Source organism: Maylandia zebra, linkage group LG19 (genome assembly GCF_041146795.1).
Source record: "Maylandia zebra isolate NMK-2024a linkage group LG19, Mzebra_GT3a, whole genome shotgun sequence".
NCBI classification, from domain to species: Eukaryota; Metazoa; Chordata; class Actinopteri; order Cichliformes; family Cichlidae; genus Maylandia; species Maylandia zebra.
In genome coordinates this window covers 13932013-14220370 of record NC_135185.1, presented here as the reverse complement: position 1 = coordinate 14220370, position 288358 = coordinate 13932013, and the positions used below count along the sequence as shown (strand labels likewise).

Sequence of the window (288358 nt, the reverse complement as noted above, 5' to 3'; positions counted from 1 at the left end):
ACATGAATAAGTAACTGTGGTATTGTATCAGAATGTCAGGACTAGAAGAGAATCCTGAGGGGGTGCTGGGAAGAAGGACTGCAGTGAGGTGTGGTTTCAAGGTGCGGGTGGAATTATATTGGCATCTGAGTCTATTCTTGTATCAATCATGATGGTTGACAGATGAGGTCAATGGACTATGATGTTTGCAGATAACAGTGTGATCTGTAGTGAAAGCTGGGAGTTGGTGGAAGAGATGCATGCTATTTCTTCCATTTGAATGAAATAAGTTAAAAACCATATCTTACTCTAATTTTGTGACAAAGCCCTATAGCCTGTAACATGTATATTTTTTTTTCCTTGTCGGCTTTTGTCAAAGCTAATATAAAATCAGTAAGGTTCTTGAAATACTAGATGAAAAAGAATAAAAATGTATTTTTATTTCATTGGTTGATTATAGAAGGTTATATCTTTGTAGTCCAAAAACACAGCACAATTGTGCATAAATTTGACTAAACAGAAGTCAGTCATCCCATTCATCCATTAATGATTCCAACATGTCAGATTCCTCTTTTCCTGTTTATTCTTTTGATTAGCACATGGTTTTATGTTAAATATAAGCCTAGCGGCTTCAACCACCAGACAAATGGAAATTAAGGTGAAATATCCTAGCATTCAACAGAAACCAGCTGCACTAAAATAAGGAGGAAATTAAAGCTATCTAGCTTCAAAAAGCTAAAAGAGCAGATGATTTGAATTAATTAATTTGGTGTAAAAGTAGAGGATAAAAAGAAGATAAGGAAGGAACTCATGGGATTTTTACAGAGTATCTCCAGTGTTCAAATATTGTGGCTAGTAGCAGCACAAAGACAAGCGCTTCTCAGTTGCTGTTGTTTACAGGATTATGAGCGAATGATAACATTCATAGCAATTTCACAAGTTTAAGGTGATGTGCTATTAGACCGACCATGCAAATAATTTTAAATTCTACTATAAACCTTTAGATTTACATTTAATAGAAAAGGAAAATTAGATATATTGAATACACGAATGATGTTGTGTCAACCAGAAAACCAGAAATTCTGACTCTAAGGAATTTATGAAAAAAAAAACATGTGAAAATTATGTTTTAATTCAGGGGTGTCAAACTCAAATACACAGTGGGCCAAAATTCAAAACTGGAACAAAGTCGCGGGCTAACATTAATATTTATTGAAAAATATTTATTCCTCCAGATATAAGAATGAATCTTATGAACTCAAACACGTTTTGCTGAAAAACTGAATATGGAACAAGCAAAGCTTAATACTAAGCAATATATATATTAGCTGTATAATACCAGTAGGCCAGCTCTAATAGTAATTTGGTATGGCTCAATCACACCACCACACAGTACTGACCCACACATACAGTTCTTACACACACACTGGACTTTCTGGACTTTGGTTTTGCACAACACTGGTCACTATATTCTTCATTTCCGGTTAATACTTGTACAGCTGCTGTTATTGTGTATATATTTATTTATATTTAGATTTCTTCATACATTCTTATATAGTTCTATATTGTGTATTTTGTTGTACAGTTATTTTATTTTCAACTTTAATTTATATATTTTATCTTATTCTTCCCAGTTAAATTTACCCTTCATTCTAATTTGTGTTGTACAGTTATTTCATTTTTAACCTTAATTTATATTTTATTCCTTCCTAGTTAAATTTACCCTTTTTAATTTTTCATATTTATTTCCTATCTTATTCATAGCCTTTTCCTTTTTTGTTTTCTTTAGGTCACGAGCAGTTGTCCAAGCATTTCACTACATATCGTACTGTGTATGACTGTGTACGTGACAAATAAAATTTGAATTTGAATTTGAATTTGGCTTCGCGGGCCAAATGTAATTAGGCTGCGGGCCAGAGTTTGACACCTATGTTTTAATTCATGCATCATAGACTGCATGCAGAAATGGAGATCTATTCATCTGTAAAGTAGGTAATGTAGGCAGGTTTTGGTAAACAGGTCAGATTATACAGTATGTAATCCCATTTAAATCTTATTACAATATCTTTTCATCAGTGCTTCTCTCAAACCATTTATTTAGTTTCAGTTCTTGCAAAGGTCATAGGTATACTTGATCTATCCTATAATCCATCCATTCCCTCTATAAACTGTATGTCCCCTTATTTATCCATCCAGCACATAATCTCTCCATTCTTCTTGCACTCCTCTCTGTCTATACTTTCTCTCATGTATTAGCCCAGCATGTGGTAGACATAGTTTTTACTTTCACCCAAATGTATGTTAGTTTAACTTGATTAGTTAAACTGGTTGTTAGTGATGCACTGACAACATGTCCAGTATTAACACGACACTTTCCCAGCCATCCGTTGAGATATGCTTCAGCCTATTGCGACTCTGAATGATGACGCAAGTATGTGAGGAAATTGGTGGATGTATAGATGAAAACAAATATTTGAGGTTGTTAAAGAGAATGAGAGTGAAAGCATCATATTTACCACTGTTGTGTGTCAAAGACAGCTGAAGAATGGCACGCCTGGTGGAGGGGACAATACAGTCATAATAAAAAAATAAAAAAATAAATTTAAAAAAATTAAAATGACAAGTTTTTGACTGTCCTTCTGAGTGTTTCTGCCACCTCCTCTTAACCACTGAATACAGCCCACGTTAGACTTTCCACAGAAAAATCCGCAAATACTGAATTCTCAAATAATGAACCATGAATAGGTGGGGGTCAACTGTACTATAGTGGGTGATCTAAAACAAACTGAGCACAACAATGTTGCACCCATTTTTAACAAATCTGTCCTACCTTAATCTTTCTAAATCTGAAGCGAATACTTATTTATATATGATATAAATAAATCATTATATATGATTATAGAGATGATTATGGAGATAATCATACGTCAGAATCTTAGGACTTAAAACCACGTAAATTCAAAGTTGAAGTATCATATTCAATTCTCACAATGATAGCAGTAAATTAGTAAGTTTAAAATTTCTACACTTCTATTACAATTCGTAAAGTAAATCTCATGAAAATCCCTGTAGACATAAGGAAGTTATTATCAGTTTTGTAGGAAATTCTGTATCTCTCAGTGCTTATGTACAGTAATTATTTAGTTACCGCTAAACATTTTGTAGTATTCTGTTCTTCAATAATATTTAATGCCTTATAATTAAAGCATCACTCCAGAATTACCTGCTAGGATTCTTCTGTAGCTCAGCTGTTATGTTTTGAGCCCAATGTTAACCTTATCCTGCATGATTGACTATTTGGCTGCAAGTTTTACATGAAGACAGTGTTTGAGCAGACTTCTTCAGGCTGTAGATGAGTATACCAGCACCCCATTGGTTTCTTACAGTTCTGAGCTGATTGCACGCTGGACACCTACCATTTTCAAAGTAAAATCACTGTTTCCTGCCCTCAGTCTTGTTCATTTTTTGGTTCTGCAGAACAGCTTGGACTCTGCTGTATATACGGTAAATGAAAGCATAATTTCTTTTGAAACCTCCGTTTTTTTCTAGCTGTACCTTACCTGGCTGTTTCAGTCATCAGCCACGTTTCCTATTACAAGTGTTTTGAAATTAAACTGTCACATATTCCCAGTCAAATATTGCAGGGAAACAACATGATCAGTCGTTTACGTCCCTGTCAGTGCTTTTGTTTTTTTTGGCTTATTGGTATGTTTTTATCATATTGTTCTGGGCTCAAACCAAACAAACAACTGTGCTCTGGTATTGTTTGCAGGATTAAATAAAAACCTGTGGGCTGGAGGGAAAAAAATTTGATCTTTTGTTTTTACCACTACAACCTGCTTCTTTTGTTGTTTTATGATAATGCAGTAATACATGGTAGTATTCACAACATCAAGCACAGTTGGACTTCTGAGTCTGTTATGCTTCTGAAAATTATATCTATATCTGTATCTGTATAGATATATATAAATATAAACACAACAACACCAAAACATTTTAGCTAGGACAATAAATATCAGTTTATCTGTGCTTTTCGCTTAAAAGACATGCCGCATGGGTTTGTGCATGCATCCATGTTCAGGTCTCTTAAGCAGAAGATTAAAAATACAAATATAGTTTTGGCATTCGTGCCTTTAAAACCCTGTGTTCCTGTGTGAATAAGCAATGCTGAAAACACAAACACATACAGAACCTCCCTGTCTTTGTTAGCGTCCAGCAAAGTTGGTACTTACTGGATTTCCAGCTCCCCGTCTAGGGCCAGGCCATAACATGAGCGAGGCACTCGCTTCCCCCCCAAGACCCAAGCAGTCACACGAAACCAATCCGTTAGATATGAGGTGATTTATTTACAATGTGAATAAAGAGAACCAAAACGGGAGTGTCAACACTTCAGGGTGAGCCAAGGCCAAAACAATAAACAAAACAAACCTACACAAATCCCGCACCCCTGACCTTACCAAAACAAAGTCAAAAATAAAGACAGAGTCTGACCTCCTTAACTAACTCAAAACAGGAGAAAACGGGTGATCAAAAGAAATGGCAGCTCACCCCTACCCACTCCACTTCCACAACTTTCAAGCGTATACTGCAGCCAGCGGCTACCACAGGACTACTGCTGGGTGATGAGGAGAAACGCGAGGGCCTCTCCCGCTGTAGCACTCCAGCCTCCTTTTAATGGGCAGGTCCTCCAGCTGGATCCAATCACGCCGGGGCAGTATATCCACGCACCAATCGGAACAGGGCCCTGGCACAGCTAAATTAACATAGAAAAAACACAACACCTGCACAAACAAACACATGGACATACAAGTTCGTAACACCCCCTTCCATAAGATTTAAACAATCCTCCTATTGTTTAATTCCTAAACTACAAAATTGCTCTCGACAGGGCGTCCGCGATGACATTTTCCGTCCCTTTCTTATGCTTGATCTGCAGGTTGAAGTCTTGCAAAAGAAGGGACCAACGCATAAGTCTCTGATTTGAGTTTTGCATCTGGGAGAGAAATACCAATGGGTTATGGTCAGTGAACACTTGAACAGGGATAGAGCTGGATCCGATATACACCTTGAAATGCTGTAGGGCTAACAACAAGGCAAGGGCTTCCTTTTCAATAGTACTGTAGTTCATCTGATGTTTGTTGAATTTTTTTGAGAAGTAACAAATTGGACGATCCACGCCGCAATGGTCCTCCTGCATAAGGACAGCTCCTGCACCAGCCGCACTAGCGTCAACCTCGAGCTTGAAAGGGGACATGAAATTTGGTGCTGTAAGAACAGGGGAACTGCACAGTAATGCTTTCGCAGACTCGAAAGCAGTCTGACAAACAGGCGTCCACACAAAAGGCTTCACCGGACTGATCAAATCGGTGAGAGGAACGACAACAGTGGCAAAGTTCTTACAAAAACCCCTGTAATAACCACACATTCCTAGAAATCGGCGCAGCGCCCTTCTCGTTTGTGGGACTGGAAACTCAACGATCGCCTGTATTTTCGCGGTCACCGGCAGTATCTGTCCCTGACCCACCTGTTTTCCCAGATATGTGATGGTGGCTCTGCCAAATTCACATTTGGCTAGGTTTAGCGTAAGCGAGGCTTTCTGAAAACGGCTGAAAACGAGGGAGAGTGTTTGTACGTGGTCAGACCAGGTGGATGAGTAAATGACGACATCATCCAAGTAGGCATCGCAGTTATTCACGCCCGCCAGTACTTTGGCCATAAGGCGCTGGAAAGCAGCGGGTGCATTACGCAACCCAAACGGCATAACCGTGTACTGGAGAAAATGATCTGGCGTGACAAAAGCAGATATTTCAGAGGCTCTGGGAGTTAAAGGTACTTGCCAGTAACCTTTTAACAGATCAAGTTTGGTTACAAAAGATGCCGATCCCACTCTATCAATACAATCCTCCATTCTAGGAAGAGGAAATGAATCAGGTTTGGTAACAGCGTTAACTTTCCTGTAATCATTACAAAACCGAGGAGTGTTGTCAGGTTTTGGTACTAGCACACACGGTGAACTCCATGCGCTGGCGCTCGGAAAGGCTAAACCGTGTTCTAAGAGGTAGTCAACTTCCTTCTGCATTATCGCTCTTTTCACTGGGTTCACTCGATAAGCATGCTGCTTAATCGGTTTATGTCCTTCCACGTCAATGTCGTGGCACAGGACCGCAGTTTGACGAGGATGGTCAGAAAAGAGTGATATATTATCCTCTATCAGATCAGTGATGTCAGCCCGAGTGGGCTCAGATAGGTGGGCTAAATATGTGTCTAAATCATTTAGGATCTCCGAATTTTTCAACCGGCCGCTACCCAGCGCTTCACTTTTCTGGAGCAGCCCGTCATCAGAGGGTTCATAAGGAGAAACAGCACTAGCGGCGCACACTGGAAACGGCGCACCCGAAGGACTCCTCGAGTGATACGATTTTAACATATTAATATGACAGACTCTAGACTTTCTCCGGCGGTCTGGGGTCTGAATCACATAATTGTTATCACTGAGTTTCTGTTCCACCACATATGGGCCAGCGAACTGAGCTACTAAACTGGACCCTACCACAGGCAGCAACACCAACACTTTCTCTCCCGGCTGAAAACTTCTACGAACAGCCTTTTTATCATAACGAGCTTTCATTTTTGCCTGTGTATGTGACAGATTTTCTCGAGCTAACTGACATGCAAGGTGAAGCTTTTCCCGAAGTCCGCTAACATAATCCAGAACATTATGCTGGGTTTCAGAAGTTTCTGACAACCACTTCTCCTTCAGAAGGCGGAGGGGACCGCGGACCACGTGTCCAAACACCAGATCCATCGGACTGAATCCCAAGGATTCCTGAGTGGTTTCTCTGACGGCAAACAACAATAACGGCAGACCCTCATCCCATTCTCTATCCGACTCTGCGCAGAACTTGCGCAGCATAGCTTTGAGGGTTTGATGGAATCTCTCCAGAGCACCTTGACTTTCTGGGTGGTATGGACTGGATTTTACATGTTTTATGTGCAACTCCTCCACAACCTGTGCAAACACTTTTGAAGTAAAATTCGTTCCTTGGTCTGTTTGAATAACCTTCGGAAGCCCGAAAGTAGAGAAAAACTTAAGTAGTGCCTTTATCACCGGTTTTGCTTTCAGCGTGCGTAGCGGAATTGCCCTCCGGAAACCTTGTTGCTGAACACATTATTGTAAGTATGTATTGGTGTCCGGATTTAGTTTTTGGCAGGGGACCCACACAATCCAATATTAATTTTTCAAACGGCTCACATATTACTGGAATAGGATGTAACGGAGCAGGTGGGATGGGTCTGTTAGGTTTCCCCGCCATCTGACATGTGCTACAGGTACGGCAATAAGCCACCACATCAGCTTTCAACCCTGGCCAAAAGAAGTTGCGCAACACCCGATGATAAGTTTTGTTCACCCCAAGATGTCCAGCCATGCTGGCATCATGCGCTAAGCTAAGCACCTGCCCTCGATGTGGCTTCGGCACCACCACCTGCGTAGCACCAGGCAAACCACACCGGTCAGAGGACCACCTCCTCATAAGAACTCCATCTTGCACAAAATAAGAAGTGGGAGATTCACTTCCTGCACTCTTAGCTGCAGATAGAAAACAGGGAGCCAGTGATGAGTCATTCTGCTGAGCAGTTATCAATGCATCCCTATTCAATTTCTCATCCAGCTCTGGCATCAGTTTTGTCACATCATTTCCGCTTGCTATTCTGCCACTCTCACGGCTGGGAGATTTTCTTTCGTCTAGCGTCGCCATAAACGTGTCAGCAACATCCACAACATCATCAAATTTGCGCGATTGCGCACGAGTAATAGCACAAACAGGAAACACACTTGATAAAGGGGCGGCAACATCAGTGACAGAAGAAATAGGCGTTTCCACCACTTCAGGCGGTGGGAAAACTGTTCCCCCAGCCAAGTCATTTCCCAGAATAAATGAAACCCCTTTAATAGGCAACTGGGAACTCACAGCAACTTTAACATGCCCCGTTTTCACGGGCGAATGCAAATGTACTTTGTGTAGCGGCGCCCGAAGAACGCTCATCTTAATTCCCCAAACCAACACATCTGAATCACAAGCAGTTTTATCTGACAATGGCAGTACACTATCCAACATAAACGACTGATGCGCACCTGTGTCCCGAAGAATAGTAACAGGCACTTTATCCCTCTCTTCTCCCGTCACAGAAACAAAGCCTTTCGTGATAAATGGTTTAAAACGTGGCTCTATTTCCACATCCGCATGGTGCAAATCACGGGTGAGAGTGGAATGCGATTTAGGCAAAGGGACAACTTTGATGAGACCTACGCCCGCTGGATTTTTAGAGCCTTTGCGCTGCTCTTTCCTCCGGAGCGCAGGACAGACAGCGATCAGATGTCCGGGTTCGCGACAATAAAAACAGTCGCGATTAACACCATCCTCCTGTCTATCTTTCAGTCCTATCTTTGGGGACTTTATTTTCCTTTCCTGTCCCACCCTGATATTCTGTGAGACAGCGGCCGAAAATATAGTTTTGTGGGTGAGAGTAAACTCATCAGCCATCACTGCTGCTTTAGCAAGTGAGGTCACCTTTTGCTCATTCAGATAAATGACTACTTGGTCCGGCAAACATTTTTTGAATTCCTCTAACAAAAGAAGCTCTTTCAGCCCCTTGAGATCCTTTACTTTACTGGCCTGCAACCATCGTTCAAACAAGCGACTCTTTTCACGGGCAAACTCCACAAATGTCTGATTGGCGGTTTTTTCACACTTCCTAAATCTTTGACGGTAGGCTTCTGGGACGAGCTCATATGCCTGCAACACAGTCTTCTTCATGATGTCATAATCCAGGCTATCTTCAATTGATAAACTGGTACACACCTCCTGGGCTTTGCCAACCAGTTTGCATTGCAACAGCAGCGGCCAAAATTCCTTCGGCCAGCTTAACGCGGCCGCTATACGCTCAAAAGCGTTAAAATAGGAATCCACTTCGGCCTCACGAAACGGGGGAACCAGTTTAACGTGCCTAGTGATGTCAAAACTTGTTGGGACAGCGGTGGACGTACTAGGATGACTAGAGGCAGATGTGGAGGGCTTTCGCTCCAGCTCCAAAGCTCTGACACGGAGGTGCATTGCTTGTACCTCAAGCTCTTTAGCACGGGTTTCCACCTCCCTTATACGGAGGGTCAAACGGAGATCTTCCGTAGACCGCCCCGCCAGGGGTTCCCCGGCCGTACCAGACCCAGCTGCTTCAATCTTTGCCCCAGCAGCATCAGAGTCCGCCTCGGCTGCATCAGAGTCCGCCTCGGCTGCATCAGAGTCCGCCTCGGCTGCATCAGAGTCCACCTCGGCTGGTAGCACGTTAACAGGCCCTTTGGCATCCGGCCCCGGCTCAGCCTCCGGAGCCACCTTCACACCCCCGCCATCAGGCTGCTCTACAGCTGCCTTCGGGGCAGGAAGGATGCCTCGCTCCACCAGCTCTGCACACAAAGCGTCCCTAACCTCCGCTTTGCGGGCACCATAGGACACTTGAATATCATAACAACTAGCAATAATAAGCAAATCCGCCTTCCTGCACTTCACTATTTTATCCCATGAAGGCGAAGTAACAAAATCATCCAAAGAAAACTCCATAATTCCACACACCTACCACCCCCACACCCAAGAAAACCGCCAACAGACCAAACACACTCGAAAACCCACAGAAAAAGGCAGAGGACGAGCCCCCAATTCATGTTACGACCCGTCTAGGGCCAGGCCATAACATGAGCGAGGCACTCGCTTCCCCCCCAAGACCCAAGCAGTCACACGAAACCAATCCGTTAGATATGAGGTGATTTATTTACAATGTGAATAAAGAGAACCAAAACGGGAGTGTCAACACTTCAGGGTGAGCCAAGGCCAAAACAATAAACAAAACAAACCTACACAAATCCCGCACCCCTGACCTTACCAAAACAAAGTCAAAAATAAAGACAGAGTCTGACCTCCTTAACTAACTCAAAACAGGAGAAAACGGGTGATCAAAAGAAATGGCAGCTCACCCCTACCCACTCCACTTCCACAACTTTCAAGCGTATACTGCAGCCAGCGGCTACCACAGGACTACTGCTGGGTGATGAGGAGAAACGCGAGGGCCTCTCCCGCTGTAGCACTCCAGCCTCCTTTTAATGGGAGGGTCCTCCAGCTGGATCCAATCACGCCGGGGCAGTATATCCACGCACCAATCGGAACAGGGCCCTGGCACAGCTAAATTAACATAGAAAAAACACAACACCTGCACAAACAAACACATGGACATACAAGTTCGTAACACACATAAGTAATAAAGCCATTGTTCCAATATCCTTTCCTCAGCTTTGTGACCACATCATAAATAAGAAACCGCTTCACCATTTATGAATAAATGAAGGAATCCTTCTGAGATCATGGAAGATTACTGCCTTGTGAATGACTTAGACAATACAATAACATAAAAAGTTTATCTAAAAATAACTTTTCTGGGATTTTACTTTGTGTTCCATGTGAGTTCACATGACTTGCAATGTGGGTCTGGTGACTTGTGCCTCCAAAAATTGTTCTGCATGAGCGCTGTGTGCATGTGTGTGGGCTGCTCAACCTGTTTCATTTTTTATATATTGTTGTGCCTCCCAGTTGTAACTGGAGTTCATTTATGCTTCTCCTTTGAATCCAGATTTGTGCGTATGCATGTGTTTGCCTCAGTGCTGACTGCCAGGACAAGCAGCAAAGCCTGGTCCCACTCTTCATATTCAATTCAACAACTTTTATGTAAAATGCTCATATGAAAGTCAAAGCGCAGTGTTTATGTAAGAGTCAACAAGCGTTAAAAGGACTGCAGCGTGTTCTGTTGGGTACTGAGACATGGCACACTTTGGCATTTGGCATTTCCTCAGGCTTCACATGCCGTGTGTGTGTGTGTTTGTGTGTTCCTGTTGTGAATCTGGGGTTGAGCCAGGGCAACAGTGGTAAACTGAATTATTTGCATTGATGTCAAATACCATTTTCAAGGTTTTTCAAGCATGGATTAAACAAGCCTGTTGACATGCAAATGTATTGAAAATAGGTTCGCTGCCTGGTTGAGATACGGCGGTAGGGAGAAGATAAAGTGAGTTAAATCAGTAGAATACGGCAAACACTGAGATTTATATCTATGTAGATCTAAAGTTAATGGCCTCTGGCCTGCTAGATTAAAAAGTTTAAGTGTGAGTTACCATCTGACCTCAGGAATTCGCATGATAAGGTGGGGCCAGGTTTCACCATGAGCTCACCCGAAACCCTGGCTGATTGGGACCCACACCCATTTTCACACCTTGGCTCAGGCGATCATCAGGGGGTCCTTTTGTCCCAATGTAGGGGGATACTACCACTAGGTTTAAATCTGGGACTCTCCACCATTTGACCTTAGAACTGAAGAAGCTTCTCGGATGAGAGGTGAAACGTCTTCAAGCAACTTCAAGTCCAGACGCCTTTCTTTGCAAGCTCCTTTGACTACAATGACCTAGATGACTGAGAACCTTCACAGACATACTGTGAGTTACCTTGTTATTCTCTCAGAAATTTAGTTTTCTAAGGTCTAATTTAGCTTTAGCTACGTTAACTTTCCTTTGACAAATAGTGACCTTTTCCCCCCAATAATGGAGACGTTAAAGTTCTATAAAAAGTCTAGCTGCAAATATAAAATGGGCATTGTTATCCTGGACAGCTATATTTACTTATTCATCTAGTCAACATACTAGTGAACTAATACAAGCCTCACCACCCCCCCCCCCCCCCAAAAAAAAAGTCATGTCAAAGGCAAATTTCCAATGACACAATAGAGTGCTGTCAGTAAGCATTCTGGGACTTTGATACAAAAATTAGAAACTACCCCCCCCCTCCCACTCTCACACACAGTCACACACACACACACACACACACACACACACACACACACACACACACACACACACACACACACACAAGCTCTCTGCGAAAACATATCAGCAAGGCATTTCACTACAATCCATTTAATGATGCTTGAGCTATTTACATTTTCACCACAGTGTTGGACTGAGCAACAGATAGAGCCAAGCTATTGCTATCAGCAGAGCCAATCTGGCTTGATTTATTACACCCAACCCAACAGCTGAGAACCATTTCTTTGTGGTGCCTCAGACTGAGCACACCAATGTGGCAAATGGGTACCATTTCTTTGACTTTATTACCTCACAGTTGTTTGCTGGTTTGGCCATTTCACCAATATTTATTTTACTCTATATTTGTATGCTTGTTGGAATAATAAGACAAAAGCTATCTGTCCAATTTTCATCAAATTTGGTGGAGAGTTGGGGCATGGCCAATGGAAGGCCATGGTACCAAATTATGGCCTTCAGCAAACAAATCTGTATTTCAATAAATGTCTATCACATTTGTTATTACTGCAAAATAGCAAATTGAATGTCGTTTAAATTTTAAAGTTAAGTCAGTTTAAAACAAATGTTTTATAAAACAGCAACATGAATTAACTGCCAGTATAAATAAAGCAACAATATTTGAACAATATATTAAGTTGCTTTTAATTTCAAACTTGGCACATATATCCTGGAGGTTCTTGAATATCAGAGCAGTTTGTAATTGATTTTTCTTTCTGAACAGCAGATAGCTCTGTTGACAATTGAATTATTCATCAGTTATCAAATACATGATGATTTAGACGATACAATATTAAGTCTTTTACATTTGTTCTAATTTGTTTAAGGTTTTTTAACGGTTAACTCATAGCTCTTAGTGTTTGTTGCAAAGTGATTCAATAAAAAAGGAGGCAAGCTGTGTGATCGTGACCATTCTGCTCTCTTCACTGCACATATTGACCGAGCAGGGTGAAGAACAGCTGCTCTTGGTCAATGTGATTCCTGAAATGCAGAGCTGCTCCCCTCCAGGTTTAATAAAGGCACAAGCATGAAGATATTCTTTCCCAAATGGGATATCCACTAGATGAAAAACCCCTTAAGTCCCACCTGCTGCTTTAAAGTTAAATTCCCAGTTGGTTATAAGTTTCACCTCAGCATCCACAGTGCTGAATAAGCAACCACTAAAGCAAAGTTACAGCTACATTTGATAATATCTTTATTTTTTTTTAAGTAAGCACTTTATTTATCACTGGTACTCAAAAAACATGCTCTTTTTTGTGCAAGTTTGACAGCAAATTTACAAGTGCTCTGTCAAAATGCACAGAGAAACTTTTTCTGATCTGGTATCCATGTTTGCAGGATGCCATGGCTTTCCAAACCTATTGCAATCACTGTTGTAAAATAAATATGATTTTTAATTAGATAAGGCAACCTTTAATCTTAAGGAAGAAAAGTTATTTAGTCTTGGGGTTGAGAAAAAAGCAAGAATAGGGTTTATGGATAAAGGTTTATAAACTCTAAAAAGCTGACTATTTTTTATTTTTTTTCTTTATGGACAACAGATGGAAGTTAGCCCTTGGTTATAATCTGGTATGTTTACATTCATGTAATTTTTTTACATTTATGTTCATTAACATGCACTGTCCTAAATAAATAAATTAAACATAAATTAGACTCCTCTGAAGCTTATGCAACCCACACCCTTCCCATCTCAATTGCACCCAGTACACTCAGAGCTCCATCCAAGCTTCAGTCTTAATCTTCACCACCAGCATCTAAATTCTGTTGGGTCCTGTCCTAAATCCTATCACCGCTGAGATTCCATTCTGTCATGATGGGTCATCGGAGTCCAATTGCCAAATTTCTCTGTCTGAACATATATTATGTTCAGGTCTTCCAAACGATCTCTCCTTAGTATTAGTATTAGTATTATTTGGACACTTAAGAATTACCATTACTCAACATCCTCCTTTGATCCTGTTTTAACTGATGTAGCCATTACAGTGTCAGTATGAGTCAAACCTGTTTTTGTTTTGGATCCTTGATTCATGTCCTTGATTTAGACAAATTTAACACCTCTTATTTGGTTTTCATATATTTATACATGGAATGCCAATAGTATTTACTCACCCATCCAAATCTGTGAATCCAGGTGTTCCAATCACTTCCATTGCCACAGATCTATAAAAAACCAAGCAGCTAGGCATGCAGACTGCTTCAGCAAACATTTGGGAAAGAATGGGTCACTCTCAGCTCGGTGAATTTCAGTGTGGTTCCATAATAAGAGGTGCTGTGCAACAAGTCCATTCGCGAAATTTCCTCACTACAAAATATTCCACAGTCAGCTGTTAATGATTGTGGAAAAGTTTATAATAACAAAGAGGAAACGACTGAGAATGACAGCAACTTAGTCAAGGGGTGGCAGGTCACACAAAAATTACAGAGTCACCAAGTTTCTCAGAGTCAATCACCTCAGACCTCCAAACTTCATGTGGGCTTCAGATTGGCTCAAGAACAGTCCATTCAGAGCCAAACCGCTGCATCCAAGCACACTGCAAATCATTGGACGCAGAGCTGTAAAGCACACCACAACTGGACTATAGAGCAGTGGAGATTTGTTTTTGAGTGGTGAATTACCCTTCTCCATCTGGAAATCAGATGGATGAGTCTATGTTTGGCGGTTGCCAGGATTACGGTACTTGTCTGACTGCATTGTGCCAAGTGTGAAGTTTGGTGGAGATGAAAGCTGTTTTTAAGAGGTATACTCGGCCCCTTAGTGAAAGGAAGTCTTCATGCTTCAGTACACCAAAACGTTTTTGGACAGTTTTATGTTTCCAACTTTTCTGTCATGCCTGGAGTGTGAAGTTTGCCTGTTGGCTAAATGCTACCATGTGAAGTAATTCCCTCTTCAAAATAATTTGGGTTGGTCCAGCCCAAACATCTTGGCTTTAGTTATTTCATCATAGATACTTTTTCAAGGAAACACATGACCACTAAACTACTGACAGACTCTAAATGGTAATTATTAAACAGGTCAACCAGTTAAATGTCCTTTCAAATAGTCAATTAATGCAGGCAGATAGAAAAATGCAGGTCTTACTTATTGAATTTATGCATGCTTAATCTGAAAAAAAAAAACAAAGATTGAACATTAAATATTTTATAGCCTTTCTAGATGGTAAAAATTTGACTTTTTTTTTTCTACATTCATAATTCCATCACTTTTGATAAGACCAAACCACAACTGAGCCTTCACTTACTTGCTGTTGCAAAAATAGATTGAACTTGGAAGGAAAAAAAAAAATGGAGTTTTGCTGAAAATCTAACCCTGGTTATATGTCAGAATATCATAGAACCTGGAAGCAGATTGGTTTAATGAGGCAAAGAGTCTTCTGCACCTGCACTTTCCTGGATTATTAAAAATGGCAGAAATGTATCATAATTACATCACTTGCAGCATAAGAAAAAAACATGACAAATGTAACACCTTAAGTATTTTTAAGATGGACTGGTGGCAGATTACCACTATATAATGTGATTAAATTATTCTAAGTAGATAATGCCAGATGATAATCACAAGCTATTTAATACCTTGTTAAAGCAAGACGACTGAATTAAAAATATAATAATAATATTAAGTGATTATAAATACAAAAAACACGCCTCAGCAAGTAAAACCTATATTTGCATAATTTAAACATTCATCAAAAATATCATTTGTAAATGTGACGTGATTTAAGTAGGAGCTGAACAGCTATTCCAGCTAGAAATGAAAGCACACCAAATTAATTTTTTGCTTTTTCATAGTTAAGCTCTCATTGAAGCTATTCCATACACCAGCTTATCAGTATTAAGTTTGTATTAGTAAATTATTAGTTTGTTCTGTCTTACAAAAATGTATGTTTTAAAAGTATTGTCTGAGAGGGAAAAAAAACCCCATCCCTATGATGAAAGTACTTTGTGATGGCTTTGTGTCATTGTGAAATTAGACACTGTTTCTTTAGAATACAGTTACCATTACAAACAAAAGGTAATTTACAGTGTCCATTGTTATTTTCATGGCATTAAGGAATAATTGTGCTTCAAAACCTCAGTTGAAAATAGTACATTTCAGTAGGAAAGGTTAAGGGCATTTTAAAATAACAGGCTTAAATGATGTCTGTTAATGCTATTGAAAATTAACTGCCCATCCAAGATGGAAGGGATTATAATAATACAATACAGATCATATAATAACAATATTCTGTATGCATGATCCAAAAATGGTTTCCTCAGTCATTTATTTTAGCTCATAACTGTTTTGCTAATGTCTCATCCACTGGAAACTCTACTGTGTTGTTCTCCGGCTTTTGTCACTTCTTTTTGTATACAAAAGAAAAAAATGAACCATTACAATGGTTCAAGGTTCAAGGTTCTTTATTTGTCACATGCATAGTTATACAAGTATAACACACAGTGAAATGTAGCCTGACACGCTCCTCGACATGTGCAAAAATAGGGGGGGCTGTAGAGGAAGAACATTATATTTATTTATATATATATATATATATTAGGGGTGCAACGATATTCGTATCGATATTGAACCGTTCGATACAGTGCTTTCGGTTCGGTACGCATATGTATCGAACAATACAACATTTGTAATTTATTTTATCAACTTTCCTTCTGACGATGCTGTCTGTGTTGAGCGCTCAGTGAATCTGCGTTCGACTACTCCGCCTAGGCTGCACTGTCGAGCACAGATCCACTGAGCGCTCAACACAGACAGCATAGTCAGAAGGAAGAGCGCAGGGCAAGCTAGCAAGACAGAAGTTAAGCTCTTCTTGCAACATGGACCTCCCCCACCCTCATTCAGATCTGGCGTTTGGAATTATTTTGGTTTTCATGTGACGTATGACCCTGAAGGTAAGCGAGTCATGGACTAAAGTAAAACAGTATGTTGGATGTGCCATGCAATGCTCAATTACATGGGTGGGAGCTAGTGTGTTAGCGCAGTTAGCTCGTTAACGTGTTGGCCGTCTAGCCCCATGCACGGGGCGATCGGCGGTAGCTCGTTAACGGAGATTTGCCGTGTTGTGGCGTTAAGGTCATTTCAACGAGATTAACCTGAAAGCACTAGTGGGAACACAACGAATATGACTGCACATTTACGCCGACATCATCCTAGTGCAAAGACAAAAACAACAAGCATGCTACTAACTTTAGCCGAGTCATTTAGACAGCTGTTAGCACATGATTCTCCTTATGCTGCTGAGAATATAGCCCAGAAGAAGCGGATAGTATAGCTTTTATTTTGGAAAGAGACATTTCTCTGTAATAAACTCTCTTTTCCAAAGATGAGTGATTCCTCAATCAGATACAGGGCTTGCAATATCGCTAGCCCGATGTCCTGGGGCTAGCGATTTTTTCAGTCGGGCTACCACAATCTATCTCTTCCCTGCCCGTCGGGCTATTGTAGGAAGGAAAAATATATGTCAATGCTTTTGCATTCTTTCAGAAATGTAGCTGGGTAATTATGTCATTGGCATCGGTGAGCCACTGTCAATATGTGACATATTGAAATCGCGTTTGAATTTGCGCTTGTTTTTTTGCTTTCACTTTGCAATCGTGCGAACTGTGTATAGAGAGCGACGATGATAATTTGTGCACCAATTCCTCTGACATCGTCTTATTAATCGTTAGCTTACTATGCAAACATGACAAGTGAAATCTCCCGCAGCTTAAACATGTGAGAGGTTGATCGCGCAGAGAATCGCTGAGCTTATGTGAGTGCGTGTGTAAAAGCAGCAGTATATATATTTTAGTTCTGCTGAGCCAAATAAGACAGGTCAGGGTGAAGAAGTGACAGCCAAAGAAAAGCTTACCACAAAACGGAGAAGTTATGACAAATCAGACTATAAGGCAAAAAGAAAGTGCAGCTTTATGGTTTCATGGACAAAATCATTTCTGTGGCTGCAATATGACGAGCTAAATAACCATGGCTGCACATAAGTGGTCCGCAGGTGCGCATTCGCTGTCAAAATAAAAAACACGCACAAGAGTTAGGGTTAAATTTAAAAACTTTGAGTTAAAATCTATATTTATAATTTTAATAAATGACAAATTAAAAAGGCGTGAACATTTTATTTTGTATCGAAAAAATATCGAACCGTGACACCAAAGTATCGAACCGAACCGTGAATTTTGTGTATCATTGCACCCCTAATATACACTGAACAAAAATATAAACGCAACACTTTTGTTTTTGCTCCCATTCCCCATGGGATGGACGTAGAGACCTAAAATTCATTCCAGATACACAATATAACCATCCCTCCCAAACAGTGGTCACAAATCAGTCCAAATGTGTGGTAGTGGGCACATCTGCTATATTGAGATAATCCATCCCACCTCACAGGTGTGCCACATCAGGATGCTGATCTGACATCATGAGTAGTGCACAGGTGTACCTCAGACTGCCCACAACAAAAGGCCACCCTGGAATGTGCAGTTTTGTCTCACAGCAAAATGCCACAGATGCCACAAGCAATGAGGGAGCGTGCAATTGGCATGCTGACAGCAGGAATGTCAACCAGATCTGTCGCCCGTGCATTGAATGTTCATTTCTCAACCATAAGCCATCTCCACAGGCGTTCCAGAGAATATGGCAGCACATCCAACCGGCCTCACAACCGCAGACCTCGTGTAACCACACCAGCCCAGGACCTCCACATCCAGCAGGTTCACCTCCAAGATCGTCTGAGACCAGCCACCCAGACAGCTGCTGGAACAATTGGTTTGCACAACCAAACAATTTCTGCACAAACTGTCAGAAACCGTCTCAGGGACGCTCAACTGCATGCCCGTCGTCCTCATCGGGGTCTTGACCTGACTCCAGCTCGTCGCCGTAACAGACTTGTGTGGGCAAATGCTCACATTCGATGGCGTCTGGCACGTTGGAGAGGTGTGCGCTTCACGGATGAATCATGGTTCACATTGTTCAGGGCAGATGGCAGCTGAGAATGTCCCAGTTCTTGCATGGCCAGCATACTCACCGGACATGTCACCCATTGAGCATGTTCGGGATGTGCTTGACCGGCGTATACGACAGCGTGTACCAGTTCCCACGAATATCCAACAACCTCGCACAGCCATTGAAGTGGAGTGGACCAACATTCCACAGGCCACAATTGACAATCTGATAGACTCCATGCGACGATGTGTTGCACTGCATGAGGCAAATGGTGGTCACACCAGATACTGACCGGTTCTGGGTCCCCAGACCCCCAATAGCGCAAAAAACTGCACATTCCAGGGTGGCCTTTTGTTGTGGGCAGTCTGAGGTACACCTGTGCACTACTCATGATGTCAGATCAGCATCCTGATGTGGCACACCTGTGAGGTGGAATGGATTATTTCAATATGGCAGATGTGCCCACTACCACACATTTGGACTGATTTGTGACCACTGTTTGGGAGGGATGGTTATATTGTGTATCTGGAATGAATTTTAGGTCTCTACGTCCATCCCATGGGGAATGGGAGCAAAAACAAAAGTGTTTCGTTTATATTTTTGTTCAGTGTATATATTTTTGTTCGGTGTGTATATATATATATATATATATATATATATATACATACACACACACACACACACACACACACACACACACACACACACACACACACACACACATTGGGTGAATGTGCAGTAGTAGCAGCAAGCAGGTGAATTCTGTACATTAATAAGAATAGACATCTGACTATTTTACAGGATAGACAATATAAACATATTTAAAATTAAAGGAATTTGAAATGTACATTGTTCCTTGGTTTAGTGTCTGGAAGAGAGTCCTGTCTCAGTCAATTATAGATGATGTGAGATGATGTGAGCGGGCGGGTGTGTGTGTTTATGGCCCGGATGGCTTGGGGATAGAAGCTCCTCTTGAGTCTCTCTGTCCTTGCCCGGAAGATGCGGAACCTTCTACCAGATTGCAGAAGTTGGAACAGTTTGTTGCCAGGATGGGACAGGTCCTTCAGTATCTGTGCTGCTCTAGTCCGGCATCTCCTGGTGTAGGTGTCCTGAAGCGGGGGGAGAGCAATCCTGCAGCAGCGTTCTGCTGTAAGGCTCACTCTCTGGAGAGCTTTTTGGTCCTTCACACAGCTGTTCCCAAACCACGATGTCATGTTCTGTGTGAGGATGCTCTCCACAGCGCCTGTATAGAAAATCCTGAGGATCTTTGGAGAGACCCTGAACTTCCTCAGTTGTCGTAGGTGATACAGGCGCTGCCTAGCCTTTTTGGTCTGGGCCTGAATGTGGGCAGCCCATGTCAGGTCTGAGGAGATGTGAACACCAAGATACTTGAAGGACTGCACCCTCTCCACTGGAGCTCCATTGATGATAATGGGCTTGCAGTCTCTGTGCTGACCCCTTCTGAAGTCCACTACCAGCTCCTTGGTCTTGCCGACGTTCAGCTGGAGGTGGTTGTCCTGGCACCATGATGCCAGATTCTTCACTTCATCCATGTAGGCCGCCTCATCGTTGTTGGAGATGGCACCCAACACCACTGTGTCGTCAGCAAACTTCACAATGGTGTTGGAGCCATGGGTGGCCACACAGTCTGAAGTGTAGAGGGAGTAGAGCAGTGGCGAGAGGACACATCCCTGAGGTGCTCCTGTGTTGATGGTGATGCTGTTGGAGAAGCACCTGCCCACCCTCACCACCTGAGTTCTGCCAGTGAGGAAGTCCAACACCCATGCACACAGACGGCTGTTAAGTCCCAGATCCCTGAGCTTTGTGAACAGTCTGCAGGGCACTATTGTGTTAAACGCTGAACTGTAATCAACAAACAGCATTTGCACATAGTTACCCTGTTTCTTGTCCACATGGCTGAGAGTGGTGTGTAGGACGTGGGCGATGGCATCCTCTGTGGATCTGTTGGATCTGTAGGCGAACTGCAGTGGATCTGTGGTGTCTAGGATGGAGGAGGAGATGATGTTCTTCAGCAGCCTCTCAAACACCTTCATTACTACCGAGGTCAGTGCAACTGGCCGGTAATCGTTCAGGGATGAGGGTTTGCTGTTCTTGGGCACAGGGATGATGGTGGATCTTTTGAAGCATGTGGGGACCACAGACTTCGCCAGGGACTCGTTGAAGATGTAAGTGAACACACCTGCTAGCTGGTCAGCACAGCAGCGCAGCAGACGGCCGGTGATGCCGTCTGGCCCCGCCGCTTTCCTTGTGTTCACTCTCCTCAATGCCGCTCGGACGTCATGCTCCGCGATGCTGGTCACCGGTCTCACGCTGATGACGTCACTGTCCTCGGTAGTCAGGCGGTAGATAGCATTAGCCGCCTGGCTGACCTCGAAACGGGCGTAGAACTGATTCAGCTCGTTGGTGAATGCAGAGTCAGCGTTGATCAGCGCAGTGTCCCTGGCTTTGTAGTCCGTAATGGTGCGTAGTCCGTGCCACATACTCCGTGTGTCGCCCTGGTGGAAGCGGGACTCCACACGTTCCCGGTACCGGCGTTTGGCATCTCTCACCGCGCGCCGCACGCCGTATGAGGCCGCTTTGTAGGCGCTCATATCGCCAGTGGCGAGACCCGCTTTGTAGGTGGCGGTCCTAGCGTTCACTGCAGTGCGGATCGATCTGTCCACCCATGTTCTCTGGTTTGGGAATGTGGTGACTCTCGCAGTGGGGATAATCTCCTCCGCTAGCATATTGACGAAGCATACTGCTACTTCCGTAAACTCGTTGATGTCGACTGCGCATGCTCTGAACATGTCCCAGTCGACGTCGTTGAGTGCGTCCTGTAGCGTAGCTTCTGATTGGGCAGTCCACCGTTTTACCTCCCTCGTGGTCACGTCTTCCCTCCGTATGCTTTGTTTATACTGGGGAATGAGGAAGATGGCGTTGTGGTCAGACTTCCCAAAAGCCGGGTGTGAGACAGCTTTGTAGCCCTGCTTGTATGGCGTGTAGCAGTGATCCAAAATTCGATCCCTCTCGTTGGACACGAGACATGCTGGTAAAAGTTTGGCATGACTTGTCTGAGGTTCGCTTTGTTAAAGTCTCCTGCTACAATGAGGGCTGCACCCGGGTCCTTGTTTTGAAGCAAGTTCAGCACATCATGTAATTCGGACAAAGCCATACCTGTGTCCGCTTGGGGTGGGATGTAGACCGCCGTGGCGATGACCGAGGTGAACTCACGGGGCAGATAAAAAGGGCGGCACTTAATGCTCAGGAACTCCAGATGTGGCGAGCAGCCACTGGAGAGAGTAGAAATGCTCCTGGCATCACACCACTTTCTGTTTACCATGAAACACACTCCTCCACCTTTGGTTTTGTTCGACTCTGCCGTTCTGCCGTGGTTCATTTGAAGATTTTTTTCTTTAAACTGTGCATTCTCCATCCCTTTGAAGCTGGTCTAGTCACATCTGTTTTAAGTGGATCTTTCAGTGCCCTTTGGTCAAACTGGACTCTTGCAGTATTCAACCTTTATATGTCCAGTTATTTTCTGGGATCTGCAGCTGAAGTAAATGTGAAGTCAGTGAGTCTGGAGAACGAGACTTCAGTGCAAAATTATCAGTCAACCTAGCATGGCTGGGAAGCGAGCTAACAGATTAACAAACTCCAAATTTCTCTCACTAAATGAAGCACAAACTTTGTGGATATGTTGGCAGTGCTGTACCACATAGAAAAATAACACTTTACTATAAATTATTTAATATATTAAGGTAAGGTAAGTGGACAATAACCATATCCAACTTCTTAATAGCAATGAACTGGTCTGCATTGGTGCATCATATCTTTATTCTCTTCCCCCTCCTGCCCCCCCCCCCCCCCCCCCCCCCTCTTTCTTAAATAGATAACTATCATATCTGATATCATATCTCACAGTACAATAATATTGAATGGGTTGCATTGTTGTATTTTGTCATGTTTCTCAGGTCTTTGTCTGAATTTCTACGAACATTATTGCTAAGGATTGTCTTATTGCATTGGAGTCACACTGGGTTAAATATGTACACTTGGGTTTTAAGGGGTATTTATTATTTTCTTCTTTTTTTGGGGTTGTATGGAAGCCCCAAACGCAATTTCATTGTTCTTGACAATGACAATAAATAAATAAATACTAAATACTAAGTTATGACCATTATGATAGCTGCTACAATTTGACAAGATGACAAACAAGGACTAATTTAAAAATCTGGACGATCGCTTGAGGATTAGTGTATGCACTTGTATTTCCTGAAAGTATAAACCAGCTAAGACTTATGTGTAGCCATGGTGGGCTGGTTTTCGCATGACTATCAGGAAGAAGTCGTTTTCTGGTCATTATATAAAACTGACAACAACAGAGCAAAAGGTCCAGCTGCTGTACTGTACTGTACTGCTGTAGGGTTTAAGGAATAACAACTACACAACGAATAGGGACACTTCAGCTATCCATTATATCTGGTATGTAATACACTGTAGAACCACTCTTGCAACATTCAGTGTGTCCTAAAAAACATTTTCTGGCTAAATAACCGTAATGAGATGAAATGAATTGCCTCTCTCTTATTTTGTTTGTTCTTCCACTCTTCTCAAGCTGGGTCAGCCACAATCTGTGACCTCTTTGTGTGCGGAGATTGTTTCATTTTTTGCTTTGCTCTGACACGCTTGTCTCAGGAATCTAATAATCCCCCAGCAGTGACCTTTAAATTCATTGATAATGATTCTTTAGATTTTTTTTTATTATTATTTCAACATCCCTTGAACTCTGTATCATGAGAGGCTTTTTGTTGATGGCTGTACCTTTACTGCATATAAGTAAGGCATCAAATAAGTAAATAATATGAAGGAGTACTTATTAGTTCTTGAGCTGTTGCTTGTGTTTGTTGATTTGTTTAGCAAGGAATCAGTAGTGTCTGGTTTCTACAAAAACAAAGCTTGATATATAAACAAATAGCATCACATCCTCGATGCTAAGGTCACTAGTTCAAAATAAGACTGACTCTTATGTCTTGATGCATGCTAGATCATCCAGGTAAGAAAATATTACTGATGTTGCATTTTCAGTGAGAGAAATGTTCAATAGCCATGAGTACCATTCACATAGAGTTGGGGAATGGCTGTAATCACAGCACTGTAAGATGGTGAAAGCTGTAGCATCTAAGATAGGCCCCCTCCTGGTTTCAGAGATGGTCTTTCTGACTCCTCTTTCAAACAGCATTCCTCCCCATCCAGGATGTGTACCCTACGCTCTCATCATTGAACAAGTGGTCACTGCCCTGTAGGTGTAATTAGACTGTGGAGTCCTGGCCTGCAGGTTTTCACAACATTCAGAAGAGGCAGGTCTTCTGAAGCAGAAGAAAATCATATCAAAAAGGCCCGGGGTAAAAGGAAGACTGTTAACTGTTACCTAAACAAAAATCGTTAATGATCCCTAATCTGTCAGGTAAGGGAACAGTTGAGCTACATTTTCTCAAAACACCTGTTTCTGGAGCTCTCAAACCTCAAAACACACTACTCCACAAACAGGTCCACCCCGAGGATCGGGTTCATCAGAACAGAGTAATTTAGTGCATGCTGTTAAGTGCAGGAGGATGGATGTGATATATACATCGGGGAAACCAAACAACCTCTGGCTAAATGGATGGCACAACACAGAAAAGCGTTATTTCAAGTTGTTAATAGAAGTGGTTATACAAGCAATGAAATCGTTAGAGGCGTACTTAATTTTTCTAAATTTTGCTTTCCATTCTCTATAACGCAGAACACAAAATTCCATAATCTTGGCATATATTTTTGTTTTTTGTGTATTGTGTTACCACCCTTCAAAAACAACACTCACAAACCTCATTTTCTGTTGCATGGTGCAACACTAACCCAGCTCCTCCATACCAACATTCCCAGAGGCTCAAGTTCTCCTTTGCTTGGTTATAAAACAATGAAACACACACAGCATGACCTGAAGGACTACAACATGAAAGAAGGCACAACGGCTCTTGCATCTCATTTAATCCACTCTTCTATCACTCAATTATAGTTGCTTCTCTGCAAAAAACAAAAAAATAAGTCTCATCTTGCTCTTGACTTTTTTTCTCTCCTTAGCTTTGTTTTTTCCCCTTCATCCTCTCCTTTTGCTCGATCTCCTAATTTACCTTCATCTGTCCTTTCCATACATTGTTCTCCTTTCCTCATCCCCTTTACATCAACGCTCTGCTCTAATCTTTCCTCCACCCCTCTGCCCTGCTCTCATCACCTCGCCACTATAGTGTCTTCTTTTTCTCCTCCAAAGGCTCGTGGTCTTGTTTAATAATTGATTCTGGCTGTCACAGTGTGCTGATAAAGACAACAGCAGGGCCATTAAAAGTTCCTCGCCTGTTCTTTCTTCCTGTTTTTTTCCCCTTCACTTTACAGACATACACACATACACACCAACTGTCTCTCATCTCCCCCTCTGTTTTCTCACTTCATTCGGTCTCCTTTTCATCCTCCCCTCTTTCTCTCCACCTCCTCTCCGCCTCTTCGTCTGCTTGTTCAAAACAGTCGAAGCTGACTACTCCCTCTGAGCCCCTTTTCTCTCTTTTTTTTGTCTTTACCTCCATCATCGCCTTCATAGCACGCTTCCCAGTTCATCCCTATTGTTGCACCCTTGGTTATCTTCAGTCATGTTAGTAACAACTGGCTGATGCTCTTTTTGATGCACAACAGGCGGATGACACTGTAAATTGTACAGAAGCACACTCAACCACTGTTGTTACACATCACACAGAAATACAAAAATATACCTGTCATTCTCTTTTGTACTCGACTTATGGAGTCACTGATTCAAATTTATTTTATTTTCTGTACTTCTTGGATTGTGCAGTTGCACAGTTGCTCCCTTTTCCTTCTTCTTTTGGCTTTTCCTTTTAAGGGTAGGTGGATCCTCCACCTCAATCCTGTCCTAATACCCTCTTCTGTTATACCAAAACTCTGCATGTCCCCCTTCAGAGCATTTATTAATCTTTTCTGTCCTCTTCTTTTTTTGTTGCAGCCGGGCTATATCTTTCTCCCTCTCGCTGACGGACACATGTATTGTATCTTGTTTCCGCTGACTTCCATTCCCCTATTCTCCAGAGCATACCTCCACTTCTCTTTTCCACCTGCTCCCTACTCTCACTAGAGGTCACAATGTTGCCTGCAAACATCATAGTCCATAGAGACTCCTGCCTGACACCATCTGTCAGCCTGTCCATCATCACTGCGGATGTAATGGTGATGGACAGGATGATTAGCATGAAACATGAGAGAGAGAGAGAGAGAGAGAGAGAGAGCTTATTTGACCACATCCTCCCATCTCTAAAAGTCTTTTTTTGTTCTTTTGCATTTCCTCCACTTTGTTTTTATCATTACTAAATGATGAATTCAGCACTTGCACCTTACTAATGTTTATTAGTATGAGTGTGACATTATTATAAAGTGCTACCCCCAAACATTTACAGGCTGTTGATAAAAGAAGATGAGCTGCTCCAAAGTGGTAAACATGGTTGTGCTCCAAGTTTTTTTTTTTAATTATTTTTTTTTTTAAGTATTGCTGCCATCGAATTGAAAATGAGCTAATGTTTTCTTAAAATAACAAACTTTCCCAGCTCAAACAGTTAATGTGGTGTCTATGATGTTTTGTGAATAAAACATGGGTCTATGAGATTTGCAAATCATTGAATCTAGTTTGTATTTCAGGCAGCATCACAACATTTTTGTAATTGGGGTTGTAACATTTTAGTGATATATGCACTCGCACACACATACACAACATTTTACACTGATACAGTATACACTAACATTCTCGTAGGGCTATCTGCAGCCCATTTTAACCACAGTTTATAGTGTTTTATCCATCCAGGGACTCCAGATGGAAATTAGCTACTAGCCAAAACTGGTACAAAACATCTTTTTCTCTTTTGTGTGATTAATGCATTTGTAACTAGTCCCTGAAAGAAATATGGAATAAATAAACAAGCAAAAATAATGCACACATGCTGCACACACATACACACACCTGTCTCTTCTTATATCCGGACACAAACACACGCAAATGCTGTCATACAGACACAGACACACACTGACTGCCTTTTATATACACTCTCCCCACAATTCAGGGAGAGGCGTAACAGCACTAATCTGTCACGCTCTGTCTCTCCCATTCATTACAGACACTATAATCCAGCACACCTCCGATGTGATCAGCCTCCAATTAGAAATCCATCAAGCCCAAGGTGCGTTTAATTGCCTTGTCGGAGCCACACTTCCCAAGCCACCACCTTTCTCTTGCCCAACTCTTTGCTTCACCTCACCGTGAGGTGTACTCCTCCCCAATAGCAGGATGTAATTTCACATTGACAGTGTTGCGCTATTGCTGACAACAGTGTTTATCTATCAAATGTTTGTACTAACAGATTGAGAACTGAGTTCCCTGCAAATGAGTTCACTGATTGAGGTAATGTTGATACTCTAATGTAATTGACTCTATGTCTGTCTGTCGGTATGTTTTAAATAGTGACATGAGAAACATTAGCGTTCTCTTACACATAGTGTTATAGGACATTAATTTGAATGCCTTAAGTTTGGAGTGATTAGGATCGTGTTTTCACATTAGCGTGCAAAGTTTAAGCTCAGAACACAATCAACATTTCTGTTTTTTTATTGAATTATTCAAAGATTGCACCCTGTGTAAACCTAACAAGTTTAAAGAACCTTAAGATAATAGATTAATGTTGTTTAGTGAAACATAATTTAAAAAGTGAACACATTTTAGTAAAATGAGCATGTTTTGGAACATCAGGTGCTTCAGTTAATGGACATAAATGTCATTCAAATAAACCTCCACAATACTAAAGGACTGAGTTGTGCATGTCCATCCCGCTCAGATGGTGCCTGATAATGATGTAAAAATCTGCAGCACATTTCAATATTTCTCTTGCTGAAATCATCCATCAAATCAGCAGTGTTACCATGTTATTCAGAGATCTGAACCACAGTGGATATTTTTCCAACCATGCTTCAGTTTTTGCATAGATTAGCTATGTATTTTTACCCAGATGTCTTGTACTCAAATAATGAAATGAGTCAAAAAAAAAATTTTTTTTGTCAGCAAAGTAGAGTCCTTTTTTTTGTTTTGTTTTGTTTTGCAAAAAAAAAAAAATGTGTTTGCAGCAAAAAATAATTCTCTATAAACAAACTGCTTCATAACATTATGTACATTTTGTGAAATGGCAGTGAAACACAACTAAAATAAAGATGTTTTTTCCTTTCCCAATAAATGGAAAAAGATAATTCCCAAGAAACATAATAGCCAGAACAATGAAGATATGTGATTTCCCAAATTAAAGCACAACCAAATGTGTTAAGCAATGATTGCATCAACTGCCTTTAAATTCTTGACCATAGGGCAGCAAATGCTAAGTACATCACCGTGAGCTGAGTGAAAATACAACAGAAAGGTACTTCGATCACCTCTTAGAAAACCACAGAGTTAAAGTTTGCTGCTGTCAGTCAGTCAGTGATGACAGCAGAAGGGATAACATGCCCCTGGGGGAAACACCTATGTGGCTCAGTTGGCAAAAACACTGTTATCTCAACATTTTATTGGGGTTTGTATTCAACGTGGTAGCTGAGTCACATATTATTGTTGTTTTTACTGTGATCTGTTATTTATTACACATTAGTTTCACAGTGAGATAACACACTGCAAGAGCATGCACACTGTCCAGTTAAACCCATTACTGGAAGCATGATACCTGCTGGACAATCCTGTAATCATTCCTTAAACACTCAATGAGCGTATTAGCAGTTAAAGCCTTTGCAATCTTGACACATACTGGCTTTGAACTTGATGTTAAAGAATAATACATGGGGATTTGAAATTAATCCAAAACATCACAGTCACTTTGATACCCACAATAAAATAAGGCTGTTTTTTTTATTCATTTATTTTATAAGGAATTTCATCATAACTTGTTTTAATGCATGAAAAATGACAGATTACCACTAGCTTCAGGAAATCACTGAACATTTAGATAAAACCATAATACCTGATATGTGTTACTGCTTTCTTCAAGGACTGTTTGTATGATTATCCGGAAACAGAAAAACTATTTGTAGAACATTTGTAGAATGTAAAATAAGAAATACCCACCTTTTTAAACCAAAATGTCAGTCATGCAATGTGAGGTGGGACAGTGTTAGTTGCTAGAAAGATTTTTCATGATAAATGCGATCTAAGTTGGTTTACAACCACTTTTCACAAATTCCCAGAAGTTTAGCAAAAGAGCAAATTTGCATGATTCTATCCAATACTGTGAATATTAGGACCCAAATCTTTAAGATACACAACTGGCCAAAAGAATGGAAACTACTTAATAAAAAAGCAGCAATAAACCCTCCAACAATACATACCAAAGTGGGAAACATCTTAAATAAGACATTTGTTTTTATTTCTTGCATTAATTCAGTCAACGCAAATCTAAATTTCATCTTTTTTCTTATTATCTCTTTGGGGGTGTTGGATTTGAATCAGATTATTAAGCAGCATGATTGATGTATATCGTGATCTATGTACTGAGTCTATTCAAGCTGTAATCTTAGATTTGTTTGTTGTTATTGATAGACCAGTGTTTCATCCTCAGCTAAGCTTTGACAGAATACTGAAGAGCTGAAGTCAGAACTTTCAGATGTTTGCTGCAGCATTTTTAATATTCTTTAAATTAAGTTTATTTTGATTTGAGGAAGTAAATATTCCAGTAACAGTTTTTAAAATTCCACAATGAAAAAAAGAAAGGATTCTCAGCCTTGTTAATAAATTGATTTATAACACAAAGCTTTAAGCAATCTATTCTGTGTGAACAAGCTTGGAACTATTTGTGAATATCGTAAAAAGAACAGTGGTTGGCTTATCTTGCTATGGCATAAAATATCAAGAAAGAGAAGATAAAGTGTTTCAGATGTCATCCATATACTCACTAAGAGTCCTTCTGGAAAACAAGAGGGAAACGACCATGGGAAACAAAGAGAAAAGCAGGGTGAGTGGCAAAAACAAAGACATGAATAAATGAGAGGTATTGACATACGAGAAATAAGAGGCCAGACAGGAGAAACATGCAGACAGGAGAGTGAAATTAAACACCTGCATCGTGAAAATCTTTAAGAGATGGATTGCATGTTTCACTTCTATTACTCATGGTGTGCTACAGGATTCTGTTTTAGGGGCCTTATTATTTCTGTTATATGTGGCATTTGTTATTGCTGCTATGCATATGACTTTCATCAATATATCTCTTTTAAGCCCCCGGATGTTTCTAAGCTGCTGATCCTTAATTGGTGCTTAGACTATTAAAAGTTGGATGGTGGACAACTTGTTCAATGTAATTTAGAAAAAACTCAAATCCTCGTTTTTGCCCCTTTTCAGAGGCAAGGGAAACTCTTGGTCCCCTGGCTAGATGTGCAAAATCATGTATCAAATCTCTAGTTCACCCTTGTTTTTTTTATCCATTAAGAAATATTGCCCCATTATAAGTCCTATTGTTTAAGGCTGTGACATTTAAATAGTTATTCATGCATTTATTTAATCTCATTTAGACTACTGTAATTCAATATTTGCTTGTCCAATAAAAACTACTTGGAACGCCTGCAGTTTTTCCAAACACTGCTGCTAGTATTCTGACAAAGTCTTCCAAATACTCTGATATTACACTGTTGCTGACCCAGCTGCACTGGATCCCCACTGAATTCGGAGTCCATTTTAAGATTCTGGTTTTGACCTTTAGAACTCTGCATGGACAAGCAACATCTTACATCAGTGAACTTTTACATCCATACGTCCCCAGCATGTCCCTGAAGTCATGTGATCAGAGCCTATTGGCTGTGCGTCACATGAGGCTAAAAACTGAAGGAGACAGAGCTCTTGCAGCAGTTGAACTTTGGAACTCTCTCCCGCTGAGCTTGAGATCTGCAGACTTTATGGCCTCTTTTAAAAAAAACATAAAAACAAGTCTTCTTTTTTTTCACTTTTTAGACAGTTTTTTATGCACTGATGAAGCACTTTGTGATGTTTATCTTGACAAGTGTGATTACTATATTTTCATTGCTATGCTATATTTTCATTTTAATACTGTATCTAAAAACTTTATAGATATATTTTTCATCATAGATTATGTTTTTTAAACTGTGCAGTGATTTTAAGCACCATGGTCCCTAGGGATGGGTATTGATAAGATTTTTGCAATTCCGATTCCATTTTCGATTCTGTTTAACGATTCGATTCTTTATCAATTCTTTTTAAAAAAGGAGAAAACTAAGGTAGATTAGCTTAGAACTTTGTTTTATATCTTCTCTTTGAACAAGGTAGAAATTTAGGAGTAACATGGCCTTACAAACCCAACAGTGAGATCTTAAGAGATCCACAGCCTATGGCTCTTGAATGGGGTGTCACAGGGTCCCCAGGAAAAAAAAATTGTAAATGTAAAATAATAAAATAAATATTCTTGTGTAGCAATAACAAAGTATAACATAAATTATTCTGTAACAATTACACAAGAATATCCAGTAATGTCCCTGCCGACAATTAAACACATTCACTTACCTAAAATCGGGGGCATCTGCTGTGGCAAATGGGTGCAAGCCTTTTACCACAAACTTAGTCACTGCTCGGTGACATTCGTCTATCCTGGCCTGAAAGGAGACGCTACCGGTAGACTGCAGCAAGAACTGCCAGCGAGCGCCAGCCAGACTCTGTCTGTCTCATCATGGTCACCTAAATGCAGCGCACAGTAATGGCAGGTTTTGTAATAAGGCAGATTGCGTTAACATAATATGCACCGTTAGTTGATTATTTACCTGCCGCATTAACTGGAATTAAAAACACGACATTCATTTAAGGTTATTGCGTATTTTGTGAGCAAATGCTTTTGCATATTCGTAGTGTTTCCTCCCTTAAATGAAATATCTACTTTGCAAGTATTGCAAGTTGCCCTGTGGTCATCCATTCTTATAAATTATAATCAAACTTTTGAGCGTTTGAGCCACTTAGGTGCCGTGTTTCCTGCCAGGTAAATGACGCTCCGCAACGTGGTGACGTCATTCGGGGCGACTGGAATTGATAAGGGAATCGTTTGCAAAAATGGCAAACAATTCCAAGGAATTGAAACAGTGGGAACCGGTTCTCAACAAGAACCGGGTTTCGATACCCATCCCTAATGGTCCCTCACCTTAATTAGATTAATTTATTTTCATGAGCTGCTGTAACAAAATTTGTTTTAAAAAAACTAAAGATAAAAATACACTCATCGGTAAAGTGAATACATAGATTATCACTTTAACTTCACATTAGAAAATATCATCATTACATTGGTCCCCTGTAAGCTTCAATTTAATGTAATCAGTCGCTATTTTATCTCCAATTGGATATCTTCATTTCTTTTAGGTTGTGTTTTTTATAGTAAATTTTTTGATTGTTTTGATTGTTTTGTTACAGATCCTCAAATTAAAAATAAATACAAAAGGTAGAAAATGTAATATATATTTTTAAAATATAGAGCTAAGTGGAACTAAGGTGCACAAGTGACAAGTGAAAATAGCCATGGTGTCATAGAGAGCTCTCAAATGACTCTCTCATTTGACTCTCGAATGACTTAATACCCAAACAGAAAAGATTTCTTATGGTGTTACAGTGGGGCAAATGATAACTGCAGTAACTAGTGAGATATCATGTACTTTGCTACCATATATAGTAAGAACGCATGTGTAGTTTTATATTATATGAATTGAATTTCTGGTGTTGCAAATACAGTAAATGTTTTTATTTCGACACGGTATCTGTGATTCATTCAGTCATTTTCCCATAATATGATTATTATATTGTGACTTTGTAGTTAACTAACCTTAGGAGATACAGTGGGGCAAAAAAGTATTTAGTCAGCCACCGATTGTGCAAGTTCCCCCACTTAAAATGATGACAGAGGTCAGTAATTTGCACCAGAGGTACACTTCAACTGTGAGAGACAGAATGTGAAAAAAAAAATCCATGAATTCACATGGTAGGATTTGTAAAGAATTTATTCGTAAATCAGGGTGGAAAATAAGTATTTGGTCACCTCAAACAAGGAAAATCTCTGGCTCTCACAGACCTGTAACGTCTTCTGTAAGAAGCTTTTCTGTCCCCCACTCGTTACCTGTATGAATGGCACCTGTTTGAACTCATCATCTGTATAAAAGACACCTGTCCACAGCCTCAAACAGTCAGACTCCAAACGCCGCCATGGCCAAGACCAAAGAGCTTTCGAAGGACACCAGGAAAAGTATTGTAGACCTGCACCAGACTGGGAAGAGTGAATCTACAATAGGCAAGCAGCTTGGTGTGAAGAAATCAACTGTGGGAGCAATCATCAGAAAATGGAAGACATACAAGACCACTGATAATCTCCCTCGATCTGGGGCTCCACACAAGATCTCATCCCATGGGGTCAAAATGATCATGAGAACGGTGAGCAAAGATCCCAGAACCACACGGGGGGACCTGGTGAATGACCTGCAGAGAGCTGGGACCAAAGTAACAAAGGTCACCATCAGTAACACACTACAACGGCAGGGAATCAAATCCCGCAGTGCCAGACGTGTTCCGCTGCTGAAGCCAGTGCATGTCCAGGCCCGTCTGAAGTTTGCCAGAGAGCACATGGATGATACAGCAGAGGATTGGGAGAATGTCATGTGGTCAGATGAAACCAAAGTAGAACTTTTTGGTATAAACTCAACTCGTCGTGTTTGGAGGAAGAAGAATACTGAGTTGCATCCCAAGAACACCATACCTACTGTGAAGCATGGGGGTGGAAACATCATGCTATGGGGCTGTTTTTCTGCCAAGGGGACAGGACGACTGATCCGTGTTAAGGACAGAATGAATGGGGCCATGTATCGTGAGATTTTGAGCCAAAACCTCCTTCCATCAGTGAGAACTTTGAAGATGAAACGAGGCTGGGTCTTCCAACATGACAATGATCCAAAACACACCGCCCGGGCAACAAAGGAGTGGCTCCGTAAGAAGCATTTGAAAGTCCTGGAGTGGCCTAGCCAGTCTCCAGACCTCAACCCCATAGAAAATCTGTGGCGGGAGTTGAAAGTCCGTTTTGCTCGGCGACAGCCCCAAAACATCACTGCTCTCGAGAAGATCTGCATGGAGGAATGGGCCAAAATACCAGCTACTGTGTGTGCAAACCTGGTAAAGACCTATAGTAAACGTTTGACCTCTGTTATTGCCAACAAAGGTTATGTTACAAAGTATTGAGTTGTATTTTTGTTATTGACCAAATATTTTCCACCCTGATTTACGAATAAATTCTTTACAAATCCTACCATGTGGATTCATGGATTTTTTTTTCACATTCTGTCTCTCACAGTTGAAGTGTACCTCTGGTGCAAATTACTGACCTCTGTCATCATTTTAGGTGGGGGAACTTGCACAATCGGTGGCTGACTAAATACTTTTTTGCCCCACTGTATATGGTGGAGTGACTGTTTTGTTGAATATACTCCTATGGCTGTCCAACATGAGATGGAGAGGGTATGAACAATTGTCTGATACGATCCAAACATTGGACAGAATCCTCCATTTTAAAAACTCAGTGTCAACTTCTCACACCAAACCCACAGCATTAGAAGATGAGATAAGATAAGACTTTAATCATCCCACGCCGGGGAAATTTGTGCGTTACCACAGCTCAGGTACAAATAGCAGAAAAATATAAGAGTATACCAAGAATATAAAGTCAATTGGACTTGCAGATCAGTTTATTGAATCTATATTATTGGTAGGCAAACTGGAGAGGGTCTGTCACTGTGGCCTGGAGCTTGTCCAGAATGAGTTTATCCAGGGTCTTCATGATGTGTGATGTAAGTCCCATGGATGCATAGTCCTTAGCGCCACTAGGATGTGATTTCTTCAAAACGGGCATGACCTCTTCCAAACCATGCAAATTCAGGCTCATCCTAAAGATGTGATCAAATGCTTCACTTGCTGGGGGGCACAAGCTGTGAGAACCCTGAGGCTCATGTCAACAGAGCCTGCAGACTTGTCTGAGCAGAGTGTCATCATGCATACAAAGTCTGGCAAAAGCCAAAAAAGATGAATGATGTAAAATATATATACCAAATATAATCTGTTTTAAAGTCAGTGTCCACAATTTGAATGTGACATATTACAACTACATATTCAAAAGGAACGATTATGGAGTAAGGAGGAATCTATAAATATTGAAAGGTAACTGATGTGCAGAGGGGATTGCACTTTATTTTATATTGTCCTCTATGTAATGATGTATATGTAAATATTGTTTTAAAAGTTGATGTTCTTTAGGTTTATATAAGTTTTAAGAATTGATAATTAAATATGTATTTGATGAAAAAAAATTGAGAAAAGTGAAAAGAGAAACGTAACATCTTATGTAATTGAAAACATTCTGTTGCTGCTTTAATGAGAAGTAGACGACTTTTTGAGATTGTTGCAGACCATGAAATAAATAGACCAAGAATTTAACTCCAAATTTAACATTACCACGTATTGTTGATCAGGAATCTAAAGTACTTCTAAGGTACTATCATCGACCAACAGATAACTGGAATACCAGACTGCATTCCATCAGAACATTACAGCATTTCTTTGATTTTTTGAAGTGTGCAGTTGTGGTTGTTTGAGGCTATAAAAGGACAGGAGTGCCTTGACCTTTAATTGTATATACAACCAGTTTTTGCATTCAAATCTTATTTTAATTTTCATGGTCTGACCTAAAGAGAACCAATATGGGGGAGGGATACAAAACCTTGTAACCTTTTTTTCAGTTTCTCCTGTTTCCATTGTCTCATTTGCTTATTCTGGCCTATTGAGTCACATCGACACATAAACAAAACTGATTTCAGGGATGACATATCAGTTTTATAAAATGAAAGGCATTGTCAGAATTCCCTGTGATACTTCCGATTAAAGAGCTATATTAATGTGAATATGATATGCAGATTTCCACTGTGACAGCTTAGGTATTGTCTGTCAGATTGAAGACAAAATGAAATCTGCTTTCCATCAGCTCACATTTCCCTCAGTTCTTACTGTTTTGTATGTCTGTCGAAGAAAAATGGTAATTTATTATAACTCACAACAATTACACTAAATACTTGTTACACTACACCTGCCCCCAGATACAGTAGTTGGCAAAAGGTTAGAAAGAGGTTATTTCCTGCTCATTAAAGCCTAATAAATGTCCTGTACATATCATTGGGTCATCTGATTAATACTGTTGAATTGAACCATAATGTTAACAGTACTACACTGTATATTTTATATGCTTAAAAAAACACAACTCAGTCTTCCTAGATGAATGCACAGAAAATAACTCTGCTACATTTTTATTTTTATTTTAGTTCATCTTTACACTCGTTATTTCACTTAAGGAGAAATTGATTTGTGCATTTCTTTCTTGATTCCATTGTTCAGTTCACCTGGACCTGTCACTGTTACTACTTATGAAGCAGTGGTAACAGCAGGTCAGGTGGAGGCTTCAGCTTCATGAGTTAAACCAGACCGTTGCCCTTTACACCAGAGCTTTTCACATTGCTAAACCAAAGGACCCTTTAAACTGCATCTGATCTCTGCACTACTTTGGAAGCAGAAGGGAGAATACTTGTGGAGGAGGGGGTTAATGGACCTTGCAGGACTGAGTTGGCCACCATGGCAATAGTTATGGCATGCTTGACAGGGTTATTAGCTGATTGTCTGGTCACAACAACTCCCTATGGCAGAAGCTGATTCAGCTGAAGGTGGTGGCAGATCCCTGAGGTTGTGCCCGATAGCAACATTGGAGACTGCAGAGGAGCTGGAGGTTCAGATCAGACTTCCACTAGTTCTTTCCCCGCATGAACACTAACATCCAGGCCACTAATCGACAGTGTTGGGAAGGTTACCTTTAAAATGTATTCCACTACAGATTACAGAATACATGCCCCAAAATGTAGTTTGTAACGTATTCCATTACATTACTCAATGAGAGTAACGCATTCTGAATACTTTGGATTCCTTGATATATTGTCATGCTTTTTACAACTACATGAATGTACTATTGCTGTGTGATTTATTACTATTACTGAAGGATACTCGCCATACCAACACAACTAGATTTTTAAATCTTAAAATTAAATGAGTAACAGTAGGGTGGACATTAGGTAAGGCTGCACTTTTTGCAGAGATCTCGTATAGAAAACTATTCTGTGCGTATATAGAACAGGTCCGTGGCTCTGGACTGTAGTAAAGGGACCTCTGGCTAATACGTCAGGTTCCGTGTCGGGCTCGTAGCCGAAAACTAGCTTTACTTTGTTGTCTGGGTCAACTTTGCTAGCAAGAGACAGAGCGGGGCATTGAAAGGCTGCTCCAACGGAACTTATTGTTTCGGAGGAAAACACGAACAAAGTAAACAGTCGAGTCTTAAGAGCTTACTTACAACTGGGCTACACTGCCCATAAGGCTACATTCTTTAAGGCTATGCCTGTAACACTCTGCCTATTGCCTTCATATTTAATAAGTATTTGAATAGTAATTTCAAACAATATTTCGTCACATCATTATGCAAGTAGAGGTGACGTGGGCCGCGAGATTGAGACACAGGCATGAGAGCCTCTTAATGCGTGTTTTGTTCGGGTTTCCAACGGCGTGGAATTACCAACAACAGAGAGGGCATAGCATAACATATGAAACAGGAAAAGACAGCCGTATAATCCCTTCATTACAAAGTAACTGTATTCTGATAACCACCTTTTTAAACTGTAACTGTAACGGAATACAGTTACTCATATTTTGTATTTTAAATACGTAACAGTACATGTATTCCGTTACTCCCCAACACTGCTGATCGAGATAGATTGTTTGGTTGTAAAGGGCTATGTAACAGCCTAAGAGTATATATCCATTATAATTTGGACATATTCCATTCTTACTGAGAACAGCAAGAAGTAAATCTTGTTTAGGATACACCAGCTGCTGGTTTTTGTTTTTGTTTGTTTGACTAAATCACGATATGTCTTGAGTCCCAGCGCCCCTGGTACTGGGGGCAAAGGGGGTGAGCTGCAGTTTAAGCCTCAGTGAAGTTGAGTGGTTTTTTTTTTTTGTTTTTTGTTTTAATGTAAATATGTGTGGTATCCACAGAAACCTCAAAATCTCAGCTAAAAGCTGATATAAACAATTTCTACAACCACCAAACATCGCGAAAGCAACAAACAATTACAATGGCAGTTACAAAATTTTGCAAAATGTGCCTAAACACAGTGACGCCACAAACTCACTTATCTTTATGTAACCAAGCAAACGACACATTGTCTAAAAGCAGAGATCTCACAGATTCCAAAACTCTAAGTTTCATCACGTCACGACCAAAATTCACTGAACCAACGGCAAAAGAAGACCACAAATATACTTCATGTTCGATAAACAATAACATGGACTCAAACCTCCCGTGCCGTTTCTCTTGCTGAAACTCGTAACATAGCTGGTTTATTTAGTTTTCTTTGGTGTGTGGGAGACGTTCACATGAAGTTTAAAACACTCTTAATTTTGCAATGGATGACTTTTCACCTGGTGGAATAATTTTGTGGTACTGCTGCCTTTTGCGGCAATAGTTTTACGGCATGATTTGCAAATTACCGCATTAATTATCGCAAACAGCGAGTCTCATTCTCTCACTCGTCTGAAACTCCCACTGTCACCATATCTTCCTCTATTTTGTAGTATATAAACACAGAAGAAAAACAAATGAGAACTATGACTAAAGCCTGTTTTAACATTTTAGATATAAACAAAGTTTTTGAGCAATCGACCTGCTTGCCAGTCTTTAACAACTTCAACATTTCTCTGATGATGTCACAATGATCCAAGATTTGACTTTACACTTTACACTCTGTTCTGATTCACAGCTACACTAAACAAACAGAATCTACTTGACTTGTAGGTGTGTGGTAGCTCTCAGTTTGGTGTAGGCTGGATAATAAACAGTTAAAACTCCATGATAAGCATGTGTAATTATCTGTATCTTCCTGCTTCTTTCTCCATCTGCGTGTGTTTGTCTTGTTTCAAAATTCTTGCATGCCAGTACACTCGCCTCTCTGGCTATATGTGTGCACACACGCAGCATCTGCTCAAATTAGCAATTCAACTATACATTGAAAGCATACAAACACTGCAGCACACCCATTCTCAAACACACCTGCAGAGTGCATCCTCTGACTCTCACATGAGTGATTGGCCACCAAGTGATTAATCAATTCTTGATCTTAAATGACATGTTTAAAATGTAGGATTGAGACTATAATTAAAATGCATATGTTAATCATAATATAACTGCATTTAAATGTTAATGTTTAACAATTAGAATTAATAATTAACATCTGCATGTCGAATCGGGATGTTATCGCATGCAAAAATGATATATTTAAATAACTGACTGAGAAACTGACTATAAAATATGTGATTTTGTACCAGATATGGAAATTTAAATAAAATAAAATAAAATACAGTAGCATAGCACTTAATATTATTTTGTATTTTAATTCTTGCAGTCTGGGAAAAATGATTAGTACTGTAAATTTACCACATATAATTAGAAATGACAGCGTGAGATTGGTGCATATTGATCTATCAAGTGTTTTTTGAAGATGAAAAGATTTAAATGCATAATACATGCAACTGGTAGCATCTTCATAAAAAAGACATAATTCTACCACATGATGTGAAATTAGCCAGTAAAATTGTGTACAAACATCTAATTAATACTTCAACTTAACATTATTATGTTTATTTCAAATAATCAAACATTTCCTCTGAGTAGCGCCATCTATGGGATGAATACAAATATGCAACTTTTACACACATGCTGCGTGCACATTAAAGAGAAACGTTGAACGTCAATCACATGCCATCTTGACACCCAAATACTAGCTTTTTCTAGCTGGTCACTAGACTGATTTTGTCCAACCACAAATTCAATTTTCAATGCATAGACACAACATCATGATTTCTTATTTATTTTCTGAAAGAAAACAAACTGTGGCCTATTACACGTGAAAATGGGCCCTGCAGATCACTCGTAGAAAACTAATAAATCAGGAAACTACCAGACAATTTGTCTGTTGTGCTTTAAGGACACACCTAACTTGGGCCAAACATTCTGTGCATAAATTGCTAAAAGCTAATTTTCAGCATTTCAAATTTCTTCTTTGGAAAGTTGAAGAAGCATTTTTGATACTGTGATTGCAACAGAAATCTAATCAAAGTGTAATTTGTCAGAAAATGACAAGATAAAATTGATGGATAAATGTCACAGATGTGCTTTATTTTATTCTTTTCTTTTTTTCAAGAAGCTTGTACTTTTCACGAATACTCTGACTTATGATTTTGGTGTGATTGGCAGCATCAGAACTCGTGGCAAATCTAATTCTAGGGGAAAAAAACATCATACAGAGTGAATTCTGATCAATCCTGTGGTTAGACGCTAACATGCAGCATGGTTGTGTTTTGACAAACGTAACCTGCAAGGATTTCTCTCCCGATTATCAGGAACAATTTACCTTACAGAGGTTAAAATGGTTTTAATTACATTTTAAAATCAGCAAGCAAACACTGACCGAGTCGGTTGCACTGCTCCACATACAAATGCATCGGACCAGGTTTAATTTGACTTAAGGGCCTGAGGGAATAATTTAGAGTCAGGTTATTCAGCACACATTGCCTTTCGTGTGTTCAAAATAATGAAGCTGATAATCTAAAACGTTTTTCTGTCTGCCCGGCGGTAATGAAAGGCTGTGTATGGAAGAGTAGGTTTATACATGTATGTCAACAGGATTTGAATTTGAGCAGGGAAAACTAGCTAATCTTTTCTTTCCTAGATGCAAATTTATTTACTGCATAGCATCTACTCGCGTGTTGAGACGGAAGCATGTCAATGAGACTCGTGTCTGTGAGTATCATGTAAACATCTTACCATGTCCTGAGGGCAAAATAGCTTGGTACCTGACAACGATGTCAAAGCACACTCATCCAAGCAAAGTGAATTACCATCATGTGGCTATCTGGTATTCCATGTTATCCATAGGGAGACTTAAATATTCCCATTACAGCATATTTTTCTTTCATAGGCGTAATTTGCAATGCGCCGCTGCTACTTATACTGCAGAAAGAAAAGACGCTCATGTAATTCACCTGCTCATTGCTATGCTGATATTATGCAGAGTGAAGGAGAGTGATTGCTCCGCCAAACATATAATTTACTGGATGCTTTTAGCCAACGTACCTATAATGATCCTAATGTATGGTTTTTGATGCGTGCACTGCAAGATGGTTCTTTGCACTGTAAATAAATTCTTTATGGTGCTATGAAAATATTTTAGCATAAAGAGCATTTATGATGGCAGAAGGTACTACACTAAAAGCATTCTTCTTCTTCTCTTTTTAGCCGGTCCCTTTAGGAGTCACCATAGCAGATCTGCGTCCATCTCACCCTATCCCTAGCACCCTCTTCTGTCACACCAACCCTCTGCTTGTCCTCCTTAACTGCATCTATGAATCTTCTCTATGGTCTTTTCCTCCAGCTTGGCAGCTCCATATTCAACACCCTTTTCCCAATACATCCACTGCACATATCCAGACCATGTCAGCCCTGCCTCTCTAACTTTGTCTCCACACTGCCCAACCTGAGCTGTCCCTCTGATGTATTCATTTCTACATCTGTCCATTTTGCACCTTACCACTGTTGCTGTCCTCATAGACAGACATGAGGAGCACACTGCCTTGTGTCCCCTTTGCTAGGTTGTTGTTGTTTTCCTAAAACTAAAAATGAAATGAAAAAGCATTTGCTTTGAGATCTATTCAAGTTAGTCTTTTGTGCAACTGACTGGTATTTGGTTGTTTTTTTTTTTGTTTTTTTGTTGTTGTTTTTGTAAACTCACTGTTTGTGCATGTTTCTATTGCGGACATTGTTTGGCACCACTTTGTTCCACCAAACAACTTTTAGATGAATTGGAATTTGTTTTTGCTAACCTTCATTGTCTTCAACTGAATGAATTCTACTGACTTGTGTTCCACTGTGAGTTTTTTTTTTCACAGTATGCCTTATTCTTAAAGTTTAGAGCTAAATGATTTCTACATGATTTGCACTAAGTGTATAAACCATAATTTAAGTAAAAACATTACATGAATGAAAAAAAAACAGTTGTAAATTGCACTTGTGTGTGTGAATGGGTGGATGACTGGGTGTGTAAAGCGCTTTGGGGTCCCTAGGGGGGACTAGTAAAAGCGCTATACAAATACAGGCCATTTACCATTTACCACTTTGAAAATTTGTAGCATGTGCTTTTTGTAAATGTTGCATTTCCAGATGATTTCCACTAACGTTTTTGCACCCAGTCTTGTATGTGCTTTGTCTTGAGGGGACACTTTGGTAATACAAGATTAAGCTGAACAAAGTGTGTATGTGGCTCAGTCATTAGGTCACACTGTTTATAGCATTTAGCTCACAGCACCACACTGCATGCTTGTATCATTCATTACCTTGTTTCCAAACAGCAGGGAAGCCAAAAAACCTCACATCTTGTGTGCCAAAAGAGTTTTCTTTAGGCACTAGGAAGGAACAGGTGCCATGTATTTCCCTGTGTCACTAGCTGGTATTTCCTCATTCTCTTTCCATCCAGGTACTCCCCCACATTTCCTCTGCACTTCTATTTCTCATTTAATTTTTTTTTCCTCATCCTTTGTTTCTGTTTTTCTTAACTCAATTTTTTCATCCACTGGAAGTTGTAAATGAAGCCTGGGTAGTTATACAAGCATGAATAACCTACTCCAGTTGTGTTTTTTTTTTCCTTCCTGTGCAAAAGCACCCACAGCTTCTAATCTCCATTCACAAAACACACACACACACACACACACACACACACACACACACACACACACACACACACACACACACACACACACACACACACACACACACACACACACACACACACACACACTGCCTGTTACGGCCCTAGCAGGGCCTCCCCCTGAAGGTGCCTGTGTGGGCGTGTCCTTCAATCTCTTCTGTCTGAGGTGCCACCCTTTCTCTTTTACACAGCTGACTCCCATCAGTAATTAAGTATTTAAGCCCAGGGAAAGGTGAGCTCTGGGGCAGAGTGCCATGTGAATGGTTACAGCGAGTGAGCTGTGTGTTTGATGGTTGCTGCTAGTGAGCTGTGGGTGTTCTGTTGCAGCTTGCAAGCTGTGTGTTTGCAGCTAGTGAGCTGCTCTCTCTTTTTGACTTACGTTTTACTTTATTGACCAACGCTTGAGTTTTGTTTGTTTCCTTAAATGGTAATAGCGGCTTGTCCGTCTCTTTTAGTTGAATATTAATAGAAACTTTAATAAAACTCTTTCATTTAACCATTTTGCCTCTGTCTCCTTTTTCTGACCCGGACACATTTTGTTACTTCCCCCTCACCGCCTAGACCCCTCAAGGGAACGTAACAATGCCACATAAGCCATCTGGTGCTAATACACAATTATATGAATAACAATGTGTTACGTCCCTCTGCAGCCTCTAATCTGCTCAGTGTGTTCAGCTGGTGCTAATTGGCCACACCTAGTCAGGTGTGGATAAAAGTATACCTGAGGCAAGCGTCTGGGGAGCTGACTTGTCTTTGCCTTGGTGGCAGCAGTCATTTGAGCCAACCTGCTATTCCATTTTAAGATAAAACCTCTTCTCACCCATGCTCTGGTATTCGTCTCCTTTTTTATATTGCGTCTTTTGAGCTGGGTCGTAACATAAGTGGCAGCTCGTCCTGGATATTTGGACATTTTAGTGGAGATTGAATATCAGTTTTTTGTTTTGCTTTTAAGTGGGTGAGTGATGGTGGTCACTGTAATTGCGCAAACTCCCTTTAGTAAGTGTGTTTCAGCTGGGTGGCTGTGCTGCCCTTCCATCGAAGCACTTGTTTGTTGTTTTGCTTTTTTGTTTTAGTTTATTGTGTTTGGTGGTTATCCTGGGTGGGGGTACGCTTCAGGGTTTGGTGGGAGACTGTACCCCGGTCTGCTGCCTATCCTTGAGTTTGCGTTTAAAGGTGCCTCGAGCCCGGTACACCACTGAAGACTAGACAGGTAAAGTTTTATTGTTTTTTTAGCATTTTAGGATGGGAGTTGCACATAGTAAATCAGTGGCACCAAACTTGGTAGGAGGTTTGAGACCATTCATGATTATGGTCTGTAGCTGAGGCAGGTAGGCTGTTTTTAAGTTGGCATTGTGTGTACACCATGTGTGTGCATATGTCAGTGTTGATGGATGCTAATGAGATCCTTGTGAGGTGAGTGTTTTGTGATGTGACCTTTAGTGTTGTGGGGCATATGGCTATTTTGTTGGATCACTTGTGAGTGTTGTTGGCCAGGTGATGGCAATAACACTGTGGGGTGCTGAGCCACCCTTGATGTGATCATTGTGTGGCCATAGCTCTCCATTTTGTGGTTGGTCACTAGTGTGCTTGACTTACTGAACTTTTTGGATTAAAGTAACTTGTTGTGGTATAGGGCCACTTGTATGTGACTGTTTGTGTGGTGGAGACAACAGATCACTTAGTTGTGATTATTTGTTGCTACTTTTGGTTTTGTGTTGTAGCAGATCAGGGCCCTATTTCAGGAAGCCGGTTTAGTGCAAACTCTGAGTAAGTATACCCCGAGTGAACGAAAACTCTGGGTCTTCGGTTTCACAAAGCGAGTTCAGATGAAGCCTGAGTGAGTCACCATGACGACACACTCCATGAAGCTAACCTGCCCCCTAGCAGGTTTACTGCAACTAACCCTGACTTTCTCCGCCTCTTTGTCGGAAACCTGACTGTAGGAAGTGTCAGACATGGCGTGCCCCTTCCTTGAAGAGCCAGTAGATGTTGGAGCCCAAATTCTCCGCAGAGCTCTCCTCCGGGAGAGAGTGGTTAGAGCGCGTTTGGACATATTATCATTCCCTGATGATTTCCTGTGTGAACGTTACCGTTTTTCAGCACAATCCATAATTTATTTGGATAACATCCTCAGGCCTAATATTGCCCATGTGACACATCGCGGACATGCTTTCAGTTCATTACATATTATTTGTACTGCACTCCGTTTTTTTTTTTTGTTGTTTTTTTGTTTGTTTTTTTTGCAAACGGGAGCTTTCTGTACAATATTGGTGATGCTGAGCACGTTTCCAAGGCTACCGTCTGTTGGGCAGTCAGCAATGTTACAGTTGCACTGAAACGTCTCCTGCACTCGTTTGTGGTGTTCCCCGGTCACAGACCCACAAGAGTCATCAAAGAGGGATTCCACAAAATTGCAGGTATCAGGATGAACAAAACCTAATCCATGATGTGGTGATACATGAACTACTACTTACATGTTGCAGCTATTTTCAGGGTTCCCAGGCGTGATTGGCTGGATAGATGGCACTCACATTCCAATCATTGCTCCTTCAGTAAATGAAGGAGACTATGTGAACAGGAAGTCTTTCCACAGCATTAATGTACAGGTACATAGTTCCCTGTAGTATTTCACACTAACAAGTGATGTCATTATAGTAATGGATGCTAATTTGTGTTCTCTGCACTGTGAAGATCATATGTGATGCTGCCAACATCATCACAAATGTGGAAGCCAAGTGGCCAGGCTCTGTTCATGACTCACGAATTTTCCGTGAATGTACACTGAGCACCAAATTTGGACATGGTGGGTCGAAAATACTTTGAAATATACAGAGACCAATTGCTACAGGGACGTTTGCACTGACGTGTATCCTTCTGTCCTAGGAGAGGTCACTGGCTACTTGCTTGGTGATAGGGGGTATCCATGTTTACCCTATTTGCTTACCCCTTACCCTGACCCTGAACCGGGCCCACAGCAGCGATATAATCTGGCCCATTGCAGGACACGGGCCAGAGTTGAAATGACCATCGGAATGCTCAAGGCCCAGTTCCAGTGCCTGCAAAGACTCAGGGTCGCCCCAAAAAGGGCATGTGACATTATTGTGGCATGTGTGATTCTTCACAACATTGCCACAATTAGAGGAGAACACTGTCCATCTGAACCAGACATCAGCAGTGATCCACACGATGTACATCCTGACCCACCCACGAACATACAGGATGGAAGAGTAGTCAGAGACACCATACAGTGGGGCAAAAAAGTATTTAGTCAGCCACCGATTGTGCAAGTTCCCCCGCTTAAAATGATGACAGAGGTCAGTAATTTGCACCAGAGGTACACTTCAACTGTGAGAGACAGAATGTGGAAAAAAAAATTCCATGAATTCACATGGTAGGATTTGTAAAGAATTTATTCCTAAATTAGGGTGGAAAATAAGTATTTGGTCACCTCAAACAAGGAAAATCTCTGGCTCTCACAGACCTGTAACGTCTTCTAAGAAGCTTTTCTGTCCCCCACTCGTTACCTGTATGAATGGCACCTGTTTGAACTCATCATCTGTATAAAAGACACCTGTCCACAGCCTCAAACAGTCAGACTCCAAACGCCGCCATGGCCAAGACCAAAGAGCTTTCGAAGGACACCAGGAAAAGTATTGTAGACCTGCACCAGACTGGGAAGAGTGAATCTACAATAGGCAAGCAGCTTGGTGTGAAAAAATCAACTGTGGGAGCAATCATCAGAAAATGGAAGACATACAACACCACTGATAATCTCCCTCGATCTGGGGCTCCACGCAAGATCTCATTCCGTGGGGTCAAAATGATCATGAGAACGGTGAGCAAAGATCCCAGAACCACACGGGGGGACCTGGTGAATGACCTGCAGAGAGCAGGGACCAAAGTAACAAAGGTCACCATCAGTAACACACTACAACGGCAGGGAATCAAATCCCGCAGTGCCAGACGTGTTCCGCTGCTGAAGCCAGTGCATGTCCAGGCCCGTCTGAAGTTTGCCAGAGAGCACATGGATGATACAGCAGAGGATTGGGAGAATGTCATGTGGTCAGATGAAACCAAAGTAGAACTTTTTGGTATAAACTCAACTCGTCGTGTTTGGAGGAAGAAGAATACTGAGTTGCATACCAAGAACACCATACCTACTGTGAAGCATGGGGGTGGAAACATCATGCTATGGGGCTGTTTTTCTGCCAAGGGGACAGGACGACTGATCCGTGTTAAGGACAGAATGAATGGGGCCATGTATCGTGAGATTTTGAGCCAAAACCTCCTTCCATCAGTGAGAACTTTGAAGATGAAACGAGGCTGGGTCTTCCAAAATGACAATGATCCAAAACACACCGCCCGGGCAACAAAGGAGTGGCTCCGTAAGAAGCATTTGAAAGTCCTGGAGTGGCCTAGCCAGTCTCCAGACCTCAACCCCATAGAAAATCTGTGGCGGGAGTTGAAAGTCCGTGTTGCTCGGCGACAGCCCCAAAACATCACTGCTCTCGAGAAGCTCTGCATGGAGGAATGGGCCAAAATACCAGCTACTGTGTGTGCAAACCTGGTAAAGACCTATAGTAAACGTTTGACCTCTGTTATTGCCAACAAAGGTTATGTTACAAAGTATTGAGTTGTATTTTTGTTATTGACCAAATACTTATTTTCCACCCTGATTTACGAATAAATTCTTTACAAATCCTACCATGTGGATTCATGGATTTTTTTTTTTTTCACATTCTGTCTCTCACAGTTGAAGTGTACCTCTGGTGCAAATTACTGACCTCTGTCATCATTTTAGGTGGGGGAACTTGCACAATCGGTGGCTGACTAAATACTTTTTTGCCCCACTGTATGTCACAATCATTTCCTGTGACCCGTCACCTCAACATGTTACAAGACGAATACACAGATTCTTTGGTCAACTGGCTTTATTGGTCGCCCTGTATGTCCTGTACACAAGGTATAAATAGGTATATTAGTATGTTGTACAAACACTGACATAATTCGTCCATCTCTGACCACTTCACCCACCCTTAACTGTTGTTCCAGCAGTAAAATCTCCAACTTGGACTTTTGGATCTGCTGCTTGAGGTGTACCATTTCCATGTCGCACTTCTGTATTTTCTTGACCAAATATGTCTTGTACAGCTGCTTTACAGGGAGCTATTGCAACACAGGACATAGCATTGACATCCATAGTACATGCCTACTTAGGTTGGTTGTGACTCAGTGCTGAACATCCTACTGTGGAAAGGTTTGTTGGAGGAGTGGCTGGACCCTCTTCCTCTTCATTTCCATCATCACTCTGTCAGGGACATAGTAAGTCCATGGTGTTATCATAGTACCACATTGTATTCAGTTGTTATATTTTCCACTGTAAGATGTAAACCTCATGGTGTGTCTCTGTTGCGTCCTCCTCTGTAACAGTTGTCACTGTTTCGTCATCATTTGCCTGTAGTGGAGACATTAACAACATTGCTGTTCTACTGTTGACACATGTAGTCTGTGGAGTATTACGAGTACTCACAACTGCATGTTGGTCTGGCTCAACAGGGGGCTGCACCAGATGCAGTACACCAGGGGTGCTCAATCCCAGTCCTCGAGAGCTACTGTCCTGCAGCTTTTAGATGCATCCTTGTTCCGACACAGCTGAATCAAATGAATGGCTTGTTATCAGGCCTTCTCCAAACTTGATGGCATGCTGAAGAGGTGATCAAACATTTGATTCAGCTGTGTTGGAGTAGGGATGCATCTAAAAGCTGCAGGACAGTAGCTCTCGAGGACTGGGATTGAGCACCCCTGCAGTACACCATCACCATCAACTGAAAGAATATGGGGTTCATACAGGTCACTCATAACTTACTAGGGCCTAACTGGCAATTAACAGACATACCAATCACCGTACACCTCATTGTCATTATGCTCTCAAAGACAACCGACACTGAGGGAAGGCAAAATCAGTAGGACAATAACTTCACTACAACATAGTTCATTTTGGTAAGGAGTTCATCAAATGAATGTGTCGCACTGCAAAGGTGACTGTGAAGAAAGGATGTATGCACATCATGTATTGTTTTGGATTTACCTCTTATGTAGGCACTTGTGTCTTGCGGGGTTATTGCCTCAGAGGATGTCCACGCAGAGATGCCTTCAGCCACTGGGCGCCCACTGTTTTGGCTGAGGGCCAACTGCTCAGCCTCTGTGAGTGGTGGTGGTGGAGGACCCCCACCTGTTTTTCGGGCATCCGCTTTTTTTCTGTTGGCTATAACGGCTCACATTTGAGCATACAGAGTAAGCAAATATGTACTTGTAATGTGCTCAGATAATTTCAATGAGTGCTTACAGAAAGACAATGAATGTAGCCTCTAACTGCAATTGATTTGCATGGGACAAACAGACCAAGCACCATGGCTCGTAATACAATTACACCTCACCTGTTTGGACTATATTTTTATATTTCATTTTTACTTGCTGCCAGGAACGTTTGGGGCCTGTTGGGTTGCACCTGCGCTCACATCACATCACAACATTAAATGTATACAATGATAATAGATAGGATATAGTACATTACCATGTTAAATGGGTGGAGATCCCTAGATCAATGTTTACATTTGCACTCACGCATTGACTCTGTCGGCTATGTTTTGCCATGCATGCTCCCTTTCTTTTGCAGCTGTGGCTGTGTTACTTTTTTTCTGCAAGATGTGCATGTTGTCGGCATATGCTGCCATCAGGGTTTCGGCCTCAAGCGCTGTGAAATACGTCGACCGCACCTTCTTTCCCTCCGTCTCCATGGTGACTCGCTTGATCTGTGCTCCACTGATCAGGGCTTTATGTATCCTCGTGCGCTCGCTTAACTTGGGGTTGACGCAACTCCGCGTTGATTGAACTGATTGTTATCAGCCTTTCTGAAACCGAATATTCCGAGTTGGACAGTTCGGGGTTACTCAACCCTGAGTATCGTTTTTCACTCTGAGTTTTCTAAACCGGCTTCCTGAAACAGGGCCCAGGTAATCATTTTGGGTTTTTGACTGTTGTGCTCCTTTGTGTTGGTCACATGTTACTTTTTGTGTGTTCAGTGTGGCAACTTCAAATCCTCATGCCCATCCATGCTTAGAGATGCCAACTATAACGTGAACACTGTGCTTCTGTTAGCTTTAACTTTTATTCCAGGTTTGTGGGTCAAGGACCTGAAGGCTTCAGAGGGGCTTTTAATAAATTTAGGGGTCCTAGAGGAACCCTTTTAAGGGAGGAGGTGTTACGTCCCTCTGCAGCCTCTAATCTGCTCGGTGTGTTCAGCTGGTGCTAATTGGCCACACCTAGTCAAGTGTGGATAAAAGCATACCTGAGGCAAGCGTCCGGGGAGCTCACTTGTCTTTGCCTTGGTGGCATCAGCCATTTGAGCCAACCTGCTATTCCATTTTAAGATAAAACCTAGTGATGGCCAAATGAAGCTTTCCGAAGCACTGAAGCTTGTATTGAAAAACGGTTCATTACTCGAAGCTTTTCAACACAGTCCTCTCCGGTGACATCTGGTGGTGAAAATTTTGAAGAGCAGCTTGAATCTGCAAAATAAAACGGACTGCTCAATTATCAGTGCTCACTCAAGAGTGGAGTTCTCTCTGATATTGGGCCACCGTTCCGTTGCTTTGAACATGTAATTGGTTTTGTTTTCTCGATTGGGGTTCTGGAAAAAATGTAATGCGTATTTGCGTAATACATTTTGATCAATAAACTTTCCCTATTTAAACATGCACTATGGTGTGGCCTTTCTTTGCTCATAACTCCTTGATGTTGGTAAATACAATAAGTGAGCAATATATATAATATACATATGATAATGCACAGCACATTATGGAGTATGCCCCTGCTGTGAAGTCCTGCCTCCATCTACTTGTCGTTTAATCACTGGACAGCTGGACAGGTTCATACAAAATATTAGATTAGGCCAATTGTCCTATACATATTTTTGACCTAGGGGTGGGATTGATTGTGAACTGGAAAGGGAAAATGCTTAGGAAGCTGAGTACGGCTCCATCGTCACTGATTTGTAGAATCATTTTGATTCGATACAGGATCCGATTCAATTTGATTGGAATCTGGAAAGTTTTGCCTCAGTCAGAAATATTACAATTCTGGTCATGTATCAGTATATATCCATAATTTCGTGTCTATTAAAAGAAAGCTGACACATGTGAGACTTAATTAGAGATGTAAACAGAGTTATGAAACCTGCAGCTGCAGAAGCCAGCGAAAAAAAAAGAGGCAAACACAGCGCGGACCTGACGACACACCAAAATCTGATTCTGACGCGTCGGGTCCGCGCTCTGTGTTCACGTTTGTATGCAGAATCCGTAAACCTGCTCCCAGTTACTGTTTTAGCTGTATGGTGTTTGACGACATGTTGTGAGGTTTAACCTGAGATGCTGGCGTTTCAGGCATAATAACGTTAATTTACAAATCGACACGGGATTTTAATGAATCAATATCACTTTATTCAATTTAGCATGGATTGTAATCAGAAAAGCGATAATCAAAACCCACCCCTAATCAAGAACTTGCAAAGTAAAAACATGATCTATGTAAGGTAGCCCTTTTGTTATTTACATTTAAAAAGAGGATTAGTGTTACTGTGCGCTGGCTGAGTCTGTTTCTTTTCTTAGAAATAGTTTCTCCTGCCCTGGAGAAAATCCACTTGCATGGAACAGAAGAGGCTGTGGAGTGCAGGAACTACACTGTAAGTTGGTAGATATGCAGGTATCCCTGGGTCCTGCAGACTATCACCTAAAAACAATAAACAAAATGATTTTCTAAACTGTGTAGCAATGTAATGTACGTATAGTGTCAAATACATTTTTGTAGTCTTCATTAGCTTTAATTCACATGGAAGTGTTCCTAAAGTCATATGCTGTAATGATATTTACATTATGAAAACATGATTTTGGACATTTCAAGTTTTTCACTTCGGCAGATAAAATGAATTGAGCAAAATCAACTCAAAATATTCCCACACGCCAGAACGTCCTCTCTTCCTCGCTAGCTCCATATCTGTCAGTGGAATGATCACCTCGTCGCTATCTGTCACCATCAACACACTCCACGAATCCCGTGGATGATTCACTTCCTTATATCCATTTGAATCAGGTACTGAAGCAGTTACGTGCGTAATGAAGCTTCGGACGTCACTGGTCACGTGACTTTTGCCAAACGAAGCAAGCCTCGACACAGTGCTTCTGAACCAGTGTGTTGTTTTTTTCGACACACGCTCCGGAGCGTCAGCTTCAAGCGGGCCATCACTAATAAAACCTCTTCTCACCCATACTCTGGTATTCATCTCCTTTTTTATGTTGTGGCTTTTGAGCCGGGTCGTAACAAATGGAAACAACATCTTGATCAGATTTATGAGCTCTACACACATTTTCTTCTGTTCATCACTCTTTCCTTTTCTATTCTTGGCCAGAATACAAGAGGTCTCCCGGCTTAGATTTGCTTTGGGTCTAAGCGAAACAAGGAAACAGAGGGAGTTAAAGAGTAAAGTTCCCTCAACCTCTCTTTCTTTATCTCTTCTGTTGCAAAATCTTGTGAAGTCTGTGAGTCTATGAGTGAAGTCTATAACGATGTAAGCCAATGCCAGTTGTCGTAGTTGTAGTTGCCGCATATTTCTGCTTCTGTTTTGAATCATTATATCATATCATGTCACTGTTCAAAATTAGTCCCAGAAGAGCCCCTTACTTCTAAAATGAATATCTTTTTATTAATTTTCCTTACCAGCTCCTTCCTGCTCACTGTCACTACGGAAGAAAGCTCATGCTGGAGTGAGAAAGCTGTGACATTCTCTTGACAGGGTCGCAGACATATTTATAAGCTGCTAAAAACAGTTTAGATTTATTTGTGCAAACATACAAATCAGTAGATGATGAATAATACAATTAATTGAGCCCTTATCACCTGGGTTAAATTACACTGCAATCATACATTTCTTGCAAAACTAATCTAGCTTGTGCAAAATAAAGTATTTTCATCAATGCCGCACAGACAGACCATTAAGCATAGCAATCACCAACTACACACTCAAAAGTATAGATGAAGAGTACCTGTGGCTTTTGCTTATTCTGTATGTACGGCATAGCAGTATGCAGCAACCTTTAATCAAGCATGAAGTAAATGGACATAGACACAAGTACCAAACTGTCGACGCACAGATTTGTATTCAGAACATTGGGTCAACTCGTGAGATATTGCTGTTCTTGCATTATTGATTTTTCAGTCAATATTATCGATCATTTAAAATTTAATCCCATGTGGTCCGACTTTCTCTTTATATTCTCCTAAGCACCAAAACTTGCTTTAGATGTTTTTAAAAATCTGCAGCACATTCTTTAGTTTTAATGACCTCCTTCTTTTTTCCTGCTTTTTTTTTGTTTGTTTCAGAATCAGATATTTCAAGTCAGATACGACAATATCCTATAATTAATTGTATAAATATAACAGCTGACTTAATTATGTGATAATTAATCAAACCATAGCGAGAATGTATTGGGGAAGAAACTGAAATATCAATTTTCCCGTGTCTCCTTAAAATATAAACATCCTTTTTCTTATGTTGCTGTTGTGGATTATGGAATTGCTCAGTTCAGTGGTAATTGAGGCTCAGTTAGGGAAGAAGCAGTGTAAATTTAGAATTGGGAAAGAAAAGGAACACAAGTGACTTCCTATCATTTAGTCATCCAAAGGAACATGAAAAGTTATATTTATTTCTTCACTCTGGAGCTCACTAAATGAAGCAGCGTTATCCTTGTCTGAAAAAGTAGAGCAGCGAAAAGTTTGGTTGTAATAATTGTATCAGACACTTCATCAATGTCCTCAATAATTGGAGTGAAGTTTAATTTGGAGGTCATTAAGCATTACCAAAGTAGGACAGTCATTCACGGAGATGTGATTGCTATTCCTTATGTAGTTTCCACAAAAGCATCACTGGCACTTGTCAGTTGATATCAATGAGAAAGGTGAAAAAAGAGCAACAGGCGTAATGATAGAAGATTGATTTGTACTGATGACCTCAGAATGTTGACCTTGCTTGACCCAGTTACCTATAACGGGCTTGTTTTATTCAAATTGTGTGAAAATGCAAAAAAAGGTCCACAATGCACATGACACAGAATGTTCAAAAGAAATTTTATACACAACATAATACCGTCAATAATGCTTGACACTGTGTCGAGTGTGAGTATTTCCTTCTGTCCATTTTCGCATCTTTAGGAAAGTGCTTCATAACTCTAAATGATGTGGATTCATACAAACTGCTTAAACACCATCCTACAGGAGCGGATAGATGTACATAACATGATACTGAATGGCCATTTCCACTTACATTTCACTGGTCCATTCTCTCTAGCTGTTAGAGAAACTCAATGTTGCACATCTATGAGGCATTTAGTTCAAATCAGAATAAAAAAAACACTCAAGTATTATTGCGTTCATAATTATTATACTATGAAGGGAAATTACTTTGACTCATCTAGGCTAAACCAGGTCTGGCAACAAAATTCACTTCACACAAAGACAGCTGAGAAGCTTTGTTTTGTTTTTGTGATTTTTTTTTTTTTTTTTTTTTGTGTGTGTGTGTGTGTGTGTGGTTCAACAGATTCACGCAGCTCTGTGGATAAGAATTAATTTTATGTCATATGCTGGTCAATTCCCTTTGCGAAATATAATTTCAAGGGATTTTCCGTTTTTTGATTTTGCAGTAATAAATTCCTTTCTGCAGCATATCCAAAAGTAATGTCAATCTTAAATTAAAAATAAAGGCCTCCTGTGGAAAGCTGAGAGAGTTACAACTCAATAGAGAGTCTAATCAGCAACAGAAAAAAAGGAAATTGGTGTGTGTGCGTGCGTGCGTGCGTGTGTGTGTGGGAGGGGGTGAAGGAGTGAGGGGGGATGACTCCTTTCAAGGAGATGAAAGAAGAAAGAGAAAGAGGGAATGGGGAGATGAAGAATCAGCCGTTGTCTTGAAATGTGCCCCATGCAGAGTTTGTGATGGGCTGTTACTACATGGAGCAAGCTTATACAGCAGGCAGACCCTGAATCAAATATGAAAACCAATTCTACCAATGCAACTTCCACACTGACGCTGTCTTTATCAAAACTCTGAGTTCTTCATTCAGCTCACAGAGACAGACTGCAACATTATTATACGTGCTGTCAATACTTTTATAATCCAGTCTTTCCTCATATAATTTCTTCAGCTTTAGGTCAGTTAAGACCAAAGATTACCTTCTGATGATGACAGTAGATGTAACTTCAAAGCAAAAAACAACATGTATATATCTAAGGAGTGAATTTAATGAAAAACTTTTAAAGCATTCATTTGAGATCTTACTATGGAAGCAGAGAGCTGCCACGCAGACAAAAGAAAAATAGAGCTATATCACATTATAACATGAAAGCGTTATTGTTCTAACAATATCCTTTTCATGTTAGAACAACATAATCTCACATTATTACAATATACATAATTATCACGTTCGTACAATATAATATTTATATTGTAAGAACGTAAAATGTTTTTGTTATAATGTGATAATTATGTATATTGTAATAAAGTGATATTATGTTGTTCAAACCTGAAAAGTATATTGTTATATTGTTGTTGTTTTCACGTTATAATGTGATATAACCCGTTCATGTGTTACGCCTGTCTATGCGTTGTGTTCTATGAAAGTAAGAGTCAGGAGACACCAGTGGGTCTTTGGCTCTTTACTGTACATCTGCAACACAGAAATAAAGGTCTGAGCTGTGTGTGTCGTGCGCCTGCATTCGCAAATAAGTAACACATTTGCTACATGTAGCTTTATTTTTCTTTTGCCTGTGAGGCAGCTCTACACTTCTGTATGTTACTTTCATTTTCTCTATGAAACAATATTTTCTTTATGGTTAATAATATAGATTTTCGTGAAAAACAAATACAAGCCCAACATACAAAACTTAGAGTTAAAGTAGTCCATTTTTCAGGTTTGTAGCTTGAAAATCTCCAGTGGCTTTCCCTTCCTTCTCTGACAGAAATAGTTATAGGCTTCTTAATAAAGTTTGGTACTAGGTTCAATTTGACTGATTTAATGAGCTGTGAGTTTTAAGTGCTTTGCTGTGGGGTGCAGATTTTCTGTCACCATGTACTCTTGTTCATTTAGCAACTTTTAAGAACTTTTCTCTCTAACTTTTTCTTTAATAGAAATCTTAATAACCACATGAAAGCTTCACTTTTTTGTGTTAATGTAATTCTGCTCTGGATTATGCAGTAAGCTCAAACGAAGCTGTTTTATAAAAATGATGCAGATTAAACATTTCATTCAAAAAAGCTCTTTAAAGGAAATAGGCCAGCAATTCAAAAAAACAAAATGTAAAAAAAAAACCCACAATGTTTTACCAGGAGCAGTTTCAACTGCTGCTGCTGCAAACTGGACATAAAGTGAGAGGTAACTTCAAAAGAAAGCCAAAAAACAAAACGGCGCTTCAAATGCAAATTACTTGAATGTGATATATAGAATACTACAAATTCTAAGCCAAGCGTCTTGTTGCTTTCATTTAGACTTGCTGTTATGGACTGCACAATTCTGTGAGCTGATTCTTTATAAACTCCAAGCAGGAAAAACACTTTACAATATCTATCATTTGCCCACGCATAATCATACAGCCTGGTTCAGGTTCTCTGAGAAGAAGGCAAGCGCACAAACCCACACAAAAAAGTCAGGTTGATGTTTATGCTGTATATGCTGGATTTCAGCACTATTTATTTAGTCTTTATTTCTTGCTTTTAAGACAAACAAAGCACACTTGTTTCTAGTTTCTCTAAAACCTTTAGGAGTAAACTTGCTCATGGAGGAGTAAGCAAAAATACGCACGTGTTTGTTTGCTTCCTATCTGTGCTATGTGTACTTGACCCCTACTGTCCTCTTCACAGTTTAGTTTGGCAGAATCTACTGAATGATGGTTGTCTTTTGAATGCTACTTCACTTGTGTCACTCAGTGGATTCTTAGAAAACTGCTCGACACATTTGTCACACTGTAATGTGGTTGACCGTGTGGCATATGCAAGTGACCTTTGCAGCAGCACTTATGTAGATTTAATGAAGCAGAGCATTGCCAATATCAGGATAAAACAGTGGCGTGCACTCTTAGCCGTCAGACAAGGACATAAACATAATACTTCATTGCTTTCCAAGTAAAGGATAATTGCTTACAAGAACATGCTTGTCATTCTCAATCAAAAAAACACTTGTATTTTTTGAAGGTTGTAAAGAACAGATTTTTTTTTTTTTTATTTATGTTGAGTGGGCCATTCATCAACCTTCACACAAATATACTGTAAGCCAGAGCTAACACTGCTGCTAATGTTATTTTCCTACTCCTACATGTTTTTCTGTATTATCATATTTTTAGTCCTCAACAGAAATGTGTAACTTGATACAGATAATGCAAACACTTGCAAAGACATTAAGTCTGCTTTTTTTGTCATATGGCCTTCTTTCTCATCTCAGCATTACTCCATCATGATAACAATGGTGTTGCTGTGATTTTATGTGTTGTATTACTTATGTAACAAAACACTATCAAAATGCTGTATGGGTAAAAGATAATTGAAATTCAAGCAGCACATGGTGTGCAGGGGGGTTGCTGGCTCTATCGGTGTATCTCATTGTGGAGTCTGTTGCAGCATCTTGCAGTGGAGTCTATTAGGAGTCATTTATTTGAGCTGTATGGCAGATTGATGCTAATTGTAGCTCTGAATCCATTTACTGTCAGTAAGCAAGAAAGACGGGGTGAGAAATAAAATGGGAGAATAACCCTGATATCTGGGCAAAGCAGCTCAGTGGTGTAGACTGTGTAGTTAAAAAAATAGACTACCTTTTTTTTTTTTTCTTACCCAAACAAAACTTGTAAAACTTCACTTAGGTGATAATACAAAGTTTGAATGCAACCTTATATAACAACAAGATTGCCCTGTTACATCATGCCAGTACAAATCATTATGTACAAGTTATGCCCTTTAAAAACTTATAATTTTTGACCTTTGGAACATTAGAACAGAGATATTTAAGGTCAGGAGGGATTTTGTGAGTCATTGGAAAAATGGCACCTCCACAGCATGTGCTATCTCACAGGAGAGAAAAGGATGAAAACAAACTGATGTCAGGTTTGTAAGATTAAATAAGTCTGAATACATTGAAAGAAAACTAGAATGGCACAAAGAGAAACTGTGTCGTCTAAGAGAATTGTTTGAAAAATTGCCTTTTATTATTAGACATCTATAATATGATGTTCAGTCAAAACTATCAAGGTGTTGAGGTACTAAGGTACACATGTCAATAGCAGATCATGTCTTAAAAATAGCATAAATTCTCTCCTAAATAAACAATAATAATGGATAAACATGCTGCCCATCAGTATGCCACAAAAGCTAAAGTTACAAAGGATTTATTCGTGTCTTTCACTCTAAATAAGCAATAAAGAAACAGAGGTACTTCATTTAACACTAATGAAAAATGAACTGTGGTCTTTTCTGGACCACAGTTCAGTAAAAACTGACTGAGGCAAATGGACACTTGTGGTCAGTGTAGTTGAAATTTTCAATTCTTTTTGGAAAACTTTGATGCTGCATCCTCTGTTTTAAAGAGGAGAGAAACTACTCAGTTTGTTATCAGCATTCTGTTGAAATACCTGCATCTCTGATGATATGTGGGTGCAGTCCCAACTTTTATGATGTGCTATCAAATTAAATTCTTTTTTGCGTATTAGCTCAGTTTAAACATCTGAAATGTATTAATGTTTTATTGCGAATAAAATATGTTTTTGAGATTTACAAATCATTACATGCATTCAGATTTTATTTACATTTTACACAGCACTTTTTGGAAATGGAGTTATAATAAATATTTATTTATAAAATCATAAAACCAAACCAAAAATGCATAAACCCCATTAGGGATGTTCTGTAGTGAGATTAAAAAAATAAAGAAAATCTACAAAAAAAATAGTAACACATTAACGAGCTAACAGCCCTTACGCGTTGACGCCGTGCAGCCCTCGCACGGGGCGATCCACGTTAACTCGCTAACAGGGATTTGCCGCCTTAAATCGGTTATGGCGTTAATGTCGTATTAAAGAGATTAACGCTGACAGCACTAGAAAAAAATCTAACTAAAATCTAAATCTAACTGTGATTACAGAAATCTAAAAGTGGTAAAGTTTTGTTTCTTTGGCCGTATTTGCATGTCAGTCGGAGCACATGTACAGTACAGTGTCCGAGGCATAGATATCTACTGGGTGCTGTATGACAGAAAAAAATGACAGCATGGCTGCATCAAGGGATCACTTGTCTTTGTGTGTCACATGACTGACAACTGTCACTGAAGCTGTGCTCTCTTTGCAGTTGAAAGGCTTTGCTGTCATGATTCGTGACCATCATCGATGAAGAGCTAGTCATCATCAGTCAGTTATTTACAAGTCTTTTATATAGTCTGCTGTTCAGTATCCACATTCTGAGAACTGCTGGTGAAAGAGTTCAAGTCCAGCAGCATGCATGAATATTTTGCTATAGCACATTTATTTAATAAAGTGCCAAGAACTTCAAGTATTACTTTACCTCTACTGAGGCAGATAGGCCACATAAAAATAAAACAACACGCTTCATCATCCAGAAAATATTAAGCTGTAGTCTGCCTGCATCACCAAGGCTTGACAAAGTCTGTGCACAGCCAGGAAATGTTTCTGCATGCAAACAAATAACTGTACTAACTCTAGTACATGAATGGCAACCCTTGAAGCTCCTTAGTGGTCTGTGAAGGCCATAAAGCATGTATGTAATACTAAATGTATTACCACTAGAGTTTAGTCTTGAGATGTTGGCTCAGAGTCGATTGAATCCTGACAAAAAGTCCTTTCAGCTTTTGTCATGCCATGCTTCTTTTTCTTTTTTCTTTTTTTTTTTTGCTTTTTTGTTTTTGCACATTTTACCTGAAGTAGAATTTAATGTTTGTTATTAGAGACCAAATGACCATTACAGGGGCACTACTATGCGTGTTTACTTAAAGCAGACTGGGAAACTGGTATAATTAGAACAACTTTTCATCCACGGTGTTCACAGCTGTCCACATGGGTCTTTACAAGACACAGAAAAACCCAGCTTTAATGCACAGGGTTTGGCTTAAGTTGCTAATGACCTTTATTAGAATGCTCTTGTGTCCCTTGCAGGCCAGTGATGCAATGTAAAGATGTCAGGCATCATTGTGGATGGTAATCTGACATCTCTTTCAGTATGACATCATTATTATTGGCTTAAAGAAAGTAGGAAGTGCAACAAACCTTCAGAGAGAATTGAAGCAGGTACAGGTCTGTGGAGTTTTTCAATACCTTTATTGATTTTTTTGAAATTGCATGAATATTATGTTCTATATGTATGTTTTGTTCAGATCTATGGCCTGTCTGATCTCTGCCTTTTATCAGTGTTGTGCTAGTGATTAGGTCATCTTTAAACATAGTTCTTTATCTGCCATCAAATTGACCAGATCGCTATCTGCACATTGAAGTCCAGAGCAATGTTTTCCTGTGGATTGCCTGGTATTAATACTCAAAAAATACACTAACCCAAACTATATTCCAAAAATATATGTCTGAAAAAGTAAAGTTAAACTTTTATTTGTGTTACAAATAAAGTCTTCTGGATTTGTTTTATCATTTTCATGAGTCCTGTTTACTTATAAATAATACAGAGGCATTTGGACTTGCACCTTCTACAGCATCCACTGGCAGAGGGCATAGATCTGTAATTTGGTGTGCAGATGCATCAAGTCATCAAAATGCCTTAGGCAAGAGATTCAATGATGTGCTGGCAATGAGGATAAATGGTTCTTATTACCTCTGTGAGTTGCATCTCCAAGTTAAGGATTCGTCCCTAAAGTCAAGTCTGTGAGCAGGAGTCCATCCCCCTCCTGTGAAAAGTCACGCAGGGGCTTTAAACCATATGAGTGCATAAATATGCCTCCTGAGGAGATATTGTGTTTTATAACGATTCACATAGAGACTATGATGTGGAGATTTGAGTGAAAATTAGTTCAGGTTTAGGTTCATCGTGCCCATTATACCATTGCTTGTCATTCAATGAATCTCCACATTGTCAGGTCACTGTCCTCCCTAAATACCCTCATACATAGTGATGGATGTGGCCAGTTTCCAATAAGTTTACCTAGTCCAGAATGCATAGTCAGGAGGTGCCATTAATCTGAGTAAACTCCATTGTATTGATCTGCTTTGCTCAGAGAGCACTATTTGGGAGGGCAGTAGTGTTTTCTGTCTGTCTCTGTACACTCAGACAATAATTTAACATTAAGGGCCACACGAATACTTATTTATTGTCCACAAAGTATTTACAAATACTTACATATACAGTATTTAGGAAACATTATCATTCATATATTATGTGCTGCAAAGTCTTCACTTAAATCCTGTGTTATTATTGCTAGCAGGTTACCTGAGATCCATGCAAACTACAGAAATGAAATCACGAACAGAGTGAAACACAAACCGGAAACAGCCACCGTTTGTCTTCAAAGTCAAAGTTGCTGCTTTTGAAATGTGTTGGATTTAGCATTACAGCAGAACTTATACTGTAAAGTTAAACATTCTGTTTCCAGTTAACGTTCTAATATTCCATATTTTTAAGTATCAGTACCACTCTGCTGAATGAATAAATACACATTTTTCCCTACCGACTAGATATTTCTCGGGGTCACCGACCCGTCTCTAGGTCTGTGTGACTGAGGCTGCGGATGAACTATTTTTAATCTATTCTCATAGCGTAGCTTTAAGGTTAGTGAATCAGTTAGCTGTCGGTAGGCCAGTCTACCATTTTGATCCAGACTGACTATCTTAATAGATATTGGATTAATGTGGAATCGCCAATCCCTAGAGGATGAATCTCATTTTCTTTTGTCTATTAGATGGCCAGCAACAAAGTACTGATTACAGATCCTCAGACGTTTAAACTAGGACATATATTCATTTAACTAAAATCCTTGTTTTTATCAATCTCCTTTTAATGTTGTGACTTTTGATTGGGGTCATAGCTGTTTTTATATGTGCTGATACAAAGACAAAGAATCCTAACTGACACAGTCTGCAGCTTGTGTGTTACAGATTTAACAAGGATAGTAAAGAATAAGACAAGCCCCTTTTTTGGCATCTTTTATTTTTGGTAATTATTGCACTCACTTGCAATGACTGTCTCATTTGCAACCTGGTAGTTGTTGAAATGAACCACAGTGACTGAGTGTAATTTAAATCTCCCTGTATTTAAAGCTCACTGTTAGTGAGGTCGTGGATCATTAGCTGTTCTTCATCTTCAGTCCTGTCTATCACAATCTAATGAATTATAACAACGTATAAATATATACTGTGTCTAAGTCATATTTTAGATCCAATTATAGAACTGTCTCATGAGTTCTGACACCCTTATTAGTAACGCTCAGTGTAAAAAAAAAAAAAAAAAAAAAAAAAAAAACATTTAGGTAACACCTTTTAGCACCTTTAGCTGGTATTGTGTGGTGCTTATTGTCTGGTGCATCACTTCATAACAGCAACACTGATGTATGATTAGAGTAAACTGAAGTTTACTGTAATTCTGCACTCAAACACAGAGAGCCTTCTTCAGTCAGAACCATCAAAATAATCATCATATCATGGAAGAAATTAAAGTTTTAGTTTAGACTCTTTTAGTTTAGATCAATGTAAAAAAAATTGTGAACCTTGACGGAAGCTTCTGAAATCATAAATCCATAAACCATAATTTCCAAGCCCTATAAGGAATTCAAACTTCAAACAATAATTAGGATAAATGAACCTTTCATTTAACCCAACAGTTACAGCTTAGAGGACATGGTGTTATTTTCTTTTACAGTACACTCAAATGTAAATTATCTATTTAAGAATTTAAATCCATTTTTGGGAAAGATTTTAGGATTTTAGGCATTTATGCAGGGGCCAGCTGTTAAAAAATGTTTTTACTATTCCTCTGTTTTACATTGGATCCACAAATTTCATTTAATAGTTATCTCTGTATCTCTACATTAGCTTAAAATTGTGATACAAGAATGCTAACAGAGAGAAATTACTCACTATAATTTTCTCATACTTTTGTGTGCAAATGTTTACTTTCTTTTTGTTTTCATTTAAAAGTTAATAAGAGTAACGTTTCCTAAATTCCTAAATTTAGTGTAAGAAAAGAAATAAACAAGAAGTGAGATGGGGAGGCTACAAAGATCCCTGTCAGAGGTGTCAGAGGGACAAGTTGAGAAAAGCAATGGTGAACAAGAAAGAGATTAGAAGAGAAGTTCTCCAGGTTTAATTTACTATCTGCCTTTATCCTGTAATGACCCCGCTGGCTCTCTTTCTGCTGTGACTTCAGCTATGAATATAGACAGACCTTTAATCACTGCCTTGTGTATCCCACTGCAGATAATGTTCATCCGCTGAATGCAGTGATAACAGTCGCAGGGCAGAAGCTTACGCAAGAAGCTTTACCCAAAATGTTCATTCATACATTACATTTACTTGACAGTACACTTTTTTTGACTGTGGTTAGCAGCAGAAGCTCATAGCAGAAAGTTTGTATCTGTAAAGCGTGATGCTGTGGCAAGTCCGGCTGTCAATTGTGTTATAATGAGGTAATCGGTTTATACCAGTTTATACCTAACAGATACCTTGGCATAGGGCTTCTACTCGTTTTGTGTGCTGATCCAATACCAGTGATAAATCAATGAGCTCCCTCTGTGAGGAGCAGCCTGGGAATTATTCATTTGTCTTTAAGGCAACCTTAACTTGAACATTGCTTCTCAAACCTTGCAGCGATTAAATGCAACCAAGAGGATACATTTACTGAATTGGTATAAATTAGTAACAGACCAAATGACAACAGAACAAAAATGGATAAAAATAAAAGCTCATATTCAAGTTATTTACCTAATTTATGTGCACTAGTCTCACTTAAGCTCAGTGTCATAGGCTACATCATGCTGCTGTTTACGGTCACATTACGTAAAGCTGAACCGATAAGAGATGAAGTGAAATATTAATGGAGCTGGTGAAAACACATAATGTTACTGCACATGAATGAAGTGAGATAGACGTCCCTGTTTTTCCACAGTGTGAACTCACTTGACTAAAACTGCTGAAAACATACAAATAAGCTTCAGTGAATTAGCAAAACGCTGTGCTTTGATATTAGCTTCCTCTACGCCACATTAGATTTTGTGCTAGCTACTGGAATGTTGCTGGAACAGAAAGAGAGAGAGAGAGATTATTTTTATTTCTTTTTATTTCAAGGAACCCTGAAATGATTGATCAACACCCGCAACAGAACAGATGTGCATCATATGAATACATCATTTTATGAAGAATAATGAATAAACTCAAAAACATATCTCAGCAGCCACAGTGACAAACATGTAATGAAAAATAAACCATATACTTTTTATAACATCAGACTATCCCTTTCTTAAGACACACTTGCAGGCAGCCACATTGACAGCACTGCATTACCAATGTAAACAGTTGCTCATACTGATGCAGGCACATGACAAAAGTAAATGGAAAATGGGAGAAAAAGAAAATGCTGTTCAAAATATTTTATTTGGCACACAAAAATGGCGGTGTTGGCATTTGCTGCTCCTGTTTGCTTCACAAAGAAATAGTTCAAATTGTGCTGAATTTAAATGGTTTCAAAAGAACAGTGCAGTAACCGAGGGCCAAGTGGATTGAGTTCATAAGCTCGGGAAAGTCTGCCTGCTTACATTAGTTTTATTTGAATACTGCACTACTGGGTGGTTTTTTTTTTTGTTGTTTTTTTTCTTTACCACTATAGTGTTGTCATTCTGAAAACGCAATGTTGGTTTGTCAGCTCATGCACAATGGATTAAAATATACGTAAGATAACCATCTATTGCTTTACAAACTCCAGCTCTAGCCAGAGGTTTAAGCCTTCATCTATGCTTTGGACTTCCTTTTACTCCTAAAGTGTCACCAAGAAGTTTATATTCACCAAGGGCTGCTAGAGAATGCAGCATGATAATTTATAGGTCAGAAGTTTTTCATGATTTAACATCTACAGTAAGGGATAGATGAATGGGTAGACAGACAAACAGATGGTCGGGCAGGCGGACACACGGATTAACTTGGATATTGTATATGTATTTTATTATGACATTCATTGTTCTCAGGGTATATTTAATGATGTGTTTTGAGTCATCGTGAAGATTACTATGAAATCTGGTAATACAGGGTTTGCATTTCAGTTATTTTGCCAATCCTTGGACTTTTCATCTGCCATGTAAGAACTGGATAGTGAAATCAGGTATGCATAGCAGTTTTTTTTTTCTTTTTTTATATCAATAAATGATCGAGAATTAGGATATACATTTTATTGAATAAATTTCTCTGTGTTACATAGGCTTAAGCAGTTTACAGTGATCAACAAATAGAAACATAGTGATGCATGGAACCGTCATGAATGAGAAATGATATATGACATTCATGTAGTAAAGAGGCTGCACAATTTTGTTTAGTATGTCTTGGTTCTGAATAGTTTGCTCCAACAGCTGACTCACCCACTCCTGTTTTCCCCTTCTCCCACTCACTGCCTCTTCTATAGTTCAGAGTTTCTGTTCAGTGTCTAGTGAAGATGTAGAAAGCATTCTGTGGCATCGTGGTCATGCTCAAGTGCCTCTTTTGTGTGAGTGTACTGAGTTTGAGATAGATTACATATGTTTTAATCTGGATATACAGGATCGAATCAAAAAATAGGAAAAATGATCTATAACCTCTGGTAATTCTAAGCTTGTGTGGATGCAGTAAACATGATGATGTCTTAACATAATGTATACGCAACAAATGACATATTACACTTTCGTTATTTATTTATTTATTTAAGAAATATATAATATAAACCAAAGTGCAGAAGCAGTGTGTGATAATTACATACACTCCATGATTCACTAGCCCGTAAAAAAGATTTTATCGCCAATAATTTGAAGCAACTTGAAGTAAATGTTTTCTGCATGACTTTATCAGTCACTCACATTCTTCTGAAGGAATTTTAGCTCACTCTTCCTTAAAATGCTGCTTTAGTTCATTTCGGTTTTCAGGCATTGATTTATTCACAGCTTTCTTTAGTTCCCACCACATTATTTCTGGTAAGCTGAGATTTGCACCACTGTGACTCTTTTCCTTTGTGGCCATTCTGTTCTATAGTGGATTGTACTTGGGATCATTGTTCGGTTTCATGACTCAGTTTTGTCCTAGCTTTAGCTGTTGGACAGATGGGCCCATGTTTGACTCCAGAGTACTTTGGTATAGAGGAGTTGGTAGTCAACACGATGAATGTAAAGTGCCCAGGTGCTATGGCTGAAATACAAATCCACAGCAGCACCCCTCCAGCACCGTACTTCACAGTTGGTATGAAGTGATTGTGGTGGTATGGTGTTTCAGTTCTGGCTACCGTGGTGCTGTGTATTATGGCTAAAATCTCCACACTGGTCTTGTTTGACCAAAGGGGAATTGTTCCAGAAGTCTAATGGTTTGTCTGGATGCAATTTTACAAAGGTAAGTCACATGAAACGATAGAAATAGTCTCACCACATTGCAGAACATGAATTAGCAAATTCAAGATTCTTTGCTGACTTGCTGACTACAGGGAGTGCAGAATTATTAGGCAAATGAGTATTTTGTCCACATCATCCTCTTCATGCATGTTGTCTTACTCCAAGCTGTATAGGCTCGAAAGCCTACTACCAATTAAGCATATTAGGTGATGTGCATCTCTGTAATGAGAAGGGGTGTGGTCTAATTACATCAACACCCTATATCAGCTGTGCATAATTATTAGGCAACGTCCTTTCCTTTGGCAAAATGGGTCAAAAGAAGGACTTGACAGGCTCAGAAAAGTCAAAAATAGTGAGATATCTTGCAGAGGGATGCAGCACTCTCAAAATTGCAAAGCTTCTGAAGCGTGATCATCGAACAATCAAGCGTTTCATTCAAAATAGTCAACAGGGTCGCAAGAAGCGTGTGGAAAAACCAAGGCGCAAAATAACTGCCCATGAACTGAGAAAAGTCAAGCGTGCAGCTGCCAAGATGCCACTTGCCACCAGTTTGGCCATATTTCAGAGCTGCAACATCACTGGAGTGCCCAAAAGCACAAGGTGTGCAATACTCAGAGACATGGCCAAGGTAAGAAAGGCTGAAAGACGACCACCACTGAACAAGACACACAAGCTGAAACGTCAAGACTGGGCCAAGAAATATCTCAAGACTGGTTTTTCTAAGGTTTTATGGACTGATGAAATGAGAGTGAGTCTTGATGGGCCAGATGGATGGGCCCGTGGCTGGATTGGTAAAGGGCAGAGAGCTCCAGTCCGACTCAGACGCCAGCAAGGTGGAGGTGGAGTACTGGTTTGGGCTGGTATCATCAAAGATGAGCTTGTGGGGCCTTTTCAGGTTGAAGATGGACTGGGGGTTGAGCTTGACTCCTACTGCCAGTTTCTGGAAGACACCTTCTTCAAGCAGTGGTACAGGAAGAAGTCTGCATCCTTCAAGAAAAACATGATTTTCATGCAGGACAATGCTCCATCACACGCGTCCAAGTACTCCACAGCGAGGCTGGCAAGAAAGGGTATAAAAGAAGAAAAACTAATGACATGGCCACCTTGTTTACCTGATCTGAACCCCATTGAGAACCTGTGGTCCATCATCAAATGTGAGATTTACAAGGAGGGAAAACAGTACACCTCTCTGAACAGTGTCTGGGAGGCTGTGGTTGCTGCTGCACGCAATGTTGATGGTGAACAGATCAAAACACTGACAGAATCCATGGATGGCAGGCTTTTGAGTGTCCTTGCAAAGAAAGGTGGCTATATTGGTCGCTGATTTGTTTTTGTTTTGTTTTTGAATGTCAGAAATGTATATTTGTGAATGTGGAGATGTTATATTGGTTTCACTGGTAAAAATAAATAATTGAAATGGGTATATATTTGTTTTTTGTTAGGTTGCCTAATAATTATGCACAGTAATAGTCACCTGCACACACAGATATCCCCCTAAAATAGCTAAAACTAAAAACAAACTAAAAACTACTTCCAAAAACATTCAGCTTTGATATTAATGAGTTTTTTGGGTTCATTGAGAACATGGTTGTTGTTCAATAATAAAATTATTCCTCAAAAATACAACTTGCCTAATAATTCTGCACTCCCTGTAGTTATACAAGTACAACACGGAGTGAAATGTATCCTGATACACTCCATGACTGTGCAAAAGGGGAAAGAAGAACATTATTTACATTCAGTGAATATATATTTGGGGGGGCATTATGTGCAGTAAGTGGCATTGTGTGGAACAAAAGTCGGAACAGTTTGTTGCCAGGATGGGATGAGTCCTTTAGTATCTGAGCTGCTCTAGTCCAGCATCTCCTGGTGTAGATGTCCTGAAGGGGGAGAGCAGTCCTGAAGTGGGGGGAGAGCAATCCTGCAGCAGTGTTCTGCTGACTGGATCGCTCTCTGAAGAGCTTTTTGGTCCTTAACACAGCTGTTCCCAAACCAGTAATGGATGTTCTGTGTGAGGATGCTCTCCACAGCGCCTGCATAGAAAGTCCTGAGGATCAGTGGCAAGACCCTGAACTTCCTCAGTTGTCAGAGGTGGTACAGGAGCTGCCTAGCTTTTTTGGACTGTATCTGAATGTGGGCAGACCATGTCAGGTCTGAGGAGATGTGGACACTGAGATACTTGAAGGACTGCACCCTCTCCATTGGAGCTCCATTGATAATAATGAGCTTGTAGTCCCTGTGCTGACTCCTTCTGAAATCCACCACTAGCTCCTTGGTCTTGCCGACGTTCGGCTGGAGGTGGTTATCCTGGACACAATGATGCCAGATTCTTCACTTCATCAATGTAGGCCGCCTCATCGATGTTGGAGATGGCCCCCAACACCACAATGGTGTTGGAGCCATGGGTGGCCACACAGTCTGAAGTATAGAGGGAGTAGAGCAGTGGCAAGAGTACACACCCCTGTGGTGCTACCGTGTTGATGGTGATGCTGTTAGAGACGCATCTACCCACCCTCACCACCTGAGTTCTGCCAGTAAGGAAGTCCAACACCCATCCACACAGACAGCTGTTCCTAGATCCCTCAGCTTTGTGAACAGTCTGCAGGGCACTACTGTGTTAAACGCTGAACTCTAATCAACAAACAGCAGTCTCACATAGTTACCCTGTTTCTTGTCCACGTGGCTAAGGGTGGTGTGCAGGGCATGGGCGATGGCATCCTCTGTGGATCTGTTGGCTTGGTAGGCGAACTGCAGCAGATCTGTGCTGTTTGGGAAGCTAATCACCTTCATTACTACCGAGGTCCGTGCAACTGGCCGGTAGTCGTTCAGGCATGAGGGCTTGTTGTTCTTGGTCACAGGGATGATGGTGGATCTCTTGAAGCATGTGGGGACCACAGAGTTTGCCAGGGACTCATTGAGGATGGAAGTGAACACACCTGCTAGCTGGTTAGTGCAGCAGACGGCCGGTGTTGCCATCTGGACCCGCCGCTTTCCTTGTGTTCACTCTCCTCAGAGCCGCTCGGGCATCGTGCTCCGCGATGCTGATCACGGTTCTCTCGCTTATGATGTCACTGTCCTCAGTTGTCAGGCGGTAGTTACCATTAGCCGCCTGGCTAATCTCGAAATGGGCGTAGAATTGGTTCAGGTCATTGGTGAATGCACAGTCTGCGTTGATTGGCGCAGTGTCCCTGGTTTTGTAATGCGTAATGGTGCATAGTCCCTGCCACATGCTTCGTGTATCACCCTGGTGGAAGTGAGACTCCACGCACTTTCACCACCAGCATTTGGCATCTCTCACCACGCGCCGCGCACTTAATGAGGCCGCTTTGTAGGTGCTCATATCGCCAGTGGCGAGACCCGCTTTGTAGGTGGCGGTCCTGGCGTTCACTGCAACGCGGATCGATCTGTCCACCCATGTTTTCTGGTTTGGGAATGTGGTGACTCTCGCAGTGGGGATGATCTCCCCGCTAGCATGTTGACAAAGCTTACTGCTACTCCCCTAAACTCATTGATGTCGACTGCGCATGCTCTGAACATGTCCCAGTCTACATCGTTGAGTGCGTCTTGTAGCTTAGCTTCAGATTGGGCAGACCAGTGTTTCACCTCCCTCATGGTTACTTCTTCCCTCTGTATGTTTTGTTTATACTGAGGAATGAGGCATTGTGGTCAGACTTCCCAAAAGCCGGGTGTGAGACAGTTTTGTAGCCCTGCTTGTATGGCGTTACTGTGCAATATGTAGGAAACATCCTGAAAATTTAGTCCCAAGCCTAGATATTCTCCAGCTTTACTTAAACATAGGCTGGACAATATACTGTTTTTACTGCTTGATTGATACAAATTGGTTACTTCAGTGGCCATGAGCGTTCAAAACACTGCGATTTAGGAAAACATGCAAAAACACTTTATAAAATCCCTTTCCACAATTAGTAGTGCTTTCACATTCAGGCATTTAGTCAGCAATTATTAAAGCTGAATTACTCTCAGGAATGACACAATTTGAAATTATTCTAAATAAGAACCAGCTCCTGATTATCTCTTGTAATTATCAACCCCATTTTTGGCAAATGAACATTTTGGTGTCATTCATTGTGTCACGAAACATTATTATGTCAGTTTTTAATGAAATATGAAGTTGCTGTTTAAAGTGCTTTTACAAGGTAATTACCCCAGAAATGGACACAGTAGTCATGGATTCTTTTATTGTTTCCATGTGCAGCCTCTGACAGAAATGGAAATCAATGGCCTGTTTTCACTTTATGCTGTATAGGAAATTATTTCCACAATAATATTATTTTCTTGAGGGTGTAAAGACTCAGACTAATTCTCTGACATTTTCTTCCCTTTACTTAGTCTCTCTCATGCTTATGTCTCTCATGCCAATGTTTTGGAGCTTACAATGTGTCAGCCATGCCCGTATGAGCCTCTTTGAGAAACTCTAAATTCGTTGGTCATATCAGAGCATAGAGTTTATTAGTAATGCCAGCCTTGCTGTTGTTCAGTGCTGAACGAATAAGAGGCTTGCAGGGGAGGCTTATCTGTCAGGGTGCACACGCAGCAACAGACACATAGCCCCGTACGCAAACACAAAGTCAATACAAAAAGGCAAATATGTCGGCAGAGGCTCAAAAAAGTCAAAGGAGCATGCATGTAAGCACAGATAGTAACACAACTGTTGGCATATGTAATGTATGGCATGTAAAGACAAAGGCACTCTAAACATGCAGACACACAGCTCCCTTTGGTCATGGTGAAGTGTAAACAAGTAAAAGATGGTTTCAGAGTGATTGTGGCCTTGTATTGTTAGGTACAGCATGAATAAGAGGCTTGCAGGGAAGGCTTATCTGTTTGCCAGCGCACACACACACTCTTTTCTCACTCACATGTGCACAAACACACATCTATCCTAACTCAGATAAGGCTTCTAAAACTGTGTAGATAACATTGCAAGGCAGTGTATGGCACAGATTTCACCATGAAAAGAACATGTACATGGGAGCATACACACATGCGCGATGGGAGCATACACACATGCGCGCACACAGACACATGCACACAGACGCACATTCCAGTGTTTCATGGTGTCATGTTAGGACAAAATGTTCAGGACTGTTCCATAAAATAACACATTCAGGCAGTTCTCCTTAACTTTTCAACATCTCTTATCGTGTTGTTAAGAGTAATGTTAGCATCTAGCTTTATTGCAGTAGTGCAAAGTGTGGATCAGGGAAATTATTTTACTGCTATTGGTAAATAATCATCATCATTACTATTGCATTAATAATATAATTTACAGTATTGATATTGTATTCAGAGGTTTAAACAGTGTGTGTGTCTTTCAGAAAGACTAAGTTGCAGGCTGACAGGAAGTTGCAGAGAGTTTGCAGAAGTGAAAGCAGAGTCTAAGTTATTCCGAGGAGCAGGCTAGACGAGGCTATTTGAATTACTAGGTTATTCAAATTGTCTGTTATACTTTTATATTCTTTCATTAAGTTTTTAGTAGAGGTTCTCGATTAGAACATTTATTCAATATAGTACATATAGTTTCAGTTAGGTTATTGTATCTAAGGATGAGCCTCGGTTCTGGTAAAAGGTCAGAAGTGCAACGGGTGAGATGAGAGAGCATGTAAGGTCAACACATACACACACACACATTAGTTAGACTCATTTATAGGTGAGAAGTTGGTCATGTTTGTCTCTGGAAAGAGGAACAGCGTCTGGCAGGATGTGGGGCTCCTGTTCCAGACGAGATAGAAGACAATGTTCTTTTAAAAACCGTGTTAAAAGTCATTGTGGTTTTGATTTGACGTATGTATATTCTGTCTGTGACGTATGAAGGGGCATCATTAATTCAAACCCTGATGCTATAAAAATCTGTGTATGCTTTGATTAAGTTGAAGATCAATCCCTATCTGCATACAGAGTGGTCTTCCCACGCGTGTATTCATTAAAATCAATTGTTTGACCAAGATCTTCTGGACCAATGGTTGTTTGTACTCTCCTTCCTCAATATTTGAACCTTAACATTTGGGAGCTTCGTCCGGTGGTTGAGGAGGGAGAGAATTGGAGGTGTAGACGGTGAAATTCGGTGGTCCGTTGTGGTCAGACAGGCAGGCGTGACCTGGCAACCAAACTGAGGGGACAGGCGCCTTTATAAAAGAGGTAGGCACAGGCCTGTTGATTTTATCCGAAGTGTGCTGAATTGGATGGTAAAATTAAATGTCTAGTTGCCGGTAAATGTCTGCTTTGATTTTGATGAGAATCTCATGACAGTACTGAGGATTTAAAGCAGTTGGACTGCTGAAAATGATTGAATGCAGTTGGACCGCTAAAAGGATTTAATACGGTTGGACCGTGGAAAGCAGTTGGACTGCTCAATGATTTTAGTATGTTAGGGAATTTGGTTATTTTTTGGTTATAAGGTAACTCTAAGAGTCTGCTTCCTTAAGAGTGTGTGTGTGTGTGTGTGTGTGTGTGTGTGTGTGTGTGTGTGTGTGTGTGTGTGTGTGTGTGTGTGTGTGTGTGTGTGTGTGTGTAATTTAGTATGGATAAAAAGTGTTTCTCAGCCTTATTATTTTCTAACAAAGCTGACTGTGTCAGAGCTGTCAAAACTTTGGCTGATAATGAACCTCATACTGTAGACTGTCTGTAGATCCTTCATGCGCTATAGATGACTCAACAGTATAAAAAGCCTACTTTACTGCCTTAGTGTCTTACCCATAGAATTTTTTTTTTCAGGCTTAACACTAGAATTACTGAGCCTTTTTTTTCCCTAGTGCAAGTCCCTACTACTAGATTTACTAGCCCTGCGGAAATTCCCCCGACCCTAACAGAGAGATTCAGGTCTTTCCTTACCTGCAAAGCTACTTTCCTTCCTTACCTGCAGCGTACAATACACCATGGTAGTTTCTATGTGCAATATTTCTCATATGCAATATTAGCTCTTGTCAATCCTTGTCACTACATTGCATGCCTGTCCATAAACTTATATACACAGAGTTGTACATATATTTGTATAGCCACACCTTACATAATATACATCAAGTCTAGTTACTTACACACACACACACACACACACACACACACACACACACACACACACACACACACACACACACACACACACACACACACACACACCTATATATATATATATAGATAGATACATGGATAGATATGTGTGTGTGCATATATATAATATGTATGTGTGTATATGTATATATGCGTGTGCATATATACACGTGTGTGTATTTATGTTTCCAGATTGTTTGTATAGGGCACTGTCTATACTGTGCTCTTTGTAACCATGTAATAGTTTTATTTAATTGTATTTTATAGTTCCCATTAACCTGTCTTCCACCATGCTTTTAAGCAGGTTGGTCTGTGCTCACATACGCTAAATTGTTTTCCTTTTTAAATTATTCTTTTATCCCCTTTCAAATAATAGCAATAACATAGTATATTGGAATATACTGTCAGTGAAAGTATAGACCAAAAAGAAACCACATACTGTGGACACAGTAATGTTAACTGTATAAAATAGGGTTGTTGTTTTTTTGTTTGTTTTTTTACTTGTGGGGTTCGGTTCACTGTTTCACTAATGCTGAGGCATCTAAGACTGCAGAACCAGCTGACTGAGTCCCTGCATTGTGCTGAAATAGTTGAGCTCTTTGATCAAAGCTCTCTGGCTTGTTTAAAAATGTAGTAAATATCAAAACAACTTACTTTTGATCTCATTATAAGTAATAAAATTCAGGCAAGTACTGGTGTCGTTCACTTAATAAGAGCATCAATGCAGTCTTGTTGTGACTCTAGCACTATCCACTGTATTGAAAAGCTCTGATCTAACAGCCTGAAATGGCTCTGCTGCCTTTTTTTTTTGACTGCTAACTTCTTTGCACAGCAGGGCTGTCTGTCTGCGCTGGCATATTGTACAAGATGCTTAAATTACCTCCAGTTTTAGCAGCTATACTGAATTTAATGAGGGTGAACTCTCATTAATTCAAGTTCCACAACAGAATAAAAAAAGGGCAGGCAGGGGATTACTCATTAGTCTGCTTTCTGTATTAATAATATGCAGCCTGAAGTCGTCAAAGTATATTTCTTTTTTGTTCTTGCAAGTTGCAGTTAATTATCAGAACATTTAATAATGTCACAAATAATTACATTATTTCTTAGTAGTGTTATGTACTACCATCAAAGCATTATGGCTTCGGAACTGAATGAAGCAATGTGGTCAACAGGACCCTGCAGAGGAATTTCAAAATGAATCCTTAAGTGTAACATTTGTTTAAAATTCTATCCTTGTAACTTATATTCCTGATATGTATAATAGAGTGAATATGTGGACACACTCACCTGTATAATTCAGGCTTCATTGTGTCAATTAACTCTGGTGTTTAACAGGAACACTTCCAGCTTTTGGTTGTGTTCGCTTTCTAAATTTGGCACACAATGATCCAATTACATGATACCAACCAGCTTGAAATTTTCACATAAATCCCCTGCAGTACGATGAATTTATGTTCACTGGATCAACTGTATTATGTGAAGGTTATGCTGCACTTTTATCATTTACAAACAAGATTCAATCATAGCTATAACCTGGTAATAAGTAACTTTACAAGACTGATCAGAAACACAGGATCTAATCCTATTTTCTTTATAGTAGGATATCCTATATTCACCTATATAATTATAATAGGGATAAAATACTGTTTAAGTTTTCAAATTACTGAAAATTTCAGCGGTCTGATTCCAAAAGCATCCCAGGGCTGAGACGATCAAAAAATCTGTGTTATCAGTCCTCCTAAGCTTAAGAACCATTTCCCTGCACCACTATAGCTTAAGATGCGCTTAGAGATGATACCAAACCTGCAGGAAGCGGGAACATTACACTTTCATTTGATTCATCTGCCAGTTTCTCCCCTCGTGATCCTCAGCTCCCATTTCCTGCTACTGTAATCATCCTTTCTCGATGAAATACCACTCTCCCAAAATTTTCTTTTATTGGGTGTTGCACATTGTATGCCTACAGAATGTCATTTACAATGGATGAAAAGCATACTCACAAAACTCACACCACCACTGCTTTTAAGTATTTTATGTGCAGGAAGGAAATAACTTCCTGCAAGAGCAACTAAACTGATCAAAGTTTTCTGTCTTATAAAAAGCCATAAACAGCAGTAAGCTGAAAGCTGCCGAGATACAAAATGTGTTTCCCCGTGTGCAATTAGACATGCAGTTTGTGATCTATTGGGTTTTTTTTGTTTTGTTTTGCTTTTTTACTAAAGCTAACATATACAGTACAGTAGCTTTTTGTTAAAATGCTTAATATTCATGTTGTATAGTACATACGTTTAATGATTGGAAAGTTTTAGTTTGATTAGTTTTGTCCATTGGTGTACATTAGTACAAGTCCTTTTTCCTGTTGCCTTGAGCAGGGCATCTAGTGAGATCATTATGCATGCTCTAATTGTTTTTATTTTATTTTTAATAAATAAATAAATATATAAAAGATTAAAAGAAAAAAATCCTAGATTGGGTCATTCGTGAGTAGGTAGGCCTACACCCTTGACCACTCATCTCATCTGTGTGCAAACGGATTGCAGTCAGTATTACCTGCTGCCATCTGCAAAAGCCATAACAGCTAATCAATAGCTTGATCCATAGTGACAGAAGGCTAAAGCTTCGGCAGCTTATGTTGATACTTACAGTGCTTTTGTGCTCCCATCACCAGGTTTTGCTCCAGTGGATCGAGGATGACACAAACAGTACTTGTCCTGGGGATTTTTGTAGCTTCAGTTACAGCCAGTTCTATGAAAATAATGTGTGACCAAGTCACATTCTGGTAAATGAAGAGAATTTAAGAGATTATCTCAAGAGTCTACGCTGACAGCTACAACAGCTTGGACTGTTCTAAAAGGCTATATCTGTAAAGTAAATGTTCTGAGGTGATACAGAATAATCAGAATCAGAATCAGAATACTTTATTGATCCCCCAGGGATCAATAAAGTATTCTGATTCTGATTCTGATAATACAAATATCACTGAACTACAGCTGCTTTACACTGCCTCACACCACATCAGACCTTATCTTCAATTGGTTACTGGATGTCTACCTCTGTGATCACTGATCCAAGTCTCAGTGAGCGGATTTTTATCTAGCCATCCAATTATTTCCGTCTTACCACTGTTTCCAACATGGTCCCCGGATGATCATACAATCAATGCACTGATCGGCACTACTGGAAGTCTCTGCTTTTCTGGCTCAGAGTGTCAAGAGGATCGGTCAGTGACTTTCCTTATTATATATGAAACTGCAGGTAGGACTGATTTTAGTTTCAAATAAAAATGACAGAAGATTAAAAAAAAGAAAAGAAGTACTGTCTATAATTTGACAGGACATTTGTCAAAATTTGTCCTACTTTATCCAAATTCACTCATAAACCATGTCCCATGGTGATTAATGAAAATAACAACATCACCACCATCTAGAGGGACAGCCAAAGGATTAAAGTCACGATGATGTGTTTGTCAGGACCATAAATGTGTATATATTATCCTTGTACAAAACTAAGTGGGAATTTTATCTGAAGGTGTTAGCATTCATTTGATTATACTCATAAAGTTAACCTAACCACAACAAAGTGACACTTCGGGATCTATGCCATCACTGCATAGATTATCATGAATTTTAAAAATGCCGTAGTAGATGAGTCTGATTAGGTTTCAAATGGTTAATCGATTGTTGATTTCACACATTTGTGGGCTCTTGGCTAACAAATGGATTGTGATTTCAGCAGGGAGCAATCCCATCAGCCAGCTGACAATGTCTCACTGATTTTAACATATGTTAAGAGCTAATCAATAAACTGATTGGCAGCAGCAGTAGCCTGAAGGTTAGACTTTGTCCATTTATTGTCACGGCCAGTCAGTTTGTGGCACTGAGGTCATACATGTAACGGTAAACATTCAGCTCTATTAAGCTGACATTCTGTGGGGATGTAAAGTAGTTAGTGTAGCTGACATCAGCAGTTCTTAAGTGCTATTTGAGTCATAACAGGAAAATGACCTTATTTAATCCCTCAGATATGACTTCCGTCCAACAGGACATTCCAATTCAGCATTTTTTAATAGACTACAGCAGTGTTCACTCATAACAGCTTTACAACTCTTTAACAAGTAAATCACATAGAAAAAGATACATTTGCACAACATTTTGGGTTATCGCTCATTCACCATGCAAATTTAGCATGGCCAATAGAGACTAAGTAGACAAATTATTATGGAACATGCCAGGTTAAATGAAAACTCATTAGCCTTCAAGGCACCTAACCCAGCAACCCTGTTGATGATTTGGAAAGACTAGCCCACTGATTAATTAAACATTAATGATTACAAAATGAGAGAATCCATTAGTCAGTAATGACATCTTGACTGTATGGCAAAGCTACACAGAAAACTGAAAGTGCTCACTGCTTTTTATTTATTTTTTTATTATTTCCTTTCTGCTCCAGCAATCCTAACCATAGACCACCCAGTCTCTGATTCCATGGACCACCACCATTTCTTATCAGTGTCCTGCAGAAAAGCCATATCTTTTCTGCAGGACAAAGAAAACAATCATTCATTTATGTAAAAACCTTTACTCCTCTGAAATATAACTCATGAAATAAGTTATCATTTTTGAATGATTTTTAATTGTGCGTTAAAGCAGAAAGACATTAGGAGGTAAAGCAGAGGACGCAGAGTCGAACATGACTGAGGCGGTCTCTCCTGCATGAAGTCCAGGTTGCAGGTAGCTCCATGCCCTCCTGGGTTTTAATTGCACCTTAGAACACATATGCATCAACACTACAATGAGCGGGTGGAGGGAGGTTTGGAGTCTTCTCCCACCCCCATTCTCTGCGGCCTGCTGGAGCGGGAGGGCTAGTAGGAGGAGTTGGCCGTCCGACTGCGGTCTGGGGTGTGGGGCCTCCCTGCTGCTGCGGAGTCGGGGTGGTCTGCCTCTCCCCACCGCAGGGAAAAGGGTAACACCACCTGGGTCTGGGTGCAATTCCCCCCTCCAGGGGCAAGGGTACCTAGACCCGGTTTGTAGAGTACGCTTGGGGAGTGCGATCGTGTGTACAGCGTCTCTTTATGTCTGTCTCCACGTTGGTTGAGTGTGGAGTGAGTGCATATGAGAGCATGAGGGTGGGAATGGATGTTTGTGTCTGTGTGTGCCTGTATGTCTGTGTCTATATGTCAGGTTGGGTATCAGACGCCACCTCTCTGGGGACACCTCAGGCCCTCCAAGGTTTGGAGGCCTATCTCCACCCACCACCACTTCCCCTGCCGGTGGCGGACTCCCTCAGGTGTCGGTGTGTTGGTGGTTCTTTGTATCTGGGGGTGGGCGTCCGGGTACACACCGGCTCACTCCTTGGCGGCCGCTTGTCGGGGCCTGGGGCCTGGGGCTCGCTCGGGCCCCTTTGGGGGTGGGGTGCCCCCGGCCTCTCGGCCTGGGGCTCGGTCACTCAGGCACAGCTGGGGGCCGGCGGAGCTCACGGGTGCGTCACTGCAACTCCCCCTGACTTCTGCTCCGCGGCTGCTGGGCGAGCCCTCATCTGGGACTCTCCTCAGCTCTTACTGGAACAGTGGCGCGGCTGCCCCTCTGTTGGTCTTCCATGGTCTCTTGTGTTCTGGGGGCCTCTGGATGTCTGGAGTTTTGATCTCCTCCATACCCACTTCACACCCTGGAGGACGGGGCTGTGGCCCCCCCACACTCCCTAGCAGATCATTACATGGAGAAACCTTTGGAATGCAAGCATGCTGATCCACACAGGTATGCACACATGGGTATTCACAGACGCGGACTAAAGCTTTCTTGGCTGCTGCCTCAAAGCACACTGTGCGCTGTCTATCTTGCGTGCTGCACAATATCATTTATTATTTAGTAAATATTGATATCTATGACTAGCTAGTTTATTGTGATGGTGCTTTGTTTTCTCTATCATTATGTTACTCTTTGTTGTTTGCTGTCTCCTCTGTTTGTTTTTTTTGTTTGTTTTTTTTTTTTTTTTCTCCATACAGGTGACCCAGGAGTTCTTTTTTTTTTTTTCTCTCTCTCTTCCCCCCCCTTCTCACCGTCTCTTCTCCCCTTTGGTTTTCTTTCTTTCTCTCCCCCTCTTTCTCTCATTCATTCCCCCTGTCCTATTTATTAAAAAAAAAAAAAAAAAAAAAAAAAATGACAAAGGATGAACTGAAGCTCTGCCATCACGTAATGTCGCATACTGCTGTTTCTGATGTCATTTAGAAAAAAAAAAAAAAAGAAAAAAAAAAGAAAAGCCATATCTTAAATTTTGGCTTTTGTGGAATGGAGAGCTGATAAGACCCCATACATCTGAGCGGATCCCCTGTGAACCACTGAATCTGATATCCCTGCAACCTAGCCTTAACAGCTTTAATATATTTAAGGTATGTGACGCTTTGCAGTCTGGATCATGTTCTCAGACTACATATCCACTTGTCTCAGAACATCATGTCGACTGTGAAGTGGGTACATAAAAATCAGAGAAGATCCACTTCAAACTGTATAAATTCTCTAATCTCTGTCAGCAGCTTCACCTCTCCCCTCCATGTCCTTATTTTCTCAGTGTTCTGCTTATCAACCCAGAGAGGGGTCACTTGATTACTCACTTCTTTCTTTTCTTTAAGCCACAACCATCTGTCACATAGAGACATAGGAACAAGGAGAAAGTGAGTTGAATGACAACATGACAGGTGATGCATATTTGAGCCAGAACAGATTGACGACCACCGTCAAGACTAACTGGCACGGGAGAGGGAGGCATAGACAAGAAAAATAATTTTGATAAAGAGGAGAAAAATATATGTTCGTGCGCTCCACACATGGAATAAAAATGTTTCAAATAAGAACTTCCACGCACCTGTTCTGAGCATTGTAAAATACCACAGGGTTATCGGTGAGTATTCCGGAAGTATAGTCGTTTTATTTCAGAATAAAAGCGCAACAATTTCATACACAACGTATTCTGGTACTCTGGTCATCAGCGTTAACGTTGTTGAATATTATGGTTAGAAACTAACAATCACACCTACCAGGCTCTCTTTTGCTCTCTCTTAAATTGATAGCATTTTGTTTAAATACAAGTTAAAATTAATTTACCATATTAAACAGATTATTTTAGTTTAATTGACTTAATGCGTTTGTTAATTGGCCCACGTTGGCTAAAGATAACCCTCAGTTCTCTGCATTGCATAGTCTGCAGTCCCCTTAAAGCAGGGTGGGCAATGAATTTTCCCAAGGGTAACATTTGAAAATGGGACAGAACTCAGTTCTGTTCAGTATCTATTTATGTCTTTATAAGCTTGTTGGCGCAGTTCTCCACAACAGCCTGGTTTATTGTGTAAACCAGGGGTGTCCAAACAACTTACTCCGGCCCGCGGTCCATTTTTAATTGGCCCACAAGTAATTTTATAAATAGAATAGAATATGGCCCGCACTTCAACTTTTACTAGAGTATTGCACTTCTTAGTTTTAACACCAGGGGAAACTACTGTTGATCAAGGCAGTTGCTCCACCAAAAAGGACAATCACAGAAGAAATGTACCCCAAGTTACTAAACATGGCAGAACCAAAGAAGCGAAAGGTAGAAAGTGAATGCAGAAAATTTCAGACACGGTGGGAGAGTGAATATTTCTTCAAAGAATTCAAGGGGAAGTGTGTCTGTTTGATCTGCACTGAAACTGTGGCAGTTATGAAAGACTATAATGTACGACCTCATTATGAAACCAAACATCAGGCCTATGCATCCTACACTGGTGCTGAGCGAGAGCAGAAATTAAAGCAAATGGTAGCTCTCCTGCGGGGTCAGCAACAGTATTTTTTTCGTGCTCAAATTGTCCAGGAAAAGGCTCCAATAGCCAGCTATGAGGTCGCCCAACTCATCGCAAGACATGGCAAGCCTGTTTCAGATGGAGACCTCATAAAACACGGCCTCGTTAAAGTCACCGAAATAATGTGCCCGGAAAAAGTGCAGGACTTCAACAACGTCAGCGTGTCCAGAGATACAGTTGTGCGACGCACTGAAGACTTGTCAGCCAACATTAAACTGCAACTGTCTGATGAAGCTGTGCTTTTGATTTTTACTCCATCGCATGCGATGAGAGCACCAATGCCACAGACACCGCACAGCTGCTAATTCTTTTGCGGGGAGTGGACGAGAGCATGAGCGCTTTAGGTGAGTAAAAAATATATTCCACAGTACCCGTGTGTTAATGTGCAGGTACACATGCTTCAAATATCAATAATGCGCATCAATTCTGTCACTACCCTGCTTTTGCGCACAACTTTCTTATATGCACAGCGCACGCACATGTAGTCAGCTGTTCTCATCTGATGCAGATTTGCTCCTTGATCAAGTAACATTTGTCCGGATTTTTGGCACGAGTGGCGTACGATCAGCACCGCAGCTGGATGGCCCGATTTACATACCCAGCACAGCTGATACTCACCAGAATAATTTACTAAAATTATATACACTCCTGTTATTAAGTCCAGTTCAGTCTGTTAATGTTGATAACCGTTTCAAACGAACGTTAATAGGTGTGTTGCTAAGCCTAATAACTTAAATAACAAGCTTGAAATGTACCCGTCCCATTTTCCCCTTTATTGTTTTTTCTCTGTGCTGTAAATCTTCTAAGAAGAAATCTGAGGCTGCTGTTCTGAGAATGAGCTACCAAAGCTTTTTCTGGATAAATCAATAAATTTCTATTTCCATTTATGGAAAGCTGTGATGAAGGCAGTTTTGTCTTTAATTATATTCAACAATATAACATATTCGATCACTTTTAAGTGATTTTTCTAACTTTAATACACTAAAGTTAAGGTTATATACCTAATTTCTAGTAAGTGACCCGGCCCCTCCTATATTTTTATGTATGTGGCCCTCAGTGAAAAAAGTTTTAACACCCCTGGTGTAAACCCTTGGGAAGATTCATTAAGTGATTGGTAGCAGAATTCATGTTTACATAGGAACATCGTGGAAGCAAAGGGATCCTCTATGGGCAGACAATGACAATCAGACACTTAAGGGCAGCCTCAGACATTTTTATATGACTACTTTATCAAGAGCGGATGTAAATTAAACTTCACATTCATGGTATGGAGGGTGCCTGGGGTGGGGGGTGGGGATTCTATTACCATTCAAAAGTGAAGACTTTTAGGAATTTGGGAAATTTTGGAATGCATTTTGAATGACATGCAGACTTGCATGGGCGGATAGATTCCTCAAATGGTATTCCAGCCATCTGCCACTGTAACACCAGTGGTGCAATTTTATAAATGTTCCTATATCCAGTCACACTGTCAGATTCTGTCCTTATCCTAAAAACCAGTTCCATGTGGTTAAAAAAGTACTTGAAAAGCGCCACTCGCTGCTTTTATTTTGAAATCTGTATGAGGAAGCGATGTTCTCCTCTCAGATGAAACATGGCACTTGTCGGACCTGACACGCTCCGGGGATTAACGGTAACAGAGCAGCGACCTGCGAAGAGGATCGCGAAGCAGGTTAAGCTTTCAGTGAGCGAGTAACCGGGCGGCAGCTTGGCCGGGACGTTACTGCTCTTTTTATTCTGCTTCATTTTCTGCCCTTTTATACATTTTCCTCTTCTCTTTAACTCCTGACTGCAGCAGAGACCCACAGAGTTGAGAGAGGGTGAGCGACGGGAAGAGAGACTCAGAGACAGAAAGAGAGAGAGAGCGAGCGAGAGAGGACAGCAAGAAAGAGAACGGGAGGGAGTGGGTGAAAAAGAAAATCCCAAATTCGATATTAAAAGCTTGTCGAACAAGCCAGGAAATGTACTGGTTTGGATTTTAAGTGCTTAATAACCAACAAACTCTCCCTAACCCGCGGAATTTTTCTGGATTAATTTGAGTTTTCCACCCCTTTTTTCCTACCTGGGATATTTTCTGCCTTGCAGCGGAATTCTCCCTGTTTCACCTGCCCTAGGTGAAAGAGGGAGGAGAAGGAGCGGAAGAACAGGCGAGAAATAGAAGACAAAAAGAAGGAAGACAGAGAAGAGGAATGAGACGGGCGGAGGGCTGAGAGAATCACTCCAGTTTTCTCTCGGATCGGATTCTTCCCTTACCAAGCGGGTGGAGGGATGAAACCGGGAGAGAAGAAGACGGGGGAGAGTGTGAAAGAGAGAGGAGCGAGAACAAGAGGAGGATGTAGTCGTCGGGCGCTGTGAGAATGCAAAACGGACGCACCCCTCCGGAAGATCGGATTGAACTATAAACCTAAACGGAATTTACAGACAACCAAAGGATATTACGCACATTTACTTCGATATATACGTATATGGGGCATATTTTCGTATTTGGAGCATATTTGTGTGGAATTACAACTATAATTGCCACTATCTTCGCAATAATGGGATTTGGAGAAATAATTGCGCGCTGACAGCCGGTGAACGAAGAAAACCTATCCTTGAAAGAGGTAAAGTTTAAACTCTTTTATTTCTTGTTTAACGCACAAAATGAAGGCTCGGCTTTCTCTTGCCCTCTCTATCTATCCACCTATGCCTCCAACTCTTCCTTCTCTGTGCCTGGGTCTGCTGGAGCCGGGGAATGGTCGTCTGTTGAGGGGTAAAAGAGTTATTTCTAGACTCCCGTGCGCTGACATTTAGTCTGGATGCTGATATGCTGCGGGAAGGAGGCAGAGGGGGTGTAGTTTGATAGCATTGGGTAGGTGGCTGGAGGGCACAGAGAAGGGGCTAGTGCATTAAAGAAAACCACCACTGAGAACATTGCAAGGTCAAAATTAAACCTGGCGTAAGTTACAAAGGCTCTGTGTGAGTCTGTGGAGGTAAAGCCTACATTTTGAGCAGCTCTCTCCGTGTGTGTGTGTTTGTGTGTGTGTGTGCACGCGGGCGTTCGAGCCCGCGAGCTCAACCAGAAAGAATGAACAACTTGAGCGTGCGCGCAACGTGCGTCTCCAGCGAGAAGAAAACCCACTAAAATGTCCATGCAGCGGTTATTAAAGCGCGCAGGTATCTGCACTTCAGCACGCCTTTTTGTGCAGTACGCGCCACACCTTTACCTGATACCTGAAAATAAATAAAATTAAATCATGCATCAGTGTTTGTGCGCGTGCGTAAAGCAATTAAACCCACACACAATGTAACTAGAACACCACAACGATTTAGCTTTAGTATCCACCGTCTGTCAGTTTCAAATAATGACAGGGATGTTTTGTGTATGTTTGCGTGCGCGGGCACGCGTGAGACAGCGAAAGGGGGGGGGGGGGGGGGGCGCTACCGCTGAATAGCATAGGCCAGTATAGTTTGTGTGCACAACATAAAAAGTACAATATCTAAATAACAAGAAATTGTATCCATTTATTGATTAATTTCAAGGTTTCTTGCATTTTCAACCCATTGCGCTGATCTTGACTCTGCATCAGAGCAGATTCTGTGCTGGCCCATCAAAAGCTGCTCGGCTGCTGTAAATGTGGCATCCACAAAGATATAAAGTCTACAGGGTGATAGTAGATATGCTTACACAACAGAAGCAAACTGCTAAAACCACAAGCCTTACACATATTTGCTCAGCTCTGGAGTGTGGTCCACTGGCGCTCCATGTAAACATGGTCATCCATGCCTGCAGTTCAAAAACCATCAGTTAAGTTTAATGTTTGTTTTACGTATCATTTTTGACAGTGTGTAGCTGGAAGGTTGAATATCCCTCCAGCCCACAGGAAGTATTTGTATAAAGAAATGAAAGCAGTTTTGAGCTGGCATTGTGCTCCATCCCTTGGCTGAGACTCATTCCTGCATTATAATGTATGAAACACAGAAAAAACACACACAAAATGGCTGCAATGAAAGTGGCTCTAATAATAAAATAACGTTTATGATGGGATATGCTGTTGTTTGTTGCTGTCATTCCAAAAAAAAAAAAAAAATCCTGTCCACAGATGTCCTTTCAGGGGGTTCATTTAAAGCAGAATGAAAATTATTCACCAATTATGTGTATTTTTTTTTAAATTAATTATGCCTGTCATAGAAAATTTTACTAATCTAACCAAATTTGTTCCCATGTCATCATTACCCTGTCTGTGGGGTTTCTTCTTTTGTCTTTCCCACGGTTCTGCATTTTGCTGGATTGGAGTTTCGTCAGTTTGTACTAGTACAGTACAGTAGCTTGCATTGATTGATCAAGGCAATAAATTTATGCACACGAGCCACTCGTGCTGGTGCTAATGGCCCGTGGATATGGAGGCATTATGCAAATGTATCCCCTGCTCTAGAAAAAGAGTGTGGGTGAATGAGCGAGGAGAGAAACTGGTGATTTTTGGTCCATTTTAGTTGTGTTTAGCCTCCTCTTTATGCCTGAAAGGAGTGGTTTACCATGCCATTAGGTTTTGGATAAATGACACTGCATGTGTGTTACAAACTGAGTTTTCATTTTGAAAGACTTGGAATGAGTTTCTATTAAAGCTACTTCAGAATAGTTGCTGAGGTTTGATTTACCTGGGTTACATCAGTGTAAAATTTATAGCATTTCATGAGCATCTGATGGGCTTGTAAGGCTTGGTTTATGCTTTTGTGTGTGGTGATGTCTATGAAATTTCTCTCAGGCGTAGGTGTGATTCAGAAGCATTATTCTTTACCTTGCATTACCACAACCCCAAAGCGAGGTGGTGAGGTTGTTATTTATTCTTTATTAAGGCCATCTTTTTTCCCTCTGTTTATCTGTCTCCAACTTTTTCCCTCTCTCTTTCCTCTCTCTGTTTAGCTATCTGACAGAGGGCTGCAGGATCCTGCAGAGTGGGTGGTGGAGCTCTAATTCAATTTATTCTACTGCTCAGAGACAGACAGAGAGAGCAGGGGAGATAGTGAGAGAAAGAGGGAGAGGGATGGAGACCACAGATGTTAGGGAACATTTCCTATTAGCAGAGGAGAGGGAGGCCTTATAGGGAGCTGGCCTGACGATGTGACATCTGGAATGCTTCTGCAGCTGTCTGAAATTATGTGTGCATGAGTGTGTGGTCATTATCGAGTGAAACAACATGTCCTTAAAATGCCATCAGAGTCTGGAGGACCAAACAAAAAAAAAAACCCTATTCTTCTGTCTGTTGTTCACTAAACTATCAGCTGAGGCACGCATGAGTGACAGCTCAGAGCTGTCAGACAAAGTGACCGGTGACATTCACTGAGCTCGTTTCTTCCAGTAAAAAACAAGCAGCTGAGATCCTGTTATCTTACAGTATGTTGTCAAAAATACTGCGTGGAAAATAATCTATTAAATGACTTTTCTGTCATAAACCACAGAAGTAAGTAAACCCCCAGTCAAGACTTTTTATTAGATCTTAAAGTAGCTCTTAAAAAGCCAGTATGACTGTGTCAGAGTCACTGTTTCCTAACTGGTTGAGATGTTTCTCATTATGTAATTAGAGCTGTTCTTTCTGATTGGTATTGGAGTCTCACGTGGCATTTGTTTGCATTAATCTTCGCTGATAATACCTTATCGCTGAAGTGTGTCTGTCTTATTGCCCCTTAATATGCCCCATAATTAAGCATTTTTCTCAGAGACTGTCGGTGTTCTCTTTATTTTATTAGAACATGTCAAGTTTAATTAGGTGCATTCAGCTATGTATCTGCAATCAGCGATGATGTGCCTCACGATTTGATTTGGGTCCTCATTTCTTGTGTATATGCTTCCATTAAGTGAATTATTATGGAAAGCGGCTGATATACAAATAACACAGCAGCTGGAGGAAGCCAGAGGGAGTGTGGGTTGGAACTGTGCCTCCCATATCATATATTTCCATGTTTTTTTTGTTTTGTTTTGTTTTTTTATCTCACCAAAATATTGTTGTTTTTTTTCACTCTGACATTAACCACAAATTTGCCTACAAAGCATCAATCGTTTGTTTGAAGAATATTATACATAATTCCTGAATGTTAACCCAATTCAGTGGTTTCTGTTTGAGTTTAGAAATTTAGCATTTCAGATCTTAACTACAAAATTCACTGCTCCATTTGCTTAGAAACAAAAGCAAATCCATAAATAATAACTATATAGAATTTACCAGTTAACTAGTTAGCTACTAAGTTACTTAATTAATAGTCTTTCTCTGTAAGGCAGGATTAGTCTTTGGCTGATTGGTAGCTCTAGTTAAGATCCTGATTGAAACTCATTACAAGGTCTGTAATTATTGTTGAATAGATTTGTATAGATTTGTAAAGTTATCTCATCAGCTTCTTAAGTGCAGCTTCAACACACAGTCTTTGTTTGTAGTAGATATGTACTATTTTTCTTCTCATATGGTCTCTTTCTTTCTTACGTAAGTTACATAATGTTCACACCCACATTAGCCACCCCACCCCTCCCCATGCTACCTTTTTCCACACACCTGCTGCTTCACAATCACCTGTGATGTGTCTGACACTGCATCCTGCTTTAGGAAGCCGGTGGGGAGGGTGTTTGGGTGTACGTTTGGCTGTGCGTGTATGATGGTGTGAGCATGAAGACTGTGTGACATGACAGATGTGAGGCATGTTGGGCAATAATGAGCTGTGTGCAGCACAGATAACTGAATGTGACACAATACAGATTTCTGGCTCAGTGCCTACAGTGTGTGTATCTGTCAGTCTACTACTGTGAATGACACATATGCATTAGGTACAGGCTGATTAAGTAGACATTCACATTAACCTATGGGCCAGATTTGTTAAGTGGGAAGCATTGGAAAAATGTGATTCCACTCACATGGGAATGCAAAGTTGTGATCTACTTAAAATGTGCTAATTTATAAGCAAGTAATGTAATAGCCAGCATTCAACCAAGACCAGGGGGCAGCTAAAGAAGAATTGATTTGTTTTTGAATTTAAATGTAAACTGTTAAAAATTGCTTGAGGTTGTGTGTTAAGTGTTTGTGCTCTTTGGGTAAATCTGTCTGCTCCAGAGGAACTCAGGACTTAGCCATAGGAGGGCGTCAATTACAGTACAATCAGATTCTGACCCATCCATTTATTAATCCAATTACTGTTATTGTAAATCTGTGAATCACATTCATGTACTTGGGTGATGAGGGCGATGATTTAGTGAAGAGCTGCAGAACAAAAGTAAAGTTTTGCCACTTTGCTCACAGCTTCAAGCCATCCATATGTGCTGATTATGCATCTATCCAGCAATTGTTCCCCATCTTTGAAAACACCAGCAAGTGCAAAAACAAGACTTGTTTTTAAAAAAAGATTCAACACAGTAAATACTGAGCCATGAATTTAGTAAATCACGCTTGTGAGATTCATTTAAACGCTCTTCTTCTAAAATTTTGTATACTGAAAGCACAATTCGTTATTTCTCGTTGAATGCATATGTAATAAATCCTACAATTAAAAGCTTTAAACGATTAGCTACCAAGGAGGAGCACCATTAATTCATTCTTGTAGGCTTAAATATTACCAGGCTGTTACACATTAACATTAACACGCTGTAAACATTAAACAGACAAATTTGAAATCACGCAGGAAAAATTGATTAATAACAAACCCCTAATGTTTTATTTCCCAACGTGCTGATCACCTTTAATCAGCTTACAATCTCTTGAGTCTGTCATTTCTGGTTGAACGACCAATCCCCCAGCTCCAGGCTTCTGCTGACACCTATCAAAGATATGTCTCTGCAATTTAAAACTGTGAAAACCAAAATTCCAAAAGCATTTCTGTCTGGAGAAATGTGTGTGTCTTCACTAAGTGGGCATTTTTAAATCTTCATTTTAAAAGACTTTCTGCTTCCTAAGTTAAAGAGCATCCTTTGTGGTCCTGTGATGATTAGATATTGTGAGCCCTAAGCTCTTACTCCTGAACTAAGTTTACCCTTGTGGATTCTGTTACTGAGTATTTTCAAAATTAGAAACTGCATTTTCAGCATTTTGCCTCCATCAACCTGATGTACATGACAAAGTTAGTGATAAAGTTCATTATCCGGAGTAAATGCATCTAATTATGTAAACTAATAGAGTACATAAATTAAATAACCAGCACATGCAATCTCATTTTCAGTAATTTGAATACAGTGAAAGAATTGCCAAGTTGCAGCACAAGCATTTTAGCATATGCATAACTGTTTTTACTGTCAACACAAGACTAATTACAAATATTGCAGAACTGTTTTTATCAGGACACTTCAGCAGACATGCACTCCATCTGTGAAACTGGACCACACGCTGCAAAACACTGCATTAGCTTAACACAGTCCTATGCACAGTCCTATGGTATAGTAGCTTTCTGAACCAGTCCCAGTAGTGAAGTGTGTGGAACATTTTATAAATCAGGATGCTTTGTAGCATTTTCCTTTCAAAATATTATGAAATTTCTTCTCCAGACATCGACGAGAGGATAAGACTGAGACACAGATATTTGATAACATCTTCTGACCTATAGCACCTTGGAAGTAATTTTTAATGTCAGTTCAGTAAGATATTACCTGGACTTAATGATTTCCCATGGAGCATTAGCCATTTCCAACCTCACCATCCTCTGCCTACAGAACGGCTGACAGAATTGAGTTTGTGCAACTCTAGATGGCTGTGAGTCCTCAGCCTCCGATAACAAAGCATTGAGACAATGTGTGCATGGTTTGTTTTGCTAATCCTGTTTTACAAATTTGTATTTGTATGTTCTCCCCAACTGTCATGTCTTGTGTACCATGCAGGAGTGTCACTTCAGTGTCTTACATAAAAAAAAAACTTCTTGTATGAAAAGTTTCTTTCATGACAGTACCACTTTTTTCACAATAGAATACACATCAGAAACACAGAAAATGGTGATGCTATATTTTGTTTAATTAGAAGCATGTGTAGTTCCCCAGCAGACTGTGTTTTTTTTTTTTAAGTTATCCAAAAACACACTTACCTGAAAAAAGTATACACTGGCTTGATATAGAATTATGAAACGAGTAGCCAAAAGGTGAACAAACAACACCAAACACTTGGCATTTAAACAGGGACCACAATCCATTGCCAAAGACAACATTTGAGAGCACTTACTCACACTGTGTTGAAAGAATAGTGTTTAAAGTTGTTAATTACTCCACAGCCTCATCCCCCTTTCTGTGTAAATGCTTTCATCAAGGTGGATTCCTAAATATCAGCTTTTGCAGTATACAATACTGCATTGCTGGCCTAACTTTAGGTGTATTTTTTTTTAAACTTGTTGGAAAAGTCTCTGCTAGGCCATTCCCCTAAAAGAGTGCTTTCACAGTTACCTTATCAAGTAAGATGGAAGTTAAAACCACTATGAATATTCCTCCCTTTTCACAAAGCTGGTTGTGAAAGTTGGAGATTTCAGAAAATGAATAAAATGCTATATGCTGTATTGGACCTTGAAGATCAGATATATGCTATATTTCCACTGGTTTACATAGACCGATCAGGCATAATGCTATGGCTACCTACCTAATATTCTGTTGGTCTCCCATGTGTTGGGGAACAACACGTTATGTGCCAAAGCATCCCTGCCCTGTCAGGAGCACTCCTTCACTAGACCCCTGAACATGTGCAGTCATATCTGGCACCAACATGTTAGCAACAGACCCTGGGACTTCCATGGATTGGACTTGTTTGTCCAGCACACCCCACAGATGCTCGATTAGATTGAGAGCTGAGTAGTTTGGAGTCAACACCACAAACTCTTTGCTGTGCTCCATTTCTCAGCCATTTTTACTTTGTGAGTGGGCTCTTTATCCTTCTGAATGAGACCACAGCCACCAGGGTGTAATCTTTCCATGAAATGGTGTACATGGTCTGCAACAATGCTTAGGTAGGTGGTACGTGTCTTTGTCCCGTCTTCATCCGCTCACCCCCAACCGCCCCCAGATGGCTGCCCCTCCCTGAACCTGGTTCTGGTGGATGTTTATTCCTGGTGAAAGGGAGTTTTTCCTTCCCACTGTTGCCAAAATGTTTGCTCATAGGGGGTCATATGATTGTTGGGGTTTTCTCTGTTTTCTTTGTATTGAGTCTTTATCTTACAGTATAAAGCGCCTTCAGGCGACTGTTGTTTTGATTTGGCGCTATATAAATAGAATAGAATAGAATAGAATTGAATTGAATTCAGTTGAATTAGATATCAAAGTAAAATGCACATGGATGGCAGGACCCAAGGTTTCCCAGCAGAACTTTGCTCAGAGCATCACACTGCCTCTACCACTTTGCGTTCTTTCCATAGGGTATTCTTGCGCCAGGTGTTCCCCAGGTAAGCAACGCACATGCACACAGCCATCCTCGTGATTAGGGATGGGTATCGTTTAGGTTTTATCCGATACCGGTGCCAAATCGGTACTTTTGAAACGGTGCCGGTGCTTAAACGGTGCTCGAACCGGTGCTCAAACCGGTGCTTAAAGAATGGAGAACACAAACTTTGTCCAAAAACCTCTCATGTTCAGCTGGTTTTTTTTGTAAAAAGATAACAATGTGTGCCTTTTCTGCAGCTATGTGGCATATATGGTATCACTCTTGGCTGGAAGCAGTGCTTAATCAATGGGAAAAACACAAACTTTGTCCAAAAACCTCTCATGTTTAACTGTTTTCCACTTTTTCTTTGGTCATTTTAGCCTTTTTGGCCAGGGTGAAGGGAGTATCTGCCATCAAACAAGAAGACAGCCGCATGTAGCTATGACGATGTTTGCTAGTTCACCTTACCTGCATTAATGTAATAACGTGGTTAGCCTACTCAACGTAAATTACACACGAACAACATGAAGCTACTCATGCAGAGAAGAACGGCTGCTGCCATCATCATTTCTGCTACACTGGCAGGGCTAGGGGGCAGGACTCTATTCTTCGGGTTTTTGGGGGATGTTGCTCCGGGTCCGATAACTGGCAACCCACCCGACGTGCACGGTGTGAGGTCTCGCAGCAAGCTATCAAATACGGCGCATTTCTCGGCTTTTTAAAAAAACGCTATGCGTCGCCAGCTGTTTAATCGGATTCTTGGTGTTACCTCCTTTGACAGTATCACAGTATCAGCTTAAAGCACTTGTTGCAGGCTGCTGAGTTTGCATATTTTGCTGTGAAGTACAGCCAGACTTTCGACCGCTTCGCCTTGGGCATTTTTAATCTGTAGCTCTGCTCTAACAGAACGTACGTACCTGGCCCTGCCTACTATCCTCGGAAACGTAAAATGATTGGCTAGAAGTGTATCACAGCTCAGGAAAAAAAAGCACCGAAATAAAGCACCGAAATGTGCGCTGCTTTTCGGTCTGGTTACTACCGTTTATGTCAGAACCGGTGCCATCATGGCACCGGACACCGGTACCCATCCCTACTCGTGATGGAAAAGAAAATGTGATTTATCAGACTAGGCCATCTGCTTCTATTGTTCTGAAGCAGGGTGGGCAGTTAGAGCTAGGCGAGTCTCCTCGCTACTGGCTAAAACTAGTTTCATAAGCTTAATTACAGAAGAAACAACAAATACATCCAAAGAAGATATTGACTACTTGACTGTCACTTCTTTTAAAACTAGATTATAAAAAAAAATTAAACAACTTTGTGTAAAAGTACTGAAGCCAACAAGTATAGTTTGTTGCTCTTCACATGTATACCAAGGGCTATAAAGGGCTACAATTTCTACACTGTACAGAAAGGTGGATGGCTTAAAACAGCACAGTCAAAAGACAATGCAATAATGCCTTGCCTTCTTTATGGCTTGTGCTACACAACATTTAAAGCTATATTATGGAGCTACACCTTTCAGGACAATGGACGTTAACATGAAGCAAGTAGTCATTTCAGCACCACGGACAGCTCAGTGTGCTCCAGTAGTTTGACTGTTTGAGGCTACAAACAGGTTGTAAAGGCTTTAAAGAGTTCAGTGATGGTCAACTGATGTTTTTGTTTGTTTGTTTATGCTTCTCTCTCTCGCTCTCTCTCTCTCTCTCTCTCTCTCTCTCTCTCTCTCTCTCTCTCTCTTTTGACGCAGGGCTGAAAACCGAGTAGATTAAATGGTGCATTTAATTAAGAGGCTTGGGATCAGGAAGTCAGAGATCAGTGTTGGTTCTTGCCAACTATAGCTACATTTAGCCTAGCTTGTTAGTGCATGCCATCTGTTCACACGCAGATTAACGCTACACAGCAGGCCGGCCCGTAGCAATAGGTGCATTTTGCAGTGCGACAGAGTATAGGTTGCTGTTTAGCAGACTTGAATTCCTTGGGAAGTCTTTGGGTTAAGTGTACTAAAAGGTCATCTTTTTAAGTTGTAATTATTAATACAATACAATGGAGGTCATGATTGTGTTGTTTTTTCCTTTTGAGCTATGACATTGTGTCTCATTAAACTCCCCAACTCCAAGTTAATAAAATAAATGCTTCTTGTGAAAGTGCAGAGCTGAAAATATTATATTCAATGCACAGTTAAATCTCATTTGCATCCATATGTGCTGGTTGTTGTTTAGGGTTCCATGCTGATTTGTTTTCTTTTACTCTTATGTGAAGCCTGCACATAATAGTATGTTTTAGGGTGCTTTTGCTTTCACTTGAGGTTTTATCCATCTGCTTTATAAGCAATAACGACCTCCAAATCACTGCATCCCACTTAGCTAGCTTTTACACCAAATACTATAAATAGCACCCAGCTAATCCTAGTTGCTGGCTATATCTTTATTTATTTCTTTACTCTTTCTGCTTGGCAGTAACCTGAGCTCAGCAAGCTGCATCCCAGCAACAAACACTTCAAAATCTGATGACTTGATATGTGTGGCTAAGGGATATTGATATGGTTAGAGGCATTTTCCAAAAACTTTGAGGATGCTGAGCAGTTAATTATTTTGGGGGGAAAAAAAACAGCTGGGGCACAGTGTAGCAAGTCTAAAACAGATTGCTTGGACAGCGACTGAGCTGTGTGTTTGCATTAGATTAGAAAAAACTGTACATATAGAGGTTGAAGTTGTGGAAGCATTTTTGCAAGTATTTTGTAGGATTTAAATCTCCTTCAAGGAATGTGATTAAGCATATTAGCCCTGCACAGTTCACTTGACCATTTTGCAATCTTCAAAAATACATATTTCTTTAACCTTGTGTTGTTAGTGTAGAAGACAGTAAGGCAGGATTCACGCAGTTTAATGCGTCTTTGCTCTCACTTAGTTTGAACAAGGTGATGTTGTGTGTTGTTGAAATGAATCATGGATCCAAGACTTTGTCTTGCATGCTCTGCTGACGTTTTTTTGGGCAGCTGCTGCTAGCCAGTCAAATTACAGAATGAAAATAACACCACAGGAGCAGGGCTCCTGCAGTTCAACAGAATATGTAAATAAGCAAATAGAGAGCCGAGACAAAATACTTAAATATTTTAAAATGCCATGATTTTTTGTTGACAACAAACTATTACAGCTGCTCTTTTTGGTGGTTAGATCAAATGAATCCATAGATCAGCAGATACTCTTTATGGTCTCTCCCCCCACCTCTGTGTGTGTGTGTGTGTGTGTGTGTGTGTGTGTGTGTGTGTGTGTGTGTGTAATTTAGTATTGATAAAAAGTGTTTCTCAGCCTTATTATTTTCTAACAAAGCTGACTGTGTCAGAGCTGTCAAAACTTTGGCTGATAATGAACCTCATACTGTAGACTGTCTGTAGATCCTTCATGCGCGTCAGTCAGAATGGCTTGATCTATCTACCACTCTGCTTTCTCACAAACATAAGCACAAACAGAAACAGAAAAAAAGAGTTGTTTTAACATACTTCTATCTTTATAGCCTTATCTGCACTTGTGCTCTTAGTACAAAACAGACAATTTACACACAGGGAGCCGTGGCTGAAGTTTCGCATTTTGCTCTTGGTCTTAATTATTTGGACCTGAGGAGCAGTGGGATCAGTATTTAGATGTTTTATGGTTACATAAGCTTTGAGGGCCAATGAATATTCTAATCTTGCAGAGTAACAGATGTGAACCATGTCCAAACGTATTTTAAAAACACTAACCTGTTATTAAGACACAACAGTTGCCAAAGGGTGTAGAGTGTGGCTAGACAGCTTCCAGAATGAGGAAGCTGTGTGGTATTAAGAATGGGTTTACTATTCTCATGCTTTGTATCTGTTGCATAACATTTTGTGGAATAACAGATGGGAATTATAGTGATTTATTAGTTGGCAGTTAATACTGTAACATTAAAGCTTACATATGAATAAACACAAATTTTTTTTCCATTAATGCAGCAGACTTAAAAAACTGCTAATAATCTCCACTCCTTGAAAATGGTAGACCGCTCTGCCTTTTATATTTTGCCATACATGATATTTAAATGTAAGTGTACTTAATCTTTTTTCTCATTATGCCAATAAAGTTATGTCACATGTGGCACAATGCTTGATGAGACACTTTGTATGTAAGAACATTTGTCAGGGCTCTAGACTAAGTTTTTGCCACGGTTGCACTGGTGCACCTAAATTTTTTTTGTTAGGCGTACCCAAATTTTTCAACCGCATCGCTTAACATTGCAGTTTTACATGTGCACTTTTTTTGGGGGGGGAATGCTGTCCATGCAGACAAAATTGATTTGTAAATGATTAAGTAACAATCTTGGGCTTAAAGTGCTTTAATATTGCCTACAATATTGCCAAAGAGTGCCAAACCTAATCATAATCTCGGCCTCCTCTGATGACCTGGTTGCTGCTGCCTGCCGCTGAAAGGCAGTGGGGAGAGGGGACACTTGGGCAGTGCATTTATCGCAGCAGATAATGTGTTTTCTGGATACACTGTGCTTTTTCAGCGTTCAAAGATTGATGGCACCGTGTCAGAGCACTGGCTATGAATTTCAGACGTATTAGGCCTTAACAAAAAAGTTATCAATCGTTCTTTTCAACTTTTCTCATTACCCACAGGAAGGAGATTTTCCTGGCCTGGCTTTTTATAGCAGGTAACCTTAAAAATATTCTGCAATATAAAGAAAGTATAAATTTCTTCAGTATTGAACAGCAGAAATGAGGCTTTCTGAGGTCATTTAAGTAAAAAAAAGATAGCGGTCGACAGCGCTGTAAATAATGTTAGACTGGTGGGTAATAAGCGAATGAATAATGTAGAAAACAGAGATTTGAGATGGGAAACTGTTCTTGAAGTACACACAGAGAAAGAGAGCTGTGCGTGAAGTGCGATTTTTATCGTGGTGGAAGCAAGACAGCAAAAGTAAGAGGGAATTCATGACAAAGTTTATCAAATGTGAAGCGTAGTTTGCTGCTTCTTTTGCTGCTGGTTAAGTGAATTTTGGTTGGAGAGAGATAAAACCTGCAGCTCAGAATCTAGCGCAAAAAAAGACGCAAACACAGCTCTCACCCGACGCATCAGAATCAGTGAGCTGTTGACTTTCAGCCCCAATGGCGTGTCCGTGTACGTGCCGTCGGGTGAGAAAGCCGAGAAAGAGAAAGCTGATTCTGATGCGTCGGGTCGGCGCTCTGTGTCTACGTCTTTGTGTGGAATCCATTTATCTGCTCTCATTTGCTGTTTGGTGGTTGTTGAAATAGTTTCGTGAGCTTTAACCTGAGATTCTGGCGTTTTTGGCAAAATACATTTATATTCAAAAGTCAATTCACGATTTAATGAATCGATATCACTTTATTCAAGCTACTCACCTCTCTCTATCCACCGGCACTTTAAAACATACAGACGGACTACATGAATATCTGGAACCCGACCAATCAGAGAGGTCCTGCCCCTGACTATCTCTGATTGGTTTAGACCACAATAGGGGCATGTGTCTGTTGTTGACCACACAGAGACGTTCAGAGTTGCAGAGACTTTTTTTTTTTTTTACTCGAACAGTTGGTCACACAAGTTTTCTTTTAGTCGCACTATTGGTCGCACTCTAGAGCCCTGTTTGTACATTAAAACAAATATGTTATTATAAAGGAATTCATGTTAGGGAACTGCAACATTGTGGTTTGTATGAGCATCCACTACTATAGTTTGCAAACATTAACTTATGTGCAGACTTGTATCACAATGCCCAAAATAGATTTTCGCTTTTTTTCCAGATTAAATCAGTAAGGTGCTAGTTTAAAATTGATGGAGAGGCCTTGTAAGATTGATATCATGACTTGCAATCTGTATCAGGAGTGTCTGTTGTGCAGGAAGGGCTGAAAAAAGCATGATTAATGGAGAAGATGCAGGGAGTAGCAGAGTGTGGATTCATGAAGCACAAACACACATTCTTTCCTGCAAGTGTGTGTACACACACACACACACACACACACACGCACACACACACACACACACACACACACACACGCACACACACACACACACACACACACACACACACAAAGCATCTACTTATGTAGGCAACTATTTGCACACGCACAAACATAGCAAGTAGGCTGATAAAAGGATGTACCACATTGCTGCAGCTGTCCTCTGGGAACTAAAGTGGAGGCTTGATACAGCCATTTACCATCACCACACAATGACTCAGCACATTTACAAGATATGGACTGGGCACACTTTTTTGCATACATTAACTCATTCACTGCCATTGACGTCTATAGCCGTCAATTGCAGTGAATGAGTCAATGGGTTTAACTCATTCACTGCCAATGGCTGGCAGTGAATGAGTTAAGAGTAATTCTTGGTAGGTTTTGATCTCAGTCTTGATTACAACTGGGTGTGGTTATTGTAGTAGACCAGAATAACATCTAATGATTCAAAGTTGTGGAAGGGTCGTGTGTTTGCTGGAAATGCAAGAAAGTGAAAATCTTGTTCTGGTTGACCTCTGGTGGTTTATCCTTTCCCATCTGTAGCACTGTGGTGATAAAGTTGCTACGTGACATTTTCAACTGTGGAAAACAGTAAAATACTGATTTTCACATTGGTCTATCTACCCTGGAGGTCCTTTTACTGAGACCAGGCCTGTGTCTCTCAATAAAATGTAACCCAACACCATTGTTAGATGATTTCTATGCTTAAACAAACTAAAGTGAGTATAACATCCAGTTCTTTATTTCTGCTGCATTCAGTGCGTGGTAGCATCAACTAATCTGGCTGATAATAAATGAGGTGTTGAATTGAGAATTTTTGCACGCCGAGGTTTCATTTTGGCCTCACAATTGTGATCACTGATTGAATGTTGAAATGTTTTTCAGGTGGAAATTAAAATTCCTGAAGCTTAAGGTTTAGCAATGTTAAGCTTTTCTTTTTCCTTCATGAAAAAAAAATCTCAACCGGCAGTCTAATTCCTTATGTGATGATTTTGATCGAACTCTCAAGGTGTCAGATTACAATTAAATTTTTTGGTAGTTTTAAGTAAATGCTTTACAAAACAGCATTCTCTCCCCTTCACAGTTCTTCAGGGCTGCATTCAGCCCAAACAAAATGTATCAAAACGTAATCTGCTTTAAGTTCAATTCAATTTCAATTCAGTTTTATTTATATAGTGAAAAATCATTTATATTCTAAGGTAAAGACCCTATAAAATGAATAGTTTACTATTAACTTCTATTGATAGTAACTAGTGATTGAATATAGTTGTGGTGTATAAACACACAGGGAGGGAAAAAGAAATGCTCAGTGCACCCCCAGGGAAGCCCCCAGCAGCCTGAGCCTATTGCAGCATAAATAAAGGATGGTTCAGGATCACCTGGACAAGCCGTAACTATGAGCTTTATCAAAAAGCAAAGCTTTGAGCCTAATCTTAAAAGCAGAGAGTGTGTCTGTCTTGAAAATCCAAACATACAGTTATGTTGCCACAGTCTGAAACCCATCTACTACTCTCTTGACCTCCGCTCTAACGGCAGTGCTCACTACTTTTTAGGCTTCTGTGCAGTCAGTGATATCCAGGCCAAGACCTTCTGTTCTGTCTTCCAGTCTCTATTTACATGACTTATAATTCATGACTCACATGAATTATAAAAGCTTGTAAAAATTAAATGGTTGGCATACAATTTAGCCCATGGTGTCAACACTGTCCTTCTTTGTTCCCCACAAAGGGTTTTGGATACAACTTGCAAGGTCAAATATACGTGATTAGTACTACTTGGACTATAAATTGAAACCAGAAAGCTTCTATGTACCAACAATGTTGTTTATTCCTTCTGATTTATATGCAAGGAATGTAGATTGTTAGCATGCCTGCCAAGCAAGCTTTTATGTTACAGTGTTTTCACACACACCACTTTTGATAAAGCCTATTTTCTACACTTACACCATTTTGGCCCGATCCCATTGAAAAATGCAGCTCATGGTTGCAGATTCAATGTTCATGCTCTGACCTTTAGTTTTGGAATGCTACTTTTTCCTTAGCTTTATGCACATTTATCTTTTTGTGGAAAATAAGTTAAGAAAGTTATAGTATACATCGTGGTCTGCACCGTCCTACATTGACTAATGGCTACATTGCAATACTGACCTTTGTTAGGGTTTGCTGAGGGAGAACCTCAGCATAACACAACAATTTACATCTCCTCTTCTTGCTCCCAAAGATAACAAGTGGCAAGACAGAGCTGCAGTCCACAGAGATTTGATTTAATTGTTAGTGTGAGGATCGACCAAAACAAATAAAACTAACTCAGGTTTCATGAAATGAAAAGAAAAGAAAACATCTTACCTTCCTCAATCCAGAAAAAAGAAAATATAACAAAACAGGCTTCTCACTGCTACCAGGATGGTTCTTTTATAATGTATTTACGTTATACACTACAGATGGCTGTCAGTGAGCTTTTAAAGGGCATCAATGAAGTTTCAGTTTTAACTATTGTAATAAACACAACATACTCATCTGGAATCACAAATCGCTCACAAATAAGCCTACATTTGGATAAGCCGTTAAGTTAAAGACTAACTGCAAACTTTCATTGCTCCATATACCGAGTAAACCAAAATGTTTGACAGTAATAATTGCATAGCAGTGGAAGTCAGAGAGAGCTCTGTGCTGACGCCACTTTGCTGGGTTAGTTTTAATGAGTCCAGGTATATTGCAACATACAGTGAGTCACAGCCTGTGACCCAGTTGAGCTTTGTTGCTCAGCATGACCTCATTCTGACTGCACAGTAAAACAAATCTGATGCTACTGCAGCTGTTTGATTTGGCCGTAACACAATCTGGAGAAAGCTAAGAAGTTACCTGAGCTTTTCAAATGAGTTGTGCCTAATTTCACAGATCTTTAATGTGCTATGTAAAAATGTCACTCCTGCTTTCAAGCAAAGCCATAAATGCATTCAGTCATTTCTGGTGTTAAAACAAACTGCCCGATTTTTCAAACTGAATATACGGCTCATGTATTCCCATATGGAAAAGATATATATATATATATATATAATATATATATATATAAATCTTATAAAGCTTGTATCTGTCTTCTGTGAAATTTGTATGAAAAACATACAAGAGTGAAAACAGATATAAGATCCCTTGAAAAATTACATAAATGAAACTTGTATGTTTTGGATACTTCCTAAAACAATATATGAAAGTAATGAGAAAGTGGCCACTTTCATGAGTAAATCATATAAGCCTTAAATGATTTACTATATGAAGCAAGCTAAAGCTGATGCAAGTCTTTTATAAGTTGTTTCTATTTCTTTTCCATATGGGTTATGTGGAAAAAGTGAAGTGTGTGTGTGTGTGTGTGTGTGTGTGTGTGTGTGTGTGTGTGTGTGTGTGTGTGTGTGTGTGTGTGTGATCTCAGGTGATGTTGAGCTAACAGAGAACAGGCTAGTTGGCCTTAATCCTACCCTGCATGTGTGTGTGGTAGCATTAGATGTGTCATACATACAGTAGCGGGTAACCAGTGCTCACAAGACCACACGCATATGCACATACACATGTTCATAGCGTGCATGATGAGATAAGCTTGTTAGCAAGGCTTTGGCTCAAAGGAAATATCTTATTGTGCCAACAGTATCTAGGCAGGTTTTATTTCCTTGCATGAGTGGCAGTAGGAAGCAGCCTATACGATCACAGTCATCACATGAAAAGGAGTGAAAAAGTATGTCTGATGTCAGCTTAAAAACAAGTTTTAATTAAAGATTTACCTTTGACTTATATTAAAGTAAGTTGGCAAATACTTTAAACCATATACCCATTTAACATCACTATGACAGCATTGCCAGTAGCAATGTCATTTGAAACTTGCATGGGCTTAACTATAAATGCCAACCCATTTCCTTACATGGTTCCTAACATGTTTGCTATGCTAACCCAGTCTTGGTGGTACATCCTCTAGATGTCAAAATCAGGTTTTTCATGCATTTGTAATCCTCTTCCCCTTTCTTCTTTTTGATGTTTTTTTTTTTATGCTTTTATGTTTTTCCCTTCTTTCAGTGTGAATGTGTGTGATCATTATGTCGTGATATCAAGCCATCTGGGTTGGCTGGCTTGTTTGCATATCTGGTGTTAACTGTTATACATATTCATGACCAGGGTCTAAACTGGCATGAATATTCATTTTGTCTTCGGGCTGTAGACGGGTGGAGTGGGTGTGATTCCAATCAGCAGAAAAGAAATTAACTCAACCTTTTGTGTGGTGGACAAGAACACTTGATGATTGCCATGGGCCTGTTGGTATGCCTGGTGAGCGTCGCGTGTATGCGGGCTATTGCATTTATTTAAGTCATGTGGCGGCCATTGGCAAACAGTGTCTTTGATACAGGAGAAGTTGAAAGCAGAAACAAAACAACCTCATGTTATGACACAAACATTTAAAGAGACATATCCTTCCCATGAAAGGGTATGGAAGCTGCTGGGCAGAGTTAAAGCAAAGTCCACCTCCATTTATCCAGTTTTGGGTTGCAGGTACGCTGGAGCCTGTCCCAGCTGTTATGGAGTGAGAGGAAGGGTACACCCTGAACAGGTCGCCACTCTTTCGCAGGGTTGATGCATACAGACAGACAACCAGTCACGCTGGCATTCACACATAAACACTTCACAACCGCATTCATTAATTAGTAGACTGTTTACTTACTGTTTGAGGGGATACACATCTACCGCACTTGTGGACTATTGTATAGATGACAAAAAAATAAATTTCAGTTGGTTTATATAAGCCGAAGGGCATCCAGAGCTGATGTTTTCCTCTATTCCTCTTGCTAAAGCCTGCGATTTGGACCTTGACATCTCTGTTCGCTGTGGCAGTATCAAAGGAAAATTTGTTTCTATATTTAATGTTACTTGATTTTCATCCAATGTGCCTGACGTGTTTCTGTCTTTGATGTACTCTTCTCTCACAACTTTGGATCCTCACTTCTGCCTTTGTGTTGGAGGAAAAACTGACAAACCCAATGATGATAAATGTGTGTGAAAATAGCAACAAGCAATGTTGGATGAGTAGATATCACCAAGAAATGTGTGATTAATTAGCAATAAAAACAAGTGTATGACTGCGATAACCAAAAGCAGGGCTGTATCACTTTGAAGCTGCCCAAACTTAGACCCTGAAGTATAAACCCCAGGAGACATATTCTCTCACAGGACTACACATTCAGCAAAGCACAATATCAAAAAGAGCCTTAGACCCTGTTTGAAGGAATAAATTATATTATAATTAAATACATTTTAAAGGTTAAGACAAAACTGATCAAAGAAAGAGAACCCGAGTGACACAATGCTAAGAATAACCCAAAGCCAACGTTGATAATGTGCCTTTCAATCAAGCAACAATGCAACACTCAAGTTAGAATCTGTAGGATTGAGAAGAATCACTTATACTAAATTAACTGCCATATATTCTGTTATAACCACAATGTTTACACAGAATTACAATGATTAGTTCAAGAGTAGCGCAAATAGCTTCCAGAGAACCACTGCTCGCCCTATGGTAGGCGGAAGAGTCTGTCTGTGTATTAGCCCTGAAAAAAAAAAAAACGTTGGGACAGGCTCCAACCTACCTGCAACCCAAAACTTGATAAGTTTTGGGTTGCAAAAGGAATTTGTATGCCCTAGAGGAAATTTGTAATGCAAGAGCTGGCCCAGGCATGTACCGAAAGCTTTCAGCTGTTCCTTTATTCACAATGGTTCACCAGACTGGGTAGCTCCATGTGGTGTTCTTTTGTTTTTTTTCTTTAAATTTAGTAGATGTTTACACTGGATGCCCTTCCTGACCCAACCCAACAGGTATTTGTGTCTCCTCTTAGTTCAATTCAATTCAGTTTTATTTATATAGCACCAAATCACAATGATAATTGTTTCAAGGCGCTTTATATTATAAGGTAGAGACCCTACAATAATACAAAAAAACCAGAGAAAACCCCAACGATCATATGACCCCTTATGAGCAAGCACTTTGGTGACAGTGGGAAGGAAAAGCTCCCTTTTAACAGGAAGAATCTTCGAGCAGAACCGGGCTCAGGGAGGGGCGGCCATCTGCCGAATGTTTAAACCAGTAAATTTGTATTGGTACAGTTATAACTGAAAAATACTTACATTTTTACTGACATGCGCTTTAATTTACCTGATATAAATGCATAGGCAACTGTAACGTACGACCATAAAGTTTTGGGAATGGTTCTAAATAATATCAGTGTATGTGTGCTAAATCCTTTCCAGTGTGTCAAAATGATCATCCTTGAACTTAATTTTTATTTCTGCAAAGTGGACCAAGTTGCTGGGAGCAAATCTGGAGAGTGGAAAAGGTGGTGAGCTAAGATTGTGTTGTCAACACACTCTGTGCTGGCACAAGCTGGCACACACCGAAGGGTGTTTCCATCAAGTGTTCTTTCTCAGATGCCTCAGGACATTTAGGAGAATTTTGAAATGACAGTCCAGCCCGGGGGACAAATTGAGGGTTCAGAACCCCTGGAATGTTAAAGAAAACAATTATAGTCCGTGCTTTGCTCAGCACCTGGAAAAAAATGCCTTGGGGCTTGGAAACTGTTGGACTGAAAAGTGCTTGCTGGTAGCTGGAAATCCAGCGTCCATTGGCAGTGATGATTACTTCAAATAAAATTCAGGCCAGTTTGAAACAGAAGTTGATGTTTGTTCACCGCACAAGTTTGAGGTCCACAGTGGCATTGCAAAGCACCCAGGGCAATCTATAAATAGTAGCCTCAATGGGATCTGTCTAGACATGCACAACAAGATCATCTTGAATGTGAGAATGGCCAGTTTTAAATTAGGTCAGGTGTTTGAGTTTTGAGTTTTGATTACACCTCATATTTCTAACATGGTAGCTGAAAGGAGTCTTAACACTATGTTGCATTGCTTTTATAAAATGTGATTGAAAGGTTTAAATAATTTCAAATTGTGGTTAACTTTAGCACATGTTTACTTGTTTCTGACTTGGATGCTGCCATTTTAAAATATGCTAATAAACTGAATCAAAGGTTTTCTATATCAACTACAAGTGGAATGAGGGAATAACTAGATGTAGCTGTTTAATGGCATAATATTTTTATATAATGCCTTTTTTGGACAGTACAACAACCACGGACTACTGGTTATGAGCTGTTATTGTAAAGTTAAACATCTAACACATGCATACACTGTAAGGTAAAAACACTGTTATAGGAATTTTAATGCATTCATTTACTGCAGTGAGGCTCTTGTCCTCAGTTCAGCTGATGATTTAAATGTAAAAGTGTCTCTGAGTGTGTTTAAGTACATACATCAGTATGCAGGACAGAGGGTTTAGATAGGGATGAACTAAAACGATCTCTCAGGTTCTGCAATGCATTTCCATAACCAAACGGCATTGTTTTCTAATGCTGAGGTGAATACTGATAAAAACCATATTTTAAGATGGTTTCTCCCATTTGGAGAGAAATACTCGTTTACTCAGATACACAACACACTCACTTAGGCATGCTTTATAGAAGACATAATAGTAAAATTCACACTTTTATGTGCTTTCACGCTCGCAGTGCATACCCATATTTGCAAGAGAACAACACCGGCAAGCACATCACTAAGGCACACCCACACATTTACCAGCATATAGAATTCACATTTGATATTTCTTTCTTGTTTGACAAAAAAAAAATGTTTTCGGAAATATGACTTGGTTTGTTTTCTGTGTTTGTGTGTGTGAGCATGCATGTATGTGAATAAAAGGGAAAACTCAGAGTTTAGCTTTGTTCAACCACACAAATGCTGCACACATACACTTTCCCAAATGCTTTAAAAGAACACACCAGGAGGGAGAACAAAGAGCCTTCTTGAAGAATAGACATGAATTATTCACTCAATCAGATAAGAGGACAAAAGAGAGAATGAGAGAGAGACATAGAGAGAGAAATGGAGATGGAGTGTGGGTGATACAAAGAAAGAGACAGACTGATGGATTGACAAGGACAGTAGGATTTTATGCTGTATTACCAGTAATGACAAGAAGGCCCTAAGGAGATTTGAAATTAAACAACACGGCTTGCTATCATCCTCTAAACTGCTCCCAAAAAACCACAAGGTGTAAAACTAATAAATGGCTTTAACTAAATAAATAGAATAACTCCTTCTTGAGGTACATTGCAGTACTTATCAGTAAAAGCCAGATGCTTTGGAAATCTGGGTCTTTTTCTTAGCAGTGAGGTGTTTACTTTAAGGAAAAAGTTTATCCAGTGTAAATCCACAGGCAGCAACAGCTTAGCTGTAGAATCTTTGCTGCTTTTCAGCCAGATATGCTTTATCAGATCTAATATGGTGCTTCTTTTGTGTTCTACTGCTAATGCAGTGAGGCTGTAGTAACTTCAGTAGCAGCAGACAATTCAGGTATTCTATCTAATATAATGAAACTAGTGACAACAAAGTGTAGCTGCCTTATCAGCTTAGCACAGTTGTTGCCTGTATTTTAGTGCTGTGGTGGTTTTTCTGGTGCAGCTGACTTGGCCTATTTTATGTGCTGGAGAGTAAATACATATTTAATTAGGTTACAGTCTGTTTTTACATAATATTAATTGTTGTGTAATATTCTTGGTTGTTAGCCCAGTGTTACATTTGCGCTTATAAAACATAAATACAAGATTCATTGCCAAATAATTATACTGGCCTGTGTAGATACATATATAGGTCAATATACAAGCATTTAATAGGATAAAACAGTAAAAGTTAGACAAAAAGTTAAAAAAGCTCACATGCGACTGAACGCTATTTCAACTTTCTTCATTTAGCTGACATCATTTCCCCTGCCTAGTCATTCATCGACATGTGAATGAAGTTAACTGTGATTCGTACATTTCCACAGGCAAAGTGTGTGTTTCTCTTTGTCTTTATGCTTCATGCAGCACTTCCCCCAATCTGGCTTTGTCCACATCAGCAGCAGTATGGCTACACAAAGTTAGTAGTGAGATTTCCATATTCACCACAGGGCATGCATTATGACAGGTGAATACTGATACAGCTCAAACCCCTACAGTCATGACTGCTAATGGGCCATTGGCCTATTACAACTTATATAGCTGGTTGCAAACATTCACACATCATAATGAGTAACACATGACAGTAATGAGGTTTATTTCCCCTTTTGTTTTAGAAGAGAACCACTAGTAGTCCTGTAGTACTCTTGTAGTAATTACCACAAGGAGGAGAGATAAAAAAGATTGAAATAAGAGAGGATTGTAGGATAAACAATTGCATGAAAGACTTCAAAATCTCATACTTTATTCAATTGCTGGAATTAGGATGAGAGGCAGTAGCACAGAGCGAAAAAGAAAGAGAACCAACAGACTGGAGTGATTGCAGAGTCAGATTGAATTTCATGATTTATTCAATAGTCCCGGAGAATGAGAGAGAAAGCCAGGACGGTAAAGTGAGAGTGATTCAGAAAAAGAGAGTGAAAGAGCCTAAGAGGTTTTAAGAGACCCTGTAAGAAGTTTAATATCAGGTTTCCTAATCGTCTTTCTCCATTTCATCCATCAGCCCCATAGCTGGCAGAGAGAGGACGGCAGATCTTACACTACTACAAACAGGTAATCATGTTAATGGTAAACAGGGTGCACTTTCATTGCTGCAGGATGAGGCAATGTCAGAGGATTATGATGTTAGGTGGCACAGGACACCACATCTCTCCCCTTTAAATTCTGTTAATGCAGTTTAACTGCACCCCTCTCACCTGTCACACGCAGACATGAAAATCATATTGTGGTAGTTTACAGTTTAAAAATACGACGTATATGTGGAAGTGACTCACGTTGCAAGTTTTTAAATGGAAACTGAATGAAGCAGTTTTGGTCAGAAAGCTACAATCCATCGAGTTTAGCTGTGTGGCACAGTTATACTGTGTCAGTCGGGATTCAAAGGTATCTGTAGGACAAAAGTAGAGAAATTATGTAAAAGGACATACAGATACAAATCCACGTCACTCCATTGGGAACATAAAAGTCTTTCTGAGTAAGTGTAAGCTCAAGCCAAACTTGCTTTAGATTAAATAGATTGGATGTGTGAATGAACAGCTGGAGATTTAGTTAATGGAAAAGGATACATAATTATATCCACAATAATAATATAATCATAACTCACGGGGCTTTAATAAATCTGATGCAAAATCAGTAGGACTTCTTCATTTTTGGCTGTCTGTTTCATGATCCACACGTCTGCAGTTTTTAGAGTTGCTGATTGGATACGATTGTGATAATTCACCAACATGCGGCCAATTGTTTCATCTGAGGCCCCGGGTGACACAGGAAAGGTCCTGACTGAATAATGTGACTGCGTTCCTACAGTAATCTGTCTCCAAATCTACGGGGAAGCCAACTACTTGTTTTCCGTTAGCAGCTGTTCAGTTCGGAATGACAAGAATCCAGTGGAACACAGACAAGGCACATGGTCCACAACAGCTCCAAACACACACATACCCACACACTGGGTCAGGCTGCCAGATGCTGCCCAGACAAGGTAATTGAGAGGAGGAATGGAAGGACAAAAGGAGCAACAAGGGGAAATGAGAGAAAAGAAAGTGCGAAAGAGAGAGAGCAGTGCTCGTTAAGCCCTGAGGAGGAAGGTGCGAATGTCAAGAGAAAAGGAAACAGGAAACACAAGATAGTCATATTTGAGAAGTGTGAAAGGATGAAAAGGGACTGAGTGACACAGGAGAGGAGGAAAGTCACATGGGGTGGCACAGTCAGATGGAGAGAGAGACTTGGGAACAGGAGCTCCAGGGGTCAAATTAGAACAGTATGCATCATACTGCATCACCCATGAGGAGGAGTAGGTGAATACAAAGGTGACAGGGGGACTGCAGGATGACAGAAAGCACAGTAAGTTGTGAGGAGTAGCTAATTAATGTTAAATATATATTTTCAAAAGTGATTTTTAAAATTTGCCAAATAAGAACATGCAGGGATGTTAAGGGGAAAAAGAAGACAGGAAAAGGGTAGAGACCGCAGAGACAAAAAAATGCATACTGATGTACAGGTTTGTATTTGTTCAGTAGATCTACTTGTTTGATTTATGATTTTGCTTTATTTATGATGACTAGTAGGGGGTTCATTTAAGAGTTACTATATTACTTTCTACAATTCCATTCCTAATTTTGCTGAATGTCAAATGAATGAATGAAGTTGCATTATCAATCTTAACTTAATGAAATGCCATACCTGTTGTCTGTACTTGGCTCTTGAAGGATGCCATTGTCACAGAACATCCATCAGTTTTCTATCCAAGTCAGGGTCTCGGGGGGGCTACAGCCCATCATAGCTGTCACTGGGCGAATGGTGGGATACACCCTGGACAGGTCGGCAATCTATTAGAGGGCTAACACAGAGGGACAGGCAACTAGACCTAGCTCCAGTTTAGAGTCTTTGGACTGTGAGAGGAAGCTGGACTACCTGAGGGAAAAAAAGGTTCCAGCTGGCCGTCAGATTCAAACCCAGGAACCCACCTCTTTTTTATTGGGCATTTCACAATGAATTAACCATTATTTTATTGAGGGCAGTGTCACGTATAATTATAATTTTTTTTTTTTAACCAACTAGTGGGGCAAGTGGCTGAAGTAAAGTATCTTCCCCTGCCTTCTTTTTCCTCCTTCCTCGTTTTTCCATCTTAAATAATTATGTTCACCCATTCCTTCTTCATTCTTGGTGCTTAAACACTCAACACTGCACATCATATTTGTCTCACTTCCAAAGACATAATGAACACACATATCCCCAATCACACGCACATGCTCACGCGGGTATAACCATCTAAACGCTGTTTGTACAGCTCAATTCAGCTCACAGTGGGCAAGCTGGGAGCAGCCTCACAGCCAATTCTCTAAATGCTCCTACTGTGTGTGTGTGTGTGTGTGTGTGTGTGTGTGTGTGTGTGTGTGTGTGTGTGTGTGTGTGTGTGTGTGTGAGAGAGAGACTGTTTGCTAATGGGAATATGGCTGTGGGTTAACTTTGCCACCAGTCTCTTCATTTGGGTTGTAATGACTCAATTGAGAAAATGTTTAATTGTGTTCCTGCCGTTATCCTTACCAAACTTTTAGCTGGTCGGAGTGAGAAAGCATCAGACATGTAAGAGAAAGCAGAGTGATGAAGACTGTGAAGTAACTCTGCTTTCATTCAACGTTTCAGCATACACATACATGCGTGCAAAAATACTTAAATAGACACAAAAGTCGATTTGTTACCTCCCTTGTTTGCATAAATTATTAATTGAGCCCCGGCAGTTAATTTCATCGTGATTTAGGGGAAAATGTGACAGAAAACAACAAATTGTCTTCCTACTATTCCCGTGTTTTAGTCTGAATAAATTTTCCTTTGAGTGAAGCAAAAACACCCACACACATGGATGCATTTGATAGGTCTCAGTCTTGGCACTGAGCCCTGCCTCTGTGTTCCTTGACAAACCGGGGCCATAATAGATCTGGTGTAACACCAGCACTCACACTCAGGGGACAACACACAACTAAGGAGCCATAATTGAGATGTTTCAACGTGAGATAGGGAGAATCAGTGCATGGTGGTATGTATGCAAATTCAGGCAAACAAATCATACTCGTAGACACACAGCATACACACAAAACAAAGCTATATTAGCCCAACCATTAGTCTCTTCAATAAAGAGATGGGAGCTTAATTTACAAAGGCTTTTAGTGATTATAACCATGGGAAAATGTTAAGTGGATTGTGTGTATGTTCTCTATTTCTCAGTGCTTAATGCTCTTACAAAATACAGAGTGCTTTTCTAACATTTAACAGATACATCAAAGCTTGTTTTGTTTGTCTTTTCAGCTACTATGCCCCTTAGAGCTCAGTAGCCTATAAATCACATTGCACCTCGCAATTTATGCCAACTGTTCTTTTTTATACTCACTTTATGTTGAGATGTAAAGTAAGCTAGTGGAGGTCATCATGATGGATTGGTCCTTAGCGCCTCTGAGTTTTATGTGTGTCATATGACTGCAATTATAATTCAGTCATTTTCTAACCCACCTTAACTTTCTTAGCATTAATCTTACCTTTACAGCAATGTATTTGACCATGACACTAATCCTTTTCTATCCTAAAAAGGTGTGCTTTAGTAATTTAGCACTGTGCCAACATATTTCTATTAGCTATTTAGTTTTTAGCCCTATGCATGATTAAAGTTTAAAACCTGTGGAACCTAAACTTGCCAAACAAGACTTCATTCTTGCCATTCTTATCAAACAACTACATTTAATGTGGTTAGATGTGGAAATATTGCAAAAACCACATTTATAAATATTGAACTCAAACTGAAAACAAAAGAACATTTTCTAGAAACATGAATTACCAAGATCAAATGCACTAGCAGTGTTAGAATTCCTATTTTGTCCATGTCTGTCTCCTGAAGTCATGTTTCCAAGTAATAACTTTAATAATTTACAATTCTTTTAATGTCTTTGTGTCACCCAGTTGCACTGAAGTCAATTATTTTAGGCTAGCTTCAGGCTTCTTCACTTTCCTTCATCTCTCTTTTGTGGTTATGAAGAAAGTAGAAGCAATGTTCTGCAGTTCTCAGACATAGATGAACAATAACAGTTTCTTTTGATTATTGTAGATTTGGGTCACAGGAGCATCCCGCAAGCCTTGCAGTTGCTCTTGACCAGACGTCTGGCCACAACAATTTTGAGAGTTGACTCGAAAAATCAAATATTTGCTAAATATCTTATCAGATGCCAGATGTTATTAAATAATCACATTTTTGGTCTATTGCTGAACAGAGAGCTTTGGCTTATTTATGAATATTATTGCTGCATTAATATAACATAGGTCCTTACAATCAAACATTTGGGCACACATAAATTCAAAGATTTTCCTTCTTTATGTTTACTACTTTCTATTTTGTAGAACTATACACGAAGAAACAAAAATAATAGTTTCAAAACAAAACAAATAAATGTTTTATTGTTTAAAGTCCTCAGCGTTGCACACTGCTGGCAATATCTAAACATATCCCATATGAAGTATGTTAAGATATTCCCAGATTAACAGGTGAAACTTGCCCTGTCGTCAAATTGCTTCCCTCCAGTTGTCTTGTGTCCATGTTATTCAGCAATTGGCATTATTTAGGTACTGTTGTGACCAGTATCATGGCAACACCCACTGTTACAGATAAGTTTTATTTTAGTTACCAGCCTCGAATTATTTCAAAATCATCGTATTTCCTTCTGTTATACTTCTAGCCTGTTTTCAGATTTCAGTTGCTAGACACCCCTGAACCCCAGACTGGACTCTGTGTTCCCTGAATGCTAACACATCTTTCCCAGCCTTTACTTCTCACAACAACTACAACCTGTGCTGTCATGTTTATTATAATTTTTTTCAGGGAAAGTGTTATTTTGCTGAGCCATGGTGTTCTTTTCCAGCAAATGTTGTGACTTTCATTCATTCATAGCACTAAAACAACTTTTACACTATTCTGCTGGGAGAATGGTATCCAAACACTGTTAAGTACCTTGCTCCGTGGATTCTTAACAGTATTTATTTTCTTCCATATCAAATATGACACTTTTGTAGTCTACATTAGGAGAATTTTAATCATGTTTTTTTATTCCCCGAGTAGACCCACGATAGATCCGTAAGGTTACTTACTAGGTATTAAACTGTAGAGCTGTTTAAAACTGGTGAGCGTGAAATCATTCTCTAACCCGTATTTTCAGTCTTGCTGATTTAGGCGCCACTGTGTACAGAAAAGGATGAGTTCAGTGGAGGAAAGGGGGAGTATATGACAGAGTGTTTGTGAAGTTGACAGGTGTTAGAGTTACAGGGTCATTAGCACCATAATTACCCAGTAATGACACAGTGAAAAGGATGTGAAGAAAACACTAACCTTTGTCCTTTTCTGTCTCTCTACATCTCTTCACCTCTCCTCCTTGACATTGCAGCAATCAGTCAGTACGCACGATCCCTCCCTGCGTGCACGGCTGTCTATGCATGACATAAAATAAGTGCAGAACACTATTTGGCGATTTTGAGCTTCGTGTGAGTGTGGAAGTGACTGCTTGAAAGTGCATGTTCAAGTCTATGCCTGATGACTCAAGGGGAAAGTGGTTGTGACATGTGGCATGCTTGGTGGGCAGCAGCGTGACAGTAAGTTGCTAGGAAGTTGGACGCACACAAGTGCAGCGAACAACCTGTCAGCATTGCATTAAGAGCTTTTAGCACTTCTTAGCAAAGCAATCTTGCTTTTGACTTTGAAAAGACACATGGAAAAAAAACTGCATAGCCACACACACGTACTGTGTGTGGTGGGAACAGAAATGGAGTTGGAGTCAGAAAATGTATTTATGTTCAAATCGACTTTTGGGTTCAGTACCTCAGCTGCATTCAGAACAGAGTGACAGAAGTGTTTCCTCAAAATAAGAAGGCTCTCATGTTCTTCCAGCAATTTAAAGTGAATTTGCTGTGGAACAAAGCTGCTACAACTGAAGACAGTCAGACAACATTTTGCCAAATCTGAAACTACTTCCATATGTTTATCAACATAAATGATTTTGAATCCCATACTGAACCATCCTAAATGTTAATTGACAGATTGGTTTTAACAGATCAAGGCATACTGCTTTCAAGCAAGTAATTTCCCCAGTAATTTCCCCATGGGGATCAATAAAGTATCCATTATTATTATTATTATTATTTAGCTCAGAGATATTCAATTCAGTTTTATTTATATAGCGCCAAATCACTACAACAGTCGCCTCAAGGCGCTTTATATTGTAAGACCCTACAATAATACATACAGAGAAAAACCCAACAATCATATGACCCCCTATGAGCAAGCACTTTGGCGACAGCGGGAAGGAAAAACTCCCTTTTAACAGGAAGAAACCTCCGGCAGAACCAGGCTCAGGGAGAGGCGGGGCCATCTGCTGCGACCAGTTGGGGTGAGAGAAGGAAGACAGGATAGAAGACATGCTGTGGAAGAGAGACAGAGATTAATAACAGGTATGATTCAATGCAGAGAGGTCTATTAATGCATAATGCGTGGAAAATGTGACTGGAAAGGAAAAACTCAATGCATCATGGGAATCCCCCAGCAGCCTATGCCTATTGCAGCATAACTAAGGGAGGATTCAGGGTCACCTGGTCCAGCCCTAACTATATGCTTTAGCAAAAAGGTACGTTTTAAGCCTAATCTTAAAAGTAGAGATAGTGTCTGTCTCCCGAATCCAAACTGGAAGAGGGGCCTGAAAACTGAAGGCTCTGCCTCCCATTCTACTTTTTAAATACTCTAGGAACAACAAGCCTGCAGTGCGAGAGCAAAGTGCTCTAATGGGGTGATATGGTACTACAAGGTCATTAAGATAAGATGGGGCCTGGTTATTTAAGACCTTGTATGTGAGGAGCAGGATTTTGAATTTAATTCTGGATTTAACAGGAAGCCAATGAAGGGAAGCCAATACAGCTGTCAGGTTTCATAGATCGGACTCACGCGCAGACCACTAGTATCTTCAAAAGGTGCATTTATTTACAGTGTTTCCTACAGTGAAATTCATATATACACATAATGGTGCCAAAGGAAAAAAGGGGTCGGGGTTCCAGGGTCCAGGAATGAAAGAGGCAGGAGTCCAGGAAGGGAAGGTTTCCATTCAGTCCTAACACATCTCCTCTCCTTTCCTCTATCTCTCTTGCTCCCGTTCAGTCGCCAGGCACGGGGAAGAACAAGTCCAGAGGCAATCTATGCACAGGCAGAAAAAAACCATTAGTCTCCTGGTTCAGACATGCTCACAAACTGACTTTATAAAATACAGGACGACTGACGCTGAAGGCTCAACGATCCAGCGACGAGTAGAGCAGACTCGCCCTCTTAAGAAGGGTTCCAATCTCTCATGATCACCGACAGGTGTGCTGATCACCTCCAGGTGTGTAGGCCAGGGGCAGGAGCCCATACTGAGCTCCGCCCCGGCAGGAGAAAGAGAATGGGAGAGGGCGAGAGAGAAAGAGAGAGCAGAGGTGAGAGAGAAAGGTAAACAAAAACAAAGCACCTGACGGCTGTCAGCTGACGAGGAGCGGAGACCATGACAACAGCAGAAATATGCTCTCTTTTTCGAGTCCCTGTCAGGACACTTGGTGCAGCATTTTGGATTAACTGCAGGCTTTTCAGGGAGTTTTTAGGACTTCCTGATAATAATGAATTGCAGTAGTCCAGCCTGGAAGTAATAAATGCATGAACTAGTTTTTCAGCGTCACTCTGCCTGTCCCGTTTGGCTCTTTTGCCATCAGAATTGTTGTCTAAAGGCAAAGAAAGATGCCCAACGGATTTACTTTACCAAATTGACCATCCCAGCCTTGCCGTAATGGTCCATTTGATTCACCTTTTATTGTTTATTTTATTTTCACTTACTGAATACGGGACAGACTTGACTGGGGGAAAGAAGGGGAGAAAGAAAGAGGGAAAGAGAAACAGCTGAGAAGAGGGACGGGGGAGAAGGGCAAAAAACACAAACCAACAGAACGGGCAGAAAAAGAGAAAAAAAAAAGAAAAAAAATGCATATATCAATCACCTGGATCACCTGCTGAGAAAGAAAAAAGAAAACAAGCAGAAGAGAACAAGAGTAATAGAATAAACAACATCACAATGATATATGGGAATATGACAGTAAATACTAAATATTAAACATTATTGTGCAGCACATAAGATCAACAGAACACAGTGTGCTTTGAGGTAGGAGCCAAAAAGGGTGTAGTTTGTGGGTGTGATCACCCGTGTGTACACCTGTGAGCATGGACGCTCTTGTTTTTTTTAAAAGGTTCCTTCATGTAATGATCTTCTAGAGGGTGTGGGGGGGGGCCACAGCCCCGTCCTCCAGGGCATGAAGCAGGTATGGAGGAGATCAAAACTCCAGACATCCAGAGGCCCCCAGAACACAAGAGACCAAGGAAGACCAACAGAGGGGCAGCTGCGCCACTGTCCCAGAAAGAGCTGAGGACAGTCCCAGATGAGGGCTCACTCAGCAGCCGCGGAGTAAAAGCCAGGGGGAGTTGCAGTGATGCACCCGTGAGCTCCGCCGGCAGCCAGCCATGCCTGAGTGACCGAGCCCCAGGCCGAGAGGCTGGGGGCACCCCACCTCCGTGGCCCGAGCGAGCCCCAGGCTCCAGGCCCCGATAAGCGGACGCCCATCCCCGGACACAAAGAACCACCAACGCACCGATGTCTGAGGGAGTCCGCCACTGGCAGGGGAAGTGGTGGTAGGGGGAGATAGGCCTCCAAACCTTGGAGGGCCTGAGATGTCCCCAGAGAGGTGGCGTCTGACACCCAACCTGACATATAGACACAGACATACAGGTAGGGCTGGGCCATATTATACCGTTCACGGTAATACCGGTATAATGTTAGGCAACGATAGGAAAATGAAATATCGCGATAGAATGGGAGTAAAACGCGCATGCGCAGTGCCTTTGTTTTCATACGCACATGGCCGATTGTTGAGTGAAACAGATGAACCAGAATTGGTTTGTAAAAATGGTGCAACTTCAGTGATGTGGAACTTATTTGGTGTTTGTCCGTCAGATACACGACAAAGCACATTTTTTTGCAGAACATGCAAGCGGCCGTCGTTATTGTCATATTTGTCGGACTAAGATGCTCTTAAATCTGGGAGTAATCTGGGTCCTAAACTCCGTATGCTTCAGGTCAAACAACACTGCAGCATCACTGAGCGTTAAAAACTGTCTAAATTCTTTCATCTTTAATAAAACGATCAGCATTGCTGCTTTACCAGGTGTAACTATAAAGTTTAACTTCCAGGCATCCATGAAAACAAAAGTTATTACATTTAACGGAGTTAGAAGTTAGCAGGAAGCTAGCGGAAGTTAGCTCGCTAGTTTTGCTAGTTACCTAAGCATGATATTGCATGTTCTGACTGAGAGATTTCTGAAAAAAATCAAACGTACAGCTCTGCTATCACTTCCAACATAAATGAAGACAGGAAACTAAACAGCAGTGACGTTTGTAGGGTTACTGAAGTTGGGCTAGCTGGTATATAATGATGTGCTACGTGATCGCTAGCGACACAGCTATATTAGCATAACATAAACAGTGAAGCTGGAGGACGAACACTAACACTTTTCCACTTATAAAAGTTAACGTTAAGGTTCTTCATGGTTAGAGACAAATGCAATCGCATGGCAGGATGCTGTAAACGGACCAAACTTCAGTCAGGAGAACAACTGAGATAATCCATCCACAATACGAGGTTAGTCATTAATATACTGCAACATGGGAATAGAGCAGCTGCCAGAGAATTCAACATTAATGAATCAATGGTACAGAAGTGGAGGAAGCAAGAAGAATGAGTTTAATCAAGTTTGATTTATCTGACTGCTTTGTTTCGCTTAATGTGCCTTATAATCCTGTGCACCTTATGGTCCGAAAAATGCGTACTGCACACTGCAGTTTAATGTTGCAAAGCACCTCTTTTTAACTTCAGTGGATATTATACATGGTTATGCTCAGGATATGTCAGCCCATTTCTACTGGAAATGCCTTTTGGTTAAACTTTCAGCAAGGAATTTGCATTTGCACTGTTACATTTTTATAAAGCTTTAATGTACATAAAAACCAGCTTCTTGTTTAAGTGAAAATAAATGGAAGGTTGTCTTTTTGCGCTAGTAATGTTGTGGAGTTGTATTTTGTCTCGCATCAATTATATCGTCGGTTATATCGTTATCGCAAATTTTCAAATATATATCGTGATAAATATTTTTGGCCATATCGCCCTGCTCTACATACAGGCACACACCTATACAAACATCCATTCCCACCCTCATGCTCTCATATGCACTTACTCCACACTCAACCAACATGGAGACAGACATAAAGAGACGCTGTACACACGATCACACTCCCCAAGTGTACTCTACGAACCGGGTCTAGGTACCCTTGCCCCTGGAGGGGGGAACTGCACCCAGACCCAGGTGGTGTTACCCTTTTCCCTGCGGTGGGGGAGGCAGACCGCCCCGACTCCGCAGCAGCAGGGAGGCCCCACACTCCAGACCGCAGTCGGACGGCCAACTCCTCCTCCTAGCCCCCCCGCTCCAGCAGGCTGCAGAGAATGGGGGTGAGAGAAGACTCCAAACCTCCCTCCACCCGCTCATTGTTGTGTTGATGCATGTGTGTTCTAAGGTGCATTTAAAACCCAGGAGGGCATGGAGCTACCTGCCAGAGAGCAGCAGGTAAGCGCATGGTCCCTCCTGCTAGCCCTCAATGTCTACGTGTATTTAAAATTGAGAGGTGGGCAACGACGCCAGGGGTGAGGTGTACACCCTGATGGTAATTTGGATTCCGTGTATCGTGCCCACCCCCAAGATCCTATACGTATGTGTAATGAGACTGTGAGTGATGTGAATGTCTAAGTTGTGGGATAAAATTGAGGAAGAGGCAGCCAGAAGGGGACAGGGGGGGGGGGGGGGGGGTAGCCTCCTCTGCACCCTGGTGACATACCCCTACTCCAAGGTCCTGCATGTGTGGGTGGTTGTGGTGGAGCGGGAAGGGGGAGGCAGCTGGAGATGGGGGGGGAGGGAAGGAAGGGAGGGGCAAGTGACCCCTCCCTGGGGCCAGCTCCCCCGCTGACCCCAGTAGGCACCCCCATACTCCGCGACCCGCCAGGGAAAGGGGGCCCAGGCCCATCCAGACCGGGGCCCAGTGCAGCAGCGCCCCCCGGCCCCACAGAGCCCGGGACAGTCCACCCAACCCCACCACAGAGAAAACTGCACCCACCCCACCATCCACTCATCTTCCAGACTACATAAGACAATAAACACCTAGGCTGAGATCTTCCTCCACCTCTCCTGTATCTCCCCCTCCTGCAGAGAGAGTTCCTGAAGAGAGGAAAGTTCCTGCAAGATGTGACAATCTCCCCCACCAGTTGAAGAGCCCCCCAGGTGGCTCGATGCACCGGCGGCACCCTGCTCCAGGGCTGGGCCCCCATGCACCCACCCACCCACAACCCCGGCAACACACCAACCAGGAGAGACAGGATATTTCTAACTTTAGAGATGTTGCGCAAATGAAAGAAAGCAGTCTTACATATTTGTTTAATATGTGCATTGAAGGACATATCCTGGTCAAAAATGACTCCAAGGTTCCTCACAGAGTTACTGGAGGCCAAGGTAATGCCATCCAGAGTAAGAATCTGGTTAGATACCATATTTCTAAGATTTTCAGGGCCGAGTACATTAACCTCAGTTTTATCTGAATTAAGAAGCAGAAAGTTAGCTGCCATCCAGGTCTTCATGTCTTTAAGACATTCCTGCAGTTTAACTAATTGGTGTGTGTTATCTGGCTTCATGGATAGATAGAGCTGGGTGTCATCTGCATAGCATCTGCCAGCTTGAAGGCCTGTGGTACATAGCCGATTATTAGCGATAGGTTGATCATAAATAAGACTGAAGCATTAATTAGGGACTTCTTTTATATATTGTGCTATGCTTGCAAATGCTGGTTTCTGACTTTTTAAGTCCCTTCCGGTGTCCCTGCAATGGTCAGTGGTCAATGGTAACTTTATTGTCCCTAACGGGAAATTGATTTGCAGTGTGTCCGTACAAACAAGCAAACAGACAACCAACACATCACATACACTCACCAAGATAATATAATATAAGCCTGATAAAACAACCTAGGTTTTTCATCATAAAGTGCAATGTGCAATGGCAACAACCCTTATGGTTTAGTGTTATTAACCATGATAATAGATAAACCATGCAGGTTTTAGATGTGTCCTTGATCCATTACAGCTGTTTTAAATGGATAAATTACCTTCTCAACATGTCTTGAAGTTCTTCAGAGGTCTGGTAATGAACTAATCATGTGATTCAGGTGTGTTGACCCAGGGTGACATCTAAAACCTGCAGGGACACCGGCCCTCGCGGACTGGGATTGGGGACCCCTGCTTTAAAGTCTCTGCTATTTTAATAGGGAAAAAAAGAAAAATCTCTAACGTCAGTAAAATTTCACAACTAAAGCCAAATGATCTGCTGCCTGGCACAATAGAAACAAATAAAGTCCTGGGATTTTCTTGCCTCTACTTGGCCCCCACTCTTTGCTATGGTAATCTTTTAAAAAGATTATTATGGCTTAAACTGAAGTAATGATTATTATTTGTTCACTGATTAATTCAAAAATGAAGTAGTCAGAAGTGCATAGCAGGACCCAGTGATACTGAACATGCCGATCGCAGTAGACTGTGTGGTTACATTTCCAGGGAAGTGCACATGAGGTTACACATTGGACAGTTTTTGAGGTTGGTTCATACCTACAATGTAGAATTCCAGCTGAAGTATAAATTGTCCCCGGTATATTAAGAAAGATTTTCATCTTGAATATTTCATTCATCAAGAGCCAATGTGTGATTCAAGTCTTTCCTTGATTTTTCTGAGCTGTATATATTAGCACATCAAAAGTGAGAAAAAGTAGATTTGAGATTTGTAAATGAGTTGGTAGAGCTGATACTGAAGGAGGCAGTGAGCTCCAGCAGTTTAGACTTTTCCATCAGCAAACTGAGCTGTGTTCTAGTGGGCTTTGACCAAGTTTGTCCTCTGCCCACAGCTGTTGTTGGTCCATATATTATATATATTTTCATGAAGATTGGAATGATACTAACAATGATTACAACACTATTTTTCATTTGCCTGATGTAGTGAACAAATACAGTATAAGAGCTTTTAATTCTCTTTTTAATTCTCTTTGATAATACCAAAAAACAAAAAAGATTTTAAGGTTGTTTGAGGTAATGTTGTGCTTTTGGTAACTTTGCATCATATTTTGTTCTGATCAAATAGTTGCTACAGCAGCCTGACACAGTTTCTGCCTAATAGCTGGAAGATCTTTCTCAGCTTCAATCTGGGACTTTAAGATAAACATAACACTTTTTAGACACAAATAATTGTGTTATCCTGTTACTCTAAAATTGTCTATTAACATAACAGATGGGCAGGGCTGATAATATTTGCTACCTAATTCCCATATTATGATTTTATTTCCAGCCATAGCCTCTAGCTGCTACCTTCATGATAACAGACAGCTAATGTGGCTTTTGAGTAGTTGGTGATAGTTGAACTGTTAATTGTAACATGCACCGGCCAGGCTGACATTTATGATAACTTTAAAACTTAAATGTTGAAATGGGAGCCTTACTTCCTAAAGAATTGCTTGGGTGGCTTGGCTGCCTGTCTGCAGTGGTGCTGTGTGAAGATGGCACTGTTGGCATCAACACTTTTGAAAATGAGGATCAAATCCCATAAAAAAAAAAAAAAAACAGCATTAATAATAATGGATTGGATTTATATAGCGCTTTTCAAGGTACCCAAAGCGCTTTACAATGCCACTATTCATTCACTCTAGCATTCATACACTGGTGGAGGCAAGCTACGGTTGTAGCCACAGCTGCCCTGGGGCAGACTGACAGAAGCGAGGCTGGCATTTCGCGCCATCGGCCCCTCTGGCCAACACCAGTAGGCGGTAGGGTAAAGTGTCTTGCCCAAGGACACAACGACCAGGACAGAGAGCCCAGGGATCGAACCGGCGACCTTCCGGTTACAGATACGCTTCCCAACCCCCTGAGCCACGGTCGCCCCGTATCTGATTAGTATCTGAATATTGAGTTTTTGACGACGGCTAAAAAAAGGTAACAAGAAATCCAATGGAGGCTGACTGTTACCTCTAAACAGTTTTGCCCGGTTCGTAGATTCCTTAGGCCTCCAGAAAGAACACCGGGGACTCAGTAGTCAATTCACAACACTTTTATTAATCCACACTCATTGATCACACTTATTGATTATACCTTCTAGACGGGAGATGTACAGGACCCCTCTGCAGATCTCAAATCCTTTGTCTGTTACATGCAGTTTTGTATCAGTGACCCCCCTTCTAAACCCTCTACAAGGTGTCATAAAACTAAGTACTATGTTTACATACTTTCACTTGTGTGTGTGCGAGCCTGTGAATTCCTACATGTGCGCGTTCCCGCGTGTCTATGTGAGTGCTCGTGTGTGACTGTGTATGCATACCTGTGTGTATGTGTGAGTGCACATCAGTGAGTGTGCGTGTCAGTTTAAACACTGTGGGGGTAGGTGACTCCCTAGAGGTCATAAAAACCCATCTCCCTTCCAGACCACAGTTATCCAGTTACAAATGTTGAGACCCCCACCCAAACATCCTCTGGGGAATTTCCACTCAGCATTAACTCCTCTCTGTTTTACTTTCACAGTTCAACTGGGGAGGGTCTCCTATACTCTACTCCTAAGTTCATGACACAATCAGGCCTTTATTACATTGAGGGCAGTGTCAGTGTCTCTATAATAATTCTAGATTCTATGTTAACACATTTCTCAACTCTAAAACAGGCTACACATAATTCTACATTGTATGTTAACACATTTTTAAACTCTAAATCAGCTAAACATTCCTACACTGGGCTGAACAGGACTTATCTCCTACAGCACTGCAGGTTTGTTATAAGAGTGAAAGATGGCTGTCTGTTACTTTCTTGAGGTGAGGAAAATCCTTTTGATCTTCCAAAGATAAATCCTGGGAAGAGCACAACTGTGTTTAACTGCCGCAGGAGAAATGGTAACATGGGTAAACCAGTTAGTAGAAAGACATGGTGTGGCAGAAAGAGATTTAGCCGGGGATTGCTTATTTTCATTGACGGTCACATTCTCTTATTAAGATGCACTTTAAAAGTTATGCACAGTAATCTGTTTTGGGACTGTAGCAAGGAAATTCTTTTAGTGTGGAGATTTACAGCTCAGAGTGGACTGAAGTCATTGTGTGGATTGTGCATAAGTACACCAGCTATAGTAAAATCACACCAGTCTGTGGATTAAATCGCTCATTACTCAAGCCAACTGTGGCATGAATAAGGCACGGCGGGACCACGGAGCGACGTTCAGAGCCAACTTTATTTGATTCACGTCACACCACACCACCACCAACCCCTGAGTCCCCGTGTTTTAACACGGCGGGCGTGATTGCGGATGCCGTGCAGGTGCGTCCGCACGGCCCCGCAGACCACGCCCCACCACATACCCCCATCGCCCGATTGAGGCCGGGGAGCAATCTGGCCGAACCTACTCCCCCCCCCCCCCGCGAACTGGGGCGAGACTCGGCCCCTAAACATCGGCGCCCCAGCCCCTGACCAAGCGACGGGGAAGCGTCCGTTCTGGTGGCCGCCCGCGCATCCAGCGGCAACGGCGAAGCTGGTCCGGAGGTCGGCCGCGTAGCAAGCGGACACGGCCCCACAGGCATGGCCGTGAGCTCCTGCACACAGGCGGCTGGGCAGACGTCAGGCGCGCAGAATCGACTGGTGGCAGCGAGGCTGGACTAGCCAGCCCGCCGATCCCCGGCCTTTAAGACCTACCATAGAACCAAGTCCGCCAGAGCTTATATTATTGGTTTTTTTACATGCTGTAGTGCCATTTTTTGGGAGCATGTCAAGTTGTTATACATCAATACAACTGTTATAGCCCATATTTTAAAAATATGTATGCATTAAGTCCATAGTAATTACATTAATTGCAATAAAGTGCAATAAACTACAAAAAAAAATAGAAAATCGTTTTTGTTTTTTTATATATATTTCTACTTGGGGAAATTTAAGAGGCTTATCCCTCAAAACTTTAAATACAAAAAAGTTGCAAAAAATAGTTTCCCACCACAGGAAATTTATTTTGAGTGTCATAGTTTTATTTTGGAGATACAGCAATTTTTATATATACACTGCAGGAAAAACAAAAAACAATCCTATGATGCAAATTTGCAAAGAAAACAGCATGTGCATCAAAATAAACTATTTCCAGCAGTGCAGTTCGAGTTCTAAGCATCCCAGAAACTATTCAGAAAAGTATAGAGTCAAACATGACTTATAAAAAACACCAGTTTAGGCTTTTAAGGCCTACAAGTAAAAAACTACATTTTCTGCGAAAATGACATCACTTCCGGTTTCGGACGGGAAATGGCGGACATGCGATAGTTCGCGTTGACGTCTTTTTCAATGTGGGAAGTGTTACAAACAGCTGATCGGATCGGCAAAGCGTGTTTCTGGAATATTATGTTTTTGTTCCTGCAAGCGCTTTTTATGCAATTTTTGCAGAGCTTTATGTGGAAGGAAACCGTGACTGAGGACAAGCTGATGGCATAAGATATAAGTTTCATATGCAAAAAAAAATGATTGCGCTAGCTTACATGGTTCAGGTTCTACAGGTATTTAAAGGGTTAACAATAACAATGTATTGAATAATGACTTTAAAAAATAATATAAAATAGTGTGCAAATACTGATAACAGTGCAAATGTTTGCAATATAAAAAATAAATGAAAAATGTAAACATCTATGTTTAGTGAACTTTAGTGTTGCTCTGTGGTGCAGCAATGACACTGTAGCAAAGTTTACCCATTATGTCTACTTGATCCACGTCTGACTCCGCGAACCCATAATGTTTCCACACCACTGAAGTTTTTTTACCTCTCTTTTCAACCGACGGCAGTCACTCTCCTCTCCAAATAACTTCTGCTTAGCTTTCCGAGCTTCCCTCGGGTCCTCTTAATTGTTGTGACGCGTGTTCGAAATGCAGAGAGGTGCACTCGATTTTCCACACGGAGCAGCGCGAGAGTAAAGCACGAGGGAGGGGCTAATAATCGGCTCAGTCATTTTTAATGATCGTTGACAGCCCAGATCGTAATCGTGATTAAAATTTGATTAATTGAGCAGCCCTAACTCAGATACTAACTAGTGTATTTTCTTTTTCTGAATGGGTTAAGTGTGTGAGTGTGTGTCACGAATTAAATCCTGTTAGTTGTGGATGTACACAAAATGTTTCAACACACCTCCTCGTTGAAGCGCTGTCTTTATTTTTCTGCTGTAAAACAATAAGGAAAACATGAAAATTACACAGCAACACATGCGGGAGTATATAGTGAGCCAAATATGTTTTCATTCTTTGATTTTTCAAAGTAGCCATCTGCTTTGCTTTGATAACAGATTTGCATACTCTTCCCATTTTCACTGTTGGCTTCCTGCGGCAGTCATCATGTATTGAAGAGCTCCTGCATATGCTGCTTTTCATTCATTTTACGATCCAACTCATCCTAAGCCACCTCGACTGGGCTTAGATAAACATTTCCACTTGTCAAATTTTCATTCCTTTTGTTTCTTGGGTCTAGTGAGTTTTTTCTTTTCGGTCCTCAGTTAAACTTGATATCAAGGTAAACTGGTGGCGCTTTGAGGAACTTTTGTCTGTACTACATCATTAATAGTTCACACGTCTTCAGTGTTGTTCTGTATTGTAGAAAGCTGTAGAAATAGCGAAAAAGCACAAAAGAGGAGATATTCGCGCAGCATAAACTACTACTCTGAAATTTACGACAGCTGTGTACAGTGTGTGTTTGTGTGTGTGTGTTTATGTAAACTGTGTACGTCTGCTCTCGTTTGTGTGTTCATGTTTGTAGGGCTCATATATCATCTGTGGGCTGACAAACTTCTCTGATTAATCACCTATACGCACACACATATGAACATAATATGTTCACACAGACGAATAATGTAATTCAAGGTTGTGGTCCAGTCATTTTTACCTCTGAGTACATGAGAAGGTGACATTATATTTGCATCCTGCTGTGTATGCATGCATATTTTTCCCTGCAAATCTGTGCCTACTGAACATTCTGTGGGAAAACATCAGTAATGACATATTACTGATGTATATTACTCTCATAAGCAGTGTACTTATCTTGTACCTTAGTTTCAGCTTAAGGAAAATCGGCTTCTGGTTGTATTATGTTTAGAATGAGTATGAAAGCGTGGTACGAAGCAGAAAGGTCAGTGGAACAATAAGTGCTCAATCCTACTAAAGAGGGTCACACTGAAAATCTGAAGCTCGGCAGAAAAGTAAAGAACACCACAATCTGTTTGTTTTTTCTGTGCTAAAGACAAGGAGGCAGTTTTCATTGACATAGTGATGTAGACTAGGCAATAATAACAGAACAACAAACTGAGAATTTAAATGGCCAATGGCTTGCTGCTCTGCAGGAGCAGAGTAGCACGAGTTTTAAATTTGGAATCTTACTGCTAGATAATCCTAATTGCAAGCACTACCACAGGAGCCTTTCAGGGTATACAAATGCAATTCATTTTGTGTGAAGTGATGTAGTTCACATAAATCAGGGTGCAGGGGTGACACAACAGAGACACGGTTTGCTGTTCTTTTTCCAGAAACATTTTCACACTACAGGAGTCAAAGATAAGTATGCAGTGTTGTTAGTACATTTTACAAATGTATTTACACACATTACTGTAAAACGTTTTTTTTATTTTTTTATTTGAATTGAAAACCCCCCCATTAATTTTACAAACATCAACCCATAATACTTGCAAAAGCATGTTTTGATGTTTTTTCTTTTTCTAAATTGCTGAAATCTCTGACTTAAAATTTTGTTTTTAGGGAACTTTTAGAGCAAAAGCAAAATAATTATCCAGTTTGATGGGTCTAAAACAAAACCATTCAGGCAGAATTTTCAGTATGATGTTTGGCAGACTGCAGCATTGCTCATGATTTAACTAATCCATTGAAACATGCTTTGAAACATGGTGGTAGCAGCATCATGCCATTGAGATTCATCTGTGCAGCAAAAATATATAAATATTATAACTGAGGGCAATGATGAAAATAGAGCAAGGCCCGCGAAGAAAACCTTCTCTAGAACTTACTGACTGAGACAACAGATTACCTTTAATCCTACAATGACCTCCGACGCAAAGGTGGAATGACTTCAGGGCAAGTCTCCGACTATCCTTGGATTGTGTGGCAAAATCCTAGGCTTAAGGTCTGTAGCAGATCTATGGAGTGACCAGAAGATGGAAAGATCTCATAGAGCTTCAGAGATTCTGTCACAAATAATGGGATAAGCCAGCAAAATCCTGCTTTCCAAAGCTTTTAAAACTCATATCTGTAACTACTGACAAAGGACTAGAGTAAATGGATAAATACTTACAAGTGTAAGTTACAAATGTTTACAAAAGACTTCTATTGAAAGTCATGTAGGGGTGTCACTATATATTATTGATTATATAATATACAATATATGTATAATAATATATATTATGTTCAACACCAATAAATAGTCTTTTTGTATGTTTTTCTACATTTGTATTTATAGACCCCTATATGTACTTATATTTTGAGTTTAATAAATATGCTATATGCAACACAATACATAACAGATACAAAATGTAAAAACATTACACAAAAATAGCACAAACAAGTGAAGTGTTCAATAAATCTAAATAATATAATAAGGAGCTTCATAATTTAAATCTAACACATAAATCCTGGTATTGTTCAATTCAGGTCCTTTTTATTTATATCATGTCAAATCACAACAGCAGTTGCCTCAAGGTGTTTTATTTTGTAAGGTACAGAACTGACAATAATACAGAGAAAACCACAACAAACAGATGACCCAAGCACTTCTCACTGCTGCCAAGCGCAAGAATGGGAAGAAAAAAAAATCAGTTTTAACAGGAAGAAACCTACAATCGGTTGGGGGTGAGTGAAAGAAGACAGGGCAAAAGTCACACTGTGAAAGAGATCTGGAGATTTATAATAACTAATGATTAAAAGCAAAGTGGTGTAGTGATGTATTGTGGCATGAAATGATAACGATCTATTCTTGTGGCAGTGGAGCTAAAACAGAATCTCCCACTGCCTGTTAAGTAAATGGTGCTGAGGATAGTCAGGATTCAGTATAGCAGAGTCACTTGGATGACCTCTGTTAGCCCGTGGAGAACAAACAACTGTATTCAAAGTAAATTCAGACTATAACAGCAATGATGGAAGAGAATTCTGTTAATCAGTCAAACAGCCACATTCTACAGTTGAAGTTTGATATTCAGGGATTCCTTGGTAGCAACATATCTCTTTTAAGATTTCAGATATAATCTACAGGGTGGGCCATTTATATGGATACACCATAATAGAATGGGAATGGTTGGTGATATTAAAGTCCTGTTTGTGGCACATTAGTATATGTGAGGGGGCAAACTCCTCAAGATGGGTGGTGACCATGGTGGCCATTTAGAAGTCGGCCATCTTGGATACAACTTTTGTTTTTTCAATAGGAAGAGGGCCATGTGATACAGTTATTTACAAGTTTCTGACCACTTATAAAATGTGTTCAATGTGCTGCCCATTGTGTTGGATTGTCAGTGCAACCCTCTTCTCCCACTCTTCACACACTGATAGCAACACCGCAGGAGAAATGCCAGCACAGGCATCCAGTATCCGTAGTTTCAGGTGCTGCACATCTCGTATCTTCACACCATAGACAATTGCCTTCAGATGACCCCAAAGATAAAAGTCTAACGGGGTCAGATCGGGAGACCTTGGGGGCCATTCAACTGGCCCACGACGACCAATCCACCTTCCAGGAAACTGTTCATCTAGGAATGCTCGGACCTGGCACCCATAATGTGGTGGTGCACCATCTTGCTGGAAAAACTCAGGGAACGTTTCAGCTTCAGTGCATAAAGAGGGAAACACATCATGTAGCAATTTCAAATATCCAGTGTCCTTGAGGTTTCCATTGATGAAGAATGGACTCACTACCGTTGTACCCCATATACCACACCAAACCATCACTTTTGTTGGTCCAACAGTCTTGGAGGGATCCATCCAATGTGGCTTAGTGTCAGACCAATAGCAGTGGTTTTGTTTGTTAACTTCACCATTCACATAAAAGTTTGCCTCATCACTGAACAAAATCTTCTGCGTGAACTGAGGGTCCTGTTCCAATTTTTGTTTTGCCCATTCTGCAAATTCTGTGCACCGATCTGGGTCATCCTTGTTGAGATGCTGCAGTAGCTGGAGTTTGTAAGGGTGCCATTTGTGAGTAGCTAATATCCGCTGAACGGATTTTCGACTAATGCTACTCTCCAGTGACATGCGGCGAGTGCTACGCTGTGGGCTCTTGCTGAATGAAGCTAGGACAGCCACTGATGTTTCTTTATTAGTGACAGTTTTCTTGCGTCCACATTTTGGCAAATCCAACACTGAACCAGTTTCAAGAAACTTAGCAAGCAGTTTGCTAACTGTAGCATGGGAGATGGGTGGTCTCGTAGGGTGTCTTGCATTGAAATCTGCTGCAATGACCCGGTTACTGCGTTCACCAGATATCAACACAGTTTCGATTCGCTCCTCACGTGTTAACCTCTTCGACATGTCAATGGCTGTGAACAAAGAGAAACTTGTAAATAACTCATGAAAGAATAAAGTTACGTTGAAACCAAGCACACCATTGTTTTTCTTGTGACATTACCAATAAGTTTGATGTGTCACATGGCCCTCTTCCTATTGAAAAAACAAAAGTTGTATCCAAGATGGCCGACTTCTAAATGGCCGCCATGGTCACCACCCATCTTGAGGAGTTTGCCAACTCACATATACTAATGTGCTACAAACAGGACTTTAATATCACCAACCATTCCCATTTTATTACGGTGTATCCATATAAATGGCCCACCCTGTAGTTGAATAATGACTGCAGTAACAGCTGCAATGTTTTCATTGTTAGTAACAGAGTAAATATAAACATAAATTGGTCATCGTCCATTGGAGAGTAACAGACTAATATTATTACACCACTGAAAAAATGAAAAGAAATGTTAGAGAAGTGTTGTGTAATAGCAAGATGGAATACAAGCTGACAGCAGTGGCAAAAGTTGAAGGCAAATTTAATGTCACTGGGACAAAGAGATGCACAAATTAAAAAAAAAAAAAAAAAAAAAAAAAGTAAAAAGTTACAAGTCAATTCCCTTAAAACAGACACAGTCACTGTCACCCTGGCAAGACTTCAGTGTCTGCCTTCATGACAGAGCGAGACTGAGAGAGGACAAGAGTAAGAGCTAGGTAGAGCGAGTGTAATGTCATCTCTGAAAGTGAAAGAGGTAAAGGCTACAACCTGTGTATAGCTCACAGTACCTGACACAATGACTGTTAACAATGTAATTACATCAGTCTCTGGCAGACAGCCCAGCTCTGCCTAATCCAATAAAACAGAACCAGCATGGTCAAAGTAAAGTTTTGCTAGAGAAACACTGGGAAGACAAAAAGTGGAAATCACAGCACTGCAGTTCAATACCAACACTGGTTCAGGAAGGTTTCTGCTTCCTTGTCTGGTCATCTGCCATCCTTATATTTTTTTTCCCCACATCATGTGTGCGGCCACAGGAATATACAACAGACTTGGGGGCTTTGGGAAAAAGTAATGGTGGACCTTCTAAAAAGAAACATCAATTTATTTAACATATCCATCATGTATCTTTGATTAATAGAAGGTAATACTCCTCTTTTTGTGAATCATCTCAACAGTGATGGAAACTGAGCTCCCTGGCTATCTGAGATCCATAAGTTGCCTAAAACTAAATGGGGGTTTTTCTAGGAAATGTGCATTTCACATTTATAGTACAAGTAAAGCCATTTAGTTACATTTGCGATGATGCAATTTTCAGTTTGAAGTCAGGTAGCTGATGTCAGCTTTTAGTCAATTTACTATATTTTTCTACAACTTTGCAACCACAATATCTTCAGCATGCGCATGCCCTTGTATATCAATATATAGTTTGTTGCATCATCAAAATAATTACACATTCTCCAGTAAATGTGGGTTTCACATTTGCAAATCACTAAGACATGTGATACTGTGATATCTGGATTGCTTTTGCTTATTCTTTTATTGTAGGGTCTCTAACTTAAAATATAAAGCGTCTTGAGGCAACTATTATTGCCATTGGGCACTATATAAATAAATCTGGATTGAATTGAATTCAACTGAAGATAGTGAAAGATGGGATACTGTGTTGGATTCAATAGCTGGAGTAAGAAACAAGTTGACTATTAGTTACTAACGTCATTGTAACCAGATGGTTGGTATTTCCATCATGATCTTATGTAATGTAGGTACTGTTGGCCTGTATTATTGTGCAACATTAGTGCATGGATTAAAGAGTCATCTGTCACAGAATTTGTTGTAGGTTTATGAAAACCATGACGGTGGAAGCCTGAAAGTAGGCCACTGGCAAAACAGACATATTAGCGGTTAGTGTTAGCTATTAAAACTTAAAATTAGTGACGCAGCATTCTTCATTTACGTTAGAGGCAAGACGATAAAGTTCACTAAAGATTAGCAAAGAAGTTGATATCATACAGTTTTCTGTCACGGTCAGCGGGGGCGGACCGTGTGGAGGGTGTTTCGAGGACCCAGGTGCGGACAGACGAAGGAGGAAAGAGTTTTACTAAACTCAAAGCGAGCCTTTATTAGGGCCGGTAAACAGTAAAGCAAAAATAGCCAAACATAAACTAAGGCAATGACCTAAACAAAGAGCCTAAACTAGGAAACCATTTAGGCTAAGACAAACTAAGACTGACTTGAACTTGTAACTATGAGCTATGAACACAACATGAAAAAGCTAAGAACAGAATTCTGGACTGGTACATGAAAGACTATGAAAACATGACAGGAGCAGATTACTATGAACATGACCAGTAACAGAGTCTGAAAAACTATGAATCATGACGTGTAGCTAGAGTGACAGGAATGGTAACAGACGACACGACACAGACTGAATGAAACACAGACTAAATACGCACAGGGATGATCAGGGGAAGTGGAAACACATGAGGAAGAACAGCTGACACACATGAACCTAATGACAGGACAGGGGAAGTGAAACTAAATACAATGAACAAAGAACACCAAGCTCTTTCAAAATAAAACAGGAAACATGGAGACATAGACATGACACAAACTTGACAACAAGGACCACACAGACATGAAGCATGGCAGGTAGATGCATGGACCAGGGAGACAGTACAGGGGGAGATGATAGAAACAACTAAGAAACAAAGGACTAAACTGCAACCTAGAAATGTACTAGATGAGCTAAACTAGAACACAAATGAATACAAAAGATACATAAAAACTCAAACACTGGGTCACACGACCCAGTAACATGACAGTTTTCCACTAAATAAAGAGCACGAGGTGTAGCTGACACGTTTTTGAAGGTCAAATTCCAATTTAGGTTAATTGCCCCCTAATGTGGCTAACTCTGGACACACACATAAACGTGGACATCTTTTTATTTATTTTTTTATTTACTCTGTGCTGATGGAACCAAGATGAGCAGTAAACAGGAGGAGTGGGTCTGGCTGTGTTTGTGAATGACAGATAGTGTAATACTGGGCACTTAACTATCAAAGAGAGGTCCACAGTAAGGACATTGAGCTGCTAGGTGCTAGCATGAGGCCACATTATCTACAGCAGGAATTTACACGTTATCATGATGATGATCTTTGCTGAATTGTATGTGTGTGTGATGTGTAAATAACTCCATACTGAACTTGAACCATACTGAAATTATGTACAGTACCCAGTGAACCTTTCCAGTCCTGAACAAAAAGCCCCAGTTTACAGTAATTATAACAGTTTTTATAGCATAATAGCATCATTTATCATGAAATAAACATAATTCTGTGTGGTCATTCATATGTAATGAGTCATTGTCATGCATTTGTTTCATTTTGTTCCCCATTCAAGCACTTTTACAGAGATGCACTGACTCAGAACAAATTCAAAGCTATATTATTTTTCCCATGGTGCCATGAAAAAAAAAAACTAACAATGTTAGTTGCATATGGAAGTTAACTTGTTTGCTAGATGCTCACTCAGATTTAGCATGCAACTGATTTCACGCCATATAGCAGCTCATGAGGCAGTTGTTTTTTTTCAGTTTGTGAACATAAACAAAGCAATGTCTTCTCATAAATGCTCACAAATCTCAATGTAATTGTGCAGAGTTGATAATGACTAAATGGGCAAATTCTGTGGTGTATTTTTCCCCTCTGAGTATTTTAATATGTATGGGCCTGCTGGTTTATAAACGAGATGCAAATGCAAGTGGAAAAGCAGTCAGAAGCACTTTAACTACTAATGAGACTTGTGAGTATTGGAATGTTTGGAATGGATTTCTGGCTCTAAAGTTAAGCATTTTCCAATGGTCTTGGTTTAGGAAATGTTTTTTTCTAAACTAATATGCAATAACTCAGAGATTTGGTCTGTTGCTTGTGAGTTACAGAATTGAGTTAAGATTGAAGTAATGAGTCAGTATGTGAGAAATAGACTATCAGTTGTTGGATCACATTTGCAATCAAAAGCACATTATGCATAGAAATTGTTTTCATTGGGCTGTTGCTTCATGTTGTCTGTGCATTTGTTAGGAATATAGAACAAGCAGGGGCCATGCGTTCAAAGTCTTCAACTAGGTTTACTAAGTTAAGTTAATCAAGAAAGGTGAAAATCAGAATCATTAGAATCAGAATACTTTAATAATCCCCAAGGAAATTATGTGGCAATTATAAAATGTTGTTGTACACTTGCATAGGCTGTTTTTGAAGCTCCACATATATAATTGCAGAAGTATAATTTAGGCGTAACTGCAGATGCTTCTCTAATATGAAAAATTCCCATCAGCAAAAAATCCAAAGGCTTGATTGGAATTTCCCAAAAAATATAGACAAACCAGAAGGGTTCTGAACCAGTTTTCTTGACAGATGAGACCAAAATCAACAGAAAGTCCAAAGTGTGGAGAAAGATAGGAATCCAAACAATTCAAACTCATCAGTGAAACTTGGAGAAGGCATGGCCTTGGCATGTGTGGCTGTCTCTGGCAACTGGCTCAGTGTCTTCATTGATGATGGCAGCAGCAGTTGGATGATTTCAGAGGTGTACTGACACATTTTGTCTGGCAAATCCTTCAGTCTCATTGGCCAGGCCTTCATCGTACAACAAGACAATGAGCCCAAAGACACAGTCTGCCAGCTGAGACTTCTGTGATACAAACTGGAAGATATTAGACTGGCCAAATCAGTCATCATATGTAATCCCTATTGAGTGTTTTAAATGCGGAAAAGAAGGCTAAAAACACTGAGCCCCTGCTGACTTCAAAAGTGCAGGCAGGTACTTCGAAGGGCTAGAAAAAAATGAATAAATTCTAAATGTTTAGTAATGTAAGTGGGTTGTAGACTTGATATTGTTATTATGTTGTCTGTAACTATCTCTTACATTATTCCCTATGTTTATTCAAATTGCAATGTCATTTAGCTCATGATCACAAAAGTGTAAGTAATCAACAATCAAAGAACCAGAGTGATGAAACAATGTATGTCAGAGGTGTCAAACACCCAGCCTGGAATATAATATCGCATGATAACCAAGATTTCGTTTAATGTAAAGAAGTACAATTTACATTTAATTTAATGAAAGATCCTTATATAAAACAGATGAGGAACATACTGAAATATATGTATTTTTAATGAGTACAGTTTTAATAATGAGTTTTTATTTTTTATAATTCCAAAAGTTTGTCAAGATTCATGAATACTTTCTGTACATTTTCACTCAAGTGAAGAAACACTGGCCAGAATGGCGAGTGTATTTTATTGAAAAATTTAAGACATCCCTGCAATTTTTACACTTACAAAGCCATCTAGTAGTCTAGCTTGGACTGTTGGGCTGGATTTGGATCCCTATGTTTTACACCACAGGTAGAGATAACAATAGATAGTTTACTGTCTATCCCTGTTAAAGGCTCAGTTCAGCTTTAGAATTGCCTGACAACTGTAGATTTTTTCATCTGTTGCCCAAATTTCCAATAAACTCATTTATGAACAGGAGGAAGCTATTGATTGTGTAAATGGCACGTTTACGGTTGTTTTAACCCTTTAAAGCCTCTAGAGTTTATCATATTAGATACATACGTTTTTGTGAATTTTTGAGATTTCTACATCATCAGTGTGATTTTTATTTTGGTTTTTCAGGGCATCATTCTGATGATTTTTAAGGAAAAAATATTTTAAAAAATGTTGTCACAAATATGAAATATAAAACTCATAGATGCAAATCAATATTTATTTATTTAGTTTCAGAAGGTTCAATTAACACTCCATTTTTCCAAAAAAATGAATGTTCATGGTTTAACATGGCCTCTCTTAACACTATCACAAGGTGGTTTTCTTTCATAAACTGACAAATGACACTTTGCATTACAGCAAAAAAACATTGTTTGATTAACAAGATTGGTGGCAATCTTTCTGTATGACTCTCAGTGGGTGCTCACCGTTTTCTATGGATGGATAGAGCTTATGGCCCCTCCTTTCTGACACACATCAGCTCATCCAATTATAACTTTTTTTTGCAATTGTTCTTGTTGATTTATAGACTGCTTCTCACAGTTTTGTCTATTTCTGTTTTGAGACATAAAGAATTCAGTGATTCTCATGGGACTTGACTTGCTGCCTAGCAACCGGCTTCAAATATATTGTATCTATTGCCAAATGTGCATTCTACTCTCTTTCTTTGCTTGGTTGTTGATTGTGTGCTACTTCCTGACAAGCTGTGCAAGTTGGAAGAATTTCGTGGTTTGTTAATTCTGATCCACTTTAGTCAAATTATAAATGACATACCCTATAGAACTTGTACTATGACATCAGCATGTAAAACCTGGGGTAATGAATCTGTGTATGTCATTGCACCAACTTTCCATTCTTGAAAATGACTTTTTTTCTCTTTGGTAAAAGATGGAAACATAACTGGAATACAGACACTAATTCTGTCCTAGATACACACGGAAACACACTCACATCACACACCAGAAGAATATATTCTGGGCTATTTCACAAAATAATGGGATATGCAATGTGTGTGTTCTGTGTACTTGTCTGATGTCCTTTGAAGTCCACTGACATTTTGCAGAGAGGGATACATAATTATGCATAACACAAGCACACACACACGCATCTATATATGCACCCATGCACTGCAAGGGTGTAAGATAGGCTGGCCAGTTTCATGGGGCTACAGATCAAAGGCATTTGTGTCTCTGTGGTGAACTGTCTTCTCCCTGTTTCCTCTCCAACTATTTGCAGTATATATATATATATATATATATATATATATATATATATATATATATATATATTAGGGGTGCAACGATACACAAAATTCACGGTTCGGTTCGGTTCGATACTTTGGTGTCACGGTTCGATATTTTTTCGATACAAAATAAAATGTTCATGCCTTTTTAATTTGTCATTTATTAAAATTATAAATATATATTTTAACTCAAAAGTACAGTTTTTAAATTTAACCCTAACCCTTGTGCGTGTTTTTTATTTTGACAGCGAATGCGCACCTGCGGACCACTTATGTGCAGCCCTGGTTATTTAGCTCGTCATATTGCAGCCACAGAAATTCTTTTGTCCATGAAACCATAAAGCTGCACTTTCTTTTTGCCTTATAGTCTGATTTGTCATAACTTCTCCGTTTTGTGGTAAGCTTTTCTTTGGCTGTCACTTCTTCACCCTGACCTGTCTTATTTGGCTCAGCAGAACTAAAATATATATCTGTCTGTGAAGGTTCTCAGTCATCCAGGTCATCGTAGTCAAATATATATCCTGCTGCTTTTACACACGCACTCACATAAGCTCAGCGATTCTCTGCGCGATCAACCTCTCACATGTTTAAGCTTGCTGCGGGAGATTTAATAATAATAATAATAATGGATACTTTATTGATCCCCATGGGGAAATTACTTGTTTTTCTCTGCATTTGACCCATTCACTCTGTGAAGCAGTGGGCAGCCCACTAAGCAGGCGCCCGGGGAGCAGTGTGTAGGGACGGTACCTTGCTCAGGGGTACCTCAGGGTAGCCGTTAAGTGGATTCGAACCGCCGACCTTCCGATCATGGGGCGACCACTTTACCTACTGAGCTATCCCTGCCCACTTGTCATGTTTGCATAGTAAGCTAACGATTAATAAGACGATGTCAGAGGAATTGGTGCACAAATTATCATCACTCACAGATCAGTGCTGTCGCTCTCTATACACAGTTCGCACGATTGCAAAGTGAAAGCAAAAAAACAAGCGCAAATTCAAACGCGATTTCAATATGTCACATATTGACAGTGACTCACCGATGCCAATGACATAATTACCCAGCTACATTTCTGAAAGAATGCAAAAGCATTGACACATATTTTTCCTTCCTACAATAGCCGGACGGGCAGGGCAGAGAGAGATTTTGGTAGCCCGACTGAAAAAATCGCTAGCCCCGGGATGTCGGGCTAGCGATATTGCGAGCCCTGTATCTGATTGAGGAATTACTCATCTTTGGAAAAGAGAGTTTATTACAGAGAAATGTCTCTTTCCAAAATAAAAGCTATACTATCCGCTTCTTCTGGGCTATATTCTCAGCAGCATATTAAACATATAAGGAGAATCAGGTGCTAACAGCTGTCTAAATGACTCGGCTAAAGTTAGTAGCATGCTTGCTTTTTTTTGTCTGCTTCCACTTGTCTTTGCACTAGGATGATGTCGGCGTAAATGTGCAGTCATATTCATTGTGTTCCCACTAGTGCTTTCAGGTTAATCTCGTTGAAATGACCTTAAAGCCACAACACGGCATATCTCCGTTAACGAGCTACCGCCGATCGCCCCGTGCATGGGGCTAGACGGCCAACACGTTAACGAGCTAACTGCGCTAACACACTAGTTCCCACCCATGTAATTGAGCATTGCATGGCACATCCAACATACTGTTTTACTTTAGTCCATGACTCGCTTACCTTCAGGGTCATACGTCACATGAAAACCAAAATAATTCCAAACGCCAGATCTGAATGAGGGTGGAGGAGGTTCATGTTGCAAGGAGAGCTTAACTTCTGTCTCGCTAGCTTGCCCTGCGCTCTTCCTTCTGACGATGCTGTCTGTGTTGAGCGCTCAGTGAATCTGCATTCGACTACTCCGCCTAGGCTGCACTGTCGAGCCTAGGCGGAGTAGTCGAACGCAGATTCACTGAGCGCTCAACACAGACAGCATCGTCAGAAGGAAAGTTGATAAAATAAATTACAAATTTTGTATTGTTCGATACATATGCGTACCGAACCGAAAGCACTGTATCGAACGGTTCAATATCGATACGAATATCCTTGCACCCCTAATATATATATATATATATATATATATATATGTATATATATATATATACACACCACACTCTTTTATTTATTTATTTATTTATTTATTTTTTCAAAGGGACCAACCAAAAGTAATTGACTCATTGATAAAGCTATTTCATGGGCAGGATGGGCAATTCCTTGATTTTGTCATTATCAATTAAGCAGATAAAAGGCATGGAGTTGATCTGAGGTGTGGTACTTGCATTTGGAAGATTTTGCTGTGAACAGACAACATGCAGTTAAAGAAGCTCTCCATGCAGATGAAACAAGCCATGCTGATTTTCTAACACTGGAATATTTCTAACATTTTGAGTTATTTTCCAGTGTTAGAAAATCAGCACTGCTCAGTGTTAGCCATTGTTAATCTTCAAAACTGACTAGGTTACTTTTAAACATATAACACTGTCAAAAGTGTTAATTTAACACTCAACAGTGTTGTATTTAACACTCAGAGGTGTGGACCCATATAGACACTCTCCAGTGTTAATTTAACACTCGGGATTTTGCTGTGTACATTTTTCTTATTGTTGTTTGTTGTACATCTTAACATATGCAGTCAAGAGTAATATTTTTCTAGTAATATTTCTAACAACAGCATAGCCTAATAATAATGTGCATACAGGGAAAACTAATTGTAGAAACTGTAATGTGTCTGGTGACTTAAATCAGCCCTGCACATTTCTCTTGATGTTCCTGCAATAAACTCTTAACAAATCGAACATTTTCATAATCTAATTTGGAAAAATTATTGTTACTCTATTTTTACCCACAAAATTTGACTCAAGGTAACAAAACTTAATCACTGATTTTCTGTATGCAAACATCTGTGGAATGCCTTAAAAATGTTCTACATTTATGGTTTACAATGCCACTCGGCTCCGTGTTTTTTTTCTTTTTCTCGTTTCTCTGTTTTGTGTGGACAAACCATCTGTTTGGTGGGCTGTGAAAATGTATTCAGCCTGAAATATCACTGAAATGCAGCTCAATGGACTTAACGGCCTGGAACAAATAACAGTATTATTCTGAGTGGATTACTCTTAAACATGCCTGGACCACCTGTTTCGTGAAATCAAAATGGCATAAATCCCCAATGAAATAAATAAATTTGAATCAAATAAATAAATAAAACTTTGTTTCACCATGGGAGATTAAGCCTGTGTTGACTTAGAGAATGAAATGAAAATACTCAACAGCTGTTTGTCTTGCTGGCGGGTTCGCAGGTTGGCTTTCTGGCGTTACTGTTTTAACATAGGGAATGTTCCTGACAGCACAACCTTATTTACTGGTAAATTCCCAACCTACCTGGTAAAAGAAATGTGGTTGTGACTGCACTAAATTTGTTGACTGCAAGGGCTTTTCTGATTCATCCATGCTTCAAATGAGTCTGTTTCAGTTTGAAGAGCAAAGATAAGTCACTCTCTGAAAGAGATATAAGAGGCCATGTGGTCAAGTTCCCAGTCTGCAGGAAAATTAGCCTGCTAGGCTCATTTAAACTGCTTTTGTTTTAGTGAAGAGGATGACGTGAATTTAAATGCCAAATACTTTGAAATACTGTATAAGATGATTTCCTGTTATTCATTATGGTAACTTATGCAGGAGGTTTGTAAGACAAATTTCTAAACAATTTGTTACCACCTACAATTTGCATGCAACCAGCATTCACAAATTACTCAAAAACGGGTATCTGATACAGATGTGATACCCTCCACTTCTATTTGAACATGCCAGATTTCAAATTCAAGCTAAATCCTGAATGAATGCTAGTCATCACAACAACTTGGAGGATTGATTTATTATCAGTTAGTTCACTGAGACTTTTATCTAAGTACCAAAACATAGGACAAACAAACAAAAATCTTCCATTAAAATTAAAAACTTCCAATTTGTCTTGTTTTGCTTTGTTTTAAACAAAATCAAAAAACTGAACATCAAAAATATTCAGTTTCTTTATTTGGAACACCAGCTTATTAATGCATCCAGCCAGTCGTCGGGTAAAAGTGCAGTGCAAAACGTCCTGTAACAGCAGATCAGGAAATTCAGTTAAATGTGAGAAAAATAACTGATAATTGTAGGGACAATATTATTTAAAAAGCAACCCTTACCAAGTCTGATTTTGTAGTTGATTTGATGCCTACCACAGAGCAGATTACTGGGATAAAGAGACTAGAGTTACTTATTATTTTGATATAAATAGTTTAAATAATTGGCAAGGCTTTTTAATCAGGACCTTTAATCCAAGAGATTTAACTGACTAATCTCTTCTTTCTGCAAAAGCATGGAAAACCACAGCCTCTATGAAATCAACATTTGTGCAAATAATCCATCCAGATATTGAGCCCAGTGTCCAATTGTTTAAACTGAGGTAGCTTATTGGAGAAGAATATCAGGGATTTGGAATTTCTTTTCATTCTCATCGGTGAGAGTTTATTGTTCCAACACGCTGAATACGTCTCAGATAATGAGTTTCTAAAAGCTGACGTCTCAGCATTTGGCCTAGAAATTGTTGAGTCACTCTTATTGATCAACCTTACACCTCCCACAGATTATTGTGTGCTGTGTAGCCTCTTTGAGTGCAGTACAGTGCATCTCTGTGCATCCACTAGTGATGTACCACATGCAATAATTTCATGGAGTTTTGGATCGTGAGACATTGATAGAGATGTCTGCTAGTGATTTATCAGTTACTCTCCAATATTTGCGGGTTGTGTTAATAGAATCCTGCCACCAAATATTTAAGACTGAACTGTTCGCTAAGCTGTATAAACATAATTCTTGAAGCTCTTAACTCAGGAAGTAGTCTTCTTGTAAACAACAGCTGCTGTCAATGAGAAATGAGTCAATGTTACTTGTTTCCTTTGTTTGTACATGAGGGACTGCAACATTCTGTGCTTCACGGAGACATGGCTGACCCCCATCGTGCCGGACCAGGCCGTAACTCCGTCGGATTCATTCTTTGTGCTCCGCGCGGACAGAACGGCAGAGTCGAACAAAACCAAAGGTGGAGGAGTGTGTTTCATGGTAAACAGAAAGTGGTGTGATGCCAGGAGCATTTCTACTCTCTCCAGCGGCTGCTCGCCACATCTGGAGTTCCTGAGCATTAAGTGCCGCCCTTTCTATCTGCCCGTGAGTTCACCTCGGTCATCGCCACGGCGGTCTACATCCCACCCCAAGCGGACACAGGTATGGCTTTGTCCGAATTATATGATGTGCTGAGCTCGCTTCAAAACAAGGACCCGGGCGCAGCCCTCATTGTAGCAGGAGACTTTAACAAAGCGAACCTCAGACAAGTCATGCCAAACTTTTACCAGCATGTCTCGTGTCCAACGAGAGGGATCGAATTTTGGATCACTGCTACACGCCATACAAGCAGGGCTACAAAGCTGTCTCACAGACTTTTGGGAAGTCTGACCACAACGCCATCTTCCTCATTCCCCAGTATAAACAAAGCATACGGAGGGAAGACGTGACCACGAGGGAGGTAAAACGGTGGACTGCCCAATCAGAAGCTACGCTACAGGACGCACTCAACGACGTCGACTGGGACATGTTCAGAGCATGCGCAGTCGACATCAACGAGTTTACGGAAGTAGCAGTATGCTTCGTCAATATGCTAGCGGAGGAGATTATCCCCACTGCGAGAGTCACCACATTCCCAAACCAGAAACCGTGGATGGACAGATCGATCCGCACTGCAGTAAACGCCAGGACCGCCTCCTACAACGCGGGTCTCGCCACTGGCGATATGAGCGCCTACAAAGCGGCCTCATACGGCGTGCGGCGCGCGGTGAGAGATGCCAAACGCCGGTACCGGGAACGTGTGGAGTCCCACTTCCACCAGGGCGACACACGGAGTATGTGGCACGGACTACGCACCATTACGGACTACAAAGCCAGGGACACTGCGCTGATCAACGCTGACTCTGCATTCACCAACGAGCTGAATCAGTTCTACGCCCGTTTCGAGGTTAGCCAGGCGGCTAATGCTATCTACCGCCTGACTACCGAGGACAGTGACGTCATCAGCGAGAGACCGGTGACCAGCATCGCGGAGCATGACGTCCGAGCGGCACTGAGGAGAGTGAACACAAGGAAAGCAGCGGGGCCAGACGGCATCACCGGCCGTCTGCTGCGCTGCTGTGCTGACCAGCTAGCAGGTGTGTTCACTTACATCTTCAACGAGTCCCTGGCGAAGTCTGTGGTCCCCACATGCTTCAAAAGATCCACCATCATCCCTGTGCCCAAGAACAGCAAACCCTCATCCCTGAACGATTACCGGCCAGTTGCACTGACCTCGGTAGTAATGAAGGTGTTTGAGAGGCTGCTGAAGAACATCATCTCCTCCTCCATCCCAGACACCACAGATCCGCTGCAGTTCGCCTACAGATCCAACAGATCCACAGAGGATGCCATCGCCCACGTCCTACACACCACTCTCAGCCATGTGGACAAGAAACAGGGTAACTATGTGCGAATGCTGTTTGTTGATTACAGTTCAGCGTTTAACACAATAGTGCCCTGCAGACTGTTCACAAAGCTGAGGGATCTAGGACTTAACAGCCGTCTGTGTGCATGGGTGTTGGACTTCCTCACTGGCAGAACTCAGGTGGTGAGGGTGGGCAGGTGCTTCTCCAACAGCATCACCATCAACACAGGAGCACCTCAGGGATGTGTCCTCTCGCCACTGCTCTACTCCCTCTACACTTCAGACTGTGTGGCCACCCATGGCTCCAACACCATTGTGGTGTTGGGGGCCATCTCCAACAACGATGAGACGGCCTACATGGATGAAGTGAAGAATCTGGCATCGTGGTGCCAGGACAACCACCTCCAGCTGAACGTCAGCAAGACCAAGGAGCTGGTGGTGGACTTCAGAAAGGATCAGCACAGAGACTACAAGCCCATTATCATCAATGGAGCTCCAGTGGAGAGGGTGCAGTCCTTCAAGTATCTTGGTGTCCACATCTCCTCAGACCTGACATGGGCTGCCCACATTCAGGTCCAGACCAAAAAGGCTAGCCAGCGCCTGTATCACCTACGACAACTGAGGAAGTTCAGGGTCTCTCCAAAGATCCTCAGGATTTTCTATACAGGCGCTGTGGAGAGCATCCTCACACAGAACATGACATCGTGGTTTGGGAACAGCTGTGTGAAGGACCAAAAAGCTCTCCAGAGAGTGATCCGTACAGCAGAACGCTGCTGCAGGATTGCTCTCCCCCCGCTTCAGGACACCTACACCAGGAGATGCCGGACTAGAGCAGCGCAGATACTGAAGGACCCGTCCCATCTTGGCAACAAACTGTTCCAACTTCTGCAATCTGGTAGAAGGTTTCGCATCTTCCGGGCAAGGACAGAGAGACTCAAGAGGAGCTTCTATCCCCAAGCCATCCGTGCCCTAAACACACACACCTGCCCGCTCACATCATCTATAATTGACTGAGACAGGACTCTTCCTGTCACGAATCGCTGTGTGGCAGGCAGGAGGAGGACTAAGACGTGGAAACAGTTCAGGAGGCCGACCGTGCGCAAGGCAACGGCGGCGACGCGGAAACAGTTCAGGAGGCCGGCCGTGCGCAAGGCAACGGCGGCGACGCGGAAACAGTTCAGGAGGCCGGCCGTGCGCAAGGCAGCGGCGGCGATGCGGAAACAGTTCAGGAGGCCGGCCGTGCGGAAGGCAGCGGCGGCGGCGAAGGAGACGACGGAGCAGTTCAGGGGGCCGACCGTGCGGAAGGCAGCGGCGGCGGCGAAGGAGACGACGGAGCAGTTCAGGGGGCCGACCGCGCGGAAGGCAGCGGCGGCCCTCCAGTCTCAGGCGTGCTGGCCATGGCCTGGTGGGCACAGGACCAGACGAGGCAGTACCAGACGAAGCACAGGCTGAGGCTGCAGCGGACGAAGGCTCTGAGGAGGCTGCAGCAGACGAAGGCTCTGAGGAGGCTGCAGCAGACGAAGGCTCTGAGGCCGGGCCAGACGAGGACGAAGACTCGGAGGCCGGGCCAGACGAGGACGAAGACTCGGAGGCCGGACCAGACGGAGCCGCAGAGGCTGAGGCCGGACCAGACGGAGCCGCAGAGGCTGAGGCTGGCCCAGGCGTAGCAGAAGCACAGGCAGAGGCTGGCCCAGGCGTAGCAGAAGCACAGGCGGATGCAGCCGGACCAAGCGACGACGAGGCGGTCACAGATGGCGGCTGGACAGGCTCCTCGGGCCCTCCAGCTGATGCGGCGTGAGGCTGAACGGGCCCCTCGGACCCTCCAGCGGAGACAGGAGGCTGAACGGGCCCCTCGGACCCTCCAGCGGAGACAGGAGGCTGAACGGGCCCCTCGGGCCCTCCAGCGGAGACAGGTGGCTGAACGGGCTCCTCGGGCCCTCCAGCGGAGACCAGGAGGTGCTGGCCGGGCTCACTGGAACCCCCAGCGGACGAGGTAGATGGCGGCGTGGGGGCCGCGGAGTCCTGGATGAGCTCATCCGAGCTTCCAGCAAGAGCTGATGTAGAGCCAGAGAGAATTGGGACCCCGGGCTCAACGTTAAGCTGGCTAGAAAACCGCACTGCTATGGGGAACTGGGCCAAAGGTTCAGGTGCGACCTGAGCTGCTGGACACACGGGGACCTGAGCTGCTGGACACACGGGGACCTGAGCTGCTGTCTGTAGTAACGGTGGTGGTGAGAGTGGAGTAGGTAGTGGAGTTAATGACTTCACAGGGGAACGAACTAGAGGTAGTGACGGTTGTGGTGCTGGTGGTTGAGTGGGTGACTGTGCTAAAGGAGGCTGCACTGGGGACACTGGAGACTGCACTGGGGACACTGGAGACTGCACTGGGGAAGGCAGAGCTGCGGGAGACTGCGCTAGAGACTGCAGTGATGGTTGTAGTGGAGGTGTGACGGGTGAAGGAGTGGCTGAAGTGGCTGTGGGTCGGACGGCTAGTGGCTCAGCTACAGGGTATGGTAACGGCAGGGCTATGGGTTGAATGACTGACTGAGTAGCAGCCTGAGTGGCTGGGTGTAGTGACGGTTGTGGTGGAAGAGAAACAGGTGGTAGTGTGGATGATGGAGCTAAGGGCGACTGAGTGGCAGACCGAACTGATGACTGAAGCGATGGTAGAGGTGAAAATGGAGCTTGTGGTGGAGTTAATGGCTGAGCTAGCGGGGACACAGGAGACTGAACTGAGGGTGGCTGCGAGGGAGCTAACTGAACCGAGGGTGGCTGCGAGGGAGCTAACTGAACTGAGGGTGGCTGCGAGGGAGCTAACTGAACTGAGGGTGGCTGCGAGGGAGCTAACTGAACTGAGGGTGGCTGCGAGGGAGCTAACGGAGCTGTGAAGGGCTGCGAGGGAGCTAACGGAGCTGTGAAGGGCTGCGAGGGAGCTAACGGAGCTGTGAAGGGCGGCGAGGGAGCTAACGGAGCTGTGAAGGGCTGCGAGGGAGCTAACGGAGCTGTGAAGGGCTGCGAGGGAGCCGACGGAGCTTCTGGTAGCACAGCAGGTGAATTAGAAGGCCGAATGTCCGGCTGTGGGGTGGCGCGTCGGCGGCGTGAATGCCGTTTCTTTTTTGATGATGGCTCTGACGGGCCGAGCGGCTCCACATCCGGCCCTTCAGGCAGGTGGGTAGTAGCAGCTGGGGGATGAAGGTGGAGCTCGTTGCGGATTAAATCCTGTTCGAGTGGGTGGAGCGCACTGAGTAGCCAGGGAAGACCAGAGATTAAACGCTGTAGTTTGGTTTCCACAGCGCGGCGAAATTCCTTCCCCTCATGTTCGAGCCACAGATGCAGGAGTCTTTCCACGGAGTAGATAACGTCCAGACGCAGTTCCTCTGGTGGGTTGAGAGCTGCTGGGTCCATATCTGGTGACGTCGTACTGTCACGAATCGCTGTGTGGCAGGCAGGAGGAGGACCCAAACGCAAAACTCACAGACACGGGGATGAACTCAAAATCACAGCTTTAATGCTGGAATGGCAGAACATAGGAAATACAAAACTAAACTGGGAAAAGTAAACTAACATACGCAGAGAGACACAGGGAGATCCACACAACATGAGGGACGACGTCACGCTGAACAGAGGGAGACGCAGACAGAAATACACAGAGGGTTAACGAGGAAAGTGGGAACACACGGGGAACACAGGTGACACTGATAATCATAACGAGACAGGGCGGGGTGAACTGAACATGACATGTACGGGCGTGAGAGTCACAAAGTAAACAGGAAGTGCACAGAGGTTCAGACAGGAGGAGAGAGAGAGCACGGGGAAAACACAGACATAACGGGCTGGGAAAACATGAAACAACCACAAAGGGAGACGAGGGCTCATAAATACATAGAGGGCACACAGGGGGAAGAGAGAGCACGGGGAGAACTTAGACATAAAGGGCAGGGGAAACATGGAATAAAACATAAGGAGAGACGAGGGCTCACAGATACACAGAGGGGCACACAGGGGGTAAAAGCCAAGAAGGGAAAACACTTAGGGAACAACACAACAGGGCAACTCAGAAAACATGGCCTAAGCAAGGAACAAAATACAAACATACAAGAAAACTAAGAACACTGGGCCAACATGGCCCAGGACCATGACACTTCCAGACACTAAACCAAGGCACAATGTACATTTCAATTCCTTTAATTTTAAATATGTTTATATTGTCCATCCTGTAAAATAGTCAGATGTCTATTCTTATTAATGTACAGAATTCACCTGCTTGCTGCTACTACTGCACATTCACCCAATGCATATACTATATATAAAACACCCAGCACGCCCCTGCGGGTGGTTTATCCTTCAAGCTCGGGTCCTCTACCAGAGGCCTGGGAGCTTGAGGGTCCTGCGCAGTATCTTAGCTGTTCCCAGGACTGCGCTCTTCTGGACAGAGATCTCCGATGTTATTCTCGGGATCTGCTGGAGCCACTCGCCTAGCTTGGGAGTCACCGCACCGAGTGCTCCGATTACCACGGGGACCACCGTTACCTTCACCCTCCACATCCTCTCGAGCTCTTCTCTGAGCCCTTGGTATTTCTCCAGCTTCTCGTGTTCCTTCTTCCTGATATTGCTGTCATTCGGAACCGCTACATCGATCACTACGGCCGTCTTCTTCTGTTTGTCTACCACCACTATGTCCGGTTGGTTAGCCACCACCATTTTGTCCGTCTGTATCTGGAAGTCCCACAGGATCTTAGCTCGGTCATTCTCCACCACCCTTGGGGGCATCTCCCATTTTGACCTCGGGTCTTCCAGATTATACTCGGCACAGATGTTCCTGTACACTATGCCGGCCACTTGGTTATGGCGTTCCATGTATGCCTTGCCTGCTAGCATCTTGCACCCTGCTGTTATGTGCTGGATTGTCTCTGGGGCATCTTTACACAGCCTGCACCTGGGGTCTTGCCTGGTGTGATAGACCCCAGCCTCTATGGATCTTGTGCTCAGAGCTTGTTCTTGTGCTGCCATGATTAGTGCCTCTGTGCTGTCTTTCAGTCCAGCTTTGTCCAGCCACTGGTAGGATTTCTGGATATCAGCCACCTCCTCTATCTGCCGGTGGTACATACCATGCAGGGGCCTGTCCTTCCATGATGGTTCCTCGTCTCCCTCCTCTTTCTTGGGTTTCTGCTGCCTGAGGTATTCACTGAGCACTCGGTCAGTTGGGGCCATCTTCCCAATGTATTCTTGGATGTTCGTTGTCTCATCCTGGACTGTGGTGCTGACACTCACCAGTCCCCGGCCCCCTTCCTTCCGCTTAGCGTACAGCCTCAGGGTGCTGGACTTGGGGTGAAACCCTCCATGCATGGTAAGGAGCTTTCTTGTCTTTATGTCAGTGGCTTCTATCTCCTCCTTTGGCCAGCCTATTATCCCAGCAGGGTACCTGATCACGGGCAGGGCGTACGTGTTGATGGCCCGGAGCTTGTTCTTACCATTCAGCTGACTCCTCAGGACTTGCCTGACCCTCTGCAGGTACTTGGTGGTTGCAGCTTTTCTAGCGGCCTCTTCATGGTTCCCATTTGCCTGCGGGATCCCCAGGTACTTGTAACTGTCCTCTATGTCTGCAATGTTGCCTTCTGGTAGTTCAATCCCCTCAGTTCTGACTACCTTCCCTCTCTTTGTTACCATCCGACTACACTTCTCCAGTCCGAATGACATTCCAATGTCATTGCTGTATAGCCTGGTGGTGTGGATCAGTGAATCGATGTCTCGTTCACTCTTGGCATACAGCTTGATGTCATCCATGTACAGGAGGTGGCTGACAACTGCTTCGTTCCGTAGTCGGTATCCGTAGCCAGTATCCGTAGCCAGTCTTGTTAATGATCTCACTGAGGGGGTTCAGGCCTATGCAGAACAGCAGTGGGGACAGAGCATCTCCTTGGTAGATCCCGCACTTGATGGTGACTTGTGCTATGGACTTGGAATTGGCCTCTAGTGTTGTACGCCACATCCCCATTGAGTTCCTGATGAAGGTTCTTAGGGTCCCATTGATCTTGTACAATTCTAGGCATTCCAGTATCCAGCTGTGGGGCATTGAGTCATAGGCCTTCTTGTAATCAATCCAGGCAGTGCACAGGTTGGTCAGTCTGGTCTTGCAGTCTCGGCTGACTGTTCTGTCTACCAGTAGCTGGTGTTTTGCGCCTCTGGTATTCTTGCCAATCCCTTTCTGTGTCCCGCTCATGTATTGACCCATGTGCCTGTTCATCTTAGCCGATATGATGCCTGACAGGAGCTTCCATGTAGTACTGAGGCAGGTTATTGGTCGGTAGTTGGAGGGGACCGGTCCCTTCTTGGGGTCCTTGGGGATCAGGACCGTCCGACCTTCAGTTAGCCATTCCGAGTGTCTCTCGTTAACTAGCAGTTGGTTCATTTGTGCTGCCAGACGCTCGTGGAGTGCAGTCAGCTTCTTTAGCCAGTAGGCGTGAACCATGTCGGGCCCTGGTGCTGTCCAACTCTTCATACTGGAGACCCTTTCTTGGATATCTGCCACTGTGATGGTTACTGGACCCTGTTCAGGGAGGTCGCTGTGGTCTGCCCTCAGATCCACTAGCCACTGAGCATTGCCGTTATGGGTTGCGTCCTTCTCCCATATGCTCTTCCAGTATTGCTCCGTCTCCAGCCTTGGTGGTGCTGTTCTCTTATTGTTCCCTTGCCACTGAGAGTACACCTTTGCTGGTTCTGTGGAGAACAGCTGGTTTATTCTCCTGCCTTCTATCTCTCTGGTGTACCTCCTCAGGCGGCTGGCCAAGGCTGTGAGTCTTTGTATGGACAGCTTGCTGTATTTCTTAGGCACCTTATTTGTCGCACCTTTCTGCAACTCCGTTAGTTGGCTAACCTCCCTCCGTGCTACTTTGATCTACATATATATATATATATATATATATATATATATAATGTTCTTCCTCTACACCCCCCCCCCCCTCCCCCCCAATTTTTTTGCACATGTCAAGGAGCGTGTCAGGCTACATTTCACTGTGTGTTATACTTGTATAACTATGCATGTGACAAATAAAGAACCTTGAACCTTGTACATAGTTTGCAGTAAAATACTGAAGAACATACAAGTTAGCTCCACAACTCCAAGGTCTAAATATACCTTCCTTTCATCACCTGTAATCATCAAACTTGGATAGTGATCTGGCGTGTGATCTCTTTCTAATTCAGGGTAACGGCTAACATATAATGACATGATATGAAGATAAGCAGGTGGGATGCTAAAGCATACTGAAAAGGCTTCAATATCCATTATTTGCTCAAAACGGACTCTTTGAAAAGCAACCTGCATTAACCATGCAGTCTTAACTTTTCATAATGACACCTTAACGACAAAACCTTTGACCAACATGTTCTGTTCAGTGCAAAAAAAAAAAAGGTATGCAAAGTAAAAACACCAAAATGGAGTCCAGACTTACACACTTCAAATTCCAGTTTTCTTAACAAAAAGATGTAGCAGCACTTTGCTGTGCTCCGAGGACGCTGAAAAGCACTATAACCAGGAAGGTGGCCTTTTGCAGCGTGTCTTTTTTGCTGCAGGTGTTAGTGTGAAAAGAGCTTAAGTGGAGATAAGTCACTAGCAATGGGATTTTCTAGGAAACCCTGCTTGCATTCAGAGCTACTTTTTTTCACGTGTGTGTGTGTGTATTGGTGCTGAATGTGCATCTGTGTAGGAGTGATGCTGAAGGTGTAAAAAGAGTGCCCACTTTCTTTGTCCTGCTTCTGTTCTTTCATTATCAGCCTGTAAGTTTGTCTTTTTATGGAGCCACTGGTGGAATATGAGATATGTGTGCATGTTGTGTTAAACAAACTATAAGCAGGTATGGTCCATATATCATGGGCTGTTCACTCTTCACTTATTAGATATCATTACTAACTATTCTGTAATTCTTCTTCACCAAAACATAATGATGTGCTTTGGTAATACATAGATGGTTTCTCTAATAGTTATTGGAGCAAACTTCTGATGACATTCATTATCATCTACACACATAGTTAATGCACTGCTTTACAGTACCTAGATGAGGTTTTTATCCCTACTCAACAGCAATGGTTAATTTCCAGTTACAGTAACATGCTCAAGTTTAAGCTCATCAGTGATGTCACTTCCAGCCATCTTAAAGTGGCAGGTGGCACCCAGCCTGAGCAGTGTTTGGATCCTTATTCACAGCACTGTCTGGCCAGATCACACCCTCTCTCTTCAAGGCTTCCAGTTGATTTCTCACTTCTATATCAGAGCCAAGAGGTTCCACCCAGGTCACTCCCAGCCATGGGTTCACTGCAGTAGTTGTCAACACACTGTTACAGCCCTGTGTGTCTTTTAAAGAGCTTTCTGCCTTGTTGATTGCAATGCTGGTGGCCCACCTCTGCTCTGTTATTACTTTTGTTCATGGTCTTGGCAAATTTGAAATCGCCCATGGTGGTGTGGCGGTGCACTGGTTACAAATTACCCCTCACAACAAAAAAACGCTCCAGTTTTGACCCTGCTGAGAACTGTGTCGACAGTTATGTGTGCAAACTAAAAGGTTCTTGACATTTCTTTGTAGGGCCCAAGACAGACTGGTGCCTGTCTGTGGTTTAAAAATAATGGAGGGGGGGATAGTGTGCGCAATTTCTGTTATGTATCAAAATGTGTCTTTTATGATTTTTTCTTTCCTCTTTTTCCACATTATTTTTTTCAGTACCTTATACATTGTGTTTTGCTAGAAATAACTGATGGATGCATTTGCAACTGTAACAGCTAGTGAAATGGCATAACTCTCATACCATTAGGGAAAGGTGGCATAACATGCATTGACCAGAATTAGTTTTAAATGTTGACACAAACAGTGAAATCCAAACACAGTCTTGATCTTACTTAGCTGAAAACACATTTTCTACCATGACAGAACAGCGAAGGGTAGACCATCATCCCTCAGTACACGCTGCTGTACTAAGGGATGATGGGTAGGACAAGGGACTTGGGTGGGCAGAGATGGATGGATATACAGATCGACAGAGAGAGGCAGAGTTACAGAGGGCGGAGTGGATAGCAGTCACTGAGATGAAGGGATGAGGTGGTAAAGAATGACAGGTGCAAGGATGAAAGATTGGTCAGCTGAAAGCACCACACCCCACCCCCAACCCCCTCACAAAACACACCTCCCCACACATGCACAAGATCCTCTCATGTTGGGTCCACGATTTTACACTGAGCTGTGGTTTTGTTTTCGAGTGGTGTTCTGAATATTCATCAGATTTCAAATTTAGCAGTGAAAAAGAAAACCAGAAACTTAAGTGAAGCCACACCCCATTTTAAGAGGCCCAGAGCTACAGAAATTATATAGACATTTACTGCTGCACTCAGTTACTGCACATATAAAAACACAGATGCAGGACCTGCTGGCTTCACAGGCTTCACATAACGAATACACAACACATAACAAATTACAATAGCTGGGCGCACATATGCTCATTGTCGCAAAAAGCAAAAACACAATGAAATGGTTGACATTTGTAACAACAGCCATACATTCACAGATCTTTGTCAACAGTCACATTGTCCATATTACTCAATTTAATATTGTTTATTTTCCTAATGGTAGTAGTACAGCTGGGATAGCTTACAGCCCAATCACAACCCTGAGTTGGATAAATGGATGGATGATAGTGATATTTGTCTTCTGACATCATAATTAGGACGCCGGATTTTATCAACAACATTAATGTTGAGAAAATATGAAAAATGTTGTTAAATCTCAAAGTTCATGGAAAACATGATTACTATGATTGTTCGGGGGTGACCATAGTGGTTGAATGTGTTGATATAAAGAAGCCATTGCAGTCTGGGCAGATATTAGAGATATTATCATCTGTACAGGTCAAGTCCAAAACAGCTACCTGTTTTTAAAACCCAGAGATATTCTCTGAGAATATACAAATCTTAATTGCTCACTGGCTTCATTTGAACTTGGAGACAGACATGAAACACACAAAAGCAGCAATGAAGACAAACAATTCCCAACTGTGGCTGAGTGCTTGTTCTACAGGCGTGTGGTTTATTTGCACAGTTTCACAGCTGGTGAAAGTAGCATCACAGTAGTGAGACATGCTGCACATACGCTTGCTTGCTAAAATACACTCATCATTGCTGAGTTGTGTAACCGCAAGTGACTGACCACACCTCAGTTATACAACTGCTCTCTGTAGTACACTACCAGCTTTTACAGTGACTGGATGAGTTAATGCGTATAAATGTGTGGGAGCATCAATACTGCGCTCTATTACTACTGAGTGGGTTGGACTCGAAGATAACACTGCGCTAATTAGACTTACTCATTTTCCAGTTCACAGTATGCACTTGTGCAAAGATAACATGGTGCATTTGTAAGATAAGCTGAGTCAGGATGGTCTTTATAGTCTCCTAGGGGGCATGGGGGTGTGCAGCAACAAAGAATACAGATGTAAATTGGAGAATAAAAGAAGAAAGGAAAGCATATAAATACACGCAAAGAAACAACAAACAAAAAGCATCTGTATTGTAATAATAAAACAAGAGCTTCCAGGGCAAGAATAGTAAGAAGTACTGATATCCCTGAACTCTGAACAAAGCAGCTGCACTTCGATGGTTTTATTTGTGTATTACTGTCTATCTATCTAGATCTATTTACATTTAGTATTTTCTTGCCAAAGTAAACAGCAGCAGGCACACCAGATTCTGTTAAAATATCAGGTTCATGCGATGTGTTGATCATTGTTTGTTTGTTTGTTTTTTCTTTTACTTAAATCCAATCCTTTACTATGTTTTAACTAAAACCCAAACCAATGAGAGCACATTTTATTAAAAGAAAAGTAATGTTTTTCCTTTCCTTTTTTCCAGGACAAAAAAAGCCAAAAACAAAGTCCAACAACTTGTTTGTGCATCTGTTCCATTGGTGCGTTAAGTATCACAGCAGCACAGATCAGAAGTGCTGTCTGGCTTCTTTATATTTATCTCATCTAGGAACATTGGTTACCCTTGGTATTTATACTGCTGCACTATTTATTTTGGCTGCTGTTTGGTTGGACAGAAAAACAGCACAGGACAACAGCAAGAACAGAAAAGAGCACAGCTGCTCTGAAGCTTCTTCTCGTGAATTTAATGTGACTGAGAAATATCAGCACTTTTTAGGTCATCCCAGGTGTTTTTACTTTCCAGGTAAGTGTTTTCCGATAGAGCTCTGTATTCAAGGCGTATAACTATTTTCAACATACCTAATCCTCTGTTTGCAGCATTTTGCATTTGTTAAAATGTTGACTTGTTTTCTATTTATAATCTTAGTGAATAGAAGGCACAGCCATTAATTCCCTCTATAGAAGACAGCAGAAAGCTTAAGCTCTGAATTTGCAGTGCACTGCTGTGCACAGACAGACGATCACAAACACAGACGTACAGACGCTGTTGTCCTCTTGCCTACTGACCTGTTTCAATAATTCAGAAGAGTGACTTGCTGGCTTGGCTGGCAATGGGTTCTATCCATGGACTCAGTCAAGCGTTACACACACACACACACACAGACTCACGCACACAAGTAAACTTGCATAAACAGGGCTTTATTATGCTTGGCACTTTTGCTTCCACAGTTATACTCACTGGAAGCAAACTTTAAAGATTTGACCACAACCTGTCTGTGCATACAGAAGTCTATCCGACCCAAAACATCTACCACACATCATCCATAATGGGCAAGTGGAGTGTGGAGTTGCAGGTGTAGCTGGAGTTAGTGTTTAAATGACGAAACACATTATTTGAACAAACATTATGCCCGTCTTTATTTATTCTATATACTGATTCAATGATGACGATACAGTGATTCAAACAGTTACCAATAATAAGATCAGGGTATTTACATTTAATTCCTTTGAGCCGACAGCTCAGGCTACAGAGTGCTCTAAATGCTCAGTCTTTATTTTTTCTACTTGTAGGTTTGTATGATGTCAGTGAGCAAAGAAATCCAGCTGTTCAAACCTTTTGTTTGCAACAATCAGCTGCTTGAAGGCAGGCTAGGAAAGGAACTAAAACTTCTTTAAGATAGTGGATGAACTGAGGGGCTGCACCAAGGACTGATGTAAAGGACAAAAGAAGAATTTTGAACCGTGAATCATGCAAAGCTACTCTAGGAGAAAGGGAGTTGGAAAAATAACATCATCGGTCCCATTTCAGAACATAACAGGAAATAATATTGTTTAACGAACAAGATCCAATTATGAGAGTCATGCTGGTAACTAAAAGATGTACGTCTGAATCAAGTAAACTAATATGCAAATGAATACTTAAAGCTGTACGGTTGTCAACTATGAAACCATAAAGACGTTTTCTAACGTTTTTTCCACTGTGAATGACATCATGACATCATATTGCAGTGATTTGCTGGTACACACCTCCTGGCTTTGACTACAAGAAATCTTTGATGTCTGTGGTATCTCACTATGCTGCCCATACTGTGAACTCTAAAATACAGAATAAACAAACTGTAACTCCGAAGACATCCTGTGGCTGTTCAGCCTAGTTATGGCATTTCCTGGTTTGGAGTTACATAAGATATTGAATAATTAAAAGCAAATATTTTTAGGATCCCTTTTTCTCTTGACAAATTGGAATTCTTCTTTTCACCTTGGGATCATTCAAAGCTTTTAACATCATGGGGGACCCATGTTGAACAAAGTTGCTATGGCACTTCACCCTGGGTATCCAGGCCTCATTAAAGATAAATGCACCCATGCAAACTCCAGACTAAGGTGGAGTTAATGTAGTCTCACCAGGATGCTGGCTCAATGAGCTGGACTGGTTGTCTTGTCAAGCTTGGAATCTAAAGTAAATGTATTGATTCACAGTTTGTATAATGCTGTTCACTGGAATTTTTAAAGGTGAGTGAGAGAATTTTGAAGTTAGTCGTAACTGCATATCAAACTATCCTTTTGAAGGAACCTTTTTTTTGTTTGTTTGGGTTTTTTTTTTTTTTTTTTGCAGAATTTGATACCGATCACTATTTACACTTTTAATTTTAAACTGCACCCATTTGAAACTGTAAATCAAATCGTAATGACAGGTTTATAATCATGAGTGGGGTTAAATTATTCTCTGTTAAATTGGCTGGGGACTGGGATGGTCAGTAAGGAAAGGGTTAAAGTAAGGTGAGAAAGTCCTGACTCCATAGATGACTTTTATTTGTCTGTTTGTGTCTGTAAGTAGCTGCGCTAATAAGTTTAGTATGAAGTTACATAAGAGCCTTGGATGAGATTCTGCTGCACAAGCAAATTAATTGGAACACTTTCCACTCTGTATTCGTAGTTGTGCCTCCCTCAGGGTCATTTTCAGGGTAGCAGAATTCAGAAGTTGATTAATAAATGAATATTTCGGGGAGGAAACAGACGATGAGTAACACACTGAATCAATCATTCAGTAATTTGTTTTATTCAGCAACAAAACATACAGTATAAAAAAAGGATCAGAGATAGATGATACTGTGTGCTTACTAAAACATGCGTTTTTTTTCCTTCCCCATGAGCCCACTAGATAGGGCTCATTGCCTTGCATGCATTGGATTGTGCGATTGTGCATGTTAACACAAGTCAATCACTTTTGCTGCCAGTGGCAGATTTGCTGACAAAGAGACTTTATCTCTCTACAGAAGTTTCCTTTTCCTTTCCAAGGTCATCTTAAGAACTGTGAATAAAAAATATATATTTGTCTTCGGTGTATCTGTACAGTAAACATTTATGTCAATGAGACAACAATGATAAATAAATAAATTGTGTTGAAACCTGTGATAGCAATCCAATGGGTTGATTTGAGAAGGGTAGATAAAATGAAGTACATGTGTTTGCGCTTGTGGCAGATTTGTGTGTGAGTGTGTTTGTGTGTGTGTGTGAGAGAGATATTGCTGATACAGACTGATACACACTTTTGATGTGAGAGCAATCTCTCTCCATCAGTCTCTGTCTTCGCCTATCCTTCATCTTTTCTCTTTCACATACCTTTTGCCCCCCCTTTTTTTTTAAAACCTCCATCCCTGCTTCATCACTCTGCCTCTTGGCACAGCCTGCACCCCTCCCCCAACACACACACACACACACACACTTGTGCCTTCGTTTTCTTAGCCCTGTCCTACACCCCTCCCTTCCACCTTCTTCCACCTTACTCTTTGCCCTCATTCTTTCCTGCTTGCCTCACTTTCATCCCTTCATCCTTCCATCCTTCCCTCCTTCCCTCCATCCTGCTGGCTCAGCTGGTATACAGGCAGCCTTTGTTTCAGCTGTGTCCTCTGTCCTTTGAAGGAGGAAAGCTGAAAAGCAAGAGCCACAGAGGGAGGGGGAGGATAGAGGAAAGGAGTGAAGCAAGGGGCAAAAAAGGAAAAAAATCCATATGGAAAAGCAGGATAAAAGACAGAGGAGAGGAATTTAAAGAGAAACTGGGAGGGGATAAAGCAAGCAAGGAAGGAAGGGAGAGAGAGAGAGAGAGAGAGAGATATCTCTGGATCAATGGTCTGGGTTGTTCAAGTCATTGATATCCAGTCACAGCAGCGTATGAGAGCACATTTCCTGTGTGGTAGGATCAGTCTATGCGACATGGGCACTCACCTTAGCACACTTCCTCCTGGTTCAGTGGTGCACAATTGCAGCTCTTTAGTTCTCAGTTAAAGGCCAGCCAAGCAATTTATATAAAATTAGACTGTTTTGGAAGCCAATCATTGGTGTGGAACTCTGTACACCACAGCTACACTGTAGGCCAAAACACTTAAAAAAGCCACTAAAGATCTTAAAGGCAAAATATGGCATGGAAACCCTCAATTCTATTTATATTCACTATTTTTCAAGTCCAGTAATGATGTCTCTTTTTTTTTTTTTTACCTCTATAGTGAGAAAAACCCAGCAGAAAATTTTGGACCTGTACCTTCATCCATGATGCTGTAGCTGTGGTAGCCGTGGTAACATGTGAATCCTGCGGCGTTTCATCAGCATTTACATCTCTAAAGGTAAGAAGTATTTTTGTAATTTAAAAAAAAATACATATTATGTTTTTTCTTGCCATGAGCTTGAAATTGCTGGCATTCTCATATAAACTGAAAGGCCAGTAATTTGGCCTATCATAAAGCCCGAACAAAAAGAAACAGTTGTCTTGCCAAAATTTTATCAGATGTACAGGAACAGTTTAATAGGAAAATGCTGTGCCGACAGTTCTAGATTGATAGCCATTATATAACCACAATTAGTTGATATAAAAATATGTCCTTTGTATGGTTAATATATCCTGTTGGACACATTCTAATGGTATAAATATTTCACGTGTCAGCAAAAAGTAAAATTCCCCAAAAAATGAATTTTAGAATGGGGACAAAAATCCTCTTAGTTTTGTTTGCTACAACCAGTAGTGATTTTTGATACGGGCGACATGGGCGGCATCATGGTGGGGGGCGGCATCACGGGCATCGGCAGAAAAAAAAATTGCTCGTACTCATGCTGCCCCGACATCATGCCAGCGCATATTGGGAATGGTACAGGCACTGATCGGTTTTCTATCGCCCATTTGCTGGGAGTAAGGGCGCCCTCCGTTTGCGAGGTGCGCCTGCTGCTTGCGGCACAGGGAGGAGAGGGCGGGGCGGGGGGCGATTCTCTGGCTGGCTGGAGCAGCATCTAATAACCAACTCGCAAAATAAAAGAAAATAAAAACAAACCAACAAACACGAAAACACCAGACATCATGATACAGTCTTATCATTTGCACCGATGTTTTTTTCGAAATTCTATACGCGAAAAGTGAGCGCGAGAGCCCTCGGTGCGCCTGCTTGCTGCTGAAGTCAAAGTAAACTTTATTGTCATTTCCGCTACATACAGTCCAGTATATAGAGACACGAGACGACGAGGCTCCAGTTACAGCAGTGCAAGTAAACAAACAATAAATATAAGAAGAGTAAGAAAATAAATATACACTTTAGGACCAGGGATCAATAACAATTTAAAATCTATAATTTACAGTTTGCTGATTTAAAGTCTCACACACAACCCATTGAAAGGGGAGGGCGGCCGGCTGCTTCCAAATAGAGCACATTTCATTCATAATGTTGTAAATCCAAGCCCATCATGTATTCATGATTTGTTCCTGGGTTGTGCGAAATCCCAGAAATAAACCCTAGACAAAGTGAATCTGTGAACTAAGGTGTAGGTCTATGTTATGTTGTGGTGATCCTCGGGTTGGGGGATTTGTGTTCATACTGGAGTGCAAAATTAAAACCAATGGAAGATGGACAAGAAGAGGTCAAAACCATCAGGTGCTCAGTTTAGAAAAAAGAGAAAAGAAGAGGAGGAGAAACGAGCAAAAGACACAGGTAAGCAGATGTGTCATTGGATAATGGCAGGTCATCCTGAAACAATCAGAATCAGAATATTTTATTAATCCCTAAGGAAATTATATGGATTACAGTTGCTCCAAGAAGAAATGGTAAAAATAGTAACAGTAACAGACTAAACTCCAAACAATACAGTATGTTACAGATTTTACACATTTAAGAAATAGCACGAATATATGCAGATCACTCAATTATAAATATCAAGGATTAACTGAAGTGATTATAAATAAATATCAAGAAAATTGACGAGAATACTCCAGAGTAGAAAAGAGCATGTGTAAAAAGGGTGTAACTATTGTGTTAGATGGAGTAGTTGTACAAGGAGATGGTTTCTTGTGTCGGTCAGTGGTGCTTTTTGGTAATCTCAGTCTCTCACTGAACGTGCTTCTGTACAGAGAGAAGGAGTGTTTGCCCAGGGCGCCAAACAGGCTAGGACCGCCACTGGCTACAACAGAGGCTTAATGGGAGGCAGGCCAGTCTCATTTCCGTTAGCAGACACCAGGCTTTGAGTTACAATAGGAAAGAAAAGCTGGTGAGATCTGGGTCAACCACCATGTTTTGGTGGGTCACTTGGATGCCAGGTTAGCTCAGTTTGATAGTCAACGCTACAAGAAGTACGGGGGCCAAGGTACCCTTGTCCCAACAGTCCCCATTTGTCATGTCAACACATTTGAAGCATTCACTACCTTATTTCAGGTTATTTTGTCCTCATTAAGAAGAGATTACCAGCCATCACAACCAGTATGTACAGAGTGTGGTGGCTAAGCTCGTTAAGCTCCTGTTTATAAAAACAAAGATCAGGCATTTGACTTGTGGGCACAGCGTATTATACAGTGACCATCTACACACTTTTTTAATGAATCCGATGCCCTTGCTTGTATTTGAAATGTAGATTCAGTGAAAAGCAGCTAAGCCTTTTGGCATTTTTGTGGTGAATATCAGGAAGGTGTTATCTCATTGCCTTTGAGTTTGCCTTGGGGATGAGTTTGGCCCTGCAGTGGAAACAAGTAAAAACAATGCTATACTACAGAAATTAGTAGCCCCACTGGACTTAATAAGTTGCATGATTGTTCTTCTTTTTAATTAATAAGTCCTCACTTATTTTATTTCCATCTTTTTCTTCTTTCGGTCCTTATCTCTTATCTCCGTCATAATGTTTTCAGGCTGAGGTGTAGTAGCTTCATCTTCATATTAGGTTTTTTATGTCAGAAATCCACCTCCAACCTCCTTAACATCAGAGACTTTGTTGTTGATTCCCTCTCCCCACTGCCCTCGCTCTCTCTATGGCTCACTTTCCCCTGGCCTGCTTTTCCTTTCCTCTCTTCAGCTAGTTGTTAGATCTACACTTATAACCTCAATGTGTCCCTCTAGGGCGTGGCTGACTGCTGAACTCAGCTGTACAGGAGGCAGGAAAAATTACAGTGAGGAGACAAAACAAAAGGGTGACCTGGAGTTTGGGGTTATGAGTTTGTAGTCTCATTGGATTTGAGACAGTACATTGATTGTTGACTAATCTTTAAAGGAAATTTTATTTAAATGTCCCAAAAAATAACACTACATTGATAATTGTGAAATTAAGCACGTAATTCAACGATGAGGTACTTGCAGCCTTAATGGTGTCCCCATGTGTATGCTGTGGTGTAGCTATTTTCACAGGTTAACTACCACTCTTAGAGTAAACTGTAAAATTAATGAATCAGTAATTCCATATTGTGACACAAGAATTAACTGCATTGCTCTAAACATTAATTATAATAATTCTATAAGCTTGGCATTTTATTGAAAGCCAGGAGGTATTTAAAAGTGCTGTAGTTTCCAGTAATGCAGGTACTACAGTGCCAATCATGGTATTACCCTTTGTGATCGCCTGCAAATTTGACAGAACCTGGACAGACTGAACGTACAAACTTAACATACGCACCTAAAAATATGAATTTGACTTCATAACAACAACGAATTTGGTTCTTGCACATGGATCATTCACACACGCACACTTACTGGTGCAGATTTCTGCAGAAGGATCTGTCTTGGAAACAATGTTGATTATAATATCAGGGAAACTTGTTATTAGGTTTAGATGAAAATGACTTTTTCACATAGCAGCAAGGATCGTTTGGATGCCCCCCACCCCTTAATAAATGAAATCATCATTTAAAAAATGCATTTAGTATTTAACCATGTTATCTTTGTCTGATATTAAAATTTGTGGGGGGGGGGGGGGGGGGGGGGGTTATATACAGCTGAGTGGGGGGAGAAGGGGCCTCCAGGGAAGTCCAAGGGAAAGCACGCGTTCTTCAGAATATCCACTCACACGATCACAGGCTCACACTCCGACACTGCCACACGGGAATCACACGGGGAAAAATCCAGGAAGCTCTGTAGACAGGGAGACAGGGTTAAGAACGACGCACAGAGGAAAACACTCTTAACTAAACTTGCTGTAGCTTGACTTCACTAACGCGTGGTAGACAACGATCCAGCGACGAACAGCAGTCACCTCCTGGCTTAAATGCTGCTCCCCTTAATGAGACCCAGGTGTCTCATCTCCCGAGGGCGTGGGCCGAGGGCATGAACCTACAGCGAGTTCCGCCCCGGTGAGAGAGAAGAGGAAGAGAGAGAGAGAAACAGAGAGGGCTGATCAGCGTGCAGCTGATCCGCCTGGCCGTGACAGGACCCCCCCGACGGGAGCCTCCCGGCGACCCCCAGGCTTGTCAGGGTGAGCCGCATGGAACGCCCGCACCATACCCCGATCCAAGAGGGCCGCCCGCGGGATCCAAGAACGCTCCTCCATCCCGTAGCCCTCCCAATCCACGAGATACTGCAGACCACGCCCCCGGCGCTGGACATCCATGATCCTCAAAATGGTGAAAGCCGGGTGGCCATCAATGACCCGGGCGGGTGGAGGGGGTCCGGAAGGAGGGCACAGAGGGCTAGAGAGACACGGAGAATAACAGAGTTACCTGACGAGGCGGGCAGACCTGTGATGAAGTCAACAGCGATGTGTGACCAAGGGCGACTCGGAGTCGGCAGAGGTTGAAGGAGGCCAGAGGGTGGCTGATGGACGCTCTTGTTTTGAGCGCAGGTCGAGCATGCGGAAATATACTCGCGGACGTCTTTGGCAAGGGAAGGCCACCAGGCGAAACGTTGGAGGAAGGTAATAGTGCGGTGGACCCCGGGGGGCAGGTGAATCTGGCAGTATGAGCCCAATGTAACACTCGTGACCTTACAGAGGAGGGGACGAAGAGCAACCCTGGAGGTCCCGTTCCGGGGTCCGGTTCTGTCCGCTGAGCCTCTCGAATAGCCGACTCGATCTCCCAGGTCAGGGCCCCGATTACACAGGTGGGCGGTAGAATGGGAGAGTCTCGAGTTGCGTCTTCGGAGGCGGCGAATTGGCGTGAGAGGGCGTCTGGCTTGACATTACGGGAACCGGGTCTGTAAGTGATCGTGAACTGGAATCTAGTAAAAAACAGGGCCCACCTGGCTCGCCTGGCGTTGTGGCGTTTTGCCGATCGAATGTACTCCAGGTTCTTGCGATCGGTCCAGACCACAAATGGCTGGGCAGCGCCCTCTAGCCAATGGCGCCACTCCTCCGGGGCTAGCTTGATGGCTAGTAGCTCTCGATCTCCCACATCATAGTTGCTCTCTGCGGAGGTGAGACGGCGTGAAAAGTAGGCACAGGGATGCAGCTTACCTCCTTGCTGCTGGGAAAGCACCGCCCCCACTCCAGCATCCGAGGCGTCCACCTCCACAATGAACTGCCAGTCGAGATCGGGTTGGACGAGAATGGGCGCTGAGGCAAAGCGGTCCTTCAGATGGGCAAATGCTCGTTGAGCCAGCTCATCCCAGCAGAAGGGAACCTTGGGAGAAGTAAGATGGGTCAGGGGCAGGGCAAGTTTACTGTAGTCGCGAACAAAGCGCCGATAAAAGTTCGCGAACCCCAGAAAGCTTTGAAGCTGTCTCCGGTTAGAAGGGGTCGGCCAGGCAACAACGGCTTGAACCTTTGCGGGATCAGTCTTGAGGTCACCCCGATCGATGACGTGGCCCAGGAAGGAAACAGTGGAGACATGAAACTCACACTTCTCCCCTTTAACAAAGAGACGATTTTCAAGGAGACGCTGAAGGACTTGCCTGACATGGCGTTGGTGGTCGGCGACAGATCGGGAGAAGATGAGGATGTCATCCAAGTAAATGAAAACGAAATGGTCGATGAAATCTCGAAGCACGTCATTCACGAGAGCCTGAAACACAGCTGGAGCATTGGTGAGACCGAAAGGCATCACAAGATATTCGAAATGGCCCAGGTGAGTATTGAAAGCCGTCTTCCACTCGTCTCCCTCCCTAATCCTGACCAGATGGTAGGCGTTGCGCAGGTCCAACTTGTGAAGACGGTGGCACCCTGGAGAAGCTCGAACGCGGAATTCAGCAGAGGGAGGGGATACTTGTTTTTAACTGTGATGGCGTTGAGGCCGCGATAGTCAATACAGGGCCATAAACTTTTATCTTTCTTGGTGACAAAAAAGAAACCAGCGGCAACAGGCGATGACGAGGGGCGAATGAGACCAGCGGCAAGTGACTCATTGATGTAGTTTTCCATGCTTTCCCGCTCCGGTCGAGACAGGCTATACAACCTACTGGTCGGGAGCGGCGCGCCTGGGAGGAGGTCAATCCCACAATCGTACGGCCGGTGAGGGGGAAGGGAGCGTGCCTTATCTTTACAAAACACTTGCGCCAGGTCGTGATAAACAGACGGTATGGAGGACAGATCAGGCGGTTCTGAAATAGTTTTATTGGGTGGTAGGCTCATGGCGGGGGTGGCGGCTTTTAAACAGGACATGTGACACTCCTCCCCCCACCCCGAAATACTTTCCTTCCTCCAATCAATCACAGGGTTATGTTGACATAGCCAGGGATAGCCCAAGACTAGTGGTGTGAGCGGGGCTTTAAAGACGTACAACTGTATGGTTTCAACATGATTACCAGAAAGAGTCAGGGAAATCGGTTCCGTGATATGAGTAATGTCTGGAAGACGCTGGCCACTAAGGGCTGTGACTTTGAGTGAATGAGACAGAGGCTCCGTGCTAAAACCTAATTTTAGCGCCAGCGAGGCATCAATAAAATTCTGTTCTGCCCCGGAATCGATCAGAGCGTCGAGAGAATGAGTCTTGAGACGAATCGTTAGCTTAGCCGCAATCATGAGACGAGGAGGAGACTGTGAACAGGTGACCTCGCCCACCCGTACACTCCTCACTACTGGCGGGCGCTGTCTTTTGGCCACGCCTGGCAATCCATGGCAATATGGCCCTTGCGGCCACAATAAAAGCACTCACCGGGTCTCCAGCGACGATACCGCTCCTTGGGCGACAGTCTGGAGCGGCCCAGTTGCATGGGCTGTTCACTTTCTTCCATGCTGTCCGATGAGTGACTGCCGCTAGGCGCGCCCCCACCTGCCGTCTCCATGCGCCCCGGGGGCCTCTGGGAAATGTAGTTTCCGGTTCCCCGACGCGCCCGTAGGTGCTCATCCATCTTCACACATAGTGTAATCACATCAGACAGGGTCTTAGGAACATCTCTCATCATCAGTTCTCTCTTTAACTCATCACCGACAGTTGAGATCTGAGACTGTCTGCATACAGTGTCCATCTCCCACGTGTGTGATCATTAAATCATCGTTTGACTCAACCCGACCGGACCAGTGTTGTTATTGTGGGTTTTTCCTCTGGTGTCCATCTCCAATATTTTTGAACCATAACATTTTAACTCATCACAAATATTATTCAAGAGAGTACTTATCAATGCCAGTTTCTTCGGCCAAGGTCCAGAATTCGACCGAAAAATCCGCCATGCTCCGCCTCCCCTGCTTCAAATTTAACAGTCTGTGGGCAGCCGCCTCCGCTCCAGTGCCTCTTTCAAAAACACTTTTAAATTTGGTGAGGAAGTCCTCGTAAGAAATGTCTGGGGCTGTTCTTAACACAGCTTGCGCCCAGTTTAATGCCTGCCCACGTAACAGTTGAACCATAAAGGCGATTTTGGCCCCATCTGTCTCATATGTTCTTCGTAACTGACAGAATTGTAGTGTGATCTGAGTCAAAAATCCACCACATTTATCGAACTCACCCGAGAAAGGTAACGATCGCTCTGGAGGTTCTGTGGAAGCCGGCGTGGGGGAAACAGGCGGAGCGGCTGCAGATGGATTTGGAGCCGATAGCTGAGGAGAAACAGACGGAGGGGGTGAGGGTGGGCTTACCGACGGTAGACGTTGAGCAAGGGCTTGCGTGAGTGCGGCCAGTTGTTGATTTATGTGCCGAAGCATGTGTTCGTGGCGTTCCAGAATTGCCTGGAGAGTTGAGGACGGGTTGCTGGGTGGGATTTGAGTCTGCTGAGTCCATGATGGCTGGATCGTTATTGTTACGGTTTGGAGGACTCAAGCGCAGGACTCCGGTTCTGATGCTCACAAGAAGGGTTTATTTACAAGTCACCAGGTGTATATACAAGAATGCGCAGGGGGGGGGGGTGTTATATACAGCTGAGTGGGGGGAGAAGGGGCCTCCAGTGAAGTCCAAGGGAAAGCACGCGTTCTTCAGAATATCCACTGACACGATCACAGGTTCACACTCCGACACTGCCACACGGGAATCGCACTGGAAAAATCCAGGAAGCTCTGTAGACAGGGAGACAGGGTTAAGAACGACGCACAGAGGAAAACACTCTTAACTAAACTTGCTGTAGCTTGACTTCACTAACGCGTGGTAGACAACGATCCAGCGACGAACAGCAGTCACCTCCTGGCTTAAATGCTGCTCCCCTTAATGAGACCCAGGTGTCTCATCTCCCAAGGGCGTGGGCCGAGGGCGTGAACCCACAGCGAGTTCCGCCCCGGCGAGAGAGAAGAGGAAGAGAGAGAGAGAAACAGAGAGGGCTGATCAGCGTGCAGCTGATCCGCCTGGCCGTGACAGTTTCAGTTCTTTAGAGTTCACTCAGAGGCCTGTATGCCAGCTGGGGAATTCAACCTGCAACCGTGCAGACTCTTGTGAGCGACTTGAACGAATGCTTTCCTTAGAGATGGATCACCCTTGTGTGTGTGTGTGTGTGTGTGTGTGTGTGTGTGTGTGTCCATTTGCACTGAAGCCCTCGACTTCTTAGCAAAACAGATCAAAGTCAAAGTCGAGTCTGCCTGTCCCCTGCTCACTTTGATGAATCGAGACCTGGCTTGATGGAGGGATGGGGAGGAAGGAGGAATAAAATGGGGAATGAATATATGACTGAAGTATAAGAAGCTCTGAATGAAGTGACAGGTTGGAAGGATAGATGGGTTTCACCTTTCCATCACCTTCTTCAATGATGGTCCTGTAAGGCACACTTTTAGTCACATGTTCTCGTTTCTCCCCCTCAGTTGTTTTTTCTGTAATGGACATCTTTCTGCTCTCTTTATGTGATGCTTTTACTTTTTTCTTTTGCTTTTTTCCTTCTCTCATTTTTTCCATTCTCACATGTTTCCATTTTTCCCTCACTTTCTTTTTGTGTAATCATACTGCATTCCTACTGTTAACCTCCTCCTTACCTTTCTGTGTGATGGCCTTTTAGCATATGTGTCTTCTCTCTAGTAGAGAGTTGAAGGACTGCCCTCATCCCAGGGGGACATTTGGCAGCCAAGAACAGCTGAGGGCCAGGCATAGTCTGGGTCACCCAACTAACCTATTCCTGCCTTCCTTGCCTCTGGTCCTGTGGGATAATAGGTGTGAGGAGGGAAAGGGAGAGGACAGGGAGAAGAGATAAAAGAGGAAAAAAACAACAGGAGGAGTATAATTCACACATGAGAGGAGACGCAGGTACATAGGACGCACACTCTAAGGTAATTAGTCATGTTTACAAATCCCTATTTCTGTCTCTTTGTTTTGTGTGCAGCTGTTAGTCATGCTGAATACTTCCAAACTGGTTTCTGTGTAATTTTCTTTTAAATGAATGAAAAAAGAGATTGCAAGAACATTTCCTGCACAAGATAAATGAAAATTATAAACTGTGAATAGATGTAACATAGTTTGAGATTTTATGTATGTGTCTAAAATAAGGATCTGATCAAGGTTGGATTAAAACAGTTATTTAATCTATGACTCATTTCACCTGTTCACCCACCATCCTGTTACTGCAAACAACCAGACTACCAATTCTGCCAGCTAGTCAAATGGCAGATCAGTAAATTGCCACTCGGACCCCTGATAAGCTTTCTGGCAAGCGACTGAAGAGACTACCAATAAGAGTGAAGAATACGTTTGACATATGACCTGCTAGTAAACGCTTTAGAGGGTCACCCAGGTGACCCGAGCAAGGCATGTCCACAGCGACCAGCAGGCAGCTTCATGACAAACAAATCCTTTTCACTGTGTATGCAGCTTTACAACTGAAAAGATTTATCTTCCCAATACATCGTAAAGCAGTAAAAGCTTGTGAATATGTCCATTATAGCCAACCAAGGGAATGATTTATTGAAGGTACACAAGCAAATTGAAAACAAAATCAAAGAAATCTCAGCTGTGACACATGTTAAAGTGTGTGCTTTGTTCTAAATGAATCAGTTATCAAAAGAAAAAGGCTATCTCTATATTAAAAAAACAAAAAAATAAATCATATGGATGTAATGAAGGACTGGAACAGGCACTTACTGTTAGACTATGTGGAATAAGATGACTTTAATCACCTTAAAGCTTCTTTATGGACGATGGAAGGTGAAACCTGGATGTTAGAGAGTTTATTTTTTGAAGCGTAAAGAAGATAAAGCTGCCACGACAGGTGCCAGCAGTCACGCTGCCTATATTGTTCACTGAGTTAATTTGGGAGTGATTTCTGGATGTTTAAAAGTGGAACATGTTTGTTTGGCTGCATACCGAAGATTAAAGGATGTATATCAAACAGAAAAAGCTTCTCATTTCCTCTTTGTATCTGCTTTATTAAGGCCATTTCTTTTTGTTTATGAGATTTAGAAATGCCGTTCTTCACAAAGAATGCCTGTCAGGATTTGTTATCTTTCGTACAGGAAGTGAATTCCTGTCTCTATTGCTACCTCGTCACATCGCACACGCTCGTATTATTTCTGACTTCTTTTCTAAAAGTCTCTGTCTCTCTGTTGTTCTTGTTCACCGTAGGCAGAAGCAGGAAATGGAATATGTGAAACTAGACTTGAGGGTAGCCATACTTATTTATTTTAAACGGAAAGCCCACAGGCTGGCTAGAAACCAATGATGGATGACAACGATGGACAGAGACAGTGAGGTTAGGGACAGACACTGGTCCTCATCCTGGTTATTTTTTACAAAGTAAAAATAACTATAAAAATGTATAAGTTAATCTCAGAGATGGGCAGTAATGCGTTACACGTAACGTCTGTAGTACGATTACTTTTTATCAAGTAATGAGTAAAGTAACGGATTACTATTGCAAAAAAGTAAATACATTACTGTTGCTTTTGCATAAGCACGCTGCATTACTAAACCGTGATTTTGTTTGTAAAAGTGCCTCATGACAATGACGTATGATCAACAATGGATAATATGGAGTGCAGGAGAGAGTACGACCATACAGCATTTAAAGCGTGGAAATACTGACCTTTGTGTTTGATTCAGTAAAGAAGTGACAAAAACATTAGCGTCCGCTGTACACTCTGTGTGGGAAGAAAACTTCTTTCTACAGTGAAAAATTAAATTTCATTGAGCAAGCACCTAGCACGCCCCACAGGAATGTGAAATTCACAGAGAAACCCCCGGATCCCCACACTGACATGACTGCTGCAGCACTGGGCAAACCTTCACCTGCCCCACTCCTGCTAAACAGATGAAAAGAGATTTAAGAGAGACAGGGCTTAGTGCTGCTGAATCTTTCATTTTATTTATTTTTTGCTGTGTTTTACTTGCATCTATTTGAAAGAGTGAGTGTAAAAACTAAAAATTATTTTATTTTATATGCTGGAATATGCAGAAAATAGGTTTAAATGTCAATTTAATTATATATTAATTATATATTGCATATAATTTAATTTTTGCTTGATGCAATGTGCATAAAATTAAAAGATTAAAACTAATTTAAAAAAAAAATTTTAAACGAGACTTTTCCATTTGATTCACTTTTACATGATGGATTATGCAGAAAAAACAGAATTGGGCTAAAAGGTCTGTTGCTTTATTACGTATTCAGGCTGTGCATCATGTTTTTAAATGGAACTAAGTAATAAAGTAACTAATTACTTTTGAAAATAAGTAATCAGTAAAGCAATGGGATTACCTTCCTGGAGAAGTAATTAGTAACTAATTACTATTTTCAAGTAATTTGACCAACACTGGTTAATCTACACCTTAGAGGTGTGGACTAACATATCAAACAAACGGAAGAGTCTTTTATTGGTGTGTGGGGTTATCCAGCTCCAGGTTGGTGGTTAGCAATTTTTCCCTGACAGCAAAAAGGTCTTTAAATCCAAAGTGGGGATTTTCTGTACTTGGTACTACAGTCCAGGACAGAAAACACTGAGAGTTGGGGTAGGCTTCTTTGACCTTGAACTGGATATAATATACTTTAATATATTATATTAATTATATTATAATTAACAGAATTATTAAATAATTAACTGAATCTTTAAACAACAACAACAAAAACCTTTGTAAAATGGTGGCCACAGTACTTGATTCTTAGGTTTTAAAACTGCATATTTTTGACTTGACTTTGTGAATTTGTTGGGTGGATATGCTCTCATCACAAGAACAACGCTTAGTGTTGGTTATATTCCCTAGTGTACTTTTAAAATTTGCTGTTTCCTTTCTGCACATCAAACTCCACATTTCTGTTTCACTCAGACGCCCCATTTACTTTTAAAACCAATGTGTTCAGGCAGACAGCAATCCTACCTTCCCTTGAGCTAAATGTGCCTCTACCAACATATCTGGCTCTGTGTTACAGCTTCGGCCTCTGATGTGTACTCTCTTTTTTTTTTCTCCTCTCATATTTCTCCTTCCTGTTCCTGCTTGGTGCATCCTATCTCTTTTCATTGTCTTTAAGTCCCATTCGCTCTCCCTTATTTCTTATTCAGCTGAGCACCCAGAGATTACAAGGTTTCTTTTGTCTTTCTCTCATCGTCTTTCTTTCTATTTCTTTTTCTGTTTATTTCACTATTTCTTTTTGTTAGAAATCTCTTTCTCTGTTTCTGCCTCTTTGAGTAATCCTTCACCTCACTCTCTCTCTAGATGTAGAAATACATTCAAGAACATGCTGAATTCTTCATATAAAGAGTGCTTAGTGCATGATTTTGCATTGATGAAAGCACGTTCTCTTGTGGAGATTTAAGGAGAACTTTGGTGTTTCAGCAGGTCCATTTTTTCCCTGTGCTCCACTTAAAGCTGCAACTTACTTTTGCATACTGCATAATGATGTGTTTATCCATTTTTACTCTGGTCTGCATTTTGGTGTGCACTGACAATCCCCAAAACTAGTTAAAAAGACATTTCTGTGGTACTGATTTGTGAAAAAACAAGCCTGAGTTTGGTATACAATACTCAGGTTTGTATCTGTAACAATATCCAGAGGCTAGCAATCAGAAGATCATTATCACTTATGGATGGCATAAAAAATCTGAGAGGAGACAACACAAACAATAGTTCACCAAAGCTCTTCTCCATACAGCAGCTGGAAAATTTTTGGATTTCTCCCCAGACTGTCTAACAACAAACTTTACAAACTTGCTAAAGCAAAATGCACTTAGGTGTTTTGGCTACTTTAACATTGGCTGGAGGTTACCTCTCTCAGTCTTTCCCTGTTTGTATTTCTGTATGGTTCCTTTCTTTTATTGACTGTTCTCTGTCCATGTGAGGTGCGGGAACAGCCTAGAAAACAAAATGAACCTTTTTTTTTTTCCTTTCAAAGCACACAACCTGGAATTTTAAATCTTTCAGAAGCTCTTCAAACTTGATCACACATCAGTGGAGATCTCATGTTACCTGATTTTATTGACCTTCCTTTTTCCAATGACTGGTTGATCACAGTAAGGGTTTCGGGCTATGGCGAAATCTTTTTGTATTACTACTAAAATCAGTGAAAAGAAAATGCTTCATTGTTTTTCTTGCTGCTTTTCTCTGGATACGTAGAGCCCATCTCTGGTCCAGATTAAAAATCTTTGAGTACTCCTTGTGATTTTAAACCAGATCTGAACTTTGTATTGCTCATCTAAATGTCAAAGTCCTCTTCCTAAACTCAGTTTGGTTAAGATTTGAGTGAAATCATCAGCTAATGATATTCTTGTTTGAAGCTTGGCTTAGAAACCTAATTACAGACTTTGCATTAATTTACAGAATCATTGAATTACAGATTCAGTCTGTTTCACTGTGACCACCTCAGAAAAAGGTGGTGGTATTGGAATTTGCATACAAAAAAACAAATGCTGTGCCACTATCTGTTAGTAAAGAATGTAAATTTTCTGCCCTGAAGAAGCCAGCTCATAAGTCGTTCAACCTTAAAAAGGTCCTACCTTTCAAAAACCACTTAAATAAGAAATCCTTCTTACTCGGATGCAACCACAAATGAGATTCCAGCTCTTGTTGGAAAAGATTTACGTACTTTAACTGAAATGGGGAACATTCTCAACTGCATTAATGAACATGTCTGTCTGTTTGTTAAGTTGTACAAACCCTCTGTGCTTCAGTCCCATTTAACACAACTTAAGTTGATGTTAAATCCAAGTTTATATGTTTCCCAAAGAGTCGTCATCTAAAATTCATAGGTTCAACAGCACTCAAAGGGCAGAAACAGTCATACTGACAAGGTTCTCTTGGTCAATATGACTGTTTTTGATGTTGCTCTTTTAATGATCTGTTATTCAGGTTTCTTTGGTCTCTTGCCTGTACTGAATATCAGTTGTAATTCTGCCTTTACTTATTATGTTGATTTGTGTTCTGGTTTTTGTGTTTTCTGTAGCCCCCTTGGCCAGATTTCTCATGCCTGCTACAACAGATTGTCAAACTGTAAACAGATCGGAGGCAGTGCTACTGGAATTTAAAGGCCCGTTTAGATGCATATAGAAAGTAGCAAGATCGTATGAAGCTTTTCAGTTCTGCTTTGGTGAATTATGCGTGAAGTCTCATATTTAATTAGCTTCATGTTATTATATGATTTGTTTTTTTACTCTGACATTCATCAAACTATGTAGACTTAACTGTCAAGATGTACTTGATAGCTTTTGCTGTCATATGCATGGTTTTACAGCACACAAACGCACACACACACACAGTTCCTTCATTAAGAAAGTGTAGGAAGTGTATTTTCCGTTCAGGGAGTTCACAATACATTTCTCTAAAGAATAAAGTCATCTACACCCATACATGTGCAGCAGCAGAGCATCTCCTGTCTAAATTTTCCACATACATCAGCAATTAACAAAGCTATCATGGGGCAGATGGTTGAAGAAGAAAGACAGCCAAAGAATCAAAAGGAATAAGGGATGGGAATGAGCTAAAAATACCTAATTTAACTTTTTATTTTGCTTTGCTGCATTCATTAATCTGTTTATGTAATGATCATCTAGTCAGGGTTAAGGGATTTGGGGTTTGCCAGAGCTAAAATGACAGAAAGGCAAAAGGCAGGATGCACACTGGACAAAAACAGCTTTCAGTGTCATAAAAATATGATGCTGTCTTCTGCTGCTGTGCTGATAAAAATGCTGACGATGAGCATTAGTAGTGAACATTTTAGTAGTGTCCATTCACCAGGCTGGAACGCGAACAGCTTAGAGAATAAAGGATGTCGATGTGAGATGCTTCAACTATACGGCCCACTCTCATACTGTTGTATTCTGTACATACTAGCAATACCTTGATGTATTAAATATATGGACAGAAGTGACAGAAAGGATAAAGCATTTCCCGTAGCTTTAGGACACTGATTCAGTACGTCTTTCACACTGTCCAAGGATGTATCTGTCACCACCAATTGGAGACGCATCACTTGCTTCGCTTCACTTTCACTGCTGAATTTCTCTTTGCTTTCCAACCAGCATAAGGCTAACCATAGCTGCCTGGAGGCAACCACCATTTTCTGTAGGGAACTCCTTGAGCTGAACTCCAGATCTGAGAGGCACAACTTCATTGGGCACATTTGCAATGGATCTGCTTTTACTGTATGGACTTGTAAAACCACAAGGCCTAGGAGAGAGAAACATAATCTGCTTGCTATCATGACCTTCCAGCCCACCACCTCCACACCTCTCTAGCTTGAATGGTGAGAGTGTGTTGCTAAGTGGCATATGCAACTTCTGTGTGAGTATCTACAGCCTTGGAAGTCTTGGAATCGGCCACTTAGCCAATAATCTGCATTTCTGAGAAGTCTCAGAGGTGAAGCATCAGTGTAGAACCACACTGTGGAGCCGCTGAGTGCCACAGCCTCCAAAGACACTATGCTAGACCACAAGCATAAATCCAAGCTCTTCCTTTGGGAGAAGTTAAAAAAATAAAACATGCTGAACCTATGTTTAACCTTCTTCGCTGCACTACATAAATCATCACTGCCTAGCCTTTCAGACCAGTTTTACTGCTTCAAGTATCTTGGTTTCTTATTCTCAAGCAAAAGTCAAAAAGAAATGGAGTGATATCAACAGTAATGCAGAGGATCTACTGGACCATTGAGGGAACATTAGGGGCTCATTTCAACTCTCACTTGCAGTTGCTAGTGACTGAAAGAATCGGATGGGGATCAAACCAAGCCTCCTCCTTTGTGTGGCAGGACTCATACTAAAGGGGAAAGTAAGATGTTCAGACATTTGGTCAGAGATCAGAAATTTAAGAACATTTAGCCCTCATGTGGCCTGAGAGTGGCTTGAAATCCCTCAAAAGAACCTGTAAAAGGCTGTTTGTGACAGGAACGACCTAACCGATTTGCTTAGCTTGCCTCGTGTGCATGCGAGCCCAGGATTAGCTACAGATAAAGACTTTCTAGGAAGATTTTCTAAGTTTGAGTTAATGAAAAGAAGGAAGAATGCTTAATACCTGCTTCTAAAATATACATTTGCTGACAAAAGTTAAATTATGACTTCTCAAATGGTATCGCTTACCGTACCTTACATAGCTCATGTCAACCTTATGCTATTGCAACTTAATGATGGATAAGGGTTGCTGTGGGCATATAGATGTATAGGTAATACCTCACCAACTGTCAGTCCAAAATTAATAACCTTAGGCTCTATGAATAAGAGTTGCTTGGGAGAATTTTCAGATATAACAAATCTACTTTTTCTTGCCCAGAATGACATTCAGAAAACCACAGGAAAATCATGATTTTTTTTTTTTTTGCTTCACCTTAATCAAAGCTGCTAGATGCAGTGAGTAAACACAGATGTTGTTGAATCAGATCTAAACAAATATACTTAGACAAAAAAAACCCCCAAAACAACACATGACCAACCTTCTGAAAATGCTTATTTAAACATTTTTTAAAGATTTATTTTTGGTCAGTAAACCTGTTTAGCTGTATGTGCCATTGCATATGGCCATATAATTGATCTATATCAATTTATATAAAAGTATAACTACTTGGTAAAGCAACTTATTTTTCTTTTTATTAATTAATGTGGGCAAAACGTAACGAGAGATTGCTTCATAAAAAAAACAGTACAAAACAGTTAACTCCAGTTATTATGGGGCTGTCTCTGACATATATTCTAAAAGATGTGAGATTTTTAAGCTTAGTCTTTTTTGCACACACAAACATCATCATCATCATCTTTCACCTCAGTCACTGAATCATTCTATGACTGTGAGCTGACAAGTAGCTTTTGATGGATAAATTTAGATTAGTCACACTCTCAGATGTTGTGAAGTGTGTATAAATCCTGGTATAAAAATAGGCGTGCATGTATTTTTATGCCACAGCTAATGTAAGCACGCATACGCACAAACACAAGCTGTATTTAGTCTAATTGTTGATTGTTTGTGCATATTTTTATATGTACACACATGAAAACAGACACACTGAGACTCACACATACACCATTGATCTGTATTTAACCTAGATACTGAAGTGATTAGCCAGTGGCTCTTGATAAGTCTGTCACACATTAAAGGCAACATAGCACATCCACTCTCACACACACATACATACATGCATATCGACTATGACTTGAGGCCTTGTTGTAAGATGTTTGTAACTCACTTTTCATATTTTTCCGTGCAACTTTTGCATCTTAGTCCAAAAGTAAAATAGAGCACGTCAGAAAATTATGGCAATATCAATGTTAATCAACCAATATCATTTAAAGGGATCCATTATCTAAATATAAAATCTATAAAAAGTATAATGAAATGTGGTGGATATAGATAAGGCATTATCAATCATAGGTAATTTCTGTAACTGTTACAAAGAAGTCCTATATGAATAACTCTTAATATTAATTGTAACATCATTAAGACCATTTTAATCTTTAAATTTAATGAAATTAAATGAAGTGGTTTTGGGAAATGCAACAAACAGCAGATAGCTATTTTCAGAGCAAAGAGTGTATTTATTTTCCCTTCAGCTAAAAAACCTACTTTACATTTACACACACTGACACCTGGGAAATGGCTGGTACAACCACATTGTTCTGGATTTAACCACTGGCCTGTTTAATGCTGGTCTCTGTATGGCTAAGTCAATTCTGGAATTATATTTAAAAATTGTTGCTTGTGTACTATCAGCTTTGGGGAAAAAGAAGCAGTGAAAAACCACAGATGACCTGACCACAGTACTCTCACCCCCTGTTCACTTTGAAGTACTCTACTACTATTTTTATTACTATGACACGATGGGACACCAAGGAGCAAGGTAAACACTGAGACAAAGGTCTGTGCAAGTTTAATATTTTCCTCACATGGCGGATTTCCTCTGGCCATGTCTTTACTGAGATTCACCTTTAATCTTTCTTTCTTCCTTTCGTTTTTCCTTCTTGTGCCTTTCTCTTTGTTGCTGTACACTTACCGTGCATTTGTTAATATTTCATCTCTTTCACTTTTTTTCCCAATGCAGAGCACATTAAATTTAGCGTTTCTGTGTGATTGGGTGTTAAATGTACTGCATGTAAATAATGTAAGAGTGTGCTCATGTTTGGATGACTATAAATTATTTATCCCACCCTCAGCCCCCACACAGACAAATACAATATCCACTGCGACAGACTGCTTGCACGCTACAGTCCTACCTGTTTGTGTCTATCCGTCCCTCCTCTTTTGCTCTCTGTATCTCATTTCTTATTGAGAATGTTAGTTAAAAATTACAAGAGCGAGAGAGCTTTTTTCCATGAAGTAAACATCTCAGTGGCCTGGCTGGAGACCAGTATTTAGCATAGTCTTTTTCAAACTTAAACTGTGTCTTTGGTACATCCTCCAGCTGCACTCACAGGCGGGAAAAGAGATATGAACATTCTTTATTTAGTAACTTGGATAACACCAAGATGCAGGATAAACTAGGTAGTCCATTGGTTATATAACCTCTCACTGTGAAGTATTTTAGCTCTGTATTTTCATTTATATTTTATATACCTTTTAGCGAACCAAGTAACTCTACTTTGTGCATTTTTTCCCAAATAGCTTGTGCTGAGGTACTGCGCATAAACAAAACTTAAATTGTCAGCTTTCAGCTTTCCTTAAAAAATCATTATTCAAATGACTAAACGGCAGAACCTTTAAGAAAGTAAAGCACAAAAGGTGCAGTCCTATTTAACTCTTAAGTAAATCCTAAAATCAGGCAGTGACTGAATAAATTAGTGTGATGGATGTTGCCCTTAATTCTTTTTGTATTAACCTTCTACTGTACGAGGATTACATGCCAGAAAATGTGCAAAAGAGAACGTCATGAAAATGTCAAAGAAAGAAATGTGTTATAAGGTGAAAGATAAGACCAGCATGAAGATGACAGGAAAGCAAAGTGTGGCTACAGAAATCAAATTTTAAAAAAAAAACGAGGTGTGTCACTATGACAACAACCTAATAAGTATAAAATATATAGGCAGGGCATTATTTATCTATTTAAATGTTGCCTAAATAATAGGGGTAACATAGAAGTATAGATGAGAACTGAAACTCAGTGACTAAATCTGAGGTATTTAGACAGATATAATTTGCAATCAGCTTTCACACTGATGACTGACAATAGCTGGTTTGACTATTGACAGAGATCCCAGTATTGTATTATTGATTCCCTCAGGGATGTAAGGTAACTAATGTCTATAAATGAAAACATAATGTTGGTAATTACTGGGTTATACACAAATAATACAAATAAGACATTCAGTAAACACTTAAATTGTGATTATTTTTATTTTGTGTTGTCAAACTAAAAAAAATAATAATAATAGCATTAGTAACCATTACTAATTACCCCACTTTGTCATGTAGGTAAAAAGTAGTATAAAACACCACACACTATGACCGAATCACAAAACAAACAGTTCTGACAGTAGGCATACAAGCGTGAGGATTTGCTTTCTTGAATGTGTAACTCACTTAAGCATTTGTAGAATATGCTTGCAGTCGTGGTTAAACATTTTCTTGTTTATGCTGCCAAATAACACCGAATCATTGCACAGATGTTATTTAAAAACCAAATCGCAGCTTTGCTCAAAGCTTCATTTGCTAGATCTGACAAAGTCTTGGAAACATGCATACTATATGATACTAAGAGTTGCACATGTAAGATGCCATTTTGGAATTTTGTTATGGAATAAAGCTTAAAAAAAGAATAAAGTTACATATTATACTAAGTATTATTCATCAACATAAACCAATTAACTGTATCTGTATTCAAGGTTACATTCAGAACTGCAGACGCTGTTGGTTTGGGGATTGTTAAAGGCTGTAGCTGTTTGATTGCTTCTGCACCAACACAGAGAAAAGTCAATAGTTGAGATGTGAGGGCCTAGTGCTGGGACGGAGGAGAATTTGGGAAGAAGAAGCTTCTACTCCTCTAGGAAATATCCTTTCTGTTAGATTTGCAAGCTGTGGTTTTCCAGCAAGAATATTGCTGTTTTATCTTTAATTCCTTGGAAGACTAAAGTTGACTGCTTCTCGATTATCATTTTCAAGTGCCTTACACACATGCACACATGTGCACAGGGAAATACACACATGCACATTTTCTGCAATCTTATCTGTCAAATGCACTAGTGCAGTGCAGTAGAAAATAAGATGAGAGACAGACAGGCACATGCGATATGTGAGACCAGAGTGTAATGCTTCCACATTCCACGTTGTGCTCTCATGCAGGCTATTTTCAGATACCACACACACACAGACCGACAAAGTGTCATTACAAGCTAATGCCATAATATGTTTGCCATGCCCTCCCACAACATTTTGCTCTGTAGGCCAGCCCCATTTACTGATCTGCATATAAACAAACAAAAACAATGTTGTTGTGCGCATTCAAATGCATGTGTGTGTGTTTTGCATGTGTATTCTTATATAAGCGTGCAGCCTCCTCTTGCCTGGAGGATGATGATGGAAACTGTTTGTCATCCTCCCACCTTTTTCTGTCTTTCTCTCTCTCTCCCTGCTCTGTCTTCATCCATTCAAATCAAAGGTACTTTATTGGCACAAAAAAAGGCATTTCCAGACTAGCATTAGAGTGCCGACATACGCAAATAGCCACTTAATTATGAAATCTGAACGCACATAATGATGGAGAAAAAGTGACTGCTAAAAGTGAGTGAATGGTTCAACGTATGTGTGAGTGTTCTAGGCAGCCTTTCAATGCATTTTAGTAATGAAAAATGCAGCTTTATTGCATTTTATTATTCCTTATGAAATGATCAGTTTCCTACGCTGCTGTCAGATAACACCCATGCATTCATTTAAAATTATGCCTCATATTGCAATGCTTTCAGTTGCTAGAGTAACGGAAGAGGAAATAGTCCCGTTCAATAAAGCTTTCTCAACTAAGTGTGTCCATTAGGCATCTTTGACAGGAGACTCTGCAGCTGGTGCAGACACTTGTGAGTGATTCCATGTCAGCTACCGGACCAGCTGACCAGGAGGTGAAGCTGGACGGTTTAAAACATTAGAAGAAATTCAAAAATTAAACACCGTAAAACAAAGTGTTTTATTCTTCTATGAAGCAGACTGTTTTATGGGGCATATTGTTGGGAACCCAACACGTAACACTAAGATGGTGTTCGCAGCTAGTCGGGTAAATGTGTTCATTGTGTTAAGCTTGAAAAGATTCCTGTGATCAATAAAACAGTTTTGTTAGCGTTGCTGTGCATTTTAAGCTATCTATATAAAAATATATGGAGAAAGAAAACTGAGCAAAACTTTGACTGTGATTTTCTCTAAACTAAAAACGCTAGTTGTGCACACGGTGCTCTCAGACACTACAAAAGACTGCTACAATATGACTTTGCTACTAACTCCAATTCACCATGTCACTTTGTATATATTTGTTGCTAGGTTATGTGAATATGTATCTGGAAGTAAATTATTTTCCTTTTATAGTGTCAGAGCACTTGATCAAAGAAAAAAAGAGCTCACTCCTTAAACAGTCACCCAATGGTGGAGACCAAAACAGAGATTAGGCCAGAAATACAACTCCAAACAAATGTTAATGTTGCTCTGTTTCTGATGATTGTGTTGCATTTTGCTTATTAATTATTAACTTTCTGAAATCCTGTAGGTGGTGCGTTCATGATTAGTTTTAATACCCCCAAAACAACCCATAAAATAAAGTCATTCTACATCAATACTAAAGAATATGTGAATATTAGTCAGAAATATTTTGTAATTTCTAGATAAATCTAATGATAAATCAGCCCATAATTAAGTACTTTTTTCTAGTTATTTAATTTTTGCTGGGATGCATTTTTATTAGCTATATTAAAGCCATTTTGATGTCTTAAATAAAAAGACTGTCCCTTTCTTTTTTTTGTCTTTCTCTCTTCATTTTATGTTATCCTACTTACCATAGTACTGTATTTGAATCCATTACTGCCAGTTTCTATCTTTCATTTATTCTAATATAAAGGAGGCTGACCCAATTTATAGTGCTTAAATAAAATATTCATTGCCCCTTTCCAATTCACCATTAATACTTTTTTCACCCTAGAGACCTAATTATGAAAATAAACCCTTTCTGTGTATCGTTCCCCCTCTTCTTCAAATTCATCTCAGTAATCCCACTTCCTTTTGCAGAAGGGGTCGATTCACTTGTTTTGCATTTATTTATGTCAGAAACAACGCAACATTTTGCTTGTAAAATAACCCTGCTGGTTAAGTTTATCATTCCTTCTGGTTTTGCTCAGTTTGCTTGTAAGTGTGCACTCACTTTGCTGCCATGTTGACTTCCAACCGTCTAAACAGGGTTAAGACATTTGCAGTACATAATTTTTTTAGCAATAAAAGTGTATTACTGACACGCGACTATTTTCTAATTAAGCATGTATCAGTATTAATATTGAGAAAGACACATTTTTAAAAATGTTTTTGTATATTGAAATAAATGTTACACCATAACAACCTACATGGTTTTAATTTGAATTAATCTCGCTTCCATTTTAGTCCAAAGCATCCACCTTTGTCACTCCAGTCTTCTCTATCCTCTATCATTACATTTGTAAACCTCCTCTGAGGTTTTTTTTCTCCTGCCTGGGAGCTCCATTTTCACCGCCCTTTGTTCAGGATATGCAAACTGCTCAATGTGAGTTGTCCCTGTGATATACTCCTTTCTAACTCTCCATCTCCATCTCTGCCTGTTTCCTTTGTGTTAATGCCACTTTCTGCAAACCATAAATCATAGCAGGTTTCCTAAGTGGGGGGAGTGGATGGAGGGCGCTCTCTTCTTTGCGTCTCTTCGCATAGTTGATTGCGTTGTATTGTTGACCCCAGGTATTTGAACTCATTCCTCTTCTCTCCAAATCATATCTCCACCTCTTCAAGTCTCATCACTGTCTCACTATCCTCATACAAGTCCTACACAACCCTCACCAATTTATCTGCCACTCATGACAGTGCAACAGTTCGTCTTTTGGGACCCTATCATGTGATTTCTCTACATTTACAAAGACACAGTGCAGCTCATTCTGACCTTCTCTACACTTCTCCGACAACACTCTCAAAGCAAACATCACATTTGTAGTGCTCTTTCTCGACATGAAGCCATGCTGCTGCTCACTGTTGTCACCTCTCTTGCCTCGCGTCATGGCTCATCTGCTTTATCCCTCTGTAGTTACTACAGCTCTGCACATCACCCTTGTTCTTGAATCCTCAAATATCCACTCTCCCTCCAATATTGTCGACACTTTTTTGTCTATATTTCCTTTGTGCCATTTTGTAGGTTAAAATATCCTTAATTTTTTTAACGTGTGCTTGCTTGAATGTAACAGAAAGTCATAGTTGTAGGCAGCAGATGCTTCCCTTCTCTTGGTTTGCCAATCTTCCAAAAGTTGGTAATGGCTCTCATTTTAACTATATTGGGTGGGACTTGTCACTGTAAAGGGACATACATAAGAGAGTTTAGATATGTTAGGTGTGTCCTTCTAATTTCTTCTCATATATACATGTACGAGTATATGAAAATGAGGTGCATCTGTAAAGGTGGTATAGATTAATAGAATGAAAGAAACATACATACCTGTGCTTCAAGTATGGGATGCGTGTGGTATGTGATATAAAAATTTAGATGACAGTGAGATAAATGGTACTCTTTATTTCAGCGTAAAAGTAAACACCTTAATCTAAGGCTGTTATTTATGCACTGTTGCAGTTTTGATTAGGCAGAAGCTATTAATGAGTTTTTTAAGCCTTACATTTTTGGAAGGATTGTTAATTTTTTTTTCAGTTAAAATTAAACAACCAGGAATTTTGTTCTCAAGGTTAAGAATTTCCAATTGAGCTAGACCTCATGGCCATGAGCAGGAAAGCAGGTATTAAATATGAATTGATGAAATTGAAGTGAGCCCTTCTTTGCTTCAATCCACATCGTTCTGTTATCATATGTATTCACAATTTTAATCTAAAAGCACCCTCATCTGTGTGCTGCACTAGTACAGAGAATATTTTTCGAGAAAATTCTTCATAACGGTCTCCAAACTGCCTTTATTCAAAATCAAGGGAATGCTTTTCAAAGGAGACTCAGTCACTTTTCATCCTGTGACTATGAGTCATAAATGCTTCTTTTATTCACCTGTTGCATGCACTCAGAAAAAATGATGCCCAGCAGAAACAAAGCTTGTTAATCTTAAGAGAGCTTTGCAGAAGATCACCAAAAGGCCTTCGAGCTATACTCACAGCCATAAATAGCAATTATTATTTACCAACCCTGCATTACACATACAGTAGCTCTGGGCATTTAGGAACCATTATTGTTTTCATATTGTGAAAGCCTAGATTTTTACTGGGTGTACTCAAAATAAATTGTTTGTTTTGAACATGCACGACTATTTTAACACATGTTAGAGGTTTTAAAGTGTTTCCTGCGCATTGATGGAATAAAAACATTTTTTGTTAGGATGACAAAACAAAAACACCCAAAAATAAATCACTGTGCTAAATCACAAAATGTTAAATTGCAGACATTGCCAACAAAAAGTACAACTGAGGATTTTGACAGTCTCATTTCTTTTATGGATGTTTTTATGTTTTAAAATGTTGTACATACTTGGCCCAATCCTGATGCTACATCTAAATCCAAGGATCACCTAAGTATACTACAGTGAACATCAAGGCAATCCATGGGATGCTTTATCATTTCAAATGCAAAATCTTAATCTGCATGTGAAATAAATGAGTAAAACGATGGTTTAACATATCAGATTCGAAAAATTCAGGACATCACCAATGTGAGTGGGATTCATCTTCTGGGATCAATTTCTGAAGTATTTTGTTCTGAATATAACAATCCAATTAGCTTTCCAGTTAGTTTCCAGTTAGCCTCATTCAAGATTTTATCTTAATACAGAATGCATTCTAATCTAAACCACAGTCACCAAACGTCATTGATACCTCATAAAATAATGAGCTGAGACAGTTTTACACAGTGTCTTCAGCCGCTTTGATATATGCATCTGTGTGCATTTTGACAGATTTTATAGCATAGAAAGTGTATTGTGAACATGAGGGTGCATCCATTCAGTGATACTTTGCTGTCTCTTGAAAAATAGTGGTGTGATGCAATGTTGCAGAAATAGAATTGTAGACCAGATATTACACAGCTTCTCCATGAATCAGGCACTTAAAGCACCAAACCGCCAAGATCTCATGTTACAAATCTTACTGTCTCACTGCTTTCTTCCTTTTACTGCTTCTCTTCTGTTCTCAGTCATACAAAAACAGAAGCCAGTGCATTTATAACTGAATCTAAAACCAATACATGTCTCAGGATAGTACATCTAGTATACATTTCTGTGTGCATGCATTAAACATGCTTCCACATCAGTGTGTCGCCTATGGCTTTTGGGCATGTGTGTGTTCTCACGTTCCACTCCTACCAGAATGACCTTGGCGGTGATCATCTTGAATTTCGGGCAGCTCGTGTACTCCTATAAATCATCCAGCTGGCTGTATCTGCCTTTGATTGGTTTGATTTGAACCATTAAATCCAATTCTGTCATGAAGCGGAGATTGTGATGCAGGACAGGAGGCAGGCTTAAGGAGGATTTTTCATCCTTAATGCAATGAAAACATGCATGTGCAGAATGAATTCAGTATAAAGTCAGGTGGAGAGACTGAAATAGACTGTTCAGTAAACCCCTTTCCTAACCAGCAGTTGTTCTGGTAATACATATAGCTGGGAATGAGAGATATTTATATACAAAACTCACGTTTTTTAAATGCCACAAAGACCAGAAGTATAAAAAATGGATTGCACAATGTGTTCACCTGCTGCAAACAGAAGCATACATCCCTTTCTTGAACACTGTTGCAGTAGTAACGAGTATCCAGCGGCATTTGTTTTTTTGTTTTTTAGGTAATTTTAGGTACTCGCAGTTGAAAACTGTACCTGCTCCATATTATTTATGAACATTTATACTCTAGTTTCCATGACTGTTGTTACACAGATTAGTTCTTATCCCAATACCAAAATATTAAGCTTAACTATACAATTATGGATTAAAATGGTCAACCTGAATATTACCTGCAAAGGTGGCACTCCATTCAATCCTGATATAAGTTGGTCTTATTGTTTTTTTTTCTTTACAGTATATAAAAAATATTTATATTACAGCCTTTCTTTGTTCAAGTTATGCATTCTAACAGTCTTTTCAGGATAGTGTTTGTGGGAACTATGGTGTTAAACCTGCTTCACTGCTCATCTCATCTCATACTAGTACCAACAGGCTTCTCAGATAAATGCATCACCACAAGTAGTGGTAGTTTGTATTTTAGTGATTGATAAAGCCTGTTTTTTGCACATTGACCACTGAGATGAAAAGGTTAATTGAAGAATGTTTTAACACATTTTTAGGTTAGGTTGATATTTTTTAAAATTATTAAGTGGAATCTTTAGCAAATCTATCACTATTATAATTAATGTGTGTCTGTATGTACACAGAAGGTATCGAGTATCTGTTTTAAATGCAAAGCATGCATACAGATTAGACTTAAGTCTTGGTGCGGCTGGGATTCATTTTCCTGTGTGTGTGTGTTTAGGCCTACTCAGCGCTACGTTCTCACAGTGCACTAATTGAATAAAGAGTAATTGTGATGTATTTAGGCAGCTGCTGACCCCTGTTGTTCAAGTGAGTAAACCATTAGCTTAAGCATAAAGTTTACTTCAGTGGACGCACAGAAAAACAAAGCAAACGGTGCAGGAGAGAGAACACAAAGCCAGCAGGTTACGTTAAGTCAGGGGTGTCCAAACTCCGGCCCGCGGGCCAACTGTGACCCGCGGGCCATTTTTAATTGGCCCACAAGTAATTTTATAAATAGAATAGAATATGGCCGCACATCAACTTTTGCTTGAGTGTATTGCACTTCTTAGTTTTAACATCATGGGGAGCTGCTGTTGATCAAGGCAGTTGCTCCACCTAAAAGGACAATCACAGAAGAAATGTACCCCAAGTTACTAAACAGAACCAAAGAAGCAAAAGGTAGAAAGTGAATGCAGAGAATTTCAGACACGGTGGGAGAGTGAATATTTCTTCAAAGAATTCAAGGGGAAGTGTGTCTGTTTGATCTGCACTGAAACTGTGGCAGTTATGAAAGAGTATAATGTACGACCTCATTATGAAACCAAACATCAGGCCTATGCATCCTACACTGGTGCTGAGCGAGAGCAGAAATTAAAGCAAATGGTAGCTCTCCTGCGGGGCCAGCAACAGTATTTTTTTCGTGCTCAAATTGTCCAGGAAAAGGCTCCAATAGCCAGCTATGAGGTCGCCCAACTCATCGCAAGACATGGCAAGCCTGTTTCAGATGGAGACCTCATAAAACACGGCCTCGTTAAAGTCACTGAAATAATGTGCCCGGAAAAAGTGCAGGACTTCAACAACGTCAGCGTGTCCAGAGATACAGTTGTGCGACGCACTGAAGACTTGTCAGCCAACATTAAACTGCAACTGTCTGATGAAGCTGTGCTTATGGAAAGCTGTGATGAAGGCAGTTTTGTCTTTAATTATATTCAACAATATAACATATTCGATCACTTTTAAGTGATTTTTCTAACTTTAATACACTAAAGTTAAGGTTATATACCTAATTTCTAGTAGGTGGCCCAGCCCCTCCTATATTTTTATGTATGTGACCCGCAGTGAAAAAAGTTTGGACACCCTTGCTTTAAGTGGTCTGGGCATTGGTGCATTTTGTTATGCATTAGATGCTGGTATAAGCCATGAAAGGTGCAGGCTTGTAGCCACAGAAGACCATGTAAGCTATTAATTTGATTGACAAAATGAAAAACAGAAGCTGAAAGGTATTTCCAGCAACAACAAGTATAACCTACAAGCTTTAATTCTCTTAAAGTCTGTGAGCATGCAAACACTAGCGCTGGATGTTGTTGCATTTAGCTTAAATTTTGTTTCGATTGACCCAGATCCTTCTTTAATAGGTGGGTGCATTTCCTGCAAGTGCTTAGTTGCATTAATGAGTGAAATTAACAGGGAAGTGGGAGCTTTTTTCCAACATGCTTTTCCAAGTCAAAAAAGAACACACGAAACACAACAAATCTTTTTTGATTCGATCTGACATCATTATTAACGTGAATAACCACAAATAAGTTGCATTTATTGTCATTTAGTGTGTATGGCTCATGTCTCGTGCCGAGCTAAAGAAAACACAGGGTCCACATATTAACTGCTCTGGAGCTCTCAATCATGTCACATGAGCTCCCAGTGGCAATATCTACGAGCACTTTAACCCTTTCCACCCTGGTGATTCCTGTACAAGGTTATGTTATTGACCCGCTGCCACTTTTAGAAAGTTTCCAAGCATGGCCCATCAGTAAGTATTAAAGTGGATACAATGCTTTGCTTTATTTCTGTTGCATCCCATTCGGTAGGGTTGCAGCTGAATTGCAGTTTGGAAGAGGCTAAAATAAAACCTTTAAAAAAGAAAAATCCTTCTCGTTTAGTGTTTAGGACAAAAATTCTCACACGTTTTTTATCCACAGAGTTCAAGGTTATTATTTTGAATTACATTCTGAAGACATGTCTTGCTGGATTTTGGGGCTGTTACTTTAGTTGGAAACTTCAAAAGTAGGGTAGAATCTGCTGGGCTATATTCTCTTTAATGTGCTGAAAAAACAGAAAATTAAATGTGATCATTTCTGTGTCAATAATCTGATGCAATGTGGTTAAAAGCTACAGAACAACTCTGAAGTCAACCTCTCTTTTTTGTCATCCTCGAGTCAGCTTGAAAACTTTAAATGATTAAAAACGTGAATTCATCCAGATCAAAGAAAAAATGCTTGCTTGTTCTTACCTGGTGGCTGTCTGAGGTGGTGCAGGTCATCGACTAATCTGGAAGGTTGGTGGTTTGATGTCTGGCTGCTCCAAATATTGGGCAAGATATTAAACCCAAGTCGCTCACTGATGCATCCATCAGAGTGTGAATGTGTATGAAAGTTAGATAAAAGCACTTTAATAGAAAGGAAAAAAACATAGAAAAAGTGCTTGTATGAATGGGGGAACGAGGCGAGTTGTATAAAGTGGATTTACGATAACTAACACATGTAACAGCAACAAATTCACTGAAAGGATTTCATTATAATATCTGATGTTGATCTTACACCATAAGGGAAACTTTTAAAACTGGGGTACATCATAAGATACTTCAGTTACAGTGGGGCAAAAAAGTATTTAGTCAGCCACCGATTGTGCAAGTTCCCCCACTTAAAATGATGACAGAGGTCAGTAATTTGCACCAGAGGTACACTTCAACTGTGAGAGACAGAATGTGAAAAAAAATCCATGAATTCTCATGGTAGGATTTGTAAAGAATTTATTTGTAAATTAGGGTGGAAAATAAGTATTTGGTCACCTCAAACAAGGAAAATCTCTGGCTCTCACAGACCTGTAACGTCTTCTGTAAGAAGCTTTTCTGTCCCCCACTCGTTACCTGTACGAATGGCACCTGTTTGAACTCATCATCTGTATAAAAGACACCTGTCCACAGCCTCAAACAGTCAGACTCCAAACTCCGCCATGGCCAAGACCAAAGAGCTTTCGAAGGACACCAGGAAAAGTATTGTAGACCTGCACCAGACTGGGAAGAGTGAATCTACAATAGGCAAGCAGCTTGGTGTGAAAAAATCAACTGTGGGAGCAATCATCAGAAAATGGAAGACATACAAGACCACTGATAATCTCCCTCGATCTGGGGCTCCACGCAAGATCTCATCCCGTGGGGTCAAAATGATCATGAGAACGGTGAGCAAAGATCCCAGAACCACACGGGGGGACCTGGTGAATGACCTGCAGAGAGCTGGGACCAAAGTAACAAAGATCACCGTCAGTAACACACTACAACGGCAGGGAATCAAATCCCGCAGTGCCAGACGTGTTCCGCTGCTGAAGCCAGTGCATGTCCAGGCCCGTCTGAAGTTTGCCAGAGAGCACATGGATGATACAGCAGAGGATTGGGAGAATGTCATGTGGTCAGATGAAACCAAAGTAGAACTTTTTGGTATAAACTCAACTCGTCGTGTTTGGAGGAAGAAGAATACTGAGTTGCATCCCAAGAACACCATACCTACTGTGAAGCATGGGGGTGGAAACATCATGCTATGGGGCTGTTTTTCTGCCAAGGGGACAGGACGACTGATCCGTGTTAAGGACAGAATGAATGGGGCCATGTATCGTGAGATTTTGAGCCAAAACCTCCTTCCATCAGTGAGAACTTTGAAGATGAAACGAGGCTGGGTCTTCCAACATGACAATGATCCAAAACACACCGCCCGGGCAACAAAGGAGTGGCTCCGTAAGAAGCATTTGAAAGTCCTGGAGTGGCCTAGCCAGTCTCCAGACCTCAACCCCATAGAAAATCTGTGGCGGGAGTTGAAAGTCCGTGTTGCTCGGCGACAGCCCCAAAACATCACTGCTCTCGAGAAGATCTGCATGGAGGAATGGGCCAAAATACCAGCTACTGTGTGTGCAAACCTGGTAAAGACCTATAGTAAACGTTTGACCTCTGTTATTGCCAACAAAGGTTACGTTACAAAGTATTGAGTTGTATTTTTGTTATTGACCAAATACTTATTTTCCACCCTGATTTACGAATAAATTCTTTACAAATCCTACCATGTGGATTCATGGATTTTTTTTTCACATTCTGTCTCTCACAGTTGAAGTGTACCTCTGGTGCAAATTACTGACCTCTGTCATCATTTTAGGTGGGGGAACTTGCACAATCGGTGGCTGACTAAATACTTGTTTGCCCCACTGTATAATAACTCAGGGATATTCCAAATGAACGAAAACATTCAGGAAAGGCCTGTGATATAACATCTTGCACTTACTTTTTTGAAGAACTATGAGGTGGGTTATAAGCCACAGATAACTAAAATGCGAGACTCATTATCTGCAAATGATACAAAATCAACAGCTTTATTGTAATGTCATAGATTAGCTTGAGCTTTGCATGTTATTTTCCCTAATAGGTGATTGAGATGCACCTGAACTAATGCTTAATGTTCTTAAATGTAGTCCCTGCGGTAATCTAATTTTCTATATCACTTTAATATCTGGAGGTTGTAAGCTTCAGTGTATTTTTTCCTGTCAGGAAGAATACTTCGCAGTAAACAAATGTCACTCTCACCAACAAGAGCCCAGTCCTCTCAGACTGTGGGAGGACCCTTAAATGCGTGAAGGGTTTTCCTAACACTGACATAAATAATCTATTTCAACACAACAAGTGCTGTAGTAAACTACCTTACACTCCTCAGTAAAGAGCCCTGCAAAACCACTGGATGACACTTTAGGATTGTCAGAGTAGTTTCCTACTTCTGATGCTACATCCACGTCACGTGGTAAAGATTGTTGCTACGAGCTCTCGACTTACAACAGTCACTCAGAGATGAATACCAGCGGAACAGGTGCTGTTTTATTTAATGAGTCACTTTAAATAATCGCAGGTAGTTTTTAACTTTCATCTTTTGTGCATCACTTTTGCAAATTTAGCCAGGTTTTGTGGTAAGTCACTGGAGAAATAGACTAGGCGCTTAGTTCCTACTTTACGTGCAAGCTTCAAATGATGGGCAGTCTAAGGTCTGATTTAGATTTCTGCGGGGAAACTTTGTTGAACCTTTGTTTGACCCTATGACATAACCTATACAAGCGGTTGAAATTGTTGTCAGCATGTATGCTTGTGCTAATTGCTATTATTATTATATTGCGTATTAATAACTGTGTGGTCGTGGTAAAGCGTTGGGGGAGTTGAATTAGTTTGTTGAGAATAGAATTTGCTAAAGTGTCATTTAAATGGTTTACCATAAAGTGCATGATCACATTTGTATCACTCGCTTATTGGATGTGTGAAAAGCTCATCAGGAGGAAAAAAAACACTCAAAAAGTCTTCAATGGTGGCTTCTCCGCAGCTTCAAAGAAGTTTGAATGTGCGAATACTTCCAAGCCACCACTCTTAACTGCCAAGTTGTGCCTCTGGTTATCCCTGTGAGATTTGAATGCAGCCCGAGATCAGTTTCAGTATATGGAGCGTGTGGAGAATCCATTTGAGCTGTCCGGGGAAGCCGGTTGTTCATCAGTGAGCAAGCCAGGGGTGAAACTGGCTTTATGGGAGACCTTCGGGGGAACAGGGTGGATGGATTTCAAAGAAGTGGATAAAGCAGCACACACATGTGTGAAACAGAATCGTATTTTACACATCGCTGCAAACAGAGCTTAATTTGTCTTCCTTACCCATAATCCCTTTGGTTAATTCACCATTCCATTTGATCCCAGTGGTCCTACATGTCACCTCAAGCTACATCAGGTTGCGAGTGAAGAAGAGTTTGTGTGAAAATTAAGTTCAGTGCTGGTGAAATGCTCACTTTTATATGTGTGTGACATATAACCTTATCCCTCCTGTGTAGCGGATGGCTTTACGGTTTGCATATCGCATACAAAGCGTGACAGAACAACGTCCTCTTCATCTATCCTGCCTCGTCTCCTCTCTCTAAATGAAATTCGTCCCTCTCCCCCTTTTTCTTTCACACCTCAGCACTCATTTTAATTAGCTGGCTCTCTGATCGCTCTTTTTTTCCTCCTCACTCTCTCTGATAATTCTCCCCGTTTCCTTTCCATTTCTCTGTCTCACTCGTTCATTCTCATTACAGTCATTTCTCAGAGTAATTAATGAGGTGATATCTGCTTTCGTGTCAGAAAGGTCAAGAGCTGTCTCTCGCTCGCTCTCTTGCTCTTTCTGTAGCACCAGAGCATATGAGTCATCCGGTGATCTATTTAGCTGCTGCTCCATCTTTCTGGTCTTCTTTCGCTGCACTCAAACAGAGAGGAAAAGAAAAACTGGACTTGTACGACCTCTGACATCGTAGCAAATTTCATGTCAGTGATTTCACACAGATGTAAGAAGTACAGAGAGAGGACCTCACAACTAGACTACAGATTGGTGAATGGTTTTGTAATCAGTCCTGGGTAGTGTGTTAATATTACACGACTCTATATAATTTATTAAACTCTGGTCTTAACATACAGGTGCCATTTACAGTAGTTTGAAAATCTAAAAGTAGCAAATAGTAGGATACAAAAAATACTTTTGATCTCCAGGTAGGTTATGTAGTGGCCAGTGCTCCAAAGCCCAGGAGCCTGACACTCACCCCAACATTAAATGGCCATGGAAGGATTACTGAACTGAACATGGACACAGACCCAGGCATGCAAAGGGTCAAGAAGACCTGGCTCAGATTTGTCTTTTCCAGTCAAAAGACAAGAGAGGAAGGGATGCAGAACAACCTAAGTAACACACATAAGAAAAACAAAGGAAAAAGCAATAAAATATCCTCAAAGTGATGTGATAAGATAAGATAAGAGCTGCAAAACAACCATGAAGAGGCTAAGTATGACAGCAAAATGATAACAATGGAATAAAAAACAGTGATACACAAAAACAAAGCCACCACAGAGAGACTGGAAGTGGTAGGATCTTGTAATTCTTCTCCAGGAAAAATACATCTGACAAAAACAAAATGTGGTTCCAGTTTGGAATAAACAAGAGAACTATGAGGTTAGCATGAGCAGTGTTGGTTGTACTAACAGTCTATGTCTGGGAAGTGCAGTGCAGGAACACCACAGTGATGAATTCACACCACAGATGGAGGCAAAATTGAACAAAAAAGCATTTTGATTTTAACACCTTCACTGTGTGCTTGTTAGTGATGGGAATGACATCCAAGGACTGATGAGACGTGTTGCTTTCTACAAGACATTCGGTTGCGCGGCTCCTTTATTACACAGGGACTCGGGTAATGGTATGAACACCAGCTACGCAAGTTGGTTAGATGAACCGGCCGTACCATGTGCTTTCTTTGCAAATACTCTGGCTTAAAATTCATTTTTTTGTTGAAATGGCTCCAAATGCTGCTGCTGTTTCATTCTGCACTCATGTCCTTTCCACTAACTGGCTGCTTCTCAGCAAAGACACTGATTGGAACAAATCAGTCTTCAAAGTAATGACATATTATGGGCAATTCTCTCAAAGCAGACCAAACTAAGACGTTATTGCTGAGGTTGAGGTTTATGTTTTTACCCTTCTTGGATTCTCAGAGTGTAAAAATCTGTTTTGTGGGATATTTTTCCCTTTTTGGTTTGGATTTGATTTATAAAGCAGTAGCAGGCCATGAATAAAACAGTTTACCTATACATATGCCATGGTGTGTTATTTATAATAGGTTATCTTATGAGAGAGTGAGCATTCCCAGTTGTAACTTTAAAACATCTTAACAAACCTATTATGGAACACACAGCATACAAGTTGTTTCTATTGTTTTGCTGCATTTTTGTTCAAATGAAAAGTGTGAGAAAAGTTCACAGAGACAAATCCTCAACTTCTGTTTCACCCTCATTATGTCTGTGTTGTGTTCTTCTGTGAATGCGTAGATGTTTGCGTGTGCATGCTTGTTTGTACTGTGATCTGTTTAATGGTGATTCTCCCATGTCCTTCAAACCTGAAATCAAGGTTGCCATTAATGAGGATTTTCTCTCTCTCCCTGACCACCCTGCACTCTCGCACTAACACTCTAATTAACTACAAGCACTGCGGCTTGTTAATGATGACTGAGTATGTGTGCCTTTTCACTCATGTTCATGCACAATAACACTGCTGAGCAATAAATGAGACTAATAAAACCCTCTTCTTGTTTGGTGGTCATAGTCATGTTTGGTTATAAAGTTTTTGGTTTTTTTTCTGACCACCATAACTGATCACTTTATTCTTTAACGTGCACAAAAAATCCACCACAGATGATTTTTAGAGGCCCAGCCACCTGTCTCCGTACTGCTCTCATCATCATACTGTATCTACACTTGACTTTTAATATACATCTTTGCATTCAGTTATTTGAGTTGATATCAAAGGATGTGCAGTTGGTGATAGATAATGTATTATTACAGAGAAGCTTGAGGAAGTACATCCTTCTCCTTTTAAAAAGACTTTTGAATGGGGAAGCATGTTTTATCTCAGTTTCTTTGTCACGTTCCATTTGTTTTTAACATTTTACTTTTGCCATAAGTTTTTCCTTCTTTCCTACTAAATATCAAACAGATCCAAATGGCCTCCAGATGGCAGTAACAAGTGTATGTGACTGCAAACCAGGAGTTTGGGGCCAATTGATGGGACCAGTTCACTTAGTTATATGCATCTCATTTCAAATGTCATTAACATCTCTTTTTCTCTCTCTTGGTCTGTCTTGTTTCCATTTATTTTAGGTGTTGTTTCCAGGTACGGGGGGTAACCATGGAAAGGCTGGTACTGTGTGTAATGCTGGCCGTCGCTATGGCTGTGCGGGCACAGATATGCCCAAAACGCTGCGTATGTCAAATACTGTCACCCAACCTGGCAACCCTCTGTGCCAAGAAAGGTCTACTATTTGTCCCACCCAACATTGACAGACATACAGTGGAGCTACGACTGGCTGACAATTTTGTCACAAGGTGATCGTCACATCAATAATAACGATACTCATGAGACTAAACCATTTACATTAAAACCCTTCGATAGCTGTTGTTGAAACTCTATTGGTAGAACGTCTGCATTACTGCAGTACATGATGTTATATGAGTTGCCACTCTCGCTAGACTGTATTTTATAAGTGTAATGTGGGTCACTAGTATGGCAGTTACCTCATTTTAACGATATTTTATTTTTGTCTCATCTTTGCCCAAAGTGTGAAAAGAAAAGATTTTGCAAACATGACACGTTTGGTGGACCTGACATTATCCAGAAACACCATCTCCTACATCACACCTCATGCCTTTGCTGATCTGGAAAACCTCAGAGCCCTGCACCTCAACAGGTATGAACTAAAAATAATGTCTTACAATATGAAATCTTATTTATACGTTTTCTCTGAAGTTTTATTTCTCTTCAATTTCCCACAGCAACCGACTGACGAGGATAGGCAATGATACATTCAGTGGGATGTCCAAGCTTCATCACCTGATTCTGAACAACAACCAACTGGTCATGATTCACCAGGGAGCATTCAATGACCTGCTGGCACTAGAAGAATTGGATCTTAGTTACAATAACCTCGACACTATTCCATGGGAGGCCATCCAGGTTAGAACCTCTTTAACATGCAACACTACTTTGAAGCTTGTTTGGCTGGAGGGCATTGGAAAAAAAAAGCATCCTGAGGCAAAGTCCTTAAAAAATGTGGGTGCATTTATTTTAGACTTAAATGAGCTTTGGGACTAAGCAGAGGTCATTATGTTGACAGTTCAATAACTGTATATGCAGTTTCACTGATAGCCAAGATGTGTTAGATCTGGGGTCGGCAACCTGTGGCTCCGGAGTCACATGCGGCTCTTTAGTCCTTATAGTGCGGCTCCGCGTGGTTTGGGAAAATAAAATAGAAGTATTTAGCTGAAGCATATTTTATTTATGTTAGTTCTTTTTTAACTTGTAGTTCTAAATTGGAAGATTATTGTGATATTGAAATATAAAAATAAAATTATATTCTATTATTTTTTCATCGCTCAAAATAAGCGTCACACTCGCGGAAGCCGGTATACCCGCCGATACACCGTGCATTTATTGAGACTTTCAACCCCAGGTAGGCCAATTATGGATCTTCGGATCCACATTATGTCAGCAGCTGTTCTCCACCGTGAACAATGTTAAAGACAAACACCGCTCACCCCTCACAGATGACAGCTTACAGTCCTGCGTAAAGATGAAAGTGACTTCATACAGCCCCGATTTGCAGACGCTGTGCGCAGAGGTTCAGGACCAGAAATTCCATTGTAAACACATCACAGCAGACCCGACGATGTTTGCATGAACATGCTTTTCAGCATCTCTTTATTGACCACTTTTCACACACGGTTGCTGTACGCATACAGCCGGCTTTAGCTTTTCAGCTCACAGCCCGACACATACCAACACAACAGCATAGATAGCACAGACGTAAAGGCGGCAAGGCGTGATTGCGTTCGCCTCCCCTGCAGCGGCGCTGCAGACCACGTCCCGCCACACACCAGGTAAAATACATACTAGGCAGAATTTTGCAAATATCTATTTTTCATTTTTTAGCAGCATAGTGCTTTTTTTCAAATTATTTTTTAAAAGTCAGGTCAAGGCTCCAAAAGCCCAAAGGCGATATAAGGGCGGCGGCTCACAACAGTTTTTGTTTGCTGCATGGATCATTTTAGTTCAGCTGGGTGTCTTTCCTTTTGTTTTATTTCTTTAAGAGTTCAAAATGTGTTAATTACATAAATAAAATGTAACTTTCTCTGTAGCACTTCATGGATTTCATAAGCAACACATACATGAAGGTAAAAAACAATATATACAGTGTTATCTTCATTTTTCAATTCAATTCAATTCAATAAAACTTTATTGATCCTGAAGGTTGACCCCGAAGGATATTGGGTGCATTGGGTACATTTTAGATGTCAAAAAGTATTTGCGGCTCCCAGTGTTTTCTTTTGCGTGGAAATCGGGTCCAAATGACTCTTTGGGTGTTAAAGGTTGCTGACCCCTGTGTTAGTAGGTAATGTCAGTACTGTAATGCTTGGTAACTAAGTATAGTCAACTTTAAAACTTTAAAAGAGGTTTTTTTCACCACACATTTTGTTTCCTTGCTCTGTTCCCCTTATCATTATCGAATGTGTGAAAAATTAACCACATTGAAAGAAACAATAATAAATGTCTCTTTTATTCTGTTATTTATCCAGCGAATGACAAGCCTCCACACGCTGAGTTTAGACCACAACATGTTGGAATACATTCCAGAGGGAACCTTTTCCCTTTTACAGAAACTAAACCGGCTGGATGTCACCTCTAATAAACTCCAAAAGCTACCACCTGACCCACTTTTTCAACGAGCACAGGTATTCTTAGAATTTTCTTTCCCACCACATTCAATCAAAAACATTAAACACAGCCTACCACACAATACCACCGTATTTAGGCAATTAAGTCCTTGGGGAATTCACGCAAAATAAAATAAAAACAGGTTGTGAATCAGCAGGCTAAAGCTGTTTATCTATTTTTCAGTGCAATTATTAAATCAATTTATTTTACTGTAATGTAAAAAAGCTGCAAATCAAATGCAATCAAAGTAGGTGTGACCACCTCTAAAAACTGTTAGTATGTGCATTTTGCTGGGCTCGAGCACACTGAATATCTCAGCAAAAGATCAGACCATGCAATGCTCAGACAAACTGCAAAAATCCAGCAGCTGCATCTCAGACTCTGCAGCCCTTATTTAGCATGTTAAATGTTAAAATTGCAGTAGTACAAATACAAGGAAAGTGAAAAGTATGGTTTGTTTGGAAGATTTGAAAGAAGGAAACCTTTCTTATCTAAAAAGAAGAGTCCAGAGTAGAAGTATTGATGGCCATAAAGCACAGTGCCACATTTGGTGATCACCAGTCACAGCCTATCTGCACAGACACCCCATACCAACTGTCATGCATAGAATCGAGAGCCCATTATTTGGACTTGTTTTGCAGCCTCAGGTCCTGGGCACCTTGCAATCATTGAGTTGACCATGCTCCTTTGTATACCAAAGTATTCTAGAGTCAAATGTAAGGACAAGTCTCCAGCTCTCTTAATTCTCATTATTAAGTAGTTTATGTTTATGATGGAGCAAGGAACCACACATTCAACTGACCAAACTCGACCGAACGTAGTGGAATTGTCTATAAAAATGTTGCTGTTCTAATTTTCACATTTTTTTAATGCACTCCCAGGTTCTAGCAACGTCAGGGATGCACCTCTCTTCTTTTGCACTGTCATTCGGTGGCAACCCTCTCCACTGCAACTGTGAGTTACTTTGGCTGCGAAGGCTGAGCAGGGAGGATGACCTGGAGACGTGTGCCACACCCCAGCACCTGTCTGGCCGATACTTTTGGTCCATCCCTGAAGAGGAGTTTCTCTGCGAGCCTCCACTCATCACCAGATACTCTCACGAGATGAGGGTCCTTGAAGGCCAGAGAGTTGCTCTCAGGTATCAGTTCTTGCTAGAATTGCATCTAAACATAATATGGTGGTTATGAAATCAATAATAATCAGGGAGTAAAGTTTTTATTATGTGGTGCAGTTTTGCCATCATCCTGTAACCACCTGACTTGCACAAACATGCAAGAATATGAAAAGCCTCACTGCTTACTGACACATAAAACATCAGCGACAGACACAAATATTACCAAAGACTTTACAGGACAAAACTAAATCAAGACAACAACAGCTTTTCTATTCAGTTTGATTCAGTTATATTTATATAATATAGCGCCAAATCACAACAACAGTCGCTTCAAGGCGCTTTATATTGTACAGTAGATCGTACAATAATAGATTCTGAGAAAACCCAGCAATCATATGGGAAGGAAATATTCTCTACTAACAATCTTGTGCAATACAAATTTATTTCATGAAATTGAAAAAGTGGAGAAAGTGTATGGTTAGGTAATTAGGTGTTGACAACACATTTTTATACCCAGCACTTACTTTATCATAGTAATATTGTTACTCAAAAGAGTGACCATTATTTGTTGCTTTTAAAAAATGGGGGAATTATTTTACACACTTTTCACCACTCAAGTTTTCCTCTGCAACATCTGAGGTGCGCTGTCACATAATTACCAATTAACTTTAAAAACCTTTGGTAGAAAATGTCAACAAATGAACACAAATCTTTAGTAATTAAATTTGAAGAAATGCACACACAGTGCAATTTGCATATCTTTACCCTTTAAAAAGTCTGGGGTTAGGGTTGAAACAGCTTAAATGTATGTGTTTGTGTCACTTTCATTTCTCGCTTTTTCACTTCAAATGAACTTCACATCCCAGGAGCCCTTTTTAGTTCATTTCTAACATTAACAACCATGTGTGGAGAATGTGTAGTGTGACTCCAGCTAAAAATGTGATTTTTGTTAGCTCTTATTCTATAACTTTTGAAGCACTTCACAGTAATTGTAATTATCTGCAGAAAAGGGGAAAGCTAAATTACCCTGACAAACATGCTCCTCACTTTGATTGTTTCTAATTTGAATCCTTCAAATTGAGTCTGCTTTGTTGCGAAACCATTTTTTGTTTGATGAAATAGAATATTATGAACATTGTTTTTTTCTGACTCTTCTTTTTTGGTTTATAGCATGTGAGACATGAATTAAGCTATAAAATTTGACTGGTTGATACCATTTCTGGCTGTTTATTTGGATCTCTGTCTCAAAAGAGCTATGAACTATGACACACAAAAAATTAATAACTACTTTTTTAGTATCTTAACTTACTAATTTTACACCAAGACAAGGAATTTTTAAATGTCAGCATTGAGTTATAATAATTTTATTGACCCAGAAACCTTTTAATATAGAAGTAATACTACTACAACCTAATACTACTCCATTATTAGCTAACCAACTGTAGTACAAAGGCTATCATTTGTACTCTAATTCAAATGTGCTCTGTCAACATAGTAGATAAGTTTCAGCCTCTTACTTTTCACCCAAGTCTCAGAGGAAAAGTAGCAGGATTCCAGAAACCATTAAGCATTAAGATTTGCTTCTACTGTACTGTTGTCCCTGTGCTGTCTTGTTTCAAGTTTCAATTCACTGGTTTTCTGTCTTTTAAGGTGTAAGGCAAGAGGTGACCCAGAGCCAGCCATTCACTGGATCTCTCCTGAGGGTAAACTGGTCTCTAATTCCTCCAGAACACTTGTCTACGCTAACGGGACTCTGGACATTGTCATCAGTAAGGTGCAAGACACTGGCTCGTTCACCTGTATCTCCTCCAACCCCGCCGGCGAGGCTCACCAAACAGTGGATTTGGTTATTATCAAACTCCCGCACATTTCCAACAACACAAACAACATCCAGGAGTCTGACACGCGATCGTCGGACATTTCCACGTCAACCCGAGGCGGCGCCAACGGGAGCAACGTGACTGGTGATGTGAAGAGTGGTGTGGATAAGAGGGTGGTGACAGCTGAGGCCACGTCATCAACTGCACTGATCAAGTTCAACTTCCAGAGGAATATACCAGGAATTCGGATGTTCCAGATACAGTATAACGGAAGCCAGGATGACTCACTGGTTTACAGGTAATCTTGACAGCATCACTGCATAACATTCATTACACAGAGTGAGAAATTGAATATGATGTGGCCTACTGAGAGAATGAGCCAAGCTTGAGCAGCATAGATCAAATTACATCAGAATAGATCTAACTTTAATAATCCTCTTGGAAAATGTTTTCACTCGAAATACAAGTGGAACAGCTGGAGAGAAGTGAGAATGTAAGGCATCTGGGCACTGGCATACCTACAAGGCTGATATATTGGCACTGCAAGGTGACTATAAGGGAGTTATTAGGCCACTCCAAGTGGGCTACTGGGGCACTACGAAGAAAGAATGCTGGCCGTGAAAGGGATATATGTGGGAGTTGTAAGGTCACTATGAAGTCTCTGCATGAGCTTGAAGGTAAGTGAGATTTATGCACATGGGCAAACCGAGGCCATGACCATGGAAATTCTAGGTTAAAATACCCTAAAAAACAAACAAAAAATGTGTATTTGCCAATTCTGTTTGATCATGAAAATGATTATGTATTCACTGGGATTTTTTTTTCAACCTACACACTTCCTTGTCTGAAATTTGCATAATTAATCCTAAAGTGGAAGACAATAAGCTTGTTTTTTATCAGAGCATATGCACAGATAATCCGTCTTTATTTACTCCCTTACAGGACAGACAAAAAGTTCATATCGGGGCAAGTTAGACTAACAAGGATATGAGACGAGGATGGAAAGCAAAGAAACATGAGAGTGTTTGACAATCTCGCAAACTAACACAAAACAGTCCAGCCTGCTGACTCAAACAGGATGGCCTTGACGGCGAGGGCTCTGCTGGCCTTTCTTGACTTTTGTTGTTTGCACAGGATTACACAGATTAGATCAGTCTCACAGGGAATGATTGTTATTTGAGCCAAATATTTACTCCAGTAAATTAGGGGGGGGGGAATTAGCAAACACCTCAAGCTTCCATAGGGAAATCTCTTTCCTATCGCTACTAATCCCTACACGTACATCAATATGCATAATGGTCAACGGGAACACCGGGAATGACCAATTGGGTCATCATGACCGTGACCTTGGTTTCCAGGAAAGTCTTCTTTCTTCATAATTCTTTGTCGCTAAACCCCGTTTAGAAAGTGTAACATACAGAGACGGGACAAGTAGGGTTTATAGCTGTCCGTCTTTTTAAGATAACATTACAGCTGTTCTGTTGCTCTCGCTTAGATTCACAGCACAGAGTCTGTGCATTTAGACTTTCACCTTGAGACTTCAAAATACTACATTAAGTACTACAAACAAGCAGCTTTCTGTGGGGCCACAGAGGGGGAGTTATTAGACAGCCTATCACGACCCACGCTGATCATTCCTCTCTTCGTTAGATCGCTTATTCTTTCGTCCTGTCCTTTCATATTCCCCACTTTCCCTTACTCTCCCTTTTTTCAGTAGGAAGTTTTTGGTGTGTCTGTGTTATTTTGCAGTTCCCTTGTCTTTAGGTAACGGATTGATTTCCATTCAACACCTCTGCTTGCACAAAGCAGCAGCCAATTGATTCTGCTTTTTCATTACCTGCACATCAAAGACAGAGAGGAGGGACAGAGTGGTAAAAAGAGAATAGTAAAAGAGGGAGAAAAGAGAAGGATGAATGGAACACGAAGGGAGATGGCAGGTAAAAAATTGTGAATGTAGGCAGGAAAGAGCTCAAACTGCACGATTGACTCACAGGGGTTAGACGTTCATAGGTCACGATGCAGGGTCTCACACTATACGGCCCGATGCTCTGATGCGACCTGAGTGCTCACACTGTGCCTCCATAAAATGAAGGTTATAACAGAAAATCTGTCGCTCGCTCTCTCTGTCTTTCACTCACACAGACACACCACTACCATCAACTTTGCTAAATTGCTAATGAAAAACATTGATCAGGCAGCTGTGATTGAGCAGCAGTGTAAATCCAACTATTTTCACGGTTGTTGTGGTCGTGATAATTTTGTGATGCCACATCGAAAAGGCTCGGATGAGCTTTCCAAAGTTCTACAAGTTGTGCCTCCATCGCTTGTGTCCAGATCACACGCTGCACAGCCGTGCTGCGCCGTCTTTTTCACCAACGTTTACGTTTGCGCGTGAGCAGTGTGAGCGCCTGTGGTGACACCCTCACGAGCGATTGATGATCGGGAGCTGGTCGTGAGGTGTTAATCACTTCTCGTTACCCCACGTATACTACACAACGCACAATGAAGGCCAAAATCGGTCCGATCACTCAAAAATCGGCTCAAAATGGGCCAAAAATCGCACAGTGTGAGCCCAGCATTAGAGCAGCAATGTTTGTTCCCCTCAGAGAAAGGGAAGAATGGGAAAAGGAAAACACCTGGCTGGAAAACGTTAATATGGGCATGTGCAGTGAATATCAGCGCTATGTGGCCAGAAGTGTGATAATATAATTTATTTTGTGTAATAAACAACTGCAAGGATAGATGATTACAACAAATTGATGACTAATACATAAAAGTAATACATAGATGAATAATGATGATGAGTTATGATGCGTAATCATGGGAACAAGCGGGTTTACAAACAGGAGCAGCTGATTAGCATTAGAAAAGCTGAAATAATACCTCAACTGAAGCCAATTGTACTAAATGCACTAAATGTGCACTGTTACAAGAATATTTTTCTTTCTATTGTTTTCTATTATTTTAAGTTAAGCAGGACAGAGTGCTTTTAAAGAAAGATTTACTTATATTCTCAAAAGTTAAGCATGACAGGCTTCTGTTTAAGAAAGAGACCTGTTTTACTGTGTTAATGTTGTCATTTTGAGCTAAAAATAAATGGCTAAATGATCATTTGTTTCACATGTGTTCATATCACAAAGAATAGAATATGCATCTACTTAAATCAACTTCAAGTCAAATGGTTAAAAAAACAATTTCACACACAAAAAAAGAGCTAGAAAATTCACCACACTGGGAAGGGTGAAGACAACTGGGTCGCCCGGCCCTGGCCACGAGGTGTCCCTTATTTATTTTTCAGGGAGTTGGCAACCCTAATACCAGCTAGCCCAACTTCAGTAACCCTACAAACGTCACTGCTGTTTAGTTTCCTGTCTTCATTTATGTTGGAAGTGATAGCAGAGCTGTACGTTTGATTTTTTTCAGAAATCTCTCCGTCAGAACATGCTATATCATGCTTAGGTAACTAGCGAAACTAGCGAGCTAACTTCCGCTAGCTTCCTGCTAACTTCTAACTCCGTTAAATGTAATAACTTTTGTTTTCATGGATGCCTGGAAGTTAAACTTTATAGTTACACCTGGTAAAGCAGCAATGCTGATCGTTTTATTAAAGATGAAAGAATTTAGACAATTTTTAACTCTAAGTGATGCTGCAGTGTTGTTTGACCTGAAGCATACGGAGTTTAGGACCCAGATTACTCCCAGATTTAAGAGCATCTTAGTCCGACAAATATGACAATAACAACGGCTGCTTGCATGTTCTGCAAAAAAATGTGCTTTGTTGTGTATCTGACGGACAAACACCAAACCAGTTCCACATCACTGAAGTTGCACCATTTTTACAAACCAATTCTGGTTCATCTGTTTCACTCAACAATCGGCCATGTGCGTATGAAAACAAAGGCACTGCGCATGCGCGTTTTACTCCCATTCTATCGCGATATTTCATTTTCCTATCGTTGCCTAACATTATACCGGTATTACCGTGAACGGTATAATATGGCCCAGCCCTAATGAATAGCCACACGTTTGTCTGATTATAGACAGTATGTCTCTTTTTTTTCATATGGGGACGTAGATTAGAATCTGGAACATGCATCTCTCAAACTGTCGTCTTCCAGCTTGGCCTGACAGTGCTTAAATGATGGAATTCTGAGACTTGACTACCACTAGACAGTATATTCAGGGTACTTGCTATGAATGTCATGGAGTATGATGTTTTCAGAAAGCATGCTCTGGAAAGAAAATAAATGAAAGTCAGTAGAAGTAAACAGAATACATGTGTGTGAATGAGACAGGTGGAAAGATGCTGGAAAGAGTAGAGGTAGTCAAGGTAGCTGAGTTTAAATACCTAGAGACAACCATCCAAAGCAACGGACGGTGCACAAGAGAGATAGCATGGAGTGGGTGAAGATGAGTGGTGACAGAAAGACAGGAGCAAGAGTGAAAGGAACAGTTTATAATGTATCATTTGGAGACAAAGTTACAGAGGTAAAGCTGAGAATCGTTTAGACATATGTGGAGGAGGGATGGTAAATATATAGGACCAAGGATGGTGAACATGCAGCTTACAGGCAGGAGGAAAAGAGAAGAGGGTTGGTGTGAAGAATGTTGATTCTGGGAATAGGGTGAGATGGAGGGAGGTAATCCACTGTGGTGACCTCTAAAGGGAATAATGAAGAAAAGGAAGTGCACCATGATTAGTTTTATTTAGGGTGGGTAGCATTATGGTGAGTGGTTAGCAGTGTTTCTAAAGTTGTGTCCTGCTGGGGATTTGTGTGTAGGCCCCTTCTGTGCTTGTGTTCAAACACATGCATGTTAGCTTATTTGTTTAAGGATATTTTCTATAAAACATATTCACCTACATTATTGTCTAAATGTTGTCCTCAAGGTATCTCTTCACAGGAAGGTACATCGCTTTGTTGGAGATGAGTAAGAAAATAATCTGGATTTATTCCATAGCCATTTTAGTTACATTGAATATTGGGAATCCCAAAAATGGCAGTTGGACTGCAACAAAATATAATTTGACATTATATGTCAATCTACAAAACATTTGATTAATGACCTATTGTCCTGATTAATGGACAAAGAACTGCAAAGAATTAACTGCAAAGAAAAAATACATATCAGTTTCCTTTAACTCAAAGAAATCTTGCAAATCTTTGCATATTAAAATATTAAACAAGATAACATTTTGGTTTGTCTTTAAAATATGACTAAATTATCGGTCAAAGATCTGACAATTCTTGTTCTACAGAACATTTGAAGTCTCGAGTTGTGATTATTAATCACTTCTCAGTCCATTTGGACCAAGTTAAGGTGTGTCATGTTAATTAGGTATTTACAGTGTGTCTGATATTTAATCAGCATGTATGTAAATAGAATCACATCATACCCGATACTGGCAAATATCTTATATCACAGAATTAAGATTAAAGCATAAACCAAGATATTCCTACTGGCTATGACCCCAGTTTGTAGTGATTTTTTCCAAAGCTTTATCAATGCCAAATTGTCCTCCATAAACTTCATTGTTCATCAACTACAGTGACCAAAAATAAATTTGGTACATTTTTTCAGGGAACTTTTAAGAGAGCTGTTTTGTCTGAAAGCAAAATGAATCAACCTTATTTTACAAGGTACTCAAGGTCTTAATCGAGCGTACCAAGAGCGCCACACCATTTAATTCAAGCCACTTTATAATGCAGAACCAACTGTGGATTCAGTAAAAAATATTTGTAGTTAAATTGTTTAGCAGCTGTTAAGTTTCATCATCATCTCTTGTCATGGTCTCTATAACTCTAAACTTGGATTTGTATAAATAACTGCCAGAGGGAGTAAATTGAGTCAACAACACAGCTCATTTCCAAATTTCAGCCTGATATTTCAGGGTCATATCAAGTAAAGAGTGGTATTGAGTAAATAATGTGATGACCTTTTACTCATGACTAGAGCAGAAGCAGCACATGTAGTCCCTGGCCTTAACACCTCACTGGTTTCATCGTGGAGGTCAGAGCCACGTCGATGATGATGCTGAAGCTCACAGTGAGCGTCGATACAGGCGACTGCAAAATGGCCACAAAGTGTAACACATTCTTATCACAGTGAAGAACCAATTTCTGTATTTAATTAAAGGTTTGGATGAATACAATCTATTATTGGATCAGAGAAAAAAATCAATTTGCAAATTATAAGATGAATAGGTGTCTTGTTTAGTCAATGAGCAGCATTTTATAATGGTGATGGTAAAAGGCCTCTTAAAGACGTGTGCGCTGAACATAGAAAGAAATGTTGATGAATGCTGTTTTCCAGTGAAGTGGAGCAAAAGCAAAAATAAAGATAATGAATTTTGCATTAAAGGTCTTCCCGATTTTAAAACGTTAGACTCGATCACAGCAGTCTTGTGTAAAACCTAACTGAACCTGATGTGCATACATGATGTTTGAAACTTTATGAAAAAAAAACATTTTCAAAAAATTCCAGAGACACTTGAACATAGTCACATCCATTAATTAAAAAACAGTTTAGAACAACAACTTAGATAGTTTGAAACGACGTGCACAGTGCTCCATTAATATCCACTCAGATAACAACTATGTGTGAGTATATCCAGTTAAGTCTTGGTTCCTCAGAGCAGAAAAAACAGAAATTTACTTGTCTATAGAGAGGGAGAGAGAGACAGAGAAAATTGACATCATAGCTAAGAGCGAAACCAAACTGACTTTTGAAAATGACTAAATAAAAGAACTTGTGCTGTACTGTATACACCCATAAACTCAAGCCCTGGAGTAGCAATTTATTTAAAGCTACAACAGGTCCAGTGACATAAAGACTTCAAAATATCTGCCAAATCTGAGGCTATGGTGTATCAAAAGACATTAACTCAGCGTTGACACTCTCTAAGTAATATAGAAATGCACACAACCTCTATTGTGAACTGTGCTGCCATTTGTTCTTTGATATTTTTTTTCAGCTGTTGTTTTCCAGTCCAGCAGATCCATCGAGCTACAGGGGCTGGTTGCCATTTGCCAGAAAAACTACACATCAAGCAAGTTGTGTGGCAAGCTTTTTTATGAGACCACACAACAGGGGGCGGGGGATGAATCCAAGCTTACATTCACTCCCTCTGTTTCTCTCTCTCCTCTTTCTGTAACAGGAAGTACAGTAGTTTACCCTTGCCAGTGGTCCCTGTGGCCCAAGTATACAGTAACACCTAGCTCAACTGCGCTTAAGACATGAAAAAGCATCCGCCTTTATCCTGCCGTAATGTTCCAGTTCTGATTTTATAGTGCCATAAACATATAGCAGGACTAACATAACACTTTTATTGCTGTAAGTAGTCCATTGGGTTTTAAGCTAACATAAGAAGTACAAGGAAAGTACCACAGCAGTGAGGATGAGTCTAAAGGAAAGAAGTCATGATAAAAGTGAAACAAGGGGTAGACAAAGGGAACATAATGATTTATATGCCTTGGTGCAGCAGAGAAAGGCTGAAAATGTGGAACAGTTGGGAAAAGAGAAGGAGGGAGAAAAGGATGATAAAAAGAGGGTAAAATGATAAAATAAACATGGAGGTATGTGGTAATAAAGGGGGTGTGAGAAGGGGAGGGAATGTGAGGGCAGCTGGAAGAATAACCACACTGAAGTTGTTCAGAAAAGGAATGATTTAGGAAAGGGAGAAAGAGGCTGAAAAAAGAAGGCAGCAGAGATGAAAAGCAAGAAAGTAAATGGCAAAGATGGAGGATGGAAAGGAGGCATAAGGAAAGGAACAGAAAAAACATGAAAAAGCTAATGGGAGATCAAAACAACAGATTCAAGAAGTAACATTATGCAGGAAGGATATATAGAAGCAGCCAGCCACAGCATTAAGGAGATGCAGATGACTCAGCGAAGCTGGAAGAATGGAGCTGAGCTGGGCAGATGGAGGTCTACGGCTTGCAGCAGATAATGCTGAAACATCTTTTGAACATCTGGGACAGCTTTAGCTGCATGACACGTTGACATCTAGTCATAACTATAATGAGATTCAGCTAAGACTTTTTTACATTATTTATTTAATAATTGTTTAGTCTCACTGCAGGTTGTTTATCTTATATAAGTTACTAATTTTGTTTTCCTCACTCTACATATTTTAAATGAAGTCAGTGGTTTTGTATACTTTACTTATATAAATGAATTTATTCACTCTTGTGTTACCCGATCCTGCTCTACTGCCTCATTTGGTTTAGAAGTCGAGCAGTCTTAGGTTTCATTCACCATCATATTTCTGGTCAAAGGAGCTTGCAAAGAAACGTGAATGTTTTGCTTCCCACTGACGTCACACAAAGATTTACGGTGTGTTTTAGAGGCTATCTTTGGATGCTCTTTGGTAATTTGCGGTTGTTTCATCTGGGCTGTTTATACGTTAATTTCTTTGGAAATTATGATGATGAGAGAAATCATCCAAAATACAGTATTAAAGTGTAGCAGGTGACTGCGGCACAGGAGCTAGAGCAGGCCATTCTTCAGTCTGCATGTTCCTTCTCAAGTCCTTTGTTTTTGGCAAGCTTCCATCTCCAAATTACCCTGATCCATATGTGAGGCCATGTTATCACTCATACACATTGCAGCACTGCATGAGTACAATTAGTGCTGTATGAAATGTGCATAAGTGGGTAAGTCTAGCTCATAGTGGAATGTGTTGTAAAAATGCCAAAACTATAATAAGCAAATGAAAAGCTGCACAGTTTATTAAGAGTTTTCTGTTAGTTTGACACTGTAGGCAGAACCTTTTCACATTTGAAATATTTTAATGTACTGTTACTATAAACATCTCGACTAGAGCAGTTTTTGAATTAGGAACTTTTGATCACAAATAAACTCAGTTTGGTCCGCTCTGTTACGTTACCCCTAAGAGTGTTTTTAATATTCATAAAACTAATTTTAGAACTAAACTTCCATTACTCGTGAAATCTTTTATTGATTCTCACTGCAAGCAGTAATTCATTATGATTTCTCAAGACCCCTAAAATGTCGTCTTTGAACAGATTGAAATTTTTACAGCCAAGTGAGAACGAACACTGTAAGCTACGTTCATTTTTCACTAATTTAGTGTGTAAGGATGATTATCTGGAAAGCAATTTGAAGGGTTGGGATAATTATAGTTTTTAGATAATGCTGATACACTCTGACATTTAAATGAGGTGGCAGTGTGTTTTCTTGGGAACTGTGATATTATGACTGTAATTAAAGTAATTTCTTAACACTGTTTGTAGAAATGGTTTTCAAAGCTTTTGTTTTATTCCTTTGCTGCCGACAATCTGAATGCATACAGGGTTAAATGGGAAAGAAATGCACAAGTTGTTAGGAGTGCCCACCTGTCCTTGTCCCACCTATGACTACAAGCTGCGTAGGTGCTTGTTAACCATTAGTTCTGGTGTCAGGGGCACTATGCACGGTAACACAGAGATATAAAGCTCACTACTGCAATGTTTTCTGTCTGCCCGAGAGACTTGGACCTATTAGCATGGCATGGTGCCATCTGCTGTGTAAGCTACATTAGCTTTGAGGTTAGCAGTAATGGAGCAGATGTGGAGCTACCATTAATCTTCTTCACTTTGTGTATATAAACCTGTTATACGTAACTGGTTTGATTGTATTTGTGTTGTCAGATTGTTTGCTCAATTGTTTAGAAAATTAAATTGAAGAAAGTTATTTTCAGTAGCCTGTGAAAGTAATGACTAATGTGAGTGATTGCTGTGCAATGCGAACCGTTTTTACTGCACAAAACCAAAAAAAGTATGTAATAAAATTAAGCTAAGGCATGTTTAAAAAGTGCTATGCAAAGAAAAGTTTTTTAAAACCTATAACTGCTTTTGCAGGCTATTTTTCTGAGCTTATCTGACAAAGTTTTCCATGTTTCGGGCTATTTAATCTAGACTAGCTTCCATTGCAGTAACATGGAAAGCTCTAGCCAGAAGCACTGCATACAATTTTCTGAAATAATTGGACAACCTACTCTTAGATATCTGTGACCCACATTTTGGTCCTTTCTCTGTTTGAGTAACACAGCTGTGCAGTTTTACTGTGGAAAGGAAAGAAGATAGTGGTTAAATACAGCAGGTCAAATAATGAAAAATTAAAATAGAATTCAGTTGTAGTGCGTCATATCACATGAACTCCATCAGTATTGTTAATGAGATGACCAGTTCTATTAATTTTCCCTCTTGGTGGTTGGGGTGTCATGGGTGGTCATTTATGTGCAAACACTGTTTTGTTGTCTCAAATGTACTTTTTTGCATGGTCACTCTCAAACTTAAAGTAATCACAAGTAAATAAAGTATGTAAGGAAGTAAATCACAAAATCCAGGCTTCAGGCCCAATGTTGTCCCCTCTTCTCACATCAAACTGACATCAGATCATCCATGCATGACCCCAAACAGTGCCTGTTTTGTTGTTGCCAGAGTTGCTCAGCTTGCATTCACTTGCAGACTTAAAAAAAACCCCTCAAACTCTGAAGTTGGAAAAAAAAAATAAAAAGGCAGGATTTTGCAGGTCAGAAACAGGGAGGTCTTAAAGGGACATTTCCACTGTGGCTCACTCATATAGTGCTATGGCTTTCACTTCATTTTTGTTTCAATGGCCAGCAATGCCACATACGCAAAACTAGAAAACTCTCTCTCTTCTCTGAAATGGAAAAGAAAATGATTTCCCTGCAGATATCTAAAACGACTAATGAGCTAGACAAAGCAGTGAAAATAATTGTGTGTTGTTCACCCACGGTGTCACATATGATCTAACTGGACCGTGCTGCTGGGGGCAAAGACTACAGCTGAGTTATTAGAAGTCCTCGGCCCATATTGCAAAACTCCAGCTTGACCTGAAGGTCCTGGTTTTGTGTGTTGCACCACTGCCATGCATGCCTTCAAACCTCCTGAAAGACTGCATATCTGTGGCCTTTAGGCTTTCTCCAATGTTTAATCAAGTGAAAATGTCTGAAACAGAACAATCTGGTATCAGAGTTCACTGTTCCATTCATGGATGGAAGCATTTGTCATGAGACAGAAAGCAGGAAGCAACAAATTGAGATGCTTGCTTTGACCTGGACCGGGGCGAGAGAAGTGAAACTCGATTAACATGCACTCTAATACAACGCAGAAGCCACAACCGTGCACATGCAGGCTTCTGTTTACAATCATATAGTCATTTCAGTGATGAAGTCCAGGAGTCCAGGTATGGTGACAAACGGCAGGAATAGTAGACTTGCAGTGGTAAAGAATATTACTGTAATGGAACTCACACACATAATTACATACATGTACAGACACATATAAGTACATAAATGGATACTCATAGAGAAACATCCAAGCTGACATTTTCTCTTGTGTAATGAAAGTGTAATGAAACCCTGAAACACACACACACTCACACAGAGGCGCCCTGGGCTGAGGGCTTGGCAGAGCAGAGTAGATAGATTAGTGTAATAGTCTCGGCCAAGGCAATCATCTGCCCACTGTAGGGCTTCAAAGACTGGCAGCAAGATCCAGCTCAGACACAAAGAAATTAACCACAATGAATGAGTCACTTTGGATGAGTTCACACTGCTAACAGCTCAAGAAGGAATGTAAGGGAAAAACAGAAAAAAGAAGAAAAAAAAACACATAAAAATGGGAAAAAAATGTACTTTTGTGTGCTGAGTAAAGCTCAAACAGATTTTCAACATCTTGATTGTTGATTGTATACATAAATTATAAATGGTGATAGCTTTGCTTGCACACTGAAAATGAAAAAGTTTTTCCTTATTTCATTGGCCAGAAAATGCTGATATTTTAATGAAGAAACATTCTGATTTAGTACCTGTAAAAAGGAGGGTTCGTGCAGCTAATGGTTTCTTGGAAAGATTCATGTATGGCAAAGAAGCAAACAAGCCCTCGAGCCCAGTGCATTATTCCTCCCTATTCTTTTCCCGGTTTGTTTTTGACAGTAGAAAATGCTTTTTTACTATTTAAAATCATATTTTTTCTGCCTCCATTGTAAAAGCGGAAAATGTACATTTCCATCTTTGGAGCAACAAAACACCAGACTGTTTAGGAAGAACAGCATTTCCCCTGCAATATTTTATTTTCCTATTTTAAGTTACTTTTCTAACAGACAAAGGTGGACAAAAACTGTTGATGATTATGATAAATATGCTTAAACTATATTTAAACAGCCTAGATTTTGTGATCCAAGAACTGGACTGAAAATGACTGGAGCAAAAACAATGTCCAAAGCAAAACTTTGAAAGACATCAGAAGGCCTGAAGAAATATTCCTCAAAACCATTATAATAAATAAATAATAATAAAAATAATAATACTACAAGGAAGTCTGACTATTTGAAAGCAAATAAATGGGGGCTAGAAACTTTTGAAAGATTCTATAGTATAAAACTAGAAACACAATTTCCTACTTTGCATTGAAAGTTGATGACTTTTAAACCCGCATAACCTTGAAAAGCAATATACACTACCAGTCAAAGGTTTGGACACACCTTCACATTTAATGGCTTTTCTTTATTTTCATGACATTTATTTTCATAACTCAAAACATATTTTAGATTCTTCAAAATACTCACCCTTTGCTTTGATTACTGCTTTGCACACTCTTGGCATTCTCTCGATGAGCTTTATGAGGTCGTCACCTGAAATGGTTTTCCAACAGTCTTGAAGGAGTTCCCAGAGATGCCGAGCACTTGTTGGCCCTTTTGCCTTCACTCTGCGGTCCATCTCATCCCAAACCGTCTTGACTGGGTTTAGGTCAGGTGACTGTGGAGGCCAGGATATCTGGCTCAGCTATCCAGTTTCGTCATAGCAGTTGCTGGTTTTTGCAACTTCACTTGGAAACTCATTCCAAATTTTAGCTATTTTCTGGACTGACTACCTTGAGTTCTTAAAGTAATGATGGACTGCCATTTCTCTTTACTTAACTGATTGGTTCTTGCCATAATATAATTCTAACAGCTGTCAGCTGTGTACCAACCTGACTTCTGCACAACACAACTGATGGTCCCAACCCCATTAAGAAGTCAAGAAATTCCACAAATGAACCCTGACAAAGCACACCTGTGAAATGGAAACCATTTCAGTTGACTACATCTTGAAGCGCACTGAGAGAAGGCCAAGGATTTGCAGTGCTGTCAAAAAGCAAAGGGTGGCTACTTTGAGGAGTCTAAAATATAAAATATAAGACAAGTTATTTATCAATTTTGTCTTTGCTACATAATTACATAATAATAATAGATTTTATTTGAGGGCGCCTTTCAAAAACCCAAGGTCACCTTACAAAAGAACAAAATTAATAAAAGCAATAGTCATAAAATACATAAAAATAAGTGATTAAATAAATAATTGCAAAGCAGAACTTGACAACAGATAAAATCAGCACTAAAGCGAATACGTTTGAACAGATGTGTTTTGAGCTGTGACTTAAATGCGGGAAGAGAGTCATATTTCTTATGGCTGGAGGAAGAGAGTGGCTGGAAGAGCAGAACGACTGAAGGCTCTGTTCCCCATAGTGGTAAGACGTGCGGACGGAACAGTAATAGTTTTAATAGTTTTGCAATTTTCATTAGTTTTTATTTTTATTTAGTTTTGACTTCAGATTTTCAATTTTATATCAGTTTTAATTAGTTTTTACCAATTGTTTGCTAGTTTAGTTTAGTTTTTATTTTTTGGAAAATCCTTAGTTTCAGTTTAGTTTTGATTAGTGTCAGTTATAGTTTTAGTTGTGTTTGCAATAATTAAGTGCAACAAAATCCCAGTTTCATCATATCAGTCATGCTCTTCTGCTTATCCTTGGGTATGTTGCTATTCCAGCTACCATACCCTGCACCCTGGACAGGTCGCCTGTCTGTCGCAGGGCTAACACGCAGAGACAGACAACTCACATGGGTATGGGTTCTTTAAATAAATAAATAAATAAATAAAGGCAGATGAACAACCATTGATACCAGGCAACTATAAAATGTATATCTTGGCCCCAATGAGACTATTAACTCTTGCAGCACCGGGTGTTCGTAATTTTGGTTCAAGTGAATTGATACATTTTTTTGAAGGCAATTGACTCACACAGTTATGTAGATGTGCCCGTCCTGTTGTCTCGGGATGCATCACGCTGCCTTGCCTGGGGTTAGCTTCTGTTTCTGGGGATGAGGGTTGAGTGTGCTCCCTTACCTTTTCAAGGTAAGCTAGGTTAGCCTTCTTGTGTGAGCTTTTCAAGTGCACTTTAAGGTTTGTGGGATTTTTTTTCCCCTTTAGAAATGTCCCTCATAATTTGTCTCTTTCCACTACAAGACACTTGCTTTATCCAAAACACAATCATATTCAAAGTAATCCCAAATTGGACTCTGGCGCTTTCTCCTGACTTTTCCTGACATGATTCTGCGCGTGGACGCAGCAACACAGACGACTCGACTAACGTACTGGCCACCTGCTGGCATAATGAGACAGCAAGAAAAAAATCTGGAAACTAAACTTCATTTTCACCCTTGACTATTGTATGACACACACACATCTACGAAAACTAAACACATTTATGCTATAAATTCAGTTAATTTTAGTTAGTTTTGTGAACACTCATTACAGTTTTAGTTAGTTTTCCTCTTTTTATTTTTATTTCCGTTAACGAAAATGTTTTTTCACTTCTAGTTTTCGTTATTTCGTTAGTTTTCGTTAACGATAATAACCTTGGTAAGATGAATAGCAGATGAGGATCGGGAAACAGTGGTGATATGGAGCAGGTCACACAAATAGGAAGGAGCAGATTTATGGACACACTTGTACATGAGAAGTAAGAGTTTAAAATTTATCCTGGCTTCTATGGGCAACCAGTGAAGCTGCTGAAGAACTGGCGTAATATGAGCCCTTGACAGAGTACGAGTTGTGACCCGAGCTGCAGAATTTTGAAGAAGTTGGAGTTTATGAAGGGACCTTTTAGGGAGACCAAATAAGAGGTAATTGCAGTAATCAATGCGGGATGTAATACGACTATGGACACGGATGGCAGCAGCATGGGGAGTAAGGAAGGGATGGAGTCGGTTAATATTACCTAAGTGGAAGTATGTAATTAATGTGGGACTGGAATGAGAGAGTATTATCAAGTATGACACCCAAACTCTTAACCTGAGGGGAGGGTGGGAGAACTTTCAGTGTTAATGGAAAAACTGTGGGATTTGGATAAGATAGAGGCTGTACCAACAACTAAAACTTCTGTTTTATTACTGTTTAGTTTAAGAAAATTGGAGGAGAACCATGATTGTAGGTAGGTGAGAGGGATAAATTGGGTTTAGAAGAAATGTAGAGCTGGGTGTCATCATGTATCTTGCTTCATATATTTGATTTCTTCATTATGTATCTACAATTTAGGAAGTAGTAAAAATAAATAAAAGCCATTAAATGAGAGGGTTTGTCCAAATTTTTGACTTTTTAAAAGAAGAAATGCTGGTATGAGCTGTCAAAAGATAATCAATAAATGCCTATAGTTTAAGTTAAAATGCAGAGACCTACCAGGAGTTATGAAAACAAACGCTTTTTATAGAAAGATATTACTGCTTTAAACACAGCCACACATACATTCTTGCACACAAACGAAGCCCAAAGCAAGCACAGCAGTTAATAGAGAAATTAATCCCTGTCTGTGGATGCATGTGTATCCAAATGCAGCTGCTTGTGTTTGAGCTTGTAGGTACCAGTGACTTTCATTCCTGTCATTAACCTGCTATCTTCAGTATCCTTGTATGTGTCCCACCATAGAACTAATGGCATTTTCAGGATGTGTGTTTACGTGTAGTCAAGGTTCACCACTATTGTGATAAAACCATTAAGAGAAGCAAAGGGTAGAATTCTCATGGTCATCCACTGTTCAGATGATCCTATTAGTATTCATAGGGTTGTATGAATACCCTTCCTCACATGCACTCACATTCACTTAAAGCCTTGTGCTGTTATTCCATAGAGGGTATAGTCATGACCTGCCATTAAATTCATCCCCGAGCTCTTAATACTAACCATTAAACCTTAACAAGTCTTCTAACCTTCGCTTAACTCGAACTCAAAACCAGATGCTTTAACCTGGCCAAAGTAGCCCTCTGCTGCTCTCAGTGCACGCTCGACCACGGGCTTCTGAACTAGCTGCCCTCTTTGGATTTAATGAGGAATTTCATTAGCATTTTAATGACAAATTCCAGGACCGCTGACAAGACTTTATTTTAGAGAAACTGAAGGGCAAATATGCAAAACCTCCACTCAAGTGTCCAGTAAAGAGCAACAAATTGGACTCAAAATGTCCGAGTGTCCAAGAGAATATCCAAAATGATTCATTCTTTATTCATCCTTATTGTCAGAACTGACGAGGAAAGACTGAACGGTTTAAGTATACTTGTGCATCGTCGCAGGTCCATGCTGTCAAAGGTTGTCGGCTCAAACCTTCTGTGCCATAATAAGTCATTTAATTATCCTTTATTTGAGGATTCAGCATCCAAAGGAGCGGAGTGTGTTTACTCTGTGTCATTTCATTCACTTCACTTTTCGTCACTCTTGATTTTTTTTTCTGCATTCCTGTCTTCTTTTAAAAATGCACTGTACTGTTTTATTACTCTGGAGGATGGTGTCACATGTTTGTAGAAACAAAGCAGTGGGTATATTCATTATTTAGATTGTGCATATTTTCTGCACAGTGTTTTCACTATGATGACATGAGGAGCCTATCTTCTTACAGTCGTACACAAGAGAACTGACAGAAGTTCACCTGATGTTAGAAATTTGTTTAAGGTTATGAATGATGGTTCATTTGAAATTAAAAAAAAAAGAGTAATGTCCTCCCACAGCAATTATTTCATGTACTTTTCATATTTTTATGAAAACCTCCCTGTTTAGTTCGACTTTATTTTTAACATTTCATGGACAGAATAGAACAACTGAATATAGCGAGGCCACTCAGCCTTGTTGCATTTTGTTGCAATTGTGATACTGCACCTAAACTATCTCTTAAAGTGCTAATTATTTTAATTTCCTTCAACTTACAAATGTTGAATCTCCAAAACAGCCACAGAAAGGGAATAGACTAGGCTAATTAACGCTGTATGTAACTGCTCATGATTCTTGCTATTCTGCCTCTTAGGCACTATTGCTACTGCTTTAGTTCTTTATTTGTCGGGAACCATGCATAGAAGCATTTAACTAGTATTGACTTTCTATCTGCACTCCTTAGGCAGGCAAACACAGCATTAGTTATGAAATCCAAATAATAGATGTTGAGTCAAATATAATTACTAGTTTATTTGTTTCTCTATGAAGGCTACTGTTTTCCACTAAGGTAGACTATATTAGCCATCTCAAAAAGGCTTCAAGAAGCTTGAAGCCAAGAAACTGCTGACACACATGTTGAACTGTCATTTTGCCTTCCCTGTCTTCCTGCCACAGAATGATCCCTCCATCAAGCAAGAACTTCCTAGTCAACAACCTGGCAGCAGGCACCCAGTACGACCTCTGTGTCCTGGCCATCTACGATGACGTTATCACCTCTCTGACAGCGACGCGAGTGGTCGGCTGCGTGCAGTTCACCACCGAGTCAGAGTACATGAGATGTCATTTTATGCAGTCTCAGTTCCTGGGTGGGACCATGATCATTATCATCGGAGGGATAATAGTGGCCTCGGTTCTAGTTTTTATTATCATCCTGATGATACGATATAAGGTGGGTCTATCTCTGTCGCTCTTGTCCAGTCTAGCCATAAGGCAGCAGGAATGAGGCAAGAGAGCTTTTCATTTAGCTGAATGATTGTCGTTATGGTGATCATGTAACAAGAAAAAGTCACAAAGTGATCTAGTGATTTTTTTTTTTTTTAATCTTTTGGTCTTCTTTGTATCTTTCTAATCAAAACTGTAAATTAGAGCTTAAATAAAAGCATTAAAATGATTTGTCTACATAAACTGATATTTTGAAGCATTTTAAAGTATCCTTAACTGATGCAAAAGCTACATCTGTTATAGTCATAGTGGTATTAGGTCTCCTGTAAATTTTTAAATATCATAGCATATTTTGTTTTATTTACAACAGCAACTTAGTCCTGATACAGGGACCAACAGGTTGGACTCAACGTGAATTTTAAAAGGGAAGAACCAGGTGAAGACATAAAGGACTAAACGTGTGCCTTAAAATGCATAAAAGTATAACTCAAAAAGTGTTTTTCTTGTTACTTGAAAGGGTTCAAAGGGAGACACTCAAGATGAGAAAAATCGGATCTAATTTTCCCTTTTCCCTATGTTTTTTCCTCAGGTGTGCAACCCTAGTGAGGGTGGCAAAGGCATTTCAATGTCAATGACCAACGTTCACTCACAGACCAATGGGCAGCAATCTCAGGGTTGCACCGTGACTCCAAGCTCCTCTAAACACGGCTCAATCGGATTAGACGACCTCTCAGGAGGCACAAAGAGGAGTGGTGCTGCAGCAGCGGGAGGTGGGAGAAAGGATACAATAGCTCAGGCCTCTGAGTCTTCCCTGCCTGACTGCTCCACAGCCACATCAGTTCTCAGCCAGGCTTGGTCGGCCAGAAGCCCAACAGCTGGAGCCGGGGAACGAGAGAAAACAGTTGAAGAGAGAGCTCAAGCCGGCATTGCATCACCCACCGCCACCACAGGCTCCCTACACAAGCCAAAGCGAAAGCCCGCCCCAACTAAGCCTGGCTCTGCTTGCTCCAGTGGCCAGGGGATGATCGAGAACCTCCCAACTGCCTCCTCGACACGACCACCTTCCTCTACTTCCACCGCCTCCTCTGCCCTCCTTCATTCCTCATCCCCCGGTGCCCTGGAGAACCTCAACACCAACCGAAATAACTCCACCGCTCTCTCTCAGACCCCACCACCTCCCTTTGCCTCTTCCCCTTTCTTCAGCCCTATCGCCACACCGAGCCCAGTCCCATCTGTGCGATTCAGAGAGACGCCCATCCTGCGCCGGGCTCCTCGCACCGCCGCCTCTTCTGCCAGATATCAGACTCTTCCTGTGGAGGAGGGAGGAAGGAGCAGAGCTAGGAGGAGGTACTCACTCAGTGAAGGAGGCTCAAAAACTCACTCCGCCCATCAGGGAGGAGGAGGAGCACCCAAAATAGGGCGCGTAATACGGAACAAAAGGAGCCAATCAATGAGCGGTATGCTACTCCCAAAAGATGGGGACGAAGAGTCGGACAAAGGGCGGTGTGACTCTGACTGGATCTTAGAAAGCACAGTTTGAACTGGAATGAGCCAGCGACCATAAAATGAACTTTGGTTTATTCATTGTTTGTCCTTTGTGTGAGTGGATGCGTGCAGTGTGAATCAAAGTTTTGTTTATAGGCGTATGTGTGAAAAGCCTGCTTGTGTCACGAAAAACTTTGCGTGTTGTTACTGTGTGTTTTCCTGTTTGAATTTTCTTTCTAAACGTGTGAGAGGTTGACTGTGTTTCTGGTAAACGTGTGTGTGCGTGTGTGTGTGCGCGCTTTTTAAAAAAATAATCAGTCTTTTCATAACTTTTCTCCACAGTTATTTGTACTTGATTTACAGTTTACAGTTTTGTTTTTTGCTTTTGTTTCCACTTCAACAGTATCCATTTTGCAGTCAATCATTCAGCGAGTGGATAACTTGCCTTGTCTCGTAGCGTCCTCGAGTTGTCTCGTTGGTTCCACTTTATAGCACAAAAGAAAAACAAGACAATGGACTCGCCACGTCATTTCCCGATTCACTATCACCTTATCTGAAAAATACCACAAAAAGGGAATTAATACAGGAAATAAGAGGAATAAAAAAATACAAAAACGGGAAAAGCACACCATTCTTAATGTTCACACGCTCACAGAGATGTGCATCCATAATGTGGCAAGAGAATAGCAGTCGGTGCCTTCTTTTGCACTAACAGACCCTCACTAACAGATACTTTAACCGGATTTAGGACTCCACCATGGCTCCACGAATGAGGGGACGGATTAAGGAAGAGAGATTTCACACATAGCCTTTCTTACCTACTGCGGAGTACAGACCTTTTCTGGACACATAAAGACAAAATGTTGCAGACAGATGAAGACTTTAATGAACCTCTTATGAAATTGATATTTTTTAAAGCGAAGTATTAAAAAAAAAAGCAAAGAAAAAAAGCAACGTGAGAACCTTGTGAGCTTTTCACTGACACTGGTATAATACAGCCTGTGTTGGTCACAAGCTCACGGAAAGCTTCTGTACAGAAAAAGACAACATGTACTGTTGTTATGTTGTGTAAAATAAAAAAGGGATAAAATGAAAATGGGAATGTTATGGGTGTGCTTTACAGCGAATATACAGCATGTCAAAAAATATACTGTGCTGGCATATTGCTCCAGTTTTTCATATCATTATTATATATTATATTATCTTTTCAATTGGAAAATTGTTTGAATGATGCGGCTTTTCATTCATATTTTGATAATTCGATGTATCGATGTTTACCTTAAAACCTCAGGCATAGTTACACACACACACACACACACACACACACACACACACACACACGTAGTCTGGAGGTTTATTCACAGCACAGAATCTGATTTCCATACCTCCCACCTCTCACTGACTGCATTTATTAGAGGGAAGCAATTTAGGAAAAAGTGCTCCCTGTGAGGCTTTGACAGTTTGCCAATGTGCCAATGAGTAAGGCTCACGTGACCTGTTTTTAAGTGCTTACAAAACAATCATAGCGCTCACATGAAAAACAGACTGTTGTGTAGCACGTGAGAAATAAGAGAGGGAGCAATAATTCAGCTCCATACAGTGCTTTATGATTCTCATATAGAGCACTCTTCTAAAGTAACAGGCACTTCTTATAACAGAAGAGCTTCTATCCTCCCCACTCAAAGGAAACCTTCTGTTGTATCTCTGTCTGTGGTGAGTTTTTAAAAGGTCTTATGTGTGGACCAGAATGATATTCAACAAAATCTACATCCAAAATCTGAATGTGGTAACAAGGACACACAGAAGCACAGCACAGTTGCCAAAGAAAATGATTTTTGTTGACTTACAGGCAAGAACCATAAAAATCTTCACTTGTGTACAGAAGACAGGAGGGTTAATATTACGTGGATTCAGAAGGTTGCAGTGAAGGCTACAGTTCAGTTCTATTCTATTCTGTTCTATTTTAGGCCTAATACAGCATAACTAAGGGAGGGTTCAAGGTCACCTAATATATCCCTAACTATAACCTTAATCAAAAGGGAATGTTTTAGACCTAATCTTATAAATAGTGAGGGTGTCTGTCTCCCAAATCCAAACTGAGGACCTGGAAGCTGAAGGTTCTGCCTCCCATTCTACTTTTAAATACCCTAGGAACCATGAGTAAGCCAGCTGTCTGAGAGCAAAGCTCTGTTGGAGTTATACGGTACTATAAGGTCTTTAGGATAAGACTGCGTCCGATTATTCAAGAACTAAGTGAGGAGCAGGATTTTAAATAAATTTAACAGGCAGCTGATGAAGAGAAGCCGATGTGGGAGAAATATCCTTTCTTTCTATTCACTGTCAGTAGTGTTGCTGCAGCATCCTGAATCAACTGAAGGCTTTCTATGCAGCTTTTCGAGCAAATTGAGAATAATGAATTACAATAGTCCAGCCTAGGTGTAATAAAAGCATTATTACTGAATTATCATATACTGGGTATATTTCTGAACTAAAACTGGTGGACTTTGCAGGACTCTGTGTTACAACAAAACGTTTAAACCCAGATTATTTCCTCAAAAGAGACAGTAGAGTTGAAGGGCTGATGATTCCAGGTGAATGGGGTTGTGATGACATATGTCGCTGATGCCAGAGAAGCCGGTGAACAGTGGCAGTCATGCTTGCTATATTTGCAAGCATGAGGTTGATTTGGTGGTGAGTAGAATTAACAGATGCCTGTCTTGCTGGCACACAAAGGAAATCTAGGGCACGAGAAGAACTTGATTACAAAACTGGAGATCAAAACGAGAGCAAGAAAATTAGAGAGGAGCCTGGGTGTTGTTTCCCACTACAGCTGACAAACCAGACATCAAACATCAACGTCTTTTTCATACTGACCCAAATTTAAGAATCATCACTGCTGATGAGAGGTTGGGCTACAGCTACAACCAGACAATTTTCAGTTGAACAGTCCACAGCTGTGGAACCATAAGGCAGCGCTTCAAATGAGACCAGTGCACAGTAGTTATTTTTTCCCCAACATTTACTGGGTTGTGTATTTTAACATCAAACATGAGACTACGCTGCTCAAAAATGAAAGTCGGCAAATTGGCATTTTGACATCCTGCTTGAAGGGCTAACTCCCATAGCACAACAAAGGGCTCCCACTGGGAGGAGGCCTTGGGTAGACCCATGCAGGACACACTGGAGAGATTATATCTCTTGGCAGTCCTGGTGTTACCTCGACACTAAAAGCTGATTTTTCTCAAACATTCTGTTGTGCAATTTTGTGCTAGTAGATTTGTCGATTTTAGAAATATTTCAAACGGACAAAAACCTCCATAATGTAGCCTGTAAACTCCACAATCAGAATGTGCCATATACTCGCGCAAAATAAGAACACAAAGAATTTCCAAATAGAATTTCCACATCAACAAACACAAAGAGTAACAAGGCTGTGGGCCACACTCAGTATGGGTGAAGTCGATATTAGTTAACATCAATGCAGGAAATTGATTCACTTTTAAATTAAATTGCCAAAAAATTGTTTGACATGAAACTGTTCTGACAGCCAATTTCCAATTGATGTTCTCACTTCAATTAACAGACACTGTTGTTTTAATTAAGTAAATTGAATTGACAGAACTAATGGTGAGTCATTGCTGACCTTTACAAGCAATTTGAGGGTTTATTGTGGTTCTTCTTCCCGCTTTGGGTGGCATTTAGGTTAATATATTAATATTAATATCAATGAAAATTATGTGTTTTATTCTGATAACACAATTTAATTAGAGTGAGAGTCTTCAAAACCAAAACCCTCCCCCCCATCACCATATCACTCCCTGGTGTTAAATTACAGCAGCTGATGAGGCAAGCAGACATGGAGTAAATGTTTAAACAGGAACTCGAGCCACTGGAGAGTTACAGGAGAAGATGAGAGGGGAAACAAAACCCCTTCCTACAACTCTCCTTGATTAATTTGTGTAAAAAGTCCACGGTTACTGGTGGACAGCTGTCCTGTTCATTCACAAATGGGAATATGACACGAAGCTCACTCATTCGTAGGTTTACCGCCAGCAAAGAATGCCAACCCAGTTCTAGGGTTTCTCACAAACACTTTCAGCAAACATGAGAAACACATTAACAGAGCTTCTTTATTACAAGCCCAACTCTGCACAAGCTTTCTTAACAGTCCTCTTTTCCTTGCTAGCTACGTGCACCACCTCTGGAGGCCCGGCAGAGGAGGCAGTACTGAAATATGGAGAGGGACTGATTAGAATCTGCAGAACAGGTGTGTCACTCACCTCACCTGAGCTGTCCCATCGAGCCCAACCTCTCCCATCGGCAGCCAATCGAAGAGCTCACCCCACCAACACAGGGAACACATTCATAAGCTTCCTCACTTTAAAAGCATATCTCCTGGTTCACACCTCCTCAATTGACCTTCAAATGCCTGCCTTAAGCTGTGAATGCTTAATGGTAAGAGGCTTAGGAGGAGAATATCCCTCCCTGTATCCTTCTTCCTCAATTTCTTTCCCTTTAAGCCCAGCTCTCTTTCCCTTTCCACCCTCCCACTGTGGTTCTTTCATTTCTGATTTTATATTTTGGGGATTTAAGAGCAGATTTTATACAGTGAATGATCGGGTTTTTTTAACAGAGAAGAAGATTAAAGTAATAATCTGAGGAATTTGCAGTATATTTCTGTTAATATTCTGAGTAAGATGCTAAATGAATAAATAACTGTGGTGAAGAGTGATCCATAGCTGGGGAACAGGATATGGAAGAGCAGTCTAATGGAGACCATCTGATCAAGCACCAGCTGAAGTGTGAGTCATCTGGAGGAATAAGGGGTTGGCTAGAAGTGTGCCTTGGAGACATAACAGTGAAACTGTGGAAAAAGGTGAGTTAATTAGAAAAATATGAACATCTGTTGGACACCATAGTACAAGATCCAGTTGCTTTCCTTCTAAAAGAAGGACAATATCCCAAATTCTTAGACTATGTATAAAGCCTGACATCTAATGGTGAAAAACAGGCCATGTTGCAAAGTAAAGGACCAGTCAGGGTGGTCTTGGCATCAAACACACGGGGTACAGGGGATTGTTGCATAGACTTGAACAGAAGTCCCTCTGGAAACTGCAGCTAAAATGTTTCTTGTGGTGAAATCATTCATGCCTAACATATTGTGTTATTCAAGATAATGGAAGAAAAACTTGATGCGGGTAAAAAAACAGTTGGCTTTTAACATGTGTTTTTAGTCTCTATCTTTAATAATAATCTCATCCTACATATGACGAACCAGCTTTGTGACAATGAGCCATTATTTTCTTTTTGGTTAGATTTTTTTATTTTGGAGTTTGTGCCACGATCTTTGGCACACGATTGCTATTCATCTTTTGCTCCTTCCACACATCCAGTTTGACAGTGTACAGTTTCTTGAGTTTTTAGGCAAGCAAATTAATGAATACTTTGAGCGCAATTCAGATCAAACATCGGCAAGTGTGAGTTGGGAAGCCTTCAAGGCATACTTAAGAGGGCTAATCATAAGCTATTCTAGTAAGAAAACAAGAGAAAGAAACCAAAGGATAAAATATCTGGAAGAAAAAATTAAAATGTTAGGAGAGACAAGCTTTCAATCAGGCCAAAATAATGAGGACAATGTAAAAGAATTATTACTATTGAGAACGCAATATAACGAAATGACAAGCGAAAAAGCAGCTGTAAATTTATTGAGATTAAAGCAACAATTCTATGTCCAAAATGAAAAACCCAGCAAATTCCTGGCTTGGCGTATAAAACAGCAGGAATCTGAAAAGGCAATTACAAAACTTGAAACTTTAAATGGAAATATCATAGTAGACCCATTAGAGATAAACAATGCATTTAAAGTGTTTTATGAAACATTATATAATTCTGAATTCAACAATGCAACTCGAATACAATCTTTATTTCTAGATAAAACTGGTATACCAAAAATTTCAGACGAGGACAAAGAAAATGTTGACAGGCAAATTAGTATGCATGAAATTATTGATGCTATAAACTCTCTAAATGCTGGTAAAACAGCTGGCCCAGACGGATTTCCAATCGACCTTTATAAATACTTTAAAGATAAATTAGCACAGCCCCTCTTAGATATGTATATAGAATGTTTTAATACTGGTAATCTTACTGCTTCATTGAGGGAGTCCCTGATAATATTCCTTCCTAAACCTGGAAAACTAAATAACAAGTGTGAAAACATGCGTCCTATAAGCTTAATTAACACAGACACTAAATTATCTGTATAATTCTCGCCAAAAGATTAGAAAGTGCTCTTCCAGTTATTATAGGAGATGATCAAAATGGATTTGTTAAACATAGGCAGGGTTTTCATAATGTAAGACGAGTCCTCAACATTCTTCATAATCAAAGTGAACAGGAAGATACAGTCATTCTTTCGCTCGCCGCGGAGAAGGCTTTTGATAGAATCGAATGGCCATATTTCTTTGATGTCATTGTTAGATTTGGGTTTGGTAATTTATTTCTGCATTGGATCAAGCTACTACACTGTCAGTCTGTTGCTCAGGTTCAGACAAATGAGGTAATTTTTGTACCATTTGACATTAAAGGAGGGTTCACCATTATCTCCACGTTTATTCCTTTTAGCTATTGAACCTCTGGCAATAGCTGTTAGAACCAGTGGACAAATACAAGGTGTTAGGATTGGTAGAAAGGAGCATAGAATTGCTTTATTTGCTGATGATGTCATGCTATTTTTAAAGCAACTAAAAACTTCTGTGCCTGCTATAAAGGATTTAATAGATCAGTTTGGGGCCTTCTCAGGGTATAAAGTAAATGTAACAAAATCATCATTAATGTTACTTAAACAAGGGTATAATCAAAATGTAAGTCAGAATATATCTGGCTTTACTGTTAATTCTGAACACACTTATCTAGGCATTAAAATAGTTCCTTCACTAAAAGATGTGGTGGTACTTAACTATAATACAATTCTACAGAAAATTTCCAAAGATTTGGAGCGTTGGAAAAGTTTACCACTATCTATTATTGGAAGGATTAATGTTGTTAAAATTAATGTATTACCTAAACTCTTGCATATGTTTCAGAATGTCCCACTGGCTCCTCCTACTGGATTGTTTACAAAACTAGCGTCATTAGTCAGAGAGTTTATTTGGAACAAGAAGCATCCCCACATTCGCTTGTCTTTGTTGTATCTTCCCTTTGATGCAGGGGGGTTGAAATGCCCCAATTTTTACTGGTACTATCTGGCTGTTCAACTAAGGACAATAATGTTTTATTTTCCATCCCAAAATACCCCATCTTGGGTGGGGATGGAAGCAAATTCTCTTAAAATGCCATTAAACTTGTACTTATACTCTGCGCAGCCAAAACAATTAAAGAAAGAAACAAATAATCCCATTGTCCGAAATATGATTAAAGTTTGGTTTACAATAAAAGAAATGATGAATATTAAGAATAATCTCTCTCAGTTTAGTCCTATTTGGGGAAATGCCTTATTTGTACCAGGAAATTTGGACGCAGGGTTCCAGGGTTGGGCAGAAAAAGGTGTTAGGAAAGTGGGTGATCTTTTCTGTGATGGAATAATTGTCATGGCTGGGTCTGTGACCCAGCATTTTGTGTTCATTATATATTGTGTATTTCTGTTTTTAGTATGGGGATATGTTAAGTTGTTGTTTTTGCATTAGTTAGAACTTGAGTCTTTGTGTTTTGTCATTTATTGTTTGGGTTAAGCTCATCCATCTCTCTTAAACCCCTAAGTTGTTCAGCCTTAGTTCTGTTTATTGGATCTCCTCATTTCCCCTTCCCCTGGATCTTAGTCTCATTTGCCCTTTGTGTTCCACGTCTCATGTTGTCAAGCCCATGTTGTTTGGTCTGTCTCATGTTTCCTGTTTTATTTTGAAACAGTCCTCTGTTCTTTGTTCATTGCATTTAGTTTCACTTCCCCTGTCCTGTCATTAGGTTATGTGTGTCAGCTGTGTCCTCATGTGTCTCCACTTCCTCTGATCACCTCATGTGTGTATTTAGTCCTCAGTCTTGCTGTGTTCAGTGTTGCGTTGTCTGTGTTATCTCCCCTATCCCTTGTCACAGTTTGTATGTTGTTTAGTCATAGTCTAAATCCCAGTCTATGTTCAGGTTTTCCCTCAGTTACTTTGTTGTTGTTTTTTCCGTGAGCTTTCGGCCCTAAATAAAGGCTCGCTTTTTGTTAAGTCCAGTTTTGTGTCCTGGCCTCTGTCTGCTCTTGGGTCCTCTACTCACTCCACACGGTCTGCCCCGGCAGTCCGTGACAATAATGGTTTCATTTGAGGATTTAGTTCCAAAATTTAAAATCCCCCAAAAACACTTCTTTAAGTATTTACAGATTAGAAGCTTCATTTCTTCCATGCAAAATCAGTCTCTCAACATTACCCAGTTAAGTAAGTTAGAGGAGTTAATGGTGAAAAAATGTGGTAACAAAGGCTTAATTTTAACATTCTATAACTGGATTGTCTCTGCCTGTTTCTAAGTTAGAAGCTTGGAGAAAAGACCTAAATATTAATATTTCTGAGGAGACATGGAAGTCAATTTGCTTAAAATCACAAAAACAATCAATTAATAGTAACCTAAAGTTATTACAATACAATTGGATCATCCAAACATATGCAACACCGGTGAAATTGAACAAATATAATGGCAGAATTCCAGATACATGTTTTAAATGTGGAGAAGCCCGTGGAACATTTTTCCACTGTATATGGGAATGCAGAATTGTCCGTGCATTTTGGCAGGAAGTGATGAACAAAATAAACCAAATTTTGAATACAAAGATTGCTTTAGATGTATAAATGTTGCTATTACATGTGTATTCTAAAAATCTTAAACTAGGAGCCCATCAAATTGAGTTTATGGATTATTGTACATTACAGGCAAAACGTATGATTGCATTAAATTGGAAAAAATCAGATCCTCCTGCTATTTGTGCTTGGATAAATTCTTTGGCACAGTGTATGGCAATGGAAAGGATAATGTATTTTCTCAAAGACAAGTTAACATATTTTGATGAGATTTGGAAGCCATTTAAAAACTTTATTAAAGAAGTAAACATTGGACAACTGCAGGAGTGTGGATGAGGGGAAAATTGTTTAGTAGCTATTTCTGTTGTGTATTTTTTTCTCTTTCTTTTTTGTTTCCTTTAATATGTTTAAATGTCACATATTGTACGAACGTATACCGTATTTCCCGGACTACAGAGCGCACCTGAATATTAGCCGCACAAGCTAAAAGCAGGGGAAAATCCTGTTTTGTACATACATTAGCCGCACCTGACTAAAAGCCGCAGGTGTTTCAATGTTGACTTATCATATCCCAGATAGCAAGGAAACATTGAAACACTGTTGAGTCAATATCAGGCTGTGTCATTGAATCAACGTTGAAGTGTGACGTTGACCTAACGTCACTCTTGCACCCGGTTTTAATGTTGAAACAACGTCAGGTTTTGATGTTGAATCAATGTTGAAACCTGACATTGATTCAACGTTGTATTTTCTAATACTGTTGACATTGAAACAATGTCAGATTCTGATATTGAAACACTGTTGAGCTATGGTGTTGATTTTCCACCTCTGTCGCACAGTGGCTTTTTATTAAAACAACAGTTAAATCATGACTGGAAATCTACCTCTCTTTATAGGTATTTTAACCAATACTAAACTACTGCATGTTTCCATCAATACTTAAACCACCTAAACACATAATTGTACTTATTCCTCAAATTGGACACCCTTTATAAAAAACAAAAACATATGTCTCACGATGTATCATGTCAATATTATTATCCTAAAATAAGAAAGCATTGCATGTGATGTAACAGAGAAAAAAAATAAACAAAAAAGGTCAATAGGCATGTTTCGTTTGCTAAATACTTTATTAAAACACAGTTTTCTATTTACATTTATGTTTAACATAAATTTGTAATTTTTTACTCCGGGATGGGGATGCATGATGTGCGTCCTGCACCACCCAAACGATCTGGGGCGTACCGGAGCCATTTCTGCACTGCTTGTGCAAAGACAAACTCGGACATAGAGTTTGCCCCTAACTGCTGCGTCAGGCAATCTAGGACAAAAATACACACACACACACACACACAAAAAAAGTGAATTAGAGCACATGAATAAGCTCATGTTATAGCACATGATAAATACTTTTTTGCCCCACTGTAACTGTCTTCAGCGGGGAGAAAGTATGTAAACTCCTAGGCTGATAAACATGAAAGTCACCAGGCGTAAATCTGCAAACTGCCGCATTTGATTCCCAAAGAGCTATGAGCGGAAAAAGTGATAAGTCTTAGCATGGTGTGCCGTGTATCCTTTAAAACAAAATAAACATGGGGTCCTTGGGCTGTACAAACTACAACCCGAGGACTAAACAAGCCAAAGACCAAAGACTCCATCTCCAGATTAACCGGACATGAAAGTCTTGTTATTAAGAAAGACAAAGTAATATAGCAAAAAAACGGTAAAACTTACCAAATATGCATTTGCAGAGCGCTGTATCTTTAAATGCCCTTTTTTGCTTTGTCTGGTCCTTGGTTTTTTTCCCTGCCCAGTTTAGTAACGAGGCCAGCTCGTTTGTAATGGCATAAGCCATTACACGGCGGACTCGCACCTCCAGTGTGGTCCCTCCAATCAAGGCAAGGCGTCTCACCTATAGACACATTTCAATAGATGGAATTAGCGTGTCTCATGTCTTAAATGTGTATGCAAGTGCTTGTGTGTTTAATCAACAGGCCGTTGTTATGTATTTAAATCACAGCTATTACACTTTATAGTTACAAAGTGTACATAAACTTTATATACTTACCATTGCCTTATTTGCCTCTATTGATTGAAGAGCTGCCTCTGCATTGTTTAGCTCCTCCATGTTGTGCAAGGGCAAATCCAGAGACAGTACCCCAGCATCTACCGAATCATTGCAGCCGGTATTGCGGATGGCTCTGACCTCATCACGCAGTTCGTTCACAGCTCTCGTCAGGTCTGACAGCATAGTTAATATCTTTTGTGAGGTCGCATCTGTTTAAAAAAAACAAAAAAACAAAAAACAATTCTAGAAAGATTAATGGCTTAAGCAGTGAGAGGCAAAAAATTAATATATCCATAAGTGACGGTGTAACATTCTGCATTCAAGTATAAGTTGTTCTAACTCACATATATTTGATATTTGTATACGGTATGTAGCTTGCCATCACCAGTGCGTGAATTATGTGTGAATGGATGGATGAGTGAATGTGTAAAGCGCTTTGGGGTCCTTAGGGACTAGTTAAAGCGCTGTACAAATATAGGCCATTTACCATTTATACCATGTAAAATGTGAAATTCCAAGATTTTCGAACTTGCCTTGTAATAGTGGCCTCACAGAGTCTCTGGAATCTACAGAAAAACAAATCACAACAAGATGACATTCAGGAGTATAAACTGGTGTTTTGAAGATAAGAGTACAATGACATTGTGATTCAGCTTTAAAAGTATTTTAAAAGCATACTGTCTACAGGGAAGTCCTCGACATCAGACTCTGCATGCTGGGGAGATCGCAAAGCTGTGTCGGTTTGCGTGTTGTGCCGTGGTGGCGAAAGGTGCCGGAAGCTGGGTGGGGAATTATGATGCCTGCTGTCAGTGGGCTGGGGGGAAGACTGCGGAGTGGTGAGGGCTGTTTAGAAAAAGATAATTTTTTTTAATTATTTAAGAATACAGACAACTTGTCAAAAAAGTTTCCTTGTGTCACACACAGATATGTACAAAGACACTAGACAGTATTTTATTACCTGGTATTTTCACTCGAGGGGCCTGGGGAAACCGTTTTTTTGTGGGCTGCTCATCCTCTGAGTCACTATATGTGTACACGGGATTTGGTCTAAAGAAAAAAAGTTGAAAACGGTCATAGGTAATTATAAATGTGCGTTTGGAATATTTTTTCCTAAAGTTACAGTTTGATTTCTAACAACACACACATGAAACGGAGATGTGCAAGAAAGTACAGTATACAAGGAATTTTTGAAGTGCACAAGTGTACACGGCTTCGCGTTTTTAAAAAGTTTACAAGCTTCCACTTTTTTGGACTATATTATGTGGTGATATTGCAGTATGCAAGCACCACAGATAAGTATAAAAGACAAGATCATAAATTCTTAGCAATCACAGATATGTTTGTGAAATGAAAATTTTTTTACTTGTGCTTTCTTTTATGACTGGTCGGAGTTTCAGCTTCGGACTGAAGGTCAGACGTATCACAGTGTTCACCTAGATATTTCTGAAGACTGCGTTCTGCTTCGTGAAATGTGTCTGGAAGTACAAAACACAATGTATGGGCAGACATAAATTAGGACACGAAAAACTTGTTATTGTTGCAGTTATACAACACCAATCCAGTTGATACCCACCATGGCTTATTAGAAGTCGGACTGGTGCATAGGTGAGCCATGTTGCACCAGGATGAACTCTCCTCTTTACTGCGGCATGGATCCTGAATGTGTCTCGCGGAGGATATGGAGGCCATGACAATTTCTCCCCATTTATCCATGTACTAGGGACTATTTCTGTACCACCAGTGCTGAACTGCACAATGCACCAGTCTTTCATTTTTATCTTTTTTTTTTGGAGTCCTTTTTGCCCTGTCTAGTATAAACAGGAAACAGACAATTATAATATATTTTTCATAGTCACTACAAAACTTGATCTATTGACTGAACTAAATAATAAATAATAGCTTAAAATGTATATAGGCAACTATTACAAGCACACACGATAAAACAAACTTTTTTTTTTTATTGACTATGCATGATTGGCAATGCAATGAAAGCTGTGTTGTCTGGACAAAGAAAATATTTGGCAGTAATATTATTGAGCTTTGTAATGCCAGGTCTGCTGTTCAGCTGTGACACTCTGTAGCATCCAATTCTGGATGACGGTAAGGGGTACTGAAAGTAAGACTCTTTGTGACAAAACTTTTGGAAAATAACAAATGTGTCACCATCTACTTTCACAATGTTGCGGATTAAAGCAATGTCATCGACTACCTGCACACAGTTGTCCCCATCCCCAACAGACAAGATGTACTTTTCTGTCACTACTTTCTTGTACTGCTCTGAATGGTGTATCGGAGCCACAAGTGGACCATCATAATGCTGATGCATTAACTTTTGTGCTTTTCTTTGTGGTGCTGGCTTCACATCCGGTTTTTCAGAAAGTCTTTTTACAATTTGTTGTAAAGGCAAGTGAGGCTTTCGCAAGAGATGTTTAATCTGGCCTAAGTAATTTTCATAGGGGAAAGCAGCAATGTTATCTAACGGGCCAAAGAGTCGATATTCTTCTGACAGGTGTGTCAGCTGGTGTACGTTGTATGTGATTTCATCCCTACCATACAATTCGCCGAAGTGAGAAACAAATGACACCAGGAATTCTTTGGCACAATCGACCATTTCATTAGACATAGAGGGGGATAACAGCAGATGCATTGCTACAGAAAACAACATAAAGTTATCATAGAACTCAACTGGAATGCTATTCCTAAGCACTACGGGCCCTGTGTACAACATAAAATTTCGCAACTCTGTTGCTTTCCATCTATCAATTTCAGACAATTCCCTTGGCTTGCGGTTAAACTCATTTGGTGTATAAGGTCGCAGAGCTTTCAACTTTTCTGAAATTTCACCTACTGTTCGACTGGACAGCCTTGTTGCAAGTACTTTGCCCTTTATCCACAAGTATATAAGTTTTCTTGTGACTCCAAGACAACATAGATGCATATAATCCAAGGGAAACATTGTTATCATCTTAACCATACCAGCTAAAGGAGACAATGTTTGATTCAAGTGGTGGTCTTCATCAATCATCAACTGAAAATCTGCATCCGTTCTAAGCTTTGCATTAACTTCTGGGTACGTCATTTTGTTCTTCCATTCACCTGCTTGAACACATTTATCACAACCAGAATAACCATTATGAGCCTTTATGTTTTTAATGAAAGCTCTTGCAGGTGCATCACACACAAATGAACATACTTTAACTGTTATCTGGCAGCTATTGTAGATAATGCCATACTTCAAAATGTGCATGAGGTCCTTCACAAATGGGTCCAAGAACTGAACTACACTTTTTGGCTTACCCAGACCACAGTAGAGACCAACAAGGAATGGTGATTTTGTGTAGTCAACATTTGCAATTGCAAGAATTGGCCAGAACTGAAGTTTACTGCTTTTGAAAAGGGGTAAACCATCTATATTAAACTGCAATTTTAAGTCGTTCAACTTGGCAGGCAAGATCAAGCATTTGAGTCGAGAGACCAACCCTTTAGCCAAACCAAAATGATGGTATTCCCCACCATCCATTTTTATTGTGTTTATTTGACCTTGCGTTCTGAGAACTGTCCTGGCATCTTTTGGTAGGTCTGGGTGAGATACACGCAAAATTCCCAAGAGTGCTGTTACTGCCACCAACGAGACTGAAAATGTAGAAGCCCAGTATCTTAAACTTGTTATTAAGAATTCAGTATTTGGCGCTTTGTCATCAGCTTCAGCATCACTATTATCAGAATCAAACGGTGGAGCATGGCAACCAAAGCTGTCAAAACTAAAGTCACAGTCATTATCCTTGTCGGGTGATACATAGGTCTCACATACTTCTGAAATCTGCTCATAGTGACTGGTAAATACTTGACTATCTATACCTGGGTGACAACAGTGGGACACACCAGACTCTTCTGCAACCTGCGGTCGCTTAACTTCGACTTGTGCATTGCTGTTTTGTTTGTGTTTTTCAGCAACCATCTCTTTAAAGTGCCTGAGTATATCGGACTCTGCTGCCTCAACCATTTTCCGTAATTTGCGCCTCCTTGACCAGCGTGATGTCATTGTCAGTGTATATCAGATTAAACAAATAGTGCTATATTTGGAAATAGCCAAAATAAGCAAATTGTTTAACACTAGGAATTTGAGGACGTGAGCTTCTTACTTATCGATGGGTGGATGGTAGTTACCAAATCAGATCTGTAAAAAAGAGGGGAAAAGGGAACAATGTCAATAAAGAGGGAAAACTAGATACAAAGACGGCTCAGAGAAGCTATTTTCTAAAACTCCGTTTTTTGCATTTACGTGTGGACGAGAAAAACAGAAAAAACGCAGCGTCAAAGGTGTGCGCCTTTTTTGATGTCACACTGTGCGCCACGTTATTGTTTCGGTGAAATGAATTTCTACAATACTGTTACTGTTAATTGTTCTCTCTGCAGTGTTTACATGCTTACATATACACACACAGTTCCTCTCCGTCCACACATACAACTCGGTTCTGCTTCTATGCCCCATCTTTGTTTACCATTTCCCACCGAGGCCTCTAGACTTCTGATTGGCCAACATTTCTACACGGTTAGGAATATAGCGCCACCTGTTGCTTTGGCATGTTCCTAGCAGCGTTTGCCTTCATTTCTGCCTTTACGTGTGGACGGGATTATTTTTTAAAACGAAAACGGAAAATCTCAGTTTTCAAAAAGTTTTCAGCGTGGAACGTAAAGTCTGAATTGAGTGCGAATCGAAGCGGGTGCTCACCAATCATTAAAAGTAACAAAGTCATTGAACACATTTATACAGTACCTTTACGTTTATCACAGATTTACAATTTTTTTGTAGTACTATGCTAAAAAGCAACTACAGAGTGAAAGTCTGGGTCAAGCGCCGAGGCGACGGCAAGAACAAAGGAACCCTCGAAGCGTTAAAGCTAGCTTTGTAAGGGAATATAACGGAAAAGTATGAAACGAAAATGTTTTCTTTGTTGATAGACTTTGTTCGCAGTGCAATTTATTTGTTGCCGGATTGTAAGATGAAAGTAGACACAATTTCGGGCTCCCACATTTTATCCGAAACTTTACATTAACAAGTTTGTTTTGTTTTTTTTACTGTTATTCAAATGCAACCGTGGAAATAACGAATAGAACAAAAGTCATTCATTCTTACCTTATACTAATCGTGGTGCAGGCCAGTGCAGTGCATGAACTGATACCTTCTCCGGTCAATTCCGCTGAGAGTAAATCTAATGTCCCGCTCTACTGTACAAGACAATGGTTACCTGGAGGGATGTACCAATGTGATAGGGGTGCTGCGGAATAGTCCAAGTGGTTGCAGCTTTAATTTCCCGCTCAACCATAAATCGATGGTTTTTCAACGTGATTGTTGTCACCTTGTCAACTATAAATAGATCAACAATCAACGATGACAGAACAACAGTGAATCAATGTTATTTCAATGTCAGTGTCAGGTTCATCAGTATTTCAATGTTGTTTCAACATTGGTTTTGTGTTGACATTTCAATCCTGACGATTCTGATGGTTCAGATGGAAAATCAACATCTGTTCAATGTCTCCTTGCTATCTGGGATGTAAGAGAATATGCACAAAGTGAATTGTCAGGAAAGAGATGGCTGTTTGGAGACACACCACTTTTATTAATATTTTGAAAAACAAGTTATGGGTACATATTTGCATAACCGTTTAGGGTATGTGTACAAGTAGTGGTAATTACAAGTACAAAACATGTACTGTGCTTCATAAATGAGTAACAAATGTAGTACATAACAATAACCTACAGCACACCAGAAAAATAGATTCGGCCTACCTTTTAGGCTCAGGTGCAGTGACATGGCTTTAACAAGAAGAAAAGTCAGTCATTCACCACCATCTTTCTCTTCTTCCTGCGCACTAAAACCACCAAAGTCCTCTTCTCCAGTGTCGGAAACGAACAGGCTCAGGATGACTTCGTCATCCACTCTCAGCTCCTTTCTTTCGTTGTCACTTTCAAAACCAAAGTGTCAGAGTCGAACACCTTCTGAAGAGCCTCCTCTCCATCAGGCAGCAGTCCAGCCCTTCGAAATCCGTTGGTGATCGTGGATGTTTTCACACTTTCCCACGCTGTCAGAATCCAGTGGTGGAGTTGGGCATAACTTGCTTTTTGCAAGTTTATCGCCGCTCATCATCCACGCCTCCAGCTGAACGCGTAGTGCTACTTTGAAGTTTGTTTTTCGCGCTACTTCGTACGGCACTACGTTGCCTGGCGGATGGACATGTGACTAACATACCACTCTTGAACTCCGATCCTTCCGCCAGGCAACGTAGTGCCGTACAACAGCGGAACAAACAAAACAAATCCGCTCATGGACAATCCATAGAAAAGCCGCACCTGACTAAAAGCCGCAGGGTTCAAAGCTTGTGCAAAAAGTAGCGGCTTATAGCCCGACAATTACGGTACATATTTTATGTGTTTTTTATTTGATGGGGTGGGAGGTGGGGTGGGGTTCCTATTACTGAAACATATTACTGGGAAAACAAACCTTTGTATGCTGTTGCAAAAAGCAATAAAAATATTGTTTAGCACAGTGTAATTATATAGGTCATGTAGTTTTGGCATTTCTCATATGTGATCTAAAGTTTTCAAGCCAGAGACTTTTTCTCCAACAGATTTGTCATGCACGTTAGTCCAGCCCATTTAAGGTCAAAGTGTGGCCCATGATGTAAAATCTAAAAAAATAAGGGCTTAGTTTAACCCTGACTTGATATTCATTTATTTTTTTTATATTTAGTAGAAACTTATTCCAAAAATATTGAATTTTTTTGTCTCCTTCAAACTATTAACACTGTGCTGAGGACAGATGTCTCCTCTAAGTACTGCTTTGAACAGAGACATGAGAGTTATTAAGGGCATGATGTTCAAATTCTTCAGAAAGATGAGTTCTCTAAATGAACACTAGTTATAACATGTTGCAGTTTCAAAAATATTTTAGACATCTGCCAAGACATTACGTCCATTTTTTACATTATTTATTTATTTATTTTTAATGACATAGTTTCAGTGCTTTTATATTCACTTGTTCTTGAATACATTTGAAGACACAAGAAAAAGATACACTTCAGAATAGACAAAGGGTCCTTGAGATGACGCAGCTTACGTAAATGGTTGTGCAAGTGGATACGACATCATTTACTGCAGAGACTGTGTGGCCATGTGCAGTTCTGAGGTATTTCTGCATAATATAAGCAAAGCCATCAAATATTTTGTTTAACAACGTGGACACAGGTGAAAAGAAGATTGATGTGAAGAAGAAAATGAAGCGGGTGAAAAAAATCTTTTCAAGGAAAGAAGACAATAATCAAAAGGTTAAGCAATATCCCATCTGACTCAAGACAAGGTGACCTTGAATATTCAAACAATGCAAGACACTGAATTGTCATTTATATTTTTCTCATGTGAAAAACTCAGGGCAACTTTAGGGTGTAGATTTCCTTATAAAATTGTGGCCTGTTGTTGAAAATTCAACACATCACTTAACCAACCTGTCTGTCCCAATATTTGAGTTTGTGGGACTGTCATTATATATTTTTTCAAGAGCACAGCATGCCAAAAACATATCTAAGCTCTGTACAACAGATGTGATGTAGAATCAAGGGCTGTCTTCCAATTCAGGGTCTGCAGCCTTAAAGTACGGACTTCAAGGCCAATTACGTCACAGCGGCGCGCCGAAGGCTGTCCCAATTCAAAGGTTGCTCGAAATGCGGCCCTGAAATGCGTCCTTCATTTCCCTGAATTTTAAGGCTGTGGCAGTGTAGACTTCGTGGCCCAACATATCCCAGAATGCATAGCGCGGCGATGGGTGTGGATAAATTTGCAGAAAAAAACGGCGGATGAGGGGCGGCCGAAGAGTAAACTTTAAGTACTGAATATTATGTCACTTATTTATGTGCAAATGTTTAATAACGAAGAACATTAAAACATTACTGTTGGCTACATGTCTGCAAAGTTATGTGACATTAGTGACGTTTGTACGAACTTGGTTTTAAAGCCTTTACTTTAATATATACGCCGTTCAATAGCTGAGCTTAATCTTACAGAGAATGATCAAAGCTCATGTAGAAACAAACAAACAAATGAACAAAAGATTTTCTCCTTCATTTCTGTCAAACAAAGCTGTATGACACGTTTCCAGCTGTTAGTATCATGGTTGCTAGGCAACCTGGGCAGCGCAACGGAGGCTAGACCGTCCCATTTCACAAGCCTCGCACTTCCGGCCTTAGCGGTCTTTGAGTACGCGGCCCTTGAGGATCGTTGAGGCTGCGTACTTTAAGGCTGCAGACCCTGAATTGGGAGACAGCCAAGGTGAATGGCATCAGATGACCCATCTGCAATCACCGAACCTTCAGAAGATGGTTAAACCGTGGTCATTAAGAGATAGATATGGTCAGCAATGATACTCAGGTAGGCTGTGGTATTTAAAATGCTCAGTTTGTACCAAGGGGCCCGACAGTTTGCCAAGAAAATATCCCCCGTACCTTGACACCACGAGAAGCAGTCTGAACCATTTATACAAGGCAGGATGGAGCCATGCTTGCATGTTGTTTAAATCAAATTCTGTCCTCTGAATATCAAAGGAAAAATCGAGACTCATCAGACCAGGCAAAGTTTATCCAGTCTTCTGCTTTCCAGTTTTGGCGAACCTGTGCAAAGTGCAACCTCACTTTTTAGTTAACAGGAGTGGTCCTTTGCTACTCTTGCCTATCTGCATTAAGGTTAACCATGATGTGTATCAAGAGACTCTCTTCTGCAAACCTTGGTTGTAATGAATGGTTGTTTAAGTTAGTGCTGCCTGACCTGTTGTCTGACCGCTAACATTAACCAGGCATTTTTTCCCAGAGCATTTTTTTAACACTTGATATTTTCTACAACACATCACCATGGCGACTTTACGTTATTTGCTATCAATCACAATAATTAAATAATTAATCAATCCATCCATCAATCTGTCCTCCCATTTATCTCATTCACTCTCAAGAAATAAATTGCAACATAAATGAGTAGAAATATAACAAGCATGCAAGTTTCATCTCAATGAATCAGGTGAAAAAGTGACATCGACAGCCATGCATGGACCAATAAGCAAAAAGCAACAATCCAAAACATACACTCAACATTAATATTAATATTTCCATTGTTTTCATCTGTCTCAAGATTGGCTGCTACTCTTACATGCACGATCTTAAATGTCCCCTCTTTTTCTGTGGTTGTTGAACGTTACACTGCTGGAGGTTGAGCGCTGCTATCTCCTTCATAACATTAAAAGCCAGGTATGGGTACATGCATTAATTACAATTTCTGTCACGTCTTCAAGGAATTCAGTTAAATATCAGATCAATTTAGGTTCCTGTCTGAATTCATTTAGTGTCACAAATGATGCTACTTCAACCACAGATACATGTTGCATACAAATTAGAAGTGTTTTCTTTCTCATGACTAGTCACAGTCTAATTTTGCCACTTCCTTAAAATACATCTTGGCATCCAATTGAGCTACTACTGTGTGATTGTAGGTTTTATTCACACCTCTATTTTGGATTACTTGTAAACAAAGATAAAAACAATGCATTGCTGCACTGTAGTTTATTGTCTATGCTCATTCATTTATTACATTTACTGAACAAATATAACGACATCATTCTGAACTGAACCAACATGAACCAAGAAAAAAAGAAACATTTAATTAATCACACTGACCAAAAGCTGGCCATGCGGCACTTCACTTCAGTAATTGCTTCGCTGAAGTTCTTCCTCTGTCTTTTATGCGGTTCCTCTGGATGTGGGTGGTTGTTTGCCAAGAAAAGTAAAAGCACGCCAACAGAGATAGGAAAGAGCAAGACTGTTAGTGTTGTGGAAGTTGTCACGTTTGAAAGTTGCTGATATTCTGAAAAAGGGAAGAGTTAGTGCTATGAATCAGATCCAATTTCATGCAGCATGGGAGAAAGAGGCACATAATTTTAAGTTCAGCCCCTGGGGCGCTGGGTTTGTTTTTTCGTGTGATTATGTTTGTTTGAGCTCATTTTCTCACTTGTATCTGAGCCCACACGTACATGAATAGGTGGGGTGGTTGAAGAAGACAAGGCTGTATTTTTGAGTACCAACTGCATTTATGGATTTTCTTTTTTGTTATCCCTCAAATAGAAACAGTATGGTTTCGTCGATAGCATACTTTCTCTGGATTGTATGGAATAAACTCACATATATATCCACAAATGTGTATCCTTCTCTCAAATGAAACTTGATATAATTCAGTCATAAATTCCTCAGAATATAGGCACCTCTTAACCATCATAGTGGCACAATACTAGCCGGCAAGCATAAACAATAAAAATGACAAACTACAGCCAAGTTGGCTGTAAGTGATCCTGAATCTAAATTACTTTTTTTATTATACACAGCTCAAAAAATAAAGGGAACACTTAAACAACACAATGTAACTCCAAGTAAGTCACACTTCTGTGAAATCAAACTGTCCACTTAGGAAGCAACACTGATTGACAATCAATTTCACATGCTGTTGGGCAAATGGAATAGACAACAGGTGGAAATTATAGGCAATTAGCACGACATGCCCAATAAAGGAGTGGTTCTGCTTCTCAGTACCTATGCTTTCTGGCTAAAGTTTTGGTTACTTTTGAATGCTGGTGGTGATTTCACTCTAGTGGTAGCATGAGTGGCTCTTCCTAACTTTTTTCCTCTGACTCTTAAAACGTCTTCCTAAAAAGCTCTGCGAGAGTGATGACACTGCAGTCAAAAGGCTGTTTTAGTTCCAGATTGTGCGCTGTGGAAGTTCTCCTGTCCGGGAAAACAAACAAGCAAAAACAATCATTTTGCGCTGTGTTGCTTTTACTTCATGAATTTGACTTGCCAACCAATTAGTCACACAGCTGAGCTTTAAACTGAACAGGAATAGCTGAAGTAAGAGAACAAACACCTTCCTGCGGCCCCGTGCTGAGCTGGGGATGTCAGCCCTGCTCACTTGCCACGAAATGTTAAAAATCAGAGACAGAGCTGAGCGCCAAGTACACATGAAAGGCTTTGTGTGGTAAGGGACTGGAAAGACAGATGAAGGGATGAGGGCAGTGATTGTACAACCTTCACACTACTTTTTCATCCATTTTTGCCACCCTTCCATCCTAAAGCACCTTAAGTGTGCACTCTCCTGCAGCACTCTCCTAAGGGGGCCAGACTAATTTGAATATCCCATGCTGTCTGCCTTTTCATGTGATGCCCCTCTCTCTTTTTTTTTAAGAGGCATAGATGAAAAAGCCAAGAGGTTGGAGTATGGGGTGGCGGGCTGCGCTGAAAAGGAGAAATGGCATCAGGGTACAAGGATAAGTGAGGTGTGAGAGGAAGAAGGGAGAATGTAAGGAGGTTTGAATCCATGTTTATTAACTGTGAGGATGAATTGTTGAGAAGACAGGCTGCACTGCTGAAAAGGTATAATTTCTGACATGTAAGCATAGTGTTGTCAAAGCAGCATATGTTAAAGCTGCAGCATAACAACTGCATACAAACAAAGCACAGCATGCCACTCTACATCTTGAGTTGAGAAGCTACAGCACAGTGTAAGTGCAGAATTCTAAATACCTCCTAAAGACTTCAATCCACAGTAGGCCCCATATGGAGACACAAATTCTCTTTTCATTTCAGAAAAAGACACAACGGGAAATTCAAAGTCAGACAATTCAAGAACTTGGGGAGTAAGCTAAAGTGCTTTCTTGCTGGGAATATGTGGTACTAATTTAGGTACACAATGCAATTACATGTAGCTCTGGAAGTAAAATGAGAAAGGAAAAGCAACTACACAGCAAATTCTGGTCTTTGGAATAAACTCTCAGGGAGTTCAGATTAACTACATTTGAGTGTACATGCGTGACCATCGAATGAACTCTAGTGCAGAGTTAGAGTAACTCTTTTCCGGGAGTTGATTTTTCAACTCTTTATAGGAGTTAAAACTAAACTCTCACGGAGTGAAATTTCTACTACCATATAGAGTAAAATTTAACTCATAACTAGAGTTAAGTTTGATATTAACTCTTTTGTAGTGTTACTCATCAATTGAAAAAAGTTTTAGGTTTTTGGTGCAAATTACTACAAAAACACAATAGTGATTATTATGAATGTATGGATTTTATTTATCAAAAATAACATATTCAAATATGAATGCTGCATGGATTAACATACATTCTGTGTAACAGTACTGTAATAGCATAATATCCACCATTATTGGCAGCTAAACAGTTGAGGTCAGAAAGGCCTAACATTGGGCGAAAAGAAAAAAAAAAAAACAGAATTAAAGGAAAAAAATGACTACAGAATAAGCACTTCTTGTAATGCAGTGTTAACGTGAGGAAGACTCTGTAAAGTCTCCATCAAGCCAACAAATTAAGTAATGCAACTCTCTCACAGAACATAAAATTGTGAATCACACCCATATGACATTTGGGCATCAAAACATTTGAAATGTCTTACTTTCTCCCTTTCTAGGACCAGTATCTTCTTAAAAATGGTTTCATTTACCTGAAAAGCAGGACACTGATCATGGAAACACGTTTCATGGTTAACATGCATAACAAAAACAGAGAGAGAGCGAGAGAGAGAGAGCAAGTCTTATTACACACTACAGTTGCAGAGCAAACTACATGAAATACTATATTAAATTATTTTTCTCTAATCTGTTTTATCTTCGTGTTTAAGCTTTTTCAAGTAATGGCAACTAAAGAGTCAAGTATAAGTCAATTAAGTACTGTATCTACATTTCTTTCATGTATGCTGTCCAATAGAGGCTGAACCATTTGAAGTCCGACATCACTTGTGTCACTGCTCTGACTGCTGGTGGTTGAGACAGACAATGTATCTGTTAGACTTGGAGAGGAGGGCTCTTCCACATGTTGCTTCAGGACAGTCAAATCTGAGGGTGACAAATAAAAATATTAGAATACAAGGTATATACAATCAAAAACACAACACAACAAAGATACCATTTATGCACACAGGGCCAGTAAATTGCACGGTTTGATTAAATTATACTTTCTCCCAGGAGAACAGATGGTTATTTTGTATTTTATTATGGTAATATACAATTTACATACCACAAGGTGTGAGTGTCACATAGTGTGTTAGGTCTGAGCAGTCACGCAGCTTCTTGGATGATTGTGTTTCCAGGATGTCTGAAATGCATGTGATAAATCCAACTTACTGTTGAGCCATGAAAACAGCATTTTGTGATTGTTACCACAGGATATTAGACAAATTAAAAATGTTTATTTAAGAGTAACTGTACAAATCAAATCCTTCAAAATCTATCAGAGCATATATTTACTTACCTTCAGCTGTATAGATGACAAAACACACCTCTTTGACTGCTGCAAGTTCAGGAAAGATATCCTCATCCACCTCTATACCCTGCTCATCCGTGACTTTCAGTGCTGCATTTTCTGGTATGAGAAACTTCTGCTGCACTGAAGTAAAATCATCACTTAGTTAATAACAACATTATCATTTCTTCTTTAATGACTTAGTACAAACCATAACTTACCTGCTCTCACAAAATCTGTGAAGCTGACTTCTTCCAATTTTGCATATTTCTTTGTCTCTCTGTGTTTTACTTTTATCAACATCTTGGCCACCTACGGAAAAAAATACCTTTACTACTATGAAACACAACACAAGAAGAAGAGGTTGTTTATGGTAACTCTATGTAAACTGTGTATAACTTAATCAACGAACACTGTCTTACATTGAGCTAGCCTGTCCACACTAAATATTGCTTAAAATCTATTTAGCTAGGCTGGTTTAGCAGACAATGTGACTGCATGTTTGCTGTGTCCTTGTCTTTACAGTTCTGGAGACAGGGTTGTGTGCATGTCTCAGTGTGCAGCAGGACTAACTAACTGATGTTAATGGTACCTCAACATCTCATCAGTGCAGGCTGCACCTCTCTTTGGTTAAATACGGCCATTACCATGAGTCTAAACAGAATATTACTGTAGTTAGCTAACGTTAAATTAAACGTTGGTGTTAAAATTAAGAAATAGAAATAAACGTTTTCATTGACAACGTGAAATGTGTATCTTAAAATACAGTAAGATAAGTAAGTTAGCTAACTTTTGACTAGCATTAGCCTAGCTGCTATCTCCAAATCAGCATAACATACAGAAAACACATGTAGTGCTAGTTAGTTAACTTTATATTTTACTTGTGCATCCATGTAACTGAATATATATATATATAAATAACATCACTACACTCACAGAAAATTCCAAAGTAAATAAAGTATTTTTACCTCCTACATGTCGGAGTCCAAGAAAGAAACACAGATAGGCGCTGTAACGGTCGACAGACAAACAACACCAGCAATGTGTTGAATTAGACTCCTTAGCACCCAGTGAATGAACACCTAAATATTACACTGCTTTAGAGTACTCCCCAACACTGACTGTAGTATAAGGTGAAAAATAAACTCCCGGAATGTAACTCTTGCGCACTTTTATGCCTAACTCCAGAATATTTAACTCCAGTGATTTGCTGTGTAGCCTCTACTTGCTGACTGAAACCATGCAGCCCTCAGTGAGCACTCAGCAGAAACTGAGGTACAAAATTTATATTCAAACTTCACACTGAATTAATAGAAGGGTGCGTTTGACAGATGAAAATGATTGTGTGATGAAATGAGAGCAAACATGGTTAAACATACTTTACTGTGGGATAAATATGTTGTGAACAAAAATCATTGGGTAGATAAGAAACCACTTCCAGTCCAATCCAAAGCTCACCATTCTGCTTTCATTTTCCTTTTTGTCCTCTCTCAGTCCTCCTCCTCACCCGTTCCCTCCATCCCAAAAGGGCAGACATGGTTTACCAATTTACTCCACTCTGCACTGTGAGCACATGTTTCTATCTCTCTCTGCAGATGGATGAATAACTGCTAACTGGAAATATGTTTTGGATGAATATGTTGAATGTTCTTGTAGACTGACAGAGAAGGAGGAAAAGATCCATGAATGCATGTTGTTTTTTTGTTTTTAAGTGAGATCTTGAGTAGAGAGGATGAAAGAAGGAATACACATTTTTTTTTTTTTTTTTTTTTTTTTTGAAATGTGTTGACAAAGAGAAGTTGCTCAGGGGCATTAGATAATGTGTCACATAAAAACATCAGAATCTATGCAGCTTTTAAAAATCTTTTTGTACACATACAAAAATGGAGTACGACTACTCAAACACTACAAGGCTTAATTCGTGTATCTTATAGTCCATGGCAAGATTTCGACCAAGAAAGCAGAATTATGTCTATGCTTTTACTTTAGAAATTGCTTCTTGCAGACATATACCCTGCATCTTTCTCTATGATAGCTTGGATAGGCTCCAGCAACCCCATGGCCCATGAAGATATTCATCCAACATTGCATTTGAAGCCAACTTTAGCTTCTGAATTCAGGCAAGTGAAGTTAAGACTTAGATTTTAGAGTACACAGGATGTGAATCTGGCACAAGTGCCATGACACAAAATGTTATTAGCAATATTGCAAGATCTCTCACACTTAGCTTCTCACATTCAGACACTTATTAATGACAGACTGGTGTTCTATAATAAATATGCTTATCTTAAAAGTAAATTTTAGTGGATAAACCTGATCACTAACCAGTGAGTAAAAAACAAAAAAACTCCAAAAACTTCAAAACACAAATGTCCCAAATGAGATATAAACTGCTATTTCCTGGCTTTTTCCACCGCCACCACGCTAGCATCCTAATGTGGGCTTTATTGCTTTTCAAAACAGTTAACTTACAGTTGTAATCAGGAGTTTTCATTCACTCATTATGGGCATGGATATCATGTCAATTTGATGCTTTTAATGATTTCTTTGACTGTTTCTGTTTCCCAAATAAAATGATTATTCAACATACATGTTACAGCCCCTGGCCTTGGAAGAAGCGAGCCAGCCTTCCTGCATGCAAATTCGAGTGTGGCAACCCACACAGACAATTGGCTGCCTGGGAACCTGTGGTTTGCACCTCCAGGGAAAGTCTATGGGACCAGCTGAGGGATGCCAGACCAATCAGCAACTGATTGGGCACACCTGCGTCTTTAGAAGGCTGAAGAACATTCATCCAGGGGCTGCTGCTTTGTGTTGAGTGTGCAGTCTGCACTGCATGCTTCTGTCTATGAGCCTTGTTTGCAAAACCTTGTCTAAACTGTGAGATTCTCTCAAGTAATATTGGTTGTGCTATGGCCTGTGAAGCAAATTTTGATTTCTAAGCAAGCAAGTTGTTTTCTATTTGGTTGTTTGTTGCTATTATTTTTCAGTTCTCTGAGTTTTTAGTCCACTGTGGAGCCATTTTACATTGGCATTGGACTCAGAGGTTTCTGGCTAAGAGAGAAACCCGTGCTTCAAAGTTAACCCCTTTAAGTGTAATTGAAATGTGGAGGTGCCTACATGGGTGTGCCGAATACCTTTTTGGAGAAAAGGCTGGGTGGAGTCAAACTTCAGATCACTGTACTAGCTGTGTAGCACAGTGGTGGTAGAATCATGCTCTCGGGCTGTTTTGCAGTAGTGCTGATACATTGCAAAAGGTGGATGGAATAATGGAGGAGGACTACCTCCATATTCTTCACTTTCACCTCAACAGCTAGATAGCTGAAACTTGGGTTTCTTACAGGACAGTGATCCCAAACAAATCAAAACTGGTATTGAATGGATACAACAAGATAACATTAAGCTTCTCAAATAGCCTTTCCAAAGCCCCACACTCAACCCTGTGGAAATGTGTGGACTGTGTTTAAAAGCTGGGTCGGTGCCAGGAAACCAACCAGTTGAAATGAACTCTATTTCTCCCAAGAAAAACAGTCAGATATCCAGCCACAAATGTGCCAAAAGCTTGTTGATGGTAACCAAAAGTGGTATGCTTGAGGTACAACTTCTGAGATTTTGATCCACAGTGGATTAGAGAAAAGCCAAAATAAATTCAAACACTTCTTGTTTGCTGTATAATGTATTCTGTGCAAACCTGAAAAAGGAATAGTGCAAAAAGCCCCAAATTACCTTGACATTCATGGTGATTTTTATGTAAACCTCTTAATATTTATCTCCTGGCAACCAAAATTGCTGTGCCAAGTGTGTCAAGGCATCAAAGCCAAAGGACACTTTGCATTTGATTAGCTTTGACATTGGATGCTGAATTCAATGACCACCCTGTGGTTCACTGACTGAGCATAACACAGAACACCTAGCACGCAAAATAATACCAGATTTCAAAAATGAAAAGGGGACAGAATTGTTGTTGGATCTACAAATTTCTTTCAGACTGGTTTGGTTTGGATTTTGTTAAAACAATTGAGGCATTGATGCAGAATTGATGCTCTACAATATGCAATTTTTCAGTTAGTAAATCATAATGTTACATGCTTTGGCTTCAATGGCAAGCATTTATCAGCCTCACTACCAAGTTGTGCAAGATGGAGCAAAAGTAAACCTCAACCCTCCTTTTGTCCCTCTGTGGGGGGTTACTCCCACTAGGTTTATATCTGGGACTCTCCACCATTTGACCTTAGAACTGAAGAAGCTTCTCGGATGAGAGGTGAAACATCTTCAAGTAACTTAAAGGAGTCTAGACGCTTTTCTTTGCAAGCTCCTTTGACTACGATGACCTGGATGACTGAGAACCTTCACAGACAACCCTCAAAGCTAAGTTGTCCATTATGTACATGTGGCAGGGCGTGGCCGTGCAGAGGAAGCGGACGCACCGGCGCGGCATCCGCAATCATGCCCCGCCGAATTAAATATTGTACTGGGTCCTGTGGTTGGCGTTGTTGTTGTTGTGATAATGTTGAGCGGGCAGCGGGAGAGCTGCAGCTCTGTGAACAGCAACCGTGTGAGTCAAAGTATGCTACAAATTCATTCTTTGTAGCATACTTTGACTCACACGGTTACAGTACAATACAGAAAAAAAAAACCCATCACTAGCTGTAGGTGTTAGTTTGTCATCTTTTCTCTCTGAAGAGATGATAAGGCATGGAAAGAAGTAAATGACTTCTTGAGGAGCTGTGGTAGGCAGCAATGTAGACATGAGAGAGATACATCTGGAAAATACACTTGAGGTCAAGGAAGGATAAGAAAAAGGCATGGGAGAGCATGCTGGGAGAGCAAATCTGACATGTGGAGGTGAACAAGAGCAAGATTTGCATCAGAGAAAGAAAGTAGGAAGGCAAAAGGAGTAGAGTAGCTGCAAAGATCAAAGTAAGTTGAGTTGGCTGTTTATTTTATCAATCCAATATTTCCTGGTACATGGAGAAGTGAGCATTGGAGCACAGGGGGGAGAGAAGAGAAAGAGGCGATTTATGGGATCAAAGCAGGGCAGTTAGTGTATGTGTGTGTGTGTGTGTGTGTGTGTGTGTGTGTGTGTGTGTGTGTGTGTGGGGGGGGATCAGAAATTAATGTGTTTATTTGGAAAAAGGAAAATGTGTTGGTCTTTGCTAACTGCCAAACTTACTTGCTAAATGGTTTTATGACAGAATGTGTTTACATCTTTAAAGGCTATCACCAGAGTTACGTTTTTTTTTTGTTTTGTTTTTTTGCTGCCATTAACATGCATGCATCCATTTAAAGCAACCCAGAGGCATGCTGCGCTGCTCCTCTAACAAATGCAGTTCTTCTGATATCACTTCTGAACGCCATGATCACACTACCAGAATTATGTTTTTACCCAAAATGAAAGAGAAACTCACTAAATCTCTATCAGTCATTATTCTCGGCTCTGTTTGCATTGTCACCGTTTTGCACGCCTAATGAGGCAAACCTAAAAAGAGTTTTCCTCAAAGCAAAAACTATAAGTGAGGGAAAGTAAGTAAAAGTTGCATTTCACATGCTGTCCAGCATGTTTTGCTGTAATAGCTCAGTGCAGCACTGTGTCTGAGATGTTTTTAGGCATTTCTGAAAATAATAGGCGCCTGTGACGCCTCTGAGGTAAGTTAATCCTCCGCCAGCAGACAGCTGATGCTTTGTGGTAAATGCAACTTTAGACTCCTTACAGGCTTTATTAGCTGTATAAAAAAGAAAGGTACACCAGCATGATGCTTTAAACCAGGCTATCTTTTCAATGGCTTTGTGTACTTGTCTGTGTGATTTTGTGTGCATGAGTGTAGTGATAGTAATGTAATTACTACTATTGGCAAATGAACAGAGGGAGACAGAACATAGCAAAGAGAAGAAGGCACAAGACAGAAAAATCCCATCTTGGCAGAGACGCCATCACCAACACTCAGCAAACACTCTGGACTTCCTATTCTAAAGTGACTGACCCAATACTGAACCTGCTGCTGATGCGATGCCCCCCTTGTCCATGTGCAGCCCAACTCTTCACTCCCACTTAATCTAGACTTCTGAAAATAGAATTATTAGAACAGATTGTTTACTTTGCAAGTCTTTTTGTTGTCTGACCCCACCCCCTCCCCTTTTGGAAACTGTAGAAACTAACATTTCTGCAGTTAGAGATAGAATTCTTGTAAATTCCTTTTTGCGCACCAGCACAGTAGATTTTAAATGAAACAATCAAAATAGAAGCGAAGTAAAATGCATATTTTCTGGTTTAAGAAAGAAATTCTGTTTTATACATAGTGCCACATTTCGTGTCATGGTCCTGGAGACATGGTCTGATGACTCAGTTTTTTGTGTTTATTAATATTATCTTATGTTCTTGTTTTATTCTGGTTATGTATTCTGTTAAGATTTGCTAGTAGGTAGGTTTTGATTCAGTACTCCCACTGTTCCAGTTCAGTCAGGTCTCTGTGTAAAGCCTGTGTCTCTACATGTGTGTTGAGTTTCCTGTTTTACTTTGAAGGTCTTTGTCTTATGTCAGTGTCAGTTTTGCATGCTCTCCCGTCTCGTTTGTTTAATCAGTGTCAGCCGTGTCTCCCAGCTGTTTTCTTATGGTATTGTTCACCTCTTGTATTTAGTGTCTGTACCTTACCCTGCTATCGTTTTGTCGTCCCTTATTCCAGCGGTCCCCAACCCCGGGCCTCGGACCGGTACTGGTCCGTGAGTCGTTTGGTTCCGGGCCACGAGAGTAGAGGCTCAGGTGTGAAATGTATGGTTTTCAGGGTTTTTATCGGTTTTCAGCGTTATTTTGTTATCATTTTTATCGTTAACTCGGTTTTCCTGGGTCTTTTCATGTGTGTTATGAATAAATCTTCTTTTTTTTAGTACCGGTACTAGTTTTATTTTGTTGTATTTATCCGCGACACCTTAAAGGCCGGTCCGTGAAAATATTGTCGGGCATGAACCGGTCCATGGCGCAAAAAAGGTTGGGGACCGCTGCCTTATTCTACACTGCGTGCTCCGTCTGCCAGCTTGCCTGCCTGTTTAGTTTATTTGTATGATCAGTTTTAGTTATTTTTCTGGGGGGGTTTTTTTCTGCAACCCAGCAATAAAGCTGAGTGTTTTTGAGTTTACGTTTGCCTCTGTGAGTCCTGCTGTTGGGTCCACCATTCCTGCATGCCTTCAAACAGCCATGACATTTTGACAGTTTCAAAAGCAATTGAAACTATCAGTTTCATTCGTAGGGGAGGTCTGTTATCTCAGTATTTCATAATAAATTCACCTAATGAAATTTCTGAGTTGATTTATAGTTTTGATGTTTGCCTTTTTTTTTTTTTGCATTCTCTTTTTGATGTAAACTCCACTGTCACTACATTTTAGGGCAATGTTTTAACCTATCAGCATTTTTCCTAGCATAGGTCAAATGCTGTCAAGTGAAATGCTGTTAGCATTTAGGATGACTGGATGCCCCATAGCACAGGCACTGGCTGAATTTGTAAAATCCATAGTATTATAAATTTGTAAAGAGAAGACAAATACACACAAAAACACAACCTGTTAATCTTGTGATTTGCTTTAGAAATAAATATATGGTTTCTGGCTTAAATAGTAATATTTGAGCTTTTGAGATTATGAGGACCACTGATTAATAAGATGGAGTTGGGGGAGGGAGACGGCTAACAGAAACCTGCTGTACCCAGATGAAGAAGCATATATAGCACCTTTGTACTCTCCTGTCATGTCATGCTTTCGACCGCCAAACCCCTTTCTTAACTAAGGGAAACGTAACTGTAGAGCAACACTTGGCAGTACTGTCATTGCTTTAAAGGTCCTGTCAGTCAGCAGAGGGGGAGAAGTAGAACTACAACATCCATAAAAAAATAGTGTTAGAGGAATTTTGAATTTGTTGAAAGAGTTTGTTGGCTGAAAGAGTAAATGTCATGTGCACATTTGCACATTTTCTTATTTGAAGCTATGGAATAGAAAGTTAAGTGCAGGCATCTTTATGTGTGGGTGTGGTACATGCTCATGGTTACCCATGCTTGTGTCCTGATGTGTTTTATGTAGGTGTCAAGCCATTTGCAAACTCTCCCCACACAGTTAGAGGGTTGAGTATATACATGCTTGCCAGCACATGTAAGTGTGTGTGACATTTTCTTTTTACCCTCCTGTTTCCCTCAATTTGCTTTGAGTGCTGTAAACATAATTCTTGTCCTGCGTGTTTGTGTGTGGAGCGTGTCCTCAGTCACACAATTTTGCTTTTCAGGCAGCCTCAGGGATGACTGAGTGAGCAGGCTTCAGGATTATAGGATTAAAAATAAAGGACGACAGTAATTCTGATTATTACCTGGATTATCAAAAAAAAACAACAACACCTGTATCCAATATCAAATGATATAAACAAAATAAAAAATATATATATAAATAAAATATTTGGCTACAAATGTACTTGTAATGATTCCATAAAACAGAATTTGGACAGAAGGCAGGGTTATGTCTACTGAACTGCTATATAACTGAGGTTTGAAAAATTGTGTCCTTCTTGCCTTTCCATCCAATTAATGTTTGTATTCTCGGGTAAACTTGGCCATATTGCACCAGTTTAATCTGGGGTTAATTTTTTTTTATGAGTGCTCAGCTATCTTAAATAAAATGCACATTCTGTATAAAATCTAAGGTAGGCTTATAAATAGCAAAAACATTAGTATTTTGCAGACTGTAAATGCTTGTAGTGTCTATTGTTGTGTCCACAGCCAAGGCTTTTTGTTAGATCGGTCTTTTCAATCAACACTGACAATCTTGTATCTCTTAACTCCATGCTTCTAGGGGGGAAATGACTCAGGCTTTGACTTGCACTACAATAAAGTACACCCACTTAGATACTGCGGTGAAGCTTAAAGTGGTAGGTGTTAGAACCCAAGACAGTGAGAGTCCCTTTATTAAATGAAGACCTCATTTTCCTCACAGACACAAGGTCAGATCAAACCAGAGCAAGTGCATGAAACCTCCCTCACACCTCACTCTCTGCAATGATATGAGGGGTCCGTCAGGAATTTCCCAAAGGAAATCATGTTTTTGCAGCCTTGATGTATTTGTATTCACCTGGGGCAGACGGGTTTACCACTGATAACAGGACACAGGGGCTAATGTACCCTATTGCCTGACTGCCACCTACGTGTGGTCACCAAATCAATCTTTAAGTTCTGATCTCTTAAATCTGGGACAAAAGATGACGATATTTGCTTTTAGAGGGTTAATTATAAACCAGGTTATATGAACTGTGAAAATTATTATCAGGTCCCAGAGGGCCAAGACATAATTGTGAGGTAATAAATCAAGGAAAATGCTGTAAAGATGCTAAAAACGGCCAGCAACCCTCCAGAAACCCTCAAATGTGTCTGTACTTCCTAGATTCCCGTACAATATAGTTTTCAGTGTGAAGAATATCAGATAAACACCTCTCAAGATTAGACAGCCAAAAATGTAGACTTGTCTGTTAAATAGTGTGATCTACAGCATAAAAATTTAAAAAGAAAATATAGCTCTGACGGGTGTGGATCAAGAACTTAGTGGTTTTACGGCTGCTGATACCTTTCTGATTAGCTGCTGCCTTACCTGTGTGTCTTACCTGTGTGCTTGCTGCTTATTGTTGCAGTAGCAGTAGGCACTGAATTAGTCAGTAAGTCATCAGTAGCAAAACCCATTTTATTGCAATGTGCAGTAACATGTAGCAGGTTATATAAAGCTTAAAACAACCTTATTTAGTTTTGTTGCAATCTGTATTCAAACTTTGTTTAACTTGTGGAGTGCACCACAAAGCAAATTCCATATAGTTAGATTCTATTTGAATTAGCTGGCTCTAGAAAACTTAAAAACCCAGTCAGTGACTGGGGATATCATGGCAGTGACAATCAAGTTTCTTTGTACTCACAGACTTTCTGTTTCAGGCTCAGTTTATGGTTTAACTTGTCTATCGCACATGAGTGGAACACTTCAGTCAGGAGGAAAATGTCATTGATAGTTATGAAGAACATAACAAAACTGCAAAACAGAAGGCAGGTACTGCAGCTAAAACAAGAGATCTGTGCTACAGAAAGCTGTCAGTCTTGTGAATTCATAAATAAATAAAGCTGTGTAAAACAGATTTGGCAGCATATCTGGACCAGTCCAGAGAGAAAAGAACAAGTGAACCGAACAGATCTCCAGATCAAGTTATGTGTTCAGAATAAGTTTCATAAACCTTGCTACAGGCTCAATATAACCTGCTAACACATTAATCTTACATATAGTATACCTCTCAGATAAATCCCACTGATGATGGTAACTTAACAAGGTAGTGATATGAGGCAATGCTAGGTAAGATTAAATTAAATAAAGAATACTAAAAATTTCTGGAAAATTCTGGAATGATTTAAATGGTTTTCATGAAAAAGGCTAGTGCACACTGACTGATGAATGTGTTTCTGCATGTTGCTCAGTTCTTAGTGCTTCATCACCCTTAATCAGAAAACAGTGACTGGCCAAATGGTACACTGAAAGAATCAATATTCATCACACATCAGTCTCTTCTCCCTCCTCTCTATCTCTGGCCTTGACTGGTGTTGGCATAGCAACATTGCACTTCCTTTAAATTATGGTGTAGCACCGAAACAGACACTAGCAGTGACCCTGGAGAGGCAGCAATAGCAAATCAGCTTCCAGGAAGAAGTATGTGCGTATATATGTCCTATTGCCAGATGAGAAAATTCACATCTTCATCTTATGTTAAGAAGGGACCTTTGACTCGAGGCTGTCTGAACAATTTTTCATACTTTTGATGGCCTCCTTTGCTTCCTTTCGCTGTTCTTCACCTGTACTTGTCCTTGTCACCTTTGTACCACCTGCCAAGATTTTCTATGGTAACTATTATTGGGATCACAATCTTTCCCCTTCTACAGAATCAAAGAGAAGATGCAGATTTTACAATCTATCACAGTGAAATACCTCAAGGCCTACTTTATTTTTATGCAACATTTGAAAAAATAAACATAAGACTGATAAACTTCTGCATGTTACAAATGTCACCCGCCTGTGGAGTCCAGATTCAGCTGTACATTTATAGTTTGATCCGGGTGCACACTTACACTGGCGGTTTAATGACTATCCATAACATAGTGTAAACTTTGTGTTTGATAGCTGATAAAGAAGCAAACTGATGGTTTGTCAAGGAAAGTGTAATATACAACAATAACAGATTATCCAGAACACATGCAGGAACTGTAGAAATAAGAAAAAGCACCAGTAAGCCTTGTCAAAAGTGAATTGTTGAGATATCTTTGTGTTCCTGCAGAGCAAATAGCACTGTTGGACTGCTGTAGTAGCCATTATAATGCAAGAACCACAGAACTACATTTGACTATTTAGGGCAACCAAGGTTTATTCCTCAGTAGCCTGTGGTATCACAATAGATGGATTACTGTATGGGCAAAGTGAGTAGATGACCAGGCCCTTAAGACTTCTTTAATGTCTACGCCTGTGTATTGATGTTTTGTAAATTAGCTTAGTAGTTGAGGCCAAAATGAAGAACCTATAGTCACAGCATGGGAGAAAGGCACAATACTGTTGATCATCTTATTTTGTTAGATAGATTAAACCACTGGGTGGGTGTATCGGGTATCGCATTGGAATGGTTTAAATCCTATTTGTCAAATCAATCTTTCTCTGTGGCTACCTCTAAGTTCAGATCCTCTCTTGCCTATGGGGTGCCTCAGGGCTCTGTCTTGGGACCAGTATTGTTTTTGTTGTATTTACTCCCTCTTCTGCAACTTCTTAGCTCTTACTCTGATATTTCATATCATTGTTATGCAGATGATATTCAGCTATATATCTCTTTTAGGCCACCTGATGTTTCTAAGCTCCAAATCCTGCAGTCCTGCTTAGATTCCGTTAGAGATTGGCTGGCTGGTAATTACCTTCAACTAAATGCTGATAAAACGGAAGTCATTGTCTTTGCTCCTGAGAAATTTGTTCCCCTTGTGGTTAAAAATCTAGGCCCTCTTGCTTCTTATATTAAACCCTCCATTAGGAACTTTGGTGTTACATTTGAACCAGCTCTGACGCTGGACACACACGTCAAATCTTTGGTTCGCTCTTGTTTTTACCATTTAAGAAATATCGCTAAGCTGAGTCCCATTGTGTCACATTCCGAATTGGCAATGATTATTCATGCTTTTGTTTCATCTCGCTTAGACTATTGTAATTCCTTGTTTACTTGCTTACGTAATGCCTCCCTGGAACGACTGCAAGGTGTTCAGAATGCTGCTGCTAGGCTTCTGACAAAGCCTCACAAATACTCCCATGCCACTCCCCTGCTGATTCAACTGCATTGGCTCCCTGTCAAGTTCAGGGTCCAATTTAAGATCATAATCATGACTTATAGGGCCCTGCACGGTGTAGCTCCAACTTACTTAAGTGATCTTCTTCTTTCTTATCACCCCAGCAGGTCCCTGAGGTCTTGTGACCAGGGGTTGCTGGTTGTCCCACATACAAGATTAAAAACAAAAGGTGACAGAGCGTTTGTATCAGTGGCTCCCAGACTCTGGAACTCGCTCCATTTGAGTTTGAGATCTGTGGACTCAGTCATGTCTTTTAAAAAGCAGTTAAAAACCTCTGTTTAAACTCGCTTTTGGTTGATTTTGTTTTGTTTTAGATTTTAATGTCTGTTTTCTGCCTCTGTAAAGCACTTTGTGATTTTATCTTGAAAGGTGCTATATAAATAAAATTTTACTTTACTTAATAAGTGGGTCAGCACAATGTAAACTCAAGCCTAAATTATCAACAGCTATGCAGATGTTAAAGTCGTGCCTCCTGTGTAGGACTAGGATTATTTTCTGAGATGAGTGATATTGGTTGGTGTAGCCATGGTAGGGCCTAAAGGACTGGAAAGATTCAGAGCACCATGTGACATTTGCACTAGGAAAAACTAGGGGCATGATTTTGGATTACATACAACATTTTTGTAGCATGTACAGATAAAACTATTTGATGCTACTTGTTGAAGATGGTCACAGAGAACAGTCCTTTTTGGAAAAGTGCAGGATATTATAAATGAAAAAGGATAATGCAGAAACACCTGAATAGCCTATCACTTACTGTCACTGAATCTGAACTGTCTGACATTTACTTAAGTTCTATAGAAATTCAGCCAGACCCATTACCATGTTGCAAATATATAAAACATGTGTTTACTGCAATACTGGCTGGTTAAAGACATCGAAAAGTTGTCATTTTAATGCCCACTACTATATATACAAAGACGTTTCCAACAATGCTTTTAAGCCTAAAGTGAACAAAACTTGAACACACAGTTGAATACAGTCTGGCCTTCTGTCATTTGATAGAATGACCTTTCTGAGGTTTTTAAACCAGCGACTATCCTTCAATAACAATAATAGTGTAATTTTCTGTCTGCTATAACTTTCTGTCTAGACTAGCTTTCTCTAATTACTGTTTTGTCAGAGCTCTCCTTTTATTCCCAGTTTGTCTTATTTTAGTGATTTTTCTTTCGTTTTATCAAATCAGCTCCACAGCTAAACAACTAACCTGCTGAGAGTTGAAAGTTTTCACTTTCTCTCTGCATATTTTGTCTGACATAAATACAGGGTACTGTTCACAGCTGTAATCTGAAGTGGAAGCCTGAAATGCCAGATCTATGAAATGTAGCATGAATCCAAAAACATAGCAATTAGAGTGTGCTGCATAAATAAGCATTTGAGGATGGAAGTGGTAGTTCTGCTTTTATTGGAGGAAACGTTGATTAGATAGCAAATGCTTTTTTTTTTCAGCTTTTTTATGTTTGAGTGTCCTTTACTTTCTTTCTGTCTTACCTCTTATTCATGTCAGTTTTCCTTGATAATATCTCTCTCTTTTCTTCCAATCTTATCAATGTCAGTGTTTATGACACTGATAAGATTTAAGTGTGTAATGAATCCACGGTGTAGTGTCTTTTTCACGGCAGACATGATTACTTGATTAAGATTTGATCACAAACGATGAACACCGTTATTCTGTTTAATTTTTTTGCTTACAAGCCAAAGCTACACAAAGACATGACTATCTAACATGACATTAAATAACCCAGTTATTAAAGTTATTCCTCAGCTTGTACAGTAACTACTTTTGTTACATGGAATAAAGAAGGTTGGATCAAGGATTTTAAAGAAATCCCCCCGTTTCCCAAAAGTCTGTTTTTTCAGTGGTCAGAATGGTAAATAAAAATATGATGACAAGTCTGCCAAATCTGAAAGAAATATCATGCAGTCATGTCAAAATCAGCATTCAGCAAACAACAAAATATATTTCTGAGATCCTTTTGTATCCAGACCATAAGTAATTTAGAAATAAGACGTGGACTGGGCCAAAATAACCCGCTGGTAAATGACTAGAGCTATTGTTGGTCCTATAATACACCAAGATGAATCCATTATTATTGCAGTGCAATGTGTAACAGCCTGCATCATTATGTCATGTTAGGTTGTAATCTGCAAGAAAAGCTAAGCATTTTTTCCCTTGCAGAGTCTTTTGAAAGTGCAGAGTCATAGACTGGAAAACTGTAAAGCTGACATAAATGTAGATATAATATAACTTATATATGAAGAGGTGCATGAGACATTTTGTCACCTCATTCAAATCAATGTGATTTTAATTATGTGAATAGGCCCAGGTTAGTGGAATACTTTATTAAAATAATTAAAGGGCATGATAATATGGTGCTGTTTTGTTAAAATGACATGTATTTTTCTTTATTTCCTCCTAATGTGTTGCATAATGCAATAGGTAACTTGGTGCAGGCAAGTGGCAGCATCCTTTCTGTTTATACAATGCATACAGCACACACAAGTCATTGTTTATGCTTGGTTTGTTAGTTTGATTTCACATTTTAACCTAAGCTCCCATTACACCCCATTTAACAGTTACTGGAAACATATTTAGGGTTAGGGTTGAGTTATCTTCCACCTCTGCTTGAAACACCTCGACTTTATCTGAAACATTACATCTTCTAGTTTTCTGAAAATGTGTCTTCTGTAAATGTAACATGTGGACAAAGCAAAATTCAACCCCAGTGAGTCAACAGGCACCTGGTGGTAGGTAAGAGGTTATATATCTGGCATTCAAAAGTGATGCTTTGCTACTGCCTTTTCATGCTCACAGTTCATGACTTTGTACCAATGAAGGCTCCTGTGAACTGGGCTGTGTAGGGTAAACACACACAGGATAAAACCCTTCATCATCCTGTCACTTGGTCCTTTGAGGTACAGGATGCAGCCGCCCGAACCTCAAATGTTTTCTCTCTGCAGACTGAAGCACACTTGATAAGTGACTCATGGCTGTGCCACAGCAGAACCTGCAGACTCTAGACTGTATTAAGCTGGTGTTGCAACTCATCAACTCTTAAACTCATGTTGATTTCTAATCCTTACTGCCAGTGTTTGGGCTATATTTACTGGATCTCGTTGCCTTTGAAGACAATTGTGTTTCTCTTATAAACCAAAGAAGCAATAACAGTGTATGTAATTGGTAATTTTCCTGTGTCTTTCTGCTGTGTGATGACTCACTAGCTCTACACCAAAGCCCTAAACTGAGTTTGAAAACTCAGCAAAACAAAAATCAATACACCAGATGAAGCTGTGTACTGCAGAACTTAAAGCCGCACCATCATTGTAGAGTTTCTATTTTTAGGAAAGATTATGATGAAGTGTGTGACACAGAGACAAAATATCACCTGCCATTTTCTCCCCCAAAGAATATCTGTTAACGTAACTGTGCATTTACTTCATTTTTACATTTCTGTTCAAATATTAATTAATCTCTAGGTTAGATTTTTAGCACTAAAGCATTTTTCCTTGACTAGTAAATACATTAAATTCCTACAGTTCACACCTTGATATTATTTAAATGGCTTCTTTAAACTGATTATAAGTTACCCTTAAATTGGTTTAGAAAAAGTGCCTCTAAGATACAATTACTAGTCTGAAATCAATATTTGTACATTTTTATACTAGTGGAAACTGGAAGATACATGGAAGACATATTTTCACATACTGGTACATTTATAACTGAAGAAAATTACTATCTCAGTTTCCTGGAATGAAAGGTACAAATTCATTATGTCCTTGTTATTTGTCATTGTTGTAGTTTTAAATCTGCAATGAACATTTTTTTTCATGAATAAAATTTTTGTTTGACCAGGTCTGATAGATGCAAACTACTGCAAATTCAAGTACCTCATTCAGTCCAAACGTCTACAGAAAAAAGGATTGCACACAAAACAACAGATTTTATATTTAGCAAAACAGACTGTGTGAGATTTTGAAATCTCAGCCCAGTAAACTAAAACAAAACTAAAAAGAACTTACCATGCCAAGAGCAAATGTCTCTTTCAAGTAAATGTTTTAAAATTGCCTACAAAGGTAATCTTTTCTGCTTCTAGCTTCTGGCTTCTATTCCATTTGCCACTGCAAAAGCACTATATGAATATTCCTTCCCATTGAGACATTAGATTAGATTACATTTGAGGTAAAGCTATCTCTCTCTGAAATTTCACCAAAGTAATGGATCCACAACCACACGATGACAGAATGACGTCATACTCAATCAGTGTGCTAGTTTACCAGCCTCAGCTTTTCAGTGCTCTTGGTTTCTAGCAAGCTAGCTAGCATGCTGGTCAGGTTTGTGTTGTAGTGCTTCTGGGTATGAATTGGCTGCTGTCCAGTGTGTCTATCATACCTCTGTTAAATAATTCTCACTACAACATCTTGGACTGCTGTTAGCAAAGACAGTTCTTGAGCTACTCTAGAAACCTTCTAATCAGAACCTACAGCAAGCAGAAAACTGTTTATGTGCCGCTATGGAAAGCTTGCCTGGTCTGCAGACCATCTGTGGGATAGGATTACCTTACAGGAAGCCTTGTTCTTTATGTGTCACAAAGCAGTTAGAAATGGAAATATGTGCACAAGAGTACCTCAGAACTGTACTTAGTAAAATTAATTTGAGAAGTGAGAAAAAAACAAATAATTTTTAAAAACCTCTGAAATAAAAATCCATTTTGACAAATGCAGAAAAGGAAAAAAGCTGAAAGTAAATCTGAAAAGTACCAGTTGAGATCACTGTGTGCTTCACCAACAAAAGAGCTGGACTGAGAGACGTGAAACTAACAAACTGGAATTCAACGCTGTGAATCATGAAAACAGGAGAGAAGAGATAACAAAAGACTTGAGAGACTAATGTGTTCTCAGTTTATAAATAAAGCACATGATGTTCCTTGAAGCAGAGAAAAAAAAGAAGAAAAGTAATGTTTTTCTGTGAAAGCAGTGTTATTGCATATACAGTATCATGCTTCCAAGCACAAGGTAAGATACAAGAGGGACAAATAAAAAGAAAAAAAGACTGTTCCAGTATTCCAGTCCACTGACCACAACTGACAAGGTCCTCTATCAGTCTGGCAGTGTGCTGATCCCACTCACTGTGCTGTGCTGAAATTTGAGAAAACAAAACCAAAAAAATCTTAAGACTGTGAAGAATGGAAATAGGCAAAAAGATAATAATAAAAGAACATTTATGTTAAAGAGAAATCACTTCTCTTCCACACCTGTTGTTTTCATTTTCCTTCTCCTTACCTGCATATGGGTAAATATTAGATATCAGATGATCGGTGATGATCGACTGCATAAAGAAGACAGATGTAACCACCATGATATGAGTCATGTCTCAATGTTCTCAAAATGAGCATTTCCTTCCATCGTCATCTTGGTGTTGTGGCGAGCGAGGGGTGGAACTAACTGGAAAAGCGAAACCCACTTCTCAGTCACAGTAGACCCACACTGTTACTAAGAAGTCAAAATAATACGTGTCCAGTTAGACATGAAATTATAATCTGACCACAAGATGCTTACTGAGTTCATGAGATCAAGTGAGTACCAGACATCTAAATTCAGACATCTTTTAACCAGAGTCATTGCCCAATGCTCACCATTAAAAAAAAAAATACAGGTTTCAGATACACAGTCTGCGGATGCAATGCTGGAAGCCTGAAGCTGAGTGAGTCAGTCGAGTATGATGTGTTTGCATTAGAAAAATGCCATCTCCTGAGGCGATATACTATCAGAGGCAGCGATTTTATGGCAGGCACAAATATAATCCACATAGTCTAAAAACAGCATTAATGCTGGTATAGTTTTCGTCGTTGGCACATAGCTTCTCATACTTACCAGCCTATACGCTTTCACCTATCTACTTGTCATTAACTAATCTTTGTTACTATCTGAATCTATTCATTGATTTTAAGGGGCGATCGTGGCTCAAGAGTTGGGAGTTCGCCTTGTAATCAGAAGGTTGCCGGTTCGAGCCCCGGCTTGGACAGTCTCGCTCGTTGTGTCCTTGGGCAAGACACTTCACCCATTCCCTACAGGTGGTGGTCAGAGGGCCCGGTGGCGCCAGTGTTCGGCAGCCTCGCCTCTGTCAGTGCGCCCCAGGGTGGCTGTGGCTACAATGTAGCCAGTGTGTGAATGGGTGGATGACTGAGTGTGTAAAGCGCTTTGGGGTCCTTAGTAACCATTTTAAGGTACTAATCAATAACAAGTTTTATAAAAACACTTAATAGTCTGCATATTTTATATTAACAACAAACCATATATCCCTTTAAAATGAAAATCGTGTGCATCATAAACAACAATATGTTTTTAATTTAGTAGTTCCTAGTGAAAAATTGCATCTGCCTTTGCCAAAAATGCAACTTAAGATTTAGAGACAACTGGGGGGTATGTTCACATCCGGAAGAGTACAGATTTTTGTAGCTCTGAGTCCTAATTGAGAGGAATCTAAGTCAAATTTAAGGAACAAATTTAAGCATATCTGATCCTAGGTACACAAGACTTTCCAAAACTGTTTTGTTCTTTCCCACATATTTGTACTGTCTAAGAACTGCAATGAAATCACACTTATAACAAACATTTAAATAAAATCTCATGATGCTTTAATGCTTGATTACGGGACAGCGCCTTAACAGCTGCTGTAAGTATGTATGCATACACAAGTGTACCCTTCATATACAAAAGAAAAAGTTATTTTTGAAAGTGAAAAGGCAATCTGTCAAGCAAGTCTGAAAAAACTGAGTTGCACCTACAGTGTAGACTAAGTGCATATCTAGACTGAAATCACATTTCCATACTAGGTGTAAATTAAGTCTCCCTCTCTATTCTCCCTTTCCATCCCTTGTGACTGGATTAGCGCTGAAGTGGACTCCTCAATCTAAAGCTGCTATTGCTCTCCGCATTAGCCATGATATTTTCACTCTGCCAGGTGATATTAACAGGTCACTGGATTATTTAAAGGTGATAGGAAAAAAGAACAGAGCTAGAAAGGCATATGGGCAAATCAAACACAAAACAGCAGATGAGATAAGGAGATGAGAAAGGCCAGTTCCTCTAACTCTTGCTGACTGGTGTGATTTCAAAAGAGATTTGAATCAAAGGTGCTTTGATCTACAAAGGTAAACATCACAACTGACGTATATTCAAAGAAACCTGAACAGTACACTGTCAGTAAAGCGGGATTTCAATCCAAGAGAAATGAAAAAGTCCCTTATTAACTACTGATTGATAAAAGGTAAGATCTAGAAAATAATACATTTTATTCAAAGTCCTTGAAGACTGAAAGAAGTCACATCCTTCCTGTAGACCATTTCTGTTTAATATGATGTGGTTACGTACAGCAAAGAGCACTGGAGAAATTTATTTAGAATAGATGATGTGATTAATCAGATACATGACCACACATAACCGGCAAAAATGCTGTGGGCTCTTCACACCTTTCAGTAAAGTACCCTGCTATAATCCTGCTACTGTCTACCACAAGCTAAAACAGATGACCATGCCTATATCTACATCCTATCTATATACACATGTCAAGATTGAATGTTTTGAAATCACTCTGTGCTTTGTTTCATGGTTTACCTTCTTGTGCAAGACCACTGCTTTGCATGTTACAGTTTGAGCAAATGAATGAGTCAAATCAGCTAAAGGAACAATATGAAAATAAACATTTAAGGAAAAAATAGATAAAATGCCACAGAAAAAAAAGACTTACCCAAAATAATTTTTTGGAAAAAATGGGGCTAATTATTTTCATGCAAGATAAAACTAGAAAACACAATGAAATGCTAAAATCACCTACAGGAATAAAACCATTTGGCAAATGTTAAGCGCGATAGGGGAGGCATGCAGGGGTGACTGGCAACTGAGAACTAAGTGTTACAAAAACATGTGACTACAGGAACCACTAGAATTCATATTGCTAGTCTAACTAGTTAACAAATATTAAAGCGAATAAAGACCAACCAGGTTGGAAATCTCTATAACAACAGTGTTACGAAGCTACAGTAGCATTGCTGCTGTCTGGGTGTGTCCTGTTTTCCTCTCTCTGTACTCCAGTGCCAACCACTTTCTCCTGTAGAACCAGTGCACAGCTGGCTCCACTCAGCAATCACTCACCCTTGCAGTATAAAAACTGGGGAGAAGCGCTTCTTTCTCTCAGTGGGCCAGCCTTAGTACTGAGGTGAGCATCAGTGTCATTTTGGGCTTAGTTTGTGGTCCGAGTACTGAGCTGTTAAGGAACACCTATGTTGTCCAGCCCCCTGAGCAGTGTGTTTTGTTTTTATTTAATTCAGAATCTAGGCTTTGCTTACATGTTTTAAATTCTTTCTTAAAAAGGCAGTGGTGGAGCTATCTCTTTAAGATCTAAATATATATTGATTACCATGCTCATCTCCTGGCCCAATTTACAGAATGTAACCAGCAATTATACCTTATCAGAATAAACTCACATTGAAGCATCTTCTCACTGCTTCTCCCAAGCTCATTTTATTATAGTTTACCTGATGCAAGGTAATGTATGTGTATATCCTAGTGTGGTCTTACAGGTAGCTGTACCACTTGTAACATTGTGACTGATGGGAAGCAATATACAGAGAACGACTGCCACAGTACTTTTCATTTAGTTTAGGGTGTGTGTGTGTGTGTGTGTGATAAATAAGTGTTTGCGTGGCTGAGTAAGTATGCGGGTGGGCATTTACTCTGTGTGTACTGGTGCATGCAAGCATTTATGCATATCTCTGTGTGAGTGGAAATGGACAATTTGCTGCGTGACACCTGGCCATCAATCACTGTGTCTTCTCAACCCAAATGAGGTAGCATCACCGTTGCCATGTGGTGGTCGACAAGGGGCTTCTAATTTGCTGGCCACATCACAATAACTGACATCTACATGCAGAAGTAAGAGTGCTTTATATTGCCTTTTCTGTCGATAAGCTACAGAGCAGCAGCAAGAACAACTATAAAAGAGGAACAGCAACTGGAAAGTTTTAATGATGTTCATCAGGCCAAACAAGTTTTCTGTTAGAGTACCTGGGTCATTGACCTAGTGTTTGGAGTTTTGCTATATTATTGAACTTTGTTGTTATTATTTATAAATTCTAGTCTTTTGGTTTCTATGTTAGAGTTCTTAATCTTCTGGTTTATCTCTGTGTGTTGCATGTTTTTTCTGTCTCCCCTGTCAGCTGTATCCTCTTGTCAAGTCAGCGTCTCTGTTTTGTTTCCTGTTTTACTTTGAAAGTCAGTGTCTCATGTCAGTGTTTCTAGTTTTGCTTTCCTTGCCTAGTTAGGTCTGATTTTTCCCAGCTGTGCTTCCCTTCTGTCTCCCATTCCCTGATTGCTCCCTCTGTGTATTCAAGCCCTGTATTTCTGTTGGTCTGTGTGGCGATCTCTCTCATCCCATGCTTTGTGTTCTGTTCGCCTGCCCTGCCTATCAAGTTATTTTGTATTTTCAGTTTAGTTATTTTATTTTTTTGTACAGCAATAAAGCTGTTTTGAATGCACTTTCCCCTCCTTGAGTCTGCACTTCTGGTGCACCATTCCTGCCTGTTGCACACAGTACATGACATTTTCTAAATATTCATAAAGCCTTCATAGATATGTCTGTTATAGGAATTGAAGATGAATAACATTTACCTGACCTGTTGTATATTTAGTTGTAATGCATCTGCTTTACCTAAAATGACCACAGATGCAGATATGAGATATGCAGACTGCTAAACTTTTCGGGTTATTCTCCTAAATTAAGTGTTGTGAATAATTAATGTGTTGGAAACACACCTTTGTTTAAGGTCTCACTTTCATAGCAAAATATTCTTTGTAGAAGTCTGCAGTACAACTGTAGCCTAAATTTTAGGAATTTTCTAAGGACATAGTGGCCTCAGTAAAGTGGAAAAAGTTTGGAAACACTAGCGCTCTTCCCAGAGTTAGCTGCACTGAGTAACTGAGAACAAAAAGCCTCTGTGGAGGATCTGACCAAGAATCCAACAGTACTCTAAGGGGTTTTCAGAAGTCCTCAGCAGAGATGGGAATTCAGCAGCACTTCATCAGTCTGACCTTTAAGTAGAGTGTCCATCCACCAGAAATAAAAAGGCAGCCTGCCCAGTGTTTGTCAAACAGGAACGAAAACCGACAGTGTGAGGGGGGAAAAGACTCTCTCCTCTGATGTATAAAGTTAGAATATTCCTACTGTCTGCTGAGCAATTAAAAACATTATGAAATAATAGTTGCATACTTCAAAAACAAGTCACCTTTGACTGCTGCTATAAGTCTGCATCATCTTCAAAGACATAATGTAGAAGATACAAAGGTAGTAGAATGTGTACTCAACTTATATTCCACTTCAAATGTTCAAAATGCAAGAACTACTTGAGTTTTGCTCATATATACAACTACAGTCATCTATTGTCCAGTGAGCTTTTTTTTCAAGTAAACCACAGGGTTTTTTTTTCTCCACTGTTTCAGAATGTAAACAAGAGAGGCTAAACACAAAGCCCCCATACCATCTGTTGCTGATGGAGCTAGTGGCTCTTGTTAATACAAGCCTCACTGCAGCAGATGTACACTGCCCTCAAAAAGTATGTAAATAGTCGAGGGGAAAAAAATCATGTTTTTGTGCTTCCATTTGGAATTTGAGATCAATGCAAGACCTCAGGTCTCTGAGCAGTTTGTTTAGAGTTGCTGTCTTGCATCATGATAAAGGTGGATGAAGGCAATTCCTTCATCTACTGTTTATTGGTTTGTTCTCCCAAAGAGCTGGAATGATTGATCTATTACCAACACGGTCTGGGTTTTCTGGTCAAAGGTTGGGTGTGTTTTAACGAACTCTTAGTTGGCTATTTCTTCAGTCTCAAAAATCCCTCAGCGTGACTCAACCCTCCTGTCTAATTCATATTCAATATATTATTAATATACAATGTGTCACTTTTTATTTTTAGCTTACTTTGCCCAGTAGGGAGACAGAGACAGAAGATCAGTGAAGGAGAAGAGGGATAGAGGGAGTGAAAAATATGTCAGTGGTAAGAAGGAAGTCGAGGGTGGAAAGACAGGGCACAAACACAGAGACAGATTGATGTGGTCAGGAAGCTAATAAAAGTGACAGTATTTTGCTCAGTCTGCAAACAGGATTGGACTTCAACCCTGTGCAGTCTGTGCCTAGAGGAGGGAAATTAACAATCTGTCTGTTCGTTTAGTGACTCGTTGTTTCCTGACGCCTCCCGGGTGCCTGTTAGGAATCTTAACAAGGACAAGACATGGCAGCACAGACATAGATGGAATGTGACAAAGAAAAACGGGATGAAACTGACATATATGCTGCACTTATTTCATGTGAGAGGTGGGCTCCTTTTCTGAGATGCAGATACCTTTACAGGTGGTAAACTACTGAAGTTTAGAAAAACAATCTACTTGACTGTTCACTTTACATGTATGAGAATTTCTTTTTAAGTGTAAGAAATGATTCATTACATATAAATAGATTCCTTTTCAAAGCAGACATATGACTCACCAGTCAAGGAAATGTATTAACATTTAGACTGCACCAAATAACATCAATCTAATAAAGTTAAGTATAACTTTTTTGTCCCCAGCAGAAAACTCACTTTTAGTCTGTGTGAATCACAGTTAAAAGCAATGTGACATTCTTTTCCTTTTCTACTGAACCCATGAAATACATTATGCAGCTCTACTTCATGTATGAAAAAGCATATTTGAAGAAGCTGTGAGCGAGAGAAAAGTCTACCCTTGCTGTCTCAAGTGCCTAAAATGAGCTTAAATTCATGAATGTTTTTTAGCTTTTGCTTTAAACCTGCTGGACAGTTCCAGCAATAGTAGACGATGTGACATATTGATGGGTTCGCTGCATTTTATTCCAAAAAGATTTCTTTTAAAAGACTCAAAACCGAAGTAGTCATTAAATTTTTCTCTCACAAGTGCACATTAAAACAAGAGGCAATTGGTTATTTTATTTTTTGAATTCAACAGAAATCCAATTATAATAGTTAGCTTTTTTGTACTCAACATGTCAATGCAGTAACAGTGTGGCTAGATCTTTTATTTTGATATTTAATCTGTCTTATATGTGTGAATAGAACGATGGAGATATTCTTGACTACACTGCTATATACAATTAATCCAAGGAATAAAAGGTCTGACTGAAATGCTGATTTTGAGCTCTTATTCAAAGTTTAAATGAAAGTATTAGTCATTTTCGATACTTTTTAAATGGCTTATACAATGTAACAATGAACTGTAATACTTGAACCCTTTGCAATAAATGACTGAAGTCTAGAACCCATCAATTTTTATCAAATGCAGCTTCCTCCCTCGTGATGCTTTGCAGTAGGGTTACATATTTGTGAGTATGCTTGCCTTCGATTTTGTCTTCCTTTTCGTTACCTTAAGAAATTCTTGGGTCTTTATGCAACGTGGTTTGATCAGAAGGGAAAAGCTTTCTAAAATAGGAAGAGCAGTGGGGGAGCCAAGGCAGTAGAGAAGAAGAGCCAAGGCAGGGACAAGAAGAATTTAAATTTAAAAAAAAAAAAACCTATAAAAAAATTCCAGCAATGACAGCCAATCAATTAAAACCACTAAATGTCCAATAAAAGTCCATTAAAATTCTCAGGCAGGGCAGCATCCTCACACGTCCTCCTCTCCACTCCTTCACTCCTGCGCCAACTCAGATGGGCAGAGCTATTAACTCTGCTCATTGCTGTTCTCTGCTTGACAACCGTGGTTTGCATCTCACCGTCCGAAAAGATAGGACCACTGTAATCTCTTCCAGCCATAGTGCTCTTTGGTGATCATCATCATCATCATCATAGAGTCCTTTTGTCTGTTACATGTTGCTCTGGCAGCCATGTCACATTTCACCACCCCATGACTTGCCCCCTCATCCTTCCCGCCAGGGCCTCTTATTGGTCTTTAGGTGCAAGCAAGATTAACTCTGATTGGTCAATGGTGGAGTTCTTACATGACATGAACTCTCACGGGTGTATAAAATAGTGATAAGGTGTGATGTGTCTTCCAAGTCAAACAAAAATATAATAATAAAAGCATACAATTAAACTGTAAGAACAAAACCCCTTAATATTATTAAAAAATTACAAATAATAACACACGGAAACCCATAAAAAAAAAACTTATCATTTATTTAAGGTAATGAATATGAGCTTAGAAAACAATATATGCAGCCTGCTCCTAAATATTTATGCAGTGAGATGTTTCCTTATTTATATTCTTCTGACTCTGATTATTATTCTGGTAACTAGCATTAGTATATATTGACTGGTCACAACTGCTATTTGTCTCAAATATCTAATCAGCCAATCACATGGTTGCAACTCAGTGCAATTAGGATCTGAACATGGTTAAAACAACCTGTTAAAGTTCAAAAATATAATCAGGATTGGGAGTAAAGGTGATTTAAATGACTTCAATGACTAGTCTGGGCATTTCAGAAACAAAATCACCACTTTGATTTGCAGAAAATGATCTGAAAAAGATAAAATATCTTCTGAGCACCAGTTATGTTGGTGAAAATGCCTGTGTGAAGCCATAGGCCAGAGAAGAATAGCCAGACTGCTGTTAGGAAGGCAGCAGATGGGCTACAGCTGCAGAAGACCACACAGGGTGCCACTTCTGTTGCTCAAGAACAGGAAGTTTGAATAGCTATTTGCTAACTATGTCTTCAGTACACAGCTAAAAGGCTGTAATAGTTAGAAAATTAGAAAAAGCAAGGCCTTTTCTTCACTGCTTCAAGCCTCGCGTTACGAAATTGCACATGATTAACAGGCATGTTGCATCTTATCACTACGCATATTTGGTTTTAGTGTCATTTCTTGAATGATATTGTACCTTAACCCTAACCAATCTGCATCACATTCAATGCTGTAAATGGCCAAAATGGGTTAGCATGAATAGCAAAACTGGCCTGAAGAGCTCTTTATACTTAATCCTAAGATGCTTTTTGACTTTATACCAATTATCTTGGGATAAATTGGATGTGATATCAGAGTTGGTAGGAGGCAGTGCACTCTGGTGAGAAAAAAATGATTTCATTATGCAAGAGCACTTTCTTAACTTTAGATTTAATATGTTTTCATGATCCTTTGGACTTATAAGCACCATCACAGATATACTGAAGATTTCTGGCAGTTCATAGTGTCCAGCAGCAGTGCTGTAAGTTTTATCAGCTTTGATAAATGAGGAAAGAAGACGTTCCGGCTTTCCAGCCAGTTACTATAAGCCCATTTCTTTCTTCCAGGATAGATTTTAAAATGAATACATTAACACAATTCTGCTCACTTTTTCATAGAAAGTAGATGTAATAATACGGTCTACCATGTCGATCTGGGATTATATGAAATACCAAAATCCTGATTGATTTTGAATATTTATGTGTGTGCATGGTAGTGAGATACTCACAGTGGACTTAAAGGTATTTTTGATTTTGGTTGCACCAACCTAGAAATCTATATACTAATGTACTCTTGATATTTTGATGTACTGCTTTTTTACTTGGGCGTTAACCAGTCCTCCCACACAGACCTGATGATGACATCATGGAGTCAGTCTTAAATACTAACACTGAGGCAGCCTAAATGTAAATGGACAGAAGGACTGTGGCATCCTCTCTGGTTCTCCTACTTGTTCCACCATTTTTCTGTTAAATTTTGCAAAAACTGGCATGAAAAACTGAGCCTCCAAATCAACAGTAGTTTTGCCAGTAGGAATATTTGCACTTTTTCCAGATTGTTGCACACATTTTCAAAACCTAAATCAATCTTATTGAAGTATAATTCTTCCACAGCTCAATGCTGCGTGCATTCTTTCCCCATGATTAAGTAAAACAACACTGAAATGTCCACCCAGAGTATGTTCAGTTAATAAGCACAGACACAAATTAGAAAACACCAGGACCATACCCTTCTGTATCGATACAACAGTGATCCAGTGAAGCTGTGAATTATTGCCTCTGCATGTGTGACTCTTTAATTCTATTAATGTGTCATCTACAATGCCAGCAGACTCCCAACAATGACAGTGATTTATCCTGAACCACACTAATCAGCTAACCGAAGAGCTGCAGACCGGCTGACCAGATTCATTGACTGTGACAATACACAGATCAGTTTAAACACACTGGCACTTGAAGTGGGGAGCTGGAACACCAACCTGGTAGTTGAGTCCAACTAAGTTAGTTAGTTTTGTAGTTAATTTCAAAATAACACATTAAACTCAATCATTGGAACCAATTAAAGAAGATCCCAGCAAGGTGTGATTTTCAAGCACTGGGAGACTCAGAAATTAAATTTCATTATATTTAATGCAGTAGTGCAATGTATTAAAATCTAAAGAAAAGAAATCTAAGAGTGAATGAATGCATACAGTGGAACTTACTGTTATTTTTAAACCAAATTATACACACAGACTTTTTCTACACAATATCAGACATGTTTCTGCATGTCTCCACATTTAAATGACCTATTTAGTGTAAGATGCAACAGCCAACCAAAGCGCCTCATAGAAAGTTGACTCATTTTATCTCCGCATATAAATATAAATCAGCATAAATCATAAAAGATCATGTCACGGTTCTGGGTCTTTGTGACCCAGCATTTTGAGGTCTTGTATTTTATATTATGGTTTATGTTCTAAGTCCTTGGTTGTACTGTTTTGATTATTGTCATTTCTCTAGGTTTCAGTTATGGTTGTCAAGGGTTTAGTTCTATGTTTTGTGTGATGGCTTCCCTATTTTCCGTGTTGTGTCTACTGTGCCTTTCTGTCCCATGTTTCAGGTCCCTATGTTCTTTCTTCCCAGTCTGTTAAGTTTACATGTCTTGGGTTCAGTCAGTGCATTTCCTGTTTTACTTTGAAGGTCTGTGTCTCGTGTCATTGCTTCTAGTTTTGCTTCCCTTGTCTCTTCCAGTCTAATTACTCCCAGCTACAACCAGCTTCTCCTCCTGTGTCTCATTCCCCTCGTTATGCCCCAGTGCATTTAAGCCCTGTGTTTCTCTGTGTCGGTGTTGTGTGGTCCCTTATGTTTGTGTGCATTTCCTCGTGTCTTCCCTGTGCCTCAGCTTTAATGTCTCCCAGTGTAGTTTTGTATTGCTCCGTGTGTTCCTGTTATATAAAGCCGTGCCTTTTGAGTTTATCCCTATGTGTTGTGAGTCGCACATTTGGGTCCTCGCCTGCCTACACACAGCTGCTTCCTGACAGATCATCTTTCAAATGAAAAAGTAGTATCTGTGTTATCCAACTGTGCCATAAAACCAAACCATAATTGCGTCTTTTTATTGATATGTGAAGAACAGGATCCTCGTGGCCCCTAAACACCACCTAATTCAGGACCAAAGTCTCAGTGGGTTTAATATTCTGAAAAGCCTAAAATCCACCCCAATATCTTCACCGAATTACAAATGCATTCAGCACACATCATTTTCTTCTTCACTCAACATAATGTTGCTATTGAAGATAATAAATGTAGCAGTTATATTTCCATCACCATGTTTGTGGCCTAACATCCGTTGATTACAAAGAGCACTGAAATACTTACAAAGACCATTTTTAGGCTCAGTACCCGTGAAACAAAGTCACATTTTTAGGTTCATTGTATTTTATTGCACGTTTGTGACATGGCTTTCATTTATTATTTTATATGCTCCTGACCTTGTTTTAGGCAACAAGCATGCGTGCAATTTTCTAGGAAAGTCTTTTTCCCATAAGCAGTCAAACAATTCAGTCTTCAGAGGGAAAATGCACAAGGTAAGATAATATGTTGCCTGACACAACATGTCTACAGCGTGCAGTCTCACTACATGTCAGACTACTTAATTTGACTACTTCTATCAGTGGAAGGAAGCAGTAACATATACATCCTCTCTAGGTGAAAAGCTTCTTATTTTACTCACTATAGCTTTTGACAGTTGATAAGAATTTAACTGAAGGCTGGCAATGGTTGACTTTAGTGTTCAGTACTGTTAGTCAATAAACAGCTCGTGCCTGACAACGTAAATGGTGATTCATCTCACTGTATTTTGTGACTATATGAATATGAATATAGGGTATCTGCACTTATCTGATTGCAGATAAGTGGGGTTTTTTATCCTCTACTGAAGCTTTTTTTCTTAAACAGCAACCTATCATAGCTTCACGCATATTATACATATTCATTCTGCGTCTGAGCTGTGAACTCTCCTACAGCTGTGACTGTTAGGCATGCCATGTTGATAAAATCCACGTTATTTGCCATGAAAAAAGGAAAGAATCAAAAAGGGCATATGATTCATGCATGTCTTGGTCATTTTTTCAGAAATAGATATTCAAAAATTACTAAGAAAGAGCTTTTTTTAAAAAAAAAAAAAAAAAAAAATCATGATGTTGCAAAAAACATCAGTTTCAGGACTTACATGCAATATTATATTTTTTTATGACTGTAACTTATTATCCATATTTATTACACTTTGAGCATGTTTATACTACATACTCCTTTTAAATACACCATTGAGGTTGTTGGTGCTATTGTCATTCAGAGTAAGGGCCATGCTGTCAATCCATCCCAGAAACTCTTGTCAGATCCCAGGAGTGCTACCATGACAACCATACTAATCAGGCTGCTGCTGCCTGATTAGCATCACAGAAATAATTGGAGCATGGAGACAGGCACACACTCAGAGCAACCTATCAGGTCTGGCAAGTGTATTTGTGACTTGCTCTATCTTTATTAAACTTCATCAGCCTCTTTATTATTCTGCACCGGCAACACTAGGTTCTCTCAACACTCCTTTTGTTGATGTATGCAAATATGTAAAAATTTAATTAAGCATTTATGAAAATGTCTAAGTTTGCATCAAGCTACCAAATAAAAATCACAGTATGAGACTTTTCCTATAGTATTTTCTTTTCTAATTTCCACTAGGCATATCCATTTTATGGCAATTAAATCAGTTTCCATCTATTAGAAGAACAAGTTCTGTACTCATGCATATAGAAGGTTTAGATACAGAATAACTGAACAAGTGTAAGGAAAAGACAACAGGGAAATTCTTGTGGCAGAACAAATTACATCTTGACTATGCAATCCATGCTTTTTACTGACCTTTGTTCCTCTTACTAAGTATTGAAAGATTCTCATGTTCCAACATGCCATCATGTAAATGGACACCTTGGTTGTGTGAGCACGTGGATTTAAACATCAAGCTTCAAGCATTTTCATTCATTTTTATAAATGTCTCGCTTTGCACATTTGACCTCAGAAATGTTTTTAACTTACATCCACACTTGTAATGGTTGAGAAAATGTCTGAACTTGTGAAGTTAAGCTACCTAAGACCTTCTTTTGGATACTGTTCAAAAGCATTAGGGGTTTTGACTGAATGTCTTTGGGCAAGCTTTTCTGCTAAAGAATATTTCTTCTTTCATATCAGCTAGGCTCAAGCATATTAATGAAAACCCCTGACGGGCTGAATTAATCTGGGAAGTCTTAAATGGAAATACAAGAAGAACATTTGAGATGACCCTCATAATATTATTTTGTTTTTCTTTTTTTCTTTTTTCAAATCACAGCAAGAAGGAAATAACAGCTCTGAAAGCTTTTCTGCAAAATCTATCATAACTAAATTATATACAGAAAGCAAGGACAAAATTAACTGTGAGCGCCATGCATACTGTAATCCATGGATTTGTGTGGCGTCTTTCCTTTGAGCTCACTGCATTACTAAAAAAGCAGCACATAAAATGTAAGTGCACAAATTCAAACATAAGTAGAATTATGTGTAAACAATGTATATTAAGGATGGATATGGCCAATTAGATGCCACCTAATGGTTTCTATAGTTGGATGTTTGGAGTGACGTAATTAGCTAGTGCTAGTTAATGCAAGTTGCATTCATAAACTGTACAGACTAGAGATGGCACGATACCACTTTTTTATGTCCGATACCGATATCATAAATTTGGATATCTGCCGATACCGATATGAATCCGATATAGTGTATTTTTTAATCAACAAAACTGTTTTTTAACCCTTTACAGCCGATCGGAGCGGGCACGCTCCATTTTGCGTAACTATTTTTAAATCCCGGTAGCTCTGCAACCACGTAAGCTAGCGCAATAATTTTTTTTGCATATGAAACCGGAGGAGTTGTACTTACATCTTATGCCATCCGCTTGTCCTAGGTCACAGTTTCCTTCCACATATAGCTTTGCAAAAACTGCATAAAAATCACTTGCAGCAACAAAAACATGATATTCCAGAAACACGCTTCGCCGATCCATCAGCTGTTTGTAACACTTCCTACGTCCATCAGCGCGAACTATCACATGACCGCATGACCTGCCCGAAACCGGAAGTGACGTCATTTTGCGGAAATGTAGTTTTTTTACGATCGGGGCCTTATGAGCCTATACTTGTGTTTTAAAAAGTTATGTTTGAGTTTATGACTTTCTGTGTCGTTTCTGGGATGCTTAGGACTCATATTGCACTGCTGGAAATAGTTTATTTTGATGCATATGCTGTTATTTTGCAAATTTGCACCATAATATTTATTTTCGTTTTTCCTGCAGTGTATAAAAATTGGTGTATTTCAAAAATAAAACTATGAAGACACTCAAAATAAATTTCCTGTGGTGGGAAACTAGTTTGTGCAACTTTTTTGTATTTACAGTTTTGAGGAATGAGCCTCTTAAATTTCTCTAACTAGAAATATATGTTAAAAAAACAAAAACGATTTTCAATTTTTTTGCAATTTATGTAATTACTATGCACCTAATGCAGACATATTATTAAAGTTTGGGCTATAATGGTTGTATTGATGTATAGCAACTTGAAATGCTCCCAAAAAAGCTGATCAAGCTTAAACGTGCTGCTGTTGTTCAGCCGCTGGTTTCCTCTTTCTGGTGCAAAGTGGGCCAAAAGCAAAGAAGAGAGACGGACTCGAGACAGAAAAGCCGATCAGCTGATCATTAAGCAGTTTCATGATTGAAGTAGCAGCAAGAAGAGGCAGTCGCTTGTTAAGCTTAACGCAGGAATGCTTTACAAAAATTCAGAGATGGACTTACACACTTGCTTTACTTCTCTCGGGATAACTTTGTCGGAGATGAAATGCTGGGTTGTTAGCTAAGCTCCAAATGCTCTCCAGACGCATGCAGGTCCCGCATGCCACAGCCGACGTGATGCATACTGCTCCGACGTGCTAACGTTCTGAGGTGAGTTACGGCGTGTTGCAAGTTTTGTGAGGTGCTTTCGTGATATTTAATGGATCGGATTACATTTTTTATTTTTCTCCGATATCCGATCCAGTAATTTAGGTCAGTATCGGACCGATACCGATACGTAATATCGGATCGGTCCATCTCTAGTACAGACACAAACTACAGACACACATAGTGGCTAATCAGTGCTAATTTACAGACTAACAACATTGTGCTTCTCGTTTGATGAGGAACATTCTACAAGCTACACAGTATATGTTTATTAGCTACATACTCAAAGTTATAAGAAGTGAACTGCAAATGGAAACAATAACTGGCTCTGGGTGCTTTTCAACAAACCTTGTGGTTATTAGGGGAAGGCAGCTTAATATAGCCTCACATGCCTACTGTAGGGTGTATGGTGTCTTGTAAACCTTGTGGTGTTATTCACAGAAATATATGAATTTACAAACTTGCTACAACTGAGGATAAACTATTAACTTAGTAATGATGGAAATAGATTAAAATATAAGTAAGTAATTCATAGAAAAAGAAAATCAGTTGTTGTATGCTAGCCTAAAATTTTATTTTGGGAATTTATTAAATTTGCAGTTTAGACTGATAAAGTCTTACTTGCGTGCTGTGCTTTGCAGTTTCAGTTTGGACCTAGAACATCAACATGTTAATGAAACCTTATTTCTACAGCTGAGCAGTATTCTGTCAAAGAATCCACAGTGAGACCACGAGAATGCAGTAAATTGTCTACCGTGAGGTTTTGGCCACACCAGCATAATCTTTGCTCACCACCTGGCTCCTGTGATTTTTGTCCACTTACCAAAAATGAAAACCCAATTAAACTAACTGCTTTTTGAGACACTGGGTGGGATCCAGCATGCATTTTAGATGAATGCTGGATTCCAAGTGGAAGGGGACATAACAACAGGATTTTTTTTTGTGTGCTTTAAATAGCAGTTTGAGTTTAGAAACATTTGCTTTAAAAGGTTTGTGTTAGCATCTTTAAGCGTTGAAGTTATAAAATATGATGCCAATAAGGAACACTGTAAGAGTAATAATTTATGAAAAAGTGGCAATCATTAATTAGTAATTGACCGATTATTTAACCTGCTCCCGTTATCAGTCACTGGCATCTTATTAAACAGGACATGTTGCTCTAGAAGGTATTGTAAGAGGCAGCTGAATACAAATACATAAACATGCAACAACAGCTGTTCCTCAATGAATGCACGTGAGACTTAATACTCTTCACAGATGCACAGTTGCTGGAAGACATACAATCTTTGACATAAAATCTGCATATGCACATATACACTCCCACACGGTCGACTGTGATCACGTGGTGTTAAACTCTTACACAGTCTCCCCCTCAATGCACTGAGTACATTTCCATGCATAATGAGCCTGGGTCACATCTGAATAATTGATAGGAGAAAATGGATTTGGGAATCCATTGTAATTTCTCCTCCGAGCAAAATAACCACCTTCCCAAAACAAGACACTGATGATAAATGTCTACCAGAGAGAGGGTTTCGGGAGATGGAGAGGGTGTGTATGTGTGTGTGAGCAAGAGTCAACACAGTTAAGTGTTAATTAAATCAATATTCACATTTACCTGAAGCAACCCGTGTTGCCCTTCACACTTCCTACCTTTGCTTTTCCTCTGTTTCAAGTCCATACATCTTTCTCCATTATCTTTTCCTACCCACCTTTGTTCCCACTTGCTCCTTTCTTCACCATCTGAGATTCTGTTTTGCTCTCTGTAGTGCTTTTAACAGATTCTGCAGTTATAGACCCACAGTGCTCATCCAGGTAACTAAGGGTATGGGTAATATTTCAGGTATGGAATTTTTGGGAGCCTTGTGTGGATATTAGCATTTTATATGCTGAGCTTAAGGCTCAGTTTGAGCATTCCTTTCAGTAATCAGTTATTCCCATGTAAATGGTTTGACAGCTGTGTGTGTGAAACAAACAAGCAGCCCATTTATTAGATCCTTGCAGTAGCTTCCAGTCAAATAAAGAAGTGAATTTAAGGCCCTTCTTATTGTCTCAAAGATCTGGGTCCAAAACATGCCAGCGATTTCTTTGTATAGTGCAAGCGTGCTAGATACCTCAGATCTGCAGAGACTGCTCAGTCAGTGTTGCCCAGAGATCAAACCAGGCATGTGGAAATGCCTTTCAGCAGTCTTCTGGTAATCTGCTGTAATCAGCTCCACAAGGAAATCAAAAATACACCAAATTTAGCAACTTAAACTAAACAAAAGACAGTTCTTGTTTTAAGAATTGTAACACAAGTTTTTATGATGCTTTTACTTACTGTCTGAATTCTAATATAAACTTGTATTTTATAGCTTTTAGGCTTCTTATCTATTGTCTGTAAAACTCAGTTTTATTAAGATTTTAATGACTCATAAACAAAAAGCATTTGGGAAAATGAAAGACAGGCTGAGACATGCATTACTGTGGATTAAGGTTAAAATGTTATTACAAACATAATTATAGTAGCACATCTTTTATGTTTTGGATGTATTTCAGAGGGAAAACTCTAAAGCACTTTATATTAGATCATAATGCAGGTTGTAAGCTTTGCAATATGTTACAAAAAGATTCAGCTGCATTGCAAAGGTCACCAAGGTTCACAGATCACAATGAAACATTTAATAAAATGTCTCATGTCCATCCTGCAGCATAATCAATAACAAACTTGCACAAAACATAGTGCAAACGTGCAAAGGTATATACTGCGTGTGGATATTCTGCAGTTCTTTATATTTGCTTCAATAACTTTGAGTAATTTCATAAATACACAGCTTATACTATACACCAACAATGAACTGCATTAAAAAATATTTAAACCCCTCAAAAGGCAAAATATTGTGAGAAATCACTTCAGCTAAAGAGATAAAAGATAAGGTTGTGTATAGCTCTATAGAGAGAACTTTGAGACCATAATATTGGGCTTTTTAAAAGCAATAAAAATAAACCCAGTTTTCTCCCAAAAGAAAGGCAGTAAAAAGAATTCAACCCGAAAATCAATGTTTTGTGGAGCATAGTTCTGTCTTTATGACCTAAAATAAATCTTTTTGGTATTTTCTCCCAAACTTTAATTTATTTGAAATTCTTGTCCATCTCTTATGAATAAAAAGCATTTAGCCTATTAATATTCTCTGGTTTCCATGGTGTCACTACTTTTTAATCAAATTGGATTCAAAATCAAGATATTGATTTTTGATATATGTTTGAGATTATCGTCCTTTTAGAAAGTCCAGCGATGACACAGTTATAGTTTACATACTGAAGGCAATACATTCGTCTTCATACTGGTCTGGATTCCTGTCTATGTCTATGAAGCTTTCCACATAAAATTCCTGCAGCAGGAAAACTACTACTGCTGATCTGGTACTTTGTTTTGTACAGGGCTCAAATGTTTCCACTTCTGTGCATTAGCAGTTATTGTATTAACTGTAACAGTGGTAGTAGTAGCAGCTTTAATAGATGTCAGTAGTCAAGTATTAAATATCTGTTTGTATATTTGTATATAAGTGAGAAATTATTGTTTCATCTAGCAGAATGTAAAGAGTGTCTTGTTGAGTTTTGCTGGCTGATGAGCTGAACTCTTATCTGTCAAATACCTTCCTGGCCTGAAGACAAACTCTCCATCTTGTCAGGCTGAAGGCTTGTAGGCTGTGATCTTCCAGCTGCTTACCGAAATTATTCATTTGTGAGTTACACAATTATGCAGACATCACGGACATGGTGGAATCTAAATGAATAACTGCCAAGTACTGAAATAGGTAAATATTTTTTTACTCAACGAGTCACAGTCAGAGGGCAGACTGAATGTTCCACAATTTGCCAAATGCTTCGTCTTTTTTTTTTCTTTTTTTGTGTCCCGTTTGGATCTTTAGCCATCAGAATTGTTGTCTTAAGGCCAAGAAAGATGCCAAGCGGATTTATTTTACCAAGTGGATCATCATGGCCTTGCCATATTGGTCCATTTGATTGACCTTTATTATAATTATGAATTTATTTTACAGTGGGACAAAAAAGTATTTAGTCAGCCACCGATTGTGCAAGTTCCCCCACCTAAAATGATGACAGAGGTCAGTAATTTGCACCAGAGGTACACTTCAACTGTGAGAGACAGAATGTGAAAAAAAAAATCCATGAATCCACATGGTAGGATTTGTAAAGAATTTATTTGTAAATCAGGGTGGAAAATAAGTATTTGGCCAATTACAAAAATACAACTCAATACTTTGTAACATAACCTTTGTTGGCAATAACAGAGGTCAAACGTTTACTATAGGTCTTTACCAGGTTTGCACACACAGTAGCTGGTATTTTGGCCCATTCCTCCATGCAGATCTTCTCGAGAGCAGTGATGTTTTGGGGCTGTCGCCGAGCAACACGGACTTTCAACTCCCGCCACAGATTTTCTATGGGGTTGAGGTCTGGAGACTGGCTAGGCCACTCCAGAACTTTCAAATGCTTCTTACGGAGCCACTCCTTTGTTGCCTGGGCGCTGTGTTTTGGATCATTGTCATGTTGGAAGACCCAGCCTCGTTTCATCTTCAAAGTTCTCACTGATGGAAGGAGGTTTTGGCTCACAATACATGGCCCCATTCATTCTGTCCTTAACACGGATCAGTCGTCCTGTCCCCTTGGCAGAAAAACAGCCCCATAGCATGATGTTTCCACCCCCATGCTTCACAGTAGGTATGGTGTTCTTGGGATGCAACTCAGTATTCTTCTTCCTCCAAACACGACCAGTTGAGTTTATACCAAAAAGTTCTACTTTGGTTTCATCTGACCACATGACATTCTCCCAATCCTCTGCTGTATCATCCATGTGCTCTCTGGCAAACTTCAGACGGGCCTGGACATGCACTGGCTTCAGCAGCGGAACACGTCTGGCACTGCGGGATTTGATTCCCTGCCGTTGTAGTGTGTTACTGATGGTGACCTTTGTTACTTTGGTCCCAGCTCTCTGCAGGTCATTCACCAGGTCCCCCCGTGTGGTTCTGGGATCTTTGCTCACCGTTCTCATGATCATTTTGACCCCACGGGATGAGATCTTGCGTGGAGCCCCCAGATCGAAGGAGATTATCAGTAGTCTTGTATGTCTTCCATTTTCTGATGATTGCTCCCACAGTTGTTTTTTTCACACCAAGCTGCTTGCCTATTGTAGATTCACTCGTCCCAGTCTGGTGCAGGTCTACAATACTTTTCCTGGTGTCCTTCAAAAGCTCTTTGGTCTTGGCCATGGCGGAGTTTGGAGCCTGACTGTTTGAGGCTGTGGACAGGTGTCTTTTATACAGATGATGAGTTCAAACAGGTGCCATTCATACAGGTAACGAGTGGGGGACAGAAAAGCTTCTTACAGAAGACGTTACAGGTCTGTGAGAGCCAGAGATTTTCCTTGTTTGAGGTGACCAAATACTTATTTTCCACCCTAATTTACGAATAAATTCTTTACAAATCCTACCATGTGAATTCATGGATTTTTTTTTCACATTCTGTCTCTCACAGTTGAAGTGTACCTCTGGTGCAAATTACTGACCTCTGTCATCATTTTAAGTGGGGGAACTTGCACAATCGGTGGCTGACTAAATACTTTTTTGCCCCACTGTATTTTCAGTTGCTACAAACGGGACAGACATGACTGGGGGATAGGACAGGGAGAAAGAATGAAAGAAAGAGAGGGAGAGAAAGAAAACCAAAGGGGAGAAGAGATGGTGAGAAGGGGGGGAAGAAAGAAAAAAAAACAAAAAAAAAAAACAAACACCTGGGTCACCTGTATGGAGAAAAAAAACAGAAGAGAAAGCAAACAACAAAGAGAAACATAATAAAAAAAAACAGCACCATCACAATAAACTAGCTAGCAGTAGATATCAGTAGATACTAAATAATAAACGATATTGTGCAGCACGCAAGATAGACAGCGCACAATGTGCTTTGAGGCAGCAGCCAAGAAAGCTGTAGTCCGCGTCTGTGAATACTCGTGTGTACACCTGTGTGCATACCTGTGTGGATCAGCATGCTTGCATTCCAAAGGTTTCTCCATGTAACGATCTGCTAGAGGGTGTGGGGAGCCACAGCCCCGTCCTCCAGGGTATGAAGCAGGTATGGAGGAGATCAAAACTCCAGACATCCAGAGGCCCCCAGAACACAAGAGACCAAGGAAGACTAACAGAGGGGCAGCCGCGCCACTGTTCCAGTGAGAGCTGAGGAGAGTCCCAGATGAGGGCTCACTCAGCAGCCGCGGAGCAGAAGCCAGGGGGAGTTGCAGTGACGCGCCCGTGAGCTCCGCCGGCAGCCAGCTGTGCCTGAGTGACCGAGCCCCAGGCCGAGAGGCCGGGGGCACCCCACCTCCGAAGTGGCCCGAGCGAGCCCCAGGCTCCAGGCCCCGATAAGCGGCCGCCAAGGAGTGAGCCGGTGTGTACCCGGACGCCCACCCCCAGACACAAAGAACCACTGACGCCTGAGGGAGTCCGCCACTGGCAGGGGAAGTGGTGGTGGGTGGAGATAGGCCTCCAAACCTTGGAGGGCCTGAGATGTCCCCAGAGAGGTGGCGTCTGATACCCAACCTGACATATAGACACAGACATACAGGCACACACAGACACAAACATCCATTCCCACCCTCATGCTCTCATATGCACTTACTCCACACTCAACCAACATGGAGACAGACATAAAGAGACGCTGTACACACGATCACACTCCCCAAGCGTACTCTACGAACCGGGTCTAGGTACCCTTGCCCCTGGAGGGGGGAACTGCACCCAGACCCAGGTGGTGTTACCCTTTTCCCTGCGGTGGGGAGAGGCAGACCGCCCCGACCCCGCAGCAGCAGGGAGGCCCCACACTCCAGACCGCAGTTGGACGGCCAACTCCTCCTCCTAGCCCCCCCGCTCCAGCAGGCCGCAGAGAACGGAGGTGAGAGAAGACTCCAAACCTCCCTCCACCCGCTCATTGTAGTGTTGATGCATGTGTGTTCTAAGGTGCATTTAAAACCCAGGAGGGCATGGAGCTACCTGCCAGAGAGCAGCAGGTAAGCGCATGGTCCCTCCTGCTAGCCCTCAATGTCTACGTGTATTCAAAATTGAGAGGTGGGCAACGACGCCAGGGGTGGGGTGTACACCCTGATGGTAATTTGGACTCCGTGTATCGTGCCCACCCCCAAGATCCTATATGTATGTGTAATGAGAGTGTGAGTAATGTGAATGTCTAAGTTGTGGGATAAAATTGAGGCAGAGGCAGCCAGAAGGGGACAGAGGGGGGGGGTAGCCTCCTCTGCACCCTGGTGACATACCCCTACTCCAAGGCCCTGCATGTGTGGGTGGTTGTGGTGGAGCGGGAAGAGGGAGGCAGCTGGAGATGGGGAGGGAAGGAAGGGAGGGGCAGGTGACCCCTCCCTGGGGCCAGCTCCCCCGCTGACCCCAGTAGGCACTCCCATACTCCACGACCTGCCAGGGAAAGGGGGCCCAGGCCCATCCAGACCGGGGCCCAGCGCAGCAGCGCCCCCCGGCCCCACAGAGCCCGGGACAGTCCACCCAACCCCACCACAGAGAAAATTGCACCCACCCCACCATCCACTCATCTTCCAGACTACATGAGACAATAGACGCCCAGGCTGAGATCTTCCTCCACCTCTCCTGTATCTCTCCCTCCTGCAGAGAGTTCCTGAGGAGAGGAAAGCTCCTGCAAGGTGTGACAATCTCCCCCACCAGTTGAAGAGCCCCCCAGGTGGCTCGATGCACCGGCGGCACCCTGCACCAGGGATGGGCCCCCATGCACCCACCCGCCCACAACCCCGGCAACACACAAACCAGGTCCCAAGGCCCCGAGGCCCGGCCAGGGCCCCAGCCCAGAGACGGAGCTCCCCCAGAACCTCACTCCCATCCCGGACCCACCCAGGGGCAGCCAGGCTACCAGGCCAAATGCTTCGTCTAATAAACCATTTGCCTGTTGGGCTCATTTGCATAAACAGCCTGACAGATCAAACAAAATAAATGTAATTACTAACCTGTAAAATACTGATAAAAATGATAAAAACTGATAAAAAAAAAAGCTTACAATTCTAGGCAGAAATAGATGACTTATGGAAAGTTCTGTGACATGCTGCCTGCTTTTGCTAAACGTGTGTGTGTCTCATATATATATATATATATATATATATATATATATATATATATATATATATATATATATATATATATACACTAAACATGTTCTGACATTTAGACATAAGATTTGTGATTTTTTTTGTTGGTATATCTGGAAAAACGTGCATCTCCCATTTTTTTGAAATTGCCGTTTTTATTATTACTATATTTATTATTATACATTTTTTTTTCCTGCTTATCCAATTCAGCTGTTGTGGAGTGACAGACTGCTCTGTTGCAGAGCATCTGGAAAATCATGTGACTGCAGTAGGAGAAGAAACAGTAAAAAAGCTTAAACAAATTTATGTTGTAAAGTGTGACAACATTGTTCCGCTAGTCCGTTTGATCCGTTAGTTATGCAAGTTGTGAGGTGGGGCCTCCATTGGTCAGACTTGCTTTGTCCAGCACATCCCACAGATGATTAATTGGACTGAGAATTTGGAGAAATATGGTTGCCAATCAACACCTCAAACTTGTTGTTGTGCTCCTATATGCCAATATAATACTATCAGCGTTTATAATGAGTGATAAATGAAAATTTTATAACAAAAAACCAGGAGAATCACCTTTCAATCGAGTTACGAGTGTTGATGTTACATAGACTGTCCAACAGAGGGCACTCTTCAACTTCTCAGGTGTTGACAAATGTTTGGAACACCACTCACACAACAATCAGCTAATCTGGTCGAGCAAAACACAAACGAGAAATCCTAGACCTGGGGCCCGTTCTTCGTACCTCGCTAAGTAGGTTAGCCGGATTAGATTGTTGACGATTTCGCGTGATCCTGGATCAGTCGGTTCCCCGAAGCTCATCCGGGACTTGCTGTCATAGCAACAGAGCCGTAAGCGTAAACCTGCTCGGGAGCAGGTTTACTTTATGTAAACAGGATTAGATCGCGGCCACGCAGGTATGTCCGCTTCATTTATACGAAAGCAACAGCGATAAATAAATAACATCAATGTAACTGAAGATAATGCAGCACTTGATCCTTTTATTGATGTCACACAGATACATACAGGTCATTTCCTAAAAAAGGGAAATGTACTATTAACATTCTATTACATGTATGTGATTATTACAGATGTAATTCATATTTCAGAGTAGTAATAGTAAATTACTTCGTGTAATCAGGATGAGAGACCACGGCTATAAAAGCCAAGGTGGATTTGGGAAGCCTGTCGCAGCCATGTCCTGTCCGTTTACGCGAGCAACCCATTGCGGAAGGTGCAAGATTGATAAGGAGAGTCCTCAGAATTCAGCATATATTGCGGGACAGACAGGATCCTTTAGCTCAGCGCGACAGTGTGCTCATTGAGAGATATCGATTTTCCCGTGAGGGTATTATTTACTTAACCAACTTGTTGACGAGGGGGTGCAGGACCACCACCTGTCTTTTTTTTGCTCTGCCCTTTTCTTGGTTGCTGTTATAAACAAACAAACAGATTATTTCAGGGTCTCTTTCCAAGAGACGAAAAGCAATATAAGTGATAAATATTACCATTCTATAGAATATTCTTATATTTCACTTTTACTTGTTCCCATGTTCTAGTGGGTCCTGTTGTGGCTCTAATGTGAAAGAGGATATAATATAACAATATAATATAATGTAATATAATATTGGATAATATAGTGTGATATGATAAATCTACCCTACCGCCTACTGGTGTTGGCCAGAGGGGCCGATGGCGCGATATGGCAGCCTCGCTTCTGTCAGTCTGCCCCAGGGCAGCTGTGGCTACAACCGTAGCTGCCTCCACCAGTGTGTGAATGTGAGAGTGAATGAATAGTGGCATTGTAAAGCGCTTTGGGTGCCTTGAAAAGCGCTATATAAATCCAATATGTTATTATTATTATTATTAAATTACTTACGAGTTTAATTTGTCAGCAACTTTCTGCCAGCCCTCTCTCCTTGCTTTTGCAGCCTTTGCAGTGTTCCCTTGCGTTCTGATTAAACTCTGAAACCCCTGAAATCCCTCACTCAGGAGTTCTTGCTCTGCTGCCGAAAAATACCGAGCCGAGCGCGCTCCTTCGACATTTTTGCCGACCAATCAGAGGGTTGCCGATCAATGTTTCTACTATCGATGCGTAGCCCCTTTTACGACACCCAGTGATGTCACATTACTGCGTCCAGCTGTAGTAATCGTCAACAGCAGGTGTGTTCGGGGAACCGGATTAGCGAGCTCACGGTTAGCGCGATGATTTGATCTTGGATGTGTCATTTGATCTTGGATGTAGTAAGCGACGTACGAAGAACGGGCCCCTGGGCCCTGTTTCAGGAAGTCGGTTTAGAAAACTCAGAGTGAAAAACGATACTCAGGGTTGAGTAACCCCGAACTGTCCAACTCGGAATATTCGGTTTCAGAAAGGCTGATAACAAGTAGTTCAATCAACGCGGAGTTGCTCTAACCCCAAGTGAAGCGCGCGGACGAGGATACATAAAGCCCTGATAAGCGGAGCACAGAGTAAGCGAGTCACCATGGAGACGGAGGGAAAGAAGGCGCAGTCAATGTATTTCACAGCACTTGAGGCCGAAATTCTGATGGCAGCATATGCCGATAACATGCAAATTCCGCGGAAAAAAGTAACACAGCCTCAGCTGCAAAAGAAAGTGAGCATGCATGGCAAAACATAGCCGACAGAGTCAATGCGTGAGTGTTAATTTAAACATTGATCTAGGGATTTCCACCCATTTAACACGTTATTTTATCATATGTTATTTTATTTGTTATTTTATACATTTTATTTTGTGACGTGATGTGAGCGCAGGTGCAACCCAACAGGCCCCAAACGTTCCTGGCAGCAAGTAAAAATGAAATATAAAAATATAGTCCAAACAGGTAAGGTGTAATTGTATTATGAGCCACAGTGCTTGGTCAGTTTGTCCCATGTAAATCAATTGCAGTTAGAGGCTACATTAATTTTCTTTCTGTAAGCACTTATTGAAATTATCTGAGCACATTACAAGTACATATTTGCTTACTCTGTATGCTCAAATGTGACCCGTTATAGCCAACAGAAAAAAAGCGGAGGCCCGAAAAACAGGTGGGGGTCCTCCACCACCACCACTCACAGAGGCTGAGCAGTTGGCCCTCAGCCAAAACAGTGGGCGCCCTGTGGCCGAAGGCATCTCTGCGGGGACATCCTCTGAGTCAATAACCCCGCAAGACACAAGTGCCTACATAGGGGGTAAATTCAAAATAATACATGATGTGCATACATCCTTTCTTCACAGTCACCTTTGCAGTGCTACTCATTCATTTGATAAACTCTTTACCATAATGGATTATTTTGTAGTGAAGTTATTTTCCTACTGATTTTGCCTTCCCTCAGTCTTGGTTGTCTTTGAGAGCATAATGACAATGAAGTGTAAGGTGATTGGTATGTTTGTTAATTGCCATTTGGTCCCTTGTAAGTTATAAGTGACCTGTATAAACCTCATATTCTATCAGTTGATGGTGATGGTGTACTGCATCTGGTGCAGCCTCCTGTTGAGCCAGACCAACATGCAGTTGTGAGTAATACTCCACAGATTATATGAGTTTACAGTAGAACAGCAATGTTGTTAATTTCTTTACTACAGGCAAATAATGAAGAAACATTGACAGCTGTTACAGAGGAGGAAGCAACAGAGACACTTTATGAGGTTTACATCTTTTAATACTTTGTGTACAGGAAACACAGGTGACCAATAAAGCCAGTTGAACAAAAAATCTGTTTATTCTTCTTTCAACATGTTGAGGTGATGGGTCAAAAGAAATGATTGTGACATATGGTGTCTCTGACTGCACTTCCATCTTGTATGTCCGTGGGAGGGTCAGGATGTTCATGGTTTGGATCACTGCTGTTTGGTTCAGAAGGACAGTGTTCTCCTCTAATTGTGGCAATGTTGTGAAGAATCACACATGCCACAATAATGTCACATGCCCTTTCTGGGGTGACCCTGAGTCTTTGCAGGCACTGGAACCGGGCCTTAAGCATTCCGATAGTCATTTCAACTCTGGCTCTTGTCCTGCAATTAGCCAGATTATATCGCTGCTGTGGGCCCGGTTCAGGGTCAGAGTAAGGGGTAAGCAAATAGGGTAAACATGGATACCCCCTATCACCAAGCAAGTAGCCAGTGAACTCTCCTAAGACAGAAGGATACACTTCAGTTCAAATGTCCCTGAAGCAATTGGTCTTTATATATTTTAAAGTATTTTCAACTCACCATGTCCAAATTTTGTGCTCAGTGTACATTCACGGAATATTTGTGAGTCATGGACAGAGCCTGGCCACTTGGCTTCCACATTTGTGATAATGTTGGCAGCATCACATATGATCTTCACAGTGCAGAGAACACAAATTAGCATCCATTACTATGATGAAATAATTTGTTAGTTTGAAATGCTACAGGGAACTATGTACCTGTACATTAATGCTGTGGAAAGACTTCCTGTTCACATAGTCTCCTTCATTTACTGAAGGAGCAATGATTGGAATGTGAGTGCCATCTGTACAGCCAATCACGCCTGGGAACCCTGAAAATAAATGTAAAATTTAAGTAGTAGTTCAAGTATCACCACATCATAAATTAAGTTTTGTTCATCCTGATACCTGCAATTTTGTGGCATCCCTCTTTGATGAATCTTGTGGGTCTATGACCGGGGAACACCACAAACGTGTACAGGAGACGTTTCAGTGCAACTGTAACATTCCTGACTGCCCGACAGACGGTAGCCTTGGAAACGTGCTCAGCTTCACCAATATTATACAGAAAGCTCCCGTTTGCAAAAAACCGAAGTGCAATACAAATAATATGTACAGAACTGAGAGCATGTCCGCGATGTGTCACATGCGTAATATATGGCCTGAGGATGTTATCCAAATAAATTATAGATTGTGCTGAGAAACGGTAACGTTCGCACAGACAATCATCAGGAAATGATAAAATGTCCAAACGCGCTCTGATCACTCTCTCCCGGCGGAGAGCTCTGCGGAGAATTTGGGCTTCACGATCTACTGGATCTTCAAGGAAGGGACACGCCATGTCTGACACTTCCTACTGTCAGGTTTCCGACAAAGGGGCGGAGACAGTCAGGGTTAGTTGTAGTAAACCTGCTAGGGGGCAGGTTAGCTTCACGGCGTGTGTCGTCATAGTGACTCACTCAGGCTTCAGCTGAACTCGCTTTGTGAAACCGAAAACCCAGAGTTTTCGTTAACTCAGGGTATACTTACTCAGTTTTTCCACTAAACCGGCTTCCTGAAACAGTCAAAGTCAAAGTCAAAAGTCAAAGTCAACTTTATTTGTCGATTCTGCCACATGTACAGGACATACAGAGAATAGAAATTGCGTTACTCTCAATCCCTAGATAAATAGCAAATGAACATTTAAATATATTTAAATATAAAAGTGATTAAAAATGCAAGTAAAATAATTAAAAAGTAAAAATTTAAATAAATACAATTTTACATATAACAAGAAAGCTATACAATATACAATATAATGGGTAAGTGACATTGAGTGTAAACCAGGCAGAGTAGTGCAAATAGGCAAATAGTGCAAATGGAGATTTAGTAGTGTACGGTAAGAGAAAGTGTAACAACAAAGTCTTGTGAGGTAATGGCAGTC

General features: G+C 40.4%; 2 protein-coding genes across 3 annotated transcripts; one reads left to right on the top strand and one right to left on the bottom strand.

The window, feature by feature from the left end:
• The first annotated feature begins 82985 nt into the window (after window positions 1–82985).
• lrfn5a (leucine rich repeat and fibronectin type III domain containing 5a) lies at window positions 82986–218717 on the top strand. Of its 2 annotated transcripts, XM_004559323.3 has the most exons (11): window positions 82986–83962; window positions 107291–107340; window positions 157219–157335; window positions 193061–193285; window positions 193519–193647; window positions 193733–193913; window positions 195533–195688; window positions 196553–196809; window positions 198436–198903; window positions 216043–216316; window positions 216899–218717. In XM_004559323.3, the coding sequence occupies exons 4-11, from the start codon at window positions 193089–193091 to the stop codon at window positions 217847–217849; spliced, it is 2613 nt and encodes an 870-aa protein (XP_004559380.2). In that variant the 5' UTR covers window positions 82986–83962; window positions 107291–107340; window positions 157219–157335; window positions 193061–193088; the 3' UTR covers window positions 217850–218717. The 2 variants fall into 2 exon arrangements, with proteins under 2 accessions (XP_004559380.2, XP_004559379.2); XM_004559322.3 differs by lacking the exon at window positions 107291–107340.
• A 22050-nt stretch (window positions 218718–240767) lies between these two features.
• On the bottom strand, window positions 240768–243050 carry LOC112436578 (uncharacterized). Its single transcript, XM_076877743.1, has 5 exons — window positions 242942–243050; window positions 242195–242285; window positions 241983–242117; window positions 241749–241826; window positions 240768–241567 (listed from the first exon to the last, which is right to left on the bottom strand). Exons 2-5 carry the CDS (start codon window positions 242274–242276, stop codon window positions 241392–241394), a joined length of 471 nt encoding a protein of 156 aa, XP_076733858.1. The 5' UTR covers window positions 242277–242285; window positions 242942–243050; the 3' UTR covers window positions 240768–241391.
• Between the last annotated feature and the right edge of the window lie 45308 nt (window positions 243051–288358).

Bases quoted from the DNA above. Each gene is read 5' to 3' on its own strand.
- lrfn5a (XM_004559322.3), top strand. From the start codon at position 193,089: ATGGAAAGGCTGGTACTGTGTGTAATGCTGGCCGTCGCTATGGCTGTG. The intron at 195,689-196,552 runs GTATTCTTAGAA...ATGCACTCCCAG, and splicing joins CACTTTTTCAACGAGCACAG to GTTCTAGCAACGTCAGGGAT. The intron at 198,904-216,042 runs GTAATCTTGACA...TTCCTGCCACAG, and splicing joins GATGACTCACTGGTTTACAG to AATGATCCCTCCATCAAGCA.
- LOC112436578 (XM_076877743.1), bottom strand. From the start codon at position 242,276: ATGTTGATAAAAGTAAAACACAGAGAGACAAAGAAATATGCAAAATTG. The intron at 242,118-242,194 runs GTAAGTTATGGT...ATTTTACTTCAG, and splicing joins CACAGATTTTGTGAGAGCAG to TGCAGCAGAAGTTTCTCATA. The intron at 241,568-241,748 runs GTATGTAAATTG...TGTCACCCTCAG, and splicing joins TGTGACACTCACACCTTGTG to ATTTGACTGTCCTGAAGCAA.